Genomic DNA, 288,358 nt, shown 5'->3' with positions numbered 1-288,358 from the left:
TCAGACTTAAGCAAGACTTGAAAATTATTTCTCAAAGCAAGATTTATTGGGGAGCTAGTATCGAATGCCAAATGTTGAAGGAATAACAAAGATTTTGTATTGTGGGGTTTCTTGACCTACCTGTTTATTTATGCTCATTTTTCTTCAAACTCAAAGGCACAGCTCTTGATGCACCATTATGAAAACAAATACAATGGTGCTGATGCTTTTGTTACCCACATAAGAAAAATCAGCTCATGAAAAAGGCCAATAACTACATTGCACTGCTTTACCTATTCAGACTTAACAATGAATTCCTACCAGCTCCACAGCATAAAAAAAAAGTATATGTCTTCCAGTAGTAAATAGATGACATATCTTGTACATACATCAGCCAGTATTTAAAAGCTCTGACTTTCTTGTCACAAAGAGTGACTACACAGAGTTCATAACTACTGTCATTTCATGCAAGCTCTAAATCAGAGGGAACCTGATGTGCCAAACGTGCTTAAGGTTACTATTGTTAGCAACAGCACCTTTTTCCCCAATGTTTTCCAGCTCCACTGAAAGGAAAACTACAAGAGGCTTTATCCAGGCAGAATTCCCAGTGTGTTTCAGAGTTCCATGTAGGGCAGTAAATTTGTAGTCCAAAAGGTAACCAAAATCCAATTGCTTCCTTATATGCCCGTCTCCTTTCTATGCATTCAGGTAACCGCTCCCAGTGTTCTACATAAGGACCTCAGCCACCCGTAACACCCACACTGAGGAGGCAGAGCACAGCCTTGGAGCAGCCCTTTGCTCAACATACACTGTGCCCAACAGGACTGCTTGCTTCTTGTTTAATCAATGAATATACAGATGGTGTATATATATATATATATATCCAGGAGCTTGGCTAATATAATTTATATTGGAGGAAATGAGAGAAAGTCACTCACCCTAGCCTGGGCTCATGAGATGAACTCCTGATGGAGCAGATCTCCAGAGAGATCCTTCCCCACTGGGGGTCAGCTCTTAAATGGGTCTAGGAGAGGTGAAGCCAGGCTCCACCCCTTCCTGCAGCACAGGTGAATTGCCTTCACCTGTGCTCCCGTGGCTGACTCATTGCTCATCTCAGGTGATCAATCAAAGGTTCAGACCGTAATTCAGCAGCCCCATACACTTCCACACCATGGCCTGACCAGCGATTTACACTCTCCTAGACTCCAGTGATTAAATTAGAAGACAAAGCTAAATCACATCTTCTCAAAACAGCTAATACAAACACTCTGTTTTACTTCATCATTCCTGAAGTTCCTCTTGTTCCGTGAATATCTTATTGGAAATAATTCATCTGAATAATACCACAGATCCAATCACAATTAATATCCTTTGTATAACACAGGCACACAGCGAAAGCTTCCATTATCTCTGTGTCCTCACATTAGCATCAGCTGGAACTGTTCTGCTGCAGCACTTCAGCTCCAACTACCTCGTTGCTAACTCTGAGTGTTAATTGGTGGCAGTACTGCTGCTTCCTAGGTTTCCAATTTGTAGTGGAAATAAATTTGTATTTGTAGTGGTGCATTAGGCACAATACAATACAATTGCAGTATAGCAATCATCTTCACAGACTCCACGTTTCTAGAGAAGTAAATATCACAGTATTAAAAATAAAACAATCAAAACTGCCCAGAATCCCCATCTTTTGTTCACAGCTAACAGCCATACTCTCGCACTTCCATGAACATCTCCCAGATTAATATATTAGCTGACACATTCTCAGAAGCAGCTAATTCTAAGTAAACTACACGTCATACTTAGGGAAATAAAACCTAAGTTGCAACCAGAACCTGATGCAATAGAATAACGTTATCCACTGCCAGCAACCAAAAAGAACAGATCAATAGAGATCAACACAATCTGGTACTGAGAGCATTGCAACAGGTTATTTTCAGGCAACCTGTTCTACAAACAGATGCACCTAATTAATGCCTTGAAATTAATCCCTGTGTTTCCAAAGAGATATTGCAACATCAGACCTCTGTCTTGGGCCAGTATTTCACAGGTAGTCTGTAGTGGAACTCAGTGTAAAACTTAATGCTGGTACAAGTTCTATAATGCCACCTCCTCACACTGGCAAATCAGACGTGTACGATGCTGCTTCCTCAATTCACACATCAGTCTCAGAATGTGCTTAGACAAAATCCAGTATAATGAATCCCCAGTCTGGGTCTTTATGAGACATATGCAGATGTGAACTCAGAAATAAGACTAAAATCTGATTGCTCGATTATATGGTGGAAAAAGCGAGTCTTCCTAGAACACTCATAGATCCCTAATAATGAGGGGCTTTAATTATTTGTTAACTATTTTTAGTAATTATTGAGTAATTCCTCATGAGCTGGCAAAGAAATTTTTAGAAAATATAATAAAAAACTCATCAGTTACTACCAGGGAATTTGTCAACATGAGGAAATAAATTTATCAAAAAACTATTTTGTATGAATCATTTGAGTAGCACTGGTAAATATACAACACCTCTTCCCAATTTCATTAGCTGCTGCCCAGCTCTCGCACACAAAATGCCAGTGACTGCATGTGCAATAAATATTAATGGTTCATAAATTAAAGAGTATTATTCTTCTTGACATAACACCACTTTGCAAGGCCCCATGGAAAAATTACAGACTGTTTGTTGAGCAAACTCTAATAGAAGAAAAATACGCCTTTGTTTTCACTTTTAAATGCATTTGTCAGGATTTATAGGGTATATCCAGAAGGCAATTAAGGAAACATTTTACAGAAAGCTACCATATGCCCTCAAATAACAAAGAGCAATAAAAGGAAAGTATGATCTGAAGACGATTTGATTTATAGATTTACATTTATAAAGTGTAGATACTTTCAGTCTAAACAACTTGCATGGGAGGAGCTTGTGAGCACATATCACAGAGTCTTTGTAGGAAGCAGGTTGCATTACTCATATTGTAGAACTGTATTGCTTCCAAGGCTTCGTTCTTAGTTGGCAAGGACAAGGTGGGCTCTGTCCCCTCAAATACTACTGGCTGCAAAATGGCAGCACTGGGGCATATGCACAAACCCAAACAAGGCAGTAAACTGTGGTCTCTGCTGTCAAACTTCACGCTGGAGTACTGCCAAGGGGAACTTCAGGATACCCCAGGAGGAACCCAGGACCTGTCCTCATGCAGTTACCCCTGACGAGCAACATAACAAAAGGTCAAACAGAAAGGTTGGGAAGACTGGCAACATTGTCAGGGCAGAAACAGGAGCCAACAGCTTCTTAGCCTCATGGGGTTGGCCTAGAAGGGTCTTATTGAGTGAAGAATTACAGCATGTAGGAGAGAAGTAAGCCAGCCTGTGGAGAAATACAGGGTGATAAAATGCTTAAATTAAGAATGCTAGAAATAAATCTTGGTAGGAGTCTTTTAAACACATACTAATGTGAGTGTTCTCCTTGGTAATTTGGAACAGAAGGTAAGGAAACATAAGAATTTAAGTTGTACAGACACAAAGATGCTGTACAGAATGAAACAGCAGAGTACAGGGCTTCCTGGACAAAGGACATGAGGATGAAGAAATGCCAAAACAACTCTTACATCATAGTTTAAGCCAAAGAAAAGATAGTGGTCTCCATGATCTAGGGGAAAAAGTTGGAGGAATTGCCCTTTAGTGAGAAAAGGGTAAGAGATTGATTGATTTATTTTTAAACTGTATCTTCAACAGTGCTGTCCAAAATGCTACAGTATTTGCCTATATTTGCTAACTCTGCATCATCACTGAATCTGAGTCCACAGATATTTCCAGAGATAGCACATTACAGGAAAAAATAAAAGAAAATATAGTTAGATCTCCAGCAAAGGTCTGTCTCTGGTGAAGGCAATTCAGTTTAGCAATAAGGATCAACTGGAGAGTATCAACAATATGATACAGAAAGCAGTTCATTTAGCTTCAGGATGAAAAAAAGAGGATATGGAGAAAGGGAAAAAGATTGAAGGATGGTTAATTTGTTTTAAGTGAGATCAAAGTTTGTAAGACAATGACTGCAAAGTGATTCTGGTTAAGAAAAAGAGTATGGAAGGAATTGCAAGCTGAGAAGCCTGAGGGACTGGGAGGCCATATAGCATGTCCTGAAGTCAGGCTTCAGTCACTGCTTTCAGTCACGCTAAAAGTAAGCTTAGGGTTGCTAAGAGGATAGAGATTGCTAAAGGTACAGGTAGATGAACTCAGAAGCTCAGACAAGGGAAATGCTGAATACCTTGAGTTACCTGTCAACACCTGAAGCTCAGTTTTCTGTCAGGGTGGATCAAGCTGAGTCCCTGTGGAAGGACCCAGTCACCAGCAAATAGATTTGATGCAGCCGGCTTTTAAGTTGTCCATTCCTCATTTTAGATGGGACTTGAGCCAACTGGAAAGGATGTGATTTGAGTTAATACAGAGTAATACAGACATGGAGATATTGCTTCTTTCTCTGTTTAATACACACAATATAGGATGGCATTTTCTTTATCTCTCTCAAATATTTATTCACTACAGGCAAGCCGAGGAGGGGATCAGTGCACTTGGGAATGTGTAAAGAAAAAACATTTCTCACCTTGGGGAAATAGACAGAGGTATTAGGTGTAGAAAGCATACAATGTCAGAGAAAACCCAGAGATACGGAGCCCAAACATACCTTGCAAGCACAAGCTCAGCACCTGCATTCATCATGAGGACACAACACACTTTCCCTGGTGTTTAAATGACTTCTGGCTCTGCAAATCAGTAAGGTTAAAAGCCTCATCATTTCCCAGTAGGCTAACGGATGAGAAAATACAGGTTCCTGAGGAAACACTAAGGAGCATAAAGTGCAGCAGTCCAAAATTGAACGTTGTCTGTTTTTATAAAGCAAAGCTGTTTCTTCTGCTCACTTAACGGAAGTTCAGAAATCTCTTAGAGCAAAAAGAAGACACCACTGTAAGGGACAAATAGAAACATTAAACAGCATTAAGTTACTTGGGCTTCATTTAGTTTCAGGTACTTAAAAGTAAATGACAGAACTCTCTTCAGGGCTCTGTTTCTGCAGTTTTACAATGATCTCAAACTGGGCTTCACTGCTGCTACTTCAACAATTAATGTCTTTATGAGTACAATATTTGCATTTGCATTCACCACCTGGGTCAGAAGAGTCACACATTCAGCATCCAAAGAATCCCATGTGCCCATCATTTTTTTAAGATCAGCAAAAAATACCATCTCTCCATTGAAAGCAAATAGTACAAAAGTGCAGAACACCCGCTTGCTACAACTGCAACTACTGCCTGCCTCTGAACTGATGAAATGTGGCAACATGAATTAATTTATAGAGCAACAAAGACAAAACAGTAGGAGACAGCACTTTGATGACCAAAAAAACAACAAAAAAAAAAAAAAAAAAAAACAACAGACGAGGGAATGTGACTTGAGGTACTCAGACCAAAAGGGATATAGATATTTCTCCTTCCTGCAGTAAATAAAACATGCCGTATCACCTGGAAAAAAAGCACTCCAGCAACACTGTCCGTCTTACAAGAAAGATAGCAATGAAGGAAGGTCATCTGCCACAGCTGCAGCATGTTTAATGTGGCTTTAGTTCTTAAGAACAGGCTGGTACCAAGACAGGTAGGGCCTGGTTAGCCTCAGAAGCTACTCTCCACAACAGTCTTGCCAGGAGCACAAGGACAGAGCTTGAGGCCGGACTTGAGAGAAACCAGATTCAGCACGTTTCAGAAAAATTACAAGATTTTGCTTCCCTATGTCAGAGTAACCTGTTTCTAGGCTCAGGATTGAAAAAGACAAGAATTAACTTTTTGTAATGTGTCTCTGTTGCCCTGTTCATTACAATATCTTTACCTAAACACATGCCTTGCAGATGAAAGCATTTTTTCCCTCACATTAAGCTTTGCTGCTATATGTCTAGAAACGTTTTCCACCCCACAGCACAGACAGAAGTCTATTGACTTTACAGGCTTTCATCAATTCACAAGTTCAGCTACAAGTCACTTTCAGTTTTGTTTGAGGAAAGATTTTAAGAACAGTGCATGCAATTTCAGCATAATGAAAACAGATTGATGCAGCCAATACCTTGTGGTTTCTTCCAAACAACCAGAACTGTAGTACTTTTCCAGAAGAGATACTGTGCCACTTGGCCTGTTCCATCACATCAACTAGGAAGGGAACTATTTTACAGCCAAGGAGTAACAAATCAAGTGAGTGACAAGCAGCCAATTGAAGGTGCGCAGCCTTTGCTACAGCCAGGACCTTCCACTGTTTAAATTATCTAAGGCTCACCAGTCTAATCTTGACTTTTATCTAGACAATGATTTGAAACCAGTGGAAAACAAGCAAACAAATCATGAAATCACGGATTTCCTGAAGCTATGAGAAAAGTCAGTATTATTTGCATAACCCTGGTTCAATTACAGTTCAGTACAGCCAGAATAGTCTTAAAATGAAAACAGGTCTCTTTCCTCTGGGTTTGAAAATAAATAAGAAACTACAATTATTTTCCCTACTCATTTGAATTAGAGTTGAAGTATTTCTTGTGAAGGATGAAGAAGACAGTATTCAACATGAAAATAATACATCTATTTTCAAGAGACTGGTAAGTTCCACACACTATGCTGCTAAAATTTGTTTGTTGCCCCTAATACTCAATAATTATTATCCAAAAGTAGTACTGCTACTTAGACTATCAACAGTTCTCCAGTCACAGTATTACACCCTGAGCACACTAATAAAAACCTACAGTAATTCTGATGAGGTTCATGTTCAATAAGAGGTCTTTATTATTTTTCCATACTAGCTAAGGGCTGTTTCATAGATGACATTTACATATGAGAATAAGTCCACAGGATCATTACACCATGTATTTTGAAACCTGCAGATGACTTTCTCCAAGAAATTGCACAAATATATCAACTGAAAGCAATAACAGTGTAGGAAAATTCTACAGCACCAGACAACGTGCAATCAGCTAGCACACACTGTGCACATTCCTTTGGCTTTTCCACATCTGAGAAGTGTAGGGCTTGAAAATGACACAGAGATGGTCTCTTCATCAGCAACAGGGCAGAATTAATAGAAAAACCTCTCTAGGCACTCCAGCTGGAATGCCTGATCTCTATGGCAGCTCCAAATCAATAAATAATTTATTCTCTATTTTCTACTAAAGAAATCCTTTCTTATAAGAATATTGAAAGAACTTTTAGAAATGAGTGTAAATGCTTAAGTTATAGTACTTCTAGTAAGAAGATAAGTACAACTAAGAGGACAAGCACTGATGAGTCAGGATATAGCAAAGTAAACAAAAGTGCCTTTCAGCACAAAGGCACTATGTCGGACATAGATAGCTAACTAGCATTTTTGCTTCTAAGACAGTCCAGTTCCTGATTTAGAGGAACCACACATTTTATGCTCTCTGGTGTACAACAAATACAACCAAGAAAACACCAACTAAATCAGTGAAGGAAGTGTCCAGCTTTTTATTCAATCTATTCATTTAGCACAAACCCACCACTTTCACTGTCCCACTGGAAATTCAGCTGCTCAGCTGAGAGGCCATGTGCTGCTTTTCACATTCATTGCAATAGTGTCTACCAGGCATCATCTGTACACTGCAGAAAACCTCATAGCCCTTACATGTATTGTAGGTATCAGCTTTTCCAGTGGGTGAAGTCACATATTGAGGAGGATATAAGAAGGAAATCTGTCCTGTCTCTGCATACCAATACTGCCATGCTGCAAGGTCTCCCAGGGTCTCAGCCTTTCAGGTGGGTTTCTCTACTGCAAAATGGCAAAAGGTCTTGTCAGCAAGGCATGTGCTGCTCACAGCAGCCAGAGAAGCTGTGGAAATGTCTCTCTGAAGAAGAGCTCTCTGAGCTCTTAGTTTCTCCTATATCACACAATCATAGGGGTATTATCGGAAAGAGGCACAGCACCCAGGCTACTTCTCTGTGGGTTCTCCAGGGTGCAGGTAATATGTATTAAACATTTGGGAACACAAAGGGGATTTGTCCCTTGCCAGAAGAAGTGAGAAACTTCAAGATGTGGTGAAAGGGTCTTCACCTCAGCTAGCTTAGCATCACAAGAGTTTACTGCAGCAAGTTGTTTCTGTGCTGCCCTGATCAGGAAAAGGTTTTTTGGCAGCAAGCTCGGATTGATCAGATTTGAACAGGAGATGCTGAGAGTATATACATACGTCGTGGGTCAAGTCCGGAGAAGTCATCACACCACAAGTGGTTCAAGGGCATGCAGCAGCCTGCTGATGAAGGACATGACACAGTGGGTAAGCCAAAGAGCCTTCTTAGGAGATTCAATTCCAGCCTATCTGCAGACATCCTGCAGGCAAGGTCAGATGGCATTTGCAGGCGACGCGGAAGAATGGCCTCTGCAGCCTCTCTATCAGATGGAAGGATCTATCCCAGGGGACACAGTTTTAAGAGGTCATGGTGGCAGATGTGATGGGGCATACTATCTTTATAGCTATGACACTGACAGATGGAAAAGCAAGAAATTACAGGCCTCAGGATAAGACCTCAGACTGATCCATGAAGAACAACCACAGAAAATCACCTTAAAATTCAGCAATTGGAATCGATAGCTTATCAACTCTACAGAGAAGAGGGGAAAAAATCCCAGCTCTGTTGGTGGTTCTGCTTATGAAGTTGAGCTATTCGAGATTTTTGCGAACCACCATACTGGTAATTCATGCATGATTACAGCACGGATTGCAGGTGGTGGAGGATGAAGGGAGAAAACAGAACAAAAAATGTCTGGACGGTATTTGATTTGAAAAGGTTCTGTAGCATCTTCACCACATCATTCATTTTGTTTCCCTGTAGCAGCCCAGGAAAAAAAGCTGATGTCACAAGGTCACTGTGAACTGTACTCCAAGAAGAAAAAGAAGAGTTGCAACTGTCAATGTTAAGTGAAAAGTGGCTAGAAAAATTCTCAGTCCTGCCTCTCTTTCTTGCAATTACTGTAACTTCCCATGTGTCACTTGATTTTTGTAAGTATTATGCTGCATCTGCTTTGAGAAGAATTATTCTGGCATGCTTCAAAAGCACAGAACTCATAGAGGATTGTTTTTTAAAGGAGTAAATATGGTCTGAAAGTTGTTTCATTCATAGTCAAAAGGCAAAACAAATACCTTATCAACACTCAAATCATATGCAATTTGATACACTAGTGTCAAGTTAAAAACTAATACTTCCATGCTTAAAGTAGATAATGCTCATTTTACTTTATCTTGAGGGTCATTTATGTTGCATTTACTCAGATGAGGAGAGAGCATAATACATACTTGCATGGAAAAAAAAAATCTATCTTTATAATTCTATCCAATTTTCATAATTTCGTGCAGACAAATTGGTTCAGCGTTCCTGAGCCATGCTTCCTTATGCCCGGGAGTAAGGTACTTATCTGCTTCACCAAGCTGTGGGAAAGAGGACTCAGAGAAAAGGGGAAAAAAAAGAAAAAAAAAATTCTGCAAACAGAGCATCCTAGACTGAAGTTGTGAGTGGGATACAGGATATTTTAGGAGAGGCTTACACAATGTTCTGCTGCCACATGTGAGAGACTGCGCAGCTTGTACTGAGAGTACTGCACGCCTTCACGGGAAGCACATGGCACATGCTGGCTGCAGCATTCCTGCTGATGGAGACTGCAGTAAGTGAACCTGGGGTGAGCCATTCTGTCACAAGCCCTGCAGGATGGCAGACAGAACTCCCTGGCTTCTCCAAGTGTACCCTGATTGCAGCAGCACAGGAAAGCACCAGTAGAAGAAGGAACACAAATCATCAGGAACTACCACTGACCCATCGCCACCATGCCCACTAAACCATGTCCCTAAGTGACACATCTGCACAATTCTTGAAAACCTCCAGGGATGGCCGACTCCACACTTCCCTGGGCAGTCTGTTCCAGTGCCTTACTATTATTTCTGAGAATATTTTTTTTTCCAATATCCAACCTGAACTTCCCCTGGCACAACTGAAGGTCTTTACCTCTCATCCTATCATTAGTTACCTGGCAGAAGAGAAAGAGACCCCCCAACTCACTAAAACCTCCTTTCAGGTTTTAGAGAGCAATAAGGTCTTCTCGATTCTCCTCTTCTCCAGACCCTTCCTCATCAGCACTAAACCAAAGGGGACATCACCAGGCTTTGCCCGCCTGCTCAGAGGGTGATATTCCTTGTCCTTCCAAGAGCACAAACTCTGGTCAGCAATGGCCCTAGAGCCCTCGCTCTCAGGATTGGCCCTTGAACCACTCAGACCAAGCACAAGGACACCAGAATTGCCCTCTGAGAACTTCCTCTTGGTGCAAACAGTCACAGTATAAACTCATCTCCTCATCTGACATAAATACTGTGAGCTACTTCTAGAGAAGTTCAAAATCTGTACCCAACACAGATATTAATACAAAATCTCTTGCACACACTCTTAATAATCTTCTGCAGAGAACAGGGGAGCATACATTGCCAAACAAAGTAAAAGAAAGCAAATTTCTCCAGCGGTGAAAAAATGCTGCCCCCCATCATTTAAGATAGCCTAAAGGAAAGTAGAGTCACAGCATTAGGTTGCATTTCAATGACAAGATGCATTTGGTGCCCTTGAAATACATGTCACCTGCCGTTACCTTCATTCTGTCTTGGTGTCTGGCTGTTTTACATCATGTCACAGCAACTTTAACCAATGGCAAGTACTGGCTTCTGTGAAGAGCCAAGAAGCAAGTGATATGTGACAAGAAGGAATTCCTAAGTAGCAGCAACTTCAGTATTAGCAATACATCAGTGGTATACAGAGAAGTCTCATTTTCTAACATTCAAGCAGTTCACAACCTCCAATGTTTTTAAAGTCTCCACAGCCATGTAGAAACATAAGTAAGAAAGTACTTTAGAAATGGAAAAGTGAGTCACTGGACTACTGTTAACTCAGTGCATCTATGTGTACCTTATTGCCATGAAAATTTTTTTCAGATATGGCCCTACTTTACACCATTATGCTGGGCATGAACTGTTGCTGCTATCTTTTCTCAAAACTTGCCTCTTCTTTCCTCCATGAGCCTGTAGGCAAGGAATCATGTTTTAAGGCAAAATAGACCTCCTAACACTCATTCATATAAGGGCTGCCACTCACTTGAACATGGCTACTTCACTTGAATTTATCCATTTATCCATTCTGAGATCATAACATTTTGGAAAAAAAAATATGAATAACAAAACGAAAACAGAAACCTACCTCCCAGCCTGAAAACCAGATCCAGATCAGAGTCCAAGGGGCCCAGATGCAGAGCATCTCAGCCACAGGCTCCCAAGGCTCACCGTGCATCTATGGCAGCCTTCAGCAAGTATTGAACAGTACTCAGGATATCTGGCCTTCAGTTCATCTTCTATAAAATGATGATAAAACGTGGTTCTTTCATCATAAGAATTTTTCAGCTGGGTCAGGCCTACGAAATATTTGTACAAAAAAGACAAGCCACTAATACAAAAAAGTCAAGCCACTATGTATTCAGTAAGAGTACTGCGTCCATATACCATCGTGTATGAGAGGGGTGCCAGAAGGGGAGCAGAAAAGGTTATCTGTGTTTGGCTGCAGATTTCTCTCTATTCTGAACATCCCACCACACAGAGTGTCTGCATAAAAACCTCACACGTGGCAACATAATGGGCTGGGTTGTTTGATACAGCTTAATTGTTGGCCATGAAAATAAACAAAGTACTGTACTGGAGGAATGCCTGTTTGTCAACTTAATTCTTATGATACAGTCAGATCAGCCAACTGCAAACAGTTACAGATCTCTGTAATAAAATATTAACAGTTCTTGCATACTGCTTCCACAAGGTAATGTAGTAAAAATGAATGTAGCTCAAACATTTCCATGTTTTTTCTTCTATTACTTCTGAAAGCTTACCTTTCAGAAAAACTGTTTACTGCAGCATTATTTCTTTCTTTTTTTTTTTTTTCCAGTGGGTATTTTTCCTTTAAAACTCAGATAATAATTCAAATTCTTTGCACAGGACAATAGTAAGTAAGATTAGGGTCCACATTTGAAATGCAGCATACTAATGGCATTTTTGGACTCTTTTATTATTGGCAATAAATCATCTCTATTTAACATAAGCAGCAGAGTAAGTGTAGAAAATCTCTAAAATCCCCATATATAAAGTTCCATACCTTCACTCTAATTTCGCCTTTTCACATCTGACGTATCCTGACACTTTGGTAATGGAGATACAACATTAGCTTTTTTTTTTTTTTTTTTTTTTTTTTAATACACCTCAACAATCCAATAAACTCATTAACTGCAACTACGGTAGGAAGGCAACAGCCTGCTGATAGCCACCAAATCACTTCAGCCTTCACCAAGGCCAGCTGACAGTGACAGACAGGCAGCCAAACACACATTTGCTCTGGTTCACTTTAGCATTCCTTTTTATACTTTCCATTTAGCACTGAACTGACAGGAGGGAACTGTTTTAACATTCAATATGAGGACCACTTATTTAAATATGCTGAAGCTGCTTTGTTTTTGTACCTAACCTTTAGGTGATCTCATCTCTCCCACAGGTTTTTGACATTTATATTTGTTCTAAGTACCTGCAGTTTACCCTGCTGCAAACAGTAAGATCACGACTGGATATTCCATTACCTGGAAATATCTGGTTCTTTCTCAGCTTGCTTTTGTTCTTCCTTCTGCATATAAAGTAACACCAGCACAGAGCATTCCTGTGATTTAGTCTCCCCAGTGCTGTATCACAAGGTACCTATTGAGACAACTACAAATCTTGTTTCCTGGTTTTGGACAAATCCAGTTCTCCTGATTCAGCCTTGAGTTCAGGTAAATCCCAACCCTCTATTAAACCATGGGAGAGTGAAATGGCCAGGCTCATGCTATGCCTGATAAAAGTCCTGTCCTAGTTTGAAAGAAATCCTGCTGGTTTGCCACCTTTGAGATTTCTTAATGTTTCTTTCTTCTAGGAAGTCCTTTGGCTAAACAAGAAAAATGGATTAGTTTTCCAGTTTTCAAAACTAGCAAAAAAAATTAAAAAGTATAAAAGATAAAGGAACACAGAATTCAGATGTTTGTTTTCAGAAAACTGCATAGACAAAACAGAACTTTTTCTTCAAACAAACATTCTCCCAAATCCCCTTTAAATTTAAATAAAAACAGTTTTCTGCTGTACTTCCCAGATAAGCATTCCTGGTTTTAGCTTATGCCATCAATTCAAATAGGAGCACTGTTACTCTCCAAATGCTAATGACACTTCTGCAACTTAAGGCTAGAGAAAGTACTCCTTACACCGGTTACTATTTGGGTCTTCAAAGGGTAAATTCTTTACCACAAACTTACGCTACTTTACAGTCTTTGCTGCTAACTTGCAGATTCATGTGGGCAACGGAAAGGCTGAGACTTCAGGGCCAGCCTTCAGGAAACTTGGGATTAATTACAGGATGAGCTAAGCATGCCAGCTGACTCTCACTTTTATATTTGTGAGAAGGCTCCTTATCTGTACAGAGAGCATCACCAGCATCACACTCACCATCACAGCCCAAGAGCAAGAGCAGGACTCAGTGGGGCCAGCATTACTGTTGGCTCAGTTCCCTAAATCTAGTGCTAAGTATGCAACTGGAAGCAGTGAAGAGTAGCTAGAAATTTTGATAGAAGTTGCCAAAAAGACAGCTAAAAGATGCTGAATTCCCTCCATTAGGGACTTGGAAGTTCTATTTATAGAAAAGAAAGCTTAGAAGTGAGCCCAGAAATCCAGGATCTGAAGATTTTGACAATGCGATTGCTGAGTTTTGGTTGTAACAACTGTATATGAGGTCACACTCACTTTCCTGATTACCTCAAGTATTCCTGGCATGGCTGGTCAGGAGGAGGGTGTCTTGGCGTCACCCCTGAAGCTAACAACTCTCCATAAGCTCTTAAAACAAAAACAAGAGACACCTCCAGATTTCATCAACCACCCATAACTTCCCTAATTTGTGTTCCACACTGATGCATCTTCCAGCTACAGCACATTTTTACAACTAGAATCCATTTAACTACAAAATACAAGTCCAAGTCACTTCCATTTCTTTTCTACAACTTTTCTTCTGACAACATACCTACATCAGAGGGATCAGAAAAGACAGGAATGAAGAAAAACAAGCAGAAATGGGCTCTTTTCAAAAAAGCAAATGCCTGCATTTTTTCCAGATATTTCAAATGTTGCCATTCTCTTTTTGTTAGACATCCTACTCACCTCCTCCTCTATGCAAGGGTACAGGTCTCAGAGGTGTTGCACATAGCACCGCTTCATAGCCATCGTTCCTGATTAAAAGCTGCATGTGTATCCCACTCAAGCAAAGCTAGATTGCTCTCCAGGACTGTCTTCAGTACACATAATGCCATTACAGAAAACATACACATAAAAAAAAAAAAAATGAAGTGCTGCAGCACTTTGTGTTCGTATGGCTCATCACTAAGCTTAAATATAAAGTGTTTTTTGTCACTTAAGGTGAGCTCTGGATCCCAAGCCAACAAGTTGGCATCCTGCAAAGCCAGGCACATATTTGCAATTATTATCATCCAACAGTTTGCACTGTTATGAACAAGATTTAATAGTTACACTTTGTATCTATATCCTGTTTAAACCTCTCTTCCAGTATGAATATTAATCACTAGGAGAGGCAGAGGAATATCTGTACAAAAATGCTTAGGAAAAGATTCAAATGAACACTGTTCTAACAAAATGTTTAGTGGAATCAATTGCACTTGTCTTTGTAGAGGCTTGCATGATGCCATATTTTGGATTTCTTTTTTTAAATGAAAATAGTGATGATAACAAGCCACTGGTTTTAGTTGTTGCAGAGCAGTGCTTGCACAGAGCCAAGGACTTATTCTGCTTCTGCCCTGCCAGCGAGGAGCTGGGTGCACACAAGGAGCTGGGACAGGACACAGCCAGGACGCTGACCCAGGCTGGCCACAAGGATATCCCATGCCATATGGCATCATGCTCAGCAAGTAAAAAACTGGGATAAGGGATAAAGGAGAGATAAAGGGTGGATGTTCAGAGCAACAGCAATATTGGTCTTCCCAATAAACTGTTACACGTGATGGGCCCCCTGCTTTCCTGGAAGTAGCTGAAAACCTGCCTGCCAGTGGGAGGTGGTGAATAAATCTTGGTTTGGCTGTGTTTGCACACACAGATTTTTCTTTACCTTTTAGACTGTCTTTATTTCAACCCATGAGTCCTTGCACTTTTACCTTTACAGTTCTCTTCCCCCTCACCAGGGGAGAGCGAGGTAGCAGCTGCATAGTGCTCAGCTGCTTGCCCAGTTATACCACAACAGGAACTCAACGTAACAGAAAGCTGTCTCAGAACTTTTCTTCATAAGTTTTATTTTGAATTCAAATCACACCATTGTGGGCAGCATTCAGCACTGTCTGATCATGTCTTTTATACCATACCATTTAAACTCTCTGTCAAAATCTCTAACTACACTGTAATTCTCCCCCATTTTTCTATTTTCTTTTGCTGTAATTTCTTGGGTGGAGACACCCAGCTGTAGCTCTGTTGTTTCCTCTTTAGCACAACACTGTATTTTTGTTGCAGCCAGCTCTACAAAGCTCTTTGGAAGCAGAGGTAATGCCCAGCCATAGAAGACAAGTCTACAGCTCCCAGCCAAGGGATGTTGTAAGAGCAACAGGTAAGGAAGAAAAGGCAGAGCAGTGTTACTATTTGGAGTCCCTCCTGAAGATGGGGATTAAGGTCAGGAGTGTGCAAAGGGAACCTTGCACTGGCCCAGTACACCTGAAGTGGTCCTCTGGTATGAGCCCTCAGCACAAACATCCTTCATTGCACTGGGCAGAGGGGGGAACAGTCACCAGTGAGGCACATCTCCTTTCTTCACCTGCAAGCACAATGCTCTGTGGGTCCTTTAGCTGCCCAGCTGATCTCTCCTACACACCTGAACTGCTCATCAGGATTTCTATAGCCACTGTTTACTCCCATCTGGGTCTACCCCTGGCTGAGCATCCAGCTCTCACAGAAAGTACCATGGGACTTCCTGCTGCTTTCCAAAGCAATAATAATCATAAATTGCAACAGATCCCAGAGGTACAGAAAGAAAATAAAATTCCCAACGTGACCAACAGAAAAAAAAAAATCCTTCAAATCACCACTTTTTTCTGCCTCCCTTATTCAGTTCTCCTAATATAATCATGAAAAAAAAAAAAGTAAACAAAGATCCTCACATTCAGTCTCCAGTAAATAAGGACAGGAAACAAATTATAGGATGGCAGATCATTCACAGACAGCACATGCCTGCTGTCTGTTCTCACTGTACTGCTTAGCAAGCACTTGCTGCTTCTGGCCAAGCAGAAGCTGCTGCTGAGCCACTACCTGTCACTGGGGAAGGATGGCAGCTTCCTGTGGGGCTGAAGGACTGACATGTAATAACAGTAATTCCCCTTCTCAGTTACTAATTGAAGCTGGTACTGCAATTTTCCTCTCTGACCTTTGGTGTATCATAACCCATGCATCACTTTAGAGATCTCATAGCACCACTGTCTGACCTTATGGGAAAGAAGAGCTCCTTATCTACTCCCAGTGTAGCCCACTGACAATCCTCCTGATGCAGCAAATGCCAGAGACATCTGTAGCAGATTCTCCCCAAAGTCAGCAGAGATGTAAGGGACTGGATCAGTCTGGGTTGGTGCCAACTGCCTACGGCCCTGTCCTGGAGGCGTGGGAACACCACGAGTTCTGGGACCACCAAAGTTCCCAGATGCTGTGGTACTTCCTCTCAGGTACTGTGTAAAAGCAAACTCCTTAACTGCAGGCTAACTGTATCCCATAAGGTTTAATTCCCCACCCTTTGCTTTGCTATGTGGGACCTGCTGCAGCAATGTAGCTTCTCCACAGCTCTATGTGTCACCTTGTTCTCAGAATTAAGTTCAGAGATACTAAATAGCAACACTAGTGACCTCAAAATGGATGACTTTCACGGGGGTTCACTCAGCTTCAATTTCCCCACGTAGTTAACAGCAACAGCAGAAAAAAAATCTGACACCAGGCAAATCAACCAAAACAGCAGCAGGTTCCTTCTCGGCAAGTCACAATAAAAGCAAAGGCAGCAGGTGTGTTCTCCTACTCCCAAATCTATTTGCACAGCACCTCCTCCAGCAGGGAGGACGTTATAGTGAATCTACCAAATTGAATTAGCAAGTTTGACAGGAATTTGCTTGAAGTAGCTAAAATTTCAGAATTCCTATGCAACCAGATCAAAAGCTTCACAATCAATCTGGTCTTGAAAACAATCCAAAGGTGTTCAGCCAACCACCATAGTCAGAAAAGGGGGTTCTAATGTAATTCCCACCAGTCCTACATGATGGAAACAATTTGAAAATGGCCCAAGTAGCCTCCATTTACACAAGTGTCACCAACCACGGAGAAGAGAGTCATATACTTAAACAAATATTTTTATCTTCAGTCTTTCCAAAACAAAGACACCAGAAACAAACAAACAAACCCAACGATGAGCTGAGGGGTGAACTTTCAGTTTCTCTGAAAGTTCTCTCTGACAGTAACACCTAAAATTAAACCACAGCCATCACATTTTAAATCATCCATGAAGAAAAATTGTACTTATTTAAGGCCTTTCCAGTGCTAACACTTCCAATCAGATATCTCAGAAATTGGGGATAGAAATAGATACAACTCCATTTTTTCTTCTGAAATAAGTCCAGTCATTTAAACTATTGTTAATGATGTGCCACTACCAGGTAAATGCCCGCAAGATGCCTGAGACCTACTCTATTACCATCAGCTTACATTCAACTAAAAATGAGCTGCAACAGCATTTTAAGCTGCATACAATTCTTTCAGCTGGATTTAAAAAAAAATAAATGAAGAAAGTATGAATGAAAAGTAAACATTCATTTTGTTAGTTTATCTCTCCGTTGCTTTCTCTGTCTCATACCTAAAGGTCTGAATAGGTTGCGGGGGTGCTTCTGAGTTCCTGCAGTCTTCTCAGAGTTTAAACCTCACATTTACAAGAAAAGATAGATTTGAGCTCCCCCGCACTGCAAGATACAGAGGTAATATGGCATCTGCAGCCATGGCATTTTAATCAACGATATTCCTATTCACTGAAGCAGGTTTATGATCTTCAGCCAAATCATGCAAAAGAAAATTGCTCTCATACTCCCTGGCACTGCTACCCCCTCAGTAATCCACAACTGCAGTGAAGCAGCTCAAAAGCCCTTCTTCAGAGGCATTTCTTCTATCAGATCTTCAGGAGAGGGCAGAAGGGGCAAACTGCAGCACATCTCCAGCCCCATAGTCCCACCAAGGCTCCTTTTCTCCCAACTGCTGACTCTCACTGGCTTCAGGACATCAGGCAGACACAGTGCAACAAAACTGCAGGTTTTCTTGCCTCCCCCCAAAATACCAAAAGATGCCAGTCCTGCAAAAAAACCATCATGTTCTGCAAAGCTCTGAGTATTGCTCTCTGCAGAGACAGACTCTGGTCTAGCCACCCATGCAGGCACATACAGGGTTTTGCATCTCAGCCAAGAACACAAGAGCCCCCTCCTCCACCTGCCCTTGACACTCAGCATGATGCTGAGACAACGAAATACCAGGCAATGCCTTACAGTCTGAATTCTCTCTGAGAATCAGCAAGTAGCTTTACCTGTACTCCAAGACAGAAAGCAGCTGGCTCCTGCAGCATCCAGGCATTTTCTTGGAAACAAGGTTTCAGAATCCTGAGCATTTACTTCCTAGTCAAATACCTAATTTACTACCAGCAAGTATATCTAAGTGATGTTACTCCCAGGCAGGTAAACAGCAAGTACCTTTGGAAGAAAAGAAATCCACAATTTGAATGAAATACAGCACGGCTTCGTCTGAATTTTTTGTGTACTTTATACTTACTACACTACTGTCATCCAACGAGTACTGTTCTGTTTGAGTGATTGGATTTCTTCTCACAGCTACATCTGAGAAAACAGTATCTTCTGGAAACTGCCTTTTCTGTCAGTGAATAATTAAGAAGTATTTTTGGCAGGACATGTTCTTCTCCTCCATGATCTTGGATTTTGGCTTTATTTTAGTTTGCATTATTTGCAGAGTGTCTTTTATACATACATACATACACACAAACATAAGCTCTTGTTTCCAGCTTTTGTACTCACCTGTATTTGCATTGTGCTTAATCAATACCAAAGTCCAGACACATTTGCCATCTTAGCAAGTTTTCTGGGTTCTGATAAAAACGTATCTCAATCTATCACCTTTCAGCAGGATTGTAACCCTCTGCAACTCAAAATCCATGTTACATGTACATCAGCTGAACAGCACTCCACAAAGCACTGTTAGATCTTCCAATTTTCAGGAAATATATACAAATCCTGTACCACACTAGAGAGGAAAAGATCTGAGAATAACTGGTCATATGCTAAGGGTTGATCTTGGGTTACAGATCAGTAACTGCATCCAAACAAAAAATCTATCAAAAAAAATCTTGGACTTACCAGCAGATGTGCCACCAAAACAAAGTTCTCAAACCCAACCCCCAAACATAAAAAATGTTTTGGAGGAACTTGTACTTTTGCATTTCTGAATTGCTTCCTTAATCTTGCAGTTTTGCCCAAATTTTAGCTCTCCTCTTTACCACAAGATAAGCTTGAGAGACACTGATACTCTGACACTCAGATTGCTCCTGGAGACACAGCATTAGCCCAAATGCCATAAAGCAGTCGAGTTATGAGAGTCAGCAGCACTACTAAGCAGCGAAGATTCCTTAAATTATCTGTCCCCTGCACTCTGAACTCTCTTTCCACACAGAGAATACACTGGGATCACCGTGAAAACCATCACAATTTCTTCTAATAATAGCAGCCATGGGAGCTGGGGGAGAATGATACTTCCTGGATGTGTTTCCAGATCTCACAAATTCACTGCACTTCTACACAGCTGCATTCATTTTAAATTCATGTTTCTCAGGCCAGATGCATTAAAGACAATCTCAGCCTTATTTTAAACTAGATACATCTCCAGAAGCTCTGATCAACAGAAAAAGAGCTCATAAACACTGGAAATATGCACTTAACAATTTTTAAGACTTACAGTAAATGATGCATCCCTGAAAAATCATGTATAACTATATGAGATGTTGTATTGGTTATGTCGGGTTTTTTTTGTTGTTGTTTGTTTGTTTTAAATAAGATTTTTTTGTAAAGGCTGTTAGACCAAAGTACAAAGCACTCAGTTTCATTCTGAAGTAGCAGGTCTGTATAAAGAACAGAAGACAAAGCAAAGATCCTTCATTTACTGGATGTGCTGGCAGAAAACTTTGTTCCTGACATAAAATCAATCCCTATATCCTACCTCTAAAGTTGATTCCCTTACAGGCAGCGCTTGGAATTAAAGTCCCAGTTAAAACCTGCTCTTACAGCTTTTGCTTCTAAGTTGTCCCAGCTAAGCCTACCCTAATCTCTGCTCTATACTAACATAAGTTGTTGCCTGCTATCTGTCGTGCCCAATGGACATGTCCCACATAAGGGACCCACACACACCTGCAGCAAGGAGACTGTCTCAGACCCGACCATGTTCATTGAACTTGACAGTTACATCTGCAGCCCTACATATGAGACCCTCAGGGCCAATACTTCCAGCAAGAACAGTTCCTTGGCATGTCTTTCCTTCCGAGAAAAGCGTTGGGTTTCTCCTTCCTCTTTTCAAATGCTCATGTCATTTGCTTAAAGCTGTTCTTTTTACAATAGTGTTGTTCAGCACCCAAATCCTGGTCCTGCAGTTCAGGATTACCAGGATGAGTCTGGTGCTGGGAGTGGCCTTGCCAAAGCCAGATGTCACTGGGGCACATCTGCTCATCCAGGACACACTGCCCAGGCTTGTGCAGGCACAGAATGCAAGCACAAACAATCTTTTCCACTCTGTTGCAATTCTTCTCAATTTGCTGTAAATTTGAACAGCTGTAAGACACTTTTAGCCATCAAGTAATAGAGACTGTGAGCTCCTTGCTAGCATCCACAGCAAGAGCCACGTCTGCTACTTGAAGTCAAATTTCTAGCTCCAGCAGGGGGTCCCTAGCTTGCTCTGCTCTGCTGCATCTGTACCAAATTACTGTAAATTCAGGTTATTGTAAGACACTTAAAGCTTTAAAGTAGCAACAGTGAGCTCTGCTTCTGACATTTGCTCCAAAAGGCAAGAAAGGCAGCTTACCATTAGTCTTCACAAACTCATTTTGCTCAGGTACCATAATGAAGTCAGAAAGCACTGGAACTAACTTCTTTGTGATACAAAAGCCCACATGGCATTTACCATCAGAAACTGCAAGGCAGGACTGCCTGCTTTACTACCCTTACACCAAGGAAGAGATGACTAAAGAGCAGCGTTTGTCCTTACTCCTTGCTTTAAGCAAGGTTGTTATGTGACTAACCAGAAACAGTGGCTGTTTGCAAACTCTCAGCCCTACCCAGTAAGGATGACAAAGGGGTGCATTAGATTTCACTGAAATAGAATCTAGGCCATGAACTGGCCTTGAAATGACTTAAAACTTGTGCCTGTTCAAATCTAAACTGGACAGACAGAGAAGTTTCTGCTTCATTCAAGTATCTCACATTGCACAAAACTGCCACAATACCAGTGCTGAGCACACACATCACAGAACATGGGCAGGCTAGCCATGCGCAGGCTACTCAGCCCTCAGCACACATGACAGCCACAAACTGAGGAAACACAACAGCCACTTCACCACAAGCCAAGAGCATTAAGCCTGATACAGAAAACACTTGTGAGAATAGCAGAGCATTATACGATCCTCTTCCATGCTATCAAGAGTCCATTAGTGCAGTTTTACTAAGCCTGATTTTGATTTAGTGATGATTATAGGTGTTTTTTCCTTACTTGACACCTTGCTTTAACTCTGAACAGCCTACAAAATCCGAAATGTTTCCACTAGCAGCCTTCTTTGAGCAGTTCTTAATTTTTAGAGTCAGTTTGCAACTGGAATGGGTTTCATATTGAACATATTTGAAAGCATCATATATAAATATAAGTTATGTATAAAACAGACCACTTTATTCCTCAGTGACTTACATAAAGAAGAAGGATTGAGCTTCTTCTGAAAAACAGCATTAACATTGTTCTATTATGCTGTAAGAAAACTAAATAAATGCACATTATTTCTAGTTTTTACCATACCCGACTGCCTGTTTCTGTATGGTCCCTAAGGAAACATAGAAGGGGGAAAGGAGAGAAGAAGGTAGGATGAGAGAGAGCATGCCAGATGACCTTACATTTGTTGTACCATTTGTTGATTTTTCATTTCAACACTCTTGTTGCTGTCACATTCCAGTTTTAATTTGTTACTTTTTTTCCTTTTGGCTTTCACAAGCAACCATGAAAGTTTCATTGTTCCCACCGTTGCACCACCACCCAAAAGGCTACATTGCACTCAGCAGCAGGTTGGAAGAAGCTCCATTTGAACAGCAAAACACCACAGAGACTTTGCTTTATGCATTTGCAGATCTGAAGGCGTCATTCTCTGTGCTACAGCCACCAGAGAGCTGGGCAGCAGTACATGATAATACTCCCTCTGTGCTTTCTCAGCCATGTCAACTAAGTGGATCATTATGATGTAGAAGCAGCTCCTTTCTGGCCCCAAATCTGGCGGAACCTGATGAAGGGGCATCACCAAGTTCCCTCAGTCTGCTGTTTGGAAAGCCTGGTGCAGCAGGGAGCCGGCAGCACCAACAGACGTAGACAGTAGAGAAGTGTGGTTGTGTTCTTCCCTTTGACTTCATCCCCTGTGGTGCAGCTGCCATCTGCAGGTACCCAAGCTCCTCTGAGGAACAGCCTCTCATGGATGTACAAACAGGAATGTGTCTGGCAGAAAAGCTTTTCCTTCCCTTCCACCTTGCTCACTGCTTTTCTGCCTCCCATCTGTTCATCCTTTCCCTATTCCCAGCCTCTCTGCTTTCTCCATATGTTTGCACCACCAACATCTATATTATTCCTCACCTCCACATATACCGTCTCTCCAATGTGACAGAATTGAAGTTTAAGTATTTAACTACCACCAAGCATCAGAAAAACGTAATTCCTCGTCTTCCTTTGGCTCTTACCCATCTTCAGAGGCACTATGGAAACCAAATGCCATTGCTGCCCCCTTGATGCTTCTCCTTGTGGTGCTTCTGTTTAGCATAGTATCACCACAAAAAAATCAAAGCCACCTAAATTAATGGGTGATTCCCTTTCTGTCCTTAGCGCTGGGAGCTCCTTCCAAGCCCTGCCTCTCTCCCCCCCCCTCCCTCCGTCTGCAGCTGCTCCCTAACACCCCAGGAGCAGAAACTTCAGGAGGCCTTGCCCTCGCAGCCTCACCAACCTCCGGGACTATCCCGTGTCTGATGCCTGGATATCTGGTTCTTGAATCCTGCTTGCTGCCTCTGCCACTCCTTGATTGAAGATTAATCCCTCTCCAAGTACTGGCACATTAATGGTTCATAGCTCTCTCCTCTCGTTGCCTTTTTCAAACAGAGTATTTTTGAAATTATTCAGCTATCTGTGGAAGCAAAGTGCCTATTTAACAAGGTACACACACCACGCTACCTTTTATCATCTTGTCAGCAAGCTGAGAGTGAAAACCACAAAACATGATTCTATTACAGGGAAGAGCTCATTGTCACAAAATGTATTCAGTTACCTTGCCTCCCTCCTGCAAAACTCAGTAACTAACACATGCAGACCCCAAAGGGAAAAGCAGGCCGTCAGCATACCATAAAGCAAACATGTACTGGCTCTGTTTTTCACTTTTAACATCTTCCTTCACAACCAGAAACATTTTGTGTTTGTTACATACTCAGATTCTCCCTCCCTCAGTTAGCACTGCATGCACAGTTAGCTCTACAAACCTGCAGTGTATTCTCATTTTCTGCCTCCCCACCTTACCATGCTTCTCATAAAGCTTTTCTCATAATAAACAACTCAGAAATATACTGTGTGGCTACAAATAGTTTACCCAGTTATCTCGGCCTATTAACCCAGTTATCCCAGTTATGGATGGAAATGCTTTCACTCATTTTTGAACTTTGAGTATCAAAGACTTTTGAATTAAGAATTGCCAGAGAATGAAAAGAAATGTGTTTAAGTGCTTGTTCTGTCAGATATACCCGAGATATTACCTTGACTCACTTTCAGCTCCTCTATTCACTGCCTAGAAACAGAAGTGCTGGAAGAGATAACTGAGCTATGTGATATTTGAAACAATGCCTAAGGTCTAGCCCACAATTTGTCCAGGCCAGAAAGTATTTTAACTATTAACAAATGAAGTTATGCCATCTTTGATTACCATGAATATTCAAAGGCAGCAATGTAAAACCACACTCAGCAGTAGCACTGCTGCTTATACCTTACTCTTTGCATAATTCAAGACTTTCTTTTGATAGCGAATTAAGGCACTGTGTGGGCACTGAAACAAACATGAGATAGCCTGTGAGCTGGAAATTCATTACCTAATCTAGCACAACAGCAGGCAATATTCCTTTTCTCCCTCCATTATCATAGCTACACAAGGTAAGGGAGCTGTGCTGAACAGCAGGCAAGGAAGAGATCTGAAGAAACGTGCCATCCCTGCTGCATCTCCCAGAGCATCTCAGGGTGAGCGCTTCTGCTAATCCACACGAGGATCCAGCAGGATGTAAAAGGGAAAAGGACAAAAATAAAAGAGATCCCAAAAGTGGGCACAAGAAAGGGAGACGCACACAGCTTTAAAATCATTCTGAGTACCAGAAACACCACCTGCCGTACTAGCTGCATCCCAACACCTCGATGAGAAATAAGAGCATCCCACACATTCAGTGTCTGCTCCCACCCCTGCTTCCCACCTGCCTGTTGCTGAGCAGGGCACAGCACACTGCAAGCATTGCATCTTCCTTCGGCTCAGAATCAAATCCCTCGTCAAGGGATGGAGGCAGTCTCTGCTGGGTAAAGGGAAAAAGAATGAAAAAGGAAAAAAAAGGAAAAGAAATCTAAAAAAAAAAAAAAAAGGAAAAGATCTGCTCCCTTAAGCCCTCTTTGTCACATGTAGCTTTTACCTTTGCCTTTCAGTTAAAAGCTGAAATGTACCATTTTAAAAGGATTAAGAAAAACAGCATCTGAAAGCATATCCAGTTTAGAAAATGGTTGCGGTTTTCTTCAATCATCACAACACTTGTGCACCAGTATCTGAATCCTCAAAATGCACTGTGGCTAGCCAGTGACAGCTGACGAACCACAGGGAAACCCTGCAGGAAGGGAGCTGACTCCCACCCCCTGGGGAAGTACTCCCCACTAGGTTATCTCACACCCGTGTTTCAGTGCAAGCTCATTAAGTCCAGCAGAGCTAAAGGGCCTTCTCAGTGAAACACCCTGCCTGAGCACTGGCTTGTCTGAGAGTGAGATACCTCTCTATTCAGAGTCCTCAGCCACAGCTGCCAGGAAAGCACTAGAGACAAGTGTCTTCCTACAGCCACATCAGGCAAGCATGAAGAGCTTTAAATAACAGCACTGCAGAGAACATCCTCTCCTAGACCCAGCTGCACTGAGATGTCACCCAGAAATGTACATTCTGGCTCAGCAATCAGGTGCTGGGACTCAGAGGCAGATCCCCAGAGGAGGAAGGAGGCTCAGGGCAGACCCCATCCCACATCACGTATCTTTCACTGCTGCAGCACCCACGCATGGCAGCTCACTTGCTGTCTGTCCCCAGTGCAGTGGCTCTGACAGGTTTATTGCAGTTTAATATTAAAGCCTAGAGGACTATTTGCATAATTAAACATTGATCTGCTCTCCCTCTCTGCATGTGCCTCTCATTCCTGTGAAATATATTAATTCTGCCTCTGCTTCAGGACAGAAGTCCTGTTGACATGATGTGGTGCCTGTCTCCTATGGAAAATTATTTTTAAAATGCCAAAAAATCCTTAAAAAACAAATAAAACTTCCAGGACACAAAGCCAAGGTGATAGGCCAGGGGCACTGTCCTTTCTATCAGGGAGTAAGGGAAGGAAAATAAAGGACTGTGCAGGCTGAAACAGAAAAGGGGATGGAACTGATGAGTTTTGCAACCCACTGCGCAGCACCTTCAGCTGAGGTTGTTCAGACAGGTCAGCATGCCCCAGATAAGCAACTACACAAAAACTCCAAGCCAGAGGAACATTACAGAGGTGCTTTTCAATATGCATCATAACCATGAGGCATAGTTCATGGCTAGTGATAGGCAGCACTAAGCACACTTTGGCCAAACAGCATTCCGGGAATTGGAAAGCAATCTAAAAATAATATTTAAATCTATGTTGCAGAGGCAACGTTTTGATTTTTGTCACTTTGTTACTAAAACACATCAAATAGTGACACATGTATACAAGATCTGCGTGCTGTGACAACTGCAACTGATGGATGCAATTTGATACGGTCTCTCTCTCGTACATATAAATGTTCAGGGAGACAAGACCAAGCAAACCTGCACAACTGGATCATCCAATACGAACAAAGCTGGAAGCATTGCTCATGGCATCAGTGGCATTCAGGGCAACTTTTTCCACTCGGGAAGTGCAATCCCAACCCACAGAAGCTCAAAAATTCCCACACCCAGTTGGGCATCAACACCCCAGTGCAGCAGTGCCAGGCCTCAGCTGCACACAGAAGCTCTAGCAGTTTTCAGATGCCTGAATTGCCTAAGTTCCACGCTCACCCATGGCAAAAGCACAGCACTTCTGAGGCACGCTGATCCAAATGGGGACAGAAAGGGCTGAGGTACCTACAGACATCACACCCAGCTGCGTCCCTTACACTTTGAACAGAGGATTTCTGGATGCACTGGGAAGGGTCGTGAATGCAGGCTTTGCATGCAGCACTTCAACAGGCAACACCAGCAGTGCCACCATGGGGAAATGCCTTCAGTGTTTGAGACGTAATTTTAAAATGAGTAATTTCTCTACATAAATTGCATAAAAGCATCCAATAGAACGCATGAAAATACCTGAGTACTCAAATTGATTGCATGCACAGGAGGCAACCAGTAGATAAATAACCGACATTAATATTCTGAGTTCCAATTTCTATCTTGTGCTACCATAAATTATTTTCACATTTAAATAACAAACTTATATTTAAGCTAATCTGAGTTTAACAGTAGAGTCAAAATTGAAAAATACCAGGAGAATTTCATCTTGTTGCCAGCACTCATTCTGTATTTTCAAAAGAAGACTGCAACCCCCTCTTGCTATTAAAGAAGAAAATTATCTTAAAAAATAATAATAATAATAAAATCACTTTGTCTTAATTTTTCACTGAGACCTATCAGCACATTTCTGCTCATGTCGCAGAATCACAAGATGGCTGAGGTTGGAAGGGATCTTAAAAATTATCTTGTTCCTACCTCCTGCTGTGGGCTGCCTTATGTACTGAGACCCTGGCACATAAATGAGGGGTTTGTTTTGCCTAACATTTGGGAAAAACATTCTGCCTGTCATATGGTCCCTTTCTTAAAGGCCAGCAACATCACACCTAATTGGATTTGTAATTATTCTAGTAAGCATGGCTGAATACATAAATGCCAACGCATTTACATATATAACATTAAATGCCCTATCTTCTGATTCCTAATGTACCAGGTAACAGTATCAGCAAAAGTCTGCATGCCTTCCAGCAGGTTGGAAAGGCCTTTTTATCTCTGCAAAACACTCTGGTTACTCCTCCCCGCTGCTCCTCGTGAGCTGCTACAGGAGAGAACCAAATAGCTGTTTTGCACAAGCAAATAATGTAAGGTGTAACAGGTCAGCTCATAATCCAGTACACCTGGCATACCAGCTTCAAGGGCCCACTGGAATTTCAGCAGCTGCACCCTATGCTGACCAGGTCACCAGGTGACAAGATATGCAGGGGAACACTTCAGAAGTGTCCCTGTGGAAAACCACAGGGAGCTCCGGTTTGCAGCCCACAGGATCACTAAGTCCCCTCTGAACTCTGCCCATAAGAAAGCAGGCCCAGCAAGCACTGCCATAACAATCCTCCTCACCCAGCTCAGGTGCAGCGCTACCTTTCCAGACGCTTCTGCCTGCTGGGGACCAGAGCCCATCTGTGTTCCTCCACATCCAGCCAACTCAGTCAGTTTTTCCCCCATCAACCCCAAAATCTCAGTAACCTTAGGACCCAAATCCCCTACAGCTGCTGACAGAGCCAGAGCACGAAGCCCAGCATGTGGGGCTGCTGGGGGTACTCCTTACCAAAGCTTCTGCGCATCACTGCTCTGGCAGCAGTGAAGTGGAGCATGACTGCCACACAAGAGCACATCAAGCAAAGAGCAGAAAAATCTAGCTTCTTTTACAACGCTATCGTTGTAATCAAAATATAATTTTTCTGTAGCATTTGCATTTCTCCTTTGAGAAGGGAGCATAGGAGCAATTCAAAGCCTTAACAAAAAGAACCACAGGTTTCTGTGTAAAAGCTAAACGGCTCTCATCCAGCTAAACCCCACAGCTACCACAAATCACTTGATAAAATATTTAATACAAACACCAGATTCCAGACCCTTACTGAGTCAGGATTAAGAACCTATTTTAAAAAGTAAAATAAAATAAATATTTACTACCCCACATATCAGTATTAACTGAAATGAAATAACAGGAGGAAATCATAATTTCTAATCTGTAACTCTTGTCAGAGCCTACACTAAGAAAACCATCAGCCATTATTTGACTAAAATTCATATTAATTTTATTGAGCCCACAGAGGACAGCTGTAAAAAGTGATAACATCCATGCCACTGCCACACACTGGGATAGAACCAGCTAAATCAGATCAGGACTGGTATGCTGTAGGCAAAGAAAGCCCTCTGTACATCCAGTAAAGAACACAGTGCCTTCCCCACTAATACATCACATACACAGAAGAGGTGCAGCAGGACAGGAGGGGCACTAACTTAAAGCATCAGGCTGGCACCAATTCACCACTCTCACTGCCACAGCTGCATTAGTTCAGCACAGATGTGAACCCCGATAGGCTGCAATGTGCCTGAGTTACAGCAAAGGCTGCTATGAAGCCACAAGAAGTCGGGTTCACCATTTCCCATATCACTCTTTAAAAGAATGCAGCTCCTGAAGAAGCCTCTGAGTGGGCTGGTGAGCACAGGACAACTGGAACCCGCACTGGCTCACCCACCTCTCCTCACTTGCAGCACCAGCTGCAACCACAGCTCACAAGGATGACATCTCTCCCATCTGCATCCCTTGCTGAATGGCATAGTTTGGAAGTACTTTACGAACGCAGACATTTTGCATTTAATTTACTCTAAGTAAGAAACTTTCCCAAAAGGCAGAGCATTTCCAGCATGACTTCACAAACAGTATCATGTGGGTTTTTCCACTGCAAGTTCAATCTTAGGCAAATAAGTTTTAACCCGTGTACCAAAACTGGAGTTGTGCAATTTCCTATCTGACCTCCAAGCCCAAAATGTATTTATTTCCCCATAAGCATCATTCAAATACATCTGCATAGTCCCTGTTCAGCTACACATGCACGACATCTAACTCATATTTTAAGTATGCACATCCAAAATGTGATATTTACACATTATTTAAGATTTTACAGATCCCTGAGAGCTGAACAAATTAATACTCTGATTAACTTAGCCATTTGCTCATGTGTGATTATTTTCTAAAATTAATGTATTATTTAAATTTATTCAATAAAATAGCTTCTGGGTTGTTTCTTCTCTTGGTTGATTATGAGTAGTGAAGATCAAACATTCCTCATTTGAGCTGTGTAGCTTTGATTATAATTGTTAAGGTAAATCAGAGGGTGCCACAGCTCTGCCACAGCTCTGCACTGGAGGAGTGCAGGCGCACCCATGTTCCCACACGCAAACCAAATGCAGCACTCGGGGCAGACAACACAACCGTGACATTTGCTTTAATCAAATATGCAGCCAAATAAATCTAGACAGATGTTTGTGATAAGGAAATAGGAGGGGTCAAGAAGCTCAGCTTAAGCTAATTCACTTCAAACTGTTATCGGGTGTGTGCACAGACATTTCTCTCCCTCCCAAGCCCCATCCCCCAGGCACATCCCCAACAGCAGTGCACTGCTAGTAAAACCCCACATGTGCACTACTCAGGAACAGTTATTACAATGCATCTTGTTCTTTGTTTAATTTATAACATGCTCTCTCTCCTACATGCTTTAAATAGTTGTGTTCTGATAGCTAATACAGCTCTACACCACACTGTGTGTCAGCATTGCCATTGGGGAGGTCAGGACGCACTCTCTGACAGCACTGGCTCTGAACAGCACTTTGGGCATGCTCTCACTCCAACCAGCACACGGGGACACACAGCTCCTCACCTGCACTTGGCACCCAGCAGGGAGCACAGGTGAGAACAGAGTACCTGGGTGCTTTGTTCCAGCCACAGCTTTTAAAAAATGGGTGACTCCAGAGTTCTTCAGAAATAAGTTAGGACTATCTGTTGCCATTCTAGCACACATCTGAAAAGATACCAACAAAAACAATTAACTGTGGAGAAGAATTTAATACGCAGGAATACATTTAAGTACTTCGCTATTGCTTTTTAATTGGAAAATGTGAACTTTTACTGCAGATTTTGAACTGACCCTGCCAGAAGCAGAATATAACCTTCTAGGTTTCCATCAGCTATCACTACAGTACAGCTGAATCAGTAGCAACAATCAATATTTTCTAAAACAGATTCCTCTGAACATTGCCTCACCTCAGAGCTCAGAAATAGCTTTGGGTGTTTGAGGAAGTTTCACAGCAGCTCAGCTGTGATCCAGGATAGTGAAAAAAATAAAAAGGAGGAAAAAAGATACCAGCTAACTCCAGCATATATGCATATCATCACACACACACACCTTTATCCAAGGAGCCACACAAAGCACATGACCCCACCTCCATTCCAACACCTTGCCTATCCAAGGATCCTCCAGCGTGCCATAAACATGTGTGCCCATGTATTCAGAGTGTACCAAATAAATGTCCATGTTCTGAATGAAAAAGCACCCGATGACAGCAAACCACCAAAAAACACACAGAGCATAGGCTATGTTTTGTTCGCTCTTTCTTTGCTAACTTCTAAATTAAAGTTTTCCCAATGACTAGAAACCAAATGGAGATTGCTGAAGTCCCTTGCATGTAAGTTCACCAGACCTTTGAAGTTTTTCTGTAACAATCATGACACCAAAGTCCTGTAGCTAATGTACAGCCACTCACCAGCCTCTTAAATCAAAATGAATCTTCATTGTGCTAAATGCAAGTAATAGACAGCCTGCTTAAGTACCTTTCCCAGTAGGAACACAGAAAATAAACACAGAACTCAATTAACATATTTAGAACGGTTCCAACACTACGAAACAGAAACCCACTCTGGGGGGAAAGCAGTGAGGGCATCTCAGAAAGAATGGGAAAAGTCATAGCAGCTTCTAAAAATATTTGACCTAACACGAGCTGAGAAGTCCTAAAAGCACGGACTGTGGGCTGTAAGGGAAGGCTCCTTATAGAGACTCGGATTTTTACCATATGCAGAGCTATCGTGGAGAAAGGAAGTTATAACGCTTTTTGTTCGGTATAAGTTAATCCCTACTGCCACCTGCAGTTCCCACACAGCGCTCACTGTCAGCCTGCTATCTGCAAGCAGAGGTACAAAACCAGGGAGCAACATCCAGCATCACCTTTCCCCACCTAACAGGTGGCTGCTCTGTGCATGCTGTACGAGGAGGCTGGCACCCGCCTTCCCACCCCAAGTCCACCATCAGGCAGCAGAAGCAGCCTCTAGGCATGCCATGTTACATCTGTGTGTGACCCATGTGCGATGGCTGTGTAGATGCAAATGTGCAAATGGTGGTGGGAGAACACACGTCAGCTTTGCTCCCAGCCTTACCAGACTGAGGGCACTGCAGCATGGCCGCTGGCTCTCCCCCTACCCTGTGCTCCTCACAGCTCCAGTCAGCTGGGAGACCACTATTGAGTGCCCTCACAGGCAGAGCATTCTCTCAGTTTAAGGGAAAATTATTTCTTACCATTTTCAATAGGTTTGGGTGATGGGAAGGGAAATTAAAACACCTTCCCCCAGACTGAGCCTCCCTCCTTCTCCTCCTCTCCTCAGGGCTCACAGCCTCATGTGCTTTCCCGCCTTTTGTCCAGCCGGATTTTCTCAGGCTGTACCACAGTGGGGCAGGGGAGGACTTCCGGAACCTTCCGGAACCACCTTCTCCTCAAAGCACCTCTCAGTGCATTGCTGCAGCACACACAACACACAGTCACCATTTCACTCTTTACCTCAGCACGGAGAAGTTGGGCAGCAACAACAACTGAACGCAAGCTGTCTCAAGGTTGCATTTGTTACTGTGCATTTAAAGCAGAAAGCAATGCTTCACAAACCTGTTCTTGCATAAACACCCATTTTATGCCCATTTACTTTGTGTTCCCAAGTAATTCTTTTTCCATCTTTTACTTAGATCTGTTATTAAGTGGCTCCACTGCAGCTTCAAAATGATTTTCATGCATTTTATTATGCTTTGCTTCCACTGCTTTGAGCAAGCACGAGCTCCTGCTCACCCCAGCACTGAGCAGGGGCCAGAAACCCAAAGATCCCAAAGACAGAGAGACATCCAAAGGAGCACAGACCCAGTCTGCCACAGGGGTTTAAGTAAGGCAATTTATTATTTGTAATCACAAATAACCACGAATCACCCACTTAGATGTGTGTGTTTACGGAGGTTTTAGCACAGGAAAGGACCTCCAAACAAAAGCCCTTAGGGCAGTCCCCAGGTCCAGAGGTCACCTTTCTCCCTGCCCAGCTGCTCTGTGCTCTGAAGGTCAGCAGGACTTCTATATCCCTTCTCGACTTTCAAGATCAAAGTTTCACCAACAGATCTCTTAAATCAGAGGGATTTGTTTTGTTTTCCTTCACAGTTTCATTAAAAGTCTATGCATTTTTACATTCTTCAGCAAAGCCTCCAAGTTATAGATCTGTTTTATTATTACAGAAGAAAATCCACTTTTTTGCTTTATTGTTGATCTTACTCCAAATTCATTCAAACTACCTTATTTTATACCATAACCAAAGTTTGAGACACCAGCACCGTTCAACAGTAGCTTCCTGCAGCATAAACACATTTGCTAATGGGGTTGTTTGCAAGCTGCAATGGTCAATTAAATACATAGAAAACATCGTTGGAGTGACAGTGCTGCATCCCACCTTAATCCCACCAAAGCACAAGCAAACAGGCTGATCATGGTTTGCTCCCAGCCCTGCCACCCTCTATAAGCCAGAAAAGCCGGGTGGATTTTCCCCCTCCCCCTCTGAACTGCAGAGCTAACATTGTTTAGAGCACAAGCAGATTGATTAACTTTCAAGAGCACTTAAATAAATACCAGACACTTAGTCAATGTTACTTTGCTCCTTTAGCCTTATTGTCAGAGGGAAGTATAAAACTGCCTAAAAGGCGCAATATAAATTTACTTTCAACCTCTTTTCATTGTCTTTTCATTAGCAACAAGTAACAAAATTTGGGGAAAAAAAAAAAAATAACATTTTAATGCCACTTCAGAACTTCATGGCTAACACAGCCACAAGCAGAGGGATGCAGTGTTCAGCTGTCCACAGGTGGGAGCACATGAGCAGGTGCCAGTGCATCCCCCTGCTATGTCGCACCACAAACCCACAGGAACCTATCACAGCTCATGTGGGTGTGCCAGGCAGCCACGCACAAATGCAAATAAATTTTTGTCTTAACCATCCTGACAAAGCTGGCTGGCATTCACTGGATCTCCAAGGTGCTCACCAACCTGAAGTGAAACCCATCCACAGCACACTGCAGGGAAACCTGAATAGGCAGCTGTCCTCACGACTGTTAATTTTTTATTTGGGTTTTTTGCTCACAACAATATGGATGAGCTCTAACCACCCTCTTTCCTGTTTTCCCATTTCTGGTTGCCACCCTTTGCAGCACCAGTTCAGGAGTGGTACAAGGGCATGATCTCCAACCCAATACTTTAGCATCCCAGCCAGTGCCACTTGAATCACTAGTTTCTTCCAGTAACTATCTGTCCCCTTGAATTATTTAAACAAAAACTATTTTCCTAGTAATCAGTAGGGAAACAGACAAATCCAGGATGGCCAGTGGGCAAAAGCAAACCCTTCTCTATGCAAGGGCTAGGCCAGGAGAATCCAAAGTGAGAGAGAGGTATTTGATTTTATTATGAGCAATTAGGCTAATCCTCACTGATGACTGGGGAGGAAAGGGCATTGTTTCTTACCTGAGATGGCTGATGTTTCTGTAGAATTCCAATTGCAGAGTTGTGTAACTGTATACAGTTAAGGAAGTCATGAACATAGAAATAGACTGGACTATCTAATGACATCAGCAAAATATCCTCTGCTAAACAAATGTTATAGTGCCTTGAACACTCAATAGCACACAAGAATGAACTCAAAGTTCTCAAAAAAAAAAAAAAAAAAGTCATTCACTGCAAGTCCTACACAGATACTGATGAGCTAAGTAACATTCACCCAAATATTGCAAAATTAAAACTACAGCGAAAAGCATCACTGCTTTTGAGCCAAGTAAGGCTCTCAGGGACAAGCCACCTGTTCAGAACATAAGTGTGCTGCTCTCTCTCCTTATCCTCCTCCCCCTCCCTGTTACCTGGTGCTGTCTCAGCTGTGAGATAACAGGGGATATGCCTGCCTCCCCATCAGCTACAGCCAGTGCATCAGTAGCAAAGAGGTGCCTGCTTCCCAATGCTCTGAGAGTAAGACATTGTTACCCTATCTCTCCACTAACAGCTCTTTTCCTTGGTCCCTTTAATTGATTGTTCAAATTAAATTGGGTCTTAATGCAAATCAGATTAGACATTAAAATGTATCATACTACACGTAAATTGCAGTGCATAGCTTTCCTACAAAAGTATCATTCATAATCAAATGATGCATATCCACAGAGTTTTCATACATTAGAAGACTATTAGGTCCTAATCCAAAGGATAATAACCACTGGACAAAACAAAACCCAGCACCGAAGATTTAATTCATGCCATATTTTTCATGCTGTAGGCTTGAGGAGAACTATTTACACTATCCTGAGACAAATAGCCTCGCAACAGAAAGCAGGTGTTATAGTTGAAGGACCAGCAAGAAACTGAAGAAGACTTAATCATCCTTTCCTTACTCTCTCCTCTCAGCGCTGCACATCCAAGCTGACCTCCTTCACCAGAGGTTAAGTTTGTGCCCACAATGACCCCTGTGTTTTACAGCAGCTGCCATGAGGTGCTGAGCCATTGTCTCAGATTTAATCACTGTTAGTTACAGACAACATCCCAGCAAGAGCTTGGACTGCAGAGAAGGATGTCGGGTGACCTCTTTTTCCCCCCACAGCAGTAGGAGTTTCTTCTCCTTCATGCAAGGTTCACTTTATTCCAGTTCAGACACTGTAACTTTCCAGCAGACTGCCCACTATCACATTAAATCAGAACTGGAAGTGATAGAGCTCTGGGCAGAGTTTGTTTTTTTCCTCTTTCTTCTCTATCTCAACAAGCACAAGTGAGCAAGTAATGATGCATTGATCAGTTCATTCAGTAACTCACTACAGCTTTTGGTCTAAAAATGCAGCAAAGTGTTTTACCTATAGATTAATGTCCAAGAGCAAGGTAGTCATGGGAAGCTGTTTTTCAGAAATTGCATGTATCTTGCATGAAGTACACTATCAACCCACTACAAATGTAATTATATATAATTAGTTGTGTTTGTAAACCCTGCAGTTTAATCATGTTTAATTAACTGCATTGCAGTTGGAACATTTAATAGTTAAATGTTTTCTTGTTAAACTGAAGAACACCTGGAACACATCATTAGTTCTACCACCAATAAATTAACTTAAACTAAAAATCTGCCATTAATTATTTTCCTTCCTTCTTGGTGGTCTGCTAGGGTTAAAGGTAATGAATAGCCTATTCAGATCCACAGCAAATTGCTAAGACCGTGACCATGGGAGCCCTCCTGCAGCCAGTTTTACTTCTTTGTGATACATTTATCAGAAGAGCTGACCATCTCCTGCATAAGTTACTGTTTTTCCTTGCATTTAGTTTTCACTTTCAAAAAGTCATTTTTATCCACATAGAACTGTGTTTATACTTTTATTGTTGTTTAATCAGTGGTTTGTTTTTCATTTGTTTTCTTTGTTTTTTGAAGAACTGCTAAGTCACATGTAAAAGGTTGCCTCTAAGTGAAGAGCAAGAGGGATAAATGATCACTGAGATGCAGACTGAGATGCAGGTTACAAGACTTCTTTCAGGCTGGCCCTGCACATAACTATGCCCTGACAGTCCCTGAGGCAGAGTGGTACGAGGCACACACATTGCTCTAGCAAAAGTAGCTCCATTTCTACACTCAGAGAACTCTGACAGAAGGGATAAACTGCACACCACAGCTAGAGTAACCTTCTCTAGAGTTAAAAACCAAGAAATGGCTCTGTAAAAGCACATTCCCCAGGAAAGCACAGCAATTCCACACAGTAGAGCAGAACAGCTATGATGAAAAATGCCCTTCGGGCACTGCCACACCAGGGAGCAGGGCCATTGCAAGGGTAACAATAGCCTAAGCTGGTTTTCAGTCCTCACCTCAACAACCCGAGCCACAATTCCAGAACCAATCATGAAAACAGGAAGTATTCCTCTCAAATTCAAAGCAGCTCAAATATTCAGCACTGGAGTGCCTGCTTTTTTTTTTTTTTTTTTTTTTTTTATAATGCAAAGGTGAGCAATATTTCTTCACATGTAGCCAGGGACAGACTTCTGTGTATCAGAGTGGTCGCTGTGACTTCTTACCAAGGCTGCAGCTTTATCAACAGTTCTTAGCATGAGTAAATCTGAGCACATGCTTGGAGAGTTTCCTTATACAAACTCTTCAAACCCTGTGCTTACCAATTTCAAGCAGCACAGAAAGGCAGATATACAAGTGAGAGGCCCCGGAAGAGCATGCATTCACAGAAATAACTGGAACATTTTCAAAAGAGGAGAAACCAGACAATACAATATATATAACCTTAAATTGCAGGGTGTATCTTTAGGTCAAACACTCCTATTCACTGTTATTATTCTCATTCACTGACATCTCCAATGTAGCCGAGGCAGCAGATCTAAAAGGATAAAAGAAAACAAATGTAATGGTAACAGACTGTTGAACTGAATGTCATACCACAGGCCTTGAAATGAAGAGTTCAAGCCTTTTAAAAGGATTGGACATTTCTACGAACAGCAGAATAAACTACTGTAAGTATTAAGTAAGGGTTTGAAGGAGATTAAATGCCCTGGGAGCTGTGGCAGAAACCCTGGTGTAGGGAGCTGAATGTAACCACTCAAGCCAGCTACCATTCAGCAACCACAGCCAGACCAGATCAGCCATGAGATAGGAGACAGTGGAAAGAAACAGGAATTTCTTTCAATCTGGACACATCTGTATTAACTTCATTCCGCATACTCAGATTCTTCTCTCCCCCCTTTGGTGTGTTAGCAATATACTTTAGTCTCTTTCTATTCCTTCTCATAACGATGCAGAGATGAACATTTCTTTGGGTCTTTGATTGTTATGTAGAGAATACTAAAAAAATAAAATAAAAACCAAGTAGAAAATGAAGTGAACAAGGCTGTGACAGACAAGAAATAAGGTGCCACGGATACAGGATATCTTTGAGTAATAAAACATGCTATCTGTTTTTTACCTTTTATCACATTTCAATGCAGCCAGATAGATGCTGACTATACCGAGACCTAGCAGCCAGAACCCCAGTACAGAGAACTTCAGTCCAAGTGACTGAGTTGCTGAAGAAGTGACTCATCAGCCAGTGTACTTAGTCTTACCTGTCATGAACTCATAAAATGCTTACCAAAACTTGTGTGGTCGCTATTACAGGAGAATATGTCACTTCAGCAGTATTTCTCAATCCCTCCTTCCTCAAGAGGACAGCCACAAAAAGCCATCAGCCTCCACAGTATCACATATATTTGGACCACTGTCAGAACCCACACTGTCAAACCAGTCCAGGCAGAGATGTATTTTTATAAGATACCAAAATTGCTGCAGCGCTTGTTTTCTGATTTATTCATCCTAACACCAGCTTGTTTTCTAAACCAGGAGACTACGCAGAGGAACAGAAGTGTACCTGGTATAAAAAGCACTGTAAATATTTAACACAAAGCTAAAATGGGTCTGACATAATAATTCAGGATGGCACTCCATTTGTTTCTAAATCCAGCACACTTAATTTCCAGTCCTTATCATCTCCTTCTCAGCCGTATTCTCTTTCCCTCATCACCATCACCACCCTCCTCAGGTGGGCACACAGAGCACCTCGCCACACCACGCACATCTTTGCAGATTTGGAAGTCTTAGTAGAAAGAAACTGTGCCTCCACTGGAAAATCCCAGTTTGCCTGTAGCTGTACTTCTGTCCTGTTTTCAAAAAATTTAACTCTAATAGAAGGACTGCATCTATCAAAAGCTAACTCCAGAAAATCTTACATCTCCCATAGCAAGTGATGGAAAGAAAGATGACCTTTACAGTGAACTGCTACTAATTCACTGCATGGAAAAAAAATTAGATCTCTCGCATGCTGTAATACACAATACAATTGTTTGCCTCAAGCAAACTAAAATTGAATGGCGGAACCAGCTGGTTACAGGCAGCAGTGTGAAAAGTTCACCTCCCCCTTTCTCTGCTGCTTAGCTGGAAGAGTATTAGTCAACAAAGCAAAGGATTATTTGTACTTCACTCTGCTCAGATTAAAAAGGATAAATTCTAAAAATGAATCTATAGCCTTCACTTCAAGAACTAACATACAGTGCTTCAACAAAGGAGAAAAGAGCTTTGATGAAACATCAAATGAGATTAATAAAAAGATCACCGAGATGAGCTTAGAGTGAATACTGTGCAAAGTTTACTTTTTGGAAAATTGAACACAAGCTCTGTCTTTATACCTGACCTGATTTTAAAAATGATGGGGGAAGGGAGAGAGGATGCTCACATGAATTCTTTCTGACCAGAAAGTAAAGCAGAGGATATTGGCCAGCCAGAGCAATACTATTCCATGGCAAATTGGTCATCCATAGGACTATGGAATGACAAAAGGTGGCACAAAATTGAAAGGTGGCATGAACTGCTAAAGCAATAGGGAAAATACTTGGAAATATTTACTACTGATTATCTTCCTCTGATAAGGGAGGAAATGAGACCTACCCAAACCTAACCAAGAAATAATTAAAGGATAACAATTGAACAATAACAGGGAAAGGGTATTTAAACATAGGTAGTTTAAATGAATGTTCAAGCTCTACCTTTGCTCAGCATTCTTAGCACTTAATTGAAAAAGTAGCACTCCTCAAGAAAAAAAACAACCACCATGAAAGGTGAAACCCAGAAAGGGGTGAAAAAATGTCAAAATCAGGCTTCCTTTCTGGACTAACTGCCAGTATCACAGACATTTTTAAGGACAGGGCACACAGTCAATTCTTCCAGCACCCCCTCCCCCCAAGTTTAAGACTTTCAGTTGGGGCTCAGTAACAGAAGAAAGAAGCAATTTTTTTCCAAGTGATTAAGTAAAAAAGACTTTCAATCAGTTGAAAGACAGACAAAGAAAGAAGGGCAATTTCACAACCAGTGCTAAAACACTAAAAACATTGTTCTAACACAGAAACAGATGAACAGCACAGATGCAACATTATACTCAAATTTCTACACACAAATAAAGCACAGAGGAAGAGCTAAAAGTGGTACTTAAAGATGGGGTTTGTGACCTAACGTGTGCAATTCAGCCACTTAAATTAACTCAGCTCCCTTTATTTATTTATTTTTACACAGAAACAAAGAAATGGTGGTTTCTTTAGTGCCCTGTAAGATATAATGCACTAACCATGTTAGTCCAACTGAAATTCCATTTAATAAACCGATAAAAACTTTGCTGTTTCTAAACATACAAATGGAAAGAATACTCTACAACAGCCTCCATGCCAACAGCATCTTTTTTATCCAGCAATAGCAAAATGAGGCAAAGATATAAAAACTAAGCTTAAGAATGTAAACCAGTTGTTAAATTGAACTGAACAGATAAGCAGCAAAAATGGGAGATGATGTTTTCCTTCATATCCTCTTTTGGATGTTAAAGACAAAGCACCACCCAGCTGCCCCAATGGCCTACACACAAGAACTGCAGGTACCATGCACAAGTGAGACCACGTCACAGCTGCTGGAAAGATCATTAACTTCTTTTTGTGACACACAGCTTCCTGGTCACCAATCCACCACATTCACACAAGTCATCTCGAGTAAATAAATCTTTTATTCCAGATCAAATAAAGCAGAAATAAACATGTTCAAAATGCAAATGATCATTGTTTCCTGGTTATTGGCTTTTTTTGTTTGTTTGGTTGGTTGGTTTTCTTTTTTCACAGGATGCAAAAAAGACAGGAAAAAAATGCTCCGGTATAGGCTGATCCATTTAACGTGGCATGAGGGGTAATGATTCCTACCAGATGATCCTTCACGATCCTCCTGTTCCAGTCTCTTCTCAGCCTTGGGAATACAACTTGATATTGTTCTATTTCATACTAAATTTTATTTATTGTAATTAAAAAAGTCAGCAGTAACAGAAGCTGTTTTTTGTTTTTTGTTTTTTTTTTTTTTTTGTACCATATCCCTGCTGAACCAATTATCCTTTGAAGAAGTATAATTAGTCGCTATGGTTATAAATGTTACCGTAACAGAAGGCATTAATATTATTCAGAACAATTTTCACAAACTCAGTTCTAATCCTCACAATAACACCTCACAAAAATGTTAAGTAAGTCAACCAGAAGATAAAGGTTTGCAGCACATTCTGTAGGTTGTTTGCCATCAAGTTTCAGCCCGAGAAAATAAATACACACACAATCTGCCCTTATGCATCGCCTAAGTGCTGGAGAACATTCAGTCCATATGGGAAATTTATTGGATTACATGTATTATACAATATATGACACATTTGATCATTTCCAGTTCAACATGTACAGCTAAATCAAATAACCTTTGACTAAAAGACTACTCATCCTCTCCTTTAAATGTACTTTTTCTTCCCCTTAAAGGTTTGATATCACTTTTCCCATGCTGTGTTATTGTAATTTCACGTGCCTTTTCATGCTCAACCATATCAAAAAATTCGTCCCACAAGGAAATTAATTTATTCTCTTGTTCAAGCTTCTTATGCTGGATGTACCAAGACCAACAACACATGAAAATCTTTGGTCTCTTCACACTGTGAAATATTCTGTAAGTTAAAGGCAAATAAATCTGTAGAGAAAATTAGCATATACAGGACACATGTACTTTCCACAACTGCAGCTTGTGAATATGCAAGGCCATCTAACTTGGACATCATACGTATTGACTCAATTCAATTGCAGCATTACAGCTTAATCTGAAACTAGCAATTATATTCTGTAATATGAATTAATTGAATATTTCAATTTTAGAAGTCACAGAGAAGTCCAAACATCCAAAGCATGGTTCTGTTACGTCTTTACATTAATGCACAGATTTGTCACCTCTTCCTTCTCAAGCTTTGATCAGCTTTTTCCACCTTCCCAGATTGCCTCCGCATAGAACTGTTCAGTGTGCTACAAACAGCATTATACATGAGTGCTCCAACACTCCCGCTCACATACATACAACCAGCATCTGCCCTTCAGCTGTTGCTGCACCTTCTCAATGGAGGCTTCATTTTTCACTACAGAGAGAACTTCTGAAACTTATGTGTTTTCTTCTAGCTGGTTTGCCTGTCAGAGGAAAAATAATTATTGAAAAACAGTATACGTGTCTTATTTCTCTTGTCCAATTTTTTATGCTGACATTAAATGTGAAAAACAAAATGTGCTTATTTAAAAAAAACTATTAGGTAGCAAAACGGTATTCACAAATAATAGAAATTCATCTTTTCTTTCCCATTACAACTGAAATGTTATGTATTAAGCTAGATTGTGGTTAGTGGGTAGTAAGATTGAACTGATTAAATACAGTAATAACCAGATAATTAACAAGCTAGCACAAAGAAAAATATAAATTAAAACATCTATTATTTCATAGCTGTGTTAAGCTGCTTAGATCTAAGTTAACAAAGTCATTGTTACAGGAAATCTTTCTTTTTATTCTTGCAAAAAAAGGAAAATTCTTCCATGCAGCTTTTCTCAAACATATTAGATACCCATCACATTTTCTACTCTATACTCTAGCTACTTCTACTCTAGCATATTGAAACAAAAAAATTCATTTTCCTTAAGTTTCATTACTTAGTTTGTATCTACAGCAGGAGAGCAATTTAAAGTGTTTTATCTCAGGGGACCAATAAGGGATTAAACATTTCTTCAAATATCTGTTAATTTTACGTTATATCCCACTATAAAACACAACAGAGGAAAAGGCACAATCCTACCATGTTAAAAGAGTATGCCTCACTGTTTTGCTGTAAAAGTACAGGCATGGTATTGAAAGTCATGTTCCCATTATTTTACATCGCCTTCCTAAGATTCGTTCTCTTTAAGCAAGCAGAATATTGATTTATATAAAATTTAATACACTCAGGCAAAAGCATCAAGTCTTTTCATCTCTAAGAGTGAAGCAAAGAGAATGAATTTTATCTCCACTCAACGCAAGAGAAGGATGGCTTTAAGAAGTTCATGCACACGTCCAGCCATGCACAATCTAAGCAACATGCACTATATCATATCATGCCTCAAATCATAAAGGGACAATAATGAAAAGCAAAAATAAAAAGAAAAATTACTCTGCCTTCTCGTCTTTAAGCATTCTGTATTTGGGACTCTGGAGCTCCTCAATGCTCTCTGCAATTGGTTTATTTAGTGTCTCTGGGAGGAGGAAGGTCAGGAATCCCGCAGACAGCCCACTGATTCCAAACACCACGAACGGTACAGAAGGACTAAGAGACTTCTGAAATTACAAATCCATAGCAAAAAGTAACACTGTTTGCTGCTCTTAAAATACATGAGCTACATGAACTTCAGACAAAACCAAAAGGCTACAACTCCTCCATTTGAGAAATTTAATTGGTTACGTGCTGTAAGTAGTCAGATAAAGAGCGGGCCTTTGTACCATTCTGCATGACAACCACTTTACTAACACAGAACTGCAGATGCTTTCCCAAAAGGATACAATACTGGCCACATACAGACATTTTGTTCATTTATTCTGGAAACTGACTGAATGGAATTTAATTTTTCTTGAAATTATCCTTTTCAAGCAAGATAGGCATATGTGGTATCATAATCACTAAAACGCCTTCAGAGACTTTAATACATCTGTTACTTAAAAAGTAAAACAACTGCTCTTACCATAGTTGGCACAAATGGAGCCAAAATGCCCCCAAATCTGCAAGACATGGAACAGACCCCCAGGCCAGCATTTCTGTTTTAAACAAAGGGAGAAAAATACAAAGTTTCAGAATATACAACTGCAGCGTGTGGTGGCACTGTTAGAAACAGCTTACATGGTTTGGTTTTGTTACCAATTGTCTTCATCAAATAAAAAAAAATAAAAAAATAAAAAGGAAGGTTTTAAAGGCCCCCAATAGTTACTCCCAGATCTTCTGCCATTAGCTGCTGAAAGGTAAATCCCTCTCAGAAGCACTTCATTGTGCATTCCTTCACATCGACTTGAACAGAGACAGGTTTTCCAACCTACCTGTTATGGCTTAACCCTGCGGGTGGCTCAGCACCACACAGATGTTCCTTCACTACCCCCTTTCCCTGTAGGATGGGAATTGAAAGGAAAAAAACAAAAGCAGAACTCAAGGGTTGAGATAAAACTATCTACAGGTAGAGAAAAGGAACAGGATGATAGTTATGACATATATATGTATATAACAAGCAATTGCTGACCACTCCATAACCAATTCCCAGCTAGTGCCCCCAAGCAGTGAAAGAGAGTGAAGAACTCCCAGCCCCCCCTTTAGAACACCTTCCGCTTGATGTTCTCTGGTATGGAATATCCCTTTGGCCAGTTGGGCTCATTGCTGAGAAAGGCCTTGGCTCTGTACAACTCTGCTTAGCAGCAGCTATAAACATCAGTGTGTTACCAGCATTGTTTTTCTCCTAGAACCAAACCAGATACTCTGAAGAAAATAGTTCCATCCAGCTGAAGCTAAGACACCGCCATGTAGGGCAACAAAACTGGATGTCCCTGTGCTGGATAGGGAATGATTTCACAACTTGGCTTAATCTTCAGAAAGAACCACCCAAATGGTGCCTCCTGTCCCTTCTGCTGTCTCAGGTTACACAGATGAAAAGTCAGTGCTGATCTCCAAACAGAAAGTAGCTATCAGCTAGTGTGAGGCTTGAAAGCTTCTGGCCAGATGGGGCTCCAGGCACTGCTGAATTCTATACACCCTTCAGTTTTCAAACAAGTTTAAATCAACCTCACCTAACCTGAACAGTAAACAAAGCAGGAGTTAGAGCAGCAGGATCCTCTTCAAAGAAAGGTGCAGAAATCCCCATTGCCTTTCATTTCCTGATCAAATGCAAAATTCTTCCCATCTCCATATGACTCCTACAAACACTATCAGTCCCTTCAGAGACCAACACTGGCACTGCTCACAAGCTGGGCAGCAAGAACCGCCTCACAGCTGCTCTCCTTCCCACATCTCCAGCTTCTTCCTCTCATTCATCATCACCCTGAGTTACTGAGCAGAGCTGCTCCCCCTCAGCCTGTTTCCCTTATCCAAACACAGGAAGGCAGTAACAGCATAAAAGAGGACAAACCATGGGGTGACACGGGTCACCAGTATGCCAGAACCACCCACATTCACCTCCCTTCCTCACGGCCCTTTGCACGGGTTAAGGGAAACAGATGATGGAAGCAGCTGATGAGAAGCCAGTGACTTTGGTGTAAAAATAAACAAACAAAGCAGCCTATTCTTTCACACATCCTCTTGGGAAAAGGAAGATAGCAACCCGTACTTCCTCTCTTTAAAGCAACATCGATCCAAACCCCATAAGAGAAGGCCAATCACCTCCCCTCTGTCACAATCTCTCAAGAGATGAGAGGCGCCTGTTTGTACATGAACCATTCATTTAGAAGCATCCTGACCACAAACCCTATGCCTGTCAACATCCAGAGATTTGCCAGCTTTTTTCTGACAGAGAGGAAATATGGCAAAAAGGTGATTGTAAATGCAAAATATTTCAATTCCAATGCAAAAAGAATGTAGTTGTTAACACACTTCAGAATATAATTAATTCTGAATTCAGCATAGCGTGGGTTGTGCAGAAGAACGTTTGGGTAACCAGGAGGAGAGAGGCACTGCTGCTCAGGAGTTGTGAGGAAGCACTCAAGATGCGCTTATTTAAATTTTTGTTTCCCAAAACGTATTTTAAAGACACATTAAGAAGGAAAAAAAAAAACTGAAAGCTTGCATTCACTGCAGTACGCTGCACTTCTTTTCTAGCATGAGTTACGTTTCTCATTCCTCCATGTACTCATTTTCGTGAAAAAAAGCGTGCTTTGCACAGTGCTCATGCTCAGGGTAATACGTAGGTTCAAACAAGGAGAAGTACTACTGAAAACATTTAACAGCTCTGCAGAACATCCAATTGGAAAAACAAAAACAAAACAAACAAACAAAAAAAACCAACAGCTTATCCCGCCTTCCCTCTGCTGCCTTTGAAATGGGACACTGCTCATCACAGGGAAAGCTCCTGCTGGATGGAAGCCAGGATCACTACCGAGCTGAACAAAGACCACCAGATGGTGCTGATGTTTTGCTTTAAAATTAACCACTTTCCCATCACTGTTTTTCAGTATTTGCAACTAATTAAAATAACAGACAGCTATCAAAAACACATTTAAAAATGTATAAACTGTCACATATATGGAATTTTCATATAGTCTAATGTAACATGTTGTCATATTATTAAGCATGATCTACTAAAGAAAGCTGGTGATTTTTAAACTCCTTACTCTTGCATGTTTTCCAATAAGATTCCATACCCTTGACGCACAGTTACTACTATGCCAGAATATCAGTGCAGATTCTCAAATCAAACAGTCTTTCAACTAAAAACAAAGAACAACAGCAAACAACCAAAAAAAAAAAAAAAAAAAAAAAACAACACTTTCCTAATGACAAACATGTATTTTCAAACATGTTGAGGCACTGTTGTATTTCCTGCTAGGTATGAGCTGTCACAGACACTAGTGGGGCTTTGGAAGATAATAACATAAATCACGAGAACACAGTGAAACAGTAAAATAGAGCCATTAAAACCTTGTCAGATTTGATTCTCTTGATTCTCAACTCCGGAACAGCAGAGGGAACCAAGAAATAAGACCTACACACCAAGAAAGAGACCTTGAAGGACACAGAAGTTTGGACCACATCCCATTTCAGACAGCACGCTCGTCACTTGTGCATCAAACCCCAACAAACAGCCAATTCACCTCCACCCTCACAAATTCTACTGCAAAAACTGTGTTCACAGCCTGGCTTTTGTGCCTCCGTAACATATGGGAAATTGTGAACCTCAAAAGACGCAAAATGCTAATCCATGGAATGCCCCACTCCCCTGTTCCTTTCCCCAGAGCCCTTCTTCTCCTGGATTCAAGTGATCCGTAGAAATACTTCTGAAATACTGTATCCACCAGCCAGGACACCTTCCTACTCCACTTCGTAGTTTTAGTTCTGTTTTGAGAGCAAAGGAACATTCAACTTCTGAAATGCGTTACGTTTGAATTTGAGCAGCTAGTGCTATATGTCTCCAATTCCGAGCTTTGGGTACAACTCAAAAAATCACGTGGAGCTGACGGTAGGTGAGGAGAGCAGCATGAGGAGCTATCTGTTCTCCCGTCCCAGCCTCAAGGAGTTGGTGAGGGCCATGAAAAATCAAGTAAGGCTTCAGCTCACTTGTTTGTGAATTAAATGCTGTAAAACATACCATAGCCATGCGGGAACCATTAAAATGAGTTGCATTATGAATGTTTAATTAAATAAGAAATACATAAAAGCATTTATTTTTCAAGCAGTAAACAAACAATTATATTGGAGGTTAAAGTACACAGAAGCACTGTAAATAGTCCTTACTGCATACTCTATGTTTATAATTAAGTTACCATACACTTCCATCACATCATTATGTTCAGTTTTGCAACCTATAATTTGACTCCCAAATGAGTACTATAAATGGGAAACACAGCACCTAGCATTGCAGTGCACGAGGGTTGTTTTGCACTGGTATTCTGACTCAGGCCTAGTGGAAATCTCTACAAGCAGCCCTACAGAGAGCACTAGTGCAGAGCGCTGACTGCCAGCAGCAGCCCCTCTCATGGCAACCTGCTTCAACTTAAGAAAACTCACAAGGATATTTCAGGTAACAATAATTACACCAGCAACTGGGCTCACTGTGCATGAAAGCTGACCCACAAGGCCCGTTAGATTACCTCAGCACCGTTGGGTACAGTTCAGATGTATAAATGTAAGCAATGTTGAAAGCAGCGCTGACCATCATTTTTCCACACAAAGCTAACAAGGTGGGACCGAGGAGCAAACCTTTCAAGAAAAAAGAAAATAAACAATAAGCAAAAGTAGTCTGTTTCCTTTTTACACAATGCTGAAAGCGTCCTGTCCTTTTTTCAAGAGACTGTCACATAACAACAAAGTTTCATCTGTTTCTTCAACTACACACACAAATAAGAACACCTCATTGCTTCCTAGCTGTCCTAAAAGCTAGAACAAAAATGAATACATAAAATCATGTTTAAAACCAAGATCGTCTCCTCAATTTTGGGGGAGTGAACGCTAAAACCATTACACAGCTCCGGAACAGGGCGATAAAGCTTCCAGCTCTGCAGTTAGAAAACCTTGCCAGGTAATTGCATCTATTGACAAGCACAAGCAGACACTAAGCGTTCCCTGACTAATTTATTAAATTAATACCGTACAACTTGATTAATCTCAAAAGCCTATTTGCTTCCCAGTGACATACTGTGCATTCTTCGTGCATCCTTTAGATGCAGCAACTCTGTAATTGTGAAGAACGGATGCTAATGCGGCCTGGTTTACTTGTACCTAACCTTCAATTGACTAAACCAGGGTGTGGATCTTTTCAAATCCCAGTTACTTTGACTTTGGATATGGTTACATTTGCACCATTCCTTTTAATAAGCAGGGAATTTATTTATTTCTGTTAAGCATGAAGAAGGATGAATGCTCCAATTAGGTGTACTTCACCTAAGTAATGCAAAAGTCACATTGCTTCCCAATTGCTTCTCTCTTTAATTTTGCTTTTCAGTATTTTCAATTCTTTTCTCCATAAGAACTGCATTATGACACACAGTGACCAGATGCAAAGTGTGGGCCTGGCCTTAAGAGCCCTGCCAAGTGCCACCAGGAAGTGGGAACATCTCTCTTCTTTCATCAACCAAATAAGGAGCAATCAAGAACAGACTTGTAAACGTGTTTTGAAACTTACTGCTTCTCTCCCAAAGGGGGCTTAGATTGAATGCTGTATATCCATATGTATTAGAAGAGCATTAGTGCATTTGGGAAGTTCTGATCTTACTAGCAAAACAGAAGAGTCTGTCTAGACAGAGAAATTGGCACTCAGAAGCTCAGGAGTGAATTTAAAGTGCACTTTCTTTTCCACACTTGCTCCCCAAGGGGAGGCTGCTGGCTGTCTGCTGGGGAATTACTGCAGGATCAGAAGCACACTGGAAACACACTGCACACCAGCTTCCTGATGTCATTAAGCTCGGACAGTGATTGTTCCTCCTCAGCCTTGGAGTGTACATTTAGCAACATTCCAATATTTTGTCTTCATCTGTAACAGCGTAAAGCAGGAATGCACTCACTCTTGTGGGGATTCTGGTAACCATTTAAAAGCAATTTGCTAAGTCCAGTCAAGTGTTTCAGTGCAGCTTCCTTAACAGTACATCTTTGTTACTACATTTCATTTAATATCCTTTCACTTGAACGTCCAGCAACAATAGCATGCACATCATTTTGCCTGCTGGGGCAACTATTTTGAACTTTAGTAAAAGACCAAATTGTACATTCTTACTAAATTCAAGCATTTGCACTTCTTGTTGACCTATAATCTTACATATAATCTTGCATTAATTGACTTGTGGAACTTCAGATGGTAAAATGGGGGAAAATGGCAAGAACAGTGCTGATATTTAAAAGCTTGTAAAACTGGAGTTAGACAATGATTAGCTTTAGATGCCACCAATGTCATTAGGAGCCTAATTTGGATTGCCATTATGTAGATTCACCGTCTGGCTGTCATCTTCATGAGAAAAAAAAGTTCACTTAAGCGTAAGGAATTAAAGGAATCTTTACATTTACTGCAGAAAAAAGTACCCACCAAGAAAGGGTAATTCTCAGCAAAAAGGGAACTAACCAACATCAACCAAAGTTGGGACAAAACTGGTTTAAAGAGCTGGAAATTTTCTTCCTTCAGTGGAAAGCTATCAATGAAAATCACAAGAGGTAACAACTGTACATTCAGTACAGTCAGGGAAATCTAAGTACGTTTCCCAGCTAGAAATTCACTCTGTTTACTTCACTATAAAAACAGATACAAAATGAAAGAGCCTTCCTGTTATACAACAACTTCTGAAATAAAGTAGTATTACATCCCAATTCCTCTCACCACCCTCCAGTCTGATGTTCATTTCCATTGAAACCTCACTGTATCCACAGAAGTGCCTCACTGTCATCACTCCCAGAGCTGACTGTCTTTCTGCTTAAGTGACACAGAGCACTCTGGGCCAAGAACCAGCTTTACCACAAAAAAAACTAAGACACTGTAATGGCATTCAAGTAGACTCCCTTAAAAAAAGGAGATTTCCTGAAACTTAGCAACTCTTCAGGAATTACTGCCCTATTCTGATAAGCGATGACTGTTTTTCATTTATTTTTTTTTCCCACTTATAGTAACAAGTACAAACAGCAAGCAAGGAAGAAATGGTCTCAGTACAAGAAACAATAAAGTGCCTGAGGATGTGAATTAACACAAACATGGGAAATAGGATTATAGCATATTTTCTCTCTCACTGCTTTTCTTTTGTAGACTTTTCTGAGATCAATTTGAAATGGATGCCAGACAGCATTCACATCTGCTGAGGATAAACACAACCTACAGATGCATACTTTGTGATCACATCACTGCTGCTCTTGGTTTGAAATACAACTATGACAAAAGCAAGAAAAACAGATGCTGAGTGAGTGCTTCTCTTTGTTAGAGTCATTTAGACCTACATTTTCAGTGACTAGGGTAGATATTGATACAAAAAAAACCCAAGTCCTGCACTTGAAATGGAAATTTATTTATTTATTTATTTTTAATGAAGAGCTAAACTTTTAATTCAGGAAAATACCAGTTCCTGTTTCTTAAAACACTGTATGAAACCAAAACAAATATTAAATTCTGCTTTGTGTCTCTCCCACTGTCAATATCTAACTGAGATTACAGACCCGCAGTTCTGTCATTAAAAGTGGCATTTTAGGATAAATGAATTAATAGTGATGAATGAATGCAGTAACCATTGCTTGAAACAGAACCTGATAGCTCCATCTGACCATCTGAAAGCCAAGAATTTGGAAGATAGAAAAACCTGGTCATACAACAGGTTCTAGTAAGGTACAAATTGCATCTACAAGAGGTTAGAAGCAATATAGATGGTCCCTGGGCTCCTGACAGGCCCTAGAAGAAAAAGACAGAGAAAGAGAGGGAGGTATAAACTGACAGACCCTGGTAACTGCGGGCAAGAAATGCTCAGTACTGAATAAAAGCTACAGAGCAACATAAAGTTACAACATATTTTGGCGGCACTTCATACCTACCAGAATTTTTTTGCAAGAACATGGTAAATATACAGGCAAATCCTGCAAATATCAGAAACCACATCATAGTTTTACGCCTTCCAGACCTAGAAGGAAAAGAGTTCCAAGATGAAGATGAAAACAAAGCCCTTCACTATTTTTTGACTCTCTCAGCAAAATGCCAGCTGAAGTATACAGCAACATTATTAACAGTTATACGTCTATTTTACCACAGCAGGTGCCTCAGGTCTTACACTCTTCCTAGTTCTGTGCACCAAAGACCTCCTATAAATGCTTTCTATTTCACAGACAAATACACGTATGTATATACGTGTACACACATATACATACACATGTATCTTTAAGCTATTGGATTTGTAGTCTTGAGAAGAACCCACCTACTTCAGCAAGAACTCATGCTGTATTTTGTCTTCTCTGCAGTGAGTGAGGCAATGGGCTCTGTCACTCCGTCACTAAAAGGGCATCACAGAGCACGCACACAAACATTAAAGTAATACGAATTAAAAAAATATATCGGGCTAACTCTTCTTAACCTGTACTTCTCTTACAGAACTAGGCATAAATACAACCAGTTAAAACGCAGAAAAACTTCGTGGTATGCTTTTCCATCTAACAGTATGCATATAGAAATAAGCAAAGGTTATTTCAACTGCTTATTGTTTTAAAATAAAAGAGAAGCAGCCAGGATAGAAAAGCACCAACCCAAACAAATAATGCTGGAAAGTGTTTTTCAGTTGCAGTCTGTAGGCAGTAAAAAATCAAAGTCACCCTGAATAAAATGTGAGAGATGTACATGCAAGCTGTAGGTACAGAAGTAACTGGGCTACTCGTCTTTTTTTTTCCTCAAGACTCAAACCTCTCAGTTTTTAGTCACATTAATCATAAGAATCTGACACCCTGAATAATTCAAAAGCTGAACAGAATTATAAAGGGAAAAGGTAGAAAACTCTAAGTCCCATTTCTGTACCAACTGCAGAAAACCCTGCAGCAAACCACCAATGAATCCACTGGTTTAGAAGAACCACGAAGTACCTTCCCAAGAAAAATGTTAACATTCTTTTAGGCTGTCTACAAATACATGCAGAAAAGTAGGAAATAAGTTTTTCTTACCAAGATTTCTCAATAAAGAACATGCAGAGTGGAAAGGCCGGAACTTCCACAAGACCATAAAGAGCAACATTTAAATAAAGATTTCCTCCTAAATCACCAGCATTTAAAGTTAGCCCATAGTATACAAAGCTGCAGACATACCTACGAATAACCACAGAAGTCACATTATGAGCATAACTAGTCTTCAAAATTAAGAATTAAAAGGTGAATTATGCCAAACTATAGGTTAGCTATATTAAGTTAGTATGTTAAGAAGAGAACTCTTATTCTGCCCAAATGAGAAAAAATGTAGAGAGAATAGTTTCTATTTAAGTAAACTGTATAGAAGGACAAAATAAATGCTCACATTATCAGTTTGGTTTTTGGTGTTTTTTCCCTAGGTTAGTCAACTGATGCTTACCTGCTCTGGGGACTGATTCTTTTGTTCCAAGTTGCACAGTTTTTCAAAACGGCACCAAATGTAACTATGCAAGCATAGACCTATGAGATGTACTTGTCGGCTCTTACTCACATTTCTTACATATACTCCAATTCTTACTCCGGATCTCTATGACTGCCTCATCCACAAAGCCATTTTCTCCTTAAGACTGGCTAAAGTACACATCCTCTCAACTTCTGCCTCAGCTTCTCTTCCCCTTCAACGTAAACACTATGTTTTCAGCAGATTTCTTATTACTAGGTCTTGAAGGAGCATCTACATAACATACTGAAAATAAAATCCAACAGCAACGATAATGAAATGTCAGCTTCACAACACACCACACTTATTGTTTACAATTGTTAACTGACAGATTTATGATTAGTTTAGGGCAGTATTTTTAAGAGAAAAGGGTAACCATTTTAATAGTTCCCTCATGTCTGACTCGTTCACAGCATCTCATTACTACGTACCAGATGTACATGAGTATGACGGTTCGCCACCGAAGGACTGGGTGTTTTATTAAGTGTAGGATACCAGGGGGGGATTCGTCCTTCCGCAAAGTTCCTGCGCTTGGTTTTAATTTCAGATTTAATCTTTCTTTTCCGTTACCAAGGGCAATATATTGCATCACATCTTCAGCTTCTGCAGTTTTCCCTTGGGAGTACAGCCATCGAGGTGACTCTGGAAGCATGCTAACAGGAAAGAAAAAGAAAAATCAATGGCGACAAGTTCATTCCTCAGTAAAATCAATTCTACTGTTCTGCAAATCAATCACCAAAACAACAAAAACATGATTGTATTAATGCAAAATTCACAGAAAAGTGTTTTATCTGCACTGTTATGCATATTAAATTTAGTGTATTCTAATATACAGTTAATCTCATAGAAGAATGGTTGGAAATGCTTGTCAAACACTTTGAGACTACAGCTACATTGTGACTTATGCTAAACTAAGTGACTTGTGCCAAATGAACCTCCTTGGGAAAACTGTACTGGCATTAACCACAGAGCATCTCAATGTTCAATTACTTGAAGGGACAGGACAAAACTTGGTTTTCACTGAGGTTTATTTCAAACTTCTGTGACATGTGACAAGTTGGAGCAGAGAGAAAAGAAACTTCACTGTGGACTACCTGCCAAGCTTCAGGCCCTGCTCATTGCTACCTGCTGAACATGTAAGCCTCATTCATAGAATCGTAGAACGGCTTGGGTTAGAAGGGAGCTCGAAGATCAATCCCCCTGCCACAGGCATGGCTGCCAACCTCCATATCTAATACCAGATACTGATATCTAATATTAGACAAATACAATCACAATATCCTTGTTTACCACAACTGCAGTTCACAATTCCTGCTTTATTCAGCTTGCAGAATGTACTGCTGCTTTTGCAAGAGTCATAATGCAAAGAATGGGCCATTTTATTTCATTCCCCTAGCAGAGATATACAGCCTTCAGTACAACGATTGAATATTTAAAAGGATCCCAGGGGTTGTTTTGTTTTGTCTTTAATACCTGGGAAAAAATGACTCTATATCCACCAGAAACACAATATCATGGACACAAACACCGTGTACAACATCTTTCCTCGCCCTGAAACTTTGTTTTCCTAGGCTACAAGAAAAATACTTTTTGTGCATTCTTCAACAGAACTTATTTCAAGAGCAGATTTATCTAAAAAATAAAAAATTAGAAGCCAGAAAAGATTTTTTTCTATCTATGCTGTATGCCACACGTTCCATGCATTACTTTAGATACAACCTATTACACTAATAATTCTTTCATTTCTTCTACAGCTCTAACTGGTGATCAGAAATATACAAGGAATATCCACTTGGTATGTTACAAGCACATTTTGTAACAACACAAACCAGATAATGCTACCACTTTCAGACCTTTAAATCCTGCAGTATTTCGTAACTGTTTTTATAATAATGTTTATGCAGTAATTCTAAATAGGCAGGAGGACTCAAATACAATAACAATAGGAACAGAACCAAAACAGATCTGAAAAACATGCAGATCAAAAGTGTATCCAGATAAGAAAGGCAGTTCCAAGTGCTCTCAGTTATCTCCCTTCGCACGCATGCACGTCTCAAAAAGCAATCCCCAAAACTCTCCAAGAGCACTTCCAGAACTTCTCAGGCACTGAAGCCCTCCTTTGGCAGCAGGCCGTGTTCCTGGCTGATGTTTCTGCGCACGGCCTCTGGCAGCCCTCCCTGCAATCAGGCTTTATGAGGCAGCTGGCATGCAGCTGCTCCACACAGCGCTGGCTGCCACAGCTGCAGTGCAGACTTTGCTTCGGGGTAGCCCTGACCTTCTGCTCCACCTGAAACTGCTTTCTTCACTACGATTTTCTTTTGCTTGGTTCATAAAAATGCAGAAATATAATCCTTATTTATACCACTCTTGAATTATGACAAGAAAAGCTGTCAGATAGATGCCTATCTTTTCTTTCTATTCTAAGATACATGGGTCACTTACAAAGAAAGGAGGAAGAAGATGACTCCCAGAGTATTGGATACCAATGCCAGGTAGCGCCACTCTCTTACATAGTAACCCAGTAAAGCATACACAGCTATGCCGACTGCAAACATCAGATTAGTTAACGAACCTGGAAACATGAACAGAAAGGTGACTGCAGACACCACTGGCAAGGAAAAAAGAATTAAGTAGAAATTTCAAATTCCAACCCCATGATAAATCTAAATAAAATAGCAACAAAATCTTAACTTTGGAAGTATTTTTACGGCATTTAAGCTGGCTTCAGTATATTGCACAGTCTTAGTGAAGAAGGCCTCTGTACAACAGGGGCAAGGGAAGGTGAGCAGGGCTGGTCCCCCCCTCAAAAACAAAGGATGGTACACAGGATAGACCAAGAGATGAGCAGAAATCCACAGATCAAAGAGAAAATTTAGGGATAGGAAGGGGAAGCATTGTGAGCTAGCTAAGTTTAAGGTAATCTTGGGCTGTAACAGACATTGTAAGAAAGCTGTGAAAGCACAAGGACTAAGTTCAGCATATAAAGAGCTGCAGCCCAGAGGTACACTTCAGCAAGCTTCTGATGAACAGGTATAAATAAAGATGGTGAAATACGGGGTCAACTTCCATTCCAGGAGCCTACCAACAAACCTCTGCAGGCTAACACAGGAGGTCCCACACTAACCCACAAGCTCCCAGCTACTGCACACGCAGCCTACCCACAGCCAACACCTAGCAGAGCTCCTTGAACACTGCTGGGCAGCTTCCAGCTGCCTCCTCTCCTGCAGCTCCTGATCAGTTGTTCAGCACCTCTTTACCAACAGCTGAGCAGGACTAGAACAAAGCACCTAAAGTGAGAAGCAGCAGGAAACAGGCATCCTGGCGGTCCGTCTAGGCTGGCCCTGCAGGAAGAGAGGCTGGGAAGTGCTGGGAAGAGCAGAGACAGAAACAGGGAAGGAGGGGTGGGAGAGAAACGATGTGAGTCAAACAAGCAAACCCAGGTAAGAAAATTTAGCACTTGAAAAGCGCAACTGAAGCAGAAAGTTACAACCAAACCACCACGGCCTTCTATATCCCTAAGAGTCCCAAGGAAAAATAAGAAAAAAGGAGAGCAAAGTACTGGAGAACAGAGAGAAATATGCTCACAGCCACAGCGAGTCAGCAGCTAGGCTCAGTTTTTCCCCCTGTTGTGTTGGCCAAATGGGCTTTTGGGTCTGAGCTACTCCCATTCTACAACAGTACAACATGCAAGTGTTACATTTATCTTAAGCCTTGGCAGCTGCATATGAAAAAGCACATCTAAAAATACTGGATGGTCAACGCATCCAACAGAGACAAAAGCCCTGCATCGTGGTGTGAGGCAGGGAAACTTCAAAAAACGCTTCAAAAAACTCTCTTCCCAAGATATCATACAGTACCACTGAGAAGGTGGCAGAATCTGTCAAAACACGTATTCATTTTTTTCATTATGTATTGCAGTGCACAAATAAGAGTTGTTTTTTGTTTTGTTTTGTTTTTTTCAATCAGTATATCTATTTAAAAGCCTCAGTTTTGCTATTTATCCAACAAACCCAATCCTGTATTTCTCACTTAGGCAGCACCCCCACAGAACTCAGAACTTGAATGAATCATATTGTGTTCATTTGGCATGCCACACACTAACTTCACATTGTCAATGCCCACACCTGCACAAAGCAAGGCACTGGTTGTCAGAACAGCACTTGGCACAGAAATCACGATTAAATATTCTCAAATCCCACCTGTAAACGACCAAAATGATTTTCCTACATATTCTTGTGTCAGGACAAAAGACACAAGAGCCATTCCACCATTCACAATTCCAACAAGAAAACGTGAAACTGCAAATATGCCATAATTTGGAGCTAATGCTGTGACATACCCAAAAATGATATCAAAAAATAGACCTGCAGAGAGAGAAGAAAATATGATTAGTATTTATGCTGTGCAGCACAACCTCAGAGGAAAGGCAGGAAGCACAACAAGTTACTGGCTGTACTGAGTAGTATATATAGCATTCTCACTCTTATGTTTGGCTTTCTGAAACTACACCATACCAACAGGTCACTAATCTCCAAGTCCCCACTGTGACAAATTTAATACTTCCTTGAGACAATCTTATCATAAAAAAACAAAACACCCTTTCTTTGCAAGCACAGCTGGAAAACAAACCACCAGCTTATGAATAATCCATTCCAAAAAGACTGAGGTAAATGATGATCCCCTCCCCCACCAAAAAAGAGAATATTTTTACAGGTGGTAATACAGTCAGGCAATACTTGCAGCACTATGCTCAACAGCAAGTCATAGCAAAACCAGGTTATTTTATATCAGCCTTTGACATTCCAGTGACCACTATGCTGCTTAGTACACTCACAGGAGCCCATTTCAGTGCTGCTTTAGTCTGTGTGAGATGCTGATATAGATCACTGATTCCACACCACTGGTGGGGCAGAAATGGGGATGTTGCTATCCAGTAGAACACTCAAGGAGACATTTAAAGCCTTACCTGAGATATATACTGGTTTCCTGCCCAGTTTATCTGACAAAGGACCAAATGTGATATTTCCAATAAGCAACCCAGCAAAAAACAGGGATGATGCAAGGCTCACTTTGTAGGCTTCTTGTTCAATTAGATACCACTATTTAAAAAAAAAAAAATTGAATCACTTTATCATCATAAATATTAATGACAAATTGCCAGCTTTCTCAAAAACAAAGACATCTACTAAAACTTTTCCGGTGTCATTTCCCACTCCTTGCTTTATACCCAATTAGAGGTTTGTTCCAAGTTTGATGAGTGACCCAACCTCTTCACTTTCTCTTCTCAAGAAATATCATCATAATCTCAGCTTCTGATTTGTTAGGTTTATGCAGTATCAAGATTTGACAAAGTAACTCACCTGTAAAGTTTGGGAACTTTGAATTTTTAACAGCTTGGCCATCTCGACACTGAACAAGCTCAGTTATTTCAGTGAACTGATAATAAAACTCATTAACAACAATTAAGAGTGTTTACTACTACAATACTGAGACAGCTGCTGCAATTCCTGGAGCTGGTGCCCCTCAGGGTACACACACAGAAGTGCAGAAGAGAAGAAAGATTATGAAAAGATGTCTAGGTGAAGACTTGTTTTATAAGAGCCTTAAGAAATACTTACTGACGGCTCAGTGATGTTTTTAGTATTTTACTCCATGCACGTGGTTATGATCAAATAGAAGTCAGACACAAAAGATCCTTTTCTTTATAAAACATACTTTGGATCTCGTGCAAAAGCCCAACTGAGGCAGCAAAGCAAAAATTATGCTTGTGCAGAAAGGAAGAAAAAGAACTGCAGTGTGCAAACAAAAAGCACCAAGCATTTCCTGACAGGAGGAGGCGGGCAGCCAGCCCACCGAGATCTGCGGTCACAGCAGCACTGCTGGGATTACAGACATTGCTCACATCGTGTTGGGAAAGAAGTGTGATCAGAACAGCCCAGGTGATTTTCCAGGGAAAGAACGCAACTAATTCAGTGCAAAGCTCTACCTGAAGAAATGATTGAAACGTGCAAGGAAGTTTACTTGGATATACGTGGATGAGTATTCACACCAAAACAGCATCGTGCTGACAGTGTAAGTGACATCTGCAGCGTCTCCTTTTGGGAAAGGAAGGAAGAAGGATCCTAATGCCATTTGCTTTTCTTTTATTTTGTTTCTTGTTTTTGAGAAGTAAGAGGATTAAAGGGGTGGGGGAAAAGACTTAAGACCAGATCCTACACCACACACCATGGCCTCAGCACTGTGGCGTCAGACTCAGATTCATACAGATCCCTACAGACTATTAGGAATTCACAGGATCTTCTCATCACGGCGCTCTGAAGCAACCTCTGCTCTCAGCCAGCGAGTCCTGACCCACACAGGGCAGTGCACAGAGGAGACACGGCTCCATCCACCGCCGCCCACCAGCCCCTGCAGTTGGCAGGAGCAGGATCTCACTGCTTTCACAGGACACCACTTCACTCACACGTGCTCCACTTCAGCACTTCAGACAATCGAGGGAGCTGTGGGCACTCTGGGATTGTAGCACTCAGCAGTGCAGTCTCTGCAGCTACCCTCTACTACCACATTCTGCTGAGCAGCAGGTTCCACCCTATTTTGGCAGATAAAGACATTGCTTACACCCGCTCAGAAAGAGAAGAAAACGTAAGTTTTGGGAGCCACAAAACATTCCTGGGCACAAATCCTCAGGAAACTTCATTTGGAAAACAAATATCACTGCATGTCCTCTCCGAGGCACAGAGCACTGCTGGAGCAAGGCCTCCATGCCAGTGCTCCTCAGCACACAAATTGCAAACTCCTGGTTCTCATCTGCAGCGCTCCAGGCTGATCTGAGACACAACACAACCTTTCAGGCCCCAGATATGGTTGTAAAACTCAAATTCTCAAAATTAAAAAGCCATTTTTTCTTTTCCTATAGTTATCTTCTGACCTGCTCTCCCTAACACCATACAAACACAGAGTACGGGAGCAAAAAGATTTGAATGATTCCCATCTATCTCTGCATCTGAGAGTGGCAAATAACAAGGAAAAGAGTAGGGCAAAAGACAGCTTTTGCAAACTGTTACTCGTGCTGCTTACTGTGCCACTGGAAACGCCCCAGTTTTACCAAGTCTGACAGTCATTAATGAAGTGACTGTAGCTTAAAAGAGCAGATCCATCTACTTTATTTGCATAAAAGGAACTGCTTGACTGCAGCTTGCCCACGGAAGCGTTGCCCACACTGCCATCACTGTAACAGACATCCCCTGGCTCCTTACATCCATGCAGGAGTTGGATTTACTTCCAGCCCCCTAGCACCCAGCACTACAGTTTAATGCAAACTAGTGTTGGTTTTACACTAGGAAAGCAAAGCTAATGATTTAATTGTATACTTTCAGATCCGAAAATAAGAATAAACTAGCGGAGTTAGTGGGTTCTGCTGACGTTTAACAGCACGGCAAAGTCTCGCACTGGCGGCAAAAAGCCCGAAGAAAAGAGAAAGCGGGGCGGCCGTTCTCACCTCGGTCACGATGGAGGTGAAGTTGCTCATGAAGCGGACGCGCTGAGCCCCGCCGGCCGCAGGCGTCGCTCGCTCCACGCGGTATTGGGGCACCGCGCCGACCAGCACAACGAGCACGGACTGACACGCCACGTACACCTGGCAACGAGACGCAGCCGCTTAGCCAAACGCTTCCCGTTCCGCCGAGCCCCACACACGACAGCAGTTTCCGTTTACTCGGCACCGCAGCCCGCGGTCGGCACGCGGCTCTCAGCCCCAAGCGCGGACCCGGCAGCACCCAGCACCCAGCGCCCTTCTGCCCGCGCCAGCGCCGCTCCGCCGCTCGCTGCTCTCTAGGCAGGAGATACGAACGGCTCCGGCCTCGCTTCCCGGCCGGGAGGAGACACCCTTCAAAAAGTGGAAGCCGTATAAGCGCAAATAAGGAAACGGAAAGCGAACGAATTCCGCTAAGTGGAAGCCGCGCGGAGGCCCGAGGGAGCGGCCGGCAGCGGCAGGGCCCCCCAGGGGAGGCGCGGCCCCGACCCGCCGGCTCCCGACCTGCAGCAGCACCAGCAGGGCGGTGAGGCGCCGCTGCGCGCCGCCGAATTCCCCCGCCGCGCCGAAGGCCTCCTCCAACCCCGCCGCCATGGCCCGCCCGCCCGCCACGCCGCGCTCAGCTGCGCCCGCCCCGCCTCGCCCCGCCCCGCGCTCCCCGCCCTCCTCACCTGCGTCCCCGGCACGGCGGGCCGGGCGCTGCCCCGCGAGGCCGCTCAGCGGGCTTGCGCTCGCCGAATACGGCTCTAAGGAGGTTTCACCGTGGGAGCTGCTCGCCCCCTCCATTCAGCTCGGCTTTAGGATAAGCAGCGTGCTTCACGGCGCTCCGCCCAGCTTTCACGCAAGCTGCCCCGCCGCGGTAGCAGGCGCAGCGCACGGCCGGCAGCGCAGAGCCAGGGACCGCAGCCACCTGCGGCCGGAAGAGCGGACATCTGCGGGAACGGCGGTGCGGCACACCGAGAGCGCCTTCCCGAGGAATCCGTGCTCTCTTGAGAAATGTTTTCTTGTTTTGACTTTACCTGAGCAGAACACCTCATGAAAATATGTGGCTACCGTATTTTCCAGTTACCTTGAGCATGGCACATTGAATCCGACTCTAAACCAACATCATGGCAAAACCTCAAGGGCAGTTTAGTCATCACGCAGTTTCAGAAGGCTCTTCGGCGTTCAGACGTTGACTCAGTACAGGAATTGTAACAATAAAATGTAACGTAACATGGATTACACCTGTCTACCCACATTACATCACATGTAGGCAATAAAATAGCCACTGCATCCTGCTCAAAGCAGCGTTTATTCAAGGTAGCATCAAGGTAAGTCAATGCATAACATTCCCTACTACAAACATGTAAACAAATTGACAGCAAAGTTATTATTACAATATAAAAAGTAAAGCTTGCATTGCATTTTTTAAAGCTACTAACTTCAGTTTCAATGTCTGACAGTCTCTGGTCCGTAGCATTTAAAAATATGAGTTCTTGAAAAATATCAAAGTATTGCCTTTGTGCACATAAATTTTTGTACAAAAATACTTTAAAATACCAACTTCCCATTAATAAAAGTAACACCAAAATAAAACACATTTTTTGTTAGTAACAGCGTGTTCAATGCATCTAGCACTTACTCCACCATTCTGCTTAACCAAATTACCTTGTATTCATTTTAAAATTCATTATAGCCTGCAAAAAGTACATTGGATAGCATTCAGTTGCTCTGACACAGCTAAGCAATTAGCATTCATTAGCAAATATTGGCAATTACCTTGTAATCACAGTCCAGACTGTGTTTGCAACTGAGGCCGTCAGGTGAATCCTTGTCTCAAACGGTGTATTTGAATACGTACAACAGCATGCTCTTGCTGAAAAGTCTGAGTCAGTTCAGATATAAACTTCTGGAGCATTTCCAGAGTACATAATTAAACAGGAAACACATATTCTGTTTTAAACTACCTTTTACCTCTGCATAACCTTTTCTTTACCTGTTTTAGCAGTTCTGTTGGTAGCAGTCAGTCAATTCTTAGGAAACCTTTTGTTCATAACAATTAAATAGTTTAAATTCAAAAATGAAAAAATGTTTAACTTTCATCCCAGAATTTTACTGGCTAAATCTCAGCAGATGACCTCTGCAGTTACCAAGGCAAAAAACAACAAAAAAACAACAAAAAACAAAAAAACAAAAAAGGTTGAAAATCCACAAAGTTTAAGATACTCCCAAACCAAACTCAACTTAATTCAACAAGAAATATTCATCATCTGGATGAAAGCTAATCAGGCCATTGAGCCCCGTGAAAGATCAGCTGACAATGAACAGGAAGGAAAAACAACGTGAAGATATCAGGAAGTGGTTCCAGGATGAATACAAAGAGAAGAATCAAGCCGCTGGGGGGAGGCGGAACCCAATGCTTTACAGTAGGGCGTTAGACCAAAAGAACAGCTAGGAAAACACTGGATGTTTTATCACTTAAGATGATGCCTGAGAGAACATAAATATATTTGTATGGAAACTGTAATTAACATAAATAATACTGCTGGCTTTCCTAGTCCCATGTGTATTTCAGGAACAGGAGGGTTTGTGCAGCCTGTCACTACCTAACTAGCAAGCTGCATTTGTCAGAGGTTACAACCCTAAGTATGTAACAAAGCATAATGCAACTTATTGACCACCAGCATGCTGAGGCCTAACCTTCTACTCAAATGACCTCTATCCTTGGAACCGGGAAAAGAAGATAAGCCCACAAACAGGACTACGTGAAACTGTAACAAGAACTAGAATTCTGACAGAAGGGCTTTCCCAGCTCTTTCAGGCAGGATTCTAATTTGTAAAACTATGGCAATTTTGTTGCCACACTTACCAATCAAAATTAGGAGCTAGTGAAAGATGCGGCAGCAAGTGCTTAACTGGAGAATAAGATTTGTACGTTCTACTCAATGCTCAGGTTATCCTAATGTTCAAGGAGAGGTGAGATGCAAATACAAAAGCCTCTGTTTCTCCTAAGGCCTTACACACCTTAATACATAAGCAGCCCTTCCCTTCTTAGTTGATTTCTACATTCAAGGAAGTAGATGAGAACTGCAAACACTTACGGGACATGAGCTATGAGCCCCACCCCAGGATGCTACCTTGCTAATCATTTCTCATTTGAAACAACATTCTTGAGAAAAGTGGGGGAAAAAAAGCTTTGGCCTTTTGATCACATATGGAATGTTGCAGCTTCTTGCTAAAGGCATTTAACTTCCTTGGAGGACGCTAAAAGCAGCGTGCCAACATCGTTACATCTGTCTACGGCTTTGCACTTGGCTTATAAAGGACAATAGTAGCAAGTGAATAATACAATGCCAGTACAGACCAGCTGCATTTTTATCCACATAACTCAAACCCTGGCCCAAAGCAGTCTACAGAAGACTATACAGAAGACAAAAGCCAGTCTGTATTAACAGGCTATTAGGTGTCCACCAGCAGCGAAGACTGCTATGGCTGTAACAACATGAAGAAAAACTGCAGCAGGTGTTTAAAAGCATTGCAGTAAACTTGCAGACGACTGTCAAATCTGGGGGAAAGTCTAAGGATTGGAGTCTGAGCATCAAGAACAGGAGGGATAACACGTCGTTTCCCCTTAAAGAAAATAAATCCTATGTCTACCCATGCCACATAATAAAAAATACTATCTACAAAAGAGGATTTGTCCTCCCCATATCCATACTAGAAAGAGTCGTGTAGAAAACTAAAATCAGCCTCCTTCTCAGAATTACAGAAAACAGCATCAAAGGAGATGTTGAGAGGTCACTTTGACAAGTATGGCATTCCAAAGTTAATCTCTGTGCAAACAGTTATATCATGGACATTAGGTTATGACAAGGCTGACTCAATGTGCTAGATTTTTAGAAAAAGCTATTTGTAAGTCAGTATTTTAGTAATAATTTTAGCAATAAAAAACTACATAGCCAATTCTAGAATCTACACACCATGAGAAATATACACATATACATGTTCTAAATATATATATATTCTTATAGGTACGCAGAGCAAAACCAAACCAGGGCCTGAATGATCTATCATACATGCTGCCACTTCAGCATGACTTATCCTACGCAGTTGATGGGCTGCTCAGATCCCTGAGGTCTGTCACCAGAATTGCTACAAGTTTCACTTACCACAATTTTAACCAAAAACTGAGTTAAATCTTGTTACATCTCTCTAGTTGAAGGGGGAAAAAAAAAAAAAAAAAAAAAAAAGTGAAACAAACAAAAAACAGATAATACCACAGCCCTGTAAGACACAGAAAGGCACCTGATAATATTGTTAAGTGTTAGCTGCGATTATCTACAGCATCCTAAGTGTACCTAAGCAATCAATGTGAGTTATAAAAAGCCTACAGTATAAATCTAACCTGCCTAAGAATTAACTAAAATTACATGTGCAGCTGTAAATCAGTAAGTGTGCAAAACTACACAGTTTTGCATAAAGTGCTAAACGTACCCCCATTTTGCACCTATTACTATTATACAAGTTTGTTAAGCTCGGAAATATGTGGTGAAAAGATGATCTTAAGGATATTCTATATCTTTGCTTTTCCTTCCTCACTATCACCTTAATACACGGTTCCTTAAACCGTATATTTTTCAATTACATGAAGGCCTTTTCAGGAACTGCAGTTCAGAAAAATATTTCAAGTATATCTACTTTTTTCCATGTAAACTAGAGGATACTATGGGTTTGACTTTCACAAGCTCCAAACACTTACAGCTTCTGCTAATTTGTTTGGACTTGCAATTATTTCAATCTGTTCAACACCTCTGGAAAAGTCAGGCTGTTTCCTGTAACTCATTTAAACCTTATTTGTGAAGCACTGAAATTTATCCTATAGCTTCTCCAGATTTAAGTCTAACAATAAGCAATTACAGAAAAGCAGAGTAATACACTACCCAATCATTTAGGCTCATAAAACCAAGTCCTACCACATCTATTCATATATATTCATTATATGAATCTACACAGATCTTTAACACTTGAAGTATTGAATTCAAGTTGTTACAATACAGCAGTTTGTCTCACAGGCATTGTGCAATAAACTTAGAAGTACACATTGGGTCTCTTCTTTACTCTGTATTTCAGTGATCCGTATCGTATCTGAGGGGGAAAAAGAAAATAGAACTTAAAAGAGGTAAGATCACATCAGGCAGAAATATTAACCTCTCCACTACTCCTATGTACTAATATCTCTAAGTGTCTTTTAGGCACTCCACAGATTCAGAAAGATCCTCTGCCTACAACTGAATGACACGGATCTTCAACAAAACTGGGCACGAAGGTTAAGTCTCAGCTGTTTTCCCAGAATTATCCAAAAGATTTTATGATATTCCATAAGCATTTATTCTGAGACATTATTCTTTAGGTTTGTAACACTTGCAAATACAAAGCACTTTGAATCCTACGTTCAATCTTCTCCTCAGGGGTTACAAGAGTCACAGCAGGTCATATGTTTATGGAAACTAAAGAACCTGAGTTATCTTCAATCTGTTAAACAGCAGATGCTTAAATATGGTCAATGCAGACACTCCAAAGCACGTGACAACACCATTATTTACATCCCATCCAAAGAAAGCCATTTCTGGAATTTGGGATTGGCCTGCCTTAATACTACAAGCATAGAGTCTATTTCATCTCCTCATTCCTGTATCTACATGTAGTTAATATCACTAATTAACATAATTTCACTAAGCATCCCAAAATACAAAACTCCAAAACCAGGTATGGCCCATTATTTCATTGCCCATTTAACAGTTATGGTTGATATCTCCTCTAAATTTAAGAAAAAAATAATAATTCAGTTCCCACATTATGAAAAATGCCAGGCTATATTGTTAAAAGTATACTCCAGTAAAATTATCCTTGCCTCTTTACGTCCTTTAATAGTTTTCACAGATTTCATGCTCTGAGTTCTTCGAAGGCCTCTCTGAGCAAACATTTCATCCTCTGAATGTGTGCCTTCTACCTCTTCATCTGTTTTATCATCTCCAGGATTTTTTTCCAGTGGAAAACCTTTAAAAAAGTTATGTTAAACCTTAAGTAAAAAGCAGCTGTAACTTATACATTTCTAAGAAAGCCATGAGTTTCATCTTTAGCACATCCTTCATTCATTTAAAAGATGTCATTCTTAAATCTGTTTCAAAAGCAAGATATCTAGTGCCCTCCCAGGAGCAGCACATCCAGCCATTTGGTTCCATAGGTATGTAATGCAGTAGTCCATTAAATGTCAAACCATCACTTTGCTGCCATATTCTTCTTTACAATGAACCACAAGAATCTCATTCCTCATTCAGAAGTACTTAGGAATTTTTGCAATATTGCTGCTAGAATGCTGTTCAAGGAAAACAAACTAACATCAAAACAGATGAAGATCCTTCTTTCTATTCCCAGTTTATACTTTATTTCATGTACATCCTATATTTTTCCAGTCATTAATAATGTGTTGATTAACACTGATGCCAGGACCAAGCACCTGGACAAGAATAACCCTTTCATATTCTCACAATTTGCAACAGATCATGCTGAAAGACACCCACTTTAAAAGCTACTAAATAGGGCACCTACTATCCACCATTCTTATTATAAACTACAGAATTGCCGTGTACTTAAGTAAAATTAAGCATTAAAAAAAAAAAAGCAAACTTCTTAGAGATAAACCACTTTATATATTTTGTAATCTACATTGCATTTTACTTGGTTACTCCTTCCTTCACTGTTTGTTTTACTATCTCACAGCAAAGAACAAGCCAGAAGGTTTCCAGCTGCCCAAGTTTACTTTTCTCCTCCCTCCTCATTGCCACTCCCATTAGAAGTTTATATTGTTTTTCCATTTGCAGAGGACTCCCTGTAAACAAACAGATTTGCTGACATTTCTGAGCAGAAGACATGAAGTTTCACGTTTCCTTAGAAGAATTTTTAGCAACTGCAATTTGGGATTAATGAAAAGATTCAACTCAGGACAAATTCAAAGCAGTCATCAAAATGAGGAAATAATTCTGAGCCTCATGTTATTTCTCACTTTGGAAACATTGTGTAACTATGCTTCTTGATGTTTTTATTACATCTTTAATGCCAGAAGAGACATCAAGAGTAAGAGTGCTACATTCTCCAGTCTCAACTCTACACAAACTTTGCCAATATGAAATAATTTTACTTCTTCCTTCAGCCTTCTTGTTCCTCCTGCTTGCTCCCAAGAAACAAACCCTATGCTTTTTACTCCATTTCTCCAATTTAATGCCAAGAGTTTAGTTCACATTTTCTAGAAATTAGTATCTAAAACTAGTTCTAGATTAATACTTTTCTTCATACCTGCATCTGTCTATGCATCTTTAACACCAAAATTCATTTCAGATGGGCAGAATGTCAAAGTAGGTAGGGTTACTAAGTAGTTAGTTACAAGGGGGTGTTCAAATCCTGCAAAACTAAGACCAAGGCTATTAACAAACATTTTCACTAGAGGGAGCAAACTGCTTAAAAACACGTGCTGGAAAGATCCTTGGAGTCCAAAAGTCCAGACTTCACCACTGACATGTCATAAAGATCCCAAGTGTCAGCAGGTTCCCTGGCACACTCTCTTTTCAGAAGACCATTCCATAAGCTACAAGTTGGAACACTTAGAGACATCTTTTAGACTCCAAACCTAGCTTTATTCATAACCAATAAACATTTCATCTTAATTAATATTTTTTCCTGAAATTAGAATTGAGCTTACCTAACTCCATAGCTAAGCAAAGCATACCTGCTTCTTCTGCTGTAATAGAGGCAAACCTGTCACTGCCTCTGATAGAGTTTCATATCTTAAGCATGGAAAAATTGAATCATATCTGTTACTTACTTACCAGAGATGCTTGCAGTGGCATGAATGCTTCCTTATCTCTATTTGTAACACTTCTTCTGATGAATCAAAATTATATTTGCCTTCTTAACAAAAACTGTACTGGCAGCTCAGCTATTGTATAGTCAGGGCCCTTCTACATCTGGGTCTAATTGGTTTGTAAAGAAACTCTCAGTGCAAATAACAAAAAAATAACATTCTGCTACATAGCATTTTTTCTTGTTTGTATAAAATCCTAATGCTGAAAAAGCTTCAAAGAAAACTGGAAAGGTGCACACCATATTTGGGCCCAGAAGTAGAAACAGTTAAACAAGCTCTAAGAAAACATTTTCATATGTGATACTGAATCTCACAATCTGACTATTTACACAGTACAACCTGTGGGCAAAATTGAATTTTCAGCATTTTCAAGCTGCTTCAGGGAAATAACTAATGGCCTGTTCCCGAGGAACTGCCCCTGCACAACAGCTGCAGTGACATCATCCCTAACATAACTCCTGATGAATTCACAGGCTTTTTCCCTGGCCAGTACTTTGCACTGACTATCACAGAATACCTTCTGGGCTCAATTAGCAATTCAGCTTACAGCCATTCGCTCCTCAGAAATGCTGTGATTCCTGGAATGCTTTGCTGTCCACAAGCACCACCTCCTCAGAATGGAGAGGTGAAGAGACAGATTTAAGGGAAAAGAAAAAAAAAAAAATAAAATAGACCAGAGCTGTTTCTTTTGTAAGAAATGTCAAGCTTTTTCAATTCTAGCCTCTCCAGTCAAAGAAAATAGTGGACAGTCTCTAGGAAGTCTTTCATCAAGCAGCATAGACTCAGGCATACAGTGCATTAATAATAAAGGATCTCTGCAAAAGTATTTCAGTCACTGCACACCATCTTCTGAATGCTGATGTGCACCACCACACTGACTATTTAATGCCTTTGTAATTCCAATCGCCGCACGATTTTACATTTTGACCAGAACTATCATTGCAGTCCTATTGAATTCACTGCAATTTATTTTCTCTTCCCGTTTACCGAGCTTACATAAATTTTCATGTTTGACTTTTAGTACATTGTCACAGAAACACTACTTAATCACCTTTTAAAAGAAAAAAACCTTCCAATTAAGCTTTCATTTGGCATATAACTATTGTTGCTAACTAACAGAGAGAGGAGAAATGAGTATGGTGTGACTATACTGCTAGCAGCTGTGAGAAAATCTCTGCTGGGGGGCTCAACTCGTTAATGCTGCAATAGATCTTGCTCACATCAATTCTGTTCTAATGTTTAAGAATCCCTTGTAATTCTTTCAATTTCTGAATAAGGTAAATATACAGCTGTTCTTTCCAATTTTTGTCTGCCATGTATTGCTTTTTCCTTATAAAACAAAGTTCCTTTATTTTAGATACATACTTACCTGCCGATTCATCTGCAGAGGCTCTGGTTTTCTTCTTTGTTTCTGGCAATGTCTGATAGGGTCTCTGGCCTACTGGTTCATCTCCTTGTATAGTAGTCAAATCATGCATACTGAAACTTCTTAGTTTCTCTGTTATTGCACCCTGACTCTGAAACACAAGAACAGTATATTTGAAATCAAAGCAGAGGTTTTAGTTTTGCTGGTAAAGCTGGCTTAAGATGGTTAAGCCCATGCTTCCTCATACCACAAAATTCACTGAACGTAAGCATGCAACAGATCTGCATTTGCTTTAAGCATTGCTTTTACTCAGTTTAACTGTATGTTAATCTTAAAGGAAAAGGTTGCAGATAAGCTCCTTGCTTCATTACAAGTGTCACATTTTACTCTCTTTATTTTAGAGAATTCAGATTTTTTGAGTGTGGACAAGTGCCTAAAAGAATAAAATCCATCAGAAATGCTCAATTCACTTCAAACATGACGTTTCTCCAGCAGCATTAGGTAGCACGACAGTGGGTTTAGCACTTTCATTTTTAAAAGTGTGGTTGAAGATAAAGATTTCTGCTATTTTATATTTTATCCTCACAAATTTTATATACACAAGAAAGCAGGAAAAAAGTGTTAAAAATGCATTTTAAAGCATTAACTTAAGTGACTGAGCAGCACCACAGAGCTGTAGGTGACAGAAAGATGAGATCACAAACCAAAGAAGTTGTGCCTGGCTGTACAGGCTAACAGGTTCTGTTACTGATGTATCTTCACTGACTTAATGCCAGCCCTAAGTCTGAAGCTACATTTGAGGGTAGTTTACCACATCTGAGCGTTAGTATTTCTTCTCTGATTGCTTTTGTCTTCATCTTTCCCTTTACATGGAAGATACAGAAAGACCTCCTTTGGAAAGAATGATTATCAAGCAGCTCTTTTATCTTACATCAAACGATTCCATAACATTGAAGATGAATTTCTTATGTAAGCAGCTAAAAGGACAAGCATGTTACTTGACCAGTATGGTCAAATGGTTAAAATACCATTGAGTTCTCAGGCATACAAGGCAAAGAAAAACAAGTCACACAGTTTCAGAGGATGGCTGACCAGCCTATACGAGTCCCATCCTGAGCAAGAGATAAAGATTATTCAGTCCTGCAAATCAAGCTGTTAAATAGAAATACTCAATGGAGCAGTAGCAAATATCTGGGTACAGTTCCACACAATCTTCTCAGCAACAACACAAAGCAAAAGCAGTTCTTGCACCAATAGCCCCAGCCATTTGTTCCCACTCTCATGCCAACAACTGTTTGTAGGCCAGCACACAAGATTGTTTCATGTTAAAAATAACTACTTAAAGTGAAGTTACAGAGGAGCAATACTCCTTATGTTGGCATGGCCTCCAAAGCAAGGGAGAGCATGCAGCTGAAACCTAATATTCACTTTGTAATAGCTCATTACTAGTGCAAAGTGTAAAACTAAGTGTCCTACACAGACAAGACCACTCATACACTGCAACTGAACAATACAAAGGACTCTCATGATGGAAGTAGAACCTTTGCTTTTCTAGCTCTTCCTACTGACAGTTTTCAAGCAGACGACTACAGCTTGCTTTCAAGTTAAAACTCACTACTGGTGCTGTAGAGTCTGTGTATAAACTATGTTATGTGTTCTGAAGTTATTTTCATTTCCTAAAATAGCAGGTCTGTCACTTCAACAGGAATCCTGCCTTTCTACTACTCCAGTTCTTTCACCAAGAAGTATTTGCACAGTAAACTGGATCATAAATCTGCTATGCATGAGAACTGCTGGGCAGCTATAAGGACATGGAAAATGAAGAGACGGGACAGCTTCTTCTGACACAACAGCTTACAGAACCTGCTGCAACACACACAGCAGCTCATCAGTGTGCCCACTGCCCAAACGGCATGTCCAGCCTCAGTAAATGGACATGAAATGAACCCAGATAGTTCTCAGCAGAATCTGCATTAAGTTTGGCACAATTCCTTTGAAATCTGGACAGAATCTACTGTGACAGTGACAAAGTCTTGATTTGGCCCTAAGCAAAATACAGGAAGATACACACCTGCTTAAAAGTTGCAAAGTGAGTGCGCTCATCATGTGATGTAATACAAGACAATAACCATTTGGAAAGTACATAGGATTATGCAACTAAGATTATAGCAATTAACATGCTAAGAATTCAAATTACAAGCTCTTATTTATTATTTCTCATGGGAGTTAGACAGGACTGGATCCCAGCTGGGAAAAATCCAACCTTGTTTTTCAGTATAGATTTGGACACAAGCATTTTGATTTTTAAAGGGGGGAAAAAAAAGTCAAACAACATGCCCTAAAATAACTTAGTGCCCTAAAACAAACAGGAGAGTTGATGTGTCCGGAGCTCCTGGGAAAGCACGGCCTCACTGAACGAGGATGCAATGGATTCATACATCAGGCCCTTCATTGCAACAGCACCTATCAAGATGTAAAGCTTCACTCCAGTGATGTACAGCAAATATTAAGAACTGTGGAAAGACAATTAGAAGAAACAGCACGTGCCTGAATCACAGCAGGAACAGGGCTGCTGCTGTGCTGCACAGTCACGGCTACACACCAAACTATTCTGTACTTCCTACTGTCCCACCAGACTCCTACTGCCTGGAAGCAATCTCCAGCCACCCTAGAAGATAGCCAACTGAGGACCACCACCTACTCCATATTACTGCAAAGTGAAAAGGGTGTGTGCATTGTTGTTCTGCGAACATGTTTTTGTTTTATGGGGGATTGTTGGCTTTTTTAGCTTGTTTGGATTTGGGGTGACTTAGTCTTTTTTTTTTTTTTTTTTTTTTTTTCCTCCTTGAGCTGTTGTACTGTGTTATTTATTAAAGTGCTCATATGGCACTTAAGTTTCAGGAAGATTCTTCAACCATCCACACTCAAAAGAAACAGATAATTGCTTTTTGCAGAAAGTAGGTGGTTAAAGAGGATCTGTATTATTTCCAGCTAAGAAACAATATCTGCCTGAGAAATATTAAACACCTTCTACTATAAGAAATGCGAGAGCAACACTGACATTTGAATTTTTAACACATTAGGAGCTTTGAAAGCAAGGTCTTTGTTCACAGAACAGATGACAGGGCAGTCCAGCTGCAAGCAGGGCTGGAGGGAGATCTCCTGCATGAAAACTCACAGCATTGGCAGCAGCAGCAAACACTTCTGCCCAGCCATACCCTCAGTGCTGCTGCTCTCAAGGAGACAGGAGAGGAGCTGCCACTCCTGCCTGGCTCTGGGCCAGGCTCCATGTCAGAGTCACTGTCCCATTATTTCAAGGCTTCCTGCTAGAAAGGAGGAAACACTGTGGGCTGCATCCAGCCCAGCAGTTGCCAACTAGATCACATCACAATGGGAGACCAACACACATGCAGCATAGGCAGAAGCGCATAGGAAACCTTCAATTTTTGTGTAAGCGAACGTTAAACAGAAATTAACTGCAAAATTTGTGTAGCCTTAAAAAGCAGGACTTGGAGAACGTGTCTGCTTATTTATTCAACAGTATTTCCTAAAACATATTAACCTTTTTTAGAGACTGCACTCATTACCAGGAACCAATCTTAAGCATTAACTTGTAGCAGGTTTCTAAATTTAGTTTTTGCTAAAGATAACCTAACTTCATGGACTGCTTTTTGTGACTACCAGACTCTAGCAAGCTATTAATGCACAGTCTCATCAGCTGACTCTCGTCTATGAAATTCCCTTCTTGGTTTTGCCACTGAGCATGTATCTTTATAGTTTACACACTTAACCCAGAAAAGCTGCTGTAAACAGATACCACACTGTATTATCTGCCTCAGGACTTCTTTTGTTGTTTAAATTGGACTTGCACCCCATCAGTGGTAACCATCTCTGAACAAAGCTGCTTGGCTTCATTGGACAAGTTCTCAGTAGACGGTGCATTTAGAATTGCTTGGAGCCCTGTGACTGCAAAGCCATGGTGTGCAGCACCCACATTCCCAGCTGTTCTGTCCCAGATCTGACCCGAGCTGATGGAGAATGACTTCTGTTCCCTCTCAACCTGCAGAGGGGCTGCTGTCCTGTGGATGACCTCTGCACTGTGCCAGAGAGCAGCAGCAGGGAGGAGGGATGAAAGCAGTAAGGCTGGTGAACTGAGCTGCTAATAGTGATACTGGCTGGGTGCCACGACTGACTGCAGGATACCTTCCTGCATCGTGCACTAGGCAGGAAGAAGAGGAAGCTTGAGTGAGGCCAAGAGAAAACAGAAAAGAGGCAGCAGATTTCTTTTTTTCTTTTTTTTTTTTTTTAAAGAAATGAACAATATTTGTTTGACTTATATTAATGTAAGTACATTTCAGAGCTTAATAGCCATCCTGTTGGTGGCAACAGAGAAGCCAGCATTTCCTTGTAGCCCAAGAAGTCAGAACATACGCGTGGGCAAAAACTGGGATGTACAGTTAAAGTTGCATCTCCAAGATGTGGAAAGCAGATGTACCAAAATATAATCACTGGTGGAACTTCAGTTGTAGAAAAGATTTTTATTCTTAAATTAACAGAACAGTAACAATGCACTTTTCTAATGTATGCCATTTAGCAGCTTTTGACACTCTGCATTGCAACTGGTGTACATCAACAAATACAGTTAGGGCAGGTAAGCCAAATTAACACACTTCCTTATCAACTGCTTAAGAGAAACAGCAGCTTTACAATCAGCTTCTGTTGTCTGGACACGAACTTCATGTGGACAGTGGCTAACAAGTACCAGCTAAAAATATCAGTATAGGAATCTAAACTGTAAGCCACAACTCCTGCCAACTGCAGTTTGACTTTACAGCTCAGCAGGCTTAAATCTAGGTCACAGTTCAGCAGACTGACCTGTCTGCTTCAGCTTCCTTTGTACAGCTAATCGAGCATTTAATATTAAATCCATTCTCCTTTGACAGTCCTTGGAGAAACCACTCTTTCCCACTTTTGTTCTTGAAAACATTCCATAGAGTTTCTAAGGAATTTTACTAAAGTCCAAACAAACTTACTACAATCAGAGAAAGCAGAGATCCTAGCATCATTTACCTGAACAGCTTTACTAAGCAGCTTTCTTCAGACCTTCTCTTGTCTTTAACCTCCCACATTCTCTGTTCCTAATTTGAGAACCAACATTGAGGTCTAACGTGTCAGAATAAGCGTGCTTGCTCCGTTAAAAAAGAAGTGATGAAAGTCCATCTCCTTTCCATCAAAACTGATCCCACTAATACACTGTAGAATTCCATTCCTGAAATCCTATAGCATGCTCCACCAGCTCATGCTGAAGGGATAATCTTTCCACCTGCTGGAGGCAGCAGTCAACTCTTCAAAAATAGGGAACAAAATCAAGAACACATGCATTGTCTCCATTTGTCTGCATGGAGCAATCACGCTCAGCTTTTTGGAATGACAAACTGCACAGAGGTTTAACATGCCAAAATAAAGATTTTCAGAGGGCCTCTTCTTTCATGCTGCTTAAATCATATCTATTTTAGGCCTTGGGTATTGTGGTTGTTTTACCCAAACTCCTCATCTGCACTGAAATAATTCTGTACAAGTAGTCATGAGCGTGTCGAATAAGTTTTAACAAATGGAGCAGGCATACTGCCAGTTACAGCTGAATAGCAACAAAATCCAAACACGGATGACATTTAGGCAGAAGTTATTCATACTTCAGAAGAAACTGGGAGGAGATATTTATGTCATTTATTTCATAATATTTCTGTAGCATCATAAGGATCAACAAGTCTTAGCCAGCCAGACAGACATACATGGGGAACACACACAGAATAAGCATCATTACAGGTGCACGTTATGCTAAGTTATGGTTGCTGTTTGGCAAAGAATTTGCATTTTTAGCATTTTAAATAGCATAGTTCTTAGAACTTTTTCCCAGCAGAGTATTTCCAAGTTAGATTTGTTGTCACTGTTTCTGTTTGGTTGGTTTGTTTTGTTTTAAACAACCTACTTTCATTCTGGAAATGTTCATTCTAGAAGTGTACTCTATTTCATTCCACATCATGGTAATACTAAGAATTCCAATCCCCAAAAAAGAATCAGTGGTCAAACTGAACCACGCTTTGAGCATGTGAGGTTCGTTGTGTCCATTACTGTAAAACAGTGTTATTTTTAAGCTGCCACCCACATACATACATAAAAAGAGAAAGGGAACAAACAAGGTACGCATGGTTGTTTTTCCAATCCTTTTTGAGATACAGTTTGAAAATGCAGTTCTCAAAAATGTCTCATTTCTAAAACAAGCTTGTATAACAGAATGGAAATTAAATGCTAGCTGTACCTTCTTAATTGTGGCTGCCTAGGACCACCGTAGTACTTTCTGTCATGTTTTAACAGTTTTCGAGTTTTCAATCCCATTATGATGAACACAGCAGTTCCGTTTAGGAAATTAATCCCGATAGCCTCAAAACTATAATTTATCTTGTATATACACATCTTTCTTACAACACTTCTTTGTGTTTTCCTTTAAATGGATACACATTGCAAAAAAATCAACTTGGTAGTCAGCGCTACTCCCTTTTGGTGGCTCTTCAAGTTGCTCAGAAGCTTACTTAAAAGCTTGCATTTTATTTTGCTAGACCCAGAATCCTTTGAAATTCATCTGAAGGTCATGAGTTTTGTTGGAACTTGGATTCAGAACAACCACAGGTTGCTTACTACATGATTTAACGAAAATTAAATAAAGTAAAACAACGCTAAGCAGCAATATGCAAGCCTATGCTTAGTGCATTAATTTAATAATTCAATCAACTAGTTGCAAACAAGTTAATTGTGTCAAGAACTTATCTGTGGTAGTAATCTCTCATGCCTTACTTCAAATATGCAATTACCTCAAGTTGATTGGAGAAAAACAGCAGAAAGAAGCCAGAAATCCTTTAAATAGTTTGTTTACCAACAAGAAAGCACAACAGAGACAGAAAAGAAACAATGGTCATGTTTATCAAAAGCCTGTATAGAAAAATGCATGGTATCTTCTGAATTACAGTAATTGGATCCCCATCATTCGAAAAAATAAATAGAAGTCATCTTAAACAAACATAGTATGAAGCCCTTGGATTGTGTTCCAGGCTCTCTAAACATTTGCAGAGTTAAAACTTTTTATGTAGGAATGGCTAAGCCTGAGTATCACATCACACCATTCAACAAGTATATCAAGGACAAAAGCAATCAGTGTAAGCAGGTTACCTTCACAGCTGCTGTCACTGCAGCCGTTGCTGCCAAATTCAACCCCTGTCTTCCAAAATTCACCATGGTCTCATAGCCTCTTTCTTTGGCTTGTACTATGTACTCATCAATCTCCTAAAGCAAAGCATATTTCAGCATTAAAAGCGTGCGCATATGAGAATCGCATTACCCCACAGTAATATTTTTCTTCAAATAAAGATGACAGAAGAAATCTTGAAGGAAATATTTAATGGAACAATTACTCTTAGCTTTGTATACTAATCTTTGATTCACTTATACTCTCTCATTTAAAAAAGGATCGTCTGGTCAAACAAGAGGATAAAACAGAAGACTTTTATCCCACTCAGAAATCTTGCAGCTAAGAAAGTCTCTTGTAGAGAGCAAACTTAAAGTGCCAGCCAAGTGCTATACAAGGTAAACAACACACTCAAAGATGAGATTAATTCCTTAGAAAGGTAGAGCCACCTCACAAAGTACTTCAGAGACCAGAGCTCTGACACAGGTAAGTATCAAGGACAGTAAAGCCCGGGCAATTATTTCCAGTTGTGGTAAATGGCTAAGGTTGGAGGTAAAGGCTTCAAGGTAATCCACAATAGATAGCAGACTAGGGAAAAAATCTCTTTAGCTTATGACGTTACAAAGCGTTTGCAGTTCAACCTTCCTAAGGCCAAAATGACATCATTCAAATCATGTCAACTGTCTGTTTTGCCTAGTAAAGGCCAAACCCTGTCCTGATCTATTGCACTGACTGCCCATGCTCCACACAGCAAGGTTTAGCAGCAGTAGTCTTCACAAATTACTGTTTCCACACATCCAGATACAATACTAGAAAAGAATTAAACAGATCTGGGGTCTTTATACCTTGGATAAAGCTAAATATCCTTTCAGCTACGTTCTGTTTGCATATTTTTTTTTTGCAGACTGGTCCCTTAAAATTCAGTAGAAAGTCTATTTTCGTATCCTTTTCACTTTGCAAACCAGAAAAGTCACCAACATAATTCATCCTGAGAAGTTCTGTTTGTAGGATATGCTAGAAAAAATGATGACATGAAGAGCTGTTGCTAAAACTGTACTTTTGTTTCTGTATGTACTCTTCCAGCAGAATAGTTTGACTGCATCACTTCCACTCAGCTGGACTCCCAAAGGTATGCTAGGTAGACCAGAAAATACTATGCTAACTCACGTCAATACAAAGTCTCAGACTGTAAATTAAATAGAAACAAGCATATGGACAGTCATGTGCACTTTCCTAGTCCAAATTCATGCTGCTTGATGAGCCAGTAACACACTGATCTGCTTTTATGACTTATTTAGCAATGGTTAGTATTTCAGCATACAGTATTTCCATATTAGGCATTAAAAATGAGAAGTTATTTCTTACCCTTTCTTTAGAAGAAAGAAGAGGGTGGAGAAATTTCCTGTACATTAAACTTGCTCCTCTAGTATATGGAGAAAGGAGCCAAATAACAAAAGCAATTTTCAGCTCGTAATACAGTGGAAACCTAAAGACAAGTTGAAAGTTGCATGAAATTAACAGCTGGAATAAGGAAACAAGCATTAATTAAATCAAGAAGATCTCTCCAAACAAAAACTATATGTTAGCACTTAATGTTCTACACACACAGTAAGTCATACTAGATAGAAATTAATGAAGTTATAGACCCATTTATTTATTTTCTGACATGAACATATCATCATATGCAAAAAATAGAAACAAGTAACACAGTTGCTTCGCATTACACAATCCTAAACAAAGAAATCAATCTACACTTCCAAGCATTTCATTCTGCTATTCAGCTTCTACAGCAAAGGTAGATGCTTTGTAGTCTCCACCTTGAGCAGCACTGTACAACAAGCTTGGAAGCACATATTCCCTCACACAGAAGCCTTCTACCAGGGTAAAGAGAATTATACTCCCTACAAGCCTATTTTAGCCTCTTTTTTTATAAAGATGCATCACTACAAATCAAAGTACATGAGAATCAAATATCATTGCATCCATTGTTTGTAGAAAGCACGCTCTTACCAAGAGATTGTTAGATCAGTTATTGTTTCAGTGACTGTATAAAGAGCAAATACAATCCAATACATCATCCAGCGAACCTGAAAATTAAAACACAATCATCAGTAAGAATTTATTTCATTTTTCTTTCCTTTACTTAGAATACACAATACATTTAACAGTCCATCAGTTCAAATCTGTCAAAGCAAGAACTTCAACAGCATCTTAGTCTGGCTTCAATTGAAATTATAGAAAGGCCCTGAAGGTTTTTTGTTTGTAAAAACTGGTGGCGGCAGCCATGAGCTAGGTGAAATACCTGGGTCACCAGGGTCACCACCTCACTTAGAGGCAGAATCAAGTCCATGAAGCCAGTCTAATAAGCTTTAATGATGAGGAAAAAGAAAAAATACTGTAAGGAGTGAGTAATTATCATAAGTATGAAGCGCAACTCCCAGTGCAGCACTAAGGAATATTTCACTCATCTGCATGTTTCTAGCACAGTCAAAATTTTCAGCATTAGTAAGTCAGTAGCCCTTCCTTTCACTTCACAACATACGTTATTCAGCTATATTTTGCATTTAGGTTCTCCATATGTACTTGACATTATAGTACTGACGCTGGAGCAAGGCAGAACAAGAGCATTTTCATGGAACCTGAATGCTATTCACATGCCAAGAACCACAAAATTTGTGCTAACAAAAGAGCTGACATCTATGCACCTTAATGCTTCAGAGTTTATTTGTATTTGTGCATGTGGAGGTTTTGTTGGTTTGGCTTGGAGGGGGGGGTGGGATTGTTTCGGGTTTTGTTTTTTTGTTGCTGCTTTAAGATTTACACTATACATCACTCTTTTGGAATCAGACAATGCTCTTTAAAAAAACCCTCAAACCTGTATTTTAGTAGTTAATTACATCTCTAATTTCCTTGAACATCTGTTCAGACTTTTTCTTTCTAGACAGATTACATCTCTCAGAAAAAATACTACAGAAGTAGTTCCATGCATGTCTTCTCTAAATCATCAGTGGCCAAGCATAACATTTTTCCAAAATAGGTCAGTGCTAATCAGAAACAACTGAACAAGCAGTGCTTAACTGAACACCCACGTTCTTTACATTCTAATGCCATCTATGCTTCGAAAAAAATAATAATAATTAGCAACTGCTGCAACCAGTAAATTCATTTCAAGTCTTAAATTCATGTTAGTCTCTTTCAAAAGCAGCAGTATACATAGTTTCCCACAAAGCATGTGGGTCAGATTTGATCTATACATTTTTTTGAAGTGGACTTCAGTAAGTCTTAAAACCTCATGCTATGCTGCTGCCTTTTCCATAACTGTGCATTAAGCTTTGAAACTACTTCCTTTGTCATGAGACCTATTTATCTTAAATACTTTTCTGCATTTCATTTTGAAAAGAAACTCAGTCATGTGATGACACTTTGCTTCAGTCTCTCAGAGGATTTAGATATTTCAGGCTTGACTAAGCTAAGACAAACGTACACAACAGCTGAAGTCATCTCTGACAGGCCATGTGACATTTAGACTGGTGACCCTTCCATGAACCAGAGTCAACACCTGAATAAAAATAAATCTATCCTTGCTCCAATTTTGCATGTTTAAAATGTTACGCAATACTGATTTTTTCCCACATATTTTTCCCAGGCTACTCATTATTTAATCAACATCTATTTATCCAATTAGGAACATAAGAAGGTGAATTTCTCTCCAGATGCTGTGAAGAGAAGCGAGCGCTCCGCAGAAGGGCACATGACATCTGCCAGGAGTCCTGCTGCTGCTAGGGCAAAGATTCTCAAGAAGGTCAAATTATATCCCAACTGAACTAATGCACTTTGTACCAAAACTATCCCTAATGAGTGAGCCTATGCAATTCAGTGGCTTCCATACCAGAAACATAAAGAAAAACAAAAGGTGATATTCAATATTTTGATGCTGCCTTACAGACCATTACCAACTCAACTCTTCAAGATAAAAGCTTCAGAAGCTTTGATTAGGTTTTGCTTTTTATGTTAAAAGGGCTACTGCAGATTTATTTTGTCAGGCTTTTATTTCTACTGAGTGTTAAGCTCATCTTTGTTGGCTTCAGCTGAAGCACACACAGCCTTTCAAGTCAGGATTTTGAAGCCAAGTTGAGAAGTCTGGTTGTTCAGACTTCCAAACTAAGTTTCAGATGATTATTACAGGCACTTTGGTGCAATACACTGAAAAAACTCCTCAAAGATCTTCAATCATTCCATTAAACCAGGGTAATTAAAAGAACAAATAATTCTCCTCAAAGGAAAAGATCTTAATTTCTAGAACCTGAAGTCCACGCATTCCTTATATTATCAAAAACAGAAGCAATAACCCCTCACTTCTTCAGAAATTATCTGTGTACATTTTGCAGCATCATGGCCTACACAGTATGTCAAGATACCATTAAAGAAAACAACAAAACAAAACCAAAAACCTGGCAGAAGCAGTGGCTATGTCCAAAATGTAACTGGTATGAAGCTCCTGAAATCCTGTAAACAGAAACAGATGGTCCTGAACCACACACAGCCCTGGTAAGGAAGTTGGGCTTGGGCCATAACATGACTGGCAGCAGAGCTGTGCCATTTGGAACCCTGCGGTAACCTACACTCTCTCTGAAGAAAATGACCCAGATGGGAAGATGAAACATGGATCGTTCCCAAGATCTATCTGGACATTTATCCCAACTGGCAATGTTGTGGTCACTCACTGAGGAATCACTGTCATTCCCTAGCTGTGAAAAAGTCTTAGTGCTGCACTGAAAAATTAAAGAATGCTTACAACAATGTGATGTTTCTTATTCATCTCAGTCTCGGGAACATTGTGGATGCAACTGCAGATGCAGAGACTGGTCAAAGACCACAGCTGATTGAAAAATCGTGCTTTCAAATTGAATAAAATTTGAAACAATTGGAAAACTACAATTTGAGGCTCTACTAAAGGTCGGGGGTGACAGGCATCTCAAAAAAGAAAAATCTCTGCTAATTGGACAATTGAGTCAGAATCTTAGCGTCACAGTATTTTTTTTATTATTATTTTTTAAAAAACATACTGTTAATCACTTCTTAAGATTATTTCTTGCATTAGAATTGGCAACTGCCATCCTCTATTAACACTGTAGATGCTTTTTGAGAGAGCAAGGAGGAAAACTTGATTTATGTTCTTTGCATTATGTATTTCCTGACAGGTAAAGAAAGCACAGTACAGAGGAAGTTCTCATACTTTTGACACTTTTTCCTCCTAGAAGCTTACCTGTGGCAGGCATTAGCTCTATATGCACAAATAAGGTGTGGTTTCTGTGTACAAGATGATTAGAAGTATGAACACAAGGTCCACTTTGAAGCCTTGATGATGCAACCAAGCATGCAAGACATACAAGAGGAGGAACAACAGCTACTGCATTCAGATGCTGCAGCAAAGTACAGAGCAGCACCATTAAACACCCAGACAGCAGCATTAAGTCACAGCTACAACTGCCAAATTAAAATTCCAACGGTACTGACTATCCTAAGTCAAGGAGCCAAGTTGAAGTTCAATAAGTTAGTTGCCAAAATCAAGTTTGGCTGTCTCTTAAAATAGGCAAGTAACTCAGTGACCAAAGCTTCTCACAATTGCATGTCATTTTTGCAATAATCATCATTGTTCACTTTGAAACAGATGGATTCTGAACCACATAAACGTCTTTCCCCATAGAATGGTTTGGGTATGTTGGCTTGCTTCGCTCTTCTCCACTGTCTTAATCAGATCTTCTCCCCCCCCGGTTACATTTGTCCTCATCTTTGAAGAGCAGTGGTTACCTAGAGCTATCCCTTTCCTCAGGTTGAATGTCCTCTTGATCTCCATTTAACAGTTAAACCACTGCTACTACTGACATGGTCACCAAGAAGCAAATCTGTCACAGCTTACCCACAGGTGTTGGCAGAATTCGGAAACTTCCTTCCCTCCTCCCTGCATAGAATTGCATTATTTCAGGTACTTAACTGAAATAAAGCTAACGTAAGAATTATTTTTTAAAATCCTCCTGTTCTTTAGACAGCACAGTATGTTGGATACATTCCAATATGAAAACTTTCAGAAACTAAACTTTATCATTCAAAACAAAACACATAGCACTGCCACTACGTTCACACAGGTTTTATATCTACTGCCAAGATGATCAAACCAAACTTCCGTACAATTTATTGCACTGCATAATGAAAATGTCTCTGCTTTATCTCAGCAGAGGCATCTAATTAATTAAGCAATTAAAAGGAGCGTGACTTACATATTCCTTCACATTTTTTGTCTTCACAGCTTTGTATGAGTAATATGCAGGATACAGCATCCCAAACACCAGCCTACCAGAAAATAAGAAGAGTTTTCAGAATTAGTTGTGTCATACACAGCAAGGCAGTAACAATACATCATCAGAGCAATCCAACTAACGAAAACACCATTCTCTGATTTGAAACAAAAAAAAATTTAAAAAAAATTAAAAAAAAAAATCAGTGTTACAGTTTGCTTGGAGGGAGTCCTGCAGTATGTAAGAATAAATCAACACCAACAGAAAAGCGCGTGCCTGAAGACAGCAGTTTTGTGAGACCACCTGTAGGAGATAAGCCAGAACAAGTATTTCTGCCCATTATCAGATGAGCAGGAGACTTCAAAAGCACTTCTAACAAAATAAGATGAGTTCCGTTATTTGAGTTTCTTTTGCTAGAACTTTTCAAAACCAACACGTGGACATACAGGCAAGTGGGAATTAATTCAGTTTTGCTTAGACAGCCAGTTTCTACTAAAATTCCTCAAAGTGCAGAGAGCAAAGTGAGAGGGTGCTATCCAATCCACGGTGAGAGCAGGATCAGAAGAAAAGACCTGTTGTAACAGAAGTTTGTTATTACACAGCGGTTTTACTAAAAATATTGCCCACAAACTGGAGGAACTGTTCTTTATGATAAATTGTACAGCAGTAGTTGCCATCTCCTTGAAAGAGCTCCACGCCCTCTCTCACCACTTATCACACTGTGCAAAGCCAGGTACCTGCCCGCCCTTAGCACCAACGGCCTAAAGCAGCAGCTAGAGCAAAGTCTGCAACACCACTGCAACACTGCTTACCAATTGCTGAGGATGGTTATGTGCGGGAGAAATTTACCCTACTAGGGATACCCAGCAATCTCCTCAGCAAGCACAGAACTTAAACTTCTTAAAGCCATGCAAAGAAAGAAGCATCACATGGTATCTTAAAGGGCCCGCCTGAGTGATGTACGTTTTACATTCAAATAGTCAATATCTACCAAAGTAAATAATCAACTAACATGTAAATGTTTTGTAGCTTTAAATAACCAGTACTACTAGGAGTACAAAACAAAAAGTAGCAGTTTGTTGTTTTTTTGTTTGTTTGTTGTAATGGAAAAGGCCCCAGAGCCTTCACCTTCTGCAGCACACTAACAGCAAAGATTGCTACAGCTTTCCCAATATACAGGGCATATGGTTGAGAGTTTGATGCATTTGATATTGGGTCAAAACACTCCAAATGTTTTTATTCCTTCTGACTAAGAGAAGATCCTGACAACATCGATCCAAGAAATCCTCGGTGAACTCCAACACGAGATACAGAAGCAGAAGGAATACTAGACCTGACACCCTTCGTTTGGATCAACTCCTGCAGAAGAGAGCTCTTCCTCTCCTTTGTCCCTGTGGAATCCTCCATTCAGCAACCCATCAGCTCTAATGGTGCTCACCTTTCCTGCTCCTTAGGGCTGAAACTAGAACCATTAAGCACCAGTGATAAAGGAAAGCCTCATTAATCCAATAATTGTAATAGTGACTTCATAAGCATGGAAATTTCTTCGAATAGTAAGGACACAAAAGAGGTTTGTGAACATCATAACCACTGCTAACTGTAAGGTGGCTTCATAATTACATGCCAGTGGTTACTGGTCACCTAAGCACATCACAACAACTGTCAAAAACAGTCCAAAGTTATTTATATGGCTGTTTGCAGGCTGCACATGCAAGTTTCTTCCTGCGAAGCATACAGAAGAAAAACAGTCTCCATCCTTTACTGAATAGACTTTTGGTCCGCAGTTTTCCATTCAATTAACTGTCAATTAACACCGCTGTTTTTTTAAAAGTTTAGTTTTAATTTTAAATTAAAACAGCAACTTTTTCCAATTGTAACATCCTCAGAAGTTTGCTAGCTCATCTGATATAACGTGACTTCTTTTTGAGAGCACTGCTTTGGGAACAACTGTTCTTGAAGTAGCAATAAGAAGCTCACAAAGCTCAGCTACAGAACACCTCAAGTGACAAACAGAATGGCACCCAGCACAACACAGACGTGACAAAGGTAGCTGGTTTTCCCCAACTAGCAGATCTTTATTCCAGCGAATTCAGTTTTGCCCTCACCCTACAAATCACAGATTAGTGCAGAGCCAAGGGTACGGCTGCTCACTGCAGCTGACTGAAGACAGGGGCAGAGAACGGCAGAAGGGAGCCTGGGTACAACCCACACTATTGACAAAGCTAGGACAGCAGAGCATTTCCTGTTCACACCAATACCCCAAACACCTCAGAGTTGTTAGCAGTACCTACTGTCACACATTATAAGCACATTCTTCCGCTGCTATTTTTACAGTAACTATACAATGCATTTGAAAGATGTACTGACTAGCCCAAAGCTTTTCAAACATAAAAGCTTGAGTGTTATTTTTAAAACCTACTTTGTACTTCACAGCATACATTAGCACACTACACTAATGTAGCAGACAAGAACAAAGCCAGCTTCCACAGATGGAAACAGATTTCAGCCGAACGTGATGTCATTTACTTTATTTCCCCAGTAGATCTAGGGGTAATCCTGCTTACCAATGTGATTTCTCTGCCAATCGTACACCTAGCTCTTGCTGCTTCCCAGCTGCACTCAGCAGCTAGTGCAGCACTGCTCCTTTGGTGCAGCCACCTCCTCCATGGACATTCTGCTCACTCCAAGAGAGATCTTTCTTAAACACACTATGAGATGGAAATCAAAACACAAACTAAAAAAAAAAAACCCACCAAACCAAAAAGGACCAACAAAGCCTCGAAAAATCTTGAACAATGCATTTGTGTATCAATATAGCTATTAAAACACACATGACCCGTGTTATCACATAATCAATAGTCCTACACTTCAAATAGCACTATCGCACACAACTTTCTGAAACAGTAATTTCTGAAGTGAAGCAACAGAACTCATATCTGACCAGTTAATGAGATATTGGCCACAGAACACATTCAGCCAGGTAAGTAAACAACACTCATGTTTTCAGGTTTGTATATAATGCAAATAACTATTTTTAGACATATTCTATATTTATACAATGCTATAAAAGTCTAAGTCTCTCAGAAGTACAGCTTGCATCAACACTCCCAAAACACAAAGCCATTAAAACAACAGCTTATTTACAACCTCAGTCTACTGGCATTGCCAAAGGATTGCCAGAAGCACTGGAGGGTGTCTGGAATTTTATTCTTTTGTTTCTCTGAAATGCAGAGACAAAAGCCACAAGTATTCCCTGATAGTACAAGCTGTTCAGGACACTCAGTCAATGTAAGATACTCTGGGGACAATGTCATTTGCTATGCTTGCCATAACAAGTTTGATAACAGATGAGAGCGATTTGCCCACCCACTGACAGGTTGACAGACTTGGCACAGACTGATAGGGAACCAAACATTCATTAATGTGTGCATTTACATTACTAATATGGAGCTACATCCTGAGCAATCACTTGACAGCATTTGTCAGGTTGGAGAGCAAAGAAATAAATCTACCCTGTCTGCACAAAATCATGGAAGTGAATATGAATACCTGACACACTTTCTTACTTTGCTGACCTCATCCAGGATCCCGTCCCAGTAGCAGCCTTTCACTGTGATTTACAACAGGAGCATCTTCCATTCCCTTCACACACAAGCTTTATAAGAACAAGAAATGCATGGAAATACCTGCTAGAGGTAACACAGATGACTCCAGGTGTGTGTGTGTGTGTTATCAAAGCCTTAACTATACTGCAATATCTGTGCACAAACTTGTATATAGTAAGCACTACGTACAACTACTGTTTCAGGCCTTGTTTAGACGGTTTAACTTAAGATTCCTTTTGAAAGGGAAGCTTGCTAGTGGAAACTAAACAGCAGAATGAAATTCAGTCTGAAGAATGGTACTGGAGTTTCTGGCTGGCTGGTCTTGGACTTAAAAAGAAATATATACGGTCATACCCATTAACAAATATCTCTAGGGTTTTGATCAACACACATTGGAATAGCAATAATTCACTTGCTCAGACTACGTGTTATTCATGTACTTACAAGTCTTCCCTGTAAAAAGGGCTCATCTTTTCTGGGGGGAGGAAGGGGGGGTTGTAATATATAAAAGATGATAAGCTTTGAAATAAGTTGTACCTGTTAAACATCTGTGTGGTATACTCACGATCAACATAGAGCATAACCAGTGCTTGTAAGAACCCTGTTAAAGGGGAAAAAAAACTACAACCGAAGAGAAAGAAAGACCCTGAGTCACGCCTCACTGGCACCCCCACCCTGAGGATTACAGCTTAGCACCAAGTCCCACACTAAGCCAGCTGCTACCTTAGCTTTTGGTGTTCACACAAACGAAAGCTCAGCACAACGCTTTCATCTTGAGTGCTTTTGAAAGGCACTACACTAAATGAAGACCTTCTGTCTCAACACCTGACAAAATTTAGTTGCATTTTGCTATTGGTCAACATTCAGATATGCAACACTAGTCATAATAATCTACATTTAAAGAGTATGTATCTAAGTATTTACAAAAAACAGGCTTAGACAAAAACGAGACAAGGGAACATAGGGATAAACTCCTGAACTTCCCACCAATTTGAGTTCTACTTTTGTTTTCTTTTCCCCCCACCTCTCTGTCTTCATGCAAGTATACTCCTATGCATAATAATCATTGCAAGAAGTCTGAAAGAAGACAAAGCATAAATATATATTAGGAAAAAAAATATCTCCCATAAAGGATGTTCTGTACTAGAATCTTACTCATGGCCAAGATACACCAGTAAGATCGATTGCCTATTTGCATAGGCTTGCCAGCTTTCTCTCTGAGAGAACAAGACTTAGATGCCAAGAAAGTACTGCTATCTTTAATTAACCTGTTTGTTATACAGCGAAATTTCTTTTTGAGTCTGAAATGAAGACTTGCCACCATTAAATACCATTTTAATACACTCTTTTAAGAATTCCCATAGTTGAAAGCACTAGAAACTCTCACAGTATTTTCTAGGTAGCCTGTTACTCATTCTATTTGCTACTACAAAGCTCTAGACAACAATATACAATTAGAGAAGTCTTAATCGACAGTTAACTCAATACCCACACATACATTAGATAAGTTACCTCCTTCAGGGTGAATCAACTTTTAATTTCCAGCTCAGCCTACATACACACAGTTCGCAGCCTACTGGGCCTGTTCAGCCAGCCAGCAACGCACCCAGATGCAAGTGCCCCGAGTCCCACTCTCAGCAATGAACATGCTGTATATTCATTGTATCAGCCTCCTCTTAAGTCCCTTTGGAGATATGAACACTGTACCCAACTCCTAAAGCAAAGCTACACTCTTTTACCAGGTCATCATGGACCCTGTGACATGAAGAAGCAGCATCACTGCATGTATAACAAGCTCTCTAAGGATTTCTCTTTTCTAAGGGCATTACCTGGATGTAAACCCTATAAAGCAACTCACCTCTTGTCACAGGTATAAGCCTGGAGATACCATCACAATTGAAAAGAAACCTCTCAAATCCTCTTCAAAACAGTCAAAAAAAACAAAAAACAAAAAACAAAAAACATAAAAACCCAGCAGTATGGAAAATTCTAACAAGCTAATACTGGAAAGCACACAGAAAATGCAGTAGGAATAGAAATTGTTACATAAGTCTTAGCCACTCCTCTGCAAGCCTACCTATTAGTGGATGTAACACGTGCTTGACTTCTACTGTAATAAGTGTCCTGAATATCCCTGCGCTGTTTCCTGTTTACATACTAAAATCAGCCACGTATACACTACAGTCAGCAGGTGATCTCATAGCTTCCAAGCAACCAAAACAAGACTCTTCTAACATTCCCACGTGATTCATCTCTAGAATCTCCACACGATAAAGAACCAACACTGAAGGCCTTCAACACCAAGTGATAACCTGTAAAATCTTTGACTTAACTCTTCATTCAAGAGCAGAATTTCATCCCTGCTGGAGAGGTACCAATTCCCAAAGCTGCTCACACTTACTCAAACTTCAGATAAACTATCTTCCTTCAAATCTACCTTAATACTCTCTGAAGTCTCTCATTGCTATGACTGTTTGCCACTGGAAGTCAAGTATTCATGGCCTCTGAGCAGCCACCTGCAGCATCATGCAGGAACGTGACTGGACACCAAGAACTAACCAACAATTATCAGTGGTTACACCTACTTCTCATACAGCCCTCGAGAAGCTGGAGTGCCTCTGGTCAAAGTAGAAGATATGTCCTTGAACCAAACCATGCTTTTCTTTTCATGATCAGTAAGGACTGGTGGATGGATTGAAGGTGTCACTTAGAAGAGACCAGTTGATCTGCTTCATTTTGTTGCTTTTTTGGTTGCTTGTTTTATTTTTACAAGAAAAAAAAAAATTCAAACTCACTCAAGTTTTCAACAAGTGTTTTCTATGTTCAGCACATGCCTCAATAAGCTTATTCCACAGAGCAGATGAGCAAGAAAATAATTGAGACTGTAAATATTTTGAGGTTCGGTGAGGAAAGCTGATGCCTATACATATGTACAAAGAAAGAGCCATGTAGCATAAGATCTAAATTACAAGAGTATATTTTAAAAGAGTTTATATAATCATGGCAAAGTTGATAAAGAAACAAGCTAACGAGCTCACTTGCTTTTGAAACAGTTCTTTACATTTACTACCATTGGAGGATCATACTGTTTTCACAAGCAATGTGATCCTGTCAATTTAGGATACTTCTGATGAGCTCCTAAGACACATCACTAGTTTCATGCAGATGAAGTGTTGAACAGAAGTAACACAAACACCACAAATTCCAAAGTGAGGCATTCCATTTTAATCAAGAAGCTTAAAATTATATGTGCTTTTAACATGTAACTTCTCGGCTCTGGTAATTTGAAGTCAAGAACAACTACCTGGCTCTCTCATTTACCTTCTTGCTAATATTAGCTTTACTCGGTGTCTTCAAAATATTATTCAAGACTCCTACAATTTAAATAAGCCTTAATTTATGTGTAAGAACATTATGTCGTTTATACTGAGGCCAGACCTTGCAAACATCTTCCATTTAATTTAATTTGCGCACTGAAAAATTGTTCATTAGAGTAACTTGAACCAATTCACATCAAGTCAGCAGCCATTTCTTTTCAGAGGTTTCATGCCACACAAGTTTCTAGAACATGCAAAAAACAGTCAGATGTTTGGAGAGGCAAGGCAAGTATCAGAGGAATAAAACAAATACTATCATCTCAGCACTGCCAACTGCAAGTTTTTAAACACATTTAATGCTCTTAAATTTCAGATCTTAGATCTCAAAGATCCTCACACTGGCAAAAGGACCAGATAACATTCAAGTTTGCATAATGAAAATGTTTTTCTAGCCAGTACAAAATGGTAACTGACACAGTGAGACATTGCAGCTGAACAGAGCCACACTAAGGCAAGGAACAAAGTTCTGCAGTTGATGGAAACAAAAGCAAATGCTGTGAAAAACACAAACACCAGGAAAACTCGGGAAGAATGAAAACAAAGCAATCAAAAAAAACCATTACAGCAACTCTATTGAATGCTTAAAGTAGCCTCACTCTATAACATATCTAAGATCCAAAGCAAGATAATTCACTACTTTGTGGCAGAAATCCTTTCTGAGTGCTGGGATAAAGACATTTTTGGTCATCTGGAGTTGTTTTTAAAGCTTTAACTTGGGCTTATTTACCCCAAGTTATGTTATCTTCAAGATCAAGCTCTGGAAACCATCACAGAAATCTCGTGCAATATTACATCGTACGTGCCTTCCAGTCTCAGCTGCACCAGATGAGGAGAAATTCTTTGTACCAAACTGTTCAAGCATCTTTCATCCATCATCTCAGGAGCTGCGTAAGGAAAAATGTGACTTAACATCCAACATGAGCTATGGAAGTCCAGCAACATAGTACCTCTAATTTTATTGTTGATATTAGAGGAAAAACATTCAATATCCTCCTGAAGTTATATTCATTCTTACCATCTGTGGAACCTAGAGCTTTCTTCAGCTCTAGGTTCAGCTCTGAAAACTGGCTTAAAACTACTCATTGCACTGGAGTTTTGCCCTCCTGCCCTCTGCCTCAACATCACCTACAGCCTAGGCACAATCCCTCCAATACCATAGGATGATACACAGTTAAAAAAACAACTTTGCTTTTCACCTGATGTTGATCAGCTAGAAACTTTGGAGAATCTCACCGTGTTTAGAACTGCACATCAGCCACAGCTTTTTCCTGCAGCAGAATGTCTTCTCTCAGCATTTCTGGAGCACAACCAACATCAGAATTACCAGTTATAGGAAGCTAACATTTACAATAGGAGAGGTCCCAACTAAGAATTCCTTCTACTTCTTCCAAGATAAACCGCATTTCATTTCTAAGCCACATAGAAATGAAAGACAAACCAGACCGCATGTAGCCATACTGAGTCTGGTTGCTTGGCTTTAAATAGGAAAGTACGGTTCATAACCTAAAGGCTCAGAAAGCTCAAATTTAATCATTGTACATCTTATAGACTATGGAGGCTGATGCAGAACAGCCAAAAGGCAGAGCTTCTACAAAGAAAACCCTAAAAAAAAAAAAAAAAGAAAGAGAGAGAGAGAGAAAGAGAGAGAGAAAGAGAGAGAGAAAGAGAGAGAGAAAGAGAGAGAGAAAGAGAGAGAGAAAGAGAGAGAGAAAGAGAGAGAGAAAGAGAGAGAGAAAGAGAGAGAGAGAGAGAGAGAAGAGAGAGAGAAAGAGAGAGAGAAGAGAGAGAGAAGAGAGAGAGAAAGAGAGAGAGAAAGAAAAAAAAAATGCATTTCAGCAAAGAAAAGTGGTGCAGCCACTGCAGCCACACAACACCAGCTACTGAAATACAACAACTCTTATTTCTTCTTCATGTGACTATTTTTTGCTTTTGGTCATCACAAGCTACTTAATTCTCAATTTTTGCCTTAAGGTTTCTGATTTCCAAACAGTTCTGCTAATGATAAAGACCCAAGATGGCATTTCTAAAGCCTCTTAGAGCATTAAAAAAAAAAAAACAAACTTCCCCACTGTACATAGGAAAAGGATTCTTCTATTAAATTTGTATTTGGCAGATACCACTAAGATAACATCTGGACTTGACATTCCAAAGTACACACACTTCCTCAATTACAGCTTGTGCTTAGAAAAACTCTGAGCACAGTGCTATATACCAAGTCAAGAACTGACAATATGCTGAATCTCTAATAAACTGCAGCCCTATTCATAACTTAACATCAGAAATGCCATGCTGAGAAGCAACTTCCCTCCCTTCTGAACCTCATTCTTCAGAGATTCATTCAATAAAGCAGGAGAGGACAGAGAGGGTGGAAGTGGCTGCTGCCCAACCATACATGCACACATATGAATGTGAGGTGCTGCTGGGGCAAGTCCCAAGTCTTCAAGACTATTATTATTATTATTATTGAGAAAGAGCTTCCAGGGATAATTCTATATGTTGAATTGTGAAACCACTGCTGTTTAAACTGCATCGACAGTGAGCTAGTGACAGCTAAAGCAGTCATTAAAAATCTGTGTTTCTGTGGACATATTGTATTCTACATAAATCTTCAGCTGTTCACTGCTGAAAAATGTGAATAGGTCAGCTCCATCCATGGCTTCTAAAGCAACCTACTTGTAAATATGCTTAATTTGAGTAGCACTAAGCGTGCTTTTAAACCTAAGGGAAACCATGTGCTCCAAAACAGAGCCCTAGTGTGGAAAGAAAGTTAGCAGATAAAGGTGAGTAATAAGAGCACAGTAACAATTCATTTTTCTTTAACAATTAGAGCTTAAGGTAATGACATTACCGAAAGCAATCAAGATCTCCCTAAGCCAGAGAGCACTTTCATTATTCTCCTTTCCATGCCTTTGATCAATGCGCTGAGAAGGGAGTTGGGAAGAGGAAATAACAAAACCAGACTGCAGATGGAAGACATAAGGACAGACTGTTTTCCAGTGTTCCCCTTCCAGCAGTGCAAGTCCCAACAGCTTTATTAGCAAAAGAAAGCAAAACATTATGTCAGACTTCTCACTTCAGGAAAAGTTCTGCTTTTGCAGATCCTTGCATTTTTACACTGAGTTAAAGGCTTTTGAAAGAAGTTGCACCATGCTGGTTTTGAGCATCAAATACAAGTTCCAGCAGTCTTTGGGACATCGAACAATATTTTCAAGATGATAACACAGGGAAAACATTCCTCTAAGTAAACCTACCTCCATGTCAATGTTTGCAGAGTGCCATAGAGCACACAGGAAACTAAGTCCCACCCCATTATTTTGTCAGTGACAAACTGCACTGGGAACTATCTGAGGCTCGGGCTGCAGCTAACCTCCATGGGGAGTTATAACTGTTGTGTTAAAGCATCTCAGCACACTGGTTACCATGTTTAAAGCCACACTGAACAGCAAAAGCACAGCAGTCAGTCAACCTTTCCTACCTACATCCTGGTATAACTCACCTCATTTGTCCTGCAGTCAATTCCTACAATTTAATCAGGCAAGCCTTTAAAATGTGAGAGATCCACAACACAAAGATCGTATGGTTTTCTGCTTTTTGTTCTCTAACTACCTAGATGGGCTAAAGAAGGTACTTCCATTCAATAGTGGATGTTTTGAAGTTTCAAAAACAGAACAAAGATGACCAATAATCCCAGGAAAAGCTGCTTTGCACATTAAAGACCAGAAGAGAGATTTTTGCACACCATGTTTTTAATTTTTTTTTTTTTTTTGAAAGATTTTCTTACAAAGGTTAAAAGCACTAAGCCAAAGCAGTTTTTATTTTATTTAGATATCAGGATTCCATTTGGGACTTTCCCCAGAGATGTCCTTATAAGTGCCTATCAGGACATGGCTCTATATACAAAATGAGCAACGACTGGTTACAGTACAAAGTCACATCTATGCTGAGCACATCTTGAGATGCTGAGATACACTCTGACAAAGCAGAAGTCGGTTTGCAGAATGTATGACAGTAGAGGTTGTTTGTTTAATCAGAAATGTCCTCCTGTGCCAGAGCACGCAGTTCTTGGTATTCCTTTATCTACAGCACATAGAACACAGATGTGGATTTCAGCACGTTTTATAGCAGAGCACACGCCAAGACAATTAAGAAAGAATGTGAGAGCCTGCAGTACACCCCTGGTTGTGCTCCATCTGTTTCAGAGAGCTTTAGTTCACCAAACCGCCCTCGGCTACGAGTGCTGACCACGCATGCTCTGCATCTACAGAAAGCCATAAACACGGGAAAGAAAAGAGCAGCTGGACTGCATAGCAAACATTGACACAAGGAGAGGCGTGTCAGGCAGGCAGTGGGCACACTCCTTTCTGACTCTGTCAGACCCAGTCATCCTGCACTGTAGGAGCTCACAGAGTAAGTGTTGCAAGTCAAGCTTAGCCAGCAGACGCTTTTTGCTGAACATATGGGTTACCTAACTGCAAAGCTGAACCACGGATAGAAGTATTTTAATGATTTCATTGCTCAATTATGTAAATGGCGTTAAGCCTTCAATAGACAGGACAATATACTTAGTCCCTTGACGTATATATAGTTACAGATTTCTAATTACAAAACTTAAGAGCCTTTAAAAACTGGGAGGCCTTGTTTAATGAGAGCAGCTGCACCACTACTACTGTAACTAGACTCACCACAAGAACCAATAAGCAGCAACATGTAAGTGAAGGACGTGAACACAGAGCATGCTTTAACCCGCCTGGCAATATGCTGACATCTACACCAGTGCCATTTTCTTCCTGCAACTTCTAGTTCTCAGCATGGCATTTACATGGCACATAGCAACTACATGACAGAAGCAAGAGCTGGTGCACGTCACTGGAACTAAGCCAAGATGATCCTCTCTAAAGCACGCTTCAGCTGACAAAACAACCTGAATTGTCCCGTGGCCGTACAGCTTGGGGCCTCTCTGGAAAGCTGAGGATGGGGGAAGGGTGAAAGGATGGCTCCTCCCAGCAACATGCCAGTTAGATGCTTAAGGATAGCATCAAATGTCAAGGATAACTGACACATGATGACTGACTCTCTTCAGTTCTGTGGGGAGACAGCTATTTCAGCACATCTCTCCATCTCACTCACCGTGACACCTTCTCCTCTCCCCCACAGGTGCAGCTGCAATTTATGGGTCTTTACAATGGAAGCACATTCCGGATCCGACAGCACTCAACATTCTTCAGGATTCAGCTGGAAGCATCCAAGCACAACAAGAGAAGGCTACAAACAGCTGAAGGAACTCTCCCACAAAGGGCCATTCTGACTTGAAGGTCAGGCTGCATACAGCTATTACTTCCGCACACCACATCAGCAGTATTGTCACACTCAACTCTATCTAATGATCAGTGGCTGTTTCAAGCAACACGTTTGACAGTGTTTTGATTAGCAAACAAGAACAAAAGTTTTTTTGTACTTGTTTTTAATAAAAACCTTTATAATTCAAGAGCAGATATAATCCAGGCTTACAAAGTATACACGCTTACATGGAAACTGTAAGGAAACAAACAGTTCTAACAGTTCTAAGGAAACAAACAGAGCAGCAAAAGCTGAAAGACTAATGCTAATCCCCATCTCCAGGTCAGCTCCCACGTGCCTCAGACAGTCTTTGTCCAGCTTCACTAGACAAAGCTATCGCCTAGTTCCACAGCTATGGAACATTTGCTGGAAGTTTTATTCATGCACCCTTGTTCTTTGCAAGGCTCTAAGATGGGAGTGGGGAATAGGTATAGGCAGAAAAAAAAAAAAAAAGAAAAAAGAAAAAAAAAAACCAGCTACAAATACCTCAGAAAAATGCTTTCTCCTGCAGACCACTACAGCTCACCCTTCCAACAGCTGAGACTTTCAAACAACCTTACTTGAAGGAAAACATGCTCAAATACAGGGGTAGAGTGAGCATTGCAAAGCAACACAGATGGGGTAACTTCCATTTTTACATGAGAAGGGGGGGAAAGTTAACAGATTACAGCAGACAGTCTGCTTTAACAGATTGCAAGAACAAAATGGCCATCTCCTTTTTATTTAGGATGTACAACATCTTTGCTTGGCACAAGAGAATAGTCTGATCTCATCCATACCAGGCTGTGACTGACAAGTACTCAGTGTGTTTACTACTAAATACACTGTCTCAGCAACTGATGTGTACATAATTGCTCAGATCCAATAAATGAGAAGAACAAGCAATCAAAGCAGATTAGTCAGACATGGGCTACAAGATAACAAGACAGCCAGCCACAAATTTAAAAACTCTCACTATTAGAGACTGAGTACTTGAAAAGTTTTCTGAGACTCTGAAACAAATTATTACCTTTTTCTTGGCTTTTTGGAAGTGCAAAGACAGAAAAATGTTGCAGTAATCCTTCTTAAAACTGTTGCAATAGCCAGAGTGGAATTACTAGCAACCTATAGTTACTTTAAACAGCGCCCCATAAACCTTAAAATGAAAAGGCATTCTAATTATGTGCTTCAAGTCTTCCGCTTCTCAACAGAAAAAAGAAGATACACAACCAGTACAATGTATTTCACAAGTCCGTATGCTGAAGTGTTTAAAGAAAGCAAGCAAAACTGTTCGTTAAAGCAAAGTTTTGCCAAAGAACGTAAAGCAGTGAGTTTTAACCACTCCCTGATGATGACTATTCAAGACAATTCGCATGCAATTAAGAATTCTAATTCTCTACTACCTCCATTCCCTAGTTCCTTCAAGCTTTAACCAAATAATTTTTAGCTGATGAACTCCAAATTACAAGTTCTCAGACTGAATCAGAAGTTAGTTTGCTTGGGAAGTGCACGTCAGGACAAGTCCTCTGCATGAAAACTCAGAGAGTACTGCAACACACCTACAAATGCATTCTTTGCTGGCTTTTTTTTTTTTTTTTTTTTTTTTTTTTTTTTTTTTTTTTTTTTTTACACTTTGAAAAAGAAAAGATCAGTCAGAAGAGGAGTACTGCGTTGCAGCTAGATCAACTGTTGCTCCCTCCAATCACTTGTGAAGACAACAGATCTTCCTGAAAGAGGATAACAGAGCTTTTTGGACTTGCTATGGACAGCAAAGAATCTATATGGCTCTCACATACAAAATAAAGACATCAAACAAAAATGAAACTGATACGGTAAATAGGAGAAAACCTCAGATCTTAGCACCTATGTACTGGTTAAAAGTACTTTCATCTTCCTTACAGGCTTAATTGAAAAGGTAGCATAGTTCTAACCAACTGATGGTGCACAAGTCAGAGAAATAGCCACTGGAATAGTCAGGAAAGATATCAGGAAGCAAAATAAATCAAAATGAGGAAGACAGTATAATGGATATTGAGCTAAAGAGGGCAAGGAGGACAGTCTGAAGACTACTTATTAAAAACATATCATACCATGCTTATCTCCATGCTATCTCTCACCTTTCCTTTCTATGTGAATTTTACTTTATTAAGTTAAACAATAGTTTCCAAGCTATGCAAGTGTTCTCCTGGATGCACTGAACTTCCTACCCAGGAATCTGAGCACTGGCAAGGTTTAAGTCCCGCGGCTGGGAAACAAGAACACAAGAAGATGAAGAGGATTCATAAATAGTATCAAAGACTCCCTTTTTTTAGCAAAAAATAATGAGCACACAGAAGTGAGTCAGCAACAGCAAGCAGAAAACCAAACGGAGTAATGCACTGTCCTTTATTACAACAGAACCGTGCGCTGGAGCAGCTATCACCTTAAATGCCTGTGATATTGGTCAGACCCACAGAAGACTTAATCCTCAAAATGCAAGCACACTGTTTAGTAGCTAATTTCAAAGGGGAGGGGAAACCAGCACAAGCAACTTAACAACAACCTTGTGATTGGAAATAGAGGTGCCCAGCACTGTCGACATTTCCTTTACAGCCAGTGCAGTTTAAAACATGGTTAAAGACAAAATTCTCTGTTTGGTGTTTCTATATGACCAAGCAGAAACTGGTTCAACAGCTAGTTTGACTTATGGAAAGCACGGGTATGCATCTTCCCTCTACTGCCCATGGGAAGACCACACTGACAGAACGGCAGCAATTCTTCCCACAGACAACATCATTCTTTTCTAGCCCTGCGACACATGGCTCTGTTTAGCCATTCCAGTCATCTGATGTGTCTCATGGAGAGCAGCAGGACAGGAAGAAGGATGAGGGACTGTTACTTGCGTAGGTTGCTGAGACCACGGCCAACAAATGTACTTTGCACGAGAAGACATCTGACAGCACATCTAGTCTCGAGTTGAAATGACACCAGGCAGCTTCAGGGAGCTGTTTGTCACCAACTAACTGAGGAAATCCTGTTTATCAGCCCTGCTCCAGGTCACACACTCCTGCTGGCACTCGCTCAGGCACTCTCAGGACCGCTCTGCGGGCAGGATCAGCTCGTTAGCCCGGCAAGCAGTCATACGCAGCACAATCTTCACTCGAGCGACGCAGCAAGTACCGGGCCGGCACAGACAGAGCCGCCACACGCTGCTGACAGTTACAAATCCGCCCTCACGGCTTCATTTGCACCCCTTTACGAGCGGCGCTCACCACGCACCGTGACGGCCGACCGCTCCCGGCCCCAGGGGCGGCCCGCACTCGCCGCGAGGAGCTCCGGGGCCCTCCGCGCCGCCGCTGCCAGCTGCGCGCCACTCCCTCCACCTCGCTCCGCCGAGGGCCGCGGGCAGAAGCGGCGTTCCACACTGCTATAGGCGGAGGGGTTCGGCGCGGCGAGGTGCGGCCGCTTCGAGCCGGAGGAAGACGCGGCGCCGCGACGCCCCCGCCCCACCTGCGCCCGCTCGGCGGCCGCCCCTGCTCCGGGGCCCGACGGCGGCGCCCGGGGGCCGACGAGGTCCGCCTCCCTCCCGCCGCCCCCCTCCGCGGGAAGCCCCGGAATGGAACGGAACGGGACGGGACGGACGCACGCGGCGCCGCCCGCTCCCGGCACTCACACGACGGCCCGCGAGATCATCCAGGACACCATCGCGGCGGCCGCGGCGGCGGCGCGTCCCCTCGGCGAGCCGGGCCCGAATGGCCGCGCGCCGCGCCGCCCCGCCCCTCGCGCCGCTCCCCTCCCGCCGCCGGAGCCGGCGGCACTGCGCGTGCGCGCCGTGCCGGCTGAGGCTGAGCGCCGAGGTGTTTCCCGCGGCCCGCCCTCGGCCCGGGAGCAGTGCTGAGGGGCGCGGTGACGGCCTTCTGCTCGGCCTGCCGCTGCCCTGCAGCCCCCTGTGGGGGCCGGGCTGTCCCCCGAGGTCGTGCGGTAATAATGCGCTGCGCCCGCCCGGTGCGCCGGCATTAGTCACTGTGAGCGCGGCCGTAAAGCGCCGCCTATTTTTAGACCGAAAATCGAAGACACCCTTTGCTCAACGGTCGTCATGCTGATGCACGAGGAGATAGGAGCAGGTACCATTTGATTTGATCAGGGAAGAATGTAACACGGCGCCTTTCTCCCTTTCTCATCTCGTTCCTTGGAAGCGCAGGGACCGCTCGGGGCGGGCCGAGCTGCACAGCCCTAGCCGCGCTCTCCCTTGGGTCCCCTCGCCGTCCCCCGGGTCAGGGTGCGGCGCCTCAGGCTGAGCACTGTGCACACACGGCACAGCTGTGCGTGCCAGCATCTGGCTGAGCCGCATCTGAGCCTGCCAGCCTCCACGGTTCTGTCCTCAATATCGGAGTAGAAATGCTCAGTGCCAAAGGCTGTGTAAGGACGCGTCCTTATATGGGTCACACAGACTGCTGCCTGCAGCTGATCCAAAGCTACAGGTGACTGGGGGGACGGTACACACGTCTGCAGCTCGAAAAGCAAATGGAATCCTGGGCTCCATCAGAAGAGGGGGGCCAGCAGGGACAGGGAGGTGATTGCCCCTCTCTGCTCCTGGGAGGTGAGGCCCCATCTGGAGTACTGTGTCCAGGTCTGGAGCCCTCAGTACAAGAAAGACAGGGAGCTGTAGGAGAGGGTCCAGAGGAGAGCCACAAAGATGATCAGGGGACTGGAGCACCTGCCCTACAAAGACAGGCTGAGGGAGCTGGGTTTGTTCAGCCTGGAGAAAAGAAGGCTGCGGGGTGACCTCATTGCAGCCTTTCAGTACCTAAAGGGAGCCTACAAACAGGAGGGGAATCAACTCTTTGAAAGGGTTGATAACTGCAGGACAAGGGGAAATGGTTTGAAGTTGAGGGAAGGAAGATTTAGGTTGGATGTCAGGGGGAAGTTCTTTGCAGAGAGAGTGGTGAGGTGCTGGCACAGGCTGCCCAGAGAGGTTGTGGATGCCCCGTCCCTGGAGGTGTTCAAGGCCAGGTTGGATGGGGCCCTGGGCAGCCTAGATTTAGGTCTAGAATTAAATGGGGAGGTTGGTGGCCCTGCTTGTGGCAGGGGAGTTGGAGATTCATGATCCTTGAGGTCCCTTCCAACCCTGGCCTTTCTGTGATTCTATGAATCTGTGTGGGAAGGACTGCTGTCTGTGTGCCCAGTTCTTTCCCTTGTCACCGTGGTTGTCTGAGGCAGGATGCCAGGCAGGACAGTTCTCAGCCCAGACACTTTGCTGAGCCTGTGGGCTAGCAGGTCTCACCTGCCAGGAACACGTGGGCGAAGCTGGATGCTTCATGGTACTTTAGCTCTATAAAACATCTGCAGTGATTATACAGTTTTCCTACCATACAGGGAGTAGGAATGGCTTACTCTCCATACCCTATTGGCTTATTCAGATCAGAGGTCCCAGGTTCCTGCAAGACACTTTCTGTTCCATGGGCACGTGCCACAATTCCTCAAGTGCTCACACCAATGAAGTCCAAACAAAGGCATTTTCACTCCTCTGCAGCCATCAAACACAATTCACGTGATAAAATGGCTGAAAGTGATTTACAAAAGGAACAAGTAGAGAAATACACAGAATGTTTCAGCAATTACAGTGTTTGAAAACTTTTGCTATAGTCGTAGACTGTGACATTTTAAGCTTGAAATAGAAGTGTGTACAACGATGTAAAAACAAATTTTACTCTTTCTGTGCAGGTGTTGAGGTCTTGAAAATAAAGATGTTAGCCACATGGGGCGTCTCCTTACCTTCACCTCTACAGAGGGGACCAGGTGCAGAAAATGGTAGAGAGGAATTTGTGGGAAAATTAGAGTATACCGCTCAATAATCTTATTTTAAAAACAGGCCTACCCTGAGTGTATTCTTTATTGCATTCAGTGAAAACAGAAATCTGAACCACTATATTTCCCTTGAATAAAATCCTCTCTGGTGTTAGGCTGTATAAAGCAACCTTGAACAGCAAAGGATTTGAAATATGAATTAGCTCAGAGAGATTACATTTTAGACTCTAGTTCTGTAAACCTTTCTGCAGAGGCGGATCCTGCTGCCTGCATAATGCTCCACTGGAGTCTGTAGCATTCCAAACCATCTAGAGCAAACTGTGAGATGAGAGCTCTAGTTTGTATTCTATTAAAGAAGTATATAGTAGATTTCTTTTCTATAAGCAATTACACGTTCAGTCATCTCAGAGAACCTTTCTAGGAAGAGAATGATACTCCTTCTTATGGTCCAAGAGAAATGTATACATCAATTCCATAGCTGCATATTTTATTTTGTATAAAGTATGTTTGAGAGAAAACCATTCTTTATTTTGTGTGAAGACATTTATTTTTCTTGTGTTTGTTGCCATGGCAATACTGTCTCTAGTGGAAAGCTGCATTTACATTTAAAGAGGCTTTTTTTTTTTTTTTTTTTTTTTTTTTTTTTAAGATAAAGGCAGATGGATCCTAAGAGTAATTTATCTTACTATGAAGGCTGCTTTGTTTAGAACATTTTGAGACTGAATTCAGGGCAACAAACTCGATGAATGTTGGCCCAACCCCCAGCAGACAGGCATGAGGGTGCCACACGGACTTCCTTGTTTTCTAGCTTGTATGGAATGATAATCCATTCCCCTGAACTGCAGAAACACAGGGAGTGGTGCAGCAATTAAATCCATACCATGTACTTATTCAGACCTGGGATGTCTCACCCTTACGTCTATTTTTATGTAAGGAAGACTTACAGCTATCTCGTTATAGGATATTTTTAAGTCCTGCAAAAAAGCCACTTAATATATCTAGAAGTCACTTTAAATAGTTTTAACAGTATTAGGGAAATGTCTGGCGAAGCTCAGCAGCCCTCCATTTTCTTCAAACTACTTTTGTGTAATACAGTGTATGCATACAAACATTAATGTTTAATTCTCACCTCCCTTAGAGGCAAATAAACATTTTTTCCTATGATGCAGCTGTGAAAACAGGAATTGAGCAATGTTTTGGAAGACACAAACTGGTTTTTGGAGTATGGAGTTTATGGGGTTTGGTCCCCATGCTGTGAGGATGAACTCCCTGCAGAGAGCACCGCTTCCACCGCTGCTCCCAAAACATAAGTATGTTAATTGCATTGCTGGATTTTACTGGCGCTGTTTTACATGAGCAAATTCTAAATAAGTATCGGATACAGAACAATCTGAGATTTTCAGTTGGGGCCCTAACAAACAAACAAACCAACCAACCCAACAAGCCATTGTCACAGTCACTGAGTAAGGATCAGATGATACAACAAAATACAGAATGGATGTACAGATGATTTTTTCTTACATTACTCTAAGATGATATTGTTTTTATAATTTTCTAATAATGAAAACATGGTTGAAATTTGTGGTTTATGCTAATTTCATGCATTTTCCATATATGAGACTAATAGTAAAGGTTAGCTAATTTTCTCTACCTAATATTCATTTTACAGCTCTTGCTTCTACATTCATTAATAAGATTCTTCTCCTGAAGTTTGCAGATGCACCTGCAAATACAAAACCTGAAAGTTTGAATAACAAGATGCAGATGATATTCTTATATGTATGGTCTGGGGGGTTTACTAAAATCAGTTTCCTGAATTTTGGGGCACATCAAAAACATCTAATTGAGGTTACAGGATGACTGAACTGCATAGTAGAACATTTTTGCAAGCAGGGAAAAATTAGCAAGAACAGAATGAGAGATTTCCCTGCCCCTCAAGACTACAAAAGGACGTCTAGCACCCTTAATTGACCAAAACAGCCCACCAGTCAATGGAAAGCCAAAGCATTTTCATCATTTCAGCACAAGCCTGCTTTGATTGCAGCACAATACAACATAATCTGGCAATTCAGTTAGAATATTATCAGATTAAAAGTGCAAATATTAAGTTTCCTCTGTGTACTTCTCTTTTACTAATAGTTTACTGTGCTGTTAAAAGGCCTATTGTACAACTGCTGATTAATTGTATCAGTTTTTAAAGACTAATTGCTAACGAGGTTGCAATGGGTTAAATGAATGCCTCCAGTTCCTTGTTTTCTAGCAGAAATAGAAGAGCACTCCTTAGAATCTTCTCTTTTTTTTTTTTTTTTTTTTTTTTTGAGGGAAGTGTGATTGAAGAAGGAAGAGGAAAGTTCAAAAGAGTTCCTTTTGAGATTTGTACTTCTGGCAGCAGTCATATGTCCATTTTACCTTATTGCTTCCATTTGGATTTTAAAACATACAAGATGCAGCCCTGGAAGGGCAAGTAGAGGCAACAGGGAGAAGCTAATTTCCAAATTGTCAAGAGTATCTGAGAGACTCTTACAAATCAAGAGTGCTGCTATACCTATCACTCCCCTATTCTGTACTGATAAGCCATAGATAGAATAGGTTTTTATGTGTGTTGCATACAGACCTGCAAGCATTACCAGTTAGGTAAGTGTAACCACACTCCAGAGTTATACATAAGTGCATCTCAATAGGGTAGTCCACAAGACAGATTAGTATGAACTATTTTCCCTGTTTCAGTGTGGAGTGACATTAAAGATGGTAACTTGTTCAAAAGCTGCAGCTTTTGTTACAGTAAATATATGCCTCTCTCATGAAAGCATATCCATTTTTAATAACAAGATACACACTCTGGTATCTGATGATCCACCCTCTCTGTGTACTGAGACTGTACAATAGACCAAAGCTACGTTCTTCCTGTCTAGGTAGTATCATTTCAGCTATATTCCATTGCTAGTTGTGATGCATCAAATTTAATGATTATAGCAATCTGTTGGAGATTTTTTAAAAATACACTTTCTGCATTTGATGTTTCTGATCACTATAGAAAGCTTATGCCATTTTATAGTCTGCTGACTAAGCTCATCTGTGCACCAGCTGCATTTTATCAAGGCACAATGTTTGCCTTTTGAACTAGCTGATATATTTTATTTTAAATGAAGATGAGATATACATTCTTTGGCAACATTTAGAACCTTGTTCAGCACAATATCCATTTGCAGAAAGTCATAGCCTCCAACTAAATGGTACACCAAGCCATGGCCATCAGCCCAAAAGAGGCAGGGAGTAAAAAATCCTAGAACCAGAAAAGACGCCAAGTTTATCTGATGGGTAACCAAACCAGGATCACTCCTTGTCATTTGGACATATGTTTGTCCTACTTGACATTGTGCGAATTTTCTAGGCTATTTTTACTAGTCATTATCCTGCTAGGAAGGGGTTTTTTTAGTATCAAATTTAAGCTGAGTCAATGGGTAGTCAGAACTTTTTATCCAGTTTTATCCCTGAGCATAGAAGGAATATTGTTATTTTCCTCTTCCAGCAACTTTAAAACTGAACCCAGTACTGAAATGATTGCACCTTTCCTTGCAGGAAAAAAAATAGGAATCCCAATTGCTCAGCCTTCTTATGGCACATTTTCTAGACTTCTGTTAGATTTAGTTCTTCCTTGAAGAGCAGAACCCAAAACCACACTCATAACCCCAGAGCAGTCCAATCAGTACCAGGAGCTGAAGTACATACAGCAAGTCAAAAAGCTGCCAGCAAAAGGCACTGAGCTATTGTGAAAAAGAAAAGAAAACCCCTCTTCCAGTGCAAAACAGTGTGATTAGCTAGAAGAGCTATCCAGATGGACCGCAGCTATGAGCCATAGTAGCAATTCCTATGTACAACCTAAAGCTACTCTTAAAATGGATGAGATTTTTTTTGTGTGCACTGTTTTTCCTACAACAAACCCACTCAGAAACTACTTACCACCAAATGCATTTCAGGAAGCTGTTTTATTATGCCAGCTTTTTGGTATCCCAAATTTTGTTGGAGCAATGCTTTGTGTCTTCATTACTCGGGTTCTTTTTGCCCTAAGAACTCTGCATTCTCTCCCAGTATGGGGAAAGAGGCGTGTTGTTTATTTTTGTTTTGTTTTACAGATGTTAAAACTATGAATATCTAATCATTTCACCTAATTTAAGCTCAAAACACAGAACTCCTTTGTTTATATTTTGAGTCAGATCACCTTTGTTTTCCTGAAGAACTGCATGTAGAGGATATTGATTTGAAGCCATCAGAACATTGAGATATTCTAATCAGTAAATTATTTTCCTCCCCAGAAGAAACTAAGCTGTTAAACTTTGAATTTGTATTTAGTTTCCAGTCATTGGCTCTTGGTATGATCTAACTGATACATTAAAGAGCTCTTTTGCATCCGTTATTATCTCTCTACTATTATACGTGCATTCTTAAGACAATTTTCAATTTTCTGACAAGATTAATTTCTACCTTTCAGGAAACAAGTATTCACTTTTTATATAGAAAGTACCTGAGCCCAGCACTAAAGAAAACAAACAAACAAAGGTTATATGGAAACACACTTCATGTGTTTCTTGTTTAGTATTGCTTAAACTAGCAGATATGCATAGTAAAATATATCTTATTTTCTCAGGTCCAGTACTTGAAATAGAAACCATTTATTTTTACCTTGCCATCCCTTGTGGCAAAGAAACCAACTTTTAGTCTTTTTCTCGTTTTAGTATGACATCACCAGCTAACATGCTAAGTTTGAGCATAATCTTGCATATTTAGAGCTCAACTGCAAGCTGTTTTAGACATTAGCAGTAATTGTCAAAGGTTTGAAGCCTGTCTGGGGAGCAGGGGGAAACAGGGTTTTCATGCACTGCTGGAAATCCCTACCAGACTTTATTATTTGCTTCAGAAAGCAGCTAGAAGATGTGCCTTGTACTAGGAACTTTGCCACCTTCTTTTTCCAAATAGTCTTTTAGTTCTGAGGAAAGTTGACTGCAGTTCCTCTGTGAAAAATGGAGCACAGACAGTCTCTCAGCCTGTCTAGACATTCTGGATGCTGAGTGTTTGATGTCCTGGTATAACATAGCTGGACTATAGCAGTGGAAAGTGATGAAGGCAGGAAAGACAACAGGCAGAAAGTCTGGTTTAGCAGGCATAAATACGCTGCTGCCTTAGCTGCTCCATACTGGTAGTCTGCAAGAGGCTTGGGAACAATTGCCTAGATTATGTCAAGGAAGCTTTGTCTAGAGAAATCACAACTTCTTACCACAGAGATACACCCTTTTTTGTATACCTATTTGCTCCAAGAAGTAGCTGGAAAGAACTGTTAGCTATCAAAATTTGATCACAGTCCAACAAGTCCAAAATGGGAAACAGGATCTGTTCTTTTTATGTTTGCCTTTTAGCCGTACTCCTACATGGATACCGTTCTTTCACATGCTCTTTTTTTTTTTTTGGTACTCAAACACAGTTTTAAGGAACAACTCACCAAGATCCAGAAAACTGGAAATAATACACAGGAAAACATATTTCAATCCAAAAATGAGGAACCTCAGTAACTGATCTCTGAAGTGTTTGGGAGCTGCACAAATGATTGATGTACAACATTTAAGTGCGTTAATTAGCCAAATGAAGAAACATGAAATAGCCTTTATGGCTCTGAGTGGCTGTAGAATTTGATTAATTGGCATTAAATTAATTAATTAAATGGATTGAAGTGGTTGACCCACTTGATTCTCAGGTACAACTCAAGTACCACATTCCGTGAGCACTGTTACTAAGGAAGTTTTGAGCTATTGCAAAAAATTGGAAGATATTTTAACTTATTCCATTTCCCTGCAGATGATGTTGCATCACAACTAAACACCACTAAGATCTCTTATATTAAGAACTTCAGTCTTCAGTTGGATTAACAGTTACCAAAAGTGTGTGCTTTCAGCCTTGTTTTATGTAACAAAGACCACTTAAACAACATGAAACATGAAGTGCTGAACCGCTGAGCCACAGTTTAGGCACAGGGTTCAAAGCAGACTAAAACATGAGAAAACTGGAGATATTATGAGATTTCAAGTCCTACACAAGGTGCTTTATTATAACCATTTCCTTGAACTTTCATTTTGTCCTTCTGTTGTCACTAATTTCAGAAGGAAAAAGGCAGGGGATTTGCATTACATTAGGGCAGATGGGAGTCTCAAATTACAGATTTAATAAGAGCTGTTTAAGGCTTCTTCCTACAAAGGGATTGTCACTCCCCAGTCTGGAATATCAGTGTAGCCACCCCAGCTGGCTCACTACCTTCCTTGGAACATTACCTTCCTGAATCATCTCAAGTACAGCTCAGGTACAGTCATGTAAATCCTGATTCAGGTAAATAGCTTCACCTGAATTACAAAGCCAGCAGAACCAATTTCCTGGCATTTCCTGAAGTCCAAAGTTACCTACTGAGGTTCTAGATGCAGGCCAACTTGTGCCAGGGAAGTTTTTGCATGTTTTGTTCTCTCATCACTTCACTACTCACTGAGTGCCCACCGAGGGCACTACTCAGTGTTTTATAATTTGGAGTCATCTTTAGGATTGTCACCTTCAGATAAAATGATGTTCTCACATAGTTTCTGTTGCAACTCCGTAATGCCATGCAAAGTTTTCTCAAAACTGCATTGTGATTGAAATAAAAAGAAATACGAAAGGAAGAGACAAATAGATGTCTAGGACACAAAGATTCTATTTATTATTCATCCTCTTCAGCTATTTTTATTACCAGAGCCCACTAGTATTTTGGCCTATCACTCTTGGAGCATGACCAGTACCTAAGTAAATGTAGATGTACAAGATAGCTCAGGGCAGCGAATGAGGACAAGAAGCAAGTAACTATCTGGATATTGCCTCCACACCTGGGGAACCCATCACAAGAACAACGCTGAGCTGTTGGTGTGAGTCCAGAAGGTGGCCATGAAGATGATCAGACAACTGGAGCACCTCTCCTATAAAGAAAGGCTGGAACAGTTGGTCTTTTTCACTATGGAGAAGGCTCTGAGGAGACCTCATCGCAGCCTTCCAGTACTTAAAAGGGCCTTATAAACAGCGAGGACACCAACTCTTTACACAGTCTGATAGTAACAGGACAAGGGTGAATATTTTTAAACTAAAAGAGGGGAAATTTCTATTTAATATTAGGATTTTATATATATATATATATATATATATATATATTTATTCATTTATTTATATATATATATATATTTTTTTAAACTCAGAGGGTGGTGAAGCACTGGCACAGGCTGCCCAGAGAAGCTGTGGATGCCCCATCACTGGAGGCTTTCATGGCCAGTTTGGATGGGGCTCTAAGCAGCCTCGTCTGGTGGCTGGCAACCTGCCTGCGGCAGGGGGTTGGAACTGGGTGACCTTTAAAAGACCCAACCACTGTCATTCTATGATTTCATAATCCATGATCATTGTATGATGTAGACTTGAAGATATTAATACAAATAACAGTAGTTGCTGGAATTTTTAAAGGTGTAGAAAACTGGAATAAAGAAGATAGACTAGAGAAGAAGGGGTCACTCTTCTTAGCGATGCCCAGTGAAAGTACAAGAGACAATGGGCACAAACTTAAATATGGGAAATCTTATTTGAGAATAAGACTTCATTGTGTGAGCACTGGAACACTCTGGAACAGGTTGCCCAGAGAGGCTGAAGTCTTCAGCCCTCGAGATGTTCAGAACCTGACTGAACAAGTCCCTGAGCAACCTGCTGCAGGTGACTCCGCTCTGAGGACTTGGATTAGACAATTGCCAAAGGTCCTTTCCTACATCAGCTAGTCGGTGACTCTGCAGCAACCTCTATTCAATTAAATGACACAGCAACAGACACAATCATCTCCTTTTAAACCCAAGACTACAATCAAGTTCCTTCTCATCTCTGTTCCTGTAGGTCTGTACCTTTCAGACTGTCATTATAAGATGTAATGTTTCATTATTGTTCTTACAGTAAGGACAGTTTTAAGTCAATTCCCTTTCCAGGCTAGTTTTAAGTAAAGCCTGAACAAATGTAACAGATAGATCTTGGAACACTCCTAAATGAGAACAGCAAATGATGTTACTGGCTCAGTAGAAGATTTCTGATAGTTTTTATTTGGTAACAGGGCCAGGAATGATTAAGAAACCCTATTGCTTAATCAGCATGAAATCAGTAACATTCTTTGTCTGCATCCTGTACACCAGGAAATAATAAAAGAACTTTTACCAAACAGGTAAACATTATTAAATAAATGGCTATGACTGCGCTGTAGAACACAACACTAATTTGTTGCCTTCCCTGACACAGAAACTTAGCAAGTCTGGTGGCTGGAATGTAAGAAAGCTATGCATCACTTTTAATTCAATTTTGAGCTAATCTGCTGGCAGGAAGAAAGAACTACCATTTCATGAATAAAAATAGCAATCTGAAGAGTTAGTTAAATGGTAGTTACCACACATGATAGTGGTTTGGACAAAGATAATATCAAGAAATTGTCCTTTAATGACACATGGATTATGATATAGCAAAAGCAATAGTACTGCATTAAGAAAATGCAAAGGATTCGTATAACATAGCAATAAAAGTGATATTAAAAGAAACAGAACAAAGAAACTGAGGAGAAAGATAATATTGAACCTTAAAAAAAAAAGGCATTAGCTAGAGGAACTCTTTTCTTTAAATGACTGTCCATGAACTTTTCTTTCTACCTTGATATCAGAAAGAAACAACATTTCTGTTTCCCCTCACCCAGCAAGGAACTACTCATAAGTAATATTTTAAAGTAATTTTTCCTACTTAGTACATAATTAGTGATAACTAATCTGAGCTATCTCCCATCTTGGATATGGATTTTTCCCAGCCTTCCAAACATCTAATCAGTTTTTATAGCTTATCATGTGGTAATACGCTGTTATACTTTTACTGTAACCATTACCTGTTCTAGTTATGTCAGAGTAATACTAATTATCCAAATAATTTCAACCTAAAGCTGCTATCAGCAGGAGCCCTTACCTGCAGAAACATCAAAGCAATTTGCAAGTAAACTGGAGAAATTCAGCAGGGAGGAAGTTACCCGTATGAGAACAACCACACAGTCCTCAATACTGATCTTTTGTTGTTATTTTAAGGTGCCTGAGAAGCTTTATTTGAGATTTAAGTAAAGAATTAATCAAGCTTTAAAGATTCTGCCTCATGAGTTGGAGTAGTTGAAGGTGCTCACAACTCTTCATGCATTCAGTTGAAACAAGGTTTTAGTCAGATAGAATAGCTCCTCTTTTCCCTGTGTTACCTTTATTAGTTAGGGTCTCACATAGTATATTAGATATCTCCAGTGAGAATAAATGTCTTGGTCTGGCTCCTAATTCAGAGAGAATGGATACATTTATTTTAGTGGTAATTATAAAGTGATTACTTAAGCATCATTAAGTCATCACACAATGAAATTCTTCTACAAAGAGTTTGAGTGACTAATACATCCTAACTTGGGGTGGGTACTTCCTATACAGAAGTAAGGAATTGTTTTCACAGATTTCTTCTTACTGTTGCCCATCTGCTGATTTTTAAAGCATCGTCACAGTAGAGAGATAACAACAAATAATGTTTTAGCGTTACATAACACTAAGTAAAAATACACTCTAGATAACCCATAAAGTTGGTGCCTTCAGAGCTTATACAAAACAGGTATTTCTATAGTTATATTGCACTGTTAGAAGCAGTGAAACACTGACCTTAAATAGCTTAGACTTGAGTAGGCAGATAGAGTGGATAATACCTTAAGATGTCAACAAACTCTCTGAGTAAGGAGATGCATAGGAGACTATATTTAAGTTGAAGATATCTCCACTTACTCAATGGAAGTATTCAATATCAGGTTGGAGAAGGCTTTGATCAAATGAAAGATGTCTCTGGTCTCAGCAGTGCAGTTAGACTAGATGATCTCAAGGGTCTCTTCTAGTCCAAAGTCTTCTGTAATTCTATGATTTATTCATTCATCTTTTGGTTATTCCTCACGTTACATTCAGAAATGCAATGGAAGGGCAGTACAGGAACATAGCAGCAAAGGGACCAATACAGACAGGATAGTATTTCAAAGGAAAGTAAAGGTACTTACCCATCTCCAAAGATGTAGGCGCACCAGAAAGACTCCACATAGGAGAGATTTCCAACCAGAAATCCCTCCCAGGTGGCAGGCAGCGCTTAAATGGGGTCTAAGAGAAGTGTAGCCAGGCTCCACCCCATCTGGTCACACAGCTGAATTACCTTCACCTGTACTCCCAGGGCTGACCGGGTCCTTTCCACAGGTGCTCCATCAGCACTTCAGGCCATGACCAACAGTTCCCATACACCTTGTTAACTGGAAGAGAAAGAAATGCTAGAATCAGAGCATTTTTTATTTCCGTCTCAGTTGCAAATTCACTGTAAAACAACCCCACAGCATTCCATATTGTTGTCAGAACTGATAGAGCAGCACCACGTGAATTACAATGTTTTCTAGTACAGATGTGGTTGGAGTGATTTGCACATGCAATAAGCGGAAATTTTCCTCCTTTGTGTGTCGTAGCCACAGTTAGGACAACATTAATGAAGTCCTGCAGGCAATACCTGGCTGTGGGGAGTGGTGGTATATTTACCTGCAGTGTAAACATTACAGTAGATTTGCAGCCCTTTTACACGTTAGAGGCACAGGAAAAGATCAGGATTGGTCAGCCAGCAGCTCTGAATGGAGCTGCAGCTGTAGACAATCAGAGATAAATAGTAGTGAGTCACTGTACGTTAGTTCTGTGAGACACTTCTTCTGTGATGTATTTTTGCACTTTTTTTTTTTTTTTTTTTGCATTTCTCTCTGCACCTCCATTGAATACATGCCTTTAAATAGTGATCTATATTTTAACTAGATTTATGTCCCTTTCAGTGCTTAAGGATTGTTTCACTACTCAATTATGTGCTTACAGAAGAAATTTTTCATTATGAAAAGTTCTTGGACTCCATATAGAAGATAATGGTAAGGTAGATAAAGACCAAAGTTAGCTTTGGAAGGGAAAGACTGATATTTGTAGGGGAAAGCTTTTCTCTTGGCTGTGTATTTTCTAGCTGGGAAACACTGAAAAACTAAATGATGAAAATTGCTACGATGTATAGACTCTTAATTTCCTAGTAGTGAGCCTTTGGAAGCAAAATGTGACTTTCCAAATCTCTGATAAGTTACACATTCAGAGGAAAGTGACATTTATTATTTTCCAAGGAAACACAAAATAAATCTAAAAGTATATACTATAGAATTCTAAGGAGACCTGATTCAACATCCATTCCCCTTAAGAGTTGTGACTGCAACAAGTCATTTTCCCTTTCTCAGTGAATTTTTCTTGCTGCAAAGTGGAAACAGCCATTTCTAAGTATAGCATTTATCTGTATGCAGAAGGTACAATTACTGCCAACACGAGCTGGGCTGCACTTCAACCTGAAAGTTAGAAATAGTAGAGATCTTGATTTTGCAACTGACCTGTGTTTATAGTTTCAGGGATGGGAACTGAAAATATGTGGGTATAAATAAGTGATTTAGCAGTCTGTGACATTTAAAGGATGCCATTAGTAACATTCCATGCATGACAGCATTTTCAGGCAATTGAATGTCCAGCTGAAGAAGGGTAAATAGCCATAGAATCCACTGGTAGAAGATAGAAACAGCACTATTAATGTCTTTTCAATTACAGCAAAAGACGGAAGATGCTGTGATTTCAAAATCATGGAAATAGCTTTTCTCATTGCTTGAAAGGATTTAAGAAAACTGAATCTTTGCATCCCTCACTTTCCTATTCCTATGCCTTTGTGGCAGGACAGAGTTGCATCCCTCAGGTGGGCTCAGGTGTTAAAGAAAGGCTGAGAAAGGATTGACCCAGCAAGCCATATCAGTGTTGCTTTGTTTTTTTTGGGGGGGGATGGCTGAACTTCTTTTACTTTGCCTGGGCATGCTGGTACCAAAGTCACTCAGTTGTGGCATTTAGTACCAAAGCTGTGCTAGGGCTGGGTGTAAGTACAACAGGAGAGTTTCCCCTAAGAGCAGCCCCCTACCCTGGGGCTCAGCCTCGGGCACTTCAGTCACAGAATCTGGGGTGGGAAACGGGCAAAGAGGGGAGAAGCACCCGCAGATCAAGAGGAAATAGTTCCTGACACCTGAGGCAGGGCAAGAATTGCATGGAAATGGCAAGAGCTGGGGTGAGTTTGAGTTGGGCTGTGCAGAGAGGGGCACAGCTGAGCCTGTTGGGCTCATAGATCTGACACTTGGCTCTAAGTCCTCATAGCTCTGGAAATTGGGGGAAGAAAGAGCACCTGATTAACAAATTGTGATTTATTTATTTGGTAGGGAGAAGCTGCAGAGGCAGTGAAGTGCAGTAATGGGAGAGCTAGTCGGGACTCCTGATGTCTGGATTTTGAGACATTTCACTTGGAATTTGTTTGGTATTCTCCAAGCTTGACAATGTCGGATCTGTTTTGGTGTTGCCTGTCTCTGAGTGCTGCTGCTGAGCTCAGGGAGGATGACTTCTCTGGCACCTTGGAGTAAATTGAGAGGAGGCTTCTGTCTGCCACTTTCTTCAGAAGATGCATCAATCCATGCTGTCCTTAATCCTTTCTTCCTACAGATTATATTTAAAATCTTCAAGTATTTGCATAAACAATTGTCGAGGATGCAGAGAAGGTGCTGCTCTGAAAGGGGGATGGTTATATTGATCTGACTCCTGCAAAGGCTTCTGAGGCAGGAAGACATCCTACTGCAGTGTGATATGATGGACTACTGTGCATATAGAAGCTGGTCTCTGCATCTTCAGCACTTAGGCCCCAGCACAGCACCATTGCCTTAAGTTCTGCTGCAGCTGGAGACTGAGCTGATTTTTCTGCACGCCAAGCACTTGGCACCCTGCAGTTTCCAGCTCCTTGCAGAGATGGATGGTGAAAAGGAGGAAGCAAAGAAGGTGCTGGGAGGTGTGGTGGGGAGCTGGGCAGAGACTTCACTTGGCATCTGGGAACCGACTGCTGAAATTTACACCTAAGCATTAATGTCATCAGCTCTAAACTTTATTCTGATGTCATCCCTTTGTGAGGTGATGGCACCAGATTTATTTGGAACAAGTAAAATAGTATTTGATTATTAATAATCTGTGATGATTACTATGAAAACTAGAATATTTCTATGATAAATTCACAAGCTTAGCCAATTAGAATCATGTAATTCAGCTTTTTTGGCATGTATTTATGGTTTGTAGCACATTAATGTAACCTACTTAAGTGTATAATTCAGTAATAATCTCAAATTACTCTTTGGCTAAACAAGAGGGAATCTAATAAAACTATAAAGAGTTTTGATATGATTAATACTTATTTAGTTGTCCTTGTAACTGCTTTTTATACTACTTATTCATAAAGTGCTCCATTCTTACATAAGTGTCATTTTGCTCATTGTGCAAGGCTGCAGGTTTTTGGTCAGTGGTAGCACTACCTTGAAATGTGGATGAATGGCCCATTTTGCTCAAATGCACTGTGTTTTTCTTCTGCAAGTTCCACGGAACGCTTCTCTGTGCATCCCCAGCCTCCTGTCAAGGTGATGCCAGGCAGCTCTGGGATCTTACATGAATGTTATGTCTTGTGAAATATTCTAAATGTCTTGTGAAATATTCGAATACTCCTTGTTCTTCTCTTTAATTAACTTCTCTTGTACCAGAAGTTATTTGTTCTACTGAAATATATGGGAATGTGCTAGCCTGGCACTTCTGAATTATTGCTCTCACCTCACAATCTGTTTTTCACAAAGTGCACTATTCAAATTTGCTTTCTAGCACTAGATGAGAGATCATTAACCTGCCCTATTGAAAGCAGGCATACCGGTATAGAGAGCAAGAGCTCATAAGAGCTGCGCTGCTCGGTAACAGGATGAAAAATACCATAAAACTCAGTCTCAGCGTTAATACACAGGCCAAGTAGAACAACAACGGATGGAGATGAATCAATGCATAATGAGGCCGTGCCCTGTGGCAAAGCCGGAGCTCTGAGCAGACGCACGCTAAGCTCGGTGCCTAGCGGTAGTGCTGGGTGCTGCGGAGTTCGTGCCTTTAACGGCTCGTGAGGGATAAACATTCCCATACAGCTCGGTGCTGGCAGTAAGGAAAAATGGATGCTTGGCCGCTTAGGTAGCACACAGCTAAACCGGAGGGGAGAAGAGGCGGTGCAGCTTGCAGATCCAATCTCGAACTAGAAGCCGCGAAGCGGCTGTGCCAGCGGCACCCGGACTCCCGGTGCTCAGCCCCCAGAACGGCGCGCCCCAGCCCGAGCCCGGTGTCTGGGCTCCCCAGCACCGCACCTCCGTAGGGCGCAGCGCGGGCAGAGCCTCGGGAAGAGGCCGTGCCCGCGGCCCTTCTGCAGGGCCGAGCGCCGAGCGCGTGTCGGCTCACGGCAGACCGCGGTCTTCCCGGGGACGGGCGCAGAAGCAGGGCGCCACTTCTCCGCTCCGCTCGCGGGGTACCGCGCGAGGCCCGCGCCGCCCGGCCCGTGCCCTCTCTCCGCCGGGCAGGTGACGGCCGCCGGGGCCGCGCCGGGCGCGAAGCTCCCCTCGGCGTCCCCCCGAGATTTGGGAGCCCCGACGGGGCCGGACGCGGCGGCCGAGCGCCACCGGACTCTTTGCCGCGCGGCGGCCGCTCGCCCCCTCCCCGCGCGCTGCTTGGCGGAGGGAGACGGCGCGTGGCGCCGGTCGCCATGGCAGTGGGCTGCGTGGGCGGAGTGGTCGGGGCCGCAGCGCGGCGGTGAGCGAGCGCGGGAGGGAGGGAGCGCGCGCCCCCGGCCCTCCCCCGCCCCGCGGTGTTTGCGTCGCGCTGCAGCGGCGGAGCGGCCCCCGGCGCGGCCCGGCCGAGGGGCGCGGACCTACCGCGCTGAGGGAAGAGCCCCGCGCTGCCCCCGCCGCGCGCCATGGGCGGCCCGTAGGGCGTCGGAGCGGGCTCGGCGGCGGCGGCGCTGCGCGGCGGCCATGGCGGTGGCGGTGGAGACGCGGCCGGAGCTGGTGGGAAAGCGGTTCCTGTGCGTCGGCGGCGGCGGCGAGGAGCCGGCGGAGAGCGGGCGCTGGCGGGCCGGGGTGATCCGCGCCGTCTCGCAGCGGGACTCGCACAGCCCCGACCTGGCGGTAAGCGGGGCCGCGGGGCAGAGGCGGGGGGCGACGGCGGCGGGGGGCGGCCGAGCCGGGCCCGGCGTGACACAGCCCCGCGGCGGGAGGGCGGGCGGCGCCGGGCCCCGCGGGGCGCTCGGGGGCCGGGGCCGGGAGCTCAGCACGGGGCCCGGCCAGGCCGAGGGGACGCGGCGGCGAGAAGGGCCGCGGGAATGTCATTGTTTCCGCTCCTTTTATGTCCGCTGTCACTGCGCGCTCTGAAGCGCGGGTACGGGCGCGGGGGGCCGGGCCGCGGCGGGGGGCACGGCCGCCTTCCCCGGGGCGGCCGCGGAACGCGCGGTCGGTGAGGCGGAGCCGTGCCCTGCCGTGCCGTGCGGGCTGCGGCGCGCGGGGCCGTCTCGTTCCCTGCTTTTGTGTCTGTCGGCGCTTCTGGAAGCGCGGTTGCACGCACCGCGGCGATGTGCGGCCGAGGACGGGATCGGGGCGCTGCGTGTACCGGGGGCGGCGGGAGGCGCGGTGCTGCCGTTGGCGCGCGGCCGTCGGGCGAACGGCCCCGGGGGTTCCGCGCCGCCGCCGCCGCCGCTCCGTGTGCCCGGCGGGGCTCGCCGCGCTCCTCGGGGCTCCGGCTTCCACACGGCCCGGGCTTTGGGCTTTGTTCGGAACGCGGAATGCGTGCGACACCTGAAACGCCGCTGCTTTCCTGGTCTATACTGTGGGTTGTTTGTTGTTTCATCAGATACAACTCGCGTAGAGGTGCCGTAAGGAGGGCTGAAGCGAGGGGCGCTCAACCGGAGCGTTTCGAGACCGTGCCTCTAGCTCAGCAGGTCCCACACGCTGCCCGCTGGATGTGTGCACTTGTGTTTGGTCTTGCAAACTTTGTGGCCCGGTGTTCTCCAGTGCTCTCCCCTTACGGGCTGGTACCGGGCTTCTGCAGCATGGCAGGGCTCGGTGCGTGGCTGTCTGGTTGCCTGTTCCCTGTCCCCGAGGCAGAAGAGGTATAAATCACAAAGAGTGGAGGAAGCTGCGATGAGGCTTCTGTTAACAACAGGTAGTTTATTGGATCAGGTTGTCCTGCATAGGTAATTAATCTCTCACTAGTTGATATTTGTTAATATGAACAGCCTCTTCTCCTGCTCCCCCGTGAAGAACAGTGACATTTTTCTGTCAGGCCTGGTTCCATGTCTACTGTCTGTGAACGCTGTTCCGATTCATCCATGGCTTCTGTTTTTAGGTGGCTATCCCTGTGAGCAGCTCCAGACCCTTCTGCTGCTCATCATTGGAGTGAAGTGGTAATTCCTACCAGTAGTTTCACTGCACCCCAGGGGCTTTTTATCAGTGTACCAGTAGGCTCCTGGTCCCTCTGAACTGGATGGTCCTGATGGAATTGTACAGTGCCCATCTCCACAAGGAGGGCATTTCTGAGGTGGTTCCAAAGGATCTGGTACTGAATTACCTCTTCGTTCTGGCTTCATGAGCACTGCCTCTTGGTTAGTGCTGTGCAGAGATGGAGAGGTGATGGGGAATAGGGTGGGTGGTGTGTAAAGATGGGGCTGGGGGTGAGAGGAAGTGCTGAGAGCTAACAATAGCACAGGTTGAAGTGTCAGTATTTGGAATGGGCATATATGGACTAACAGTTCTGCAAATGTGAAGAATCTTAGGGATGTGTGGGGAAGCATGGAGGCAGCTGAGGTACTTAATGATAAATGGCCACTGGGCTTCATAGAAGCACATCTGTTGGAAACTAAGTTTTGTTGGTTGTGGTGGAACAGCCCTTTACATGTGGAGCTCCAGATCTGAATGTTGGATCACCTGCTTTGCTGGGCAGCAGGCATATGGAGAGTCCAGTTGTGATATACTAAGTTTTAGGGCTGCATTTTGACAAATAAGTACTGGAATATTTTCATAGTTGGTATTACTGTCCTAGTAGGAAGATGAAGAGAAGTCAGTTACGTGTTTTCATCTTCCCAAGATGTCTTTCCTATTCCCTGAAAGTATGTTAAATAGTTGTTCCCTTGCAATATAGCTAATAAGCAGTCTTTGGCTTAAAAAAAAAAAAAGGCATTTTACAAAGACAAATGAAACTAGAAGAATGCTAGTTTGTCTCCTCTTGTTCTATGGAAATGCTGCCTTCATCAGTTTACCTGTTGGACACTGCTATGGGGAATGTGTTATGCACTGCCTGTGAGAACTCTTGGTTCTCCTGGAGATGAGTGCTCTTGCTCCTAAATGCTGGAATCCTTCTTGCCTGGGTTCTTGCCTCTTTTTTAGTCATCCTGTGATGCTTGCAGATCTTAAAAAAAAAAAAAAAAAATACTTGCTGCGCAGGTGCAATATGCATAATTTAACCTGGGAGTTTTCTTGATGATTTTCATGGTCTGAATCACATTGTGATAGCTAGACCTCTTGATCTTCCATTCTTGAACATTACTGGTGCATGAAGAGTATTTATTTAAAAACAAACAAACAAAGAGCCACAAGCAAAGGGTTTCCTTAAATGCACATCTCTGTATGTGTATAGATACATTTCAGTATCTGCTGACAGAATTCGTAGTGCTTTTCTGCTTAAGTAACAGTGAGTGTTATTGGAGGTAGCCAGGAATTGTATTTCTCTTTACTACTAACTGCCTGGAAAAGCCTGTGTGCTGCTCTGATGGCAGCGATAAGCCAGAGAAGAGAAAGAGCCGGCCAGGAGGAAGGAGGAGGGGAGGTGCCATACGATCCCCTGCTCTCTGCTGTCCTGCAGGGGTTGCTTTCTGGAGCACAGGTTGGAAAATGCCTATTGGGGGACTACTGCCAAGATTTGACGTGGTCATGGCAGAGAAAATTTCCAATATTGCACTTAAAAAGTGTTAGTTTAGTGGAGTATGTGTGTATATATACTCCCATTTTAAATCAGTTGAATTATTTTACTTATTGGAGCTACTTCAGAGTTTGCAGCTGTATATTGAATATACTCACATATCCTGCTGTCTGCTCTCTACTATGAGAGAATGGAGGTAGGCTTTTAATATATAATATGCAGTCCTTTATATAAAAATATAACGTTGTGATAATTCCATATGCTTTTATTACTGTGTCAGTTCTGCTGCCGTGATGTCTACACATAGGAAGACAAAATTGAGTACTTCAGGAGTTCTCACTGTCTTCTGGCAGAGGTACCCTATGACAGGGTCAGGTATTGTTGTGAAACTAACATTTGGGGATTGGAGCAGATGCCTCCTTTTTGTTTACAGCGCAGTTTATATGCGACAATGGAGGAAATGCATGAATAATTTTGATTTAACCATACTTTTGTAATATCTCAATTTGTAATTTGCTAATGAGGGATTGTTAATTCAGTCTGTCTACTGAAGCCACCTGAAGGAAATAAGGGCAGACCACGCCTTTGCCTGAATTTGCCCTCACAAGTAAGCGAGGGCAACTCACAGCGGAGATTTGATGATTGCAGTATGGCCTTGTCACACAGTCACAGAACTGTGCTTCTGTGTGTTATGCTTCTTTTCTGCCATTCATTGATGTTAGTGCCATGTTTTGCGCGTTCCCTGTTTTCCTTTCACTAAGCTACTATTTAAGGAGAAACTGGATGTATTATTATTTTTATGTTTGAGCTATTCAATTTAAAGATGAAATATTTTTATTGTTCCCTGTTTTAGAATTATATGCTTAGCAGCTTTTACTTGTTAACCTTGTAATATACTGAAGGATGCAGAAACATCTTCAAAAAATATTCTACAGAGTAAATAAAGAAACGTGCTTTAATGTATTTGTGCATAGCTTGGCAGTGGTTAGGGGGATTTAAAAATACTGCGTGTTTCTCTGCTAGCATCTGGGGTAAAGATGAAGAGCAAGTTGTTGGTGAGAAGCTTGTCACGTTATTTACTCCAGCTCTGGGAGACGATGCGAAAAACATGCCAGGGTTTATCACATCACTGCTGCCTCTGGATCCAGACAAGGGATATTGTTGCAGGATGTGTGTTGCGTGAGTTCTGAATTTGGTTTGGAATGAGAGGGAGGGGGGGAAAAAAAAAAAAAAGTAACAGCAGGGATTTAGATGATTTTCAGTTGTTTCTACTGTTCTGGGTGAGTCCTGAAGCCAAGCAGAGCCTTGTACACTATGATGCATATCGGCTCGGCAATCTTTTCTTGGCTCAGCAGTAAAGAAAACTTCCTATTTCCTCTCTGTGTTTCCAGTAAGATTGAGTTTGTCATCCTGTGTCTGTGAATGTCACCTCATCTGTCTCCCAGAGTCAGTGCAGTTGGTATCCAGTTTCCTAGTAACCTCACAAAAAGATCAAATGCAGGAGCACTCCTGTGAAGCCAGCTGCGGGGCTCTGCGCTTTGTGCTGTCTGTGCCTCTCCTGCTCTTTGCTTTTGTACTCATCGGCTTTGGAATGTGGAAACCAACAGATAAATAAACCAGTGCTGATGGATTTTGAGGGTTTCTTTGAATATCAAGACTGCAAACAGAATTTAGGTGCCCTAATCTAGGGAAGAGGTTAATTAATTGGTTTGATTATTAATTTAGTTTCTCAGTAAGTGGTGATGGATGAGATACAGGAAAAGGAAAGTTTATTCCTGTACTCAAATCTTTTTTAGGAGGCATTCAGAGAGATGCATTGGGTATTTTGTTCATCCAGAAAGTAGTCATCTTACAAATAATGTATTATTCCTCATTCACATTACAGATTTTTTAATTCCGGAACTTCACAGGAGCCTTTGGATGGCTGTTAGAAGGGCTGATGCACAGCCATCTTAGGGCTTTTACAAATGAGTAGTCACTCTGTAAGGAGCCATTCGTTCTGTGCAGATGCCAAGATCTCAAAACCTGCTAGAGAGCAGCAGGACTTTCATGGCAAATTAAGTGATGGGAAAGTGGTATTTCTAAATTTGTGCAAAAGTAAGCTCAGCTGCTTTGCAGTCCTGCTGTTGATGCTTACCTGCAGAGATGCTTACCTCCCCCAGCGCTCCTGAAGCTCTGCTAGGATCAGAGTTGAGCTTCCATTTCAGTAGGACTTCTCCTTCTTCTGGGAGAAGGTCATTGTTGATTGCCTAATAACTTTGCCTGAAGTTGATAGCAAGAAGGCTGTCTTGGAAGAGACATACTGTCATAATGTGATTTTTTTAATTTAATTTTATTTTTTTGCCCAGTTTCAAACTATGAGCACTGATTGTTGCTGCTGCAGTGATTTCCATCCTAGCTTTCCACGATAGGAGCTCAGGCATGTTCTGCATGGATATGTGTGATCCATCTGATCCTTCTGGAGATTACTGTGTTCATGGCTGAATGGAAGCCAGCTTGCTTCATCGTATTGACGTATTCAGAAAGTTACTGTCCTTAATTGATGTGTTATTCTCACATACCACTTATTTTCACTTCATATGGTGGAGTAAGAGCTGGGGAACAAGAAGAACCTCAGAGATCTTGCTGTGTTTTGCTTTGTGGCCTTACTTGGAATATATATGTGTATATATGTGTGTGTGTGTGTGTGTGTGTGTGTATATGTATTTGTTACTACTTTTCAGAATTAAGTGGAATGGAGAAACCTGACTACTTATTTGGGAGCTGCCTGTGTGCATATAGAAACTGATGTTGGTCTATATGGTGCTTCCTGGACACAAGAGCTGCAGGATAAACATTAAGGCCTCTAGCTCTACTCTACCATAGCAACATTTTTAGGCATTTTGGAGACTGTGGTTCCACAGACATTTCTCTTGGTGGCACTGCTGGCTTAATTTTTAACCCTGAACAGTTTCCTGATCGGTTCACCGTATGGCATGCCAGGCGGTGTTGCTGAGGCTGAGGAGGTGGTATGGGATCACCTGGAGGCTGGGGCAGGAGCAGCTGAAGCTGGCTCCAAGAGAAGTGTTGTTGGACCCATGGCTTATTGAGGTGGTTGAAAGCTAGCTTAAACACCTTCGTGAGCATTGCAGTAGCTGCTAGATGCCCTAACCTGCTCAGCTCTCATGCAGGGGTTTTGTGCTGCAGATAGATGAATGATATTTTTTCATACTGAATGATCAATTATTTTGCTTGAATAAGGAAATATATGTTCAAGATAGCCTGTCACATGATCATCCACTGTCTGTTGACGCTACACTTATTTGCAAAGGCAAGTTCTGGAAAAAGAGATATGCAACACAGTACTTAGAAGGGAAACATAAGCCCATCCATGTGTTAAAATGCTCACACCTCTGATGCCTGAAGTACAATGCTGCATATAACATTTGTGCATAAATGTTATCTCTGTGCACGTTCGGACCAGCAGTGTATTTGCTGTAGATGTTGCGATGACTGCTGCTAGGCTTTGCTGCCAGTGATGTTGCTGTGTGCGACGGCTCATGTAGGCACTGCTGGCCAAGGAGTTCAGTTGGCTCGCCAGGTTTCTCTTTCTTGCTAACTGAGCGGGGCTGTTTAATACAGTGATCCTTTAAAATCTGGAGTTGCTCTGCAATAGAGAGACGGCTTGCTGAGTCGTTGCCAGGTGGCCCAAGACAAATCTCCTTAGTCCTGCACGTCTGGTGAGGAAGGAAGAGAAAGCTGTATGTTGGAGGAACATTGGCAGGAGGGGGTTTACTTTGAAGCAGTCCTCCAGCGTATTTCCTTCCTTCTTGTTGTTCTTGGCTTCTCTTCTTTCCTGAAATACAGAACTTACTAAACTTCACAAATAAAGAAAACAACCCCAGCTGATTATCAAACAGACAAATGAATCGGCACAATCTTAGGAAATGCATAATGCTGAACTGCTCAGTTCCTCTAGAAAGTCCTTTGGAGTTCTTTGCCTGGAGTTTGTCATCAATCTATAATTCTTTCTGAAGCAGAACTGGAAGGTTTTCATTGCGCAGCCTTGGTCAGCCTTGGCAGCTTAATCATGAGAGGCAGGAGGGAGTGGATGTTTGGGGTGCGTGGTTCATGGGGAAGAGCTCCATGACTGCTGGGCTTCGGGCTCGCAGTGATCTGCAAAGAATTAGAAGCTAGTGGGGGTGTACTACCAGTATTTCAGTCAAATACAGAAGTTGGTGTGTTGGAAGACTGAATTAGAACCACATCACATGATCCTTCAGGCTGCCACTGTCACGCTTAGCTCTCCTGTCTCTACAGTTCTGCTACGTCCTGACTATTCTAGTTGCAGCGATGGGCAGCTTCATCCAGCAGGGTCTTTGGGTTTTACAGACCTTGCTGGATTTTTCCTAAATGAGTTTGTAGGAATCTGTTTTTTAATCTCAGTGGCATCCTGTGGCAGAGATGGCTCAGGCTCTAACTGCGCTTTCTTTGCGATATCACTTGCTGCTGTTTCATGTTCTGGTTCCTGCGTTGGGTGTACAAGTGAAGTCATCCCTTATTTGCCTTTTGCACATTGCAGATGATTCTATTAGCTCTGCTCTACCCTTCCATGCTCCCTTCCTGGTGTGTGTCAGTGTGGCAACTTTCCTTTACTGTTTCTTAACCCAGGAAACTTGGAGATATCCATTCAGTGTGTCAGTCCCAACCAGCCCTCAGTGCCTGCCCGAACCAGATTATTCTGAAGTGCAGAGTTTGTTTGCATATCTTAAATGGCTGTCTGCAGTGAGACGTGCAACTGGGTGTTATTTCCTTCCTGCAGGTTCTTTGGATAGATTTAATTTCATACTGTCAAGTTGAATTTAAATGTTTTCAGGAAATAAAGTAACATTTAAAATGAGTTTTAAATTGTAAACATTTTCTCCCCTGTAGTATATTGATGGTTTTTATTTCAGTTAAGGCAACCAAGCTGTTGCAGGTTCATTTGTGTTGGTCAAACCTAGATAATGGTGATCTATTTAATAACAGTTAAGCAGTGAGTAAAGATTAAAATATGTGAGGGGAAGGATAATGAAATATTTATGGTTTGCTGACTGTTAATCTGGGTGGTCTGTCCTAAATATATCTGATCCTCTTGTATACTGTCATATTTTAACACTGGTATATGGGTCAGAATGTGAAGTGAATATTTTTAGACAGTGTCACGACCATTTCCCAATTTGGTGGTTAACTTTTCCGTGTAATGGGTTACTTATCAACTTCTGCGTGATTTATTTGAAAAGATAATCAATTGTGGCTAATTGAAAGAAATTTCAGTATCTTTGCATGAATGGAAAATGTTTCAAGTGATTTGCTGCTTCATACTGTATTTTTCTTTCAGATATTGGTAGCCTATATTAATTTCTTCCTTTTGTTTCCTATGCGTTCTGACAAAATTTCCTTCTAGTGACAGTCAGGCCCCAAACAAGATGGATTACAACTCGAAAAATCTGGTTCTATGTTGGATTACTTGTTGGGTAACTTATTTTCTAACTCCATCAGATGTTTTTATGGTGTTTTTTTTTTTTTTTTTAAGCTGAATTTAGTCCTTTCATAAAACATGGTGCAGGTTCTTGTATTCTAACATGGATAGACTTGCCTTTCAGTTGACAGTTGGAAAAATTGCTTACTGACACTTCCTAATTCTTTTGAGCTCTGTAATAATACCTAGTCCCAGTGAAACAGGTGTGTGTCTGAATATGTTTTGGCATGTTTTTTTTCTTTATCAAAATTCTTTTGTCATTGAAGGGCTTTTCTGTTACCAAAGTTGTTTTTTAAATGTTTTCTCCTTCTGTTTGAGTGAGGCTCACATCTTGATAACATGGCAGCACAGCTCACCAACTGGTTTCAGATGTGGTACGTGGAATAGAAGTTGAGGCCACATGTTACTTTTCTGATAAAATAATGAGCAATAAAAAGCTAAGTATGGCAGTTTGTATCTGAACGTAATGGAGTTCTGCAGCTGCTGCTGTTGATTTGGATGGAGTTGATATCTCTAGGGAGTTCTTGGGTCAGCTGGCTGGGGAAAAGGACAGCACTCCATAGCTTTTTTGCAGTTGTGCTTCACGTTATAGCAGTCTGACTGGTTCCAGGTGCCTCGTACTTGTGAGGTCAAGAATGTTCACTGATGTATTTGCAAAAGCTTGCTACTTGAAAGGAAATAAGTATGAGTTGTATCTCAGTGTTCTTCCTTCTCTTCTTAAAGAAGAGGTCTGCCTTGGAGAGGAGCTCAGCATGCCTGCTCTTAAGAAGTGTGCCTTCAGCTGAGCAGAGGGCAATGCAGAGGGGTACAGAATGGCCGTTAGGGGTTTAAAGACTGAGTTGGGCAGCATTTGGAGAGATGGGGAAGAAAGAATTGGAATTGTTAGTATTTGTGCTGAGAACCTTTTGTTAGAGACACTGACTACTCCTGCGGAAGGTGCGGACTACCTGCGGGCAGTGGGGAAGCAGCATGCAGCCCACTCTGAGTTTGTGCTTCTTGCTGACTGGCCTTGCGGCTGATTTTTAACTAAGGCTGCAATTGGATTGTGTTAGTTATGAGAGCTCCAAAAGGCAGGTAGCCTTGATGAGGATTAGTTTATCAGATGTCTGGTAGAGTGCAAACTGACTGCAGCTTTATCCACCCTCTGGCTATTCAGAATCTCTAGAGGGTGAGCTTATTGTCTGAATCCATAGACCAACAGAATTAACCTTTTCTTTCAGTTTTTTTTCTCTGAGCTGGGAAAAGAATGATGTCTAATTTAAATATGCAAGTGTGGTACTGAAAGCTACTTTTAATTAATACCAAGTGCTTTCTTCACCACATTGCTGCCAGCATCGCCCACAGCCTGTACACTTCTTTTGTAGCCTGGCAGTGGAGGGTGGGCAGTGCAGTTTTTGGAGCCACAGGCAGCAGCAGCGTCCTCACCACCAGCACAGGACATATCTGCACGTGGTCACATCTGAGTATCTTGCTACAGAACTTAACAATTGCTGCTGTAATTCTTGTGCAATAGTGCACGCAGAACTTCACCTGTGCTGTGTTTTGCTGGTATTGTTGGTTGGGAAAAGAGAGCTAGGGTTGTGGGTTCTGTGGTTATGGCATTGTAGTGGTGAAGGCTCTTGTGGTGCACACTGAGGATGGACTAAGGGCAGTGCGTGCAGTTACATTGTGCTTGGAAACGTTTTTCTGTTTCTCCATTGTTTTTTTCTGTATAGAATCATGGAATGGCTTGGGTTGGGAGGGACCCCAAGAATCATCAAGTTCCAATTCCCCTGCCTGTATAGGACTTTAAACTTTTTCCCAACCCGTCATTAATGTCGTTTAAAATGGAAAATACTTGTTCAAATACTGTAGTGAGAGATTTTACAACCAGTCTGGGGGAGAATGAAATCCCCCTTCAGTGGAGTCACGCCAAGTGACTTAACAGTGTGAAGGGTGGGTAGCCACCGGGACTGGCTTCAACTCTGTGTCTGTAACTTCCAGCATGTGTGCACTGTGGGAGATAGATTCCTGAGGAAAAAGCCATATAGCAGAAAGTGTTCTAAATGTTACCAAAAAAACGAATGACAAAGAAATCTTCAAACCTTCCCGTAGAGCGGTTAATGGAATTGCACTTCCAACTCAAAGGCATTGTGAAGATGCTTCAAAACGAGTGCCATAAAATAACATTCATGTGCGCCTTGCTGTGCTCTGTGTTTTTCTTACCTTCTAATGTTAATAATAGCAAACCTCCAAGATAGTTAGCATAAGAACGTTGGCAATAGCAAGTGTTATGCAGGGAATATGATGTCTTACTGTCATGTAAGCATAAATGTGAGAAGATTAGACTGCTTTCCTTCTGGATGTGTGAGTCAAAATTATTGATATTACTTTTGATCTTCTATCATCCAAGCAAAACACTCCGTCTGATGTTGTCCTGGGCCTGTTCAGCGTTTTCTGTTCTCTCTATACGCAACTGATGAGCAGTACTGTAATTCCTCTGTGGCTCGAATCTCTTTACTGCATCTTTTTACGGTCAAAACGTTTCAGGTTTCTCAGGCATCCTCACAGTGGAAGGCCCCCAGGAAACCTCCCTTCTCTCAGGCAGTAAGGTATTATTTACAACTAGTTACTTCCATTTTTAATGTGAAGCCTAAAGCTACTGAGGCCGTTGGTCGTTTGTGTTAACAAAGACATGAAGGGTACTGCTGTTAGCAGTAGATGATTGCGCCGGTCTGCCGGCTCTTGGGCTCTGTAGGTAATAAATAGAGCAAAGATTTAGTGGAGGGCTGTGATTTTTGTTTTCAGTGATCTGAAAGATTGGGGATGGTTAACTTAAACGGCTTTGTGTGAGTGTGATTTTGTTTGTCTGAAGGTAAGACTGAGATGTTCTAGGGTAAACAGGCTGTGAATCACATGATAAACCTCTGCCAAGTCACTGTGCTGGAACTGCTGAGATTACCATTTCTGTGTATTTCTGGGTCCATGCAGCTCTGTTTGCTTTGCAGGACTCTTTGACCAAGACCACGCTGTGGTAGGTGCTGTGTAAACACAGAACTATAATCATCTGAGCCTCGGAGTTTACAATCCACGAGGAGAGGGAGCTGGAATGAGGACATCACAATGTGTTGTTTGTGTACCGCTGGTGAGCCTTTGGGAAACCTTGTGACAGAAGAGATGTGAAAGAGGTTTTTGAAAGTAACTCGAGGACTGTTTCTTGGTTATGTTTGTCAAACATAAAGGACAGCCAGGAATGAAACTCTAAGGTGTTTCTTTTTTAAAGCAGCCAGTGACAGAGATTTTGATCCAAGGTGGATCAGAAGCAGGACTTGGCACCGTGCAGCCGAGTCTCCGAAAGTTACGTTGATAGAGAAAGAAGGCAAAATGAGGAACATAAGACCAATTGCTATCACTGCAATAAGCTATGCAATACAGAATGACTTGTGTAGAAGCATTTGTGAACGGGTGTGTTGAGCTGGATTCTCTGAAGTCCAAAGGGAAAAAATGGTGTAATAAGCGAGGTATGAACCTAGGTAAGGCTGAAATACAGGTCTGAGTGTAAGGACCGTGGAGGAGTTGATAGAAACAATGCTGAAATGAACACTGAAAGCTCTGTTTTAGCCACATGTTGCTTGAGGGTGCAAACTATGCAAGTTAGTATCAGTGAGTGAGATTGACTGGTTTCTGTGACCCTAGCCATAGGGTTGTGCTAAGTAGTCTGATTCAGCTCCTATTTTAACATAGGTCTAGATTTCTTTTTTTCTCCTTGTGCAGGGAAAGTATTTTTTATCTCCACCATGCATCTTCTGTTTCTGTGCTATGAATCTGGGAAGTTGTTCTTGAAATGGATTGCACTGGTGATTTTCAGTTCTGTGTGCAGGACATTTGTGGTTTAGGAAATTGAGTAGTAAGTGGGACCAAGGTATTTTCATAGTATTTTTAGTAGAAGTTTAAATGATTACTAGTCTCAGAAAGCTTGAATGCTCACAGTGACTCTGTAAGCTGGCAGTCACTGATGTTTTGATGGCAAGGATTGGTGGCAACTTGAGTTATCAGTAGGCTTATTTGTATACTAGTTGGTTTGTATGTTTTGTTTTATGTTATGGATGTGGCTAATGACTTCTTGATTTTCACTTTGTTGTAGAGGTTTAAACAATTGGGAGTGGCACAAGAGTTGAGCAATGGTCAAAGGAGCATGGATTGCCTAAGCACATAATAACAGTTGAGTTCCTTTTACTGTGAGGAGCTGACTAATTTGTCAAGATGTCAAATTGGTCACAAGCCAAGCTCATCACTTCTGTGGTTGCGTCAAGAAAGACAGAAGAAATGCTCCATATGTTCTGATTGGTATTCGTTCAGTTTTGCCTAACAAAATTTTAGGTGTTAAGTAGGGTTTGTGAGACCTTCCTGTTTTAACATCTCCAACCTGCTGATGAAATCTGGACCACCCTATCGTCAGATATCCTCGTGATTTACTTCTTACTTCTTCCACAGGAGGACAGCTTTACAGAGTTGCCAGGGGAGTTAAAACCACCAGTGTGCTTGTAATGCTCTGAGGCTTTATGCCTCTTGAATTAAGAGCGAAGGATTATCCTCATTTGGTAGATTTGGAGCTTCTATGAATATTTTATATTGACCAAGTTGTTGGAACACTTAGCTGTGTGAACATATTGGTTTAGTTTAACGGGGAAAGAGGAGGTGGAGGTGTCTGGGGAAAATAGGCAGGAACAGAAAGAATTTCGTCTTGGCAGAGAATGCGAGCGCTGTTAAGCTGTCCTCCCTTGTTTTTTTTTCCCTTTGCTTTATTTTTTTTTTTCCCTTTGGCTTCTTTGTTTTTAAGCCTACAGGACTGGTGTTGTTGAGAAGAACCAAAGCTGGGTACGTGGAAGAAGAGTATTTTTTCCATTTTCAACTCCTACTCACAAGAGTGGGCTGTAATAATTTAAGGATCCAGACTGAGATGTAGGAGTCCTGAAAATGGGGTGTGCCTGAAAAACCAAGATAGCCTCAGGTATCATCGTGAGATGGTAAAGTAGACATTCTCTAGACTTATTTTATCTCTTCCAAAGTAAAAGTAGGAAATCAGTTTGTTCACAGGTTCCTAAAAAGATTATCTGAACTATCAAATGTGGTGAACAGGGCAGTTCCCACTTGATGAAGGACAGTAGTGCAGCGTGTCATAGAGTTCTGTCAAGGAACATGACTGAGGACTGCATGGGTGAGCAGATTCTGTAGCAGTGCCTGAGTCCTCAGAGGTGGGTGTGATCCATCAGTGGGAGAGAAAGCCAACTGCAGCTAAATCCAAATTCTATCTTCAGTTCATTGCTCAGAGAATCTATGAGATTTTTCTACCTTACCCTTCTCTGATGAGAGGAAATGTGCCTTTGTAGGGAAACACTTTTATGGGCTGAACTGAGTGTAGCTTTCCTTCCCTCTGTTTACGTTGTAGGCTGTCTGATAAAAGGACAGATGAGAAGTGAGATCTAAATTTGGAAAAGTGTGAAAAAAAACAGTGCTCCTTGAAAGACAGACATTATTTTCTAATCTTATTAGTGTGCAGACAAGCCCCATTTCAAAGGTAGAGAAACTATTGAAAGGTGGTTTGGTATAGTTGAATGATGAAAAGCTAGTCCAGTCTTTCCCCTTAAGTCCTTTGTATTTGAAAGTAATAGAGCTGAGCGGGTGGGAAGAGGGAGTGAAAGAAGTGCCAAAGGAAGTTTATCTTCTGGGAAAAGAAAAGTCGCGTAGTTTTACTTTTGGAACACAAAGAGGTGAATAGAGGGGAGTGAAATAATTGGGGTTGTGGCACTTCATATCTACACAGATTGTGGTTTTTGGTATCTGATGCAGTTAGTCCACTGCTCTCATTCTTGGAATACATTTTTTAGGTTTCCCCTGTGGATTAGGGCAAAGAGAGCAGAGATGATTATTTTCTGAGCGATGTCCTGCTCTGGCAGCTGGATATTTCTGTCTTTATAAATGTCACCTTAATGAGCTCTACTATTACAGCGACTGCTTAGCTTCCACAAGGCGTGGAGTGCCCTGGATGAGGGACGCTGCGTTCTGGATGGAGCAGGTGCGAGATCCCAGGATTTTGGTGTCTGTGTCGTGGAATGTGTTTACTGTGGTGGCATTGGATGTGTTGACGAGTCATTGTCTGGTGCTAATGTATCTGCTAAGTGTTGGGATGGGAGCCAGCTTCCTATTTTGGGTAAAAGAGAGCCTTCGAAAGCAGCACTAACAACATCAACTGATTTGTGAGCTTTGTGCTAAGTAGTCATTTCTTTATTGGCTATCAGTGCTGCTCCCAGTTAAAGCAGTTGTCGTGTGTTGACTGAAAGTTTTGACAAACCAAGTCATAGTAACTTGCAGATTTGAATCGTCAGGTGCTGCTTTTATTTTTATTTGCAGATCAGTGGGTCCAGTTTCTCTGTAATGTTTTCTTAGCTGGTCTTTGCCCACCTTTCTTCTACGCCTGGTTTTGCTAAAGTGACACTCTGGCCTAATAAATCTGTTGCCAGGTAGGAGCCCAAAGCCTTTGGTCAGATAAACGAGCTGCTGTGCTGCAGATGGAAGGCAGCTGCAGGACCCATGTAACTGACAGTTGCTGGTATAGTCTGCTCTGGTTTATTGGTGAAACTAGTATCTAGTTGTCAATGCAGCACACAACACAGTGAAGGCCTGAACCATAATAAGTGTTCAGCACTGTTGGCAAAAAAAGTAATCAATTTAGATGATCTATTAATAAGGATCTATTGAACATTTTAGACGACGAAGTTTTTGTCTATGTTGTCTTGCTGGGTTCTCAGAATATATTTAACACAAGCATATTTTCCATGAAAGGCATTCAGGCTTGATTTGAAGGAATCCATCTTCCTTTGTTAGTGATTAATCATTGGAGTTAAAATAGCTTTCTGTTTCCTATTGAGAGACACAACAGGATGAATTTCAAGCCCTGTGATCCTCTCTTACCATTCTGCTGTATGTTACCAACTCTCTGTCTAACCTTAATGTGAGTCTTGATTTTGTATGTGAGGTAAAACTTTCTGCATTAGGGATGGAAAAACCCATGAGTTCTTAGAAAGCTCTAACACTGCCCATAGGTATGCTCTCAGCAATAAGGAAATGTAGCTGGACTTTGAAAAAGAATAACCTTTTGTTAAAGTGCGGATCTTTTTAAAAGATCTTGGTGTCTTGGTGGTTATTGCCAGTGCTTGGCTTGCTGCTGAGAGACAAGTGTGCTTTGTGCTGCTGAGAACAGGTTTGCAGCCTGTTAGAAACTCAGTTCATCTGGCACTGTCTTCCTCACGCTGAAGCTCATACATTGGTAAAACGTCTTGATGAAAATGGAATGGACGTGTTTGCTATGAGATTTGCTGTTGAACAGAGTCTCTGTAATTAATTACTTGAGGATATCAATTTATTAGCTCCCTGCTAATGAAAAGCTGTCTAATGTAGCGTTAACTTTTGTCATGCAAAGATGCTTCTTAGAAGAAGCCTCTGATCCTGGCAGCTCAGACAGTATTTTCACTTGTATTCTCAACAGATGATTTATTTGGATCATGTGAATGCACCTTGCCTTCACAAACAGCAAAAAGAGATGAATCATATCCATTTTCTATGCAACGTACATAAATAGACATATAAAACTTGAGGTCGACTGACTAGGCAGGCATTTAGATGCTAACAAGAAACAAAGCCTCTTCCTGGCTTTATGCAGAAGATATAGATTTTTTTTTTTTTTTTTTAAGCATAAGCGATTTATTGGCTCTCAACATCAAGTCCTTCCATTTTGTCTTTTTCTATATTAATGTCTTAAATAAAATAAAAATCTAAAATAAACCACTTCTGGTGGTGTTTGGATGCATGGCCGCACGTCTCCACTGGGTATGTCAGAATTCCGGGTGAACATGAGGACCAAAACTGTCCTGATCCTACCAGGAGGAATTTGCAGGTGTGTTCCAGCAAACATTGGCTCATGTGCAGCAATCATAGCTTTAGTGGAAATCACCTCAGGTCCTGATGCACACAGAGCGTCTCAAGATGTTCGGTCACCCGCTGCTAGCAGCCGCCATTGCAGAACACTGCCTCTGTCCTCAGCCCAATTCCAGGCCTGCTGAGCACAGAGAGGAATAGGTATCCTCTGTCTGCCGCTAAGGCTAGATGCTGTAAATCACTGCTGTCTTCTGGTGTCTCGTGTCTGTGGCGGTGAGGCTGCTGGCTCCTGCCGCGTTCCAAGCTCGGTGGGAATGGGAAGGCTGCGGGAAAAATGTTAGCAGCATGCTTAGCTTCAAGTGTAAGGGAAAAAATAATACCATCCCAAAAGCTTTGAGAGGCTGCCAGCTTCTGTTCTAGAAAAAGAAATGGAACACTGAGCTGTGCTGCTTTCTCATGCCTGAGAAAGAAAGTTCTTTTTTTTTTTTTTTTTTCCCAGTTTATTAACATTTAATATTTTTCCAGGGTTTTTACTTTTACTCCCAGAGGTAGTGGATTGCTACATTCAAATCCCATCATAAAATAAAAGAGGCAAGTTAACACTTAAAGCACATGCAGGGTTTTTCCTGATGTGGTTATGACTCCAGTTGTGTCATCTTCCTTGTTGCACTGCTGTTGCAGTAAGCAGACCTCCCTTCTGCTGCCTGCAGCTCTTGTTGTACTGCTGTCCTGCACGGGCCTGCTGCCTTTCCTCATGTGGCTGTTGCCACTTTTATGGTTCTTACACGTTATTTCTGTATCTCCAACATGGTTTCAACATCATCTGTACAACTATATTGACTTAAAAAAATCTAAAACAAACAAAAAAAAACAAACAAACCCTAAATTAAAGATCTGCTAATGGTTCTTTATTTTCTTATTTTCTGTCCTCAAGCAAAACCCATTTGCATGGATCACCTTCTCTACTCTGAGACTGAAGACTCGGGCCAGCTGTGGTGAAATTCACCATTCTTAAAAATCTGTATTCCAAACTACAGGATAGCCATGTCACTTGGGAAAGGATAGCACAGGAGTGGTAAGGCCAACAGTGGGGTTGCCTCTGGCTGATGCTCGTCCCAATTTACACACTGATGGTTCTGATGGCAGCACAGTGGGACCCAGGCCTTCTCTCGTCTCTCCTGTGTTTGCTTTGGGCCCTTTGTCCTGTCCTTCTGGAAAACAGTAGTTATTCTATATTTCACCAAGGGACTGTGCACCTGAAGGGACAGATCAGTATGCTTTGAAATGTCTGCCCAGGGAGTGAGGAAGAAAAGCGCAATCGGCCAAACTGATTTCCTTACGTGTGAACAGAGGACTCCATCTAGACCATGAAAACAACAACAAAAATTGTTTGGAAGTAAGCAAAAGGCTCTGCCGTGCCTTGCTTATTAATACAGCATACAGTATTTATGTACTAATAAGATTTCCAGTTTCCTAAAGTGAGGTGGAGAAAAGTTGGAATGATGGCCTGACATACAGGCTGGCTCTTAAGGACTCTTTTGGAAGAAATTTAGTTTGAGATGTGTGGCTAACATTTTTCATTTGATGTTGTTGCAACCTGAAGTGTGCACTTATGCTTTAACAAATACTGTCTGTAAATTGCTTGGCACAAAGCATCCTGGTTCAGAAGAACCTACTTTAAACTGAGATTTTATCTATGAGAATTTTACTAATTTTTTTTTCCAAAGGGCTCTCTTGCAAATTGCTGCTATGTGGCTGGAGAGATGTGCTGTGTGGCCTTCATGGACAAACATGGATTTCCTATTTAAAATGAGATTTCAAGCTAAGGATGCTGAACTGCGGAGCTGCTGTCAGCATGTGTTGTACAATGGTCTCATGTGCAGCTGTGATTTAGTAAGCTGTACCAGATTTCAAGCCGTCTGCATTGCAGCCTTTTCGTTATTAATAGTTAATGATACCCTTCCCTGGCTGTAAGCAGATCCATGCCCGCAGCCCAGCACCCGGCACAGGGGGTGGGTGCATGCAGGATCCCCGCTGTGCAGCACAGCGCGTTTTGCTGAGAGTGATGTGTGTGGCTCTCAGGGTGGGAGCACTGCCTGGCTGCAGGGCATCCCTGGGCACACCCGGCATCGGCCTGCTGCTCCTACTGTGCTGGCCTTGGCCTGCTGCAGAGCCGGGTTACGGTCTCATTCGTGGTATGTCTGCAGCCAGTGCAAGGTTTCAATTAGATTTGCCTTCGGGCGGTTCTCAAGAGACGGAGGGGGAGGAGAAGGAAAGGAAGCAGAGAAATCGTTTGTGCAATTCAGAAGTCTTTGGAAAGGCTTCTGATGGGAGGAGATCTGAATTTCCAGGGTATCTCAAACTTGGAAGCCACAAATGTGGATAATACAATGTTGGAAACTACCTTTTATTTCTTGATTTGTTTTTTTCTGTCACAAAAGGAGCACCACCGACTTGATTTGTCCTCAGTTCAAGCACAGTTTGAGAGTACACCCCTAAAAAAACAACGGCTTTACTCTTGCACTTCAGAAACAAAGAAGACAACTCAACCTCAGATGGGGACAGTGAAAAACAATCTCACCGTAGGCTTTTCTCTTTTGCCACCGGAATGATGTCACCGAAACTGTTCTGCCAGTGCATTCCTTACCTCCTGCCTGCCTGTTATCTCTGCCGTTTTGAGTCCCTCCGGCTCCATCCTGCTCTGTACATATGAGCAGGCGCTCTCTCAGGGCCTGAGGGCAGGGAAGGCTTGAGCCCTTCGTACAGCAGAGAATGGGGGATATTGTCATGCCGAATGCATGACAACATAAACTATAATTGAGCCATCAATAAGGCTTTGGAAGGGGACCATTTGTAGTTTGTCCTGCAAACAGAAACGAAAGAAAAACAGCATTATGTTTGCAGCTGCAGTAGCAGTCCTACAAATTTAATTTGTATTTTCAGATGGAAAATTTTCCTAATAAATAGTGTAAAATCAACATGCGAAGAGAAGGACTTTAAAGACTATGTTAGGAACTGGTTGGCCCTAAGTGTTTTCCTCTATTTAGCATTCGTATTAGTGTTCAGACTGCTTGTGTAGTTTCGTATTTGCACTTTGAAAAATTAATTCAAGTGGAAAGAGTTTTCGTACTTGGAACAGTTTTAGTTTTTTTCCTTTCAAGATACCTTAATTCCTAAACCTTGAAGCAGTGAAAAAATCAGACTTTTCAAAAGTTAAATGTCTTTGCTGTTACTGAATTAACCATGCAGTGAGTCTGTTTGTCAAGAGTCACTCTTGGCAGACGGCCCCCGCATAGGAGGTTTGGCAAGTCTTCACCATCAGTCGTCCATAAAGGACTGAATGTGGGCTCTCACTCCATGCCTTGGTGCTGCTCGCAAGGGCATGAAGGGCATTTAGACCTGTCAGAGTGTTTTACCATGCTTGGGCAGAGTGTTGCAGTGAACTCGCTGTCCCTTGTGCCAGGAGGTTTGTTCCTAGTAGCTGCTTTGCTACGCACGTTGTTTTTTTGTGTAGCTTTATGTGGATATCCCTCTGCTGGGTGGTAGTGCACTCCCTTACATTAGAACTGAGATCTGTGTATTACAGGTGGGCCCCAGGAAGGCAACAAGATGCATGCAAAACTATTGCTTCTCCATTTTGATTAAGCTGCTCTGTGGAAGAAACACTGACTGCTGTCAGTGATCCAGAATGTTTGGGAGCCAATTAAAATCGATAAGGCACAGCCAGCTCCCTCAGCCAGCTTTATGGACTGTTCCTCTTATGGAACTGGACTCTGGGTTAGGACACTCAGAGCCTAGATGTGAATTACTAAGTTTGGAGAAGAACGTGTGCAGAAAGCAAAGAAGTCTTAGGTAGGGATGCAGGGAGTGAAAGTGAAAGAGTTGAGACAGAGTCACAGAAAGCCTGTTTGTCCCAACAAGCCTTTCCAGCCAGATGCAGCAGGGAGGCTTTCAGAAGCCTGTGATGGTGTGTAGAAGGTTTCTGAGAATGGTTGTTTCATGGCTTTAATAGATGCCATTCATAATCAATGATTGCTCTGAGGAGACAGTAATCATCTTCAACCTTATGAATTTTGTCCTGAGAACAAAGGAAGAAAAGACCTATTAATTGCAAGCTGCGCCTCGCCTTTGCTAAGGTGATGAAAACCTGATCCTCTCATGAGTGCTGGCATGTGCTTTGATGTTTCAGACACCAGTATTACAGTCTCCCTGTATTTACGATTGCAGCAAGAGTGTTTGCTTCCTACTTGTAATGCGTTAACTTGTGACATGCCCTAATCTAAAACAACTTTGTTCAGCAGCAAGACATGCAGCTGCTCTTTACTTTGAGCAGCTGTAATCAGTACCAGAGCTCTCATTATTTAGAGGTGTGGCAGAAATTCTTGTCTGATGCCATTTTTTTCTGGCTTTACCTATAGTGGTGCTTTAGTTGGCGCTCTGGCACGGCAGTGTGAGTGAGACTGGCTGTGTTTGCTGGCAGAGGGTTCGTAACCTGGGCAGTGGAAAGTCTGGGAAAATGAATGTTGGTGCATTTTGAGTGTAAAAGGGCTGAGATGAGAAAGAAGCTTTGTATTTGCACTGAAGTCATTAGTAAAGGGGAAATGGAGGAAAGCTGCTAACTTCCAAGGGTGCAGTGCTGTGCCTCAATGTGATGCTCAAGTCAGGTTTATGGAGCTGAGCGAAGTGACACAGAATATCCTTTGCTTGAGGTCTTTCTCTTCCTGGCTCTCTTGGGAGAGGAGGATGCGTAATTCCCTGCCATTCTTGTGGGTCTTAGACCAGATCTCTGGCTGCCAAAGTAGTTTTTTATGTGATTTCCTCAAAGTTGACTGGTAAACCAAGACTTTATTCCTTCTGTCAGCTGTGATTTCAATGAGACAAATTATATGAGTGAGGTAAAGCAGGTGGAGTTGATCCATTTTCATGGAAGTTTTTCTTAATTCTGTCTCCAGTGGAATCTCAGCATGTTGGTGATCCCTGTGCTAGGTAACTTCTAAATAGAGGACTTTCAAGAGCTGCTGAAAGGAACCAACAGCCTTGGCTGTCTTTTGGAAATGATGCGGTTCTCCCTTGCATTTGGGCTGGTATCAACTGGCTGTATTAACACTTTTCAGAGAGCTGCCTAGAATAGACTACTTTTACCATGACAGAGGATAGTTTAAAGCTTGCCAAAGGTCTGTGGGCCACATTATTCTCTCTTTGGCACAGTATCACACCATGCCAACCACATAAACTGGATAACTTCCAATGATTTTGAGCATCTTTACAGTATTTTGAAACTCTTTCTAGCAGTCATGGCATGGCAAGTAAAAATGATGCATGAAAGAAATTTAATCTTGTAGGTAGATGGATATTTGTAAGTTTTTTCTTTTTCTTTTTCCTTATTTTTCCAAATAGGGTGGTTTATTATTAAGCTGTGCTATCAAAATTCAATGAGAAACAACCACTGATATCTCTGACAGACCCAGAGCAAGCTTGATAGCAAATTCTACCAGACTGTCCTGGGTAATGGTTAATTATTGGAGATCATCTCAGTCTCTTGATGAAGCAGATACTAGTGTTATTACAAACATAGAATCCCAGTTGGCAATATTTTGGTATTTCTAAGGGGAAGTTGGGTGATAACATGGTAACTCAACTTTGAACAAACTTGCTTAGTGCAAAATAGGTAAAACTTTTGTCTGGTTTTCTCATTGCTGCTTTGTGGATAAGCAGTTAACAAAAATGTGTGTGTTATCTGGTAGCAAAGTCTGCAGGTATAGTTATCCATTGACACAGAGATGCCTGAATCATCTTGTCAGAAAACAGAATCATTTGTAATTTGTTTTCCCTAGAGACCAGCAGGTCAGTGCTAAAAGGTCAAATCTGGCTGCTGCAGTCTGTGTCATCTTCTGCAGTGGATTTTCTGTTCCAGAGCGTGGAAGATATCCATCAAGACACACTTCCAATGCGAAATGATTTGTTACCGAGCTTACAAGCCACACACAGCAGCAATAAGTAGGTGTCATTCTGCACTTTAAAAATGTATACCTACTTGATGGTGCTTACAAGGGTTACATTGCTCTGTCAGCTACTTTGTTTAATTAAAAAAAACCCCAGACCTGTAAAAACCCACCTGCAAGATCTGTTTTCAGCATTGAACGAATGGTGAAAAGGTTTGTCTTGGAAAGGTATTTGTTCTTTAGCTGCCAGCCGGCCATTTGATCAATGATTAATAAATTTCACACCAGCTCTTTGAAACAGTCGCAAACATGAAAACCTTTCCTTCTGATTCAGTGTGGAAATAGAGATGGTGAAGAACAGCTGGGCAGGTCGGTGATACGTGAGCGAGGAGGCAAGTAGCTGGTCTGAGGCAGCCCAGGCATGGGCCGATGGCTGTAAATCGGAAACATTGCACAGCCCTGCAGAGATCAACAAATTAGCAGACCTTCTGTGCAGCAAAACCTCTGGCTCATTAAATAGTCTCTAAAACAGTCTGTTCTGCAGAGTGCCCCACAAATGAGTAATGCCTCAGGGAGATCTGTTCCTGCTGCAGAGATTGGTATCCTGACAGGAGAACAGGCTCTGTGCTGATGTATTGCTTCTCCTGCAGGACTGGGAAAGGGCCAGGTAATCTAACTAGTTCTGGAATGGCCTCACTGGTTCTGTTTATCTGATCTTGTACAGGGAGATTTATTTAAGTGGATCCTTCAGTCAGGGGAATTCAGAGTTTACCTCTGTTCAGATGTTAATGGCACTAAATCCATGGGCGCACACTGGAATCTGTGCTATTTGTTCCTGGCCAACAAGGGGAGGCTTTCAGTGACTGCTGCTTGGGACTGGGAGGTAGCCCTCCTGTTTGCTGTGCAACAATAGCTTCATACAGCACCTAGCGTGGTGCGGGGTTTCTCTGAAACCTGGTGCTTCTTCCTTTCCATTACACCTCCATCTCTATCAGGCTGGATTTATTGAAGGTGCAGCTGTACGATGCATTCATTCTGCAGACTGGTGCACTGAAACGTGTCTGACCAGTGGCTTAATTTCTATATAGGATCAGCTTACTGATTGTGCTCTTCTGTCATCAGTAGAGCTGCTGCAAGGAAAACAAACCACAGCTATCCCTGGGTTAAATGTCATGTTGAAATGCTCCCTGACTTCCATGGCTTTTCTTCTGACAGAGTAACAGTTAAATTTAAGATTTATTTCTCAAACTGTTTGAGAATCATTTTCATCAGTCCAGAATGCCCGTCTCTTACTGCAGTCAGAAACAAAATCATGCAGTCTGATTATGTTGTGTTTGTGTACAACAGGACTTACTTGCGTAGTGCCCAGATTATTTTGTTTCCTTTGACTGCGGGAAGAGCAATTTTTGCCTCAGAGTACTAAATTGGATTACGAATTGAGGCATAACAACAAATGATATCAGCAGACGCTCGACTGCGTATTGGAACTTGTTCAGTATCATCTCAGACTGTCCTCTGAGTGTGCTTCAGTGCGGTCCTTGCAGTGAGGGCTTGGAGAGTGAGGCTACGTGGTCTCCGTGTGTGCGGAAGGCCAGCAATGTGCTGATGGAAGCCCTGAGAACAGATGCAGCGAAAGCTAGCTCTGATCCATCCGCTGAATTTCTAGCTTCCACCTCCTGCACCACCAGGCTGCAAAGTGAGAGTCACATGCACGGATACTTGAGCAAAAAGCTGTTACTTAATATAACTATTATGCTTAGAAATGTGCCATCCTTGCCAACCTGTGCTCACGCAGCACGAGCTCGTTTCACTGCAGCCACGTGGGTTGCCTCGACCCTTGGGAGGCAGGGCAGGGCAGGGAGGGAGCGTGACCCCGAGCCCAGCTGCTGCCCAGAGCTCCCTCTGCTCATGTGGAGTGCGTGTGGAGCTCTGAGGTAAACGGAGCGGTAATTGCTGCCTTATAACTGCCGGCATTATACTGTAATGTAAATGTTTTTGGCAGAAGTGAAGCAGATTTACTGAAACTCTGCAATCTTTGTTGTTATGCTTTGATGTGGTTTTGCTTTTGTTTTTTGTTTTTTTTTTTTAAATGCAATCCTAGCGTGTGAATTAAATACAAGTGTGCTGGGAGAAGCCCTGTGCAACTGCAGTTCTTTACTCCAGTGGAATTATGTTGCTTGTTTTAGGTCATGTTATTTAAGAGGCTGAAGCTCACATTGACAAGGAAATACGGTCAGATCCCTGGAGGTTATTTGGTAGATGTGGTAGGCTGTTCTGTTTACAATTTAGTGTAGCAAACACTCACAAATTTCTACTGGCAGGGAACAAAAGAACCAAGCCAACCTTACATTATAATTGCTTTTCTAATTGCTATCCACTTCCAGGTTATTATTTTCCCATCTTCTTAATTTTTACAGGCCTTTTCAAAAGAAAGTGGTTTTGCTATGTCAGAGTCCTTTTCTTGATGAGGTATACATTATCCAGTTCTTTTTGTTTGCATTTGGATATCTAGTTTTACAGAAAACCGTCTTTCTAGTATAGTGGGGCGTGTTACGGTGGTGAGGCACAGAAAACTGTGGATGCCCCATTCCTGGATGTGTTCAAGGCCAGGTTAGCAGGGGCCCTGATCTGGTGGGTGGCAGCCCTGCCCTTGACGAGGTTGGAACTGGATGATCTTTAAGGCCGCTTCCAACCCAGGCCATTCTGTGATAGTGACTCTAACATTTCACTGATTTCAAATGATTCCTGACTTTCATGTGCAATGCTTGCATGTGTTTGTGGATTGCTTACTCTGTCTTCTGGCGTGGTCTTTCCAAAACACGTATAATTCTTTCTTCCTAGAAGGAGAATTCGTAGGTTTTTTCCCAGTCACACAGGGCATAGGTTTTCTTCCTGTTGGCTGCATTTATATGCCTGTGCTTTTTTCTGGCTGTAGGAGAATTGAGCCATCGGGAAGCTTGGTTTTGTAGACTTCTGCTTTCAGCTCTTAAATAAAGCAGTGGGCAGACCAAAACAGTGAAGTGTTTAGTTTTAAAACGTTAAGCTTTACATAATAATAAGTTGTTTTTCTTAATCATAAGCCCACTGCTTTCTGGATGTTTTTGTTCTCTGGAAGAAAGTTGATCAGTAGTTTCTGTCTGACCTGTTCAATAGTTGGAAGCAATCCGAAGCCTGGCTGTTGCCATTTGGCAGCTTCACAGAAGGGGTAAATTACCCTGCGAGTCATGACTTGCTAGATGTATGACATTATCTCTGCATAGATAAATCAGCAGCTCTGCAGTGCTTCGGGTCTAGTACTAGGCAGGTACAGCATTCCTAGATAAGGACCCCACAGCCCTTTCAGAAGGAAACTTTCTATGCTGTTACAAGAATTGCAGCTCTTGGTCATCAGGAGTTTCTGGATTTCTCAGACTGTGTCCTAATCTTAACCTATTGCAAACCTTTCCAGGCTGCTGTGTTCGAAGGGGTAAGTGACTTGGAGAGTGTGTGTGTGTGTGTGTGTGAGAGGGAGAGAGAAGTGTTTAAATCATTATGTTCCTTGTCCTCTTCTTTTTTTTTTTTTTTTTTTTGGGCTGTGTGTCAGGACAGCTTGACTGATGGCTTCCAAAGCGCCAGGGCCCTCTGCCCGATGGGTCAGTGCTGGTGCAGCCCACAGAGGCTGTGGATTCCAGCTGACCCTCAGCTGCTGTCAGCTCAATGTGCTGTCCTAGCACTGAAATATGGCACATGTACTTTGCTGTTGGCTGACAGGGCCCTTCACCTGTTTCGAAGGTCATTCTTGACTTTTAGTGGTTACTTGAGGCTGTGAAACATGGATGAAGATGCTCTGAGTAGTGCTTGTATGTATATCTTTGTATATGAAACAGCTTTGATGTTTTACAGTGGTTTGAGTGCATCTTGAAGAGTATCTGAAATGAGTTGATGCCTTTTCTGCCAAGTATGCTCATCCAGCCAGCAACTTCTGGTTCTGTTTTTCTGCTTTATTTTCATGTGTTGCTGCTTGCCCCAAAATGGATAGGTTACACAAACCACATCTACACCCACCATAAGAAAAGGGATTGTCCTGTCCCCGTTTTCCCCTCACCCCAACTGGCAGGAACATAATTTTAAAGGTCTACTCTCTACAAGTATTTGAGTCTCTAGCCAAGAGTTTGTCAAAAACATAGAAACTGATCTTTCCTGTTCAGTAAATGTTAGTGTAGTGGGAGGCAGTTACTAGGTAGCAGATGCACTGTCCTGGGAAATGGTTTTAGAGTAAAAGAGGTGATTTAGACCTGAGCTATACTGAGCTTTTTGCCTCTAACCTTTTCTTCATTTTTACAACTATTTCAATTTGTAATACGATGCTTTGAAACAAAAATTGTATAGTGTAATAGCGACTAGTTGCCTAAAAGTACTTAATCTGTCACTGCTTGAAGTCTGTTTAAACTTTATAACGATAACAACCCTTCCACCTCTACATGATTAATCTAGAAACCAGGGGAAGTTTCTAGACTTTATCAGAAAGAAAAAAAAGATCTGTATGTAAAGAACCTTACTTAATTTGCACATGTGTTTTCCTCTTTTCTTTTCAGGTTATCATGTGATAGTGAGTAAATTGTGAGAAGTGAGCCTTACTGCTGAGGCTCATTTTCCCTGCCCCTTCTCTTCCAGCTCTGCTGGTTTCTTTTACTGGCAGGTTTGGAGGTCTGTACGACTGGGCATGTCTCCCTGCATCCTTTGTTGGCAAAGCTCTCCAGGAATTTGTCTCGCTGCGTTTAAGTGGTGTGGGAGGGAGCAAGGTGAGGCTTGAGAGGTTGGAGGGCTTGGAAGCAGGGAACTCCAGATTCTGGAATAAAAATGTGCAGCTCTGAGAAGGATTTTAGAGTAATGGGATGAGAGTGTGTTTTGGAACATAAGAAACCACACTTGTGATTCTGGGACAGAAGTTAATTCTGGAAAAAGAACAGTCATAATAAAGCAGTGAGTGGCATGAGAGGCTTGTCCTGTATAAGCAGCTGTTAATCAGTAGAAGCAATGAAGCAAGATACAACCTGTAAAGCAGTCTGTATGTGTGATGTGGAGTCGGACATTGAGACTTTTTTGCTACTTACTCCCATGTAACAGCATTCTGAATTGGGCTGCTACAAGTTGTCTCCATGCAGACATGGGAACATCACAGAAAACCAAGTTTTACTGTTGAAATGGCATAGGAGAGTTCAGAATATGCAATAACAAATCCGATTTGCAGATTTGGGGAAATCTGTTCATTCTTCAGGAATTCTCAGCTGATTTGATTTCAGGTGGAAATCAAATCGCCGTTCAAATGATAGCACCGTGAATTGAAATCAGAGACTAAATAAACTGTTGTTAAATGAGCACGTTCATTATCTACTGTTTTTAAGTCTTTGACTTCTGTTTCAGGTGAAAGAAAGTTTCTAGTCTGTCACTGGATTTCTGAGAGAACTAATGGCTTAGGATGTGTCCGTGTTGCTTGCTGGGCTTGAGCTATGCACAGACATGAGCAGGCAGACCTACTAAGGTAGCATTCCTTGTCACTGGTATACCTCATCATTTGTATCTGTGCCTTTAGTACTGGTAAGTGCTGGATGCCAGCAATCTGTGGAGGTAGACTTTGAAACACTGGACTATAGCTCTGAGAAAAGCCATGAAGTACTGCTTTTGGGGGCCTGTTTCCTTGCTGTTTTCCATCCACACTCAGATTTAGCTGACCGTGTGATGCTGTTTTGTCTCAGCTCATTTCTTCTGTGAAATTGGGCTGGCAGGCTGGCTGGTAGACGAATTAAATAAGAAGCTGATGATAGCAGTTGGTAGGTTGTTTACGCAATGCTACTGTGGGAGATAATTGAATACCACCCGGGTATTTAATGAAATATGGAAGGATGCTAATTCTGGGAGGTAAGAATAAGGGGAGCGTTCTTATCAGATTTGGTAATTGCAGTATTCTTGTCTATCAAGTAATCCTGAATGTGTTTGCGTTTTCTGGAATGAATGAATGTCACAACAATAGAAGTGGGGAGATCCTGAGCAGATAGAGATGAACAGCAACAAGTTGAGAACTTTTACCTACTTAAAAAAAGCAGAGCACTGTGGGGCTGCTCAAGTGTTTTCCTCATCTTCTCGTGGTGTGGTGCTATGGTGGGAGAACCTCTGCATCAGTACGTCAGTAGCTGTTGCCGCCTGCAAGTTGGCTTCATTAGGCTGCGAGAGGCTGATACTGACAAGTCCCTTCAGCTGCTGGGCTGCACAGGGTAGGTCTGGTTCTTGGAGTTGATTACTAATAGCTTGTGAGTATAATTGGATATAATGAGTATAACAATTATATTCATTAGAGAAATGTCTTAAAGATATTCATGTTCTCCAGTCCTACTGTAGCCACTGCTGGGGTGTGTCAGCTGTGTTTAACCTCTGAGATGTTGGTAACTGTCACCTGCGTGAGATTTTATTAATTGGCCCCGCGGGGTCTGCTAATTGGAACGGGCCAGCTCCGAGTGCTAATGTGTGAATTACGGGTCAGGTAATGATGCCAGAGCAGTGATGAGATCTGGCATTTGCAAGCTTGGGCAAGGCAAAACTTTTTTCTGCCCGTGTCTTGGGTTTATTACACTTGGGCGCTTGCAGTAAGAACAGAATATTCTTTGTGCTGCAGAACCGTACAAAGCGGTAATTGATTTGGCTGATGTGCAGTGAGCAGGTGTTACATCAGTGCCACTGTTACCTCCACTGAAGTAAGAGGCACCACGTGCGTGGTGGCAGCTGTGGCCATACCCGCTGTGTTAGCAGCACAAGGGCACGTGCTGCTCTCTGGTTTGCCCTGCTGATGGATGCATACTGCTGACTTTCTGCTTGGTCTGTGGCAGGGTGGGGACTTAAGCGGCTCTTCTTCTTCTTTCCACTTAGGCATTTTGTAATCTTGGGAGGAATATATTGGTGTAATTGTTATGTTGTGTGGTATGCTTGATTAACTTCACAGACCGCCTTCTTTGCTTACAGTTAACTCAAAATTGAGCTATTGTGCGTTCATGGATTATGTATAATTATGCTTTCTAACTTGATTTCATTTTTGATGCTTTGATTAAACTTTCTAACCCTTGACTATTCACATCCTTGCAAGAGTAGGGGGGAGTACTGCAAGTGCTGTGTGCAGGGATATACAACAAGAAGATTTAAGGAACAAAACCAATTGATTTAGCTGGCTGTCTAGTATGGTTTACAAAATGTTGAAAAAAATATGAAACTAAAGTGCAAAAAATCTGCAGGCATCACTGAGATAAAAGCATCTTGGCAGCTCTATTTAATGGCATAATTTATGCCATTTCATATTGTCTTGTATTCCTTGTTATTCCAGTGCAAAACTTAATTGAAGTTGCAAGTTGCAAAATGAGGCACTGAGTTGTTAGGAATGGTAATGCTATCAGCCCTGCTGAGTGGTCCCACCTGCTGCACTTTGTAGCTTCAATGCACTGCAGCAAAATAAAAAGAGAGGTAGAGAAATTTGATCAGTAATTTAGATAGGGGGAAGAGTGTAGTCATCATCTGAACACCTGGGTCAGTAAAACCATACATTTCAGAATAATTCTTTAAGCAAATAGCTTGTTGTTGGTTGGTTTTTGAGAAATTAAAAGAAAATGAAATTAGCCGCTCTGTTTGTGAAAGCCTGCATTTACCTGGTTTTGCTGTTCAGCGTGGTAGACACGATTAATAATATATTTTAAAGTTAGAAGGTTTTTTGTAAGTCGTGAGCCCATCTTTGCCACGTAGAATGTTTCCTTTGATTCTAAGGGAGTGATGAATGAGTCTGTGTCTCATTCCTTTCCGGCGGTTCCTTTGACCCATCTTTCGTGCTCCATGTAAGCAGCTTTTCACCCAGCTTGTACAGAAGAAGGCCCCGTGGAGTGGATCCCAGTTAAACAAAGCAGACTCACCAGTTCAGAGGAGCATGCTGACCAGTGTGTGATAGCTGCCTTATGCATTCTGGAGCCACGAGGCACTGGGTAAGGCACGGGCAGCCAGGACACATTTGCAGCTGTTTTGCAGCAGAGGGACCGGACCTGCAGTTTAGTTTTGTTCCGGATACTTTCTAAACTACTAGATTTATTTTTTCATGCTTCGAATGGTGTGTGAAACATGCTGCACCTGAATTAGCCGTCAAGGTGGGTAGATGGAAGGAGGAAACATTTCAGTAGTGCACGGCTAGCAGATACGCAGTGGCAATCTCTGTGCTTTTGCTAGCTCCATTGCTCACCATCTAGCTGTTTGGGGCAGCATTTGGGCAGCTTCCTTTCTCTGTTCCCTCTGCTTTGAGACAACCTCTGACCCCACTAACAAGATGCGTGGGTGAGGTGGCTCTGGTCCAGCAGCAACTCTGGGTGCGGTCCCTGTGCAGACCGAATGACCCCAGCTGAGCACACTGAGCGCTGGGCGTGCACTGCAGCACAGCACCGCTGCTCTTGGGTTGGGTGGGAGCTGTCGTAGCCACGTCACACGGAGTTCAAAGCAGCGCTTTGGCACTCGGCCTGGACTCATAAAACTGGTCTTTGCAGGTCCTCCAGCTCACTTCTGACATCTCTTCCTTGTTTGCTGGCCGCGGCCCAAGCTGCGCACTCAGTGACGCTGGGCCAGGTGCACTGTGTGTGCCGACTGCAGTTACCAGGCGGCACAGACACTGGGTGTCCCAACTCGCAGCTGTGTGGGGTTACTGTGATTTCATCCAAAGTTGTCTGAAAACAGGCATGCACGGCTTAAAGCCTCTCATAAAAATATGGTTCTGTGTGCACTGAAAGGCTGCAGAAGTTAACCCCGTTTGGTATCCTTCCCAGATGTGGTTTCTGCTGACCCTTCACCACAGCGTTTGGTTTCAGTGCTGGGAGCTATGTGGGGTTACATGTGCCTCCGTGCTCTCATCTGCTTCAGTGTTTGTTCCGATATTAAAAACAGAATTTCTTTTATTTTTTGAAGCCTAAAATGATTGTGAAGATCACTTAGTAGCATGCTCAAGAAACAAAAAAAAAAAACCCAAATTCCCCAATTCCGTCAGTGTTTTGTAATTGGCTCCCCCTATCCAGTGTGTGGAAGGCTTTCCTTGTAAATCAGTGCCAGATTATCCACATAAAATGATACTTTATCTGTAAAAATAGTACAAACTCAGCTTTTCAGCAGTGCTGGAATCGATCATTTATTTCTTATGCATATGCTCTCACTAAAGCACCATTCTTATGGCATGCGATAAGCTGCTGAAATATAGAGCATGCTGTTTTTAGCAGGAGCCAACAATTCCCTAATCTGTTAGGATGCTGGGATTATATTTCTGAGGTTGCTTAGCAAAGATTTTAGGGCAGAGTGTAATGATTTCAGGCTGGTTTTTAACCCTAGGATTTTGCTTTGGATTCGAGCAGGGGAGGGTTTTGCTTTTTGAAGTCGTGGGGCTGAAACAAAGGCACTGGGTGTGTGAACATTCAGTTTTCTGAAATTGTTTACATGATGATTAACATTTAAATACATCACAACCCCCTTAGTTTAAGTGTGTAGTTAGTTGTTCATTGCTTTCTTCAGTAACATTTCTTCTGGCAATGTGGTACTTTCTGGGCAATGAAGGAAAACATGGGTAAGCACGAAGTCACTTGTGTCTGTGGTTAAAAAGCACAACTAGACAAATTGTGCAGACATTGCCAGGTAGGTGAGCGCTGTGTGGTGACAAGAGCAGGCTTTGCTAGCAGCGCTGGGGAGATTTCAGGCTGAGTTTCTTTACTGATGTGAAACAGTGGTCTTTGTTTGGCTCTTCCAATGGCACTGGGAGCGCTGTGTAGCCTCATTGATTGGTTCCATGCAGTGGAAATCTGACCTTTAGCAGATGTTTGAGAAGCTGCCAGCATTCAGAGTGATGGGCAGGCGAGACAGCTTGTTCCTTGTTGTGTCGATGAGAACTTCCATGAGATTGGTAACATGCGTGACAACGCCAAGCATTTAAATGATCAGCAAACGTTGTGAAGCAAAGCAGATTTTCCTGAGCTGCAACAAATAGCTTATTTTCTTGATGTGTAGTTTTGATAATTGATTAGCTGATAAAAGCATTTTGATAATTTAAGTGTATTTTAATTTTTTTTCTTTGCTTTCTTTTTTTTTTTTTTAATTTAGATTTTAATTAAGTTTTGAGGTTTGCCTGTATTTGACTTAAAGGTCAGTTTTAGCACGCTGTTAGAGCATCAGTTGGGGATAAATGCTTTCAAAGAAAAAAAAAGATGAGCCCAAACGGGCTGGGGAGGAGGAGGCAGCAGTGAAACATATCCCATCTGGAGCCCTTGGCTCAGAACAGGATGTTGCATGACTCCATGCAAAGTCTGCTCTCACGAACTGCATTCTAAGCAGTGTAGGAGATTCAGCTGCTCGGTGGTGGGAGTTCAGCATGAAATGAGGTCTGTTTTCTCAAACACCAGCAGTTGGAAGTACAGGAAAGAGGTGGGACCTTATAGGAGATTTATGTGATGAATAACTCAACAACACCAGCAGTTGGCAGATTAAACCCTTTCCTGCAGGTGCTGGCTTTCCTCAGAACTTTACAATTGTTTTTCAGTGTGTTACGTGTGGGAAGAGAAATTATTTAAAGGATTAGGGGTTTAATGTGAAAAAAATACAAGGAGCGGTTTGCCTGTTTGTAGGTTTAAGCTGTAGAATCAATTGCAGAAGGATTTCTCTCGTCTTGGCACTAGGTAATTTGTGTACCTGTGTGCCTTTTGGGATGGGGGACTTAACCAGTTTGGGCCTTGCAGATTTCCTTGGGCACAGTGTACCCCACACAAGGCAGTGAGTCAGGGATGTGCTGGTGAGAGAAGCCACATGCGTTAGAAAACCTGGAAATCTCTGCCCTTTGCTCGCAGTGCTCAGGAACACCTAATTTTTCCAGCGTTACAGAACTCGTCGGGTATGTTTCTTAATGATTCCTATGAATTTGTGCCAGAGTTCTTTGGCAGCTCATTTTGGTATCTAATAATCTGTGTACCAAACCATATTAAGGATTTTTGAATATGTGCAGTGTTCATATTGCTGCTTCAGAGCAAAATGAGAGAAATTCCCCTTCCTTGTGTTTAGACCATGGAGCATTACTTGTGAGTCTTGTTTGTTCAGCCCCCATCTCCACTGATCATGAGGGAGCAGCTGTGGTCGTTCCCTGGATGGGTTTGTGTCTGTTGTCTGTTCATCTGTGACCTCTTCATTCCCACCCTAAGGGGGTTTAGGAATGGGTTTAGCTGCGGCATTCCCTCCTCCCCCCTTCTTTCCTGTGCAGTGACTGGGAGTGGGGCAGCTCAGCCTTACCGGCTCTGTGGGAAGTGAAATGCATGGGAGGAAGACTGTCTTTTTTTCTTTCTTGCTTAAATGCCATTAGTTTTCATACATCACTGAATAAAAATAGTGGCCCATATTTGTCTGTGAGTGATTACAGACATTGACGATGCTCCGTGCTCTGATATGTGAGGTATTGGTACCACAGTGAGACAGGTCTATCAGAAGCCACAAGAAAAACAATAATGAACGTTACTTTCAAGAATATTCATCACATTCTTTTAATTTAATACTGTATTAGTATGTTTGATGGTAAAAGAAAGATAACCGACTGCCCTTTTTTGTCTTGGATGCTTAGGTGAAATTCTGTGAGTTGGAATCATTCCTTTCTCATCCATTGCAGGTTTGCTGGAACACGAGGTGTATTATATGTACAGTTTGAAGGAGGTGAAGACTAATTTTAGAAATAACGTTCCATTTTTAAGTGGTTTATGGAGTGAAGCAGAAGGCGTTTGTAGGGCACAGTAGACACCTCAGGTGATTCTGATGTATTTTGAAAACAGATTCATGTCTTTGTTACTATCAGTAAATACTTGTGTTATCTCACACCACTAAGAATTCTACAGCTGGTGACTCCTTGAGTCAAAGGTATCTTCTTACAGTGTGTTGGTTTACCTGGAGGGGAAGTTATTTAATCATTTAGAAAACCTGAAGCAGCTCTGAGGTGCATTAATATTGTGACCGACAAGAACTTGCTGATGATGATACTTCTCTGATAGATTCTCATTAAAATCCAAATTTAAAATGTAATTCTGATTTGCAGGGAAGCTTCTCAAGGAAAAAAAAAATTCTGCAAATGCAGAATGAGTGCTCAGTACTAAGGAGAGGCTGGTCTTCGTTTTCTGTGTATAGCAAAGGTTGAGTCAAGGGTTGCATGAAGCTAAACTTCAAGCCAATGAATTCTTACTGGGGAAGTACGTGAGGAAGGGGAGAGATGAGAAGTACCAGTCTGCACATTCATACTTCTGGCTCCACATTTCAATTGTTCTGTTCTTTAAGGGATTTAAGTAACTTCCATAAACATCAGTCAGTGCAGTAGGTAACCTGTTGTATGTATCACATCTAGCATTTAGAAGCTGCCTTTGACAAAAAGAAAAGCTATTTTGCTTTCCTAGAAACTCACACATATGGTGAGCAAATTACCTGCGGTTCTGAGTTAACGCTTTTTTGTTCTCTTTAGGATGCCTCCTGAATTGCAGGAGGACTGTTTTTGAAGCTGCAGGCACAGTTCTTACAGTTACAGCCTGTAACATCATTGTGCAGGAACAAATCTCCTTTTCATTTAGCTTCCTCATCTTTGAAATGCCACTTACTTGAAAATACTTCCCTTGCTTTATTACGGGGAGTGCCCATTTGAGCTTTTCAGAGTCAAAAAGCTAGAGATGGCTAATACAGTAAGTAAGGTTATTTATTTGATTAATTAAGCACCTCTTATGTATACTCATTGCAAGTGCGTTGTTCTTATATCTTTACCTGTGGGCTTAAGTAATAAGAGTTTTTGGAGCTATCTATTGGATCTGTTATTCTCTTGATGTTATCAATGGATTTATTATTTTGCCTTAGAAAGACCTTTGCAAAAAAATTGCAAGGAGAGCAGAAAATCCCTGATGTTACTTTTTTTTTTTTTTCTTAGCTGTGGTATATTTGACATTTCTTGGACAGTTTCTCATTATAAAGTAAGGTTTGTTATGAGATTTTTTTTTTTTTCACACAGTTAATGTTAGTTTGGAGAATTGTGGTACTGAGAACTGAGATTGGTTAATACTTAGTTAAGGATTAGGTGCACTATAAAAAGTTGAACCACCTTGCTCACGTATTTGAGACATTTGCTTGCAAGATGGAAAAAAAATGAGTGTGCAGACGAACATTGAGAGAGGGTGTCCTCAGGTGTACATCAGAAGTATTTTCCACCCTTATATTACTGAAGCTAGTAGGCATCAAGAACTGTGTGTGGCTGAAGTCCTTTCTGTGCTGTGACCTTAGCAGCACAACAAAGCAGGCAGCTGTTCATTGGAGCTGGTCAGCTCTGGTTCTGTAATCATGGGTGCTTTGTACTGAAACACCTCAGCAGCACCTGGAAGCCCACAGATATCTACACTGCATTTGTTATCATGGAAGGATACCTGTCAAAACAGGAAAAATGGGATTGGAATGATTCTATTTCTGTTCTACAATATGGGTACTGCAGCGGTGATGTTGTGACTTGCTCTGCGTCATGAACTCAGAGCAGAGACTCCTGACTCTGACCTGTCCCTCTAAAGTTTGTTAAAACAAATCTGGCAGAAGATTTTTGAAATACAAAAGGAATTTGATTAAGCTGGGATGAAACAATCCGTGTGCATTATTAATAAGTCATCATTCTGATAAAAAACATTCATTTAGGATTGTGAGATGAAAAGAGGATTGCCTCAGTGCCTGACAGTACTGCTGTTCCTTGGTAGTTTAGACACTATCTGCAGAATTGTGATGCTTTGGTCAAATATCTGATGAAATGTCAGATCAGATTACAGATATCTGTAACTGGGCAGTGGCTGCCGATGCTGAGCAGGTGAATTAGGACACTGTAGGAATTGGACGAAGCTGTGGTTTTGCTCCCAAAATTGTGCTGAATTTTGGCAGCATGTTTACTAATGTTATTTGCTCATGTGTGCTGCCAGCCCAGATCCTAATCTCCACTAAAGATAGCTCAGTTCAGAGCTAGAGTGAACGTTGGTCCCAGTTTGTAGACCTGCATGCTGTGATGTAACAGGACCTGTAGTGACTGTTCTCTGTGGAAGGTCTTGCCTTGGAATTTACTGTAAAACACAAAAATAAAGGAAAAAACACATCTGAAAAATCTTAATCTTTTGAAGCTTCAGCCTGTGAGCATGGATTTTATTTTCCTTCTCTAATGCTACAACTACTGCATAACTTCTGCAAATTTTGGTTATGGATCCCTTGCAAGCAGGTGTCTTCAAACTTCTGAACACATCAGAAGGTTATATGAGCATTTATTTTTGAATGACTGATGTCTCTGGTAAAAAGGAGTAGACACAGATCAACACTGTGGGACAGAGGTGTGGTTCTGAAGGATGACATAGAGGAGGCTGAAACCAAGAGGCCTGAAGCAGTCCGTCAGTGAGGCAGCCAAGGAGGGGCTCTGCACGTGGGGTAGCACAGAATGCCACCACCAAGCTGATGGGAAGCTGCAAGCAGGGTGTAATTCACGTCTGCAGAACAAAAAAAATCAAACACAACGGTTATAAAATATGTCTGGGTCCTAGGTAGAAAGAGCATAGAAATTATTTGTGCTCTTTATGATGCAGCTTAGACCTGATTTAGGCAGGACTAGGAGAAGCAGACTGTGGACTGGGGTTCTAACTAGCATTTCACACAGAAGAAGGGAAATTGCGAGTTACTGTTAAGACAGAGTAGATATTACTTCTCAGATGAAAGATTAGGCTTTAATTAATAGAGTACATTAGCTTCCCTACTCAAACATTTCTGGTTCTCTTATGAAGGAATACACTTCTGGGAAATACCTTCCAACACTTTAGTGGATAATAATCAATGAAGCAGATAAATATTTAACCAAGTTTCTTTTACCTTTCATGATTCTTGTCTTGATTCTCTTGTCAGATTTTACTTGGAAAAAGAAAACTACCTGATCAGAATCACTTTGTTGACTTGTTGTTTAAGATCATTTTTCTTGTAAGGATAAATACTTTGTTGTCATCAGAAGACAGAAAAGTGTGAGTTGCTAGTTGGAAATAATATATAAAATACAATATTTTGTCTTCTTGCTAGATGTTTTTTTTCCCTCTTTGTTTCCTGACTGCTCTCATCATACCTGTGCATCGCTCTCACAGCTCCCTCAGTCCGGCTAAAGAGCAGCAGTGAATTGTGCCAGGCTGCCTGACACATTCCTGCAGGGAACAGGCCTGGAGAAAACAACTCTGGTACAGTGGTGCTGGGTGGTTAGTGAATGCTGCTGCCTCAGCAGAGCTCAAGTCCTGGGGATGAAGAGCAGCAGTGAAGCACTTCTGTCTGAGCAGTAAGCAATTGCTGTTACCACTTGCGCTTCATTCCAGCCTCCTGTAGTGCTCTGTGGCCTCTGACAACCAGCAATGCTAATTGTCACCTTGCCTTCTTGAGGTACCACCACCGCACTGCCAAAATCATCCGACAGCTATTAACATTTATCAGTTAACCCTCAGTGCTTGAAATGGCCTTATCTCCATTCAGTCACCTGTCACACCTGCAAATTACATGTATATAGCTTAAAAAACAGCAATACCTTCTTAAGAAATAACTGTTTGAGACTTTGCAACAATAGTTTTTAGAAATTAACGTTACATCTAAATTGCAGTTAGATATGGTAGGAAAAGTTTCCTACATTGTCTGATGACAAAGAATTTGAAAGACTTTCTTTCCAAGTCTGCAGGACCAGGAAATTGTTATGTAACGGGTATATTTTAACTAGGTGCTGCTATGATTTAGTAGTTAATACATTCTTGAAATTTCAATATTGCTTTTATTTCTTATTTCAGATGAGAAATTTGCTGTATTTTTTGGCATCTAAAACATTTTGAAAGTGGTAATACTTGGCTTAGGTGTGCTTGAAAATCCCAGCATGGTCATAATTTAATTTTTGGTTTGTGTGTCACTTGGCTTTGCCATCTGAATTTGGAGAAAAGGTTTGCAAAGTAAGTATGTCAAGTATTTTAAGTACCTCCAGTGTTTCAGACACATTTTAAATAAAATTTTGCATTCCTGTGGACTCTCTTTGAGAGACAAATCTTTTTGAGAAACTCATTTAAAACTCTGAATGGCATAAAATACAAATACTGCTTTCTTCAGTGCAATGTAGTTCATGTTTTCTCTTTCTCAGCTTTCTGTGTGGAATATGTGTTTTTAAAATGATGCATGGAAGATGTATCTGCTTTTTCAAATGTCCGTCTTTATTTTCCAGGGATGGTATTGAGGCATCCTGGTAGCATGCTTTTTTCTTCACTCACCGTCCTTGTGATCTTACTGATACTCCACACAGTCTGCTGGTTGCTTAGCAATCCAAGCTACAGGCAGCAGCACCTAATTGCAATATACTGGCAGTTTTCTTCACTTCTGCAGCCATTTTTATCTGCATCTTTTCTCCTGAAGTTAGTTATTGTCAGTGTTCAGGTATGCATTCCAGAGAGTGCAAAATTAGGATTTCAAAATTAAGCCTAAGTTATATACCTTGTTCATTTCTGTGCTTATTGTTTTTCCGTATTGCATCGTGAGACTACTATTTGTTTGAAATAAATGTTTTTATTTAAATAACTGTTTTGATGCTTTAAGATATAAGAGAACTACCTCGAAAATTCACGTTTACTGAAGCACGTATTCTTTGCTCCATCTGTTCCTGTTTCCTCCTGCACATGGCATATATTTAACATGTCTTTCAGCAAGCGTGCATCTACGGTATATTTAGAGGCCGGTACAAGAGATTAGGGTTGTCTTCCTTGTTCATCAATGTATGAAGGGTATTGAGCTGTCTTGGCAGTGGAAGTCTCTGATTATTATGTCTGTGATCTCTGATTATAACCCTTTACTGATGGTTCATGCCAGCAGCGATGAAGTCACTGAGAGAAGACTCAGGGCTATCAGAAGGGACTTCAGGGGGTTGGGGCAGTTAGTGGATGGAGCAGGAGTACAGTGTTCACCTCCATCCTTTCAATGACAGACAGGGATGCTGAGAGGACTAGAGAACCCATCTGATAAATACATGGCTGAGAGGCTGGTGCTATCACAGGAATTTTGGCTTTTTCAACCATGGGGCAGTGTACCCAGCACCTGGCCTGATGGCTGTGGATGGGTCTCACCTGTCTCAACGGGGGAAAGGGATCCTTGCCCAGCAGCTGGCAGGGCTCATTGAGAAGGCTTTAAAGTAGGTATGAAGGGGGAAGGGAATAAAATGAAGCTCACTGAAGATGAGCCATGGGGAGCAATGCTGGGATTGGGGGGGCGAGTGGCTCAGCTGAAGTGCATCTATATCAATGGCAACATGTTGAGCAGGAGGAGCTGGAAGTCATTGTGTGGCAGGCAATCTATGACTTAATTGCCATTACTGAGACATAGTGGGATCACATAAGTTGATTTCCAGGAGCTCTGAAACATCAAAGGCTTGATGCTCTACAGATATAGTTCTTTCTTTGTGCACTTCAGCTTTCTGGGTTGTAACTGAGGGCTGCCTCTAGGACATAATGTGCCTGTACTATGTTCTTTTGAGTAAAGAAGGAATTAATGTCTTTAGAATAATTAGTATGATGCTTCATGGTGGTGTGAGCTATGCTGAAGGGGACTTTGAAGAGTTGTCCCTTTTGCTTTCATAGCACATATCAGAAGATGCCATCTTTGTCTCAAAAAGCAAATGAGTTGCCGGATGCCCTCTCTTCATTTAAGAAAAAGTGTCCTAAAATCCTTAGATTCATGGGCTTTGTGTGTTGAAAGTAAATACTTTCTGGTCTGCAAATGCAAGTGAAGAAATTGTGTTTAAGAAAGAGTATTTTCCAGATTGGTGGAAAAACATAAAATCGTAACTGTTTTAAGAATGCGTAGAGGCAATAAAACTCACCATACTGAAGGATTTGGTAGTTTGAAACCAATCCACTGCTGTTATTCCAACATTTGTTTAGGGTTTCCTTAGGCTGTGTGGACTGATGCCAGTATATTCTCAAATACCCATCTTTTTTTCTATACTGTTTTACTCGTACGGTTTGTAAAATGCAGCTGTATAACACTTTAATGTACGAAGCAAAGGAGTGTGATGATACTAAGAGTTTTGTAATGTGGAGTGACTATGAAAATTGAAATGGGAATGGGAAGGATGGGGAATATTTTGGAACTGTATAACTATATTGCAAGCTCCTTATTAAAAAGAAACCCTTCTGCTATTTTCTGTTGCTATTTCATTGCTTTTCCGTGCGGAAATGGGTAGCACTTGTATAACAGTAATAATTTTACTGCGTTAAGCTGTTTTCCTTTATAGTAAATTGTGCTTTGATTGCATTTGATTAGTTAAAGATATATTTAGAAAGGCTTGGCTGCTGGGTAATGCCATTTCCATCAAAGAAACAATCTGTAAAAACCTGAGAAGGCGGGGATATTGGGAACAGGATGGGAAGATTAGTTTTACAAAAACACTCTTCCTGGCTCCGTTCCCTGTGTACGTACAAGTGGCTTTAGTTTATACCAGCTAGGTATTTGGCAATGGCGTCCGTTTCAGTATGTAAATGGAGAAGTTTCTCAGAGCCTAGGGTACGTGGTTTTAATTTGCAGCTCCACAAAATGCTAAAAAAGACTGCTGTGGCCCAGCAGAGCACCGAGGCCGTGTGGAGCTAGTACCTCTGGCTGTCGTTCTCTCCCTCTCTGCCCACAGGGCTGTGCTCGCTGCTCACCTTGGGATGCCTGGCTCCATGGTGGCTTGGCTGGGGCTCTGGGCCTTCCTCTGGGGCTAGGTGTGCCCCAGCAACGGAGTCGGCAGCCTCCTCTCTGGGCCAGAAGCGAGCCAGTGCCAAACATCCCATTGCAGATGCACACAGTTAAAGCCTGCAGCTTACAGCTGATACTGGAGGATGAGGGGAGGGAAGTGCTGTTATGGGCTTGCGTTTTCATTTGCCAGCGTGGGCATCTTGTTCTACATCTTACTGTTTGTTTTCTCATTCTCTACATTACTGTGTGCTAGTTGGAGGCCTCCAACAGAAATTTGCTTTTCCTTTGGGTGATACTATGTGTAAAAGTTTATTGTAAGAGATTTTATGTATTGTCATTGAAATGTGGATATTGTAAACATAGTAGGTTTTGAAGTAAATCTCTGCTAAATTGTATCAAGGCCTACATTTTTGTGTTTGAGGGGCTGGAGAGCAAGGCTGTCTGGCAACTAGTCGTCTGGATTACATGCCAGGATTTTTAAGCATAGGACAAGGGGGAATGGCTTGAAGCTGTAAGAAGAGAGATTTGGGTTAGATGCTGGGGGGAAAACACATTCCTCAGAGGATGGTGAGACACTGGCACAGGCTGCCTGGAGAAGCTGTGGTGCCCCATTCCTGGAGGCCTTGAAGGCCAGGTTGGATGGGATGGGGCTGTGGGCAGCAACCAGCCATGGCAGGCGTTGCTGCATGGTGTGCAAAGTCACCTCCAACCCTAGCTGTTCTTTGATCTTTCAGGCTATGTATCTACGACTTCTGAATTTCAAGATAACTTTTAGCATTTGAGTTTTGAGTTCAAAACTTACTTTCATGCAGTACCGCTCTATATAGTGTAATGTTCTTTGTTTTAATTTAGAAACATTAAGGATAAAACTTAATGGGCCCTGGGACTCACGTTGAAGCCAGTAGTCCAATTTGTGTTGATGAAAGAATATTCAACATGGTACAAATAAAGTGGTTTTTTTGCCTTATTAAATGCATATTATAAGAGATGTTTGATTGCACTAGACATAAATATTTCAGTAGAAGTCCTTAGGTGAGAAACAGGGAACTGTACATCACGATTTTTAGTGCAGGCTTCGGTATAGCACTGGAAGCACAGTGAATGGTGCCTCTGCCATCACTTATGACAGAAATGACCTGTATTTCTTCAGTACCCATCAGCTAAAATGAGTCATTTTAGCACACAGGGATAGAAGCTTAGTAGCCACCAACACTTGTCCTCAGATCAAGCCAAGCAGTGGCAGCATGCAGGCAGAGTGACTGCATCCCTAGTGTTGGGTGTGTGGGTGGCACAGGCCTGTGCTGCTCAGCTCTATGTAGCTCTGCTTTCGTGACTGTTCAGAGGGCTGCAAGGTTTGTTGGTCTGGCCTATTTATTTGGAGCACTAGTGACTGGAAAAGTCTGGATTGTAGTGCTGCACGTTGAAAATTTCACCATAGTTGTTGTGTTTTGGCTTTGGAATGACAATATTTTGTTGCAATTGTTTGGCTGACTCTGCTGAACGTTAGTTTGTTGTCTTGCTTTACTTGGAAAAACACGCTTGGGCTTATGCTGCTTCCTGTTGGAAAATAGCGAGTTACAAAATTAGCACATTAATGCCAATTATAACTATAATATCATCCCGGAGGGAATTCTCCCTTTCTGCGCAAGTGTGTACGTGGTGAGAGGTCTTGAGTGGCTCTGGCAAAACAAACTGCTGTATAGCTGACGAGGCAAAGAAGCATGACTTGGCTGAAAAATCTCAAAATCAACATACTCTCTTAAGGAGGCAGATGTTGGAGGGGCTTTTGCAGTGCACAGTTCCGCCAGCGAAGCAAGAAGATGGAGTGTTTTCGGGCTCCTTGCTCCTTGGCGGGGCTCGGGTTGGCTTCACGTTTTGCTTTCTGGCACAGGCTGCTGGATCGCTTTTGTTTTTCTCTGCCCTTTTTATTCCCTTTACTCCCTTTCATAGGCTCGTGCTGCTCTTCTCCATACAGCAGTGCGGTGTCCAGGGAGAGGGAAGCCCTGTTTGCTTCAGAGCCTTTACTCTTGCCTCGCAAAAATGTGTAACACGTTTTCCTGTTTTGAGCACGTATTTGCTAACAAAGAATGGGTGAAAGGTGGTGCTCCACGTTTTCCCTGTGCTGCTGCTGCCTTTCAGAAATGAACTCTGGAAAGCAGGGGGTGGCTAATAGACTTGGCAGCAAGACAGGAGTGCGGTGAGGCTGGCAGCGCGGCTCCCCGTGGGGCTGTGGGTGGGAGGGATGCGGTGCCCCGAGCAGTGCAGCTGGCCCCGTGCCACGCTCCCTGCCCCGCTTCCCCTGAGCTGCTCCTTTGCAGACCGGGCTGCTCGGTGCCAGGAGGCCCGCAGGCAGCTCACAGTAATTCTCACCACTGTTGCACTGGATTTCGGTTTGTTTGGGGTGCAGATCTTGCACACAAAACACTAGATTGTATTGCAGTTATCCACGAGTTCTGGCAGGGGTCCAGAAAGCACACCATGTTTTAGTGTGACTGTTACTCAACTGCTGGATCCAATTTAGGCTTATCTGTGTTTTTCAAAAACATTTGGTCACTTGATTCCCGTTGCCTCTTGTTTTTAAACTCTCAGCTGTGCTCAGCCTTGTGCTCAGCCTTGTGCTCAGCCCCCCGCCTCATCGCAGGCTGCCCAGGGTCACTGAGTGCCATGAGCAGCAGGAAGGCAGGGAGCGAGGGAACTTTGGGGAATGATTTTGACTGTGCTGTCACTGACAGGTGTCTTCACAGCGGAGCAAATGACAACATTTAAACATAACTTTTCCTTTAGAAGTGTTCGATGAAGCTGCAAATACCAGGTGGTGTTGCTGAGATGATTTGGGATATGACATTCTTCTGCCAATGCTTTAATGCTGTATTGTATTTATTGTTAAATCTGTTTTGGTTGTCAAATTACTATTCCCTAACTTCGTTATGCATTCAATAGCTTCATTTCTTTAAGTCACAACTAGAATTGTGCCTTTTAATGAAAGGTGGCTATTGACAATTTTTAGTTTGAGGCTTTGCCGTTGCTTTTCATTCACTTGCTAGAATAACAGGTGGCAGTTTGATAATGAACAGCTGAGGCAAGAGGGTCCTTTCTGTATGAACTAACTATCAAGTAGAGCTGATACAAATGCTGCTGCAGGAGGGGAGCTGTGGAGTTGAGCGAGTGGCAGTACAGGAGAAGCAGAACTAGCTCTGTCATCTGAGTAGCCGTGCGGATTTTAAGTGGAGACGTGACTGTGGGCTGCCACAGAGGAGAGTAACTGCAGTGGGTTATTATTGTCATCAGACTCATGCTTGCAGAGGGATAGGGAGAGTTAGGAACAGGATGAAAGTCATGTGGGTTAAAAAAACAAACAAACAAAAAAAAACATCTGTTGGGGGGGGGGAAACTGGGAAGATGAATTTTGGTATGGGCTCGGTGTAAATTTAAATTGTGTACACCAAAGGGAGAGGGATGAGATGAGCAGGAGTGGTGTGTAGCACGCGTTTCACAAGTGTGAGACAGGCAGTCTAGACAAGGAAGTATGTTGCAGGCCTAAAATTAACTGAAGCTAGACAGGATTTTTTCAGTGACAGCAATGTAAGTTCTCAGAAGGAGGTGGAGGAAGAAGCTCCAGTTTCAGAAGTTGCCATGGGTGTGAGAGCTGAAATTCAGGAGAGCAAAGCATCTTGCCCTGTCCTCTTCCAGACTGTGACGGGCAGTGATGTGTTTTATAGGAAGAGGTGTTTCTTCTTAGCAGTGTTGTAAAATGCATTATAAAAGCAGAAAGAAAAAAAAAAAGTGATCTTGTAATGTAATGCATTTACAAAGTTCTCGTTTTCTAATATGGATAATATTTATATAACTTTTTGGCTGCATGTTCCCTCTTCTCTTTACCAGAGGAGACAAATGACTTGGCATGGTCAGCTTGGTAAGTGCAGCTGAGGGAGGGTCTGGTTGTTCTCCAGCTGTGCGTTGGGGAGAGCCCTGTAACATGTAGGACAGCAGTGACACGAAATCATACATATGCAAACTGGCTCCAAGGTGATTTAGCTGGAAATAAGAAGTGTGGTGTTGTGAATGTTTTATTTATTTATTTATTAAGCCAAAAGGAGTGGGATCCCGTAAGGGTACAAACGGCAAGGTACCAAGTGGCTTCTGCAGGTGGAGCTGGGAGTTCAGAACTGTGTGTTGGAGGTGCACGGAGCACAGAGGGCTTATGGTGTTCTTTCTGGTTCTCTTCCAACTGACTGCTTTCTTTTTTTTATTTAATCCTTGCAGGAGTGTGTTTTTTTTTTTGTTTGCTTTGTTTTGTTTTGTTTTTTTGGTTGGTTGATTAGTTTGCATGAATTTAAGTATGATAAATATTTGAACAGATAATAGGAATCATTCTCAAAGCTTATTGAAATATATTAGTAAGTATTTAGTGTCACACTTTTCAATCACGGGCTAAGACACTCAACATTAACAGCTATGTTTTGGCAGATGAAGTCTTCATGTCCTCAGCTGAAAAAAACATTTCTTCTGTGGTGCAGGAACTGATTGAATTATCATTTCAATACCATAACAGTAAAAGGGATAATACTAAGTAAGCTCATGAAATTTTAAAACACGTGCTTTCAAAAGTGCATGTAGCTTCTTCCATGCTGTGTACAAGTAATAATGTGTATCTTTTCCTGTTTTTAAATTTCTCCAGGTATATGTGGAATTTGATGACCTTGAATGGGAAAAGCGAGAATGGGTTAAAGTTTATGAAGATTTTGCAACCTTCTTGGTGGAGTACCAGCTGGTCTGGGCGAAAAGAAAGGACCCAAGCCAGACTCAGGGATCAAAGATCAAACAAATTCAATGGCCTGCATTGGTAAGATACTTCAGCAGTCTTATTTATTGAACTATTTTAATGTCTCTAATGCTATGCTCCTTAGGAGACCAGCTAGTTTACTTTGGTGGTGGTGGTGGTTGTGGAATGTGGTGAGCGTGGAGAGGGAGGAGGGTAAGAAAAGAGGACAAGAAAATACAAATAAACCATGTTTGTGATGAGAGGGTGGGTGTGATGTGGTAAGTAACTCAGACTCATTTCTAAATCGGCTTAAAGCACTGCAAAATTAGTCTGAGTGACAGAGTAGAACTAATGGCTCTTTATATGGTCAGAGCATCTAATAAATATTAACTTAATAGGAACGCCTCTTCTGCTCTGTGGAGAATTGAAACTAAGATGAAAAAGAAGCCTGTAAGCTTGTAACACCTTCTTTATGAGAGTTGAGCACATCTAATATTTGGATCTAAGGTCAGAAAAATGAGAAAAGTGAAGAAATATTAATAAAGTGACAACTGCTATCCTGGCTCATGAGATGATAGCTGTGATGCTTCCTCTCTGAATTGATGCCTAAGCATAGGGTTGTAGAGAATTGTTTGAATGCTGTGTTTGTTGTTGATGCATCTTTAGATCTGATGAATACCAAGAGTCTATAAGACAATCCTATAAGGAATAAACATGTACCCTCCCTCCCTATTTTTTTTCCCCAATAACACTCATAGTACTGTAAAAGTCATAGAATCATAGAATCCTTAGAGTTGGAAGGGACCTTTAAAGGTCACCTCGTCCAACTCCTCGACAGTGAACAGGGACACCACACCTAGACCAGGCTGCCCAGGGTCTGATCCAGCCTCACCTTGAATGTCTCCAGGGATGGGGCATCCACTGCACCTATGGGCACCACCAGTGCCTCACCATCCTCATCGGAAGATCCAAATAGTTCTGAGGCTTTAGGAACTATTGGTATTGTTCATTTATAGAAAGTTGTGGCAGATTTCTTTGGGATTGTCAGGTGAAAAGGGAGCTTTACCAAATTCCTCAAAATGGTGAGGAAGGGGACATTTTAGGTATGTTTAATAATGTGAAGCTCAGTATCTGTGACTTCAGTCCTGGGCTTTGCTATGGGAAGAGGTGGTTTGGGATGGGATTTGCCTCTGCTTACTATTCCTTCTTGACTTACCTTGAATGATTGTGTAAATGTGTAAAACGTGGTAAAATTTTGGACTTGTAGGCTCTCTGAGATACTTTCCCGTACAACCAAATTTTCAGTTTCATCTTAGTATACCCTTGAGAGAAAATTTTTAGTTTTACAGAGTAATGTCACTTGCTCTTTGATACCATCCATGTCTCCCTGATTGAGATGAGTATTTTAAAATCTGTTATTAAGTTGAAATACAGTATATGTATACTTGGTTATTTTATATGCTTTTAGTCTCACCCTCTAGGGTATGGAGATTCTTCTTGGACTTCAAAGAGGTGTCTTTCTAGAAGGTTTTCTAGTTTAATTGGTGATCCTGTCACCAAGATAAAAGCATGTCTTTACTGATGCGTGAACGTGTTTCAGTTGCACCTTCTTTTCACTACAGACTTAATCAAACTTCACCTGATCCAGCTAAAGGCAGAAACTTCTTCCACTCCTGTTTTATCAATTGTTTTTTAAATTCTTGCTTTAATGTTTAAATTCCTGAGGTAGCTGATGGGTCTGGGAAGGAAGGTCTGCACAAGGTCAACCTCCTGCTTTTACATTAAAAAAAAAAAAAAAAAATAAAAATAAATTCAAATCATATAGCCCAACACAGGGCTCAGTAGCTTGTTAGGGCACAGTTTCCAGATGGTAAGATGACAAGTTCTCAGCATTTGTGCTTGGCCAGCTTGCAAATGTTCTAAGAGTTGTTTTCTGTGTCAAACTCTCTAGTCATCCATCTCTATTCTAGAAAACTCTTCTTTAGGGGGAAGCGGAGATACAGAATATTAACTCAGATTAGAGCAGATGCCTTCCATGGAGCCTTCCCAAAGTTCTGCTCCTTATCAAAAGCTGCACTGAGCCCACCAGGACTTGATGAACATGGAGAGTGCTCAAATTGCTATCCTAAGTATGTTCTTTATTTCCAGCCTGTCTGAACACTGATGTAGAGTGTGACATCTGTGAAAGGGCATTTTTAAGTTAGAACAAGATTTCTTAAAAATAGGGAAGCAATGGAATAGGTGGTAGAAATGTTGGTTGCACAACACTGAGGGGAATATCTGCATTTTCGTGTTAAGTCCTTGTTGCTGATATGATTTAGAAGAGTTGTCTTGCCATAGTTACTAAATAAAAGTCTCAAATGCGATGCAAGTATATTGAAAAATTATTTATGTACTGTCTTGTCTTCTTATTAAATACCAAAATAAGAGTTTCTGGTACAATTTATTTTGGGTACCTAATATATATATGTAGCAAAGCAATATTTAAGTATGTTAATGTAGTACATCCTACAGGATCTTGGACTTACTAAACATAACGAATGGAAACTGCTTGCTTATTTAGATGCTAATCACCTTTTGTTTTTCTCTTCTTTGATCAACATATTCTGTATTTACTGAATATTCAAACTTGATCAGAATGCAAGGTCTGTAATTTCTGTGGACTCTTCTGTAAGGAGTCATTGCTGCATGCTTCACAATTACTAATTTCTTTCATTATTCAATTAGGAGATGCACTGCAATCTCCACTTCACATGTGAAATTGCTGGAGTTCAACTTGGTCACCACATGTGCTAATTTGAATGCCTGTGGTGTGCTTGTTAGTGAAAGCATTGCTTCTGCTGACCTTGTCTAGCTGTGTTCTAAGGTTGTATGCTCCTGGGCCAGGTGCTAAGAGAGTGAGGAAATAAGAACTACTGCCTCTTTCTCCTTGTTTAAAACCTCTGTAACAGAGGCAGGGATCGATTCTCCTCTGAATTCAGTGTTTTTTACCATTAGATTATCCTTTCTGATCCTACCTCATTTACTCCTGGTGAATTTTCAGGAAATGAGCCTGGAGCCTTAGTGGCAGCGTGCTTCATTGTATTGGGATGGCTGCTGCTGATGACTATCTATCTCTGAAAACCTGCTGCAAAATAAGGGAAGCGTAATGCCCATCCATGCTGTGTACGGATGCTTTTCCTTCTTGTGAGGTGGTTTTCCTGGACGCAACAGAGGAGCCCTGGGCCACCTGGCAGGCTGCTGTAGCTGGGAGCTGCCTCTAGACCACGACAAAGGAAGCTGTGATGGCACTGCCCCATAAATAGATTTACAAGAATGCAGGCAGCATTAACCATAGCATTTCTGAGTTCAAGAGTGCTCAGCTGTGCTGGGTGCTGTATAAGCTCAGAAGAAAAGACTATCCTTATCTTAAGAGAGCTTAAGGCAGTATAACAAGTCAGAGTCAATGCAGGTAAGGAGAGAAGCGTAGACAAAACAGTGACAAGCGATGTCAAGCATAAATGTAGCCTAGGTATTAGGGAAGAGTGTTTGCAAGAAACTAATGGAGTTGTTTTACAGATGTCAGTGCAAAAGAAGTCTTCTCAGCTGATGGAGTAGTGTGGAAAAGAATTAGGGATTTTGAAAATATAACAAACGGGTAGTGGAAATTAGTATGAATTTCCACAGTGAAGGATTAATAAAAGTAGCCTGTATAAAGTGTTGCAACTAAAGGCATCAGCTTAGTTTGGTAAGCCAGGGGGCTACAAATAGAAAATACAAAAACAGAGTGACAGGCTGAAGGTGTTGGACTAGAGGAATTACCAGTACCTGGGAAACAGGTAAAATTGCTTTTGAATTAATCTGAAAACAACTTTGAAGACATAGAGATGAGGGACAATTTTTTTATCTGTGGGCGGAAAATAATAGTTGTATTTAAGGGGGAATAAATCATTCTCCCTGATTTAGAAACAGTCTGGGTATTAGGATGTTTCAGATCAGTGATACTGTCACGCCTATTGTACAGTTAAGTCTGGAGGCTTAAGGCGGTGATGGTATCTTCTTAGCAGCCAGCAAGGGAGGTGGATGTGAATGTGTGGGCAGGGTGACAATGGGGAGCCAAGATACTCATATGGACAAAACGAGATGCTTCTGTGAGCTGTCAATTTGAATTTAATTATTCTCCCTCTAACTGAACATAAAAATGCCTAAAAATATAGTATAGAGAGAGAAAAAGAGTGAACTGAGGACAGAATCCACTAGAGACACTCTCAGAGAATGGTAAAATGATGTGGAAGAAAGTTAAAGGTGATAGACTAAGAGAGCACACCAAGGTGGAAAACTAAATTGTGGTGTTTCTTTAATAGCATCAACTTTATGTTTTTAAGGAAGAGAAAGCTTTGCTATGGAAAAGTGATGGAAATGTCAATAACACGATGAAATGAAAGTTTATCACTGAGGATAGAAATAAAAGAAATTTTGGACAGCCATTTTAAGGGATTTTCCCATCATTTTAGAAAGAAAATAGGGGAAGAAGGATAATTGAAAAAGCAATTAAGATTAAATGAGTTTAAGATGGATAGATTATGGCAAGGCAAGTTTGTATGTTGAGGAAAAGGAGCCAAGAATGGATAGGGAAGGATTGTAACTGGAGATAAGGGAAAGCAAATGCCCTGAATGGGAGAACACTTGAGAAACTTCTGCACATGCAAACGGAAAGGAAAAGAGTATTGTAGAAGAGGGGAAGGAAAACTATGCTTTATTTTGGCAGTTTTCCTTTTGGAAGAAACTGGCAGTCTTCTGCGGGGTAGAAGCCAGAAGAGGGAATTATTTGACTGAATCAAATGTGATGAAAAGCAGGGAGGGGAATGGTTGCTTTAGCTGGAAGGGCAGAGCTGGGTACCCGGGAAGATTGCAGAGGGGCAGAGGTGACTGGTTAAGGGTTTTGTGTGCTCTCCTGGGTATTTTGTCAAGTGTGTGGTGCCTATCCTTACATCTATAAATAAAACAGTGATTGCTTTTGAATTCAGTATAAATTCATGTATAATAAATCAGAAGAATCCATACTAATTCTCTAATGGTTTGAATGTGGAGGCTGTGCTTTGCTAGCTTTACAGCGCTTACCTTGTCAAACCAAGATATTTGCCCTATGATCTCAGCTAATATAAAGTCCTGCAGTAACTATTTCACTGCCAGTTTCAAGGCTGGTATACGGCAAGAACTGGTTCTACTCCAGTGGTACATTTCTGAAGAGTATATTTGAATTTTAATATAAGCTAAAATGTGCTTAATGAGGAGATCCAGAATATGCTCATTGCCCGGGGGAGGATGGCTGCAGGAGCAACTCAATTCCCAGCCCACTAAAAAAAAAGTATGTCTGTTTGCCTGACTTTTTCTTGGAACAAGTGAAGTCATTGCTAAACCAGTGGCTTGAGAACAATCTTTCCTGGGACACTGTCCAGAGCTCTGCGAGAATACAGGGCCCCAGCCAGGCTTATAACAAAGCCAGGAACAAAGAGTGGGTCTTCACATGCGCTCAGTAACTCTTCTGCACTGTGAGAATCTGCAGTTGGTTTACAGTAGACAGTGCCAGTGGCACCTGCGGGTTCTAGGCTGTCAGTCAGAGCCTCATGCTGATGAGGAGGTTGCCTTATAGAAGAATGAGATTTATCAAGTGGTAAACTATGCATTTGTTCTGGTGAGGTGTAGGAACCTGTGTGTTCATGTGCTGACTGTGTGCTGCATTACTTGGTGGTAAAACTGAGGAGTAGGAGTGTTTGTGGTCATGTGGAGGACAAACTTCCCCCCTCCCTGCCTCAGCTGCCCGTTGCAGAATCCTTCCACTTGAGTGCAGTCTGCTTCAGCTGGCTTGACTGTGTTGGACTATAAAGCAGATGCTTATATAGTGCCAGCTTAATGGCATTTGTGTCACCACTCTAGAGGAAAAAGTGCAGTCTGAACAGCCACTTTCTGCAGAGCTTCCGGATATTCTGGAGACAAATATAATTCTTTATTTTTGGTATGATGATGGAAAGTAGAACAGGTCCCTTGTTCGTTCTTTTTTACACTGTGATGCACTTCAGCCTTTTCAGTCACTCAAGAATTTGTTTTCTTTCTTGTCTTGATGGCCTAATTTTAGTTTTTTTAGCAACTTTCTCTTTTACATGGTGGTCCCTTGAATCAGACTGGCCTCCTTCAGGGTAAGGAGTTCTTGCAGATGCCACCTACTTGCCCCCTGCGTTTTAACACATTTCACAACAGCCCCTTCTGCCTCTGAACAAGGCAAATAGAAGTATACGCTGGTAGATACCACAATTACTTCATTGTCAGGCATTCCAAATATTCTGTGGCAAGAAAGAAGTTCACAAAGGAGGTTGCTGCGTATATGGAAAACAAGGCAGAGAGAAGTCTTGTTCTCCAGAGGCGTAGGAATTCATGAAGGATTGGAGTTTTTTCAGATTTGGGAGAAGAAGTGCTGTTGTTCCCAGGAAAACCGATCAAAACTACTCATGGAATTTTTCAGCATCTCCATTGTCTGCATCCAAAATCTGGTGCTTGTATACCTGCTAGTGTGGGGTCATGATGGGATGCATGCAGCAGAAGAGGACGTGCTTGGAAATTGTGAGCTTCATAGGAGAGATTTAAGACACTTTTGAGCTTGAGGAAGAGAAAATTTAAGTAACTGACTCAGCACAGCAGCAGTGACCTGATTTTTGCTGCATTGTGAAAGACAGTAATGCACAGAAACAGCACTTGGAGATGGTTCAGAGATTATTTTGTTGGAGAGTACATTACTGTAGTATTCCCACAGAACGAAAATGTCTCAAGCAGTACCACATCCTGCCTGTGTACTTTGGCACTGGCTTTTTTAAACTGCTGCTTACTGGTAGCTCTTGCTCCCCATGCAGGCTGCAAAGCAGAGGCCATTACCTTCCCAGGATGTGCCCCAGATGAACAGCTGTAGACTGAGATCTGTCTCCCCAGACGCCTCCTTGTGAAATATGGGTGTTGTCCTGCAGCCTCCCACTGTGGGAGAGAGTGATAGAATGGAAAAACATGCTGCAGGGGAAGGTTTGTCTGTGGCCCTTGTACTTCTTGTTCATTTCACCCTACTGCATACTATTCCTTGTTCCAAAAATGTTGTCTTAAGGTATTGCCAATGGCAAGTTTGTACTTTTTGTTTGTTTGTTTTTCTTTATTCATGTTAATTTTGAGATTCTAAGTAATGGAGATCAGTTTTTGAGAGGATTTAGCTTTGTAAAGCACACTTCCATTTGTTAAATAGGTAGTCTGCTTTTTGTAATTGAGTTGGGTACAGAGAATTGTTTTGAAAGTTAAATTCATTTGCAGAAGTGCCAGAATTCCAACTACAATAGGGTGTTTTGTTTTAGAAGCTAGCCCAGAGGTAACAGCACACAAGTCATTTTGATCATACAGGCCCGAGAGCTGCCATTTGGGCAGATCCTCTAGAGAAAGCTTCTTTACTGTGTCACAGCATCCTGGAAGTCTCTATGCTTCAGGCTGCTTTGTGCTGGTAAAGTATTTTCTCTTGCTCTCCAAGGATTACCCAAAATAAATAGCAGCGTTCTGTTAGCATCCTTCAGCTGTAGCATTAAGCAGCACTCCCAGTTGACCATACCTCTGTCACTTGCACCTGTTCAAAAGGCAGCAGTGAAATGCTGACGGTAATTTGTATGTATTTCTATAGAAGATACAAATCAAGTTTTGTGAGGTTCCATCATCAAGCTGGACAGTTCAGGCAGCAATTGCAGGGAGCTTGGTGCAGGATATCTGCATGCGTATTGGTTTTATAACGGGTGATGAAACAGGTGCTGTGGTTATGCTCCTGTTGCAATCCCCATCAGCTTGCTCAAAACTAGTAGGTGTATCTGAACTGCATTCTTCACACGTACAGCATCAGTGTTGGCCCCTTCTATGGTTTCATCAGACAAAAAAGCAAAAAGCCACACTGTGTCCCCTGGGATTGACCGGGACATCTCACTCTTTGATTTTTCGTAGTGTTCATGAAAACAAATATTCCATTAGTGCTGAAGAAAATGTATGGCTTTGTAGCTCTCTGGATCCATTACAACTGCCTTGAACTAGAAAAATCAACTCAACTTTGGAGATGTGGTGGGGAGAGAATATAGGTGGATGCTGTTGGCTGTTTCAGCACAGTGTTTTGGAAAGTCAGCTTCTGAAGTGTGGGATTTGTGAGGTTGGAGAAGATGATCTCCAGAGGTCCTTCCCAACTCCTACAATTCTGTGATTTGGAGGAAAAACTGAATGTTTACAGTGCCTTTTGTACACCTCTATCACTCTGCTCACTCATAGCCTGTTTGTTGCAGTTTATGTAAGTGATAATATAGAAGTATGGGTTTTAGGGGTATTTATGTATGTATACAAATACACACACATTTATGTATAAAAATAATGCTAGCATCTATTGACCCATACCTGTTGAGAAGTTGTACAGTGAGAGAAGGATGTCAGCACAGTACTTGTCTGAGTGGTGGCTGCCCAGGATGAGCAGAGCTGTGCCAGAAAACTTCCATCTACAAGCAACAGTTTGGTGTTTTTCTTGTGATAGCAGGGAGGAGCAGCTGGGTTTTACACCTGTCAAATCCACTTGGCAGCTAATTTTGAAAGCCACCCACTGCTAAAATCTCCACTGCTGCTTCTGTGCATTAATGACATGTCAGCTGTGCAGTACTGAAGCAGTGCTCTCTTCATGCTGGTTTGAGTAAGATGACTTACTGAAGGCATAATTAGAGTTTTATGTGTTTCTTTTCCTCTTTTCCCAGAATTCCAGCAGCTTATGCGGGGTGTTGTTGTGAAACCCATGATGTGCTGTCTTAATGCATACCTTCAATATATAGCAGCATGGAGAACCCACCCACAATGCAAAGCATTTTCTGAAAAATCATTTCCATCTCTTGTACATTACTGTTGGGATACGTATGGCCCTACTACAGCATCTAAGCAGCCATTTCCTCTAAGGCCATCTTTTCTATGGAAAATTTTGAGATGCAAGCACCAAGTTGAGAGATCCTTAAAAAAAAAAAATAATAATAATAATAATAATTTTTTAAATTGGTTTTGGTACAGGAAAAGAATTGATAACACAGACTGTGGAAGACTTCAGTCCTTTGAGCCCTTATGGTGTGGAACAAGATGTTAGTGTTGGGGGTAATGAGGAAATTGAGTTGAAGAAAATGGTAGTGCTTCAAAACACGGGTCATGGTGTCATTATGTTACCTGTGTCGCTGGAATGCTGTTGGTAGGAAAATGCTGTCATCTTTGTGTGTTTGTGGCAGAGATTGGAAAAAAAATCTCACTCTGCAGCTCAGAATTGGAGTTCAGTAGTGTAATGGCAGTAATTTTTAAAGTGCTTCTGTTCCATAAAAGGGTCAAACCAACAAAAAAAACTAACAGACTTCTTGCTCCATCAAGTCCAGCCAATCTCTCACTGCAGTTGGAGGAGACAGTGCTATTACCTCCCTTTTTCTGTTCTTCTGCTTGCACCCTATCTCCCTCCAAATTTCAGAAGATCAGCAATCTGTCCCTTGGGCTGTGCACACACTCTTGCTCCTACCACGTTATATAAAAACATACCGTGTAGGTGATTAAGTGCTCGTGAACGAATCTGTCATTTATTACTGTTATGCATCTGTACTTGAATAGAATTTATCATTTCTGGTTTATTACATTTTGATTTCAGTGTGCCATAGTGCTCAGCATTTGAAAAAAGCTTTTTAAAGCAAGAGAGCTCAGTAGTTAGCTATCATTAACAGAAAGTTATTTTGCTGGCAGCTGTTGCAGGCTTTCAACTGCACTAAAGCAGACTAATTTGAGTGCTTGTAGCAAAAGACTGCCTTTCTTCTTTGTCATAGATGCTAAAACAGTATAAATGGCTTCTCCACAATGCATTTAAGTCTGTTTTCTTCATCATATAACAGGTTTTCGTGAGCCACGAAAAGACAAAGTCTCCACAGCAGCTTCCAGTGCTGCCTACAATGTTCCAGCTGTGACTTGACAATGTTCATCTGGGATTTTTAATTTATATTAGCTTGTGGAAAGAGAGGAACATGGGAAAGTAGTTGAGGAGCTGCCTGCCTGCTCCAGGTACTCAGCCTGCATGGGGACGCTCACTGGGATGCAATCTGTATTTCATATCCTCAGTGCCCGCAATCTGCAGTTACTTCATTTTTGGCAGGCACCTGTCAGGGGTTCAGGGTGCGTCCCCTCTGAATGAAGGGCTGTGGGAGCCTGTTGTTTCACTGCTTCCCTTCTCCTGCCCTCTCAGTGACATCCTTCTGGCCCTGGGCTGCATCAGGAAGTGGAGGTAAGGGCTGGGTGTGCCGAAATGAACATCCAGTGACTTTTTAAGAGAAAAGGCAAAAGCTTCAACTGAAGATGTTTGCATTTATTGTTTGCAGTGTACATCTTGCAGGGAGGATGTCTGTCTGAAGCAAATTATGAACAATGCTGAAGCCGTTTTAAAAAGTCATTAAGTATTGAAAAGCAACTACTCTGTTATATGTGTGGTTGTGCAGCACTGCTTTCTGCTGCATAAAATGTGCATGTGAATGGGAAAAGGACACACCAATGCGTGGATATTTTTTTTGTCAAACCATTCTTTCTTGAAGCATAGGAGTTTCTTCAGCAGTGGCTAGTGGTAATTCTTTAAGATAATTTATCTTAATTTTTTTAGCACGCACTGCAAGTGTAAAACACTGTTAAATAGAAACAACATTTTTTTATACCAGAAAGCCAGTCAACATAATGCTAAAACTGTCAGTTCAGAGCTAACCTCTGCATTTAATACTAGACCAGGCTGCCCAGGGCCCCATCCAACCTGGCCTTGAACACCTTCAGGGACGAGGCATCCACAACCTCTCTGGGCAGCCTGTGCCAGCACCTCACCACTCTCTCTGCAAAGAACTTCCCCCTGGCTTCCAACCTAAATCTTCCCTCCCTCAACATCAAGCCATTTCCCCTTGTCCTGCAGTTATCAACCCTTTCAAAGAGTTGATTCCCCTCCTGTTTGTAGGCTCCCTTTAGGTACTGAAAGGCTGCAATGAGGTCACCCCGCAGCCTTCTTTTCTCCAGGCTGAACAAACCCAGCTCCCTCAGCCTGTTTTTGTAGGGCAGGTGCTCCAGTCCCCTGATCATCTTTGTGGCTCTCCTCTGGACCCTCACCTACAGCTCCCTGTCTTTCGTGTACTGGGGGCTCCAGACCTGGACACAGTACTCCAGATGGGGCCTCACAAGAGCAGAGTAGAGAGGGGCAATCACCTCTAAACTAATCTGGAAAAGTTTATTAGACTGACTTTGTAAGCAGTCAAAATAATCCATTAGTCTCAGTTCAGGTGGTTTTATTCCACTGATTAGGGAATAGACCTTTGTCTGAAAATAATATCCTTTAGTGGTAATTAATATTTTACTAAAGAAACATGGCTGACCTCAAATGACCCTGAGTAAGTCTGACTACTTGTTTACAGATGAGTGAATTATTAACATAAATAAAGATATAGCGTTTATTTTTTTTTCTGACTGTCATAGGATCTACATCAGTCATGGGCAGAAAGAAGTATTTTATTAAGCTTTTTGATCTTTTATTGGCTGCTTTTGTGTTCCTTTTTTATTGCTTTATGAAAAGGACTTGGTCCGTTAGTTAAACAATTGTCAGAAATTTACATGAAATCTCTCAATATTCAATTTTTGAATAGAACTGTTTAAGAAAAAATGAACTGTTCTTATGTGTAATGCATCATTCTGAGGAAATCTTTGAGTATTTCAATTTGAAATTTCTCATCAGCTCTGAGACTAACTCACTGGGTAAGTGCCTCATTTCTTTTAATAAATGATGCACGATTGTATTTCTGTTCATGGCTTTAGTTCTGAATGTTTTTGAAAAATTCTTTTGTATTTCATTGAAGGGTTTTTAATGCATATACTGAATTGCTACAGATTGTACCAGTACATCACAGTAAGAGTAAAATACTGTGGTGTAGGGCTGGCTGAACAGATGCCTTTGAAATACTTAGCTGAATCCTGAAATAATACTTACAGTAGTTGGTTGATGAATTTAGCTACTTTGAAAGTATAACAACAAAGCTATACATTCATATGAATACAATCAAAATCTATTAATGTGCGGTATAGATATTTTTTTGCATTCAGTTTGCATTTAAAGAGTATATCTGTTTTTGAAGAACAACATTTGCATGCAGTTTGGTATGTTCACCTGGAATAGCTCAGGGAGGTGTTGAAGTCACCATCCCTGGAGGTAATCAAGGAAAGGATGGATGTCACACTGAGTGGTGTCGCCTAGAGCAGTCAGAGGCATGAGTTGATGGTTCAACTAGGTGATCTTAGTGGTCTCTCTAGCCTAAATGACTTTACTCTAATCAGCTGTCTAGCGTGGCTCTGTTAGCAAGCTAAGTGTGTTGGCTTTTCCGTTTGTCCAGGGGTGGTTTGTTTACAGTACTTTTACTATTCTAAATTGAAGTACTTTTATTACTTACAGTGCTTGAAGTAATGATTCATAAAACATTTTTTTATTACTTTTAATGCAGACTTTCATTTCACATCAAGATATCAAAAGAACTATAAAATTTTGGGGTGTATCTTTGTAGCCTATTGGAGGAATAGCTTGAAGACACACAAAAATACATTCCCTTTTAGGAACCCTTTTAGTAATGGACTGTATACAAGAGGTCTCAGTATCTCCATAAACAGCTGCTGCAAATTTGGCAGAATGAGATCCTTAACTAAATTCTGAGACATAATGCTAGCAGTGCCTTCAGCTTTCAGAATGGGTCCTGCAGACTTCCTAGGACAGACCTAATTATTACTGAATAAGAAGCATTTTTTTAATTTGAGAGCCATTAAAGCATTGGCTGATGAACCTTTATTGGCAAGCAGGGCTGGCAGGTATTTGTGTGCAGTCATCCTTTAAGACTCATGGAATCGTAAAATGGCTTGTATTGGAAAGGACCTCAAAGATCATCTATTTCCAGCCCCCTCAACTCATGGTGCAATTAATTTGTAAATGGAGAATTAATAATATTTGGGGCATTTCACTGAAGTTTGTAGGGAAACTGCATTGCCAAGGAGATCTTTTGGAACCTTACTGTACTGGAAATAACCTAACAGTTAAATGGAATCACTGTGTGTGTTTATTTATTCAGTACTGAGAACTTAATTGATATTTGTCCACTTCCTGGTAAGATACTAGCTTCCATCCTGTGGAAAAAACAGGAGTTGAGATTGCATCAGAATTTGTAGCAAACAGTAACTTGTCGGGCATCACCTACAAAGAACTGCCCGGAGCTCGGCTGGACGCAGCCAAGTGTGCTGGTGGGGCGGGCTGCCGGCAGCAGCGGTGTGATGGGGCAGGGCTGGTGCAGCCCTGGCAGAGCAGTGCTTGACTTGGTTTGGCAGCAAAGGCATTTGGTTGTACGTCTGACCGGTATGTGCGGTATGGAGAGAACCTGCTGTGAATTTTTCTTTGCCTTTTTTCATCCCTTTCCAAATGTGGTCAGGTAGAAATGCAGATCAGCTGTCTGCAGCGATTCATACTTCCTTCGGACGTGCATCATCTCAGATGAACTTTTCATAGGGAAGAAAACAACTTCATGCATTTTTCCAAGTGCTCTTTTATTAACAGTTCTAATCTTCTGTCTGTTTTGCATATATGCTCCATCTTGGCAATTGTTCTGGGTATATAAGCACTGTGGTATTCATAATAGTAGAGGATTATGCTTACAGTGGTGCTTGATGGCATTCCTAATTGATCATACGGTTATTCTACAATGAGCTGTTTTCCTTTGTTACTGTCAAAATACCCAGTGAACTGCAATTAATCATATTTTGGCACATGACTGTGAAATTACTGCCACTGCTGTAGAATGTCGATTTCGACATCTTTGGCCGCTGCAATTGCACAATTTTTAACGATAGACGTACTTGGAGTTCCTTCAATACAAATGACATTATTGGCACACATAGCATTTTGTACTAGATTATTTATTAGAAAAACCACTGTATCTTTTATTGGGTTTTTAACCCCCCCTCTGAATATCTAAAACAAGCTTGCTTTTGAAGTGGCAAAGTGACCGATGTCATCCCTTTAAACTTGATGAATGCATGCACAAAATAGAAGTGAAAGCAAGAAGGACGACTGTTACAAATGCCCAGACAGAGAAGGTTAACTCTGCTGGATGTCATTTCACTGGTCCTGTGTCTGTCTGCCCCTAGCTACAAAGAAAATTAGTAGGACTGGAAGGGATTACAGGCTCTGCCATCTCCTTTAGCGCTTGATATAACCCCTCCACAGGGCCTTTGTTTATGTTGCTTTAAGCAAATTCTGGATAACAGAAGAGACAGAGTGGCTTTTTTTCCCTTCTGCCAATTTTTATAGGATTCAAGTTTCCTTTTGTATATTCATAGCACTTTAACATATGTTTTAGGTAATGTATTTACAATGTGGCACTGATCTCTTTTTTGTTTTGTTTTGTTTTTAGTAATTATTTAAAGAAAGTACAAATCTGTTAATTAGCAGTGGATGCTTCTGGCACAGTGAGGCTATGAAGGGCAGGCATTACTTATTTTCCATTAGGAAATGGTTTTCTTTAATATACATTAACATTTTTCAACTGTTCTAACTAGAATCTCAGAGTATTTGTGACTCTCAGTCTACTGCTACAGCTTCCTTTCCTAGTATGGTTCCAGTAAAGTACCATAGTCCAGATTTTCACTAGTTGCCTTTTGAGATTCTTTGAAATGAACTAAAAGACACATTGATTTTCATAAGGGAGAGATGAAGATGGGAGATAACAGCAAAGTCATTGCAAGGTTTATAAAACACATGAAATTCTGAATACTGTTGTTATGTTGGCTAGCAATAACATTTTGACTTTAAAAAGTGAGTAAGAGGAGAAGAACCAGTAACTGTTTGTATCAAATTTCTTATGGAAAATAAATCATTAGGCCAAAGCAGATAATTGCTTCTCACTTGAAATTCTGTTTTCAACCATGATAAAAAGCTGTGAGTAGCCAAAAAATATTGACAAACAAATATGCAGGCAACAGCCATTTTAATTTATCAGAAACCAATGCTTATTCTTCTATTTTTAATACTAGTTATGAGAATGTATGAACTAGCCACAAATTAATTGTAATTAGTAAGGCTAATCGATATTGTTGTGTTTTTAAGGCTGTAATGTCTTCAGATCGTCTTCTCATCAGAGTAGAAGAGATAAGAAAGAGAAGGAAATCCATATGTAAGATGATTTTCAATCCTGTATGTTTTCAATTCTTGACCACTGGCTTTATCACTGTGCTCTTCCAAGTCATCTGCTGTGTGCAGTTCCTATCTTCAGCAGCACATTGGCTGTCATTGCCTGTAGCTTGGATCCACCTTCATGGAATCTTTGCCCACTCCCCCTCTTCCTCAGTGGCTTTGATGAGTTCTCCAGCACATACTGCTGCCTCTCCTGCCCTGCAGTCAAAATGTGTGTTATGTTCCCTATATTTTATTGCTTATAGCTTAGCCAGCCTCTAAGGGACTAGCTTACAAGTGGGAGCTGTTGTGGAGTGGGGGAAATAACATAGTTCCACACTGCAACAACATGATCGAGTTCTTTAGTAAGAAAATCCATCTTTCTGCTGTACGTGGAGAAATGCCAGACTTTCACTGCATGAACATGGACTGGGTAGTGCTCTGCTCTGAGATTAACGGGGCACTGTACAGACCTGAGTCATTTCTCTAGACCCACACAAGCAGTGATTTGCAGCCTGGCAATAGTATTAGGCTCAGCTTGCAACCACGAAGGCTGGAAACATAATTCTGTTACTGAGAAATCATTCTCTTAAGCAGTTTTGTGGCAAGACATGAGATGATTTGTCACTATGTAGGATCCCTAGGCATGGGAATAGGAAAGACTTTTTCCTCCTTATCTTGGTCAGTTTCCCATTTTGATAAGATTTCAGCAATCAGCCAGAAATTTTGACTCTGTTAATCTGTAACTGCTATCCTATCTACTGGGATTGCTGCCGAGCTGGGAAGAGAGGATTCAGTCACTTCTGCCTTAACCTCCAGGATGTGCTGCTTGTCTTGACATGAGGTTGTATCTCTGTCTGAAAGGAGATGCTGTCAGTAACAGGTAGGTGTGAAAGAGATAGGGGTGTCTGCTTGAACTGCTTGTGTTTGGTTCTGAGGTATGACTGGTGCCTGGGTTAGTTCTCTGCTGCTGTTTGGTAAAACTGCAAGCAATATCAGCACGTCTCGAGCTGCCTGAGGGGCGGGTGTTGGGATAGAGATCGCTGGCAGGAAAGAGGAAACTGGGAATTCAGCAAGGAAGGAAAAAGCTTAGATGTGAGGGGTACTGGGGATGGAATGCAAGCATCGAGCATAGTTGTCTTGGTTACCTCCTTTTCTGGTTGCCTTGATTATTTCTTTATCATTCAGCATCAGCTTTTGTTTGCCTAGATAGAATCTGTTACCATGCAAGGCTCAGTCTCTAGCAGGCGCTGCACGCTTGTTTTTCCTACCCGTAGCCAGGATGAGGTATATGCTGAAGCACAGCTTTCTCAAACAAATGACTGCCAGGATATAAGGTCATCCTCCAGATTCAGAGAGCTGATGCAGAAGCTCCCTGGTGTTGGAAGAGGGAGTCTTTGTTCTCACATCAGCAAAGAGAGGCTGAAGGTGGATTGAATGATTCTGTGCTGTCACTGCAGCACGTAGCTCCAACCTACTGAGTTAAGTGCTGTTGGTGGTAGATGTTGTCCTCATCTTACCTTTGAAAGGAAAATTATTGCTGCCATGGAAAACTGCTGATCAGAAGAGAATAGAATTCAGAGGATTTTTTCCTTTTTCTCCGTCATGGCAAAGTTTTCGTGCTGTTATTTTTGGAGGAAAGGATGGAGAGGGTCCCTTGCACTGATCCCAGGGATGTTGAGTCAAACACTGGCTATCTGAAGGAGGATGTGTGGCTGTGTGTTTAGAATTCCAAGTGAGAGACTCTACATGCACAGCTTTCATTGGAGCTCTTGGAAGGAAAACTGGAAGCAGGACACTGTGACACCTCCACTGCTTCTGCATGGCCAGGACGGAGGATCTGGGTGGTGGTCAGAGCAGCAGTGTTCCACAAATTCTTCACAATGCCTAGGTTTGAGGGACAACTGATCCCTTTTTTGTGAATTTCACTTCAGACAAACATGATGTTGAGGGAATACAACGTTCTGCTGCATTCTGTTTTTCCTCTCTTTTCCTCATGTTTCACAAGACTGATGACTGTAGGGAGGTCATCTCGGACAGATTATAGATATTCTTTGTGTAAGACAGAGAAAGCTTTTCACTCCCAGGATGCCCTAAACCTGTAGGGACAGAGCACAACCTGTTATGTTGTTTTAGAAGGGGCTAAGCAGATTTCTGAGGACATTCAGAGATGCCATTTAGCTATGGCTTCCTTCCTGTGGCTGTAGCAGATAGGAGGTCCTGCAGACATCCCTTTTGAACCCTGTGCCTGCAGTGTGGCATGCCAGGGCAGCATGTGGAACACAATCTTTAAGGTCACGTCTTAAAACCAGTGCTTCTTGTCACCTCCAGTACCTTAAGGGCTGCTCATTAGCTTCACATCTCCCTTCTCAGAGCATTCCCCTTATGGGAACTCTGGTTTCATGTCTGTTAAGAATTCAGCCTCAGTAACCTTACTTCTGCAAGGAAACTTGAAACCATAGTAGTCTAGACAAAAAAAAAAAAAAAAAAAAAAACAGACATTACAAATGTAGACGCAACATGTCAGCGTACCATTTGTTCCTCCTCTCATTCCCTTACAGTTCCTGAGAACCATTTGGCATTCTCTCAGTGCCCTGATCCTCCTTCCCCTCCTATGCTCTCAGGGGCCATGTCGTGGTGCTGGTACGTGCCTCACGCACAGGGTGCCTGCCCCGCAGCTCACTGCTTTGCTTGGGAACCAGCCTGAGGGCAGTGGCACTGGAGCCTGGCATTTCTGTGCAGTACAGCAGTGTTTGCAATGACTGGCTCCTCCGAGTAATCCTTGGTATCTTCTGAGGACAGGATTTTTCATGCACTCAGTTCCGCTCTGTGGTTCCCCTTTTGGAGCTGAATGCTGCATGCTAATATTGTGCACAGTGAACTTAACCAGTTCACAAGATGCACAGCATGCAACTGCTCACAGACACATCACTAAGAAAAAGCTGGTGTTTCCGTGTGACAGCCTGCATAGCTGGTCACCTGACAGGGTGCCATCTCAGGGCCAGGATGCTACCTGTGCCCATGTGTCCAGCTGAGAGCGCGGCCATGCAGGCTGCAGCAAGTGAGGGGGCTGTGGCTGCATGCAGAGCTCCCCTAGCTGGGCCCAGCCCTGGGCACAGAGCGCCTGGCAGGGCACCCGCCTTCTGTGAGCCATGGCCTCGCCGTGCTGCCATGCTCTTGGGTGTCCCAGAGTGAAGGTGATGCGCCACAGAATGGTGCCTGGGCTTGTTGATGCAATCCCCAATGTACTGTGCTCTGCTGCCTAATAGGAATGAGTTGCTGCTCTGGGAGGAGCATCACTGCCATATCTAGGGGTCTGTTTGTTACCACGCAGCCTGTCACTGCTGCGTGGTGCTACACGTGGTATTTAAGCCTCTTGTTCATCTCCAGTTGGCAGAGGGAGGGCAGAACAGTACGTTATTCAGTGACTATGAGCCACTCTGGGAAACGTATTACACAGCTAACAGATTTATTTGGAAATATTTTTCATACATATTGACTGTTTCTCTGTATTTTTCACGTCAAAAGCATGATAAATTGTCAATATAGTAGACAGGTAGTCTCAATTTTATGATAATCATTGTAAAAACAGAAGGAGGCAAGAAAAGGCTCGGTAAGCTAAGTGCCAAAAGAGCATGGTAACTTATTCCATTTCCAGCATCCATGGAGGATGAGTGAGGGGAACGGTTGTAAGAGATACAGGTAGGTATACAGACAGGTGTAAACATATGGATATTTTTCTATTTATCAAGCCATGGAGTACCAGAGACCTATCTATATAGGTCAGGCAGGTCGCATCATTCCTCTAATGGTAACCTTTTGTGAGAAAAATGAGTTACGAATTTATATTCATATATTATGGTACAGATCTCAAATTGTCGCCTTATAAAATGCATGCATGTTTTAATTATTTCATTGCCGTATTCATACAGTCTCAAATTCTGTTTTTCTGAGCCAATTATTTACTGCTGTGCTTACGGATGGTTGTACTGGGGAGAAGGCAATTTATGTTAGTGATAATGGAAAATGAAACTTCTTCCTAATGAGACCTTTAAATTGCAGTCAGCAGCATTGATTCTTCTAGTCTGGCTCTGCCTTATGTGTAGGAAGGGACAAACTCATCTAAGAATATCAGAAGGATAACAAGACTTGACTTAGGTACAGATTTGTTCTTTAAGAAAGAAAACATTCATTAGGAATCGCTGCTTTCTCTGGACAACTGTGTTCTCCTGGAAAATGCTGCAAGTGGTATGTAAAGCCTGCAGCAGGTATCTGGGGGACTGTAACAAGCTCTGGAAATTAATACATTTTTCATGACATGTTTCCAGCACTGTTAATGGAGTCGATGCAGCTCTTTATTGTAGGACCGCATCCTGCCTTGTAGAAAACAGGCAGGACTATTGGCCAGGCCTGTCTGTGGCTTGCTGTTAGCGCTGGAACTGAGTCGTGCCGTACATGCAGCACTGCTCTAAAGCTCTTTGTCACACGTTTTTCTTTCCCCCTTTCTAAGAAACGCATTGGCTTGCTTCTTGAGGGGTCCAAAGGAATGCTGGATTGCACGAACTGTGAAGGTGTTCTTTGGCAGTAGAGTGACCCTTTGATGTCAGGACCCCCACCGCAGCCTGCTGGGAGGGAACAGCTGATGGAAAACACTGCCTTTGGTGTCAGGTGCCTCTTATGTTTCTCTGGGGTGCTCACATGGCCAAAACATCGAAGGTGGTAAATTTGTAACGCGCTTATTGAGGCAGAAAGGCCAGTTATACTCAGAGTTACACTGGAGGTTGTTTGCATGTAAGAGTCAAAGAGCAGACTTAGTATTTGCTGTCTGCTCGTGTTGATCTGTTCTTTTGGTTTTGGCACCGTGCTGCGTGTGAATCATACTCAGAGGCCCCGGGAACACAGCCGCCCGCACAGCAGCATCTGCCTGAGTCAGCAGCGGCCTGCGGCAGTCGGTGCCCGCGGGGTGCGGTGAGTCATGGCGCTGCTCCTGCGGGCACTGCGGCTCAGGGCAGCGGGGCACGGTGCGAAATGAAAGTGAGCTGCTGTGCTCACCGCAAAAGGGAAAGGTCGTACCGTAAGGAGGGGGAGGAGAACCCCCCTAATATGGTATAAGGATGTCGTATTTTTGGGTCGTCAGGGACTACTTTGCAGGTGAAAGATTTCTTTAGTGTGTGCAGGGTCTAGCTGCTCCATTTTTGTGAGACTCGGGTGTTCTTCATATTAGTCAGATTTGTTTTAATGTGTCTCCTGTACAATGTGCTGTCTTATCATCATCTGAGCCAAGCAGATAGTTCTTCAAATGGCACTCTGTTATTTTGCAGGAAGTGTAAGTACTAAATTAGTTATGCATTAATTCTGGCTGCGGCACATCTCATACGTGCGGTTGTATAGGAATAACAGTATGAGTATGAAGTCACCTCCATATCTTGTAACTGTTATAGGAAAACCTTCAAGAAGTACTGTCGTTTCCCTGCCTGAAGTGGTAAGAGCACTGAAAGCAGAAGGGCTGGCTGGGACTGGCCAGGCAGAGGGTTACATCTCTAAAAAGGCATGCTTCCTATCAGAGCTAAAAATAAAACCTGAGCATCAGAACTTGCCTACCAGCTAATTACGGGACTCATTTACATAGGCTTTCATCTCCTTCTAGGGACTGGTCTGAACAGCCTTCTGTTTAAATACTGTTCCAGCTCCTGTGTCTGCCTTGCAGCACAGGTTTTTAGGCTCCTTAGCTCAAAAGGCAGCTGATGAGGGAGGTTGGTTTTGAGCAAGGTCTTCTGGATTTGTGTTCCGTGGCAGCCTGCCAGGGCCTCCGGTTCCTCAGCTATTGGAGGAACAGAGCTGCTTGGCTTGTGAGCAGCCACATGCTTGGTATTCAGTTTTGGAAGAGCAAGGAGATCGTAATCTCAAACTATCATTTTCTTTCAGGGGAGAGAATTGTTTTAGAGTGAAAGAAAACATGTAGTTCTAGTTAGGGGCCCCCACGCCTTCCACGCCTTGCATGTGCTTCGCTAGGTCGGTAAGTGGAATATTAAAGCTCAAATGAGATTGCTCGTATCTCTGTGAGGTCAGTATACTTCCTCGTGGTTGAGTTTCTGTAATATCAGTTTCCATTTGGAGTCTTGGAGATCACAGAAAAAATAACTCTTGCTTTTAAAGCCATTACCGAGGCTGCAAAGTCAGCCACTGAAAAATTAATACAAACAGTATTTTTGTTGAACTGAGTGTATGGTATCCTGGTGTGTGGTATATTAAATGTTAATCAAGAATTCAGTTGTTCCGTTCCATTGCTGATGCTGTAAAAAATAGAAATGATCAGGTGTCTTTAATTAACTAAGCATTTTTTTAATGTTTACTTTAGGTCAAGGACTATCTAGTGCTTATTTCCAGTATTCTTCATAGTTTCTGCTCTACTTTCTTATGCATGGAATAGTTTTCTTATCAAGAAGTATCAGTTATGAAGACATATCCTTTGTTTTCCTCCTTTATTAAAGTTCTTAATAATGCTTTGTGCTCAGATGAAATTGAAATCAGATTGCCTTTAAGCTAGTATAGCGTAGAATCAAGTACACTTTTCATTTTGGTAATAAAAAAATATATATATTTTTATAGGCACAACTTTTGGAGAGTAAACTGCAGTGTGTTTCCTTTCTTTCCAAGAGGATCTGTTGATGGATGCCTCATAGGTTGTTGCTGCCATTAAGTGTGCTCTCTTAGAATCCAGAACCGTATGAAGGTTCTAGACTTCAAACCTTCAAGAAGTTCATAAAGGATTTTTTTCTCATTTTCAGGTGAAGTGTAAAAGTGCCTTTTGTATCATCTTGAAAATAATATCAATACGTCTTTCTTCTGTTCCGTGTGTGTATTTGCTCGCTGCTTTGTTGGCAGACTTCTTTTTGAACACCCAGTCTTAGGAAGTATATTAATGTAAAGTTCACCCAAAATAATGGTTCAGTATGCTCTTTTGGTGTTTGTGCAGAACAGAAAGGCAAGACTAACATCATAGAGAAGTGTTTGTGAAGTAAAGAAACTAGGAAAAGTCTGACATTTTCCTCTGAGACTTGTAATGGTCTGAAGATACTGTGTGCTTGCAGATCTCCTTAATACCCTGCATCAGTTGGTCAGCTATCTTTTTATAGTAGTATCCTTTGATACCATCTCTTTACATCAGCCTTGTCTTCATAATGTTTTCTTCTAATATCTCATCTGTAAGATCACGAAGATCTTGAAGAAAATTTAGTTACAACGCTTTTCTAAGAGAAGAGCTTTTGTTGGAAACTTCTTTAAATGCAGGAAATAAATGCATAAAAATGTTCATCCGACCAACGTTTTTAACTTGGGACAATAACAATGATGTAGATGTGGATCTTTACAAATGCAAACTTATTACAGGATTGTAGAGAAATAGTGCAATCTTAAAATGCTTTGTTTGGGATTGTTGCCCATCTCTCACATGAGAGAGGCGTTGATTGCACAGAAGTGTCAGCTGTATAAGGTACTCTGGAATTCAGAAGCATTTGCATTTAAAAAAAAATATCTTAACAGTGGAATACCACTAGCTGTCTCATTTGATTGTTTTACCAAATATTGTATCATTGTTCCAGAGAGCAGATAGTGGTCACGTGCCCTTGCTGACCTTTTTTATGGCCTGCTGTTTTGGTCTTGGTGTTAGCTCTAGAATTTGTTTGATAGTGGCAAGGGGTACAAGAAGAATAAGAACCACAGAAAGCAAAAGGAAGTGCTTTATCCGAAAAGTAATGAAGATATTATTGTGTTGTTCTTGCTGCACAATGCTGTGCTACGGTGATAACAAAAAAAAACAAAACAAAAAAAAAAAAACCAACAACAAAACTAAGCATGTGGACACAGCAGGCAGTTACACTGACTCATAGAGGAGAGGATGAAATAGGATGTGGGCTCGGCTCAGGAAGTCGGTCCGTAAACCGCTACTTGCCAGCACTGCTGGGTCACCGTGTGTCCCCTCCTGCCTCTGTGGGGCAACCAAGGCTGTGAGGAGGGCTGGGAGCAGGCAGGCTCCTTGGCTAGCTGCTTGTGGCCTTGTGAAGGAAGGGGGGAGTGGGGGAGCGACCAGTTCCTTCTGCTGTTCTACACCACTCAGACAAGATTGTGTCAGCTAGTTTCTGTAGGAAAGATTGCTTTTTTAATTCCTTTTTAGCTTTCTGATATTTTTTTTCCTCTTAACATCCTTTGATGTGGTTCAGAGAGCTGTACGTGTGGTCAGAGAGGGAATTAGGCTGTTCCATTTTGACATGCCTTCTTCATGTTCTTTTTCTGCCCTCCTAGAAGTTTCTCTTTGTCCTCTTGTGCCCCTGCATTAAACTGAAAAGCTCTCTGTAGTGATTTCAGCCTCCTGCATGAAGACAGGATAGGGTAGATGATGGCAGCAGCACAAAGAAATGAAGCTGTCAAGCCAGATTTCTGGGCTTGGCTGTTTTCTTCCCATCACTAGCAGCAGTGCTAATGCCCAGCTCTGCCCCTGTCCCTTGTGACCGCCCCAGCTTAATGCTGCAGCACTGGCTGCTGTGCATGGCCCTGGCTATTGTCAGCCTGAAGGATTCCTCCCCCAGGGCTTCAAGGTGCCTGGAGTAGCTGTTCCATCAAAATCTTCTCTGACTGGTTTAAAGTATGCTTTACCAGGAAAATTAATGCAGCAAGACAAATTCTCCATAATTTTCAGCATGTGGTCTTTGTGACTTTGGTGGGAAATCCACTTAATCCCTAAGTTTGTATATGGTTTTGTTTTGAGCTTTGAAAATGCAAGATAGCAAAACCCAATAAGGCCGTTGCTGAGGTCAAGCTTCACAGTGATCCTGTCTGGCCAGTGTTGAGGACTACCACTGACGTGTCTGTGGGGCACAGAGATAAAAGGTAGCGCTTCGCTGCTTCCTCAGCCTGGCCTTTGGGCTCTCCGTACGAGGGTCATTGATTTGAATGCAGTTATCAGCGCTGCTGCACGCTGTAAGGAGAAGAGTGGAGCTGCTTGAAGACAGCTTCCTGCTATCAGTGTCTGCTAAAAGGGCAGTGCAGACAGCTGCTCTGAAACCATCAGAGAAGGAAGAGAATTGGAGGGGTTGCCAGGTGAGGGACCAGCTAAGCTGATCACTGCATTAATGACAACAAAGCCTTCTCAGAGAGGGCCTGGCATCTCAGCAGCTGAGCAAATTGATACGGGGAAGCCACTCTTTTTTTTTTTTTTTTCTTTGTTCTCAGAAGTAAAAGTCCAAGGTGGTACACTAATGTGATGCTGCCACAATGTTTCATAGGGAAAGCCTCCTGTATGCTGCTTTCAAGGAATGGTTGTCCTCTATGCAAATGTTGGCAGCCCACTGCAGTGTTTCACCTGCATGAACAGTTGCACATATGGATTTAAGTTGTGCTGTAGGTCAGTACTTTGAAGTATTAAGATACAAAGTGAGATTTGATGTGCAGTTATACTTCCATGCTTCAAAAGTACCTGCACATGTGAGCATCTCTTAGAGGAATACACTTAGAAGTGCAACTCAGCACCTGAATCACCCCTTCAGCTAAATACAAATGTTCGCAAAGGTACTGTGTTTGCACTGTTTTTTTTTAACATGTGTTGTTGTATAATATGTATAAAAGCATCTTGATCTTCTCGGGTGGGCACAGTGTGCAAATGCGGAGATGTTTTGGTAGAGCTTCAGGTGGGCTGCACGTGGGGTCCGTGGCCAGGAGGAGCCACGGAGTACTGCAGCACGTGCAGCAGGTCCCAGTGCTGGGTGCACCGTGCCAGTCAGTGAGCATCTCACACATACAGTGAGCAAACATGCCAGCTGGCATCCCTTGTGTTTTGTGATAGTGGTGTGAATGTTTTGATAGCAGCTCTGCACGTTGAGACCTGTGATGAGAAGCTGCTTTTTTACAGCCCCGCCCTGGGCTGCTCTGTCAGCCAGCATTCCTCGTGTTTGAGGTTTCTCAGCCAGGGTGGTTATCTTTGAGAAGCTGGAAGATGTTTCTCTGAACTCTGAACATGAAGGAGTCAGTGCAGGTCATGCTTTGGTCTGTTGCCCCACACCTATAGTTTGGAAGAAGGCGGAGTCTTTATTTTTTTTTCCTTAATTCTGAAGAAAACCTCATTTTTGGAAATGTACTGAAACACGGCGTTAATGAACAGATGCAGAGACAAGTGCTTGATTCTTCAGAGAAGCAGAGGCAGTAGATTGGGAAGTTATAAGAGGAACCACACACTGCAGGATAGAGGTGCCACAGCACATGACTTACTGAGGAGCCTGGCCAGCCCAGCCTGACAGAAGGCCTCTTGTAGGGGAGGGAGGCGTGCACTGCCAGCCCAGCCCGGGACTTCCCGGCCTTGTACTAAGGTTAAGCTTTCCTGACATCAAACACGTGCTAGAAAAAGGATGTGGATTTTTGCTACTTGAAACAGAGTAAGGCTGTTGATGCAGCTGATCCTCCACCTCAGCTCCAGATAGACATCAGTGCAGTGGCTGCATCCGTCACCTGCTGCTTCTTGTGGGGAGGTGAATGTCATGGGCTGAATTCTACTGGTGAACCACTGTTATTTTAAATTACTTAAGATGAGAGTAAGAAAGTGGGTAATCTTCAGTTCAGGAAAATAATCCTAAGTAGAAGAGGGTTTTCAATCTAATTTCTATCAATGATATACATAGGCTCTAGTAAGCTTTTGTAAACAGTACATGCAAAAAAATGTAATGCAGTCACTCTGCCGTACATCTGTATTAGTTCAGTTGTTAGTGTAGAAACTGATCTTACACATGCTTTTTTGAGCAGCACCTCATATTATTTAATATTTTTCCTTAATCTATTAGGAAAAAGTCATTCTCTTACACAAATTTTTAGCAACATTGACACTGTAACATAGTAAGCCTTTTCTGTTGGTTCGGTAGGCCCAAGGATCTTCTGCATAATTTAAGACTAATGCTTTCAGAAGCTTAGTTTTGATCAGTCTCATTTCAACCCCTTTATTTGTAAATATGGAAATAGGAGCATTTAATTAACAAACATTGATACTTCCCTGGGCAGCTTGGCCTAGTACCAGGTCAGGAGGTTGGTGGCCTTGCCAGGCAAGGAACTCTTTGATCCTTGGGGTCCCTTCTGACCCAAGCTATTCTAAGAATTATATGGTACTTCTGAGACTGATATTCATCTAGACTCCACATTCAGTGTGGGAAAAATGGCAGTAATTTGAGATGTCCTGATGTGGTAACTGTTGTCAAAACAGACTGCCTATGGAAAATCATTCTGCAAAACTTGGTATAAGATATTTCTTCTCTGCCCTTCACCAAAGACTTCCCAGACTTCAGATTAGCAGAGGGTCAGGTTCCTGGGAAAGGGGGGAAGGAAACCTTTCTTCCGAATCAGGCTGTAAGAAGATCTTGAAACTGGGCTTCCCTTTTCGGATGTCAGCATTTCACTGCCCCACTGCCCTGTTGTGCAAGAGGTGGAGTGGCTAACGAGTGGTTCAGTGAACGTGGGGGCCTGAGATTTTGCCACGTAGCAGTGCTGCTTAGAACAGGAGTTCAAAGCAGATAGGCTTTGCTAAGGCAGAGGACCTGAAGGAATTCAGATTCTGTAAATGTGCAAGAATATGGAGTTGATGATCTTTTTCTATTAAGCCATTCCTTCTATGTTGGAGCACTTATGTTGGAGCACCTTTCACAGAATAAAGTTTTCTCAGTTTCTTTCTGAGGAAAAATTATCTATGTTGAAAGAGTTGTCAGGTCTTACTTCTGTCTCAAGGGAGAATTGTGCTCGATTGTGCTTTCTAAAATGAGCAAAGGCGATGTCACCAGTAACAGGAAATCTGAGTGTGCTGTCTCTGCATAGCCTCGTTTGGTTACTTGTGTTTTTTCGTCTCTAAGCTTTTCCAACAAACTTCACTGGAAGAAAAAAGTGGAGGGCATTTAGCACTATGAGTTCAACTGTCAGCACCATCTGCCCCAGGGATAGAAGGGAAGCTCTAGAGTATGCGTGTCCAACCTTCTGATTTGCCTGGGCTGCTCTGAGTGAAGAGGAGATTGTCTTGTGCCACATAAAAGATGTATGTAAGTGGCCGTGCCCTGCATCCTGCTGCAGGCTGCCTTTTGTGGCATGAGTCTCCTCAGCAGGAGGAGCTTTCTTTTTTTTTCCCACCCTCATCAGGCTACTTTGGTGCTTAGAGTATAGTTTTTAGCCTTATTTTAAAGTTCTCTGTTTCGAAAAGCCAGCTTGTGCAACAGAATGCCGACTCCAATAAAGTATATATTTCATACTGTTTAAGCAGTTCTAATCTAGTGTTCAGCAAGATGTGTCAGTGCATCACAGAGAAAGTGCTGTTGTCCTCTAGAAAGAGACAAAGCCCTAAGTGCTTACATGTGAGAGGCAAAGCTGCCAGGTGTTACTGGAGTGGAGAACAAAAAGAATGGTTTTCATCTTTTCTCTAAAAGAATCATGGTGGACAGAAGGAAGGCTGAAATGGGAGTTGGCAGGACGTTTTAGCAGGGAGCCAGAGAAGTATTCCAGTGACTTGCCAATGTGCTGCTAAATGTTTAAACACCTAGGTAACAGCTCCATTCCGGTTATGTGGTCAGCTGTAAGGATTACATGCATACTGTGTACTGTTGGGAATTGCCTTTGGGTGGGGCCTAAATAATTTTTATGTTCTAGTCCTGTGGCTAATAAAATATTTTTTTTTATATTGCTTTTTGCTCTCCTACCACATACGTGCAGGTCGAAGTAGTTTGTAATACAACACCCATCACACTTGGCATAGTGCAATTTTTTTTAATTTTTCAGCTTTGCTGATCAAGTTGCGTTTTTTTCTACTTTTCTGGCCCTAAGTATGTGGTGTCTGGTTAGAACTGAAATGAAAATATATTGGATGTATTTGGAATGGAACATCTGGAGTTGCTGGAACTTGTATACACTAAATAAACGAGTTAGGGTCACCTTGACTATTTTTAATAACTGCAGACTGGGAATGTTTCTGTGACAAAGAAAACGAGACCAATTGAAAAGCAAAAGTCACTCATAATTGCTGTTATACTTGCAGAGGATCAGTTTTCTGAAGTCTGTGTCAAAGGAGTAACTGAGGGCTAGGGAAAAAAAAACATGCAACGGAAGAAAAATCCTTAATGTTTTTATGAAATAACAGGTGGAGTAAGGCTTGTGGAAGAGGTAATGTGTTGTACTGGTTTGACAGATGGAGAAGAAATTAAACCACTAAGCTTTAATAATGTAAATTTTTCTTCTGTTCTGAAATAGAAGTGTCAGTTGTCATGCATAGACTTAATAAGCACAGCACTACTACTGGAACAGATATCTGGTGTCACTGTAATGTTTTAATTCATTTCTGTTTGATGGGTCATAAATAAAAAGTTCGTAATGGAATGAAGAGCTTTATCCTTTTAATTTCTTTAAAGATGTAGAACTTAACTAAGTTAATCTTCACTTTCAATTTTCATATGCCTCCCATCTTCTACAAGATTCATTTTAATTTTGGTGTTATAATTACATGTGACAATTATAGTCATTACATATAAATTTATTTCACTTTACTCTCTTTTACCACTCATATTCATGTGCAGGAGCTCCTGCACCAACTTTGTACAAATTCTTTTGCCCTTCAACTCCAGCAGATTACTATCCTCAAAAGAAAGGTGGTGTGTTTCTAAATATAGAAACCTAATTTAGACTCTGCTGTGACAACTAGCCACTTCTTCTTTACTTTCATATTTATTTCTCAAGTCCACTGGTATATTCCTGAAATATTTTTCTTTGCCTTCAAGCTAAACTTGCTGATGACAGTGGAAGGTGCAATTTTTATAAATATATTTGAGTCTGAGAGATCTTCCACTGCTAGAGATATTCTGTTCCACCTTCATACACCAGGCGCATATGTAGTTCTTCATTAAAGCCACAGTTATAGCTACTTAATACAAAGTTGCTTCTTCTGAACTAAACTCAAATCTGTGCATATATCTCTTTAACCATTTTCTTTGGGTTCTGATTAGCAGACCTGACAATATTTATAGAGAAACTCACCTGATCTAGAGGTTGGCAGCCCTGCCCATTGCAGAGGGATCGGAACTAGATGATCTTTAGTCCCTTCCAACCTAAGCCATTCTGTGGTTCTTACCATAGAAGTCTCTTTCAGAGACTGAATAATACCTGGAAGAGAGAAATTACAAATTCTGCAGGTACCCCAGACTGTTGTTTTTTTTGTTTGTTTGTTTTCATTTTTTTCCCTCTTTTAAAGAAAAAGAGTCCTGAAAGTGTCTGTGTTTATTCCTCAGTACTGTCTTATCTTTGATATTTATTGGAAAAGAGTTGTACTTTTTTTTTTTAATAGGCTGATTCACAGCTGATTTTTGAGCAGAAGTAGGTCATCCATTTTGTAGATTCTCCTGTAATAATTTACTGTGCAATGTTACAGAGCTATGAAATGGAAAGAAAAAAAGTGTGCTAGAGATTTGGTGTTTGCCCTGCTAACTCTATTTTTGTGGGTCTTGCTCTGAAGGTCTGTTACAGAAAAATAAGGACCTGTCAGAGGGAGTTGTTACTCTTGTTCCCTCAATTCCTAACTCCTGGAAAGCTTTTTCTTGTTATTTTAGGGGTGGGGAGGGAGTAAAACCTTAAAATCATTTTATCAAAATGAGAATATAAAAGGAGGCTTCATTTGTTAGTCTTCCACCCACTGCTTCTTCATATCTTAACTGTGTGGAGCTTGAAGATAGCTTAAGTGGATGAAACAAAACTTCAAAACTTTTGAATGCTCCCAACTTTCACACCAGTGCCTGTTTTATAGATTGTTTTCTATTAGCTGTGCATGGCTTGCTAGGCCATACCAGAGGAATGTAATTTAAAAAGCTGTTAATACACAATTTGTTCTTGTCACCATTTATTCTTTTTCACCCTTTTTGTGGTTCTTTTCCTGTCTCCTGTGCTTTCTTCTGAACATGTTTCTTCCTTTTGGTTTTCTGCTGGGTGCAGCAGTGGCTGGCACTTGTGGGCCTGCTGGTGAAGAGCAGTGACTGCAGGGAGGGGAGAGAGTCCTTTGCCAGCCCTTCTCACTTAAATGGGCATTGTAGAGGGTGTTTCAGGGACCTCTACCTGCCATGGGAATAGTGAAAACATCTCTGGCACAGTGGTTGGTTATAAAGCACTGAGGTTTTAGTAACGGTCTACAAAGACAGCACAGGACCCCTGCTCAGGGGAAGGAATAAAAGAAAAAAGCAAACAAAACCAAACCAAGATCTGTTTCTTGAGAATCAGTGAATGAGTGCATCTTCTTTTGCTGTTTGATTTGGATGAAATTATGGATAGCATTTGAACTCGAATGTGAAATTGATTCTTGCTGTGTTGCTAATCCCAGCTAAACTGATCGAAGACTTGAAGCTGCTTCAGACAAAGCTTTCAAAAGTTGAGCTGCTGATGTGCAGTTGTTGTGTGTGAGTGCATCAAGGGAGTTCGGTGTGCGTCCTTCTTGAAGGCAAGGACATGAAAGAGATGAGTTATAATCAAGGGAGCAGTGGAGAAAACCTGAAGAATGACAGATTTAATAAAGATGACTAAATATAGTATGCATGAAATCATTGATAGAGCTTAACAGTGAAAGGAAGAAAAGAAGCAGGGAGAAGCTTAAGATGCAGCTGGAGATGGTGCTGGCCCTTAAACCGGATCCAAGAATTAAGAGAATGTTTATGGGGCTGAGGAGTTGCAGGCAGCTCGGAGGGACTTTTGAAGTTGCTGAATGAGAAGATAAGGGAGAATGAGAAAGCTGAGAAAGGTCCTGAAGGGATTTGAGTGGGAGTGGGAAGGAAAGACTCCATCATTAGCGTTTGAGATACCATAAATGACAGCAGATTTTCTGCTGTGGTGGATTACAGATGTGCAAACCATACTGGAAGACATAAAGTAGATATTCCGGTGCTCTTAAGTGGAATTACAGTCCCTGGAGGGGAGGAGAGCCCTGAGGAAATCACTCTTACAGGCAGGCTCTACCGCCAACTATGCAGAAGATTTGCCTTAGAGAAGAAGGCAAGTGCACTGACTGGGAACCTCACTGTAAGGAAAAAGCTTTTCCCAACCTATTCAACTTCCATTCAGTCTTCAGCTCTCAGCAGGAGGTACTGGGTAAACCCTCATTTCTGTTGCAGCATATGGAAAAATGCCAGCAGATGGAAGACCGGTACTAATTGAGAAAGGCAAGAGTTCCAAGGTTAAGGAAAATCATCATCAGGCATTGCAGCTGGGGAAAGATTTAGACTGGATAATAAGATGTTGTTACTAAGAAACAACTGAGATGTTTTGTATACATATTGAGACCCTGGGCAACAAAATGGAGAAATTTGAGCTTCTGACAGCACTGGGGATAAAACACCAAGTAGCAGAAGCACGGTAGAATACAATTAGTAGTTAGACTATATGCGTTAAAGTGCTTTGTGCTGCAGAAGTTGTGCAGTAGTAATTATACATTAGACTAGAAAAAGTATCTTGGTGTGAAAAGGACAGACTAAAATCAGTTTGGCTTAAAATCACTTTTGGAGAAAGATGACAGGAGTAAAGAATCTGTTACTAGCTCCAGGGTGAGACTTGAATAGGGATAGCCATCTCTGTAGTGTTGTTAGATAAATACTGCTTGTTATGAGGTGGCTTACTTTCCCAGGTAGAGATCAGAGAAAAAATGGTAAGGCTGGGATATTCCTGGATGTGATTGCTGGCAAGTTTCTTCGTTAAACTAGTCATCTAACCAACAAGAACTCATTGGTACTTCAGACATCATTTTGAAAAGCAGCAATGATATTCTAGAAAATCATTTTGGATTGAAGAGGCAGTTTCACTTTTTGCTTAGTCAGCTGTGGAAAGGGCTGGCTTCACTATTCCTGCCCCTACCTAGTGATCCCAGCAGTCATGCGGCCAAGATGAGAGTTACATCAGCAAGGTGTCTGCGAGCAAATAAGTCAGGCAGGTGGCAGGGTGAGCTCTGCTAGACTGGGCTGCAGGGAGGGAGTGTGGGAGGCTGGGGCTGCTCAGGCCGTCAGCGCCTTCCCATTCTGTACTCTGACAGTACTCTGACTCAGATTAAGCACAGTTGAGCATTGCACACTGGGCAGTTGTGAGATGACGTGGTTTAAAGTGCAAGGAAGAAATAGATGAAGATAGGTTAGTTTGGAATTCAAGTTTTAAATCTTAGTAGTAGATTTAAGTAAGTAAAAACTGACTGCAAACATAAGGAGCCCAGGGTCTGAATGTTGGGGTCAGAGATGAGATTCAGTTTCCAGACAAATCTTAACTACGTTCTTCTGATGTGCAAACCAAAAAAGATGAATATCCAGAATGAAGATGTCCAGTAAAGCAGGAAGCCCATGAGCAAAGGAGAGGAAGTCTTTGGATATCTTTGCTTCTCAAACCAAAATCTAATCTTGCAAATTATGTGAAAACAAAACAACAAAAGGCTTCTGTATGATAAGAAGGACAGAAAATAATGATAACACGCATCTGAAACATTAAATATAAAGCATTAAATTTTTGGCTGAATTTCAAGTGAGGGTGATAATAGCTGTGAAGGAAAAGGCAAGATGTATTATAAGAGAATGGTAATTACTAAAACCAGAAGGAGTAACTTAACGATCATAAAATGCTCAGTCACAGGGAAATTTCCATCTCAGAATTAGGAAAGAATTAGTGCTGATTGTAACTACTTTAGCTAATCTTTCCTTCAGGGTGGTACCCGTGATTGGAGAAAGCAGTGCCTACATAATGAGGGGGAAGGGAAGAATTATGCAAGCAATTAAAAGACTGTCAGTCTGCCCTCCGTGTAAATATGAAAAGCTTTGGAAGGCATTTTTGAAAGTTAGAATAATCAAGGACTTTGGAAATTAAAGAAAATGGAGTAGAGTACGATACAGCTATTTCAAAGAGATTGTTAGTGATTTAATACCTTTCTTTTAAAATAATTTTCTAAATAAATAAGGCAAGCCTGTGGCCTTCGTGTCGGGCATAAGCTGACAGTGCTTTTCCCAGCCAGCAAGTAAGTCTCACTGTGCTCCGTTGGTGGGAGTCCAAAGATGGGATTAATACAGAGAGAATCAGACAACCACAGAATGTCCTGAGTTGGAAGGGACCCACAAGGATCATCAAGTTCTCCACCTAAGGACCACGTAAAACCCAAACCCTATCAGAGCGGTGTCCGAATGTTCCCTGAGCTCTTGCAGCTCAGTGCTGTAACCACTGCCCTGGGGATCCTGTTCCAGTGTCCGTCCACCGTCTGGTGCAGAACCTTTTCCTGATATCCAGCCTGATTCCTCTCTGTCTCAGTTTCCTGCCATCCCCTCAGGTTCTGTTGCTGTCGCAAGAGAGCTCAGTGCTGACCCTCCGCTCCCTCTGCAAGCTGCAGCCACCGTGAGGCCTCCCTTCAGCCTGCTCTGCTCTGTCCTGAGCACACCCAGGGACTAGTTGCTCCTCATGCACCTGGCCCTTGAGGCCCCACACCACCCCTGAAGCCCTCCTTTGGATGCTCTCTATCATCTTTCTGTTCCTCTTACATTGTGGTGCCCAAACCTGCACCCAGTGCTCAAGGTGAGGCTGCAGCAGTGCAGGGTGGAGAAGCTGGCACCTCCAAGCACGTGAAAGTGCTTGAGTATTTCTGGCAGGGAGAAAGGCTTGAGGCACTTCTTTCTGCACTGCAGCCCCCTAAATACTACCAGCCTGTGGCTGCTGAGAGAAGCTGGGCCAAGGGAAGATGGCGTAATGAAAGCAGATTTAAATGTAGCATTAATTTGGGGATGTATTTATAAGTGCTGTTTTATTTGGGAAACATAAGTGACCCTGCAGAGATGCTTTTGGAATCATAAGACTGAAAAAGACCTTGAGATCATCTAATCTAAATGAAGGCTGTTAAAGTTTATTACGTCTACTATAGAGGCTATTATTCCTTGCAGCATCCTGTTTTCCTGTGTGAAGACACACCCTGCTCTGATTTCCCTATCCAGTCCCATCGGTCTGTATTCATCAGCAGTGTTTCCCAAAGTGCTGCTCATTGTGCTGCTCTCTGTGGAGCACATACCTGTCTTTGAAGAGCAGGGTCTGCTCATTATGTAGTTCTCCAACTGAGGCCTGATGGATGCAGAACACAGGATGTACTACCGGATGAGGTTCAACAAAAGCAAGCGTAGGGTCTTACACCTAGGGAGGAATAATTGCATGCACCAATACAGGCTGGGGGATGAGCTGCTGGAGAGGAGCTCTGCAGAGAGGGACCTGGGCGTCCTGGTGGATGACAGGTTGGCCATGAGCCAGCAGTGTGCCCTCGTGGCCAAAAAGGCCAAAGGCATTCTGGGGTGCATTAAGAAGAGCGTGGCCAGCAGGTCGAGGGAGGTGATCCTCCCCCTCTACTCTGCCCTGGTAAGGCCTCATCTGGAGTACTGTGTCCAGTTCTGGGCTCCCCAGTTCAAAAAAGACAGGGATCTCTTGGAAAGAGTCCAGCAGAGGGCCACAAAGATGGTGAAGGGCCTGGAGCATCTCCCCTATGAAGAAAGGCTAAGTGAACTGGGTCTGTTCAGCCTTGAGAAAAGAAGACTGAGAGGGGACCTGATCCAGGTTTATAAATATCTGAGGTGTGGCGGCCATAGCGGTGAGGCCAGTCTCTTTTCAGTGGTACGTGGAGACAGGACGAGGGGAAACAGACATAAGCTGCAGCATAGGAAGTTTTGCACGAATGTGCGTAAGAACTTCTTCATGGTGAGGGTGACGGAGCACTGGAACAGGCTGCCCAGGGAGGTTGTGGAGTCTCCCTCTCTATGGAGATATTCAAGTCTCGCCTGGACGCCTACCTGTGCGACCTGGTGTAGGGAACCTGCTTTGGCAGGGGGGTTGGTCTCGATGATCTCTAGAGGTCCCTTCCAACCCCTACAATTCTGTGATTCTGTGATTCTGTGATACCGTTCACATATTCCAGTACTGTGTGTGTATCATTCTGCCAGCTTGTAGCGCTTGTGAAATTAAACGTAACCTGTTTTTTTTCATATGCAACTCATTTGCTGCTCAGTGTTCCTGCAACTGACTGCTCCTGCCTGTGTGTGATGCTTTGCCATTTTTCCAGTTTGTCTTTTTGTCCTCCAGTGTAATTTGCAGTCCTACTAAGCTGGTTGGTTGTCAATTTAATAAATGCGGTCTGTTTTCTATCATCTGGGTCACGAATGAAAGTAGCAAATAAGAGCAGGCCCAGTGTAGGTGACTTTGGGAATTCCATTCTAGATACATATTTTGATGGTGAGCTAGCAATGTTTTCTAATTTTTTTTTTCTTGATGTCTGTCTACATTAACGTCGGTTTCATTTGGATCTAATCTCTTTAGTCTGCGTACGTAAACGTCACAGGAGACGATGTCAAAAACCTTATTAAGGTCAGGATATAAATCTGCTTCTCAACTCTGCTCTTCTGTTTGAAAAGGACATTTGCTTTTGACATAATTTATTCTTTTGGAATTCATGCTGGCTTTTACTCATCGCTTTGTTTTATTTTAAGTGTTTACAAATAGACTGATTATATCTGCTTTGTGTTTGCTTCCCTTTTCTTAATCATGAGCTGGTCTTGTCATCAGCACCTCGAAAAGCTGCATCATGGACCCACTTGAACCAGGCTGGTCGGATTTGTGCCAAAGCAAGAAAATGCGACTAATATCATTCATCCTGACTTCTGTAATGCATTCCACAACATGTCAAGTGATGAGCAATCAGAGGAAGATGAGGATTATTAGTGTGAACATAAATTAGATAGGAATTAGCTTATAAGACATTAGCTATGTAGTGTTGAAATAGGTGGAGCTGTGTAGTGGTGAAGTAAGTCTGAGTGCCAGTAGTTCTTCACACATTTTGGGAATGACGTGCATAGTATTTTCTCTGAAATGTTTGGGCTAATTGATTACATTTGATTCAATGTGCAGATGGTACAAAATGGGAGGAGCCCTTAACGTGGAGGATGAGGGTTTTTTTTATGCAGCTAAAATTGAATGTCCTTGAGAAATGAAGTAATAGAGGTGGAACAGAATGTTACTGTATAAAACAAAGTCGCGGATTTAGGAGCAGATGGCAAATGCAGATGAGAGCTTATCCACTGGAAGCACTGGCACGGAGCAGGTCTGGCCCTTCTGGTCGGGCAGAGGAGGGCTGTGAACCTGCTGTGTGACGTTCAGAAGATCCCAGGCAGGGCTCTGACATGCACAGGATGTGTTCCTGGAATAGAGGAGTCCAGTGTCTCTGTACAAATAATGGCCACGAGTCTGTTTTTAAAATAAGATACCTAATTCTAGTGGGCCATGCTGGAGAAGGATCAACTCAAACTCAATGGGACGTCTGGGAGGGCTGTGAGGCTAACCAGAGTGTGGAACTGCGGTCTAACAAGAGAGAGGTGGGAGTAGTTAGTGCAGAGTGGTGACATCATCATGCATGCTGTTCTGGGAGGAATGAGGGAATGTAACTAGTGCTATAAATATACCTTGGAGGTAAATACTGTCTGATGTACTACACAAACAGATCCTGAAGATCCTGAATTTACAACACAGGCCTGAGAAACAAATTGGAAAAAAATAAAAAACCCAAACACAACAGTGTTCTATAGTTCTTTCCAATAACCACCAGTGTGCTTGAGCTTGGAAAAAGAATGCATTTCGTGCTTAGTGGGGAACTTAAGTGAGACACATTGTGACCTTTCAGAGGCCCTAGAGAAAGGAGATGAGCAAGATCTGGATCATTTCAGTTTTATCTTTAAACTCACAGCTGTCACAGTTTGGAGATGAGTGAATTTATAAAAAACGGAAAACTTGTTATCTGAGAGAGAGATAGTTTCAACACCATCTGTCCTGTGTTTTCCTGAAAGGAAAAAAGTGCCTGTCGAGGTTGCTGCTGGACAAGCGTGTAGGAGGACAGATGTGAGAGCCTAAAAATAACGCTGCCTGGGGGAGGGGGATGGTGCAGTGTGATATCCAGGGTAGCTTCTGATTTTTTTAACTAGGTGATGCTGGTGGTGTTTCAACATAGTTCGGTGTTATCCTGATGTAGGGATGCACTGACTGAAACACTGCCTACTCCATCAGGCTTTTTATTATCAAGTGTAAACTTTTACCTCGACGTCATGGTGGTTTATGGCTATAGTTTGTCCTGCAAGGAATAAATTGTCTTTGAGAAGTTCTCCCAAGCCTCTTAAACAACAGTCAGGAATCAAAGCAGCGTATTAACAACTGTGTAGACAGTCTGACGCAGTCACAATACAATGATAAAATGGCATAGCAGTAAAAAATGCTGCTCAGAAAGGTTAAAAGATGTTTCCGATTATAGCCTGAAACTAGATTGTATCTCTCCTTGGTTACATGACATGTGAAGGTGAGATGAATGGTATTTTTATTTGAGCATTATAGTAATAGACTAGGATGTTGTCTTGCTAAGGTGGGACATTGTACAAAGTTAATTGAAACACACTGTATCAGTGTAGCCTAATACTTAAATCTTAGTGTTTAAAAATATGAAAACATTACTGCCAAGGTACTCTGTTATACCGAATGTGTACATATTTAGAGTGTAAAAAAAGATGTATTTCAAAACAGAGTTGGCCAAGCGTGACCTCACCCCCAGCAAGCTGGAACTAAAAGAATGCAGAGGCACTGAGTCCAGAACAGAGCCATCCCTTCCTGCCCTGACGGGCTGTTCTCCATTAAGGAAATCCCCAGATCGCCAGATAGGAAGAGCAAAGCTGGCAAGTGTAACCTCTGGCTCTTTGGGGACAGTGGGTGTAGGGAAAGAGGAAGGAGCTGTCACCTCATAACAGTGTTCAAGAAGAAAAAGCCCTTTCTGAATGTATTGCAAATTTATTATATTTAGAAGTGTATTTATTCTGCAGCTGTTATGCTTCCTAACAAACAGTGAAATACACTACTGTCAGTAAAAAAGAGTAAACACAAAGACTGGAGGGATGGTCTTGCTGAGGAGTCTTGCTCTTCTCAGGAAATGAATCTCAGTTTCTCTGTAATGCGTTCATTCACATGATAAGTGTATATTTCCCTTTTCTAGCTCCTGTGGGACATGTTCTTCTGGAATCCTGCTCTCTGTTCTTGAGTTTTCGGAGAGATTCTTGCATTTCATGTTTCGCAGGCTTTTGAGGCTTTTGTTGTCTAAGGTATTTCCAAACATGAGCTCCTGTTCAAGCCGTCTTCTACTTCCAGCTGTTTTAGGAAACAATTCTGCTGCCTGCAGAGCCTTTCTGGTTAACTGAGTCATCACAGATGACTGAGGTGACCCTTAAGCATGATGTCAGGAGCACGTTGTGTGTCCTGGGTGTGTCAGCAGGCACACAGGGAGCATTTGCTGCTACAGGAGTTGCTTGGATACTGCTGTGGGGCTGTGGGAATGGAAAATGTCAGCATGGGCGCGTTCTCAGCTCTGCAGTAACAGGAAGCAGTTCCGGGAGCAAGGCCTCTCCAACCTGCGCCCTGCCCTGGGCACCTTCAGACTGAGCCAGCAGGCTGTGTGCAGCACTGCGGGGCAGTCCTGGGTCTGCATGGTGAGGATGTACCAAGAGCTCTCTGGGAGAAGAGCAAAACTAAAAATATAAAGTGAAATGCAATCTGCTTAAGAGAGGAGATTCAAATGTAGCAAGTGGAGAGCATGGCTTAGACAATGGAAAGGGTTGTAGGGCAGGGGAACTGGAAAAAAAAAAAACAAAAAAAAACAGCAGAATTAGGAAAAATACTCCTCTGAAAATTGAAGTTAAAGGTATAGCAGGTGAGGTGGAAAAAAGTGAGGCAGGTATTTGAGCTCCAGTGAGGGAGAACAGAAAGGATGCCTATGACTGTAGGTACAGGTTGCCCTTGTGAAGAGAGTTGCGCTCCAAAGAAGCACATGGAATGAAGCATGAAGGAGACAGGAAGTAGTGGGAGGGCAAAAGGTGGAGCCCGATGGACTGCAGTTAGTGGGATGTAGGAGACATGCTGCCGGATGCTGAATCAAAGAGCAGCAATGCTAGAATCCTGAAGCTGGTGTTCTAGGTTGGGTTGTTTTGCTGGAGGCGATGCTGGAAGAAGGGCAGATAAATGGATCCAGTAAGTTCAAGGGGAAAAGGATGCAAGAATGTTGTGAATGTTGGCAGGGATGGAAGAAGAGAATAAAGCCAAGAAATGAGCTGGAGGAGCTTGGCACTGTTGTGAGGGAAGCAAGGAGGCTGAAGGAGCGTGAATGCTGAAAAAATGGATGGCACCCAAGTTAGAAAGGGTTTGATGAATATTGCAGAAGGAGTGTGGGTAAGAACATTATGATCCTGCAAGTGTTGTGTTTGCTTTGTGGAAGGCAGAATCCAGTCCCAAGGTTAATTACTATTGTGGCATGTTACCATGGCACTGGGAAACCCAAGTGAAAGACCAGGATTTCATTGTGCAGTCAGCTGTAGAACAAATGTGGGATGAGAAAGATTCTTTTCCCCAAGGAGTTAAAATCTGAGAGTAAGTCAAGAGCAGAAGACATATGTATGAAATAGGAGGCGTTCCTTGTGAGAGAATAAGATAAGGCTTATTCTCTTGGTAGTGGCCAAGGCATTGCCAAGGGTTTAGGGGTCATTACAGCAGGGAAGCTGTTGAGAGAGAAAATTGAAAGATGTTAATGCATCAGTTTTGTGAGTGCTGCCAGTAAGCTGTTCCTAAAATTGATAAATGAGCAATAGTCAGATCAGATCAGGAGACATTGTTTCTGAAAGTGCACTGTGATATGATGCTGGGAGCAGGAGAGCCAATAGTGGGCTGTGGGCCAGAGGTGTCTGAGACAGCTCTGTGAGCAGATCTGAGCTGGGCACATATGCATTAATTAAGGCTTGAGTAATCAGAATGCAAATAAGTGTGGGCTGGTACTCTTAACTATGGAAGGAGCAGAAAAACTTGTGTTTCAGAAACCCTGCAAGAGTTTCATGTAATCTAGACCCAGTACAGGGAGTGGGAAGGTCACACTTAAAGATGACACTGATGTGATTGGACTCGAGCAAGTGGCAGAGGTCATGGCAGTGGTACTCAGCTGATGGAGAGAGGGGGTATAGAGAAATGGAGTCTGTTACAGCAGCATCAGGCTTGAGCTGGCAACCCACCGAGGGATGTGCGAGAGACTGCTCAGTATTTTGTCTTTGTATGTGAATTATAAATCTGGCCTTAGAACACAACTCTGCAGCTCTGTGTTTCCAGTGTAAGGGCTGGTGTCTGTGAATGGCATAATGCAGGGGAGAGGTAGAGAAGGTGCAGTGCATGTGACAGGCTGCTAATGGAAAGTGAAGCGTGGAAGGTGTAAATGGGCTGGGAAGAAATGAAACCACAGAGAGGCAATTGTAAAATGCAATTTAGGTAGCTTAGACCTGGAAAAGCAATCCTTGTACACAGGATTGGGGTTTGTAATGGGAGAAATGAAAATAACTGTCTAAAATTATTTGTGAACATGAAAATACATGGTTTCTGGAGCTCGCTGATTATCTAAGTCCTCCTTTTTCCATGAGATAAGAAAGCTTGTGCAGTACCATTGCCTTCAGTGATGGTGTTTTAATGCCATGATTCTGGCTTTTCTTTTACCAAGACTGTTTGTAACAGGAACACCAGTTCAACTACAGAAGTAGGGAAAGTTTGCTAACAGAGCTCAATGCCAGAGCTGCGATTACAGTGCTGGTGTCAAATGAAGCAATGGGGGAAAATTGCACAGTCATGTTGGTGCACGCAGCGCTGAGAGCATTCCACGATGGCTGCTGTTGGAAGGGCACAAGAGATTTTAGAAGCTGATTGAAAATGCTGCAAAGGTAGAAACTGTGTTTGAAATCAGATCAATTTGAAATGACTGCAGAATTGGTTAGTGCAGACGTACTAGTGTACTGATGGTGGTGCTGCTCATGCTTCTCCACACCCACCATTGTCTTCTGCTTCTCAATTCTGAGGAATTGCTGAAGATTGCCTGGTGAAGTTCTGGCATGTGTGGCCATCCCCAGGCAGTGTCTGCACATCACCCAGGAGGCAAGGTTGCACGTGGACTGGCACCATGGTGACTCTATTACATGGTTGCAGCCCTAGCAGTAGCGATTGTTTCACGCACACAAATTCTCCTTTGGACTTTGGCTCCTGCACTGAAGCACACCATTTGCACTCAGCTGGTGTGCATGACGACGTCAGTAGAGCAGCCGTGCAGCTCTGCTCACATGCTGCGCTATTTCTGCAGGATTGTCCCTAGGAAACCATCTGCCTCGCTCAGGAAATGTGGGGCATGCAAAGGAAGGAGATGAGCAGAAAAAGGCTAATTTCAGTTATGGAGACGGATTTAAATACCTTTGATTTGTTTGTTTTAAAGGTTAAATATTTATTCACGTGTTCTTTCCTACCTGGCAGCATCACATGCATGCGCTCTCTGGGTTCTGTGTGTTTGGGGATTAATCCCTTTGGATGCCCAGAGTGGGGTTCAGCAGAGCCCTGGTCCCGTGCATGTGTCGGTGTCCCTGTGCCTGTGTGCTTTCCACCACTGAACAAACAGAAGACAAAGCAAAGTGGTATGACAGTGGGGGTACTTCGTGCAGTCCCTGAACACACAGCCCCTGCGGTGTGGCTGTCCTGCCAGCTGAGCCCCCCGTGCTGCTGCTGTGAGCCCAAGGAGCGTGTGTTTACCCTACTCCATCGATTCTAACGATTATCTGTAGTGGTAGCGATTATCTGCAAAGTAGGGCAGGCGGCGTGAGCAGCAGTACATGCATCCTGTGGCAGCCAGCCAGGGCAGTAATTGAAGGTCATGGCGTGTTTGCTGAGCGCAGGGCTGCGCGCTGCCTGTTGGCGGGGGCTGGCAGTGCCCGGAACAAAGGCACTCTGTTCTGCAGGCGGCAGTGGGAGTCGTGCTGCTGTCCTGCGCCTATTAACCGAGCTGTGCCCAGGTGTGCTGCTCGGCAAACGTAACAATCTTGGTACGATTATTTTCTATAGGCTTCAGGACTCTAATGTTTAAAATTGTTGCTTAAAAGTCAGCATTAGTGCTTTTGCATGGCCAGTCGGTGCGTGCATGTAATGATACATACTGCTGTGTATGTGACCAGCAATAAGGACATGAGCCCAGTGTTATGTTGCCGTGACACATTTAGCACCAGCAGTCACACCGGCGGCAGCTCCTTGGCGTCTGTGCCCTCCAAAGGCATTTCCCTAAAGCAGTCCCAGCCGAGGCAGCTGCTGTGTGGGTCACTGCTCCCTGCAGTGCTACTGCCCCTGGGTGCTTGTAGCCAGATCCTGGGGTGGTACTGAATGGGTGCTGCCGCCCTGGTATTAATATTCCTTGTTACCTAGTCACAGCTATTAATAAAGCGTCGCCGGCCCATCCCCCAGGCAGCGTGTGGGCTGTAAGCGTGCAGTGCCCGCGATGGAGTGCCGCTGCGCGCACTCTGGGACAGGCCCTGGTGCCAACACCGGCCCTGGGGGACGGCGCGGCCCTCGGTGCGCACCGTCCGCAGGTTTGCTGCTGCGTCTGAGCCCGGACTCACTGGAAGGGCTCGGGATGAGAACACGGAGGTACTCAGGCATCGACTATCCATTATTCTCATACTTGCTTGGCAAAGTGCGCGTTTGGTATTTTTTCCATGAACTAAGCAGCGCGCAGCTGCGCTCGTTTAAAGGGCTCGGAGGAAACGACGCCTCTCCCCCCGCCTCCCCCGTGATTTCGTTCTCTCCAGGCCGCGTACGTGAGCCGGACCCGGGGGCCGCACCCGGCGCTGCCCGGTGCCCCGCAACGCCGTTCCCTCCACGCGGGGTTGCCCCACCGCCCCCACGTGCCCGCGCTCCGCCCCGCGGGACGTGGCCGTCGCGCGCCGCCTCCCGGCCCCGCTCCGCCCCGCGCCCTCCTGCGAACGGCGCAGCGCCATGCGCCAGCGGCGGGGACGCGCCGGGGCCTCCGCGGAGGCGCCAGCTGCGCGCTAAGCCCACAAAGGCGGCGGCCTCCTTCCTCCTCCTCCTCCTCCTCCTCCTGGCTCTCCCCTCCCGCTGGCCCGCCCCCGCCGCGGCCGCCCGGCCCGGCCCGACCCGGAAGCGGCGCGGTGCGCTCCATTTTGCTCGCTGTTCAAAGGCGGCCACGGGCGCGGAGGTCCCGCGGGCCGGGCCGGGCGCGCCGCGGGGCGCGGAGCCAGGTACGTGTGTGCGGGGGGCGCGGTGGGGACCCTTCCCGACCCTTCCCTCTTCCTCCTCCTCTCTCTCTCTTCCTTCCGCGGGGCCCCGCGCTCCTTTGTTCGCGGGGGGCGGCCGGGCCGGGCTTTGTGCGGCGGGCACGGCCACGCGGCGGGGGCGGACGGGCCGAGGAGCCGGGCGGTTGGAGCCTGCCTTCCGGGGTCGCGAGCTGGGCCGGCCGCCAGCCTTCGGGGAGCGTCGTCGGGAACGGCTCCGGCGGCGGCCGCGGCTCGCGGTGCTGCGGGAGGGGCTCGGCCTCGTGGCGGCCCCGGCCGCCCAACGGCCACGTCGCTCCCGGACCGCGGGGACCGTCCCGTAACGGCCGCCCTGCAGCCGCCGCGCCGGGAGGGCAGGGGAGCCGGTCCCGGTGCCGGCCCACAGCGCTGCGTTCTCCTCGGCGCACGCCGCGGCCGCAGCCGGTTGTGGAGGAGGAGCGGCCATCCCGGAGCGTAACGATTGTCATAAGGAGAGGTGCCAGCGCCGCGCTAATGCCGACTGAGGAGCTCCGCGCCGCATGGAAAAGTTTTCCTAATGGCACCTGCAAATTAACGTTTCCGTGAGCTGTGCCGGGTTGGTCTGCGCGGCCCTGGGGGGGGCTGTGGTGCTGCCGGGGTGGTGAGAGGGGACCCCGCGGGGTCGGGCAGTTGTGCAGCACAGTGGGCAGGGCTCCGCGTGGCCGAGCGGGCGGTCTGAGCTGGTGAGATAAAGCAGGGGGACTTTGGGGTTTTTCATTGTAGAGCAGCAGTTCAGAGGAACGCTGAAGTCAGATGTCACTTAAAATCGAGCGTGTGCTCCTGATCATGGCCTTCAGGGAGCGGAGTTAACGCAGATGTCAAAGAAGGCTCGGCGCCAGCTTGAAGGGAAGACTTGAGTGTGGCGTTGAGTTTGTGCTGGTTCCAGCCTTCGTGGGCTCATCCTCTGCTTGGGAATGGAAAAGGGAGCGCCTTCCTCTGCAGGGAGCTCCTCAGCCCGTGTTCGTGTCGCTGCACGTCCCGCGTGCCTGCCTCCAGCAGCTGGCTGCTGCCTGTGGAGCGCCTGGCCCGGCTGCCTTTGTGCACGCACGGTGTGAGGTTGGGTCACGTCCGTCCCTGCTCGAGTGCCCCGGTGCCCTGCCCTGCCCCGAGCCCAAGGCGCGCGGATTTGGCCATCCTCAGAAGGCAGCTTCTGAAGGGTGGGGTTTGGTGGTGCTTTGGCACTGTGGAGGTTCTCCGGGGCCTGACAGATGGCAGCTTATGTGCGGTAGAGCAGCCGTCTCTGTAGTGACATGGCATAGTTTTGCTTTATTTATTTACATATTTTTCCTCTGTGCTTGTGGGATGGCCCACATCCTTCACATGTGTATTTAGGGGGCGTTGGCCTGTCTGGAGGCTTAGATCTGTGAAAGCAAATGAGGAGGCATTACGTTTCTCTCCTTGGCGTAATCATGCTTGCAGATCTATATTTGGAACTGGTTCTTTTAATACCAGCAGTAAGATAAACTGGTGGCTCACTCGCACCTTAATCTGTCGTCTTTTCTAAATCCCGAGCGATAACTGCAACTGCATTCCGTGCAGTCTCCTTTCAGCTAACCATGTGGTATGTCCTGTTTGTGCTCAGAAATGCGTTTCCTGACCCGAATAATGGGACAGAAGGGAAGGGGAATGGTGTGAAAAAGTCAGGCGGCGTCTGCTTAAACCTGGGGGCAAATGAAAAACCCAAAGGCTGCAGCACTGACGTTTGGAAGGAAAGTTTATCCACTTGTGGGTTTGTACACTCATGCTTTGCAATGCGGTGGTGTGAGCTCCACCCTCCTAACTCAAACCATTAGCACTGCAAGAGCCAGTCGGGAATGGTGGGGTAAGAGCAAAGGGCCTTTCCGAGCCATTAGAGGTTAAATAACTATTTGCCATGCAGGCTGCAGTTAGAATATTATCATGCTCCCCTGCCCTTCTCGCCCTTTCATCCAGTTATCGTGTCACCGAGATGGCTGGCTGCCCAATGGCGTTGTGTTTTTTCCCCTTGCTTGCACAAGAAAGGGTAACAACTGAGGTGAAACCTTAAATAAAACAGAAAGGAGGATGCAGTGTGCTAAATCTGTACGTTTGTAGCATGGGGTGTGTTTATTAGAAAGTAAGATGCAGCCCCAGCGAAAGGCACTTCTTTGCTTGGCAAGGGCACAGCTTCAGCTCCCCAGGGATGTGGGCTGCGCCGGGAAGGAAGCACAGGGCACCACTTCTGCAGAACGGAGCAGCACCCTGAGCTCCCTTCATGGTTGCGGCTGACACGTGGATGGCTGTGGGCAGCTCACTGCCCCGCAGGCCCTGGGGCCTCGTGCCGCCTCACGTAACCAGCACCGCCTCGGCCTGCGTCCGATGGGCTGGCGCAGCTGGGGTGACCTGCAGGGCACGGCGGCCTTTGCAGTGCTGCGTGTGGCTGGGCCGGCCTTTGTTTCTCCTCTTCGTCTTCTTCTGAATTCTGGTTTTAGTCAGGTCCCGGAGGGCAGCTTTCCATTGCTGCTTTCCTTCAGCCCCATTTTCAGATCTTTCCTGGTTTTCAGTTCCTCCACGTTTTCCCTCGCATCCTGTTCGTTCTGCTGTTCATTAGTGCCTTCCTCTTGCCGCTCGCCGTCTGCCTTCGGAGCCAGCCGCATTCTCTCCCCTCCATCCGCTGGGATTTCCTTTCCACCTGACTCATCTCCTTTCGGCACAGCCGCGCTCCGTTCCAGGGAAGCCTGCCAGCACGCAGGGACTGCTCATCCCCTCTCCGGGAGAGCTCTTTCCGTCAGCGTTCCCTCCGTCCGCCTGCGCAGAGCCCGCTGCGGGGGGGCCGGGGGCCGCTTTGTGCGGCTCTGCGGCCAGATGGCACCGCGGCCTGCCCTCGCTGGTGGAGCGCGTCCAGGCCTCCTGGCACGGGGCCGGCTGAGGCGCGGGCGAGCGGCTGTGCGGAGCAGCTGGCTGCTGCAGGGAGGAGCGGCTGCGGGGGAGGCGGGCGGCCGCCGAGGAGATGCAGAGGCTCAGGGAAATGAGAGGGTTGACTTGAGGCAAGGTGAACGATTTCAGAACAGGAAGGGGAGCGTTCTCGTGTCTGCAGTTGTTTCCACTTCGGTGTCCTCGCTGTAATTACCGCTGCGCTAGCTGGTCCTGCAGGCAGAGAGAAGATCTGCGTGCTAAGCTGTATGTTTAAGATATAATCGTGCTCCTGCACTTTGAGCTTCTGTGGTAAACACTCTTGCTCAAGAACAATGAGGGAAAGGAAGAATGTATGTTGCAGTTCCCTTTTCTTGCTGTTTTTTCCACCAGCGTCGCAAAGGAAAGGCGAAAAACACAAACCTCTCCTTTCTTGTCTAATTAGCAATTGTTACTCTGTTTTAACTTGTTTTGATGGAAGAAGTTCTGCGTCAGTGTTCATGCGGTCCTGGGGGTTTGATGTGCTGAGCTTTTTTAAAATTTGTTCATTTTCTTCCTTTTTTCTATAGACATTCAAGCCCTTGGTTGGAAAAAGTGTATATGATTCGATTACTGCAGTAGAATTCCTTGTGGACAAACAGCTGGATTTTATAACTGAAGATAGTGCCTTTCAGCCCTATCAGGTAAGCAGTGTGGTCAGCATATGTGTACTGCACATTAACCGAGTTAAAATCCTTGTGATTGTTATGTGAAGGGCGTGAGAAGTCCTTTCCACAGTCACGTTCTGTGCTGCAGGAGCCATTTCCTATTGATTATTGGTAGTGAGTTCTCCTCATTTTGTGAAACATTACGTCTGGTCTGGGGAATTTGATGATGCTTAGGAGTAGCGCACAGCTAATGTCATTGAACCACCTTTTAAATGAAATATCTGATCCCTTTAAAGGTTAATCAGTGCAGTTAATTGTAGAGCAGATAATATCTGTCCTCCTGAAACCGGGCTTTGATTTCTAGGCCTTTGCAGTAGGACAGTGATGTCTGACTTATTGTTTGTTTGAGAACGATTAGCAGAAAAAGCGCTTTTCTTAAATAAACTGTTTTGTGCTGTTGTTTCTAAACCTACTAAAAGTTCCAGTAGCTTTGATTTTAATGCCTCCTTCATTAATTAGAAATGCATTCATAATATTAATGTGTATGTATTTAATGGAGAAATAATGACTTTTGTTCCCCTCCCTGAAAGAGGGTCTAAAAATCTTTTATGATAAATAGAAAAACATTTGATACTTCAGTTTGCATGGGGCCGATTGCAATTAGAATAGCCATAAATTCCTTCCTATGGCTGGGATGGTACACTGCAGTGATACAGAAATAGTACTTTGAGTCTTGGAATAACAGATGGCCCTGAATAAATGCTATGTAATTTTGTCCTGACACCCCTTGTTCTCTCCTCCCCCACCAAGACGTTTTTTTCCCAATACCAAATATAGAGCTAGAAAAAGAGAAGCGACTTAGAATGCTGGGGAAAGGAGAGGGAGGTTCAGCTCGTGGCAGGGCTGCTGCTTAGCATGTCTGCAGTGGGGAAGCTCACTGCCTCTTCTCAGGGTGAAGTGAGGTGCTGCAGCTCAAGCTGCTCTGACAGCTTGACTTTGGTGAGAAGGACACTTCCCACTGTCAGAAACCCACACTAGCTAGGTCAGCCCTGCCTTTCGGAAAGGGGGGTGGTGCTAGCGATCTGAGCTGGATTAGCAGAGGGTGCAGAGCACTGCAGCCTGCTGAGGGGGGGGGCTGCATGACGCAACGCAGTGGGATATCCTCCTTTGGCAGCAGCAGCCTCTTAAATCAGCTGAGCCATGAAGTGTAAATTCACCCTCAGAGCCCAACCGCAATCTCACAGATTCATTTTACAAAGCAAATACTTGCGCTAGCGTCTGTCCTTTGCGTGAAATCTGTCAAGATCGTGTCTTTGATAACGTTCATTCCAGTAAGAGTAATCAATCTCCTTTTGGCAGTGGATCATTTCTCACAAGATGAGCTGAGCAAAACAAATTGAATCTCAGGAAAGGACTGCCTTTTGTAAAACAGCCTTGTTGCCAAGCCTGGCTGGCAGCAACACAGCTATGCTGCGCACATTTTAGGTCCTTCTTCAGGGATTATTTACTGATGGTCTGAGATCCTGAACTGCTTCAATTTGGGTAGGTGCACACAAATTGAAGATGTCATTTTCGAAAACATCCTTTGTGAACAGCTGACTCATTACCATCTTTGTAAATAGTGCTGTAATTAACAGCATTAGCAAGTTCAGTTTCAAAAGTTCTTCACCAGAAACCATTAGAATGCAGTAGCTTGTGAAAAATAGTTCCAGGTACAAGCTTCATCTCCCTAACTATAGCCTTTTGTGGCATGTAGAGGGCAGCTGCTGTGTGAAAGGTGATGTTCCACCCTCCTCAGACAGCTACTTGATAAAGCCTGAGGTGGGAACTGCTGATCGGCATGCATTGGGAATAGCCTGGGGACAACAGACATCTAAATGCTTTCTTCACTTTATCACTGCAAGAAGGTTGCTGATGGAGATTCCTTGTGAGTAAAAAGGCATCAAAGATTTTTAATTTTTTTTTTATTTCTAATGATTATAAGAAGTTTTGGTAACTGCATTCATAGGGGTATCTCTTTGCAGGCCTGTAAAACCCGAGTGTTACTGTTTAATGTTACAGGTGAGAACTTGGCTGATTATGTTTTTAAGAGAACGGAAACTATTTTAAGGAGTTAACCAAATTAAGTACTGGGAGTGCACTAGACAGATATTAATTTTGTCATCATGTAACTGTTTTCTCACTAAATATAACTTAAAAGGAAGATTGTTACTTTTTCATTCTGCCTGTTATTTTCTGTTAATTTTGGAAATTGGGCTGCACATTTTTAGCCCCATCTCACCAAATGTAAGGTGGCTTTTACCTGCCCACTCTCCTTCCTACCCCTTTATTTTATTGGAAGGCCTTCATTCTCTTTGCCATGAGAACAAGATCCAAGATAAATCCCAAGTAAACTTCCTGTGAGAATTTGCTTTTCTCAAAAGTACAAAAAATGGCCTTTTCCTCCCTTGTTTGGTTTGGAACTGCTGACTAGTTTTTGAGCAGAGGACAAAACCGAGGACCCATTCTTTGCAGAGATAACTATAAGTCTTTCTAAACATATTCAGTTTTTGGTTTAAGCTCTCATGGCTGTGCATTTTCAATATGAAGTCCTCCAGAGACCATGGTGATCTGAATGCTTTTTTATTGCATTTTGCTGCTAGTGCCTAAAATTCCAGTACCTTTCTGCCAAAGCAAACAAAGTTTGAATCTGTGTGGGAAGACTCCATTTCACTTCAGATACAATTCTTAACTACTGAGTAATTTTTCCCATCGTTGCGTGCACTTGTAATATTGTAATGGGCAGCAGACCAGGGTTTGGTATGAGTTCTGCTCAGACCAGTTCTCATCAAAACACAGGGCTGTTTAACATAACTATTGGGCTAAAGGGCTTCATGAATAAGGCGGTGCTGTCGTTTTGAAGGTGACAACTGCTCAAGGCAAAGAAAACAGCGCACTTGGCACACTCTTAGCCTTGGCAGGAACAAAGTTGGAGTAGGCAAAGAGCTAAATTACTCTCGTTACCAGAAGTGGTTCTTCCAGAATCAGAGTAGAGACACTTTGGCAGGGCTCGCTGGGGAATCGTGAACCGCAGATTCCCATGCCATGTCTGCTCTTTGCATAAATAAGCATGTTTCAATTGTTACGAGATTCAGCGACCTTCGTAAAAGCTCGGTGAATATCATTACTGTAAGTAGGGTGTGCAGCTGTGCTGTACTAGTCTTTTTCCATTTTTTCTCCATTTCCACAGTGTTTACCAAGTGTTTGTTCTTTTTATCTAAGTGCTCTGTGATGTTTCTTTTTTCCCATACACGTGTAGTACTTTGAATCCTGCCTTCTCCATAAAAATGCCTTGGTTTCTGCACGTGTGGTGCCTTAAACACCGACCCACAACTTGTTTCCGGCGGCTTTTCTCTGGGCTGCTTCATAGAGGATACAAACGGTATTATTGTCTACATGAAACTTATGTGTGACTGTGAATGACTCATTCATTAATCTGGGCTGGTCAGACCATATAGTCATGTTGTTCTTTTTATGGTGGTGGCAAGAGGATCCTGAGGAGAAAGCAGATGCAAATGTGTTTGCTGTGGTAATTTGCATAGCAATGATATGAAAATTATATTCCTTTGCAGGAAGCAATGGACAGAATATTTACAGCATGCTTTTTTTTTTTTGTTAAATTAGTATCTGTAAGGAATGGTCTTGCTTATCACGTTTTAAGACCACATGCTCCTAATATTTTTCTGTTTTGCAGTCCTAGTGTATCATGTATATTCTGTGACCTCTCACCAAATAAAAACCCACAGTTGGTGGGCTTTACGGTGGGTTTTGCTATAGACTGAGAATAAACATGAATTTGTTGTTAAAATAAGTGAAACTATAGTAAGCCTACTCAAATAGCTAAACGCAAAACTTCTTAACAATACCATTTTGTGGCCGTTGATGGTCTGCTAGTTGTATTACATGTAGTAAGTGAAGCAGCAGATGATGCCTTACTTTGTTTCAGCATTGGAGTTTTCTTTAAGGACTGTAGATGGGGATAAGAATTGAAGCTCAGTGTGGGATGTGTGCAATCTCATCAGCCTGGTGTTTCTGTCTGGGTGGTGGTTGGCAGTACCAGGCACCGCTGGGCTGGAGCTGGTGCTTCTGCTCTCAGTGCTGAAAAGCTGAGCTCCAGCTCTACAGCTGGACTGAGTTGTTTTACACTTCAGAGGAGCAAATGAAAAATAACAAAAACCATGTTACACTGTACTTTTTCATACCAAAACACCTGTGTGGAAAAATCAGGGAAAAGTATGCTTTGTCCAAGGCTCAGTGCTTTATAGCTCTGCCTGGGTTGGGCAGAGCAGGAGTGTGCTCACGCGTAGTGCTGGGGTTCTGCTGGCTCCCTGCCCTCCCAGCACAGCTGCTCCATGGTGTGACTTAAAGCACTGCCTTGTGGTAGGGGCTTTTTTGTGTGTGTGCATGTTTTAGCAAGATAGTTTCCAGAGGATTTGTGAGCACACAGCACTGGAACAAATGTGCACAGTGAGGCAGTGCAGAGAATTCAAATTAAGTTCCTTCATAATCGTTAAACTTCCTGTGAGAGGGTATTTCACCACTCAAGGAAGGAAGTGGAAGGGTGTGCACACAATCTTCAGAAAGTCCCCTGCATGATGGGTTTTCAAAAAAAAAAAAAAAAAAAAGTAAAAACAAAATGAGTCAAGCAAGAGAATGAATCAAGAGCACAATTCAGTTCTCTGTGACGGAATTATTCTTCAGTCCAACCTACTAAGTCACATTTTCCTAAAGATTTTTTTTTTTTTTAATTAGTTTTCTTTAAAGATAAGACTGATTGCTTTGGTATTTCAAAATGGGAAGGTCAGCCTGTCTACCTCTGTACTGAAGGTTCTGGCTGTAAAGATATGGCACCAAGAAATCTCCTGTGGAAGGTATTACATGCAAAATGATAGGTGTGTGCACTTTGCTCCTCTCCTAAATGTGCACTGCATGCTTGAGAGTTGACAGGTCAAATGTCTAACACACCTTAATGATTGTTCTAGTAATAATAATACTAATAATCTTGCCTACTAACCATGAAATAGAACCTCAGACTGAGGATCTAAGTACAATAGTACTTAGATATATTACAAATTCAAGTTCTATATGCCAGGAAGTAAAGCATGAGAAGGGAGTGTTGTGCAACTCCAGCTCTCTCCTTTTCTAGTTATTACAGACAGATAGTTGGTATTTCAGGCTTGGATGCTTTTGGGGTATAATTACACTGCTCATACAAACAAACGAGTGGTGTAGTAGGGCTTGTGTAGTAACAACATGCACCTATTTAAGAAAAAAAAAAAAAATCAAACATGTTGAAACAGGGAGGAAAATAAGGTATTTTTCAGTATGTAATTTAAGCAGCCCATAATCATACAGTACAGACTTCTTTCAGATTTCTACTTCGGGCTTGAGGCTTAAAAATAGCTTCGGCAGCTACAATTGCTTTTCCCATAAACTTGCACTTCTACTGACCAGGCAGGCAGGAGGTTTGGGGTTTGTCCTACCCTTTGAGGTTGACAGAAGCAGCCCAGGAGCTCCGGGTGCTGACCAACTGGCAGCTGTGACCATCATGTGTTTGGCTTTGTTTCCTCCACGGATGGCAGAAGCAGACCACTTTCTGCATCTTTAGCTCTTCTCGGCGTTGTCTTTAAGAGCTGCCTCCATTCCTTACCATATCTCTGGTGTCTGGACCACCCATCGTCAGTCCAGCTGGCCTCTCTGGCAGCATCGTAAGGAGCGATGATCTAAACATCTTGTTTGTGACACATCTATGTTTAAGTGTAAGTTTCTAATGTGAAGGAAAGCAAAGGGCTGCATCCAGCTAGAAGTGGGTCAGATGACTCACACCAGCCTTCACTGCCTGCTACAAGTGTGGTACAGAGGAGTTGCGTCTGAGTAGATGTAAGGAGAGAGGAGTGAGGCAGGGAGTCACGTCCTCCATTTGCAGAATGGAAAGAGGTGTGCATCGATTCCATGGCCTGTCCCCGTGTCTGCCTTCAAATAAGAGTTGCATTTCCGAGGACTTGACCTGTCTTTATTCTCAAAGTAAATTGAATAGAGCTGTACCTATTTTTGCCTTAATTTCTTAGGGAAAAGAAAGCTTATTTAGTCACGCTTTCATCTCTCTCCTGTTGCCCCAAATGTTAGTGAAGTTTGACCCTGGAGTGGAGATGCTGTGGGTCTGATAGGCCTTGGGGAAACGAGTGGTGTGGGGGAGGCCAGCAGGCAGGCAGCACACCTCACAAGCAGGGCTGCAGCCCCAGGGACTGAGGGATTGCTGGCTGGAGGGCCTCAGGCCTCAGGAGGTGCCTGGGCCCCACTGGGGGAGCTGCAGCAGAGCTGGGCCTTGGGGCTGCAGGTCGAAGGAGCATCCCTAGGCCTGCAGCTTTCTCTGTGACAGCAAAGCAAAACCTGTTGGACACGTCCCTTGGTTTTTCCAGATTTGCAGTCACTTAAATGGTTTGACTCATGAATTCTACATCAGTAGGTAGGATTGGAATAAATACTGTGAAAATTGGGATTTTGAAACAGAACGTATGGGACAAAACTTTTTTTCCCCCCAAAGATAAGGTCAAAGCTTTTCATGGAAGTACTTCTGAAAAGCAGTCTCAATGTTACTGGATTTACACGTCTGCCCAGTGTTTCTGGTAAGGGAACATCCTGTGTTTGATCACAAATGGTTATTTTTTTTCACCAGTAAATAAATGCCTGTGGAAAATACTGCTCAGGAGTAAGAGAGGCTCCTTGTCCTCAGTTCTCTGACTTTGGGCATTGCCAGTCTGCACATTTGATTTATTAAAAATTGAAGTTTTTTTCATGGGTGTTTTTCTTACATGACATCTTGACCAATTTTCATAATGCAGATATAAAGTCAGCTCCTAAAGAAGCCGGTTTCATTTTTTATAACCAACTGGCACTTTCCCAAATAGTTGCTGTCTGCTAGGATTGGGAATTCCTAGCACCCTGGGGAGCTCTGCAACTTGGATGAGGAAAATCCTGAAGCCCTTGGGGAAGGAGTGCTTAAATGGAGGAGGGAGGAGCAATCTTTCCTGCATTTTGGTTGTGGAGGGAGGAAACTTCAAATTTTATTGATGCGGATTTTTACAAGAATTTAACTTTTAGCTTAAATTTTACCTGATAATAAACATGATCGCTAATCTGATGAAATGTTTGTGATTATGTCTATTATTGCTCCTTCCCCTGATATGACATTGCTTCGTTGATGAATCTGCTACAGAATACTGCAGCAATCTGTGGTTTTACTTGGTATGCTCTTTAAATGAGGAAAGTACGGGGTTTTGGAGCAGCTTTACATGGAAAAGATCGATTATGTTCCTCCCCCAAGTTCTACATTTGAGAAATTGGAGGTAAGGAATGATGGTTGACCTGATGAAAGCCTCATTTATGCAGAGATCCATGAATTTGACTTTAAAGAAAAGATCAGATTTATGATTTTCTTGGATTTGTGTGGATTTAAATAACTGGTATTACAAGGCCTGTGAGGTAGTGTGTTCAGTAGGCTTCTGCAAAGACATGGCAGAAGGCAAATGGAGTACCCGGACTAATTGTAATACCTGCATGGCTGCTACCTTGTAACGTTTTCTTCTAAGATAGTTATTTGAAATTACCTCTGTCAGAAGTACTCATTTGGAGTCCAGAATCTGTGCTACATGAGAACTGTTCTCTGCAGCCTTCAGTAAGTTGCAGCTAAAGTTGAGTGCAGTTAAAGTTGAGTGCAGTAGTAGTTTTAATGCCTAAGTGACTTCCTCAAGTTTACCCCAACGACTTTATTGCAGCAACGACTGAAATATCGATGTTTTCTCATTAACAATTCAATCTTTCCTCTTTATAAACCATTATTCATGTGTTCTATAAAAAGACATAGCTTCTGCTTTCTCTGGAGCTGCACAGTGTTGCAATGTTGATCCAAATATGATATGCATCCCAGCTGGTCAGGCTTCTGTTATTTATAGGGAAATACCTAAAATGGCTCTGGTAGGTCAGAACAGAGCTCTTAGCACGAAAAAGTACACGATGATGGCTGCATCACCACATTTGCACAGTGATCGGCTAGCTGTTTTACCCCCAGCCTCTGTCCCCGATACCAGGAGAGTGCAGCTTTCTGAAGGAAGTTCTGCAAGAAAATGGCCAGATTGTTTTCTCAGCCCACATACATTGCTCCTGTGCAGCTTTGCCTTCAATCCTATTGGAAATTAACTTTGAACACTTCATTCTTAGTATAGTGGTGGTCATTTACGGCATGAGAGAAATGATTTTTCATTTTCACTACTTTACTTTATTATTGGCATGTTGGCCAGTGCTACTTTATAGCAGTAGTTTAGGAAATACAATTTCAGACAAACCTCAGAAAACTGCTGGAACATAAACCATTAATGTAATAGTAATTAAATGGACCAAAGTCCTCTGAAAGCATGTTGTAGAGCTTGCTTTAAAGGATTTTTTAAAGATGTCAGATGCGTTCTTTTCTTCTGATGGAAAAACAGTTAAGATCTTTTTATTACTGGGGAAGTTTTGTATTCTGTATCTGTATCCGTAATCCTCATGAGTTGTGGAAGTCACGTGGTCCCAGATCTCCTGAAGAGTTTGGGGTTGGTGTAGAAAATAAATAAAAATTGAGGACGTCTGCAGAATGGCTGCTGATATTCTGAGTTAATGGTAGTCCAGTGCCGAGCTGAGAGTCGGTCACAGGAGTGAGATACTCAAGTGGACATTTCGGGAGGCAGTGACAGGAGCTGTCATCCCTCTGCTGTATGCTGGATAGTGTTTTGTGGTTTTCTTTTGCAGATTGAATTGAGAGACCTTTGCTTTTTAGTATGTTAAACTTGTAGTTATCAGTAGTTTTGTCAAAGAATACTGTGTTGCTGGGCAGTGCGACTGATAAAGACTTGCTGGTAGATAGATCACGTTTAGACAAGAGGTGCGATATCTGCTCTGTCGTTAACTGTGCACTGCTTTCCACCTCAGCCATTTCAAGCTGCTGCAAGTGATTTCTGTTAGCCCTAATGCCAGGGTGTGTTTCCTGAAAATATCTGTCCCAGATCAAGAACTGAACTCCTAGCTTGACTTCTAGAGATGTTGAGCTGCCTTTTGGGCAGCCCATTTTTTCCGGACTGCTGACAATCATAGGAACACACTTTCTTTTTGCCTGGAGACGCCTCCATCCATGCAGCTTGTCCTTTAGGTGATACTATTTGGAGAGTAGTTAGATACCTTCTGGAAGCTGTTTGTGATTCACAAGGTGTCAGAGCCTGTTTTTAAATTTTCATACCAACATAGAAAAGATTTTTCTACGATCTGCTCAGTTAGCTACTCTCCTTGTTAGCATTAACTTGTCTCTGCTAGTTGTTTGCTTCAGGGAAACGTCTGGAAAACGTCTGCACTTTGAGGTTTCTTTTCCCATAGATAACTACAGTAGTGGCATTGAGTTGCTTAGTAAGTGACTTAAAAGCTTGGTCTGATGTCCCCACATGACTTCAGAGTTGCTGGCTGTGGGGTTGGTCTGATATTCCCTGTCCCTCTTCAGGAGTTGAGAAAATGCATAATTGGGAGTAATCTGGGTATTGCTGAGATGATGGTGATGTGTGGAGCCCGCAGTGATGGGCAAGAAGTATTGTTCTGTGGAAAACAGAAGAGAAGCATGTGTATGGCTGTGAGGGAGGAAAAAGGTGTGGAGGAGCGCTGATCACTTGGGCTTTCTTTTATTTGTAGGTAGAGAAGAAGGTAAGCAGTAGGAGTGGTTACCATGGCTTTGTATGTTGACAGGCCATCAGCTCAGGGAGTAGGAGCTGCTTATTTGGGGAAGTCTTTCAATCACATGCGAAAAAAGACATTACATCAGGAGATTCCGCTTTCTGTCCCACGCAGTTGAACCAAATAGTTCTTCTGTTTCCTTCCTAATCTGCAAATCAGATCAGGATTCAGATTGGGATTACAATGATAGCATTTATCCCAGATGCTCAGAGAGGGTGACATAACCGGGAGTGTAAGGGTCATCTTTTTTTAATCTCTGTTTTTCAAAGAAGAAACTACTGCAGCAGTTACCAGAGCAGTTCTTAAACTGTTTGTGACAGCATCTGTCTGACTGAGCATTGCTTTTGCTTCTGTATCGACAACTTCTTGCTTCTCTGTTGCATGCTTGTTTCACATGCTGCTCTCATCTTCCTTCCATCTCCCTGTACTTGATTTTCACCTACAGGTATGGAATAACAAGCTGACTTGTAAGAAGCAAGGCTTTCAGTGGGCACGTTCCACCTGAGACATTGGTAGTCCTCCAGCAAGGCAAATTTCTCTGCTTGTTTTTGTGTTTGTAAGCTAAAATCAGAGAAAATACTTGATCGTGTTTTCTTTTTCTGCTATAATTTATACTCCTAACTGTACTGTATTTTTCATAGCATAACCTTTTATATTTTTGATAGAAGTTGGTTGATATTCTTAGCGATGTGAATTATTCTTGCACACCTGAACAAATCAGTGCAACAATACTTCGTCTGGCTTGAAATCATGACTTGGAGAAATTGGAGAAATGTGCACAGCCCTACTCCCTCTGATTTTCAAACCTGGTAATTATAATTCAAAATAACTGTCAACTCTCTAAGTATTGTGCAGATGAAATGAGGAAGGAATTCAGAGTATGCTGGGAGAAGAGTTAGGCATAAGGAAGAGTGAGGAGCAGAAAATTTTTGATAGCTTTTCCTGACAGATGTTAACTGACAGTTAAAAAGTGACTAAATTTTTAGCCTTCATCTCCTTTTCCTGTAGCACTGACTTTCTATTCAGAGGTAGTGCTGTTACACACTGCAAAGATCCTGTAGTCTTAAGCGTGTGGTGCAGAGGATCTATAAGTGTCTGTCCCTCTGCTAAGAGTGCATTCAGAGCCTCTCATAGAATGAGGACGTGTTTCTGCCCTCTTCCTGTGCCCCAGAAGTGCAAGACAGCATTCAGCTCGATCTGTGCCTGAGCTGGGGGTGAGGGCTGTACCCTCCAGCCTCATGAAATCGGTTCACAAGTAGCCAGCAGCAGCTGGGTTTGCATGAGGCAAGTGGTGACTGTGCACCCGGGAGCACCAGGAAATAGGTCAAGTGTGGGTTGGGTTTACATAGAGAGCACCAGCATCGCCTACAAGTCTGAGCCTCTGCCCTTTGCGCAGACAAAGCCATTTAAGGTAAAGCGGGAAGTTATGGTCTCCCCCAAAAGTGGTTATCCTCCTGTAGTCTGTGGCCAGCAGCCTGCTGCTGGCTGCTCCCAGTATGGCGGCATGGCAGCCAGCTGGCCTTTGGAAGCGGCTCAGAAAACGGCTTCTTAGAAGAACATGCTAGGGGGCTATGCATGGGTGTAGGAGGGCAAGTAGAACAACAGAAGATCTATTAATTTTAGTCTCAGTTAAAGTCGATTGTTGCTTTGCAAGAGTCTGCTGTGGTCCACTTGGCCTTGACAGTGGCTGCTCTGGGTGATGCTGCCTGGGGGACCAGTCATTGTCGCCTTCTCTGCGTTTCGGTTGGATTCTCATCTTTTGCTGCTGGAGAAAAGTCTTGTAGCTTGGCAGAGGAGAGTTACCAATTCATAGGTCATGTACTGTGAATATCTCTGGTAACCTGCCTGTCCATCCTTTTTTAAACTCGTTGTCAGGCGAACGCTATTAATGTGTGAGGTTTGTTAAAAACCGAAGGTTGTAATGACTGGAAGATGATTACAGATCAGTGATACATTGACATCTATGTCAAGTGATACAATAAGTTAAAAAGAGGAAAAAAAAAAAAAAAAAAAGGGGGGGGTGAGGGCGGAAGGAAGAAGGCTAGATACCTAATGGAATGGAGCAAGGAGACAATTCTGCATGTTTCAGATGATGAGTGCATGGATGTGGGTGTGTTTGAAGCCAGGTCTTCACATGGCTTTTTTTTTTTTTTTTTTTAATGGGAGAAATTTTTCTTCTAAAAAGATGGCATTAATGAGGTAGTGTAAATGTTCAGCAGTCTAGGTTTGACAGTCAATACTTTTTGCTGTGTCTGCTCTCTGAAGAGTGGTCTGGCAGTCTTAGACTGTGTTTCTCAGACTACCTCCAAATTGAATCTCCCTGCAGTTGAAGTCCATGCAATTTTCAAATTATTTGGTGCAAAAGGGGAAGAAAAAAGAAGCTTATTTATGGAAACTTATCTCAAGATGTTCGCCGATGGGATGAGAAGAAACAAGATTTTGCAGCTTGAGGGAAAAATATATCCATCTGATGAATATAGATTTTGGACATCTTTATGGTGAAATGACTCTTTGAAGCAACTTTCACTTTGTTTTGAAGCATTGCAGGTATGGATGAAGTGAAGGAGTAATATGCTGCACAGACCTTGCAATGCGTTTCTTAAGATGCAGTAGGCACAAAAGCAATGTTGGTAAGTGGTGTGGTCAGAAATACAGGGAAATCTAAATATTAGACAATTGAGCTAGTAAAATGTGCATGATCAGGAAACGGAAGGTGCAAGCTTCTGACTCTTTGAGCTCTGAATTTTTCATTTGCACTGTTTGAATTTAAATGAGTCCTTCTACCATTAAAGCACTAATGAAATGCCTGTTCTTATGTGCAGCCTGTTCTGTGTAAACATTGTAAGCATGACTCTCAGGTTGGTTATGTACCAGTTTTCATTTAATTCATGTCCTAAATCATCAGAAAACCTCTAAGCAGCCAGAGGAAGCTATAGTTAATTAAGCCACAGATGGTGAGGACTAATGTGGTGTTGACCTCTGAGAGGACTGCAAAATCTACTTAGTTGTTCTCTGTAAAAAGCTAGCTGAAATGAGTTCCTACTGATGCTGAAGAGATGTCCTTTATGCATTGAATTCAAATGTGGATTCTGTGGCCAAGGAAGGAGATCTCTCAAATAAACACTTGCTTTTTTAATGTACGTCATGGGTTGAGACTTGGCCTTTGAGTCACCAATTTGTTGTTGTTGTTTTAATAAAAAAAGCCACAGCCTTCCACAGCTTATTTTCCTGAAATACATGTCATCAGTTCTCCTCCTTTTCACTGAGAAGAAGCATTGACAGCTGGTGGTGCACTTAGTGTACCTTTCTATGAGCAGCATGCACTCGGTGTGATTGTGGATGTGGAGATGGAAGCTGTACTTGAATGTATTTTTGAGTTTTCGTGTCATGCTCTGGGCTTTCATTTCTCAATTCAATGAATTTGTTTCTGTCCCTCAAATTTGTGAAGGGTGACTTTAACATGCATTTTAAAATGCTAAGAAGACATGTTGATTTGATAGCACAAAGCTTGTTGGAAAGATAGAGAGCTGTGGGAGCATTCCCGCCACAGACGTACCCCACTAGCCAAAAAGGAAAAGGAACTTGCTGTCATTGGAACCTTTCAGAAGGCACTTGGGATAGCTTTTTGGGCAGCATGCACATTCTGTTCACCTAAGGATGCTTGTCAGTGTGGGAAGCAGTACTTTGTGGATAGGGCTTGAAGTAGAACTGTGTATGTGTTTAGATTTTGTCGTCTTTTTCTGTGGATGCTCACTTTGAAATTCCTGTTTGATTCACAACTGACAGGAATTCAGAAGCACTGTAAGTGATCTGTCTGCACTTGTTCACCTGGGGCTGTGAATTATAACTTACTTGTGTCTGAATAAGCTCTCTTTTTGAAAATGCTTCTCTGAACAAAGATTGCTGCTTTCTGGGAAGAGGTAGAGGTGAGGTGGGCCTGGCTGGAGCAGTGTGGTCTGTAGTTTCCACACACCAGAAGAAAGAATAGGGAAATTCAGAAAAACACTGAATTACTTCTTTTTGGGGGGAAAAAGTTCATTTGTGATGCTTCTTAGGACTGGTAGAAGTCCAGCACATGAGACTCAATGTACCATCTTTGAGATCAGACTCAAGTACTGTTTGAACAATTAAGCAGAGTCCACTCCACCAGTGGTGAATTCCTCTGACAGTCTGGCAGGAAGGAAAAATAGCAGCAAAGACCTGTAAAACGTGGCACAGGTTGGCACACTTGTGGTAGTTACATTACTTCATGTGCCTGGCTCCCAGAAGGGCAGGAAGAATTACTCCTGCCATGTCTTTGTGTCCATAAGCCCTTTGCTTTCTCCTTGCAGTTGCGTGAAGTCGTTCTTGAAACGACTGCTGTATGAAGTATATAGAGAGCATCCTAAGTAGGTTTAAAAAAGGAAAATTGCAGTCCCATTTATTTGATTTGCATTTCACAAGGGTTTCAAACCAGGATTAGTATCCTCCTAGAGGATGTATTCCAAGACTTGTGGAAAAACTGCTCTGAGAGAGGGACTATATTTATTTTTATGAGTAAAACTCCTTTCAAATGAGGAACATTCTAGAGGAAAACTCTGTGGGGCAGTTAATTCTTTTGTGGATTATTCTGTCAATCCTTCCAGTTCAGCCAAGAAAGAAAGGAAAACTAGATGACCTTAATTGCCAGCATTCATATCAGTTGACTAGAGTTGTTTTTTCTTGAACGACGTACATGCAGTTTAAGTAAAGAGACTGGGTATTGCAGTCATCTGCTCATCTTCGGTACTAAGATAGAGAAAAGACTGCAGATATCAGCCTTCTTCTTGTTGCCCTGTTTCTGTGGTAAACCGATTTGGTTAAGGCCATCACTGTCCAGTTTTAATGCATTATGCAATTAATTTCCTGATTTCTAGATACTCAAATTTAAGACTAATGATAGAAAAAAACACCAATCGTGGCGTACGTATTTTTATATATAAGTAGGTGATAATTTTTTGAGATTTCAGGAACCATTTTAAGATTTCTGGAAACATTTTTTAAGTGTCTTGACATTGAGCTTCACTTGTCAGTTACAATTTTGCTTTGCCATTCTAATTTACATTGACCAGCATATATAGCATGTGCACATCTAGAAGCAAAATACTTTCTTTAGTGCAGTGACTGATGATGTGTTAAATGCATATTTTGTGTGTGTGTGTGTGTGTGTGTGTGTGTGTTTATAAACCTTGGATTCTCTGTGGTATCCTCCACATAATCCCAATTTTACCTGTATGCAGTTTGCATTATGGGTCTTTGATCTCTCTTGTGCTTTTTTTCAGCTCATTTTTGACTTGAGCTTATAGTTCTCCAAGAGGACAGAAACACAAAGTGATGTTCACAGTCTTCTTTTCTAGGTGTCCAGACAAAGCACTCAGTCAGTGATGCCAGTACATTGTGTGTCAGATTAGGAGTTCGAACAAAAAAGGTTCAAGTGTGTTGTCAGTGGGTTCACTGTTACTTTCAGTGTTTTAAGTTCAAAGAAAACAAAGATGGTTAGGAAGGATGTGAAATCTAAGAGAAAAGCAGTATTACGTGTTGCCTTCAGAAACAGGACTAATCAAACGTTGTATATTTCAAGAAAAAGGTCAGAAACTTTGCAGAAGGAACTGATGGAATTAAAATCACATTAGCATTACGAGCCCAATTTCTGGGTGGCTAACTAATGTGTATGGTCTTGAAATGAGGGTTTTGGTGCCCTAAAGGGAATCAGGGGAGCTCAAATGTACAAGAACTGAGTTAGCTGTATTTTTTAAGTCAGCCAGACCAATGTTGCAGTGCTTCAGTTGATTGCATAAGTTTGTGGATCTGCATGGTGAAACGTGGTACTAAGTTTAGTGAGCAGCATTGGTGGTAGGTGGATGGTTGGACTAGATGATCTTAGAGGTCTTTTCCAGCCATAATGATTCTATGAAGTTGTGGGAATGGGTGTCTCCTGCAGCTGCAGTGAGAGTACCTGGCAGCAGGGTAAGGAGTCACTGCACGGCTACAGCCACAGCATTGGTGGGGCTCCCTGCCAAATCATACCCTCCTTTCAGAGCTGTTACCTCAGAGTGGGGGTCAATCCAAAGATGGGTTTGCAAATGAAAGTGGAGCAGATCATATCCATTCTGATTGTCTTAGAAGAGGAAGCATTTTGCTACTCTGCCGTTCCTGAATAAATTCTAGCACGACCCACGCTGCTCCTCTGATAATGTCAGCAGCGCATTTGTGTGCTTTGTGATTTTAACCCAATGGCCAAGGTCGTGTTAGCTTCCTTTTTGCTTTTCCTTCGTTCCACATCACATGTTACAAAGATCACCTTGACCATTCCTTTTGGATCTGTGGCTGTTATCCTTTTCAAAAGCGCAAGGAGAGACTGAAATAATTTTCTCTAATAGCCGAAGCATCGTTGCGCTCTCCACTATGGAGCATAGCACATCTTCAAGTGTCAGGAAGTGAGTGTTGACTTTGAAATAGACATCCTGTGATCAGTGAGTTAGCAGGAATAATCTCGTCCAGATGAATAGAGAGAAATTGCTCGTGTCACTCGAGGGCCTGGCAGCAGAGCATGATTCTCTGAGTGTTGCTTGTATCTTCATGTGCTGCTGCTGGAGCTCTTCATAATGAATTGTGAAACATCAAGGAACTTGTTGGAGATCAAGGAAAGAAATTACATGATCTCAGCAGCAGCACTGATAAAGCATTTTACATTTTGTGTGTTGAGAACCACTCTGATGATTTTAGCTGTCTGAAGTTCTCTCAGCACAAATGAGCGTTCCTGCAGCTCATGGATTTCCAGAGCTGCTTTTTCACGAGGAGGCACCAAGCTGCACCACAGCTCTATTTCTCTATCACAGCCTCAAAGGCAGGAATAGCAGATTTGCTCTGAAATGCAGAGAAATAGTCATTCAAAGGGCCCAGAGATGAGTGGTGGTTTAAGCCGTGCTTTCAGGGGTATGAAATGGATGTGGGCCTTTTTTTTTCTTGATACACTGACTGTGCTGACAAATAGGACTTAATTGCTGGAGTTTGTTTACTCTCAAATAGTGGAAAAGAATCTTTTCCAGAAGTGACATGGAAACTAAAGCATGCCCTATGTCAAACTGTCTAATTAACAAAGGCTCACCTAATGAGGAATAGTAATGGTGTTTCTTTTTCTTGCTATACAGGTATCTCTTACATGTTATCTTTGGTTTTTTGTCTGTGTTTATGCTCAACATGTCTGTATTAAATTTGACAAATACGCAAAAACGAGGGAAATCTTTTGATTCATTTAATCGCAGCTTAATTCTTTTCGCATACCTGTAAATACTGAAGTCTTTGTAGGCTAATTTTAGCTTGTAGTAAGACAGTATTTATGAAAGTGTGATCCTATTAATAGCTTACAAGTCTGGCCACATGGAGGCCCTGACATACTGTGTTCCTGTGAAATAACTTCTAGCACTGCGTTGCACTTCAGAGTTGGTTTTTTTGCCTAAAGGTAACACAGGGATTTGCAGGGAATTGGTAAAATTAGCGTCAAACCACTTAATATTGTGCCCTAAGATATATTTAGGAAAATAAACAGAAATGTTGCAAGTAAACATAACATATGGTTCTTTTTCTAATCTCTACTTTAGGACGACGTAGACAGTCTAAACCCAGTTCTCAGGGATAACCCGCAGTTACATGAGGAAGTAAAAGCCTGGGTAAAGGAACAAAAGGTTCAGGAGATTTTTATGCAAGGTAATTATTTGGGAAATTGTGTTATTTTTATTCTGTGTTAGCTAGCTTAAGGCCATTAGTTGTGTGGGGCTCTTCCCATAGCATTTGTGGTATAATGGAGGATATATTTCTAACTCAGTGTTTTGGGAAGTGTTTGTTAAAAGAAGAAAACAAGCCTGTGTAAGAAGTTGTGCATGACTTCTTCAGACTGTTGGTAACTTGTTTGATGTCAGCGTTTACAGCAAAAGCTGAATATCGTTAGTCTGAAATGGAGATGTTTTATAACATTGGTTGTGAAGTGTTTGAAGGGCACCCACACCCTCTTTAGTCTGCCTAAAACTGTTGTGTGCACTGTTGGTGTTACTGTTCTGTGTGAGAACTTTGCAGATAGCGATTTGTGCCTGATTCTTCACAGTTCTGTCACAGATGAATACTTTCAAATTGACCTGGCCCCAATTGAAAAGCATCTTTCAAATAAATTACAGTCACAGATACAAGTTACATGGAAATGGGTATGAATTGGAATAAATTATTTTGGCTCAGTCTTGCTAATGCTTTAAATACTTGTGTGTGTTTGCAGTGTATTCATTAACTTTCTACAGATTTGGCAGCCAGGTAGCTCTATGGAGGCATTTCTAGCAATGGGAAGAAGAAGCTAACATCTGTGGGTCTGGGCTAAAATCCCTGTCTCACAGCAAAGCAGCTTTGGGGCAGAACTGCTTAAGTGGATGTTTTGTAAATGAAGATTGGGAAGAGAGCAGTAAATAATCTGGTATTTTAAGAATGGGACTGAGATTTCCTTGCTGTCAGGTTTCTTCAGTAAACTAAGATGAGAAATATGGTAAGTATAATATAGATGCTACAAAACAAAAACAAGTGAACAAACCCAGCCCCACAACTTTGTCCTCCTTTTTGTGTAGTTTTTAATTTGCTTAGGTTCGTCTGTTGTCAAGGGCCACAGAGGAAAGATGCTGAAGAAGCAGTGCACAGAATTGTGTAGATAGTGAATTGGTAGGCTTGTATTAGGCATTTTAGATTTTATCTTAATATCACCAGATACAGCATGATCTAATAATACCTGTTGGTGAATTTCATCCACAACTGGACTAGGAAGTGATGTGGATTCAAATTAGGGCTCTATGAAAAGGAAACTGAAATCGAGCTTGTTTATTATGTTTCATGAGAGTAACAAAATAATCATAAAAACACATTTATAAAAGTCTCTGTGTACACAGGTTCAGAAGCAGTACTTGAGCAAAGCCCCAGCAACATCAGAACAGTTGTGTAGGTGAAACTGCCAATACTTCATACACACAGCTCACTTAGGTCCATCTCATCATTCCAGGCATTGTCTTTGTGTCATTCACACATACATACTATATTTACATGTATGTATATAATACATAATTTATCAAATGGATGCTTGGATTCATTGAAGGGCACCAGATTAGGTGTATTTTAGATGAAGAGCTGAGACCAACAGAGGCATCCTTGCAGACCAGCCTCCCTTGTCTGCACACACGTCAGTGACTCAGGGAGAGCTCCCTGGCGCTGCTGGCTGCTGTCAGCTAGTCACGTAATCCTTCCTTTCTCCTCCCCTCCATTTGCTTTTTCTTTACCCTCTCTGTATCACTGTTTTCCTGTTCCCTGCAGCTTGAGCAACATTTTCACTCCTGTTTTGTCCAAACCAATCTGTTAAGGTTGCTGCCATCCTCTACACCATTTTTAGGATTCAGCCTTTTCTTCATTCTCTCACGCTGAGTTCATCATCTCGTATTTGTTGCTGTCAGAACTCTTCTTCTTGGAAAACGGGAAGGTTGGAGAAGAACGTTAAAATCTGGTTCTGAATGCCTGCGAGGAAGTGTGCCAGTTTGAGGAAGGGTCATTCAGTCAGAACTGCTCCAGTTACAAGAAGTGAGACAAGGAAAAAACTGCACCCTTTGGGTGGCAGTCAGAGCAGCATGCTTTCTAGCTTTGGCCAGAAAGTAGTTTGTTCCTTGTTTAAAGCAAGCAACTGCCAAACTTGGCCGCTTCAAAAGCTGGTGGGGAAAATAAAACCAGTTCGCAGAACTTATTCAGCAAAGTGGCTTTGATTTGTAACAATTAAAATCTCAGCTATATTTTTCTCCGTATCAGGTTCATTATCGCTACAATCTCTGAGACAGAATATATAGTAATTCTCTTGAAACTCTGAGATTGCTTCAGCACTGGAGACGTTTCCTCATAGCGCTGCACATGCTGTTTCAACAGTGTGTAGCCGAGCATGATTCAGGTTGGGGCTGCAGACAAAGGCAGCCCTTTCCTCTAATGGCTGCTTGGGGCTGGGCCGGGCTGGAGCCGGGCCGGAGCCGGGCCGTCCGGTGTCGTGTAACCACAGCTTCATCTTTCTCCTTCCTGGCACCCAGCAACACAGAATAAACCACACTGTTTTCAAAGGTGGAGAAAGTCTGTTTTGCAAGTAGATAGGATAAAAGCTGGATGAATGACAGACACAGATGAGAGCAAGAAGTGTGAGGGAAGAAATTGGCACTGGGTCAGCGCAGAAGAATACGAGAAGAGTTGGAAGTTGATGGAGAAGGGTGGATAGAACTTGTAAACTGAGAAGACTGGGAAAGGATTTGGAAGCCAGCGATCGGGAATCGTAAATGCTAAAATGAGGCAAGAAGCTGAGGAGAGAGGAGAGGCTGGATCTGGTTAAGCAAGACTGAGACTGGAAACCTTTGTGCAGTTAGCAGTAGGATTGAAAAGAGGGAGAGCTGGAGTAGGAGAGTGGGAGTGGAGCATTGCACAAAAAAAACCCTTGGCAGAGCTGTGGGATGACTGGGAAGGGCTTGTGACATGGAGAGTGTGGTTGAAGTGTGGGAGCTGAGCTTGAGGCATTTGGCAGAGGCATTTGGAGTAGGGATTGTGGAGAAGCCACCAGGAAATGTGTCCCCATGGGAGGCCGGTCTGGTTCGAGACCAGGAATGTGGGACAAGTTTTTAGATTTTTGCTTTTTTTCTGCCTCTGCATGTCTGTGCCAGGCAGTGACTCTCCTGGTGCTGCTGTGACCCTGGCTGTGCAGCTGGAAACACCCTCTGGGGATGAGCTAACTCCAGTGGCTCATGTGGTTCAGTGGGACTCAAGTTCATGGCGGTGCAGTGAGTGATGTGGATGTGGGCAAAAGAAGGGTGCCATTGCATGATGTTGCTGTTTTCTCAGCTGTTTGGATACCTAGATAAGGTCATTCTAGGGTTCCAAGATTAAGCCCCTAGACCACTTGGAAATGTCTACATCTATATTGTTTTGTATTTCTATTCATCTCTTAAATGTTAGCATTAAGAAGTCTTAATGATCACGGTATTTCTTGTGCAGAGAGTATATTGGACCAAGAAGTGTGAATATGGGTATTTTAGTTGAGAAGGCTGTCACCTGTCCTGTTTGTTGCAGACACTGAAGCTTGCTTAGTATGCTAGGCAGGGGCTAGAAAGACAGGGCAGTCCTGTACTTACCTGTGCTGCTGAACAACCAGGCACATTTAAGTGAATCATTTAAGTTAGGCATTTCCCAGCTCAACCAGTCAACCCAGTGACTGGTTTGACTTGGGGTTTGATTGCGGAAGTAGCAAAAGCCACAGTAAACTGAGCTTAGTGACAGTGCTACTTGATCACGTGAAGTGCTATATCAAGACTAAGTGCCATGGAGCTTAGAGTCCTGATGGTCAAGTGAGACACTGGACATGAATAAAACTGTTGTGCCTCAATTTCTGGGTCTTGAAGTGAGCTGTAAACTAAATACTGTATCATGCCATTTTCCTCCCTCTCTCCTTGTGGGCTTTTGGAGATGAATTAAACTCATCTTTACAGAAAGTCGGTGCGTGGAGTTTCTTTGCAGTTGGTGTATCTTAAAAGAGAAGCAAAGTCTTCCTAGTGTGTGTATTTTTGAATGTTTTGTGGGGCCATAGCTGGGCTTGGATCGCTCAGCTGCCTTTTGACTGTTGTAATAGAGAGAAACTCTGTGGTCACTTATGGGAAAGACTTGGCAGATACAGAGTCTAAACACCAAAATCTGAATCGTTTTGCCAGCAAAGCATCTGGGCATGTGACTAGCCTATTAAATAGCTTCTGTATAACCTGCTGCTGCCACATTCTAGCCTTTCAGGTTACTTTTCTGTGGTTGCTATTTGTAGACAGGAATTTTCCCATCATTTGTCATTAAGATTGCAGAAAGATTTAGTTAGATAACAAAACTGTATGTTGAAAATGTTGGCATTGCAATGTACCATTTGTGTTTCAAAATGTCTTCCTGAATAAAAGTAAAATCCACAGACAGTGCTGTGCTGGAATTGCTGGTAGCTTGCTGTCCATGCTGTTCACATCATGCTTTGCTGTGAAGTTTAAAAAACAGGGCAAACCTATTAATGCTTTTTTTTTTTTTTCCCTGATTTTCTTAATGGCTTTCTTATTTCTTCCCTTTCTGAAGGTCCATACTCCTTAAATGGTTATAGGGTGAGAGTGTACAGACAGGATTCTGCCACCCAGTGGTTTACTGGGATCATTACTCATCATGATCTCTTCACTCGCACTATGGTTGTTATGAATGACCAGGTGAGTTTGCGTTGTTGGAAAACAATCTTCAAATAAGCTATGCATTCTGAGCTTTTCCATTTTTTGCGGTACTCTGAAAAGCCCTAAGCAGTTAACCCCCATCAAGACAAGTCTGTTACTTTCTCTGCAGAAAATTCAGCCTGACTCTGCACTGGACTGGCCATTCATGGCATCCTCAAGCTGAATGTTTGCACAATGATATGATTAGTTCCATCCCTACAGTTCTGCTTTTCTTCTGTTGTTGCAGTTTGACTAGCCAAGTCTTTGAAATGAAGCAATCCAGTTCTAAGAACTGGTCTTTCCTCTCAGCTCTGTTGAGAATTTCTTCTCTATACACTGAAATCTTCTAGTACTCCATTAACAATTAGTTATTTTAAGCAATTGAAATATCCATTTTCCACAGTTTCTTGAATAAAGCCTTTGCTGCAGCCTAATTTACATTTACTGTGGTGGGTTTTTAGTTGCGTCCCTGAAGCTGATGTTACAAAAAGAATTAATGGTGGTGTTTTTAGTGGCAGTAATGAATTGTGTTATGGGAGACCAGAGCAATGATTCAACATTAATATAGCAAATGACCCATCTGCCTTGAAATGACTGACTAAATCATGTGTGACAGTATGAATTTAAGACTAAGTCTAATGCTCAAGTCTGTGCTTTCCCTTCATTTGCTCTAATGATTTTCCCCAAATATTCTTTTCACTTTGCAGCACATTGGTTAAAGATCTGTTGAGCATTTCTTTCTTTTTGCAATATTCTCTCTCACTAGCAAGAGTTCTTCCCTCTAGTTTTTCTGCTTCTTTTCCTTCAGAAGTTGTACTGCTGCTGGAAACAGTATTGCAGTGTGTTTCTGCAGTAAACATCACAAAATATTTGATCATTTTAAGTGCTACTTAAAGATTACCCCCTATGAAGATCTCAGTATCTTTTAATTTCAAATTTGAAGGTATTTATAAAGGAAGGAGCTGTAAAGTGGTGGCATTAAAAAAAAAAAAAGAAAAGGAAAGAAAAGAAAAGGGGGGGAAAATGTTATTTTTAAAGTACAATCAGAGGATTTGTTTTTACTCAGTCCCCAGCCTCTGAGAGTGACTTTGCGTATCAGTTGTACATGTCAGTGTTAAGTAGGCTTTTCTCTAGTTTACCTTTAGCATGCAGCGTAGACTGGTGAACACTGATACAGGAAATGTAGATTGGACAGTGTCCGAGCATCTGCTGATTATTTGTTTTCCTTTTTTTCTCTCTCAATAATTAGGTATTAGAACCTCAGAATGTTGATCCTTCTATGGTTCAGATGACTTTTCTAGATGACGTTGTTCACTCTTTGTTGAAAGGTGAAAATATTGGCATCACTTCACGCCGGCGGTCTCGTTCCAACCAGAACAGCAACACAGTTCACGTAGATACATTTATCTTTTTACCTAAATATTCTTGTATACAGTGAATATTAAAAATATATGTTTAGAGTTGCTAATTAAAATTGCATTTAAATCTGTTAACCACAAAATTATTTTTAGGGTCATTATACACGTGCTCAAGCAAATAGTCCCAGACCAGCAATGAATTCCCAAACTGCACCAAAACAGAATTCTCACCAGCACCAGCAGCAGAGGAATACTAGGCCCAGTAAGCGGAAAGGTTCTGATAGCAGCATGCCTGATGAAGAGAAGGTGAAAGAGGAAAGATTTGATTATATAGGTCGAGGAGGTAAGAATGGTAATGGAAAAGTGAGGGAGAGCTTCTTAAAAAGATGCTAGACTGAAACTGATAAGTATGCATGTGTTTTTTTTTTTAACAGAAAACCCCAAAAACAAAAATAAACACTTCCTTAGTAAAAGAAGAAAACCTGAAGAGGATGAAAAGAAATTAAATATGAAGAGACTGCGGACAGACAATATCTCAGATTACTCTGAGAGCAGTGACTCAGAAATCTCCAATAAAAGATTAACAGATTCCTCCTCAGAGCAAAACTCAGAGAATGAGTTAAAAAGCAAGAATACTTCAAAGATAAATGGAGAAGAAGGAAAATCTCAAACTGTTGAGAGAGTAGAACAGCCACTAACAGATAGGCGATCTCCATGGGATGAAGTACAGGAGGATAAAAAACGTGAGGAGCCAGAAAGGCTGAAGTCATCGCTCTTAGATCAGCAGGAAAAGCCTTTGCTCCATGCAGCAGAGCAGCCAACACCTTATGAGCAGAATTCCAAGGATCCACATGTTCAAGAGTGCAATGCAGAGAAACATCATGCTGCGGAATTAAAAAATGAGCAGTTTGTACCCAAACCTCCTACTCCGAAAAGCATTGTTGATAAAACTAGTAAAAACAACTCTGAAAAGGAGAGCCAGGATAATGCTGCAAGTACCTTTGGATTGCAAACGGTTCCGAAAATAGAATCTCATAGCAGTGATTTAAAACAGCAGTTTGCAAATGCAAATTTCCTGGAAGCACGAAAGCAGGAAGCTGACCAAAGTTGGGTTAGCTGTGTTGTAAACAAAATGGATTTGATACAACCTGGTGTTGTGAAAGCATTACCAGTAAATGAACATTTAAATCCTGAAAAAGAGAAAGTGCAGTATGGCTCATTTATGTCTTCGTTAAATGTAGCTTCTGTAGCAGAAGACAGTAAACTGCGTAAACAAAGTCCAGTCCCTGATTCTGTGAAGTCAAAACCTAGTGCTTCAGTTGATCATCCTAAAACAAAGTCACCTGATGTTAAGCCTAAATTCACCCCATCTTCTGATACTGTGAAGTCTAAGGTTAGTTCCCAAAACAGCCATGCTCCTGGATTAACAAGGTCAGCCAATAAAAGCGATCATGATTTGCCTAGGTCTAGTTTTCATCCAGTTCCAGCTAGAGTTAGCGCTCTAGAAGCTACTAAAAGTCCTCTTATCATTGACAAGAATGAACATTTCACAGTGTACAGGGATCCCACTCTGATTGGACAAGAAACAGGAGCTAATCACATTTCACCTTTTTTGCATCAGCATAATTATCCTCTGCATTCCTCATCCCACCGAACCTGTTTAAATCCAAATGCTCATCATCCTGCATTAACTGGTTCATCCCATCTGCTGCCTGGGTCTTCAACTCAGACCCCCTTGTCTGCTATTAACTCTCACCCCCTTAGTACCGCCCCTCACCATTCCGTTCATCACCCTCATCTACTTCCTGCAGTGTTGCCCGGAGTGCCTGCTGCCTCCTTGCTGGGTGGCCACCCGCGACTAGAGACTGCTCATGCTAGCAGCCTAAGCCATTTGGCATTGGCTCACCAGCAGCAGCAACAGATGTTACAACACCAGTCTCCACATCTTCTCGGACAAGCTCATCCTTCTGCTTCCTATAATCAGCTAGGGCTTTATCCAATTATTTGGCAGTATCCAAATGGAACACATGCTTACTCAGGACTCGGCCTGCCCTCCTCGAAATGGGTCCACCCAGAAACTCCTGTTAACGCAGAGGCTTCCTTGAGAAGGGTAAGTCGTGCTGATTTCCTAAGTACATGCTTAACTGAGGCTGGTGTCTTCCAGTAGTGGTTTCCTAGGTGCAGACGCCATAGTTTGAGTCATGCCAAGTGTGTCACTGAGTAGGCAGTGAGAGCGGTGTTCTTGTGTAGATGTAGAATTAGAAATGGAAATCCAGTGATAACTGTTGTTTCACGGGGATGTGAGGAGTTCTTCCAGACCTTGATTTCCTCAACACTGTAAAGTAAGGTGAGATGTTTGGTTTTACTTTATCACCAAGTGAGGTTGGGACAGGGCTAATGCTTTCTGACTTAAACCACGGAAATCATTAGATGAGAGATGTACTAGAGGAGGTATGACGGTTGTCTGCGCAGTGAGATGTTGAGTGTGCATGCTAGAAAATGGAGAATGGCAGGGACTGAGGGAGTCCAAATCCAATGGGAAGGTCTGAAGAGAAATACCGTGTAGCATTTGTAAATCTGGAGCTGAACACTCATTCCTCTTGTGCTTAACACCTGTCTGTGTGCCTTTCATTGGCACCTCCTTTTCTCCTCCTCTGTTCCTGTTTGCCTTCTCAGCTGCTTTCTTCTCTGTACTCAAGTCAGAAGGATTCCTCTATCTCTGCATTAAGTGTATCCACTGAAGCCTCAGGAGAAATCAGTTTTGTTTTCAACCCAGCGCTGTGGTGTTTGTTGGCAGTCAGACACTGCAATTACCGGAAAAGTTTTCTCAGTTCCTACAGGCTTAGGATACAGCATGCTCCTTGCAGGCACCTTATAGGAGCAGCATAAGATGAAGCATGTGTAACACAGACAAGTCTGGGAGAGCTTTACTGCCAGCTTCACTCAAACTGAGCATGTGTGTACTGATATTGGAGGCTTCCAACTTGGCCTAATTTGGGCAGGTTTTCTCAAGGACCACAAAAGGCATGTCACTGACAGTGGTCTTTCTGCCAAATTGTAAGCCTTTGCGTCAAAGCTTGGAGTTTCTGAATGGTTATAAGGATTGTTTTCCTTTTCATCACGGGGAAGGCTATTCTTCTCCAGCCTCATTCCTGAGTAAAGCCAAACCACTGTGGCTGAGTCTTTCCCAAACATTCAGCTTGAGTTGGCCTTGTAATACAAAGTCAGTTTGATCTAAACTGTGATAAAGTCGAATGCAGCAGCTTTAAGGGAAAACTAAAGGTGGATTTATCTCTTCATGTTGCTACTTGCTCCACCCTGTACTGAAGTCCATTTTGACAAATATATAATAGACTGTTTTCACTTTGGCTGCCTGAAGTATGCAGCCATGCATACCGAGGCACGTAGCTTTTTAATTATGTTGATATGTGGCAATTGTCTTGTGGCGACTTGTCTTCTGGCTCTGGCACTGGAGGCCTTCTTTAAATATGTCTTAGAACTCCAGAATGGGCGTTTCCAGTAAGACTTTGCATGGATGCCGTGAAGGGAGAAAGGGATCTGTATTGCAGCTGGAGCAGTAGCAGCAGCCACCCTTGGTGCGGGGGGAGCTGTGCTGCTGAAGGAAGGCTGCAGTCCTTGGGCTGGACCGCAGCTGGTTGCAGGTGGAGTTGTGAATCTGTCTGGGCAATGCTTGGTGCTCAGGCAGATGTTCCCCAACTTCTCTAGGGAGAAGGTGGTGGGTCTCTTTGCATAATACTGTAATACGGCTTACAGGCTATTTGTGGGAACTCGCCACAGCGTGGGAACTCCTGGACCAACAAATGTGTGCACTCAGGCTTGTGCAAAACCCTAGTGGTTGCTTTAAATATTCAGAAGTCTAGAAATGATAACTTCAAAGCTGTAGCACCTGCAGATCTATTTTGTACTCTGCGTGTGTCATGAGAGCTTTGCTGCCCTTTACTGCAGCGTTTCTCTTCTTGTAGTCAGCAAGGCTGGGAAGAAGGAGAGGGATGTACTGGTGGGGAGCAAAGAAGGGAGATGTGCTGGGCAGCTCCAGGAGTGAGTGCTGGAACAGTACTGAGAGACTTTGGGGTGTGCATGGGAGTTCTGCTTTCTGTCCCCGTCCCTTCTTCCAGGCCTATCCCTAACACTTGACCAGCGTTCCCTACCAGAGTGCTTTCTCTTTCTGCCCAGGCTGCAAGTCAGCACATATTTTTCCTAAGGAAGCCTCGAATGGGAGAAGGGAAAGAGCCTGAGAGCTCACAATATGTGGTCCATTTTGCAGAGCTGTTCCACAGCTTTCAGAAACGATGCACAAGTAGAAGCTGATTGGCATTGCCAGATATGTTTAGGTATTCAGAAGAAAATTGTACATTTTCTGCAATTACCATACTGCAAAAATGTATACGTTTATGATTTAATAGTGTGCTGATTATGAAATTAAGATGTATAAAAATATGTGGCAACATAAAGCAGATTAATTGAGATTATCATAGTTAATCATCTGGAGGGGGAAAAGGAGAGGAATCAACCAGAAAAGAGATGCTTGTATTGTTTACCTTGCTATGCAGGTAGCAAGGCACTGTGACACTGCCCTGCTTATTTATCAGTGACCCTTTTCAGAGACTTGTTATATAGTTGAAGTTGTTTTCCAGAAGCACTAAACCTTGTTTGTCCTTCAGAAGTAGTAATTCTTGCAAGATACTGAGCACCTCATGGTTGTCTTATTAGTAACTGAAGTTATGTGCTGTCAGACTGTCATTGGCTTGGTGATTTTGAGGAAGAAACTTGTGATGCTGTTCTGTAAATTAACAATTCCTGATGAGTATTTAAATAGGAAACCGTTCTAAGAATACTTCTGATATATGTGAATTATTTTTTATGCTGGAAGTCTAGGGAGAAATATAATCAGATGTTCCAATTGATCATAAAGTGATTTAAAATGTTAAATTTTATTTGCTGAATTTGATTTGATGCTGAAATAAAATATTTCACTGTGCTGATTGTTAGGACTGGATACAGTACCTCTTGTGGTACTACGCTGAAGATCCCCTGGTTTCCTTGAAATCTGACTTTTTCTGTGTTGTTGTTAACAGAATACTCCCAGCCCGTGGTTACACCAGCCCACCCCTGTGACCTCAGCTGACAGCCTTGGATTGCTGAGTCACATTCCTGTGCGACCATCCAGTGCAGAACCCCTTCGGCCTCTCAAACTGGCAGCACATTCTAGCCCACCATTGTCCAAAAGCATAGTAGAGCATCACAAAGAGTAAGTTCACTGTTGTTCTAACTCCCAGTATCACAGCATGCCTGAGGATGGTGGGACCCTCTGTCTCTGGTCCCAGCCTGCTCTGGCAGGGACAGCCAAGAGCGAGTGTGCCCACGACCATGTCCAGGTGACTGTGGAGGTCTCCACAAAGGAGACTCCACAGCCTCTCCAGGCAGCCTGTGCAAGTGCTCTGACACCTGCATAGCACAGAAGCACTTTCTGGTGTTCAGAGAAAACCTCCAGTGCTCCAGTTTTTGCTGACTGCCTCTTGTCATCTCTTAGAACCATAGAATCACCAAGGTTGGAAAAGACCTCTGAGATCATCCAGTCCAGCCACCCACCGATCACCACTATTTTCCTAAACCACATCCCTCAGTACAACATCTACATGTTTCTTGAACACTTCCACTGATGGTGACTCAGCCACCTCCCTGAGCCCGTTCCAGCACCCAGCCAGTCTTTTGGAGAAGAAATTTTTCCTAATGTCCAAACAGAATCCCCTTTGGTGCCACTTGAGGCCATTCCCTCTAGTCCTATTTCTAGTTACATGGGAGAAGAGGCTGACCCCCAGCTCACCACAGTCTCTTGCCACGAGACAACACTGAAAAGTGCCAGGCTCCATTGTCTTTGCCCTCCCCCTTCAGCTATTTATAGACATTGAAAAGATCCCCTCGGAGCCTCCTCTTCTCCAGGCTGAACAGTCCCTGCTCTGTGCATGCTGTAAATAGAGTGCAGGACAAGAGGGTACTTTTCAGCAGCTGACATTGTCTTCTAGCTTTGTTTTAGTTTGTTTGCAAACGTGGATGCCTGTGATAGGGAAAAGTTTGTCAGTGTGCTGCAAAATAGACTCTGCCCTGTTGACTTTTATTGGTACTTGAATTCCTGAGTCATCTGATGACTTTTGAAAACTGCCTAATATAAAGAAAAGTTTGTTTTGTGTTAATAGATAACTTTGTTCAGAGCATGGGAAGAAAAGTCTTCTGCTTAGCTTGTTGTGATACTTTTAGACTAAACTGTGTCTGTATGACCTTTTTCAAACAGAGAACTGGAGAGGAAAGCATTTATTGAACCTTTACGTTCTGCTACGACTGCGCCGATAAAGACAGAGCTGGAGCAAAGCAGAACACAGGCAGCAAAGGAGAGCCATATGCACAGACATTTTGCAGATCCAGTGTTGAACCAGCTGCCAAGGCCGCCACAGGAGACGGGGGAGCGACTGAGCAAATACAAAGAAGAACACAGGCGAATACTCCAAGAAAGTATTGAAGTTGCTCCTTTTACAGCTAAAATAAAGGCACTGGAGGGAGAGAGAGAAAACTATTCCAGGGTAACATCCTTATCTTCAAGTCCCAAAAGCCATTCAGTAAAGTATGACAAAGATGCAGAACGCTCTGTGTCAGAACTGTACAAAATGAAGCATTCGGTTCCACAGAGTTTGCCACAGAGTAACTATTTCACCACCTTGTCTAATAGTGTGGTGAATGAACCACCAAGATCTTATCCGTCCAAGGAAGCTTCGAGTGCATATGTTGATAAGCAAACTAGTTGTCCTTCAACAGCAGCCAGTCCCCAGTCTCTTCCTTCTTACGTTTCTTCTCTCTCAAAGCCTCCTCCTTTAATTAAGCATCAACCTGAGAGCGAAGGCTCTGCGAGCAAGGTACCTGAGCAGCTTTCACAGTCCGTGCAATCTCACTCGGTTGGTTGTTTTAGAAGTGACAGCAGGAGCCCTACTCAGTTGTCAGTCTCATCTTCAAATACACTCCGAAGCATGCCTGCCTTGCACAGAGCACCCGTGTTTCACCCCCCTGTGCACCAGAACCTGGAGAAGAAGGAAAGCAGCTACAGCAGCCTTTCGCCTCCCACTCTGACCCCCGTTCAACCTGTTAATGCTGGTGGTGGTAAGATACAGGAACTGCAGAAACCACCAACTTTAGTACCTGAACCTAAGGAAGCTCAGACTGTTTACAAGGGCTCTTCTGAACAGAATTTATCAGAAGCGTGGAAGTCTAGCAACGCTGCTGCTAATGAAAAAGTGGACTGGCATGTTGAGAGAGCGAGTGGAAAGTCACAGTCCGCCACGGCATCTGTTATTGTGCGTCCTGCTTCGAGCACGAAATACGAGAGCATAGCAGCGGTGCAATCAGCTTCCAAAGATCGAGTCAGTGAGAGATCTTCAGCTGTGACAAATCAAGCAGATTGCCTGAAAACAGCGGAAGCCAGGGAGACTGGAAGAGTCATTCTGCCAAATATGAACTCAGACAGTGCTCGCACACAGTATGAAAAGAAATTTCCAGCTGTCTCGCAAGGCACTGTTGCTCGTTCTGTCACCCCTACCACAGCTATGATCTGCAGTACCAAAATGGACGTGACCGCATCGGCGGCCACAACTACCAGCGTGTTGAGCTGGGGCAGCTCAGAAGTGACTTATTCCTTGTCAAGCACAGCCCCGGCCTGCACGCCACTGGAGAGTGCCGGCTCGAGAGCCGCAGGTCAGGCGGCAGCACCGGCCCAAGAGCGCAAGGGCAGCACTCCAGCGCCAGCTGCACCCGTCCCTGGCAAGGCAGGCAGCGCTGCGCAGCCCGGCCCGGGGTTCTCCACCTCTGCCGACTTCGTCCATTTGAAAAAGCACAAGGCGGCGTTGGCCGCAGCTCAGTTTAAAAGTAGTAACCCCAGCGAGACCGAATCCAACTCTGTGAAAAATCAGACATTTTCAACCTCTCTCTCCCTAGACAGTGCTATCGTCTGTAATACAATAAACAAAGCAAACTCTGTAGGCAGTGGGCAAACTTCCCAGGCGAGTCAGCCAAACTACCACACTAAACTGAAAAAGGCTTGGCTGACAAGACATTCAGAGGAGGATAAAAACACTAATAAAAAAGAGAATTCAGGGAACAGCGTTTCAGAAATTATTAAGCCATGTACCGTCAATTTAATAGCTTCTACATCAAATGACTTGCAAAATAACATTGATAGTAAAATCTTGGCAGATAAGCTTGTGAAGGAAGATAAGCACCCTAGGAGAAAAGCAAAACGAACTTACGAGTCTGGCTCTGAAAGCGGAGACTCTGATGAAAGTGAGAGCAAGTCAGAGCAGAGGACTAAGCGGCAGCCCAAGCCAACTTACAAAAAGAAACAAAATGATTTGCAGAGGAAAAAGGGTGATGTGGAGGAAGAAGTAAAACCAAATGGTGTTCTTAGCAGGAGTGCCAAAGAAAAAAGCAAGCTGAAGTTGCAGAGTGGCAGTAACAGCAGTGAGTATATTAATCTGCTCTGGAAAAGACAAACTCGTGTAAACTGCGGCAGTGTTAATCCTGGAGGGTCCGTGCGTGGTACGTGCAGTATCTGGGAGAAGTGTTAATGAGTGTGCTTGTGAAAAAGCACCCACTGGGTTTATCAGGCTTGGGGCCCTCTGAAATATCCCGGTGTAAGAAGTTCAGTGTTTTATGCATATGTGTACAAACTGGTTCTTGGCCTAAAAATAAGCACTAAACAAACTGGTTTATGCCGTCTGTCATACTGGAACAGACTGATGCATATAGTTAGTTATGCATCTTGTACTGATTTTATGGTGTGTCTAAAAGCTCTGATGCGTTTATTTTTAGAGTACTACTGGAGGTGGAGATTCTCCACTGTTGAACTTTAATTTGTCCTTTGATCAGAAAGCCAGAGGCAGTTCCTTGAGAGCCTGATGCCACTGTTACGATTTGGTTAATCTAATAAAGCTTTGAGGGAGAGTCACTTCACACTCCTGACAAGAATGCGTATTGATTGTGTGGTGCTAACATTCCTCTTGTTTAAGGAAATCTAGGGAAATGGGAATTTCAATATATATGTAATGATGTTTCACATAGCAGATTGTAACTAGATTTATCTCAAAAAGAGAAACTGGTCTGTCAGCGGGCGGGACTTTATTCAAGAACTCAGCCCGGTTTTTTATCCTAATTTATTCTTCTCTAAGGAGTATTCTTTTGTCTTTGTTCTGGTTGAGCATGAGAAAGTCTACAGCTAAATTACTTTTCGCAAGAATTTTGAAGTACAGTTAGTAAGAAAATGAGCAGTGCTCCATGTAATTACATTCCTTGACTTTTTACTGCCTGGTGTATAAAGTTCCTCTTCTTGTATCTGAGAACACTTGCTGCCTAAGTTGTGCCATGTCCTGGCAGTGTTGCAATCTGTCTGAGGTATTTTGGCTTGGGTCCAGCAATGGTATTAGTGCAGAGAACACGCCTTTTAAATGTCTCTCAGTCCTGGTTTCCCCCTTTTTTTTTTTTTTTTTTTTCCTTTAAAGTGAACTGTAGACACATGTGACATGTTAGGTCTTGATGACCTTTGTATTGTTGCAAAAGATTTTTTTAATGGTTTGTTATAGAAAGGTTCATTAGATAGCTCAAGGGAAAGCAGTGTCTTCTTGTCCCAACTGATGTTACACAACCATGAAAGCAATGTATGGTGGTACGTTATGGAGTTGTTTTCTGGAATTCAGGTCCAGAAATGAACCGGAGCTTTGGGTATTCTGCTATGTTGTCAGTTGCACAGGCTACAGCAAGTACTGTACCTTAACATTGTGGCTCTTTCCCATGATAGCAGCCTTATGAGCTTACCTACTTCTCATGATATCTGGATAGACCCACAGTCCTTCTTAGACATGACCTGTTAAATCAATCAACATTTCTGATAGTTCTGTCAGATGTCTTGGGTCAGCATCATTATAATTTGAGAGGGACAGTCAGAGCTTTTCTGACAAAGAGGGCTTTCCCCAAAGATTCATCCCAAACCATACTTGGCTTGGAGCCTTCAGGAAGGGGAAGGCCCTGGGGGTCAGCTGCCTGGAACCCTGCAGATGGCTGAACAGAACTGCTGCAGCACGGGGGCTTGGTGGTAGTCACCATGTGGGTGGTATCTGGATGGTATCTGGATGCTGCCAGGGCTGAAGGCTGCATCGTCCCAGTGCCACTGCTGAAAGCTGTGGGAGCTGTGTGCAAGCCAGAGCGCTGGGAGTGGCGGGCTGCAAGGCTCCCTCCTGCAAAGCAGGAATGTTGCAGTCCTGCGAGTGCTGGGGGTCCTCCAAGTGCCTGCCCACAGAGCCTGGAGTCTGGCAGCTACCAGATGTTTACTGCACTGGATACAGAGATGCTGAGAATCGTTCTTCATGGACTAGCAAACTGTGCCTTGGTCTTTTACTCTCAAGTTTTAGTCCAGTTACCTTTGTGCTCCTCAGATGAGTCAGTGTATTTTGTGGGCAGTGAACTGAGGGATAGAGTCTGTCACCTGCAGTGTTTGTACACAAAGTCTGTGGCAAAATACTGATCTGAACCCGGGTACCAAGTCCAAAGTTAGCACCCTCGCCTCTGCCATCCTGCATCAGATCTGTGCTCACAGGACGTGAACTTTCAAGAGCAGTGGTAGATTAAAGGGCAGATACTGCTATCTATCTGCAGGTGGAAACTGGGGCTGCTTAGAAAAGTCATTAAATCGAAACCCTGGTTAAATAACAACAGGGTTCAGTTTCAAAATGTTTATGTGAGAATTACACGTCTTACTCAATTGAAAGTGTTAGATCAGCTGATTTGTTCAGTCAAAAGTAGGATGTTTCTTCTTGGTTTTCCACAGCCAACATATTTGAAAGAGAGTGAAGGGGTTCTGTGCTTCCTTATGCTTGGTGCTTTACACTGAGCTCAGGTGAGCTACATGGGTTTAGAACTGCTCTTCTGGAATTCTCTGCACCACAAATTCTAAAGAAATAGAATTTTTACATTTTTTAATGCTTGCATTCATTGCATTGTTGCCTTGAATGCATTTTCACTTGAAACAAAATGCAAACCTTTGTTTCTTGAAGTACTGTATTACCTTGTGCATTTTTAAGAGGGAGATTTTACAAATGGCTTTAGTGGAATCCTTTGTGAATGGCACACTTAACATAGAAGAATGCAGTGTCTTTAAGTTTTTAGACTTCGGTGCTAACAGGAGAGAAAATGGCTGTGATGGCGCAGTATGTTACGGGTGTCAGTGATGCACACGTAGTAGTGCAGAATGCTGGCTGATCTGAGTGTGCCCCAAGTACAAGAGCTGCCTGTGCCTCATCTGAAACCCCTCTCACTTTTGCAGCTGGAATACCTCGCTCGGTGTTAAAGGACTGGCGCAAAGTAAAGAAGCTGAAGCAAACAGGAGAGTCCTTCTTGCAGGACGATTCTTGCTCTGAAATTGGACCAAATTTGCAAAAATGCAGAGAATGTAGGTTAATAAGAAGCAAGAAGGGTGAAGAACCAACTCACTCGCCGGTGTTCTGTAGATTTTACTACTTTCGACGGTAAGTGCAGCTGTTTCCTGATCTCTGGTGTTCTTACCTTTTAAAAATGATAATGACAAAGGGCTTGTGTGCTTGAAAGCTTGTCTGATTTTTCCAGCTCACTTTGCCTGATAAAAGACGTAGTATTTACATGTATATTCCTTGCTTCTTTTCTGGATTGACTACGCTTCTATTTGAAGCTTTTACAGCAGTCATGAGAACAGCTGCCCGGTGTACATTAGGCAGGCAGAAGATAGAGTGCATCACCATCACACAGGTGTCTGACATTTGAAGTGGAATTTTCAAAAGGCAGCCTTCAGTCGCTCTGGACAAGTTGTACAACCGCAGAGTTGTGCTCATTCATAATTGTTCTTGTGCCAGTAGGTGGTTGGAACGCTGCTTAAGGTTTTATGGGAGTTTTCTAAGGACAGAGGAGCTGTGCCCTCCCTTTTCCCAATTCTGGCAAACAAAGGAACTTCGTAGATCAGGAGGAATGCAGCATAGCATGCATGGCACAGCAGCACAACTGTCAGCACGGATCTGAATGGCATTAGTTTGGATGTGGGCTCTGCTGGTGATATAGATCCAGCGTGTGTTGGAAAGGACATTGCTGTTCCCCAGATAGAGTTTTAATTTTTTTGGAACAAAGCTGTAGTTAGAAAAGTCATCGTCCTGAAAGGGTTTGTTTTAAGGTTGGACTCAGAATACACTGGCATAAGAATGTATTCTTATCCCAGTGTGGCAGTGATAGATTGTGAGCTGCTTCTGCATGAAAGAGACAACATGGGTAATAAAACTTTGCCAACGTTTTCAAACACTGTCATAGAATTTAAAGTACAAATGTTTTGAATTTAATGTGGTGTATTTTACAGCTTTTTAATTATTTTCATTGTTTAGATAGTAGGAACTGAATTGTAAATGAGGCTTCCTCTGCTGTTGGTAGTCATTACTGTAACTGAAAACTCATCTTTTCTTCTGTGCACATCTGAATATCGTGTTTTTTGTACTTCTGAATCTGGGACTGTTTTACAGACATGGCTGTGTTATTCCTTAAGTATTATAATAATCATATATGTTTGTTGTATTATGCGAGATAGAGTAACTGACTGCTTAAAATAGGCTAATACAGGCATGGCTAGTCGGGTGGTGTTGAGTAGGATCACAGGAAAACCTTCAGTTATTTTAATGGTGGGAAATTAGCGGATACGAAAATGTCATCTTGTATTGGTGATTTTTTCTGCCTAGATAGACTTCGGTGTGGTGTTCTGACTCCTGTTTTCTGAGGTTGAGAGCAGTAGGATTAGAAGAGCTGTAAAATAGAGTCACTGAGTGATTGCTGTCACAGATGCTGTAAAAATTAAAGGCGAGGTGAAGGTGGACCCAAACTTTAGGCAAACAAAAAAGGCAACTTTTCCGTCTGCCATTTTAAAGCAGTAATAAATGTTACAGAGAGAGAATGAATAGTAAACTGAATCCTGCGTGGTCTGAAATGTGGTCTGCCTAAAAAGTTTCATATCTCCTTGCTGTTTGTTTTAAAACCATTTTTTCTGGCAAAATTCATTTTTAAAGTGGGAAATATGGCAGAATGGTAAAATGGAGAACATTTACTTGTTTTAAGACATAAGGTAAAGTAGTAAGTAAAATAAGCCACAGAATGTAATGACACATGCAGTTAAACTGTTTGTTCTCATTTGCAGGTTGTCTTTTAGTAAAAATGGAGTGGTTAGGATAGATGGTTTCTCCTCTCCTGATCAGTATGATGATGAGGCACTGAGTTTATGGACACATGAAAACTATGAAGATGATGAACTGGACCTGGAAACTTGTAAATATATTTTAGATATCATAGGGGACAAGTTTTGTCAGTTGGTAACATCCGAGAAAACAGCCATGTCCTGGGTGAAAAAAGACGGTAAGGGACTCTCAGATTCTTTGTTCTCTGTGTTCTGCAGTTTTATTGAAGCATTTGCACTTGCTATGATGTGCTGCCTCCTTCTAAGCCCTTGCTTTGTATGGGGGTACATGGGGACGGGTCAGGAGCCTTCCTCAGCGGGCTGTGGAGCAGCAGGGAGTTCCCTCCTGTGCCCAGGGCAGGCACCTGCCTTCAGCATCCACCTTGACAGCTCAGCTGTCTTGAGATTAAATGTATCCTGCAGGCAACAAGGTGAAAAAACCCAGCTTTCATTTCTTGGGAGTTAAGAGTAAGTTTTAAAGAAGTCCTTCATCTTACTTGTAATGCACATATGATGAGAAGGAATATTCTTGCTGTATTATTTTAGTCTTTGATTTTGAATGCTTTAACCTTTTTGTAGTGTCTTGACACAAGCATTGGTGGGGATGCCGTGTGATGCAGCTAAGGGAATAAATGTTGGTGGCCTGTTCTATGAAGGATCGCTTTCCTTCTGCACGCCTGGTTGCATCTGAGGGGAAAATCACGAATACTTCATTTATTAAGGCTATTCATTCTGTGCTTTGCATTTAAATTTCCGTCCTTTTATTCTGCTTATTTTGTATTTCAGCCAAAATTGCATGGAAGAGAGCAGTGAGAGGAGTCCGTGAGATGTGTGATGCATGTGAAGCCACATTATTTAACATTCACTGGGTCTGCCAAAAATGTGGATTTGTGGTCTGCTTAGATTGTTACAAGGCGAAGGAAAGAAAAAGTTCTAGAGGTCAGTTCTTTGTGAACTGGAGTATTGTACATGCTGTTTGTTCTCATTTGTTACAAAGCTGCTGATCCATTAAGTGTAACTGACTTTCTGTAAAACATGAAGTTAGTACTTCTGAGTTTTGGTGCCTGTTAATTTCTCCTCTTTTTTTTCTTTTTCGGTAAGTAAACATAGAATCATTCAGAAGGCAACTGATGAGGGGCTGCTTTAGGTCTTTATCCGCTTTTCCTTTGTCTTGTGAGCGTTGTCTTGGATTGCTTGTGCCTGCCCCTCAGGGATGAATCTGGCTCTCCAGCTTCAAAACTGACTCTCTTACCTCCCTGTTCTACGATAGCTCCCTGCTGTTAGGGCTTGGTGTCAGTGCTTTCTAGAGTTTTCTCTTCAGAAGTACAGAATTGACACACTGACTTAGCTTACTTTCTTATTACTGAAAAGGTAAGACAGGAAAAAAGAGCTCACCACGTATTTAAAATGAGTATTAATGGAGGTTTTAAAATTCAGCAGCCTATACACATACTCAGTTTAATCTAATTCCTGTGCTTTAATGGAAATGTCCACCTTAGTGCATAGTAAGGTGTAACAAGACTGACCAATTTCTGAGCAACCCAGCCTGGTTGCAGCTGAGTTGGGGAAGGGCTTGGAAGGTGGAAGAAGCCATCAGCTCTCTGCCATGACACAGCTGCTCGGGCTGGTTGTTTGAAAGGGCTGCCTTCCCTGGGTGGCAGGCATTGTGCCCTGGCACAGTCCTGTGGTGAGACGCTGTGCCAGAAAAAGATTCAAGTATAATGCTGTTTTGGAAAGCATTTCCATGTTTGTCATAGCAACGTAATGTCACATATGTGAAATGTTAGTAAAATAGTGTGCAAGTATTAGATGGCAAATCTTTAGTAAATGTAGAGATTCTCATCCACTTTGTCCTTGGCTGTCAGCAAGGAGCCTCCAACGCTGTGGTTATAAGATATGCTCTGAGATTTTCATCGAAGTTTCTGGCGAATGAACGCTGGTGTTTTCCAACACTGAGAGCAGTCGTTAATGCTTTAAGTATGGGAAGCTGCTCCAGCAGCTCTTAACTGGCTTAAGGCTGCGTGTGCACATATGTGTGCATTTGTCTGGTGTGGCTTGGGATATACTCTGAATATTATTTACCCTAGTGGGAACATGCAATCAGAGGCTTTTTATAGCATGTGTTATCCAGCCAGGAAAATGTTCGTAAAACGTCTTCAAAGTTTAAAAAAACAAGGTACAGAAGCAGGCTTCAGTCTTTCAGCAGGGAAGCATTTCTCTTTGCTGCTCATCACAGCATTACACACAGAAGCAGAAGTATATCCTCCCTCTCTGCAGCTTTACTTCTCATGATACTGCAGGGTTCGTGTAGACCTTTACTTTGGCAGCCTTACAAAGTTGAGAACCACCCACCCTTCTCTGTATAATACCGCTTTATATTACACCATTTTTCCTGGATCTGGTAGTTGTTTTTACAGTTGCTAAATGTAATGGAGAATACACTGGTTTCCCACTGCTTCAGCAGGAATGCTAGAGGTTCAAGTGTTCAATATTTAAGTATCTATCAATGACTTTTCTTATTACTTTAGAATATGAATGATTGTGTGTCCGTTTTCACCTTCGTATGGTTCCTGGCACCATCAAGTGGAGTGCCACGTTATGGCATTTTAGTGAGAAAATAAGTTAGCTGGATACATGTGGCTGTGGTTTTGATTTATATGCGTGTTCAGTTTTATATTTCAATGTGTTACAAGTTGCAGAAGCAAGAAAATAGCTAACGATGGAATGCTTGTGTGCAGGGAACATCTGGTAGGCTCTGTACATTACAGTGTAAAAAAAAAAAAATGCTCTGAGTATGCTAAATGCATCTTCTGGTGTATTCAGCTTGTGTTGCTAACTACAAAAAGCAGAGCAAACTGGTGAAAAGTTTTGAAGTGTCTCTGAAAAGTAGTGGTTCAGTGGGTGGGATGTAAGGCTGGCAATGGAGAGAGAAACTGTACCTCTAGTGGCCCAAAATCCCATAGTGGATTGGTGACTGGCTGCTTTGCCAGACATTTCTCACTCTCATTCTTTCTCTGTTGTCTTTACACTGCACCTTTTTTCTGGCTGGGACAGAGCCTCTCTCTCACTGGCTCATCCCTCCCTACTGCCCCACATGGTTTTCAACCAGCACATACAGGATGTGGTTTCATGGTTGCTTTAATCTGACAGAAATCTGTGATGCAACTTCCCTCTCCTTTGTGCCACCAGTAACTTTGATGTGGCAGTGTGTTAGCCCGAATCAGAATTAACTCACCTGTCAGTTGATCTTTCTGGCTTGGTTGGCCTCTCTGAAACGCTGCCTTACAGTTGGCTGCTCCCTAAATATAAAGTGGATGTACTTCGAGGCTCTGAAGTTGTTGATGAGGGTCTGTGTTACCAACCTTGCCACTTCAGATTTCAGTAGTATTAAAACTGCTTGTTCTTTTCCTTATTTTGAGAAGATTTTGAATGCAAAAGGCTTTTACAGTGTGTATAGAACAGTGTTTCTAGATAAAAATAATCAGAATACATTATCTCTGTGTATCATTTAAGCAAAGTAAAACAGTTGGGATTGCTTTACAGATAAGGAACTGTACGCCTGGATGAAGTGTGTGAAGGGCCAGCCTCACGATCACAAGCACCTGATGCCAACACAGATTATCCCAGGCTCTGGTAAGGCCACATGTAAACAAGCAGGATGGTGTTTCTTTTTCTCAGATCCTTCTGTGATGTGAAGAGGGACCAGAGTAGTTTCTTGAAACTTCTCAATTTCCATTTAGAAACCTGCCAGCTGTGTCAAATCTTTGCAGGAAAGCAAGTGATTTTGGGCTGCTGAATGTGTGATGAGAAGGTGTAGGCTGACAGGTTTCTGAAAGGGTTTGGGGGACAGGCAGTCAGGGCACTCAGGGCATTTGCTGAGACTGGTCGGTACCTTTCTAAAGCAGAATAAAGCAGCCAGAATGTGCTAATAAATCTTAACTTCAATGTTAAAAGAAAGTTTTAGAACAGTGCCATCAAAGAGCGTTATGTGGCACCAATTCTTCAGAGATTTGTTCCTCACTATTCATTTATCTCAACACTGTGCAGTTTGTTTTTTTTGTCTCTCCTTGCCCCTGAAGAAAAAATAAAAGATTCACAGTTCTGGCTGGACGTCTGCTTGAGCATCATCGGGCAGAAAGCAGTGAGGGAGCTTGTAATTAATGAAAAACTGGCAGTAATTCTAAAATCAGAGTTATGGTTATATCCAAACAAGTTTTGTACAGAAGTGAGGTTAGATGTGGTCGCTGCACAACTGTCTCTGTGATTTTTAGTAGCACTGATACAGAGCAAGGAGATGAAAACCCAGATGCACCTTTAAGCATGTTAAATAAATTGCCAAGTTATTTTAAGCTGGAAATACAGACACAGTTGTTTTTTTTTTAATGATTTGTTGCATGTTAGTTGAAATAAAGGTTGGTTGGATTCTATAATGTATTCAAATTGTGACATTCCCCAGAACAGGTTCTGTTCTGAAACTGGCTTTAATTTTAAATTGTGAATGAAGCACTCGTGGAAATGGCACAGTGAAGCCTGCCTGCATGCCCTCCGTTTTTTTGTTCTGTGCATATCGGTTACCAAACAGACTTAAATTACACGATCACATAGTAATTCTTTCTGTCCAGACACGGCTCACTTCAGTCTGTAGTTGGACAGTTTTATTAAATGAAGCAGCAAAGTGCCTGCTGAATAATGCTGAGTGACTGACTGGCCTTCTCTGAGCCACGTGATGGGAATACGGAGGAGAATTCAAAATACACAAGAGAATAAATGCTCTTATTTAGTGAAACGTCTCATCTCTTCCAGTGTGACTTTTATGGTAGATTGGACAGTCCTTATACACTATTTTTGAGTCCTTATACGCTATTTTTGAGTGTTAAGCTATTAAAAAAATGCTAAACGGAAGTTTTTAAAAGATATGCAGGTAGCATTTTCACTCTGCAAGTGTGTGTACTGTACAGAGGGCAGCAAAACAACTCACAAATGCTGATCATTTTCTTCTCAATTGTCTTCTAGTTTTGACAGATCTTCTGGATGCTATGCACAATATTAGAGACAAATTTGAAATAAAATCCCACTGTCAGTGTACTAGCAAGCAAAACATGCAAGCTGGCAAGCTCCCAGCAATGAACGGTGTGTCTCAGGTGAGTCTAAAATGTGTGTGCATGCACAGCAGTCTGTCTGGTACACGTGGATTTTTACATTTGAGCGGTGTCAGTGACATTTTAATTTGCATATGCAGTGGCTAAGTGCTATCATTGACTTCTATATACGCTAAAGCAAAGTTATATACTTAAATTTGTTCTTCACAGGTTTTGCAGAATGTCCTTAATCACAGTAATAAAATTTCTCTGTGCATGCCTGAGTCTCAGCAGCAGAATACTCCTCCGAAGTCTGAGACAAACGGCAATGCAAGTCCGAGGAGCGACGTCAGCACAGACAGCAAGCTAACGCCGCCCGAGTCCCAGTCACCGCTGCATTGGTTAGCTGATCTTGCAGAGCAGAAAGCCAGAGAAGAGAAGAAAGGTACGGGTTTCATATTGTCACACCACATGCATGATGTTGAGGCACCAGTAATAAGTAATTCAATTCACTAGGAATACTTCACTCTGTTTCTTGATTAGCAAGAAGAAAAGATGACATTGTTTTTCTCCATAATTTTAACCTAGAAACCTTCTCCCACTGGCATCGGAATCAATTGCCAGAAAAACCACCAGTAGGCTGCATGTGTAATGGGGCAGTATTTCCAGCCAGAGCATCTTTCATTTGTGACAGATACTCAGCTGTGTGTGTGAGGTGCTGGGGAAGGCGTTTTCATGGTTGCAGTGTTTGCGCTTTAAAGAATCAAGTTCATTCCCTGCTGTGTTTTCTGGTGCTCTGGTGCGACAGTGTATTAACCACCACTATTAGATGCAGCATAACAGTGTTGCTGTGTCTACGTGCAACAGTGTAAACTCCCAGTGGTTATTTTTGTTTTAGAAAACAAAGAGTGTCCTTCTGGAAAACATTCAAAGGAGGAGAAAGACCAGGACAGTTTGGAGTCCCAAAACTGTAAAAGCTCCCCTACTGCATCCCAGAACAATGAGCAGGGCTCAACCTTACGAGACCTGTTAACAACAACAGCAGGCAAACTGCGTCTGGGTTCTACAGATGCTGGTATTGCTTTTGCTCCGGTTTACTCTACGGGAACAGCAGTAAGTGCATGGGTTTTTCTTTGAGGTTTGAAAATCTGCAACATTTGTTCTGGTATATTGTAATTCCAGCAGTCTGATACGTGTATTGCTTTAAATAGTAACTCGTAATTAAAAATTTAGTACAGATTTCCTAAATGAACTGACATTTATGCATATATAGATGTGTGCACACATATTTACTTGAATATAATGTGTGTGTATATACAGATGCAGATAATTGGTACATGTTATGAAGAAAATGTTTATGAAGTTAGATAAAACATTCACTTGGCAAAATAAAGGAAGATTATGATAGTTTTGAGTTTTGTTTTAGCTGTGTATCTCTAACCTATCCCAGGTAAGAATGTTTGCAACTTCCTGCAATGGAAGTAAATAACTGTAAGCTTTTAAGTGATAATGAAATGTTGTCATTCTGCTGCGGGGGGGTAAGTGTCACAATTTTATTTGTTTTCACATTTTTAAAACACACTTCTGTTTGTTTTCTAACAGAGCAGCAAGAGTGGAAGGACTATGCCAAACATTCTTGATGATATCATTGCTTCAGTGGTAGAAAACAAGATTCCACCAAATAGAGCACCAAAGATGAATGTAAAATCTGAAGTAAAAGATGAGCCAAAGGAAGACAGAAAATGTATTCAGGATGATGGCAATAAGTTGTACAGTGATATTCAGTATTCTTGGATCTGTGATAAACATGTTTTGTGGCTCAGAGACCATAAAAACAACAACAACTGGAAGCTCTTCAAAGAGTGCTGGAAACAAGGGAGGGTAGGTATTGGGCAGTTTTGTCTGTAAGGTGACCTCAGTATAAAGTCTGGTGGAGGAGTTATGTTGCAGGACAGAGTTTTCTTGTCTCTGTGTTTGAAAGCGTGGTGTTATCACATTTTAGTACAGTGGGCAAAAATTAGTCAGCTATTATGCTAGGATGTACCTTATGTAGTTCTAACTGAAATAAACTGCTAGTAACGAAGAAAGAATTACTGTTACAGAGATAAAACCTTCAAAAATCTGTATGATGTCTTGGGTGTGGTTGCTGTTGGAAGTTTTGATAGCAGCTCAGTACAACCAGAGCTTTCAGTGCATCTTTCAGAAGCCTTTGTACTACAATTTAATTGAAGGATGTGTTTTCTCCAGAAAGGATAAGCACTTTTTTTCTTCTTTTTCTCTACACAGCCTGTTCTAGTGTCTGGTATGCATAAGAAAATGAACTTCAGCCTGTGGAAAGCTGAGTCCATTAGTCTAGATTTTGGAAACCAGCAAGCTGATATCTTGAATTGTAAAGACAGTATTATTTCAAACACCAACGTCAAAGAGTTCTGGGATGGTTTTGAAGATGTTTCAAGTATGTTATTTTGAATATATTATTCCATAGACTCTAAACACAGTCAGTGATAGAGACAGTTAATAATATACTTTATCGATCTTGAGGCTTTGAAGGAAATTTAATTTAAAAAGAAAGCTCTAGCTAATCTATTTAAAGGGAGTAACTATAATGAAAGCTTGTATTTTGTATCTTTGCAGAATTTGAGATACGCTAACACACAATTTCCTAGGTTAGATCTCATTAAGAAACCAAACAGCATAACTGGTTCCTTACCTGGTTGAGTTTGTTTTGTGTTTTTCTTGAATCTCTGACTTAATAATCCCTTCTTTTATGTATGAAGTCTTGTATAAGCAGGTTAATGCTACAAGCACATATTTCCATTGAATAAAGTAAAACACCTGCAGTATCCTCATTCTCAGTAATTCCTATGTTACTTGCAGAACGGCAGAAAGTAAAAAATGGAGAAACGGCTCTACTGAAATTGAAGGATTGGCCTTCTGGTGAAGACTTCAAGGCTATGATGCCAGCAAGGTATTTGAGTTTAATATTTAGATATTCTAATGTCAGTCTCTGTTGATTTTTATCTCTACGCGTAAATGACACGAATTCATAATTTTTTCCCTTTCTTCAGATATGAGGACTTATTGAAAAGCTTACCCCTGCCTGAATATTGTAGTCCAGAAGGGAAATTAAATTTGGCTTCTCATCTGCCAGGATTTTTTGTCCGTCCAGATTTGGGACCCAGACTATGCAGTGCATATGGTGAGTGTGCTCTAGAAGTGTAGCAGTTAGCTCTTCCCTTATAATTACAGAATGTTGTATCCTATTGCTTGATAAAAATCTGAGCGTGATTGGAGGATAATTACTGACTGAATGTTGAAGAAATCCTTCACTGACTTATTAACAATGTACATACCTTAGAAACATGAGAGTTTATATTCTTCTGCCTTTCTTTTCATCTTCCCTTGTGCTGTTACAGTCTCCTAAAGCATGTAAATGGTTAGTTACTTTAACACAGAGATCTCATCTTCAGCAATTCCATATGAGAAAATACTTCATGAAGTATTAGTGTTTATAATTCCAGTCATAAACAAATGGCAAAACTTTTATTGTAATTTTTATCTGTATTGTACACTGTGCACTCAAATCTGCTCAGAAAATATTGTTTCCCTCAGACTTTCACCAGCTGCTCCTTCTTTTGCAAACAGACTTGTTCAGTTCTGTCATACAAATTGTTTTAATGGTACAGGAAAATAGTTGTGATTTATGAGGACTGTGATATTCAAAAAAAATCCATACCTTTAAGATAGCAGTTAAGGTGTGGATGTGAAGAACTGAACTGTGACAGTGGTATGTAATGCCACTGTAAGACTTAATGTTTTTGTGTCATTTTGAGTTAAAAATATATATATTTTTTTATCTCTTAGAACTAAAATTTATTTATTTTTCTTTTGGGGGGTTTCCTATATATTCTTTCCTTTGTATTGATCTTAATTTTACCTCAAATTTTTATCTTGTAACATAGGTGTGGCTGCTACTAAAGATCATGATATAGGAACTACAAATCTCCATATAGAAGTTTCGGATGTAGTGAACATCCTTGTTTATGTTGGCATAGCAAAAGGAAATGGAGTGCTTTCCAAGTCAGGTAAAGGCAGCTCATTGTAAGAGGTGTGAATAGGTTGAGTGATAAGTTGCTTTTTAAATTGACACTGCTTTTTTGAAGTGCCTGAAGCACTTGCCTAAATGTGGGAGATTCTTTGTCTCATGGAAGATTTGTCCACAAATTAATTCTATCTAAAATACATTGCCATTTATGAATTATGGAATTGTATTTAAGAGTCTTCAAACTTGTGTTATTATTATTGTTATTATTGTTACTACGTGTAAGTGCTGTACCATTCCTGAGCTGGGGCTGTCAGGCCTAATGGAAGTGCAAGATAAAGGACGTTCTTGGAAACTGCTACTTCTAACACTTATGTCAGAGTGATATTTGCCAAATCCTCAGTGTTCCCTTTGGATGCACTGTTTGCCTATTCAGTCTGGGCTGTGATGTCATTTTTCATCACTGGGGAACTTAAATTAGTGTACGTTAGTTTTCTCTGTGAGGTTCATTGCTTATTTGGAAGTCCTTCAATCACAGAAGTAGTTTTGTTTCCTCTCCTTACTCTGATGTTTTCTGGTTCTATAACAGGCAAATGTAGGTTATGGGTCTGACTAACAGAAGTGCAGTCTAGGGTTTGATGTCTTTCATTTGCCTTGTAAATGCTCGGAGTTAATACTAGCAAAACTTAGCACATGGGGAGAAGTCTTGATTCTTGACTAGCTGTGCTGCTGAATGGTATTGAAGAAACAACCACTCACTGCGGGAAAAAAATAGTTTTTATCTTCTATTTTTCTAGTCCAAGCCATGCTTGTTTATTTCAGGGAGGAGAATATTTCAAGTAGGCAGATGTGTTCTATAAAATTCAAGAGAGGTAAAAAAGAGTTTAAAGACTAAATGTAGCATTAAAGATAATTACAGCACGTGTGTTCTACTAACTTCCTGAGTACAAAAAAGGAAGAGAAAGGTCATCTGGGTGCTTCTGTTGTATTTGCCAAACTTTCATCTGCGTGGTCTCACATGAGAAGTTGGAAAAGATGTTTTGTTTCAGTTCTGCCATTGTTTCACTCCTCAAAAAAATTTTTGTCAAACCTTAGGAGTACTGAAGAAATTTGAAGAAGAAGATTTGGATGACCTCTTAAGGAAGCGCTTGAAAGATTCAAGTGAATTACCTGGTGCTTTATGGCATATTTATGCTGGCAAAGATGCTGACAAGATCCGAGAATTTCTGCAAAAGGTTAGATTTACAGGAGAACATGGAGATTATTTTTAATTCTTTTCTAATATGCTGCTTTTTTTTATTATTTTTTTTATTTTTTTTTTTTACTTACTAGTGTTTTCATAGTAACCCTTTTCTGAAATAGTTGTGGTATCAGATGCTGAAATACTTGTGAATGGTCCCAGTAAAAGCATACCAGCCCCTTCAGCCCAGCAGCTTACCAGTCTTCATAAGGACTAGTCTTCATTAGCTCAGACAAAGAACAACATTCCTCGTCTCTTAATGAAGAGGAAAGCAATGGGGATAATGTACACGAGAGCAGAATTCTGCAACATTAGCTACTGTGCAGATCTTCTTTATGCAGCATGTGATGAGCAAGTCAGAGCCAACTTAGAACCTCTCAGGTTCTGTCTTAAAACATAGGATGAATGTCTGCCACTGGCCTGCTGGCAGCAATCAGTGCCGTTACACAGAGATACCATGTTGGAGGCAGTTTTCTGAGCCCTGCCTTCAGCATGTTTTTGTGTTCTAGAAGACAGTCTTGATGGATGACCTAGAAATACCAAAATATCACTGAAGCGGTTGGTCATGGGAAAAATCTACTGTGGCAGTAATTTGATGAGTTTTAGCTGCCTAAACTAAAGGGCTCTGAAAATGAGCTGGAGGCCAGTGTGTCTACTGCAAGCAGGGAACGCGTAAGAAATGTAGCAGAAAGATTCTCTTGGACTGTATGCCTGGGTTTCAGTCCCACAGGAGCTGTCCTCTGGTGACTCGAACATTTGCTCTTTGACAAGCTGAACTGTGGGAGAAAAAGAGGACTAGTGAACAAAAACACAGCTAATTCCAGGAGGCTATGAGTTATACATCCAATCTTTTCTGCTTATTCAAAAATGTGATGCTCATAAAGTAGACGATGGCCTTTCAGTTTGGCAAAGAGAGCTGGCAGTGGCTGTGGTGAACAAACTGGTGAATGCAATGGAATAGGTGGATAATGGATGTTATTTGTAGTTTCTTCTACCAACTAAGGGACATCGTGAAACTGTGGAGGCAGCAGACTTAAAACGGAAGAGGCACTTTTAGTCATGATGGATGGACTGGATATGTCTTGGTTTTTTTTCTGTAGTCACTATGATTGATTAATTAGCAATTGATTAAGGGTGATACTTGTTCCCCTGTGATTAACTTAATAAGTAATGGTTGTTGCACTGTGTCAGGAAGTATTTTTATTTTTTTAAATGTCAGTCATGAATGGTACTGTTGCTTTGTAGGTAACCTGCAAATGTTCAGCTTCTTTTAAAAGTCACCTTGAGATCTTTTCTGTACTTACAGATAGCAAAAGAGCAAGGCTTAGAAGTTTTACCAGAGCACGATCCAATACGTGATCAGAGTTGGTATGTGAACAAAAAACTTCGCCAAAGACTTCTTGAGGAATACGGTGTAAAAACCTGTACGGTTATTCAGTTTCTTGGTGATGCTATTATTCTACCAGCAGGAGCACTTCATCAGGTAAAGTACATGCAGGATTAAATAATTCAGATTTTATTTTCTTACTGGTACCTATTACTGTATAGGAATGCTCTATAAACTTTACCAGCACGTATAGATAGCTAGCTGCAACTAACAAAGAATTTCAGCACTTGATATGTAAACTGTTCGATTTTTCCTTCAAAATGAAAGAATGTTCAGATTATTAGTAGCCCCCTTTTCCACGTGTCATTTCATTCATCAAATTTTCTAAATAAACTGGTGCTAGTTATGACAATGTTAGGTTAACTTCCCTAACCTACCTTAGATTCACTTGGGCTGGGTAAACCTAAGGTTAACTTAGCCCTGGAGAGGCAGGGAAGGAACCCAAACAGAGGAATACGTGGATGTCAGATGTCTTCTTGTTTTCTGCCTTCAGCCATAGGGGAACTATGGAGAAAGCTTAGGTGTAATTAGCAAGATGGTTCTGCAGTAGAATTTGGGTGTTGGTTTTCCACTGCACAGTAAGTTCCTTTGTACACAGAAAGTACATCAGTCAGCAGCAGCCTGACTGCACCAGTTTTCCTTACCATCAGAAAGAAGCAGCAGTTTCATTTTGGCAGCAGCTAGTCTGATCCTATTTGCAGTTCTGTAATAAGAAGTATTACCAATAGAGCTCCTCTGGAGAAACGATATATGGATTTGTGTAGCAAGCTTTAGTCCTCAGCACATACATTTTGATACTTTGCTTTTTTTATCACCATAGAATTTTTCACCAGATGATTCTCTTTGGTTGTTCCTTCCCCTGTTAATTTTGTCCTGTTAAAACAGGAAGTGGGGCTTGCTTTCTTGCTGCCTTCCCATCTGCCAAGCACCACAATTAGGGGGCTGACAATCAAGGAGTGAGGAGCATCCCCATCCTGCAGTAGGGGTTGTAAACCATCTTGCTGTTAGTGGCTTATCAGTGATCTGCTCTCGGCTTCAAGCAAGGTCAGGTCTTTCTGAAGGCAGTGCTGTTTGGTTGCTGATCTGCAGAGCAGCTTCCAGGCACCATCTCTTTGGAGCACAGAGGGAGCAGTGGCTTGCTATGCTGATGCAGTGCGGTTTTCTGTATTTAAAAACTAAAAATAAAAAAATGTCATAGCAGTGACTAATGTCAAGTCCTCAGTCTTATTGGCCTTGGAAAGCAAGAAGTCCCTTTGCCAGACTAGTTTCCTCTGCTGTTTTTCTCTTTAGGTGGGCTTCACGTGATGGTATGTTAACGCCAGATGATCTGTGTGGATTTGTTTGTGCCAAAGAAAGTGAGAGAACCTAAATTATCAGATGTTGGGTTGCAGATTGCTTTTCCCCATGCCATGCTCCAGGGGCTGGTGATTCTAAGCCTTTACAGAAGGCTGAAGGAATGTCTGGCTTGTTGGTATTCTTAGCTTTGTTAGGCTGTAGCAATTTGTATTTCCAGAGTCAGTAGGATTTGTATTGTCTTCTCCATTAACCTTACTCTAATCTTTTGAAACAAGGGAGATCATCCCAGATACAAGACTGAAAAGGGAACCCACAGAGAATCATAAACATACAGAGAAAATTGTTTTATAAAGCACGAGGCATTTATATAAGGCACACAATACAAAACATGAAGTTGTAAGACTCTTCCAGGCTTCACTGCAGTCTGTAGGTTTCAGAGCCAAAAATAAGACCACTGTTATCTTTATCTCCTTGGCTTCAAACTCCAGATTGCTTTTGAAGTGGTAATGCTCTAGCTTCTGGCACCAAGGAGTTAATAACATGGTGTTTTTAAAACTTTAGTGGGTGAAGCTGAGAACCTTTTCATCTTCAGTAAGTTCCTGCGAATCTGCCACGTAGGAGGAAATGAAAGCATCGTGTTCTTTCATGTACGTATATGGTGCTCTATATAAAGAAGTATAAATACTGACCTTAGGGATCAGTACCAACACTTCACACATACAGAATGCATTTAAACACTTAAAAATAAGTCTGAACAAGAATATGTACCAGGTTAAGTTTACATGTTAAGCATTTCAGGTTTACATGTTAAGTGTTTCAGATTTACATGCACATAATGAATCTTCAGTAGCTAAAACTGGGTAACAGTTGATAGTAAATTTGGTGGTAAATTAACATTTTTATTTGCTCATCTGCAATGTTGTGGAACAGAGGAAATGAGGCCAATGCATGGAGGTAGAGAGCCCATTTGCCTGTGATGACTGCGCAGTCAGTCAGACACTTTCATCCTGGAGCCAGTTGGGTTTCGTCTCATGTTTCTGACTGCTGCCCTAGAATTTTTCAGCTCGAATGTGGCAGAGGTGTTTAGGTTTTTTTGTTGTCTTTTCTTTCCAGCTTCTATGGATTTGCATCTGGCTTAATTTGTTGTTAGTATTTTATGGTAGCATAAATTACTCCTTTTGCTTTCTTTAAAAACAAACCAAAAAGTAATAGCATTGGACTAGTCTCTGTATGGATATGTCCTTGAATATACTTTTAGTCTTGCTTGGTAGGTCTGTATCTCTTTCTTAGCTGTACCAATATGGGATCTCTTTCTTTCTCCAGCGCTTGTGACAAGGAGCCCTCAGCTCTCTGGCAAGCATTCCTAGCTGAAACAATGGCTTTGTAGTTGTTCTTTTGAAAGATACACCCTTTCTGTAGCTCTGTACTGAGTCATCCTTTGTCACAGCCCTCCTCCAGGGATGCCCTCCTTGGTCTTAGTTTGGTGATACCCAAATTTGCAAAATACTGTAGTGATAAATTGAAAGATAGCACTTCTTGAGTCAGTGATGGAAATGTGTTGTTCAGACTAAATGCAAAAATTGCTCATAGTAGAACAGGTTATTATAATGTTGTTTTTTATATCTGCATTATCTTGATTTAACAGCAGGATTATATGTTGTATAATAACGTGCTGCAGGTAGTACGACATCCTGGAGATATTCTGATAAGCAGAGATGATGGCCTGGGGCTTGTGTGTGCAGAGCGTGAGCTGGGGGCTCTGTGTGAGGACAGGATGGGGCCAGCTGAGAGTAGGGCAGCCCTAGTCCTGTCCTCCTGCCCTGCTGGTGCTCCAGGATGGCCAAGAGGACACTGCTGCTTCCCGTGGACAGGGAGTGAAGCTGTTCTGTGTTCCTGTTCTTCGGCAGGAAGTGGCACAGCCGTGGGAGTGTTGTCATCCTCACCCTGTGGGCCTCAGGGGAGTCGTTGCTAAACATACTTGTGTGTGTGTCATTCTCAGTCGGTATTCTAAGTGCATACAAGTAGAACTGCCTGTAGGCTGTCGGGGGCATTCCTGTGTTAGCAGGCAGGCAAGGTAAAATCTGCCCTCCCCTGGGATAAGACAGGCACTGCCTGGGAAGAAGGCGTAAGGGACAGCAAAATGAGCGATGTAACAGCAGCAATACTGTCAGTTCTGCGATGGAGGGAGGCTGAATTGGTAACATCTCGTCTCAGTGAGGAGAAAATGAAAGAGCAGGGTGGGATTTGCATGTGGCAAAAAGCAAAACGGGGGCGAGTATGGACTTGAAATGGGTGAGAAGCCTGCAAGGGAAGGGGGCTGGAGTCAGCCGCCCACTGTGCAGCGCAGAGGCTTCTCCTGCAGCTCTAACAAGTTCCCCGAGCACCAGTGTGGGTGTCTCTGGGGGCACCTCTGCAGCTCTTTCCTCACCTGCGGCTTCTGCAAGTGGGAAGCTGAGGCCGTGCGGCGTCCACAGAAGGGAACAGTTCTGCTGTGCCTTTTTATGAGGTTGCAGAAACCTCACGTGATGCTGGTGTCAAGCTACATCACTCTTCAGGATTTCACCTGCAAACTGCCTTATAAACCAGGCAGTGTTTTTGAAGAATAATTTTTAAAATGATGTCCTCACCTGTGTCGGTCCAAAAAAGTTCACTGAATATCAGGCATCACGACAGAAACTTGGGGTTGTACATCAAAAACACGTTGATGTTGCTAGACATGGGTTTAAGATCCCTGGAGCTCTTATCAGTATGGAGCAGGGTTGGGACTGTTTGCTGCAGTAGCAGAGGCAGCCCTCTCAACACCTCAGAACTTGGTAATTTTGCAGAATTGAGCTTGCACAACCTGATGAGTGGCTGGTAGAATTTGGGGAGAGTATTGATGTGCTGAAGAAATGGTACAAGTTGTAGAGGTTTGGGGGTGAAGCACTGTAGTGTATTTGTTGGAACAAGGCAAACAGGAATTGACAGCCAGGGCCCAACCAGGGAGTAGTTTTTCTGTCTCTTGCCTCTCCAGACGGGACCTGGTAGCAGCTGATGATGTTTGTTTCTCTCCTAGACACCTCTCATCTGTAAAAGCAGTGGTTAAAGAAAGAAGTGCTTTTTGCCCTTCTGGACATGCCCTCTGTTCATAGCTTTTTTTTTTTCCTTTGAAATATACTGACTTGTACTTCCTTCCCAGTGAGCACAGCAAGTTCTGTCTGGCAGTTCAGGCACAGTCCCAGTGTGTGTGGGTACCTGAGGTGCTGGTCCAAGGCCCAGCATGCTGCTGTGGACGTGGCCATGCAGTGGTGCTGGCAGCAGCAAAGGGGGGAATGGCACAGGAGGGCACGTAGAGCAAATGTCAGAGCCAGCTGCAGGAAGAAGCACCAGAGCAGAGGCAAACGTGCATTGTCCCAGGTGTACCTTTCACCAGAAGCCAACTTCTCTGAGTTAATTGCTCTCTACATTAACAGCATAAAGGTGCTCTTTAGTCTGAGAAGCGTGTGGTTGTAGAGTAACCCCAAAATACTAACAATAGCCATCCTATTTTTATTTTGGATAGGTGCAAAATTTTCACAGCTGCGTTCAAGTAACCGAAGACTTTGTGTCTCCAGAACATCTTGTACAGTCGTTTCACCTAACACAGGAGCTGAGGCTGTCAAAGGAAGAAATCAATTATGATGATAAACTGCAGGTAGGAAACGACTCCTGCTCTGGGAGGTGAAGGCAGGGCGTGCTGGGGCTCATTGAGGTGCGGCACAGCCGTGGAGATCCCTCCTTGCTGCTGTTCACACAGAATAACAATGAGCAGCAGCAGCAGCAGCGCCAGGGGGTGTAAATGACTCTCCCTGGAGTTGCTGCTTTTATTTATTTCTTTCACATTATGTTTTAGAATGTGGAAAAAGGTGTTTCCTTTTCCTCTGACTTGGTTCTTCAGCCTTCTTGTTTTTTTAGAAATCTACCCAGCTTAGTCCTAACTGCATGTACATGTAGGATGTCCTGAGGAGCGGGTCTTACTAAACTGTCTGATGTTCTTGCAGGTTAAAAATATCTTGTATCATGCAGTTAAAGAAATGGTGAGAGCTTTGAAGATTCATGAAAGTGAAATGGAAGATATGGAAGAAAACTAAGCTCTCACTGCTTTTTTGTGTTAATGGCAAAAAAAAGGGGGTTATTTTTTCTAATAGACGAACAGTATGCACACTAATTAAAGCTTCACAAACCATCAGTGCCAAGAAAATATAGTCATCGTATTGGTAACGACACTGCAACGGTAGAGCTTCATATCACAGCCACTGTGACTCTGTGTTAGACTTGCAAACAACAAAGCAGCGTTCTGCTGTCCTGTATTATAATGTACATGAAGTTTGTTAAATGTTAAAGATTTAAGATGATGTATTTATTTTTGGAAAAAAAAAAAAACAAACACAAAATTCTATGCTATATTGTTGATCAAATGTAAATGTGACTTGTACAGTTTGCTAAAATAATTCCGATATTTTTCACTACATTGAGACAGTTACTGTGAGAGTAGGACACAAACACCAGCTATTGCCTGCATTTGGGATCTTGCTGAGTCCGCACAGCAGTCATGTCATAATCTGAAAATTACTGCCAAATAATTGTAAACTTTGTAAAATATAAAGTATATAAAGTAGATATTAAATACAGACACTTCAGTATTTTATTGAAGCTATTCAGTGTACAATTAAACGTTTTCAAAAGGTGTAATTTATTTAAAAATTGTCTCATTTTGGTAAAATTTATGTGAACTTTTAAAGCTAAATATTAAACTTAATATGCTATGTAAATATATACATATATACATTCAATGATGTATTTTTTTAAAACATTGGCTTGCTTTAATTTGTTAAAAGTGCAAGTGTTACACATGCTTTGTACATTGAAGTTGAAAGGGGTTTTACATTTTCCATTAAAAGGACTTTATCAGATGTTGTCTCGCGTTCATTTTTTATTGGTGGCATCGCTGTGGCAGCCCGAGTTATTCACTCCCAGTAACTGCGGATGTGTGCACCGTAGTGTTGTTGGCTCTAACACGGAACGGAGGCGTTCTGTGTGGCTGCCGGGCGCCCTTCTGCCCTCTCTGGGTTAGAAGCAAAACTGCCAAGGGAGTGCTGCAGCACAGCCAAAAAGCGCCTCTCGAAATAAAACAACTCAAACGTTGCTTACGTTCTGTTTTCAGTAGTCCTGCATGTATTTGGGGGGAAGGGGAAAAGGAATTTCTAGAGGAAATTGTTTTTAATAGCATCTTGGCTTTTTGCAGTCCAATAGAGCAAAGTGTTGGGTTTTTTTTAAAGTATGTTTTTAATTAATAATGATGAATTTTGTTAGGCATGCAGAATTCTGGTTCTTTAGGTTGGTCTGAAAAGTTGGAATTGTACATCAACTTGTATCATTTGAACTACCTGAACATTCAGGTTCCTGTGTGAAATGCTGGAGGCGGCTATGTGGCACAGCAGGGCAGTCAATGTCCTGCTCCCAGTGCCAAGGAGTCTGACAGGATTGGGGCATACAAAAAGAAGTTGCGTATGAATTACCTGAAGATAACTGAGATACAAGATGTGGGGGTCCAGAAGTAAAGTTCCTTACTGAACTGGTTTGAACTTTTTTGAAGTTGTTAGCAGATATATTGAGGATAACAGTTGCAGCTGATTGCCTGGTTCACACCCAGTGAAACACAGCGCCTTACCTCACGCTGTGCGTAAAGCAGAACCATTCTGTTAGCTGCACTTGGAGTTCAGAATGTGCAAATGAGTAAATTTTTATCTCGTCTGAATGTTTTTTTTTTTCCTTGAGTTTTGGTGCGGTACTTTAAACATCTTTTTTCTAGAACATCTAGAAGATGTGTGAAGACCACTGAAATGTGCACTCCTGCTGCAGAAGGTCAGGTCGCATTCCTCCCCCACTTATTTTTCCCACACAAAGAGCACTTGTTAGGGCACAGCCTGTGGGCTGTTGAATGGAATTGCTTATTTTTTTGGTTCCTGGCAGAAGGTGTTATGTTGCTGTCTGTCCTGGTAAAGCCTCGGGCTCCCCGCTCTGCTTTGAACCGTGCCAGGTGCTTCCCTGTCCCAAAGTGCTGTGCAGGGAGCACCCAGGCACTTCTGGATGTCTGAGCACTGGCCCTGAGGGAACTGAAGGCTGCCCTCATCCTGCACAGCTCTGATGGTGCCAGTCCTCCGCTCATGCCCAGTGAATCGCTCATTCTGATTTCCAAGGGTGACTGCTCAAGTTCTTTGTGACCACCTGTTTCTCTTCCATGTCTGTTTATGAATCTGTAAGTATGTGAGAGATGTTAATCCATGAGAACACGTGGTTGAAACTGGTAAGAAACAGCAAGAGTCCTCTCAGAGAAAGACCAGGGAGATGGACAGGTTTGAAGACAAAAATTTCACTTTGGAGAGATGGAACGGATGGGATCAAGCTTCAGTGCTGAGTGAAATGCTGCACAGCCCACCAGGGTAAGTAGGTCTTCGCTGCTTTCTTAGCAAAGATAAGTTGATAAGATAAAGTTTCAACTGCATAAATAGGACCTCTCTGTAGAGCCCCCATAATTAAACTCTCCATTTGATTTGCTTAGAAGAGTTTATGTGAAGTAAATTGATACAGTGGTTACGCTAGAAGTACAAAGACTTGTGGTTAATGGGCATATCTGACAGATTCGCACTGTGTAAAAACCTGATTGTGTTTTGCACGTCATTTGCAATGTCCTCATAAACTGCCCGCAACAGTGACGGTGTTTCCCCGTAACTAAAGGCAGGGGAAGATGCCAGAAGAACTGACCAAGGGAAACATGGCACAAAGTGAGCACAACAGGGAGTGCTGTAAAGTGCTTCGCACTATCAGCATAAAAAAACTGAGTCATGTGCTGTGTGCTGCATTAGCAGACCACAGAAAGTGTTAAAGGTCATGGCTACTCCCAGTGCGAGCAGTATGAAAGGCCAAAATTCTGTTCTTTTAAATTGGTATACCAAATTCAGCTTTTCCGTGTCTTAAGATTTCTGGCTTCCTCACAATGAAACTGAGCTCCTGGCTGCTATACAGGAAATGAGCGCAGGAAGCGGGGTTAGTGTTAGGCTTATGGCCAGAGCCAAGCGGGATTTTCAGAGCTGGTGTCACGGCCAGGGGGTTGTTTTCAGATCAGTTTTTTTCCTCTTGGCCATTTTTGTGTTCTGTAAGTATTGGGCATGTTCTCTCTTTTCTAAAATCTTTTTAGGAGATTTTCTGGTCTGAAATATTTTAATACAGCTGAAGAATTCAGTGATAGCAGACGCAGCTGTTTGAGTGCAGAAATGCTTTCATCCATCTTCTAGAACAAGAATATAAAGTACTACTGTCTTTTACCAGCTTCCCATTCAGATCAAGCTCTTCACCCTCTGTGAAACTGATTATTTTTTTTTGCCCTGTGAAAGTTCACATCTCGTCATCCTCTCCACATCCACCCTCCTTACTTCAACCCTTCCAGCTCCTCACTGCCATCCGCTGTACAGACACACATTAAAAGAGCATGGAACATTCTTCCTGTTGTAACTGCAGAGGTAACGAACAAGTAAGTGATCAGCACAGAACAAAGTGGGCTGCCGTGATCTGAGCTGTTTCAGCATGGGTGAAGTTCTGTTTCAGCTCCAACAGAAGTTACGGGGTTGCTGTTACTGCCAGCAGTGAAGCTGTTCCCTGTTACACATCAGGCAATACTGGGCTGTGACAATCTGATGTTAAAATCTGTTTACTCTTGCAGCTTGACGGAAATTGCTCCGATCTGTGTAAGCCAAAGCTCCATCTGATCAGCACTACGTTCTCATGCTCTCCGACCTTCTCAGTAGGTGGTAATGCTGTTCATAGTCTCTCTCGTGACATCTTGTGAAGCCCTCTCTCGCTCTCACAACTGACAACCTTCTCCGCCCAGTGCTCATAACTGGGAATTTCCCTTCCTTCCTCCTTCCACAGCCACTGTGCCCCGTTCTGCCACTTTCCCGTGCAGGATGTTTGTGCTCTCCCCCACATCCGCACTGGATGTGCTGCCTCCTCCTGCTACAACTCACACTGAGGCTTTGCAATGCCTTTCCCTCCTAACCCCCAGCCCTGCCTCAAAGAACAACGTCAGCTCTCCTGCGTCCCGCCCTTTGACTCGCTCTTTTTTCACAGGAGTGCAGGTCCCCTTCAGTTTCCCTTCTCGGCCTTTTTGTTCCCATGATGCGCGTGCCCCATGGGGCCGCAGGGGCTGCTCTGATGCGGTATCCACAGCCACATCCCTTCTTTCCATCTCAGCGGGGTGACCAAGGAAACTCTGACTGAGGGGCAAACGATCCATAGCATCAGACGTAACAAACTAACCTCTGTGCTTTTTCATTTGTTTTTGTAGGTTTTGAAAAGGAAGTTAGAACCTATATATAGCTGGTAGGAAAATGTTGCCTCAGAGCAATGTGTTTTACCTGATGCATTACAGCTGCACTTTAAACACGGACCTCTCTAAAACAAAGTGGTAGACAGAGAACTTTTGTTGTTGCACATCAAAGCGAACATTCCGGGCACCTTTCAGCCATACCACATGTTGTATTCTCTGTTGCTTTCTCCAGTCCCAGGCCATGTGGTTTATCATAGCTCTGTGCTTCCTTAGTGGTATTACAGTGTCGGGTTAGTAGCTCCAAGGCAGGAAATCCTGTATTTGTACAGCTCTGAGGATTTCACGTTGTTTGATCTCAATATTGCCTTAACTCATGCAGCAAATGGTCCAGGTCCTGGACAAGGCTAGGTTTCTTTGTATTGCAAAACAAAGATTGGAGAGAAAGGCAGTGGGGGAAGACAGCCATAGTGCTGGGGATTTAGAAAGCAATGCGCTTCTGTATGGTTAGGCTCCATGTGTCACATTCAGGCAGAAAAGTCTTGCAAATGCTGCCTGGACTTTACGTGATTTGGGGCACCACACTGCTGCTGATGCCTTTAGGATAGCTGTTCTGATTGACTTTGTTTTTTACTGTATGTTTAGTTATATTAAGCAAGGGATTTTATTATCTCTTTTCTGGCCTGCTTTCATTTCACATTTTTGAAGAACTAACCTTCAATATGTTCTCTTAAAGCAGGAAGGACAGACATGAAATAAATCCGGAGTTATTTCAAGCTGTATTTGAGAGATGCTGTATCTGCACAGCCGCCATCACCTCTCTGCACAGCTCAGCTCAGGGTCGGGTCTGTCACAGCAGTCTGTGGTGCTGGGAGCTGGCCAACAGGAGCTGTGGATGGCCGAGGAGCTGCTGCTGACATGAGGACAAAGGATCTTAGGACCAAAGATGTCCTGATGACAGAAGTGCTCTCAGAGGAAGAGGTCACCACATCCAACTTTCCTTTTATGTAAGACCAAAATGTAAAATCCATGCTGCTACATTTGGGGTTTAGCTGTCATTTTAAGTACCGCTTAAATCTGCGGTCTGCAGATTTCATTCCCAGGAGGTTCCACGTTGCCTCCCAGCTGCTGTTCCTTGGTTTCCTCTTTGTGGGGTATAGCCAGGGTCTGGGTAATTGCAGGTTCTGCAATGCATATGTTGGCTACATTCAGCAGGGATAACACTTCTGTGCTCCACAACAGAGTGGTTTCTGCGGTAAATGAAGGCTATGAATAGCAGTCGGTGTCTGGACACATGCTTAAAATTGGTTCTTGGTGAGACACTTTGACATAACAGACCACAGGGTTTTGTCTCATCCTATAAAACAATACTGATCCAGTTTAAGGCCCATGGGAACCTTTCCACTGGCTGTGCAAGGCTTTGGTTACTCGCTCTATGACCATTAGTAACTTCACACCGTGTTGCTGCTGCCGTAGTTCATGCAGTTTGCTTCACTTACCGTATGTGAATGCTGTACTCGTTATCCTGCACGAGCCAGGGGAGCCGCCCGCTGCCGTGGCGACAGCCGGGGAGGAGTGGGGCGGGCGTTCCGGTCGGAGCCGCGCGGCAGCGGGCGCCCAGCAGAGGGCACCGGAACGCCGCAGCCGCCCCACGAGCGGGAGGGCCGGGGGGGCAGAACGGCCCTCTCGGGGCGGGGAGCGCAGGTTGAGCTGCTGCTGCGGGAAGGGAACGCCCCGAGCGCTTTTGGTCGTTTCACGACGCCGGAACCCGAGCAAACTGAAAAGCAATGGTTATTTAAAGCAGTTTTCAATGGTTGGGGCGCGAGCTGGTTGCAGACAGGGCTCGAGAATTTCCTTAGATCTACCACCGTGCACCTATCAAATTTGCTCTCTTGTAATATTCTTTATACAACATCTGTCATTATTTAAATAGACCACATGACTGCTCATGTACTAGGTACAGACTGAACGGTCCCTTACTTAGCAGAACAACAATATTTGGTCTTATTCCACTCGCTCGGCTTTCTGCCTGGAACATAAAGCACTTTTACAGAGAGAAGTCGGCTGTGAGATGTTCTCACAAATGTCTCATGCTTCAGAAGGGAAGGCTCCATCTGCTCCCACCCTGGCTCTTTGCAGGGAAGGCAGGGCGGAGGCTCTCCTTCCAGCAGGAGCACACAAGTTGGGTGCCAGGCTATGCTCTGACCTCAGTGCTGTCATCTGCTCCATGTTTAGGACAGGCCGTGCACTGCACAAGAAGCAGTTTTCCCCATGGGCCATGTAATGCCAGCTGTGCTCACACTGTGCACGCTGTGCAGTCTGGAAGGCCTGTCCTATTACAGAGAATGTTACATCCAGTCTTGGTACTGCACGGCTCACGGGAATAGAAAACTGTCTGTTAAACCATGATGCCCTAAGTTTGATTTCAGCAGCATTCTTGTGTACAGTGGGTGGCACACTGCAGGAATAAACAAACAGTTGAACTGCAGAAGGAAGAAAAGTGTTAGCAACACTTCCAAAAGTTGCAGCATGGAGTTTGCCCCTTCTTGGATGTCTTCCTACAAAGCAGCAACTTCCTTCAGATCTGCTGGTTATGCAGCAGTAAGAAGGGACAAGTGGCCACACTAACACCAGGAGGCAGAGCATGCCTCCCTGCCCCTCTGTAGAATTCTGATCCTTCAGCAGAGGCAACCAGGCTGCAAATTGCTTCCTACTCCCCTATCCCTGCTGTCTGCTGGCAGCCGAGATGTTTGTCTGTAGCGAACAACCCTGGCAGTGACATGAGATGGGTGCTTGCTTAAATAATTTATTTCCTCCCTGTGAACATATACCATTTTCTTCACTTTACATTAACAAAATCAGTGCACTATACCGCTTGATGACCTTAGCAGCTGGGCGGGCAGCAGGTGACAGCAGAAACCATCACTTGCCCTTCTTTGAGAGCACAGGGCTGGGGGCCCATCACCACTCTTCAGGACCATGCACTGCAACTCTTGCAACAGCTGAGTAACTTTTTTCCCCCCAGGAAGATGAACCCACTGCTACAATTCAGTACAAGGGACTTCTTACCTTTGCTTCTCTGGCTTTTCCTAGCCTCAAGTCCCTATGTCCTTCCAAGCAAGCAACACAACAGCCCAGATACACAGAGACATGGGTAGAACTGCACAACATAAGGTGCCCTTGCTGCACTTCACATCTATTCTGGAAAAACAAAAGCAGGCTCAGGAAGCAAGCTTACACTGTAACAAGAAGAACTTAAAACAGACTGGCTTGCAACACTGAACGCTTCTCAATTATCAGTAACAGCTAAAGTTAACTAATGCCTCCCCTACCCATGGCTCCCTCACCTCCCTCCTGTAGGAAGCCTGGACCCAGGGCATAACCAATGCTGGCCAGGCCTGGCTGATGCTGTGGGCAGCCAGTGCCCACCTCAGACACCAGCTGCCCGCATGCTCTGCACAGCTCTCACAGCATCATTTATTCTGCTCCCAGCAGCCTGGCTCTGTGCAGATACACAGTACTGCTTTCTCTGAGGTCTCCCCTATTTGCTAGTGTTAGAAGCAAGCTGTTAGCCAAGTCACATTATGTACCAGCACAGCACTCTGAGTTCATCCCAGCTTTCCAGTATCTGCTGATGGATGAACACAGAACTCCAGGTGTACATTGTGTACTAACATCATTAGTATAAATTTGCTTTTAAACCCCCCAACATCTGCACAGATTAACACATGCTTGGTGTCAAAACACCTTGGTTTTTATTTTCATATCCTTTTTGGATCAGGTTAAGCTGTAAACAATTTCTTTTTCAATCAAATACTGCCAGCTAGAATTACTTCCATTCACGCATCACCAAAAAAAAAAAAAGGGTATTTTTCCTTAAGTATAGATTTTTTTTTTTAACAATGTCACTTTATACAGAAACCAATAGCTAGATTCAATGCACCCTGATTAGTTATGTAAACAGATAACCCCCCAAAACCTTATCAACAGAAGTAATAAGTTGGTTCCTTCATAGAATGGAAATTTCAGTCTCTCCTGACTTGAGGTTAACTTGGTCAGGAGTACAGAGTGTGGCACATAAATCCATCTAGGAGGTGTATAAATTGCACTGTATCTGAATTAACAAAGTTATGCATAATGAAATGCACAGTTTAAATTCATGCTAGAAAGCATTTTTCAATATGAAGTGGCAGCCAACTGGCAACCATAAGAGTTAGATTTCTGCACCATCATTTATGGCAATATAGATAACTATTACATATAGTATACTTTAAACCCCTGAAGGATTCTGTTACATGAAACATTCTCCAGGCAGTCATTTGGTTTGAAACATTGGGAGAAAGACTAAAGAACTTGCTATAGTATACCAGTTATGGTACCTTCCGATTTTATGAAGTAGATTAGATATGATGTGTATTTCACAGTAACAAAGTTGCTTTAATGCCTTTTCTCCAACAGTAGGATTGTGTAAGATGCTTCTGCCCTCGGGCCATCATTGTCCTGGTGGTTTTCCCTTTTCTTGGTTCAGGTAACTACATAGAGCACTTTTTTTTCCTGTTTTTTAACTATTCATCAGTCCTTTCAGTATATCTTCAGAGAGTTCCAGCAGAGGGAGTTCAGGGGATGGGATGTCCAGGGGGGGAAGGTTGGGTATCGGAATGTCCTTTGCCTTCCCAGCAGTTGTTGCAAACTCCTGCCAAGATGGAGCTGAAGAAGCAGTTTCTGAGTGTTGCTGCAGACCCCACAACTCTGACTTCTCTACAAAGTCAGCATCTACATCCAACTCCTTCTCTACTGGAGATTTTTGGAGCCTAGCTCTTTCTGCTTTTAATTGCTTATTCTCCCTCCTTAATCTCTCATTTTCAGCTACCAGAAATTCTACATGCCTCTTCAAATCTGCAATTTTGGTTGCCTGCTCTTCTATTATTGTTTTGTCATCTTTTGGAGCTTTACTCCCAATACATGCTTCCACGGGCTCATTTTTCTTCTGAAGCAGAAATAACAGTGTATCCGGGTCCCTGTCAAAGACACCCTGAATATCTTGTAGACGCTTCTCAGTGGAAGGGCTGTATTTCTGAGTCACGGGAATCAACACATTTTGTTCATCAGATTCTTCAGCTGATGGCTTAAAAGAAGTCTGAAGATGTGCAGTTAATTCTCTGTCCACATTCTGTTGAGCTTTCATTTTTTCCTCTCTCTTTGCCCTTTTCCACCTCTCCTGGATGAGCAGTAACTGTTTCATGTGACTATCCCTTTGTAATTCCAGTGATAGCTGAGCCTGAGTAAGAACAAGATTAAACAATTTAACTGGTGATCCTTAATCCACCTGAATATTCACTTTAGTAAAGTTACCAGCGTGTAAATATTTACATAAACAGCATCATAGCATGCCCCAGGGGGAGAAGGAGCCTTTGTTATTCAGATACTAAATCCAACAAAAAATGCTCTCCATTTTTACAATGCAACAGTTTTAGATATGTCACCCAAATATAGTGGGTGGTATTGTTAAGGAGTTAATGTTTAGTACTTTTTTTTTGGCAAATCACTAGCCAGACTGTTAATACTCCCAAGCAGAAGCACAGAGAGTTCAACTGATCTGCAATAAAACACCAAGAAAGTAGAGATTCATTTGGCACGCTGTAGATGAGCTGCTACACGTATCTCAGGGAAACAGCCTAAGTGCTTCATAGCAAAAGTTAACCATGAAACTAGTTGTATCACCTCCCTGAAGACACCTTGCAGACTAGAAAATATTGCTGGGGAAGCCCTGGATGTGTTACTAGCTCTCTTGTCCCTGCCTCACATAAGCTTGCAAAAACTCTCAGGAAAGACAAGCATCTCCGCACTTTTAGAATTCCCAGTGTAGTTGCCGTGGGTCTCAGAAAACAATGCAGACTACAACAGGGCTATGATCATCAGGGCACAATGTAAGACACATATACATGGAGTTCTGGCATCTGCTGCATGTGGCTCTCACCTGCTCTGACTGGGTCAGCTTCATAGCTTCTGTAAGGTATGCTGTGGAAGAGAAAATTAATGAATGCTTAGGGCAAGGTTATAGAGTCTGTACGTTTCTGCAAAAGCTAAGAAAAAGCTTCAGACTTTCCATATTCTGAACACTTACATAAGTCAAAAGGCAAAGTATTTACCTAATTACAGTGGCTGGAAACACCCCCCGTTTCTCAGAAGTCTGAAAAAACTACCATTAAGATCATGTAATATGTTCTACACTCTTGCCATGGCATCCTGGTTGCTCAGCTTGAGACAATTTGCTTTTCAGAGGACAAGAGCTTACTATTGTGGCAGACCTTTCCAGAAAGTTCCCAAAAAAGAACTTTTTCCACGAAGAGAAGAAACATGGCTAAGAAGAACTGGACTATTAATATCCATGCTATTAAACACAAATGTAGTAAGTAAAATACTCCCTTCCTTGATACACCCGTGTTACTAAGTCATGCTTTAGTTATATTCTTGATGAAAGTGTACGGTCTGTTGTTCTCCGCTTTTTTTTTTTTTTTAACTTCCCATCCAAATCAGAAAATGTGCTGGTTTAGTGTCAGAGGAGCACTTCAGACTTCAACCGTACCTTGCTACTGTTGGAAATGACAAAATGTAAAAAATTCTTAACCAAATTCAGGCTATAAGATAATGATACAGAATCATCAACTGAAGAAAAGCAAGTAACATTCAAATACGTTGGGTTTTGCCTTGATATATGAAGTGAAGGAAACCAGAAAGTCTGCATATCAGGGGATGTGCTATCCCTTGTTGCTCTTGGTATTCGTAAATAGCAAGTTTTTCATTCTATGAGGTTTCCTAGTATTTATGAGTGGAAAGGGAGAATGCCTGGTATCTAAGTTACGATGTTTGGAGAAACCACTTTTTTTCTGCACATAAGCCCTGTCACTGTAAATGTCCTACTCATTCCACCAACTAAGACCTCCTCTTTCTTCTTCTGCCAAGCAGCTGCCGCACTGTCAGACAGCTGATGGACTGCCACACAAATAATTAAGCATGACTGGTTAAATGGACAGGTAAAGGAACAAAGAATTGCTTAGGAGAAACTGCCACTCACAGCACTAAGTCTGTGATGCACTCTGCTGTCCTCGAGTTCTAGGGAAGCTGAGCTCACCACTTGTTTTCAGTTGTCTTGACTCAAACATTAGGAATGAGAAGTAAATAAGCTCGTACAAAAGTTTGTGTATTTGCTTTATCAACAGAGAGCATATTACTTCAGCCATGAAAGAACTAAAAAGGAAGTGCAAAGCAAAACCAGCTTGAAGTGGGGTCCCAGCTGTAGTTTGTACATGACACAAAGAGTTGCCTTTGTCTTGAATCAAGAACTGCCTTAACAGTAATAACCACCCCCAACAACATCAACTGTGGGAATTTCTGACTTTGGCTGCTCATGTTAAAGTTTCTAAAAGGTCTGTGATCTGGTCTGAACAAAAAACAATTCACACTTGAAGAATAAAAAGGATATCTTATAAGTAACTAGATAATTAGTCCCATGAAACATGTAGATATACAAACTGATTTTAAAAACTGGAATGTGAGAAAGACCTACTCACCAGCAGCTTTTCTGTGACAAGAAATTGCTTCTTCATATTTCCCTGCTGCCAACAAGCGGTCTGCTTTTCTGCTCTGCTGGTGAGCCTTAAAATTAAAAAGAACGTTACATCCATGAGAGTTAACCAACAAATAGTTCTATATGTTTTAAAAGATTCTTCCACTAATTCCAGTTCCCAGGCTTTTAGGCACAAATCTCCCAGTCCCTTCTGGTCTGTAATTTAGTTTATTTTTTAATACTATGTCACAAGAGTCTGTACTGCACAGGTATGAACTGAAGTTTGTTAAAGCAGCAAAGATGGTGTGTATGTAGTAAAATTCTTTTGAAGCTCTCTTCTGAAAGTTCATCTTCTTAATCATAGGCAGACATTCACTGCAGCTGTGTAAAAAGATCACCAAAGTTACCTGATGATGGAAAGTATTTAGGACCATTTTACCCAGAAGAATGTAAGATACTTGAAAAATGCCAGGAAATGAAATGGTTGGGCAGTTTCTGCTTTGCCTCTTTGTTGAAGAAAGTGGAGAAGACCTTGGAATTTTTGCTTCAACCTCACATAAATTAATGGAATCAGCACGGCCACAGTTAAAGGTGTCAAAGTCACGTCCTTGCTGTACAGCAGTTAAGTCTATACCAGCATCTGTAAGCTACTAATGTAAACCACAAGGGTAGGCTGAAGATGTTGCTGAAAGCAAGCAATTGCTGCAAGTATTTGCATATGCTTACTGAGAAAGAGTATTGCGTAAACAGCACTGCAGCATTCATGAAAGCAAATCTTTTTGTCATTACTACAAGATATGAATTTTATGGCTCCTTCTCTAAGACAAGTTATCTCATATGAATGGCTGTGACCACCAAAGCGGTAAGACTGTCAGTAATGCACAGCATTCATGACTGCTTTACTACATGCTGAATTTGAAGTAAGCAGACATGAAGCAGCAGGCACTGGCTTTGTGAAACACACAGCAACTCAAGGAACTGAAGTCTTCACCTATTTCTTTGTGTCTTTAAAGATTACAGTTTCTCAAAAAAACCTTTTCCAAATCCACACGGAGGGAACTTGCAGGGGCAACAGAGCTGAAGGCCTGCCATCCAACCCTGCAGCTTCATCTCTGACCAATACAAATTCTCTATTCCCTTCCAATCGGACACATACAGTACAGTAGACTCGAGATGTTTTTGAGTGTAAGTATCAAAACTATCAAAATGGAAGCATTTGTCCATACCTTAAGACATTAGGACCAGTCATTATGACATCTTGGTAGAAGCATCAAAGGTAAGATAATCCAAACAAGACAGCCATGTGATTCTATCAAGACCAACATAATACTAATATCCATTTTTAAAAGAAAGGTTCTCAAATACAGATGAATTATTTCACCTTATTCCTTCAAATCCATTTAACCTCTACACTGTCACAGTAAATTCTATTTTCTACTAGGATTTTAGCAGCTCTGAAACCATGGAAGACAACAGCGTGTACAGAAAAGATCCTTTTTGGAAATATCCGCTCTTAAACCATCTCTAGGAGCTATTTAATCACATTTAGACATTCTGCTTTCTAAAAGCTGATTTTATATGCTAATATAGTATGTATTAAAACAAAAACAACAACAAACCAACACCAAAACCTCCTTGATTCTTCACAACAAATACTAGTGATATTCCTCATTTTCATTCAATCCTCACAGCACTGTGTCAGCAGTCCCTATTTCTTCTGCCCTGAGGTTAAATAATCTCAGCAAAGTGTTTTTCTATTGGAAAATCATCTATTTTATGGCCTTCTTCTATGGACTCCTCCAAATGACATGTGCCAAGAAGAGAAGCTTATTTCCCATGAGAAACAAGCGAGTATCAGTTCAAATTGAGTCAACTCCTCATTACTCAGGGTAGGTCTTTCAGTTACAAATTAGCTATGTCATGCACATAAAAACACCTGAGCTACATCTCTGCAAAACAGTTTATTCGATAAATTAGAATTGATGCAGCTTCTTCTGCAAACTGCATAGGCAAGTCTAAAAAACAAGGCAGCTACAGACGAGAGATCCGAGAAGGCAACTTAACAAGCAAGGGGAGTAGTTCCATCTGTTAGTTTCTACATATTAGAATCTGAAACTGACTGTTTTCAAAGGTTATTTTCATACATTTTAAACTACTGGGGGATGGTCTTATTCAACTCACATGCAGAACATCTGAGGACAGTCAGCTGTTCTTTTATAGAGCAATTAAATTATTTCCATTCTCAGTTAATTCCCAGTGAAGTTCAAGGCAGTGTAAAGAAGTTGGGCTAGGCCATGAATGAACAGTTTGGAAAACAATGCTAGTGAAAAGTCAGGATTCTTTGACTGTGAGGTCAAAATGCCTTTCTCACTGATGCCAGGACATCCTACCCTGCTGCAGGGCAGCAGACTTCCCCAGTGGAAACAACAGAAGCTGAGTAAAACCAGTGATCCAGCAGAGCCTGCTATGAGGAAGCTAGGTGCCTTGCAGTTAGCTGGAAGGAAAGAAATTCCTCATTCTGAGCATTTTCCTGCCAGCTTAACAAGGAAAAACTTGACATTTATTCCACCTCCTGAATGCTTCTTCCAATTAGATGATTGTGCAAGGATCAAGGAAATTCTCCCATTTCATTGTAGAATATACAAAAATCAGCAGTTTCTTCTGAAGAAAGTTCTGCAGCTGTTTCCTGGAAGCAAGTGAAAAATCTGCAACATATGTACTTGAATGCTTAATATGCCATTACCATTGATAAGCATCTACATCTAATCTTTACTCTTAGCACTCAGTTACATTTGGCCACGCAGCATCCAACTACTGTTAGCAAAGCTATTCTGAGTGGTCTGTATCCCATTATAAAACTTGCAATGGAAGAATGTATCCTATACCATAAAGTGAAAAAACAGAGGTTTTGAGTCTTTCTCCAAATCAATCCCATGCTATACGAAGGTGTTTACACCAGCAATTCTGAAGTTGCTCTGTTGGTTCCTAACAAATCAAACAAGGATGCCTTGATTTTGGTACTGCTGTTGTAATGACTGCAGAAACAGCTGATAAGAAGTTGCAGCAAGTTTATCTGAGTTTTCTTTCCTCTCCCAGCAGCAGCACTGGAAATATCTATAGGATATTGTGTAAGAATAATTACAATTTCTTAAGAAGCTATAGGAGTTGGAGGGGTGAAACAGTCGGAGAACTACTTCCTGATGTCCCTCTCCAGCCAGAGGAGCAGGAATTCCCAGTAAGCAAATGGACAGGTGTAGCAAGTTGACTCATATAAGAGGAAGCAGGTGTGAATGATAGATGACCAACCTGAAAAGCTTCCTCAAGTTCCTTCAATGCATTTAGTTCCTAAGGGATTAGTGAGTACCTTACTGCAATGCCTGAACTCTGCTGGAGGAGCTGCAGAAGGTAAGCTAGACAGCTTTTCTCACTTTCCAGCTGTAGCTGAGATACTAAGGGATCATCCCTGCATTTGTAAGTTGGTACTGGTATCTCAGATAAATGCTCCTATTTGACTCTCCACCCAACTAACCCAAGCCATTGTGGATGGCATCTTTGAGCAGCAGAGTCAAAAGAATAACCAAAACCCCCTCTAATGTGGTAATACAGTTTTTTATTATTATTATTTTTTGTCTAAAGATTTCTCTAGAAGTCCAAAACTAACACTTAATTTTTTCTTTCCCATGTAAACTAGATAATGATGCAACTGCAGGCCATGTAAAACAAAGCCACGTAGCCCACTTGCCACACTTATTACTACTCTCTCAACCTTCACACAAAAGAAACTGAAACCATATGGAAGTCCATTGCCCTTTCTTCAGAGCAGTTATTTGCAACAGTTCTCCTGTAGTTGAAATAATCTTGTGTGCATTTTGTTCCGTTCTTCAGTGGACAAAGCCTTGTGTAAGATCTTAAGCTTGCATTCTTCTTCCTTAATTCTAAGGAACTCTCTAATAAGTGATATGTTGTAATGTGATTATGAACCAGAGATTATAGTTAGAGATTACAATAATCAAATTAAAAATAAAGACAGGAAAACCCAGCTGCTAAAATAAGGGGGCCTGAGGAAAGCAGACTGCAAAACAAGTCATGTGCAATATATGTTCATAGAAGTTTCAAGTGCAACCAAAGTCTGCTGATAATATCCTCTATTGTATGCTATGAACATAATCTTGGTGGCTTGTTTCATTAAGGACATAGGGCTCTCATTTCTAAGATTGCATTTCGAGGAAAGAAAGAACTAGAAAATGCAGATCATGTCACTTCAGTAATGAACAAGAGTATGCAGAGAACCTTCCATGAGGATTTTTACAGCAGCAGGCCACAAAGAGGGGTGAGGCGGCGCCTCGTTGCTTCCTTCACACACAAATGCTCTGTCACCCTGCCACATACACAACCTATTTTAATCTTATTTGTACCTGGAAAGAGTGAAGTTGGAAATGTTTGTATGTTTATGTCAGCATCTGCACTGACAAATGGAACGAAGAGAATACTAGTGTGAAACTTGACCTTGAAGGGTCCAAGAATAAATGACGGCCATCTATTAAATATATATGTATTTTAATGATTTTTTTAAAAATTAGAAAATGCTTATTTATATTTACAGACAGCTACAATAAACACAAATATATATATTTAAGAATTGTGCTATAACTTACACTAAACAAGGGCAATACATTTGCTACTAAACGTAAAGAAACTGCATCGTGTAGCTTTATAGACAGAAGTCTGTCCCCTTAAAAATGCTCACTATGTGCTTTAAAGAAAGATAAAGTCAACTAAAGGAGAAACAAACAAAGGCAGGATCTGTTGTGGCTGCTCAACCAATACCACTTGCCACGTGCTAGTTCAATTTTGTATTTTAAAGCCTGTACTTAGCAAGGTTGACAGAACAATGACTCAACTGTAAATGACAGGGTAGTGTGACTGTAGAGCAAAATAAGTATTCTCAATATTATCAGACTCTTCAGTCACTTCTTACTGAACTGTGAAGATGTTGAAGTTCAACTCTATCGTAAGCAATAGTATTAGAATTTAAATACATGGGCAGACATGCAACCAAGTTATTGTCATTTTGCCAACCAACATTAATTCACTGAATATCTCTAACTGACTATGCGTGTGTTCCCAACCTATTCCAAATTTAAAATAAAACATTCCTCTTTATGCAAATGTGATTAAGAGATCTGGCATGAAATGAAGATTCATTTCATGAATCTCAGCCTAGGTGGAGTCTGCAAAACCCCATGCAGGCAGAGTGGCAGATCTTTTCTCTGATGACCTGCAAACTCATTAAGTTGCGGTATCTTCTTCACCTAATGCATACTAAAGTTAACCTCATGCTCTTCCTTTTTGTCCATATTAAATGGACAAAATACTTTACACTGGTTTTCAAAGCCATTTCATGAATCTGCAGTTCTCGTGCTTTTTGTCTCCCCGTATGTAGTTCCACAGATGGTACTACACAGGTCACAGTAGCAGGAGGTTATAGGCTAAATGCTTATATGCCTAAATGCTCCCATACGAGGAAAGGTTGAGAGACCTGAGACTCTTCAGTGTGGACGAGAGAAGGCTGAGGGGGATCTCATCACTGTTTATAAATATCAGCTTGACTCCTGCACTTTAGATGCAGGCTCTGGGATGTGCAGCAATAGAATGAGGCAGAAACTGAAACACAGGCAGCTCCACAGTAACAAGAGGAAGAGCTTCTTTACTGTGAGAGCGGTTCAGCACAGGAACGGAGTGCCCAGAGAGGTTGTGGAGTAAACAGACTACCTCTGGGGCAAAAATTTCAAATAAGCAGTGCAGAAAAGCTTCAGAGGCTGCATCACTGCACCTCCAGTTTTGGTTTTTCAAACTCTACTAGGCATGCTTCCTCAGAGCCACACCACATGGCTCTGTAATATGCATGTACCAGTCAGTAAGGCAGCGTGGCACAGCAGAAAGGTGCAGAACCAACAAGGAAATAATGCTTCTGCAAATAACATATTGCTTAGTTACTTTTGTTCTTGACTGTAAGCTACTGTAAGCTGTTATACGTACTGCACAGAAGAGCTGGGTGCTGTACTTTTAATAGTAATTATTAGACTGAATACAACATTATTGAGGTTTCCCAAGGGGGTTAATGGTGAAGAGGCTGTTCAGCTGAATAGCCTATGGATCACCTCAGTACCTTCAGTCACTTTTCTCAGCTATGCTGCTGCCTCTGGTGCAAAGCTTATTTTTCTTCTAGCTGAAAAGAATACTCCCATATATATTATGTCGTTAAAGAGAAAGCCAATGCTTTTATTACTACAGTAAAAATAGACTTCACTAGGTATTCCTATGAGATTCTTGCCTAAAAGCTTGTTTTTTCTAGTCTGAGTTCAGAACTGAGTGCATCTACCTTTTTTTTCTTTTTAGATTGGAAGAGCAAGTACGGCAGCTTTCAAAATGTGCTTTATTTAGAAAATAAAGTAAAAACTGGGGAAACCACAAGCAGGATTCAGTGGGTATTTCTGTACATGAACACTATCTGTCTTCTCCAATCAAAACAACAGAGGTGCAGGGTAGCACTGAATCTCAAACACACCGGCCTGCATGGTTGAAATGCTTCGGTCTCTAGTAAGCTTTCATACATGCGTTCTCTTTTTCCTCTTGCTCTTACATACTGTGAACTTGGACTGCTATTTTCCCCTCATGTGGATAGACTACTCACTTCAGTTACAAACCAGTTGTTAATGCAGACTGTTGACTGGCTTGCATTGGAGTAACTGCTACCAATGTCTTACGGCATTAGCATTTAAAAACGTTCATTACATACAATTCTTGCAGTATATGCTTTGTTGTATTATTTTTATACTAGCTGCCAATTCATGTCTTCTAGTTTTTGTCAAAACAGCTCTTCAAACTTCCCTTACGCTTCAAGAAATGTAGAGAAAATAGTATTAATCAGAATTAGAATAGTATCTTATATGCTTTATGAAATGCTATTACCATGCAGTAGGAATAAAAGGTAGAGGTTCCTTAGAAAGCACCTTACAGAAAAGTAGAGAGGTATTACAAAGTTCTGGGTACTGGACTGCATTCAGTGAGCAACATTTCTTTTTTTAATTTCTTCTTGAGGTTGATACTATTTGCCTTATATATTTACTTCCAAACTTCTTGTGGTCACCCATATGCTTCATAACTTTAGAATCAAGTATTCAGCTGGACTAGATAACCACTGTGGGGCTGCCTGTAGGTGCAGGAACAGGTCTTTGCTCATAGCAGTTCTAAGCACCCAAATACTGTATTTGCAGAGCTGAAGATCTAGCTTCCTTAGCAGCAAAATAATAAGAACCATGTCTTCAACCCACTCTTTTGTGGTACAATGATGTTTCTTGTCTGCAAAGCATGCAGCACACTGTTCAAGTAGAAGGGGGCAGGAGATAGGGAGAGGGAAGGAAGAAGGCTGAAGTATCAGAGCTTCCTCAAAACTCCAGCAAGTTGGAGGGTTGTAATGAATTTTGGAAAAGTTGCTTCTTATTCCTAAATGAGGTAACAGTGGGTACAACAGACATCTTGAGAACAGCTCAGTGGAAAAATCAAATCACTGGTTAGTACTATAGCACAAGCCCTAAAAAGTTAAAGAAGGAAAGATGGGTTTAGACTCAGAATAATTATCTGTTAAGCATGCAACAAAGGCAAAACATAAGTTTAAAAAAAAAATACATATGAACTAAAGGCCAAACTCTAAAAAGGTAGGTGCATTTCCCACTGAAACCATTAGATCTGAGAGTCATCTATTAAAACTCCATTAAACTGGAAAACAAACAAACAACACAACGCTTAGGTGCTCAAACCAGCTGGGAAAGCAAAGCAATATTTGTCAAGAGCTATTTACATAAATAAATCAGAGAACTGTGGAAACCAAAATATAGTTAAACTTAAGAAAAAGAAAACTTTGTTAGCTTAAGGCCTTGATTAAAGCCAGTTACTTTTATCCAAATATTTAATGTTTATATTTCAAGGGATAGAAACTTAATGCAATTGAAGTCAGCAGAATACAAGGTATGGTATGCCACCTGTAATTAGGAAGGCTAAGCAAATAATGAAATATTTAACTGAACACCACCAGTATAAAATTTAAGTGCAGTGAGTGTGCTAAACGTTGGCAGAAATTTTTCTACATAAGGTCATCCATAGTACAGCAGTTTCAGAAAAAGTGAGTGTTTTGGGACACTTCCTGCCATGGAGTAGGAACGTACACACTGGCAACTTCCTAACTTTCTGTATAGGACTATATAAAGTAACTTCTTCCTGTATCATCCGCTATGTAGAAGTATGTTGATCTTATTTTTAGTCTGGTGCTAGACAGGTGTGGTAATTGCAGTCTACTGTTGTGGTGAAAAGATCATCTGTTAGGGTTGTAGCCAAGCGTTAGTCATACTCTTGTCACTCGGAATCCTTATGGCACAGCCTCAGTAAGAAGCTAAGTGGTGATATCTGCACTGCCAGTATGTCGCTACTTAACAGGCACTTGCTAAAGAACATTTGGTTAGTTTCTCCTTACACTGGATCTACTTTTAAGAAGTTTCTAGAATGTCTGCAAACAGCAATAGGCTTTCCCTCCTCCATCATTATTCTGAAAGTTTGTCTGACTTTATACCCAGCAGGGCTGACAGCAGGCTGGGGCGTGGATTGGAAAAATTCAGCTGACACAGGTCTGCAAGGCCTGCATGGCTGCTTCTGCATCCCACATCTGAAGGCAGGACGGCTGCACTGCCGGGCCACGGGCGGTCTTCAGAAACATTCAGCAATCACTGCATCTAAGGTACGGTCAATATGCGACTTCCCAGGTTTTTAACTGGAGAATTAACAGGTCTTCGCCCTGGATCTTATCTGTGTGGCAGCAGGCTCCTAGCGCAGGCTGTTTAAAACCCGATTAGCTTCTATGAAGCTGCAGCTTTCACGTACTGTAGTTAAAGCACCTCAGAGACTTATTTTTAGCAGAGTTGTTACCGATTTAACGATATTAAAGCACTTCACCTTGTGAGGGGAAAAAACAACCTAGTCAGGAGCTGGCCCGCGTGGTCTCAGCTCTTCGAGCTGGCACAGGTGAGGCCTGCGTCACCTCCACGCTCCCCGCCGGGCAGCGCCCTCCCTGCCCTCGGCTCGCGGCCAGGCCGCCCCCCGCCCCGCTCCTCACCGCACGGCCCCGGGGCGGCCCCTGCTCCGGCACCGGGCGGCACTGCGCGGTCCCACCGCAGCCTCCCGGTGCCCGGCACAGGACGGAACAGGTGCTGCGGGCGGCAGGAAGGGCACCCCGCTGCCCGCGCTAAGGGCGGGGGTCACCCCGTGCCCGCTGCCGCCCGAGGCTCGGGACGCGCTGACGGGACCGCCTCCCGCCCCGCGGCCGCGCGCTCACCAGGTTGAGGGGCCCCTCCATCACTTCCATGGACGGCGGGGGCTGCGGGCACATGGGCGCGGAAGCGGCCTCCTCGCCGCTCCCGGTGCCCCGGCGCGGCCCGGCTGCCGGCGCCGCTCCTCCCCCCGCCCCGCCCCGGCGGCTTGTAAACACGGTGGCGGCTTCCGCCACGGCGCCGCGACGCCTCGCGAGAGACCGAGTCTCGCGAGACGGGGGCGGTCGCGCCTCACCCCGTCGCGCCCGCTGAGCGTGGGGCTCTCGCTCGGCTCGCGCGGGGCTGACTTCCCGCCCGAGGGCGCGCGCGCAGCGGTCGTACTGCTGGGACTCGGTGTGAGGGGAGCTGTGCTGACCCTGTGGCGGGCCAGTGAAAGTGGGGTCCGGCCCGTGCCTTCAGCCCTAAACAGGCTCGCTGCGTGACAGGGAGAGGCAACGGTGTGCCGTAGTGTCTCGTCACTCATTGAGTTGTCTATGATTGCAGTACGTGAAAACATGACAGTGACAGGGGTACCAACACTGCCTCACGAACTGCTGACAGGCTGCTGGCACTCGTCATCCAAATAAGATCCCCTGAGAGAAGTGACACGTTGAGCTAAGCACAATGCTGAGCAGCCAGTGAGCTGGACTGCTAATTGCTGGTGATCGTCCTTATCTGTACAGCGTTACGTTTTACAAAGGCTGGAGACAAAACTGTCGTGAAGGGATCGAGTGTAATTTCCACAGATGCCTGAGTTTATAAAGGCACTGTTGTAATGGACAGAAAGGGCAAAGAGGGGAAGAAAACAGGAGAGAAAAGAGGGCAGAAGTTAGAGGAAAAGGTGAGACACCTCGAGAACAAGAAGTAAAAATTCTAATTAACAGCAAGAAAAAGCCCAGGACTCCCTTTGTTCCCTTTATAGATGTGATCCTCACACATCACAGGCGTCTGTGTTCTCTCTGATGAAGCCTATGTGCCTGATGTGCTGCAGCTCTCGGCCATGCCTGTGCTGTGTGGACTGGCTCTGCAACACAGCAATGCTGGGGGGAGGTTTCCTTCACCTCAAGTGGTTAGACAGATTGTCTCTTCAGGCACAGTACTTCTGTAAGGTTCTTTAGTAGTTGCTGTTCTCATTTGCAATAATTTATGTATTGCTTTGTTTAATTATGTATCGCCTGGTCAGATCCTGTGTAGTCCAGAGCAGTTTTGATCTGAAGCCTGCTGATTGAGTAGTGGATAGGTGAAGTTGTCCTTTATCAGCCATCAGAGAGGTTGGTCGGCCAGGATGGGGAAGAACGGGTACTTGGTATTTCACTGAGGGTTCTTGGACATATGAGCAGTTTAATTAGTTTTAAATGCTTATGGTTCCCTTCTCATTAGCTCATATACACATACAGACCTGCACATACATGTACACTCAGGAAGAGATAACGTTTATTTGTCACCTGTAGGAGTTCAAATTCCATGGTGACCATTGCACTTGTTCACTGTTTCTGTTTGTAATGATAAGCCCTTCTGTAGCTCTGATACTGCCTTTTCTTCATCTTGCCAGCAATGCTACAGTAGGAATAACTCTACTAAAAATCTTTACACCTGAGCACACAACTTGTTTTTTCAGTTGTTAATGAAACTGTACTGAGTTAACGTGTCACAGTTTGCTGACTTTCTGGTCTCTCTGAGATTTTACACAGAATCACAGAATTGTAGGGGCTGGGAAGAACCTGTGGAGGTCATCTTATCCAATCCCCTGCTGAAGCAGGTTCCCTACAGTAGGTCGCACAGGAAAGCATCCACATGGGTTCTGAATATCGCCTGAGAAGGAGAATCCACAGCCTTTCTGAGTAGACTGTTCTAGTGCTCTGTCACTGTCACAGTGAAGTTCTTCCTCAGAAACGTAGCTGGTTGGTCATCTTTTCCCATGATGCATTTATCCAGTGGCAAATTTTGAAGATTACTAAATATTATGTAGGATGAGATTTTATGTACACTGGCAGTGAAGGTGCATATTGTCAAGCTGTTATTTCTTACCACTCCACAAGCACCTTTTCTCATCTTTGCTGACTAAACTGCAGATATTTTGTTTTTTGTTGTTAAACTCTATTGCTGATCTGTTTGTGTATGTTTTTGAATTTTGCGTAAAACGTTTGACTCATGACAAGAAGCTACGTGTCTGTTTTTTACCGTGCTCATCAGTTCCCCATAAATCATACCAATTTGCCAAAGTAGATCATTAGGTCAAATGCTTTCTTAGAAATAAAACAACCTAGTTCTGAGAAATGTTTTCCATTACTCCTGCTGGTGGACAGGAAAGACATTTTGATTTCCTGGGTTTAAGAGACAGTCAGCGTCCATTTCAAGGAGCATTATCTTCAGTGCAGAAAGGAGTAAGACTCGGCCAGTTTACCACTTGTAGAATGGAAGCTAAGGTAGTGGGGAACATGTTACCAACAGAATAAAAGTTTAGGAGCCGTATTGCTGGGCTGAACCCAGATGTTACAGTGTGTCTGTTGTTCAGGAGGTAGCCAGCAGCACTGGAAGCACCACAGCTTCCAGCAAGGCAGGCAGTGACTGTACAACCCTCAGGGGACCTGGCCAGGCCCAGCTGGAGACTGTTGGCAGAGGCTTAAATTGGGTATTTTCCACAATTTATGTGTCAGATGTTTTGTTTCTCATACATCTAGAGTGACTTTGGAGAGATTAAAAAGCCCAAGGCAAAGAACATTGACAAGTTTATTTTTTAAAATCTTGTGATTTAAAAGCTGCTACTAATATGCAGTTTGCTTCAGAGCCATCATGTTGGTGTTTGCAATGCTACAGCCAAGGTAATCGGTGTCTTGTGTGATTTGTTGTTTGTTTGTTTCCTGATGAATAGCTAGTGCTTTTTGACTATGGCAACATGAAAATATCTTTACTCCCTCATTCTTTAAGAAGCAACATGTTGCCAATTCCTGAGGCTGCTGTGGAAGACAAGGAATGCCTTAACAATTGACTAATATTAGTAGCAGTGTAAAATAGTTCTCATTTTTACTAATTCAAAATCTAAGTTTGTATGGGAGGTCTCCTTTGCTCAAGGGATAATCTTGGGACACTTTATAGAATTTTATCTAAAATCCTGGTGTGCTTGATGCTGTATATTCATTTAGAGTTGTTTCTGTCCTGGGCTGAAAATGGCTTCTATTTTTTAACAATATCTGCAGAGTTGTTCTAGAAGATACAAAGTTGTCCTCCAGAGAAAACAGAACCACAGTAAATAGCTTACTCCATTATCTGTAAACTCTTCAGTGAAAACAAGGTAATTATTTCTTTTCATTACCGTCTTTTCAGTGTTTTGCATGTTTTGCTCCTCCCTAGGGACTGCATGGGAATATCATGCTGACTGTGTAAGTGTAAATTAAATGTTTGTCTAAAAGAAGAACTATTAAAATGTAATTCTGGGCAGGATGTGCCTGTCAGCAGGAAGCTTCCTAAAATACCCTGTGTTTTAAGGGTGGAATTTTAGAGTAGGAGGGAAGTGTAGAATTGCTATTTACCTGTCTGATGCTGCTTTTGACACACATGATGAGCCAGCTTCATTTGACTGTCACCTCCTTAGGAGGCAGAATTCCTCAGCCCACACTTCTCTTAGCATTGACTACTTCTTTATTTACTCTTTGTGCCTTTGCATTTTATCTGGACTGTGCACTTTCAGTTAAGCTCCAGTTAAAGACAGGCTTCTCAGTCACGGCATTGTAGGAGGGCCTCAGAGCCTCCCACACAGTGCCTTCCTCAAAGAGAGCTGGGGAAGTCTGTTCCTTTGAAGAAGCACTTTTGAAACAAAAGGGATTCCCCCATATCTCTGACAATTTATTTCCCACCACATATGTACAGAGCCATTGGACTGATGGACCTGCTTCCATCTGTCAGATTGTTCAGAATAACCAGATTCAGGATCTCCACCTAGATGTGCTGTGTCCCTTCAGGTCACCTCTGGGGAATGCCTCAGAGGGGCTGTGCAAGGCGGTGCATGAAGGAGGGCTTTGACAACTCGGGCTGAAGGAACCTCTTCCAGAGAGCTGGGAGATCTCTCAGAGAATGAAATTTTGGAGAAGGCGTAAACTAAATGAAATCCCTTTCCTGTCATCTTTCTTCCTCCTTTTGTGTCTATTTGGATTTTGACTTTTTAAGGTTCCCCTTATAATTACCTGTGGTCAGCAGTCAGAACAGCAAGCAAGCAAACACAAAAACAACAACACCACAAAAGAGCAAGCCATTAAAATGGACAGAAAACTTTCAACTAAGGAGCCTTCCCATGAGAATTTCAAAAGCGTTTTTGAACAGCTTAGAAAACAGCAACCGTGATTTGGCACTTTCCTTAGCTGCTAGAGCAACTGATAGAATTAGGCATCTAGTCAGATTTACCAGGAAGAACGAACTGGTGAGCTAAAGAACAAGAACACAACCAAGACCATGTCTGAATAAAATTCCAGTCGTATGTACATAGGCCACTTATTGAGAAAGATAAGAAAAGAAAAACTAAATTTTCATAATCCTGAT

At 42.3% G+C, this 288,358-nt stretch overlaps 4 protein-coding genes across 12 annotated transcripts; 1 reads left to right on the top strand and 3 right to left on the bottom strand.

Annotated features, from left to right (window-relative positions):
• Nucleotides 1-40,375: 40,375 nt before the first annotated feature.
• On the bottom strand, nucleotides 40,376-60,850 carry LOC100539460 (solute carrier family 22 member 15-like). 5 transcript variants are annotated; one of them, XM_085229345.1, is made up of 12 exons: nucleotides 60,711-60,850; nucleotides 60,007-60,144; nucleotides 57,475-57,607; nucleotides 56,708-56,872; nucleotides 54,951-55,080; nucleotides 52,940-53,161; nucleotides 52,049-52,189; nucleotides 50,939-51,024; nucleotides 47,533-47,641; nucleotides 43,434-43,506; nucleotides 42,874-43,032; nucleotides 40,376-41,864 (listed from the first exon to the last, which is right to left on the bottom strand). In XM_085229345.1, exons 2-12 carry the CDS (start codon nucleotides 60,034-60,036, stop codon nucleotides 41,838-41,840), a joined length of 1,275 nt encoding a protein of 424 aa, XP_085085471.1. In that variant the 5' UTR covers nucleotides 60,037-60,144; nucleotides 60,711-60,850; the 3' UTR covers nucleotides 40,376-41,837. The 5 variants fall into 5 exon arrangements, with proteins under 5 accessions (XP_085085471.1, XP_085085468.1, XP_085085467.1 ...); XM_085229342.1 differs by lacking the exon at nucleotides 60,711-60,850 and adding an exon at nucleotides 60,544-60,692 and having other exon boundaries at nucleotides 42,869-43,032; XM_085229341.1 differs by lacking the exon at nucleotides 60,711-60,850 and adding an exon at nucleotides 60,544-60,692.
• A 464-nt stretch (nucleotides 60,851-61,314) lies between these two features.
• On the bottom strand, nucleotides 61,315-98,947 carry REEP3 (receptor accessory protein 3). Of its 2 annotated transcripts, XM_085229349.1 has the most exons (8): nucleotides 98,792-98,947; nucleotides 82,824-82,896; nucleotides 78,556-78,632; nucleotides 77,911-78,031; nucleotides 76,530-76,643; nucleotides 69,309-69,456; nucleotides 65,933-66,078; nucleotides 61,315-65,166 (listed from the first exon to the last, which is right to left on the bottom strand). In XM_085229349.1, exons 1-8 carry the CDS (start codon nucleotides 98,821-98,823, stop codon nucleotides 65,110-65,112), a joined length of 768 nt encoding a protein of 255 aa, XP_085085475.1. In that variant the 5' UTR covers nucleotides 98,824-98,947; the 3' UTR covers nucleotides 61,315-65,109. The 2 variants fall into 2 exon arrangements, with proteins under 2 accessions (XP_085085475.1, XP_085085476.1); XM_085229350.1 differs by lacking the exons at nucleotides 82,824-82,896; nucleotides 98,792-98,947 and adding an exon at nucleotides 82,466-82,528.
• A 16,818-nt stretch (nucleotides 98,948-115,765) lies between these two features.
• JMJD1C (jumonji domain containing 1C) lies at nucleotides 115,766-263,489 on the top strand. Of its 4 annotated transcripts, none has more exons than XM_085229316.1 (26): nucleotides 115,766-116,110; nucleotides 161,716-161,880; nucleotides 208,713-208,826; nucleotides 226,199-226,304; nucleotides 230,745-230,869; nucleotides 232,119-232,262; nucleotides 232,381-232,570; nucleotides 232,662-234,337; nucleotides 237,324-237,496; nucleotides 238,538-240,825; nucleotides 243,602-243,803; nucleotides 245,480-245,694; nucleotides 246,302-246,454; nucleotides 249,059-249,148; nucleotides 250,529-250,656; nucleotides 250,825-251,038; nucleotides 251,492-251,706; nucleotides 252,196-252,474; nucleotides 252,880-253,048; nucleotides 253,471-253,561; nucleotides 253,662-253,792; nucleotides 254,556-254,678; nucleotides 255,731-255,870; nucleotides 257,182-257,358; nucleotides 262,100-262,231; nucleotides 262,578-263,489. In XM_085229316.1, the coding sequence occupies exons 1-26, from the start codon at nucleotides 115,958-115,960 to the stop codon at nucleotides 262,665-262,667; spliced, it is 7,683 nt and encodes a 2,560-aa protein (XP_085085442.1). In that variant the 5' UTR covers nucleotides 115,766-115,957; the 3' UTR covers nucleotides 262,668-263,489. The 4 variants fall into 4 exon arrangements, with proteins under 4 accessions (XP_085085442.1, XP_085085443.1, XP_085085444.1 ...); XM_085229317.1 differs by having other exon boundaries at nucleotides 115,768-116,110; nucleotides 238,538-240,747; XM_085229318.1 differs by lacking the exons at nucleotides 115,766-116,110; nucleotides 161,716-161,880; nucleotides 226,199-226,304 and adding an exon at nucleotides 205,081-205,221.
• Nucleotides 262,936-284,026, bottom strand: NRBF2 (nuclear receptor binding factor 2). The gene is made up of 4 exons (XM_085229352.1): nucleotides 283,852-284,026; nucleotides 274,471-274,555; nucleotides 272,877-272,917; nucleotides 262,936-272,177 (listed from the first exon to the last, which is right to left on the bottom strand). Exons 1-4 carry the CDS (start codon nucleotides 283,903-283,905, stop codon nucleotides 271,461-271,463), a joined length of 897 nt encoding a protein of 298 aa, XP_085085478.1. The 5' UTR covers nucleotides 283,906-284,026; the 3' UTR covers nucleotides 262,936-271,460.
• Nucleotides 284,027-288,358: the final 4,332 nt, after the last annotated feature.

Source organism: Meleagris gallopavo, chromosome 8, assembly GCF_905368555.1.
Source record: "Meleagris gallopavo chromosome 8, MGAL_WU_HG_1.1, whole genome shotgun sequence".
NCBI lineage: Eukaryota > Metazoa > Chordata > Aves > Galliformes > Phasianidae > Meleagris > Meleagris gallopavo.
The sequence above is the reverse complement of the archived record's forward strand: the minus strand, read 5'-3'. Positions and strand labels throughout refer to the sequence as shown.

Coding starts and splice junctions, on each gene's coding strand:
- LOC100539460 (XM_085229341.1), bottom strand. CDS start 60,633: ATGGCGGCGGGGTTGGAGGAGGCCTTCGGCGCGGCGGGGGAATTCGGC. Junction 43,033..43,433: donor CTCCATTTGTGCCAACTATG/GTAAGAGCAGTT, acceptor TTGTAATTTCAG/AAGTCTCTTAGTCCTTCTGT. Junction 41,865..42,873: donor GAATGCTTAAAGACGAGAAG/GCAGAGTAATTT, acceptor TTCCTCTGACAG/GCAAACCAGCTAGAAGAAAA.
- REEP3 (XM_085229349.1), bottom strand. CDS start 98,823: ATGGTGTCCTGGATGATCTCGCGGGCCGTCGT. Junction 82,897..98,791: donor ATGATCTCGCGGGCCGTCGT/GTGAGTGCCGGG, acceptor ATTTTCTGGTAG/GCTGGTGTTTGGGATGCTGT. Junction 69,457..76,529: donor CAGTGACAGCAGCTGTGAAG/GTAACCTGCTTA, acceptor CTTGTGTTTCAG/AGTCAGGGTGCAATAACAGA.
- JMJD1C (XM_085229316.1), top strand. CDS start 115,958: ATGGCGGTGGCGGTGGAGACGCGGCCGGAGCTGGTGGGAAAGCGGTTC. Junction 237,497..238,537: donor ATAGTAGAGCATCACAAAGA/GTAAGTTCACTG, acceptor TTTTTCAAACAG/AGAACTGGAGAGGAAAGCAT. Junction 255,871..257,181: donor TCCGAGAATTTCTGCAAAAG/GTTAGATTTACA, acceptor CTGTACTTACAG/ATAGCAAAAGAGCAAGGCTT.
- NRBF2 (XM_085229352.1), bottom strand. CDS start 283,905: ATGTGCCCGCAGCCCCCGCCGTCCATGGAAGTGATGGAGGGGCCCCTC. Junction 274,556..283,851: donor TGGAGGGGCCCCTCAACCTG/GTGAGCGCGCGG, acceptor TTTAATTTTAAG/GCTCACCAGCAGAGCAGAAA. Junction 272,178..272,876: donor AGCTGACCCAGTCAGAGCAG/GTGAGAGCCACA, acceptor GTTCTTACTCAG/GCTCAGCTATCACTGGAATT.